At 40.0% G+C, this 288358-nt stretch overlaps 7 protein-coding genes across 18 annotated transcripts in view; all 7 read right to left on the reverse strand.

Annotated features, from left to right (window-relative positions):
- Positions 1-392: 392 nt before the first annotated feature.
- ryk (receptor like tyrosine kinase) lies at positions 393-61897 on the reverse strand. Of its 3 annotated transcripts, none has more exons than XM_053636565.1 (16): positions 61150-61897; positions 31380-31501; positions 29197-29296; positions 28243-28374; positions 27725-27787; positions 27466-27598; positions 25040-25140; positions 22609-22692; positions 20717-20842; positions 17950-18036; positions 15172-15241; positions 10537-10669; positions 8991-9100; positions 8540-8699; positions 2956-3092; positions 393-1711 (listed from the first exon to the last, which is right to left on the reverse strand). In XM_053636565.1, the coding sequence occupies exons 1-16, from the start codon at positions 61373-61375 to the stop codon at positions 1600-1602; spliced, it is 1896 nt and encodes a 631-aa protein (XP_053492540.1). In that variant the 5' UTR covers positions 61376-61897; the 3' UTR covers positions 393-1599. The 3 variants fall into 3 exon arrangements, with proteins under 3 accessions (XP_053492540.1, XP_053492539.1, XP_053492541.1); XM_053636564.1 differs by having other exon boundaries at positions 27466-27601; positions 61150-61870; XM_053636566.1 differs by lacking the exon at positions 22609-22692 and having other exon boundaries at positions 27466-27601; positions 61150-61866.
- Positions 61898-62235: 338 nt separating this feature from the next.
- sned1 (sushi, nidogen and EGF-like domains 1) lies at positions 62236-112974 on the reverse strand. The gene is made up of 31 exons (XM_053636563.1): positions 112493-112974; positions 106277-106564; positions 103642-103782; positions 98725-98887; positions 98459-98584; positions 98192-98305; positions 89382-89495; positions 88707-88820; positions 87667-87717; positions 87476-87574; positions 84118-84210; positions 82804-82941; positions 82322-82441; positions 82070-82186; positions 80067-80210; positions 77867-78040; positions 76619-76732; positions 73445-73558; positions 73225-73341; positions 72151-72438; positions 71307-71490; positions 70989-71101; positions 70548-70826; positions 70183-70321; positions 69979-70061; positions 69237-69335; positions 68799-68915; positions 68394-68481; positions 67171-67250; positions 64006-64033; positions 62236-63882 (listed from the first exon to the last, which is right to left on the reverse strand). The coding sequence occupies exons 1-30, from the start codon at positions 112706-112708 to the stop codon at positions 64008-64010; spliced, it is 4053 nt and encodes a 1350-aa protein (XP_053492538.1). The 5' UTR covers positions 112709-112974; the 3' UTR covers positions 62236-63882; positions 64006-64007.
- Positions 112975-114650: 1676 nt separating this feature from the next.
- Positions 114651-179848, reverse strand: crocc2 (ciliary rootlet coiled-coil, rootletin family member 2). Of its 8 annotated transcripts, none has more exons than XM_053636557.1 (37): positions 178739-179848; positions 176318-176465; positions 176107-176225; positions 157175-157342; positions 156956-157039; positions 156729-156835; positions 153082-153226; positions 152300-152406; positions 151593-151799; positions 150001-150097; positions 147935-148024; positions 147601-147750; positions 146743-146942; positions 145834-146016; positions 145167-145311; positions 142248-142394; positions 141887-142117; positions 140687-140880; positions 139318-139445; positions 138829-138998; positions 136699-136878; positions 136410-136544; positions 136187-136330; positions 134177-134415; positions 131880-132039; positions 130047-130214; positions 129562-129946; positions 129046-129173; positions 128474-128594; positions 128200-128363; positions 127007-127258; positions 125729-125938; positions 124586-124735; positions 124248-124448; positions 118142-118273; positions 117684-117863; positions 114651-115482 (listed from the first exon to the last, which is right to left on the reverse strand). In XM_053636557.1, exons 1-37 carry the CDS (start codon positions 178784-178786, stop codon positions 115399-115401), a joined length of 5901 nt encoding a protein of 1966 aa, XP_053492532.1. In that variant the 5' UTR covers positions 178787-179848; the 3' UTR covers positions 114651-115398. The 8 variants fall into 8 exon arrangements, with proteins under 8 accessions (XP_053492532.1, XP_053492537.1, XP_053492530.1 ...); XM_053636562.1 differs by having other exon boundaries at positions 125729-125917; positions 178739-179847; XM_053636555.1 differs by having other exon boundaries at positions 176107-176231; positions 178739-179846.
- Positions 179849-181793: 1945 nt separating this feature from the next.
- klhl30 (kelch-like family member 30) lies at positions 181794-191569 on the reverse strand. 2 transcript variants are annotated; one of them, XM_053637008.1, is made up of 8 exons: positions 191083-191569; positions 188704-189560; positions 188402-188591; positions 188169-188255; positions 187456-187611; positions 187058-187246; positions 186002-186147; positions 181794-182317 (listed from the first exon to the last, which is right to left on the reverse strand). In XM_053637008.1, the coding sequence occupies exons 2-8, from the start codon at positions 189475-189477 to the stop codon at positions 182072-182074; spliced, it is 1788 nt and encodes a 595-aa protein (XP_053492983.1). In that variant the 5' UTR covers positions 189478-189560; positions 191083-191569; the 3' UTR covers positions 181794-182071. The 2 variants fall into 2 exon arrangements, with proteins under 2 accessions (XP_053492983.1, XP_053492984.1); XM_053637009.1 differs by lacking the exon at positions 191083-191569 and adding an exon at positions 189986-189996.
- Positions 191570-192966: 1397 nt separating this feature from the next.
- LOC128614566 (espin-like protein) lies at positions 192967-223871 on the reverse strand. The gene is made up of 11 exons (XM_053635970.1): positions 223228-223871; positions 219562-219752; positions 216023-216209; positions 214963-215145; positions 214709-214840; positions 199180-199327; positions 196268-196384; positions 195903-196052; positions 195834-195838; positions 195516-195680; positions 192967-195410 (listed from the first exon to the last, which is right to left on the reverse strand). Exons 1-11 carry the CDS (start codon positions 223519-223521, stop codon positions 193941-193943), a joined length of 3042 nt encoding a protein of 1013 aa, XP_053491945.1. The 5' UTR covers positions 223522-223871; the 3' UTR covers positions 192967-193940.
- A 134-nt stretch (positions 223872-224005) lies between these two features.
- On the reverse strand, positions 224006-231282 carry scly (selenocysteine lyase). 2 transcript variants are annotated; one of them, XM_053636529.1, is made up of 13 exons: positions 231013-231282; positions 230459-230580; positions 229573-229682; positions 229390-229490; positions 228328-228514; positions 227685-227812; positions 227159-227314; positions 226625-226731; positions 226452-226488; positions 226254-226337; positions 226030-226132; positions 225563-225638; positions 224006-224765 (listed from the first exon to the last, which is right to left on the reverse strand). In XM_053636529.1, the coding sequence occupies exons 2-13, from the start codon at positions 230575-230577 to the stop codon at positions 224612-224614; spliced, it is 1362 nt and encodes a 453-aa protein (XP_053492504.1). In that variant the 5' UTR covers positions 230578-230580; positions 231013-231282; the 3' UTR covers positions 224006-224611. The 2 variants fall into 2 exon arrangements, with proteins under 2 accessions (XP_053492504.1, XP_053492503.1); XM_053636528.1 differs by having other exon boundaries at positions 230459-231282.
- Positions 231283-237299: 6017 nt separating this feature from the next.
- kif1aa (kinesin family member 1Aa) overlaps positions 237300-288358 on the reverse strand; it is a 63097-nt gene continuing 12038 nt past the window's right edge. The window contains exons 3-51 of the mRNA XM_053636031.1: positions 283653-283726; positions 282923-283102; positions 282492-282560; positions 282146-282324; positions 280536-280647; positions 280220-280297; positions 279691-279756; positions 279579-279596; positions 279061-279139; positions 278895-278973; positions 277212-277354; positions 274614-274658; positions 270572-270774; positions 270170-270249; positions 269295-269370; positions 267966-268045; positions 267703-267809; positions 266900-266977; positions 266267-266447; positions 266099-266171; positions 265883-265973; positions 265209-265357; positions 264671-264849; positions 263787-263924; positions 262544-262843; positions 259715-259833; positions 259352-259437; positions 257849-257984; positions 257044-257197; positions 256800-256890; positions 256589-256707; positions 256447-256502; positions 254558-254666; positions 252500-252566; positions 252321-252405; positions 252110-252219; positions 248903-248925; positions 245375-245398; positions 244849-244963; positions 244449-244582; positions 244160-244221; positions 242849-242994; positions 241572-241775; positions 241335-241406; positions 241075-241199; positions 240042-240185; positions 238518-238710; positions 237526-237644; positions 237300-237428 (exon numbers count right to left, since the gene is read on the reverse strand). Of these exons, the coding sequence (XP_053492006.1) occupies positions 237386-237428; positions 237526-237644; positions 238518-238710; positions 240042-240185; positions 241075-241199; positions 241335-241406; positions 241572-241775; positions 242849-242994; positions 244160-244221; positions 244449-244582; positions 244849-244963; positions 245375-245398; positions 248903-248925; positions 252110-252219; positions 252321-252405; positions 252500-252566; positions 254558-254666; positions 256447-256502; positions 256589-256707; positions 256800-256890; positions 257044-257197; positions 257849-257984; positions 259352-259437; positions 259715-259833; positions 262544-262843; positions 263787-263924; positions 264671-264849; positions 265209-265357; positions 265883-265973; positions 266099-266171; positions 266267-266447; positions 266900-266977; positions 267703-267809; positions 267966-268045; positions 269295-269370; positions 270170-270249; positions 270572-270774; positions 274614-274658; positions 277212-277354; positions 278895-278973; positions 279061-279139; positions 279579-279596; positions 279691-279756; positions 280220-280297; positions 280536-280647; positions 282146-282324; positions 282492-282560; positions 282923-283102; positions 283653-283726 (5393 nt within the window). The 3' untranslated portion in view covers positions 237300-237385. The remainder of the gene's footprint in view (positions 237429-237525; positions 237645-238517; positions 238711-240041; positions 240186-241074; positions 241200-241334; positions 241407-241571; positions 241776-242848; positions 242995-244159; positions 244222-244448; positions 244583-244848; positions 244964-245374; positions 245399-248902; positions 248926-252109; positions 252220-252320; positions 252406-252499; positions 252567-254557; positions 254667-256446; positions 256503-256588; positions 256708-256799; positions 256891-257043; positions 257198-257848; positions 257985-259351; positions 259438-259714; positions 259834-262543; positions 262844-263786; positions 263925-264670; positions 264850-265208; positions 265358-265882; positions 265974-266098; positions 266172-266266; positions 266448-266899; positions 266978-267702; positions 267810-267965; positions 268046-269294; positions 269371-270169; positions 270250-270571; positions 270775-274613; positions 274659-277211; positions 277355-278894; positions 278974-279060; positions 279140-279578; positions 279597-279690; positions 279757-280219; positions 280298-280535; positions 280648-282145; positions 282325-282491; positions 282561-282922; positions 283103-283652; positions 283727-288358) is intronic.

Here is a 288358-nt window from a genome sequence, read left to right on the forward strand (position 1 = left end):
TACTGAAAACCAGCCCCAAAGCATGATGCTACCTCTACCATGCTTCAGCCTATGGATGGAACTGTCCACGAGATTAGCAGTGCCTGGTATCCATCACATGTAATTTGTGACATTCAGCAGAAACAGGATGTACCTATTCAGTATCCTAGAATCTTTGAGCGAATCTCGAGTGCGCTTTCACCATTTTACGGTTTAAAAAGTCTTCACACGGTAGCGGATTAAGGATTTCCATTTCGATCATCCTGTTTCTCGAGACATTTCGTGGAACTATGGTAGAATTTATCCATCCCCTACATTTATCGCTGAGGTCAGAACCTGGTCTATAAAAACACACAAAAGCGCGGGGGGGGGGGGGGGGGGGGGGGGTGGGGGTGTAATAAATAGCAATTAAACATTGGGAACCCATTTTATTTGGGGTTCTTTTTTAATTGGTAGGTATGAGTTCAGGAAACAGTTTACATAATACCTTTTCAAATCAACATGCAGCTGTCAACATCAAGAGTCTATAAATGTTAGGGAAAAAGAAACGCCGCTAGAAACCGTTTTTTTTTTTCTTTCCTTTTTCGTAGGCCGTACACTTTGATTATTCACAGTGATTGGTGTGTCTTTATGCATTTGTTAAAAGAAAAAAAAAAAAATACAAAAGGAAGACTTTGTTCTGACACAGAACAAACATTAAAAACCTTAGGAATAAGTAACAACCCTGTAATAAATTTTACTATTATTGTAATTATTATTATTTTTTTCCTTACCAACCATAATTCAAAACCTTGCAATATCAATCTTTTGGATGAACTCGATATGTTGGTGCTGTAATATGTACCACAAGCCAGTTTAACACTGGTTTAAAGTAAATACTAGTACAGTTCTGCATATCCACTGCCTTGAAGAAAATTGAAATACTCGAGGCAGTAAGCTGATGTCCTCCTGATAACCAGTGGCAGAACTATACTTGAGCTCATTTAAGCTGAACAAATGGAAAAAAAAACAAAACAAAACCATATTTTGGCAAATGTACAAGTACCAACAGGAGGACTGACATATTCTGTGCACATATTCTGTTCTGCACAAACACACACTACAACAAAACCCATTTCCACGTCATAGCAGTTTTAGATTCAACATAAGGGAGACTGTTCCTCTCGCTGAAGAGTCAAAAAGAACATAAATCTTAATCCAAGCAAGGAATGTCTGAAAAATCAGACAGTATCCGACGTACAATAAGCTTTATGAGAACACTCAGCAGTTGAACTCAAGTGTCTGTCTGGAAAAGGTTCTTTGCTGAGAAGAACAATAGCTTCCTTTGAACACACCAGCATTCTTAAGAAGAGTGTGCATTGTGGCGAGGCCGTAGGTGATGCCCTCCGACAGTGAAAACACATGGAGATCTACTATTCCATGAAGGGAGAAAAGGGTGACTTCTCCAAAAAGCATACAAAGAGAAGAGTCTTAAAGTCTCAGTGACGGCATTTAAAATTTTTTTTTTAAAAAATCACTGACAAGAGAAACGTGTTTTATTTCAGTCAGGTGCTGTTTTTCCTGTTGCGGGATAGTGCTGGTCAATGACCAGGGGCCCAGAACAAAACCTGAGGCTGGAGTTTAAACATAGGCCCCCAAAGCTGCATGGAACTCCGTGAGGCACTGGACAAGCTGCTGGAACTTCGGCCTCTCTTCTGGATCCAGTGCCCAGCAACACGCCATTACAGCGAACCTGGAAGTTCACATACAAAAACATCAAACCACTCAGATTCAGAGAGCAAACAAATCTCCTCATAAGATCATTAGGGGGTGGGAAATCAACTGGTGTCAAATCTTTTTCATCTTGTTTATTCTTCTCAGACCTTGCTATATACGTGCATTTAAAAAAGGAACTCGTTACTTATTCTTTCCAAAGTCAACCTGCTAAACCTCGATCCAACACTGATTAGAATTTCCTGCCCTCCGCTAGGCTGTGTTCAGACAAAGCCAGCCTTGTTTAGGTTAGAAACGGCTAACGGCAGCAGCTCAAACAGTGTGTCCCTGGATTCTTGGTAGCTTGCAGGATACAGATAAGAAGCTGCCACGTATTGATGGCTAGCGAAAGTATAACATTTCTGTTGGGAACTTTGATTATTATTATTATTATTTTTTATAAGCCATGCTGTGTGAACCATTTGCTTCTCTCAGATCAGTAGTAGAGATTTGAACTCCAACCATCCTGTACCAACAGCTGCCACTGATTCCTAATAAAAATCAGGCGTATATAAATATATACACTTAATAGGTATACAGTAACTGACTGCAGATCCAGCTTATTTATGGAAAAAGGACTACAACATGTTATTTGGCGCTGGCCCACACTCTGCACAGCAGTCACACTGACTGATATGAGTGGATCAGGTAAAGCTCGAGTTGATGGAGACTGAAAACTGTATACACATACTCCTGCTCCTGATTATCTGCTTTTGCCTTTATGACTCACCGCCTGCCACCATGGATGGTCCCACATAAGAGAAAATGTACCTTTATTGATAGGGGAAATTCAAGAGGATACCTTAAAGACCGCAATTCCCCCAAAAAAATTTATGCCCGAGTCTAACTCTTGTTCAGTGGATGATCTCACCTGGAGACTGTAGATTCCTACCTTCCTAGAACTGCTGCAGTAAATCGTAAAAACTGAACTGAACTGTTTCTCTGAGCAATGCTGCCGAGACTGATACACTGATACAGCCTGATACACACATCACTAAGTCCATACCACAGCAGTGTCAGTGTGATGGGCTCCAATCAGTAATTGTTCAGCTATAAAAGACAACAATATGGTAGCACTATCTGATGAACTTTCAAGTGACTGTACATACCAGGTTGGTGTACAGAATAAACTAGCAGCTGGGTGTATATATAGATGTGTATATATGTAGTGTGCATTTGTTGATTTTAGAAATGAGTTGTGATAAATGATTAAATTGTACTTACAGCTCATCGGGGCAATTGATGGGCTGTGCAATTCTGTAGCCATCTTTCAAGTAGGCAGCCATCTCAAATGGGTCGATGTCGACATAAGGAGTCTGTCCCAGCGTCATAAGTTCCCAAAGAGTCACCCCAAAAGCCCACTGTAAAAGAGTGGACACATCGAAGCTGTAACTGAAACAGACTGAGGTGGAAATATAAACCTTCTCTTCACCTAAGTGATAAGATCATCAAGTCAGACATTGTTAGGTAAACAGACAGTCGGTGTATACAGACTGGTGAACATGACACCCTCTGGCTTCCTTTGTACATGTAATAAAAACAATACAGCACAAAGTAGGTAAAAGTCCATGACAACAACCTGACAGACGATCAATCGTGACACTGGTAGAGCTAATACCTGGAGGTCACTGTCCACCTTTAGGCATGTTTTTTCTGTAAAATGTCTCCATAATGTACACAAATGTTCCCCTAGCTAAGGGCAGTCAACTCTCGGTCACTGTACGACAATCAGCACTAGTCTGCATTTTAGAAACAAAGCATTCTAGAAAAACAATTCGAGGAAATCTAGATCTGTTCAACATTGTTCGGGGACCGATTCGCATTTCAACTCCGCTGAAATGGATTTGTATTTCAACTCTGTTCAAACTCCATCGAAATAGAACAGAACAGTGTGAGAGTTCACGATGTGACGGTATATTATACAAGCCCACATCAGCAAAAACAAATCCTTTATCCTTCAGTGGTGCTTGAAAGTTTGTGAACCCTTTAGAATTTTCTATATAGCTGCCTGAATATGACCTAAAACAACAGAGTCCTGAAAGTAGACAAAAACAACCCAATTAAACGAATGAGACAAAAATATTATTATATACAATCTATATATCAAAAAATATTATACGTGGTCATTTATTTATTGGGGAAAATGATCCAATATTGCATAACTGTTAGTGGCAAAAGTATGTGAACCTCTAGGATTATCAGTTTAATCTGAAGGTGATTTCAATCAATGGGATAACAATCGGGTGTGCATTAGCACCCTGTTTTACTTAGAGAACAGGGATCTATCAAAGTCTGATCTTCACAACACATCTGTGGAAGTGTATGAACAAATGAGATTTTTGATGACCTTAAAAAAAAAAGAGCTGTTGATGCTCATGAGGCTGGAAAAGGTTACAAAACCATCTCTAAAAAGTTTAGACTCCACCAATCCACAGTCAAGAGTTAAATTTAAGACCACTGTTACCCTCCCCAGGAGTGGTCGACCAAAAAAGATCACTCCAAGAGCAAGACATGTACTAGTCCGCAAGGTCACAAAGCAGCCAGGGTATCTTCTAAGCAACTAAAGGCGCCTCTCACATTGGCTAATGTTAATGCTCATGAATCCTCCATCAGGAGAACACTGAACAACAATGGTGTGCATGACAGGGCTGCAAGGAGAAACCCACCGCTCTCCAAAAAGAAAATGCTGCCTGTCTGCAGTTTGCTAGAAATCAGGTGGACAAGCCAGGAGGCCGTTGGAAAAATATTTTGAGAACAGATTAGTCCAAAATAGAATATTTGGTTTAAACGAGAAGTGTTCTTGAGAAAGGAAAACACTGCATTCCAGCATAAGAACCTTATCCCATCTGCTGGTGGCAGTATCATGGTTTGGGCCTACTTTGCTGCATCTGAGACAGAATGACTTGCCATCATTGACGGAACAATTAATTCGGAATTATACCAGCGAACTCTAAAGGAAAATATCAGGACATCTGTCCGTGAACTGAATCTGAAGAGAAAGTGGGTCATGCAGCAAGACAGCGACCCTTAACACACAGGTCGTTCTACCAAAGAATGGTTAAAGAAGAATAAATGTAATGTTTTGGAACGGCCAAGTCAAAGTCCTGACCTTCATCCAATAGAAATGTTGTGGAAGGACCTGAAGCAAGCAGTTCATGTGAGGAAACCCACCAACATCCCAGAGTCGAAGCTGTTCTGTACTGAGGAACGGGATAAAACTCCTCCAAGCCGACGTGCAGGACTGATCAACAGTTACAAGAAATGTTTCATGCAGTTACTGCTGCACAAGGGTAAACAAAGGTTTTACCACTCACAGATATGTAATATTGGATCATGTTCCCCAATAAATAAATGACCAAGTATATTTTTGTCTCATATGTTTAACTGGGTTCTCTTTATTTACTTTTTGGACTTGTGTGAGAATTTTATGTTGTTTTAGGTCATATTTACCCAGAAATATAGAAATTTCTAAAGGGTTCACAAACTTTCAAGCACCGCTGTACATTCAGAGAAACAAATCGGAGTTTACACATGAAGGCCACCTCTGCCTTCTAAAACCCTGCAATTGATCAGCCTCATTAAATTGCATTACAGTGCAAAGACCAGCTTACGCTTTCAGACAAATCCCCAATAAGAGAGGCGTTTGTAATGATGGGCTATTCAATTACATATCTAATATCATAGCTCATGTCTGAATCAGAGCAAATCAGCTATTTGACCATACTACTGCTTTTTAGAACAATTAACCACAGCCTGCATCCATAGTGTATGTCTGGAAAAATGACCCCATCTACCCCTTCAAGCACAGCGGATCAAAGGCCCCGACAGGTCACGGTCTAACATCCACTTTGCCAAGCCACACTGAACTCAGCCTTCTCCACGAAACACAGTAAATGAGTCCCCTTTCTTTCTAGAAATGTTGTAGCTAGACTGTTCAGAGCATGTGTCAAACAACCGCTTACCAAATACGGCCCACGTGAACTTGCCAAAATAATATCGAAACAGCATGTAGTGACTAGGATTCAACATTTTCTCATTGTATAGAATTCTCACCAGACCAGTAATATAGAGGCCACCAGCTTCCTGCATGAACACTACAGTGTGGTTGGCCCGCATCTCACAGTGCCGAAATGCTAGCTAAGCTCAGCGCATATCTGTACCCTTTGGAGGTGTGACTAGATAGGACCATGTTTTGTTTTGACAAGCCAGTTAAATCCCAATAGATAAACCCCCCCCGTCCCCTCTGGCATGCTTCCTAAGCAAATATGCCTTCTCACTTGGAAATAGGTCACACTACTGAAGTAAAATGTGCTTAAATCTCTGTTTTACTTTTTCCTATGCTACGTTATTGCGGTTACATGTTTAATTTTTGTTCAGCTGGCAGAGAGACGAGGAACCTGAGAGACCCCTCAGATGATCACTGAACTCTTGACTTTAAAAAGTGTTTAAAATGTACTTTTGTCAAGGAGTAAGCTTTGTGCAAATCTGAAGCAGTTTGCTTATAATGAAAGACTTCTGCTAATGAAAGACTTAAGATTACTGATCCCGGGAAAAACAAACAAAAACGTTCTGTACTACACCAAAGATTTTTGGCATACCACTACAAAGAAAAAAAAAAAAAAAAAAAAGCCAAATGGGTGGCAACCGCAATTGACAGGATTTGAAATAAACAAATGGAAATCTACTATACTTTTTTTTTTTTTTTTTTTTAAATACACGCCCAACATCACCGGTCTCTATTGTATTCCTGAAGAATTTTTCCCCGTAGGGTCTACTGCAAACTAATGAGCTTCTTAACCATCTCTGACCAACGCTTAGCGCTAGCCTCTATTGTTCTCCATCTCCTTTGGGCTGTAGAGGTCAGCTGGCACTGTGTGCAATGCTTTATAAGAGAGACAGACTGTGGTACCGTCTAACTCATGGTCTACAGCCCGTTTCCTTTGGCATGGCAATTACCATGAGATGAACAGGAACAGAATGTGGTTCCACACCCACAAATGTACACTTAACAGTATTGTCGTGCCTCTCTTGCAGCAGAACAAGAATGTGTCCTGGGCCGTGATGAAGCTATTGTGAGAGTGGCTACTGCACAATTTCAGGCCACACCTGTATATACAAAGTAAGAGAGTCTATAAACACGGGCTAAAAATCTCTGCAATATCTACTGCCTCTGGAGCAAAGCACTGGAGCAAAGCATGTCTCAACCTGCCCATGAGCCTTTGTGTGCCGATTACGCTGGTATTTTCTTCACGTTACGTAGAAGACCAGTCAGTATGACGTTAACAGCTTGGCAACGTAAACCAAAAGCAATCTAAACAAGATGAACAAATTCCCCACCCCAAAGGTGAGTCAGGACAGAATACATGCTCTTCACATGCAAATGTCAGCCATATTGCTTGTAATATCAAACTTAAGCTGAGAAGACAAAAGGAGAAAGAGAAAGTTGCCATGAGTGATTATTTGTCTAGCTGTTAATATTCCTGGTTTTCACAGGCATAATATACTGCAGTTTTAAGAAGTGCTGGAGATACAATGAGGAGAGGTGGAAAAAGCTTCTCCTGTTCACTGAAAGCCTGTCTGAAGCATTTTTATTCATGTGTATCAAGCACATCTTACAGTAGCTTTCTGAAACTCTACAGTAATAACAGGATAATTGATGCTTTGGAGAGCTTTTAAATTTAAGTTGTGCAAACCATAACAGGGAGGGTGTTAGAAATATCCATAAAAAAAGAAGAAAGCAAACCAAAGGGCACACCCGGAGGTGACTGCTTCAACTGGTATAACATCCCACGCTTTGTATTTTCACATATGCCACAAAATTATAATTGTAAATTAATGTAAATAAAATCATGATGTAATGTGACCACATTGCCGTGCATATGTCAGACATGAAAAGCAGGAAAATAATTGAAGTGCCATGTTAATTAGCAGCTGTCAGGATATGGGAGTTTGATCATAGAGGAGACATTTTATTACAGACACCACCCTCAACCTAGCATGTATACATAAGACAAAACAGTTTATAACTTGATCATCCCACCCTGAGCGTGGCGTCAAGAACGATACGGACATCGAGCAAGTATGGTGAATTGAGAGGTTTAGCAAACATGGATGTTAGTTACAGTTATATTTATATAACGGTTTTCTAGACACTCAAAGCACTTTATTGCACTTTAAAGCACTGTGTTGGGAGGGTTCCTTAACCACCACTAGCATGCAGCCTACGCATGGATGACGCAACGGCAGCCATAGTTCGCCAGAACGCCAACCCCATACCAGCTATTAGTGGAGAGGAGAGAGTGATGTAGCCAATCCAAAGATGGGGATTATTAGGGGGCCATAATAGAGAAGGGCCAATGGGGGGAATTTTGCCAGGACACTGGCAGACACCCCTACTCTTTTATAAGAGTAGGGGTGCCCGCTAGATACACTTGTTTAAAATCTAAACTCAAAGACAAGTGTCCTGGGATTTTTAATGGCCACAGAGAATCAGAACCTCAGTTTAAGGTCTCAATCGAAAGACAGAACTGTTTTTACAATATAGTGTCCCCGTCACTATACGGGGGCACAAGGACCCTCACAGGACACAGGGTGAGCGCCCCCTGCTGGCCTCACTAATACCACTTCAAGCAGCAACATTCGTTTTCTCCAGGAGGTCTCCCCTCCAGGTACTGGCCAGGCTCAACCCTACTTAGCTTCAGTGGGAAACCAGGTGAGAACTGCAGGGAGATATGGCTGAATGTGTATGGATGTGTATAAATGAAATGGTGCACAGTTAAAAGCTAAACTCAAAGACTAAGACTCTTACAATATCACTGGCACTGGAGAAGTCATTGTTGAGCAGGCTCTCCAGGGCCATCCAGCGCACGGGCCGGTTCTCATTATCCCCCAGGCAGTGGTAGTCCATGGGAAAGAGGTCTCGAGCCAGCGCGTTATCGGTGATCTTCACCTGCATGCTGTCATCAATGCTACAGGGAGCACAACGGAAAGTCAGTCAGTATGCATATGCAAATAATTACACAATGGCCATTAAAGTTCACGTGCTTGGCTGAAGTCTTCAGCACAGAGGAGGTTCAAACAAACCGCATGTGCCAGACCACTAATGAAGCCTCTGGTCCTGCAGCTGGGCACGATTATAAAGGACGGCCCACACACCACAAGTCAGATAAGAAATAAGTATGTAGTAAAAGTGTATGTGTGTGTGTGTATGTGTATGTGTGTGTCTGTGTGGGGAGTTCTGTGTCAAATGGTGAACTTACACACAGTTCCTGGCAGCCAGGTCTTTGTGGATGACCTCTCTTCGTGCCAGATAGCTCATACCACATGCAATTTGGATAGCCATGTGAACAAGATCCTGCTGGGAGATGGCCTACAGAGAGGCAGTGAGAGAAAGAAGATAGAGAGAGGAAGAAAGAGGGGAAGATTGAGAAATGATATAGTTTTATTGATCTTTAGCTTTAGGGATGCTCCAATCGATAATTACATCCTACGACTCGATCGGTAGTCTCTAAATTTGGCCGATCTCACGAAGCGTTCGCGATTTGATGACGTAAAACGCGTGACGGCGTTACAACTTTCGCGCTGCAGTCATGTCATCACCAGTGTGGAATTATTACGAGGTCTCAAGAAACAATGAAAAATTTGCAGTGTATTTTTAAAGGCCTATTAAAATGTGTTCAAATTTGTTGTGCTTATTTATTTGATTCTCAATGAAAACAACAATCTACAACATTATTGTAAATAATTTAATCAAGGCAACATCTGTGGTATTACTTTGTTGGGGGGGTGGGGGTTGGGGGTGGGGGGCAGGGTGTTAAACAGTGACTCAACAGAAAGCGTACAGATCACTTCTATAAAGCTTGAACGATCGGGATTGGCCGATCATGATGAGAAGAAAACGGTAACCAGTATCGGCTGCAAAAATCCTGATGGGAGCATCCCTACCAAGCAAGCAAGCCTCAAATCTACCTCTCCTCTATTCTGTCTGGTTTTGTGCAAGTTTCCTATAACTTGCACAAGGCTACATCACTGCTTATTAATCTATAGCGAAACTAACCAAACTTGCATAATAGTAGGGTTGCAGTTAACGATTATTTTCATAATTAGTTGGACTGAACGGCAAATTTTTATTTTCTGTATTTTTTAACTGGAAAAACATTATTTCACATTCTGCCCGGTGTTGTCCTTCAAACATCGTGCAAACGGCAGACAGGAGAGATGATGGAGTGATTTTTTTTTTTTTTTAAAACTGCTAACAAGCACAGTCTTGCTTTGGAAAGAACTGTTAGCTTGAAGTAATGCTTATATGTTTGAGGAATGCCACCAGTGAGTGTACTGATCAGATCAACTGCATGCTGTTCTGCTCCTGAAGGTGGTGTGATTCCATCTGGATCTGAGCCACCTGGAGTTAACCAGCACAAAGCACTCATTGTGTTCTCCCCCACTCCAGTAAAGCACCGCTTCATTTAAACCACACGTTCTGCGACTTTAGATCAAGCAGACCTCCGCGCAATATTTTCACTGTTCCGAAGAATCCAATTAAATCGACTTTCTTCTTGGGTGTTATGGCTGGAGGGTCAATAGCGGTTGAAAGCTTTCGGCATCTTTTAAAAATAACATAAAAGCAACCTCAACCAATCCATAATTTTGAAAGCACTACTTTTTTTGAGAACCCGTAAATTTCTCGTTTGTAATTACAGTTCTCACCAGTCTGTACCAAAGCAGCTTTGTTTGCTCTACAAATCCCAAGCAAATGCTCAGCATGCATTACAGGCTTGAAGATAAGGGTTCAAGTTGCAGACTTACCTGAGGATTGTTGGCCTCAGCAAGCTTGCACTGGCGAAGAAAGAGTTTGAGATTGCCCCAATTCATGTAAGGTAGCAGGACCATAGGCTTCTCTCCATCCTCTGTGCACACATGACTAATGGGCAACAGGTTCCTGAGCAGGTGGAAGCAGAAATGTGTTGTGTTAAGGAAAATGCAGACACCGGGGTGTTACAGTTTGAAATCAGCAGGGTATGATAACCTAGTCTAAAAACATCATGGCTTCACAGTATCATGGTATCAAGGTATTTACTGACCAATGACAGTGGAGAAAATGGAAAGATTTGTAGAGAATTTTGTACAAAACTCTCTCTCTCTGTATGTGTCTTATATACACACACACACACACGAAAAAGTATGTGAACCTTTTGGAATTTCATGGTTTTCTGCATAAATTTTTCATAAAATGCGATCTGATCTTAATCTAAGTCAAGAGTATTGACAAATATAATATGTCTAAAATAATAACACAAAAAAATTCTGATCTTTCATGTCTTTATTGAGAACAAACAAACAAAAAAAACCACAGTGCTTGTGGAAAAAGTATGTGAACCCTTGAGTTAATGACCTGAAAAACGCTAACTGGAGTCAGTCGGGTTTTAGCACACCTGGAGTCTGGTTAAGAAAATGAGTTTGGAGGTGTGGACTACAGCTGCTTTGACTGAAAAAACCCTCAAACTTTTGGAGTTTACCCTGCACAAGAAGCACACGCTTATGTGAGCCGTGCCTCGCCAAAAGGAGCTTTCAGAGGATCTACGATCAAGAATTGTTGATTTACATAAAGCTGGCAAGGGTTACAAAGTGATATCAAAGACTTTAGAAACAGTTAGGCAAATATTTTACAAATGGAGACACTTTGGAACTGTTGCTACTCCGCCAAGAAGTGGGCGCCAAGTCAAAATGACACCAAGAGCACAACGAAGACTCCTCAATGAGGTAAAGAAACGACCCCGAATAACAGCCAAACATTTGAAGGCATCATTAGAACTGCCTAACATCTCTGTTCATGAGTCTACAATACGTAAAACACTGAACAAGCAGGGTATCTACTGCAGGACACCACGAAGGAAGCCACTGATTACTAACAAGAACATTGCTGCACGCCTGAAGTTTGCAAAAGAGCACACTGACACTCCACAGCGGTATTGGCAAAATGTTTTGTGGACTAAGATTGATGAAACTAAGATTGAACTATTTGGAAAAACCACACAGCACTACATCTGGCGTAGAAAGGGCACGGCCTATCATCATGAAAACATCGTCCCAACCGTAAAGTACGGTGGAGGAAACATCATGATTTGGGCCTGCTTTGCTGCATCAGGGCCTGGCCAGCTTGCAATCAAGCTTGAATTTAATCCAATTTAATAATGGATTAAATTCATTATTTTCCTCAAAATTCTACAAACAATACCCCATAATGACAACGTGAAAGAAGTTTGTTTAAAATCTTTGCAAATTCATTTTAAAAAAAAGCACATGTACATAAGTATTCACAGCCTTTGCTCAATACTTTGTTGAAGCATCTTTGGCACCAATTACAGCCTCAAGTCTTTTTGTGTGTAATATATACATACACACACACACACATATATATATATATATATATATAAATAAAAAAAGAAACAAAAAGATTAACAAGTTTCCAAAAATTTTTTTCCTTCTTATATTTAAGAAATTACCCTTTCATAAAATCTCTTGCATCAGCAGTATTTATCACATTGTCATTATAAGCTGAAAGACAGAGTGGCTGTGAGGAAAAGGAGCACACTGAGCAAAAATAAATAAATAAATAAACAAACAAATACATTACCTACCTAGCATGGCAGTGTGCAATACTGCTTAGATGGAAATAGACAGGCTAGTTGTTTCTTTTAGTTCTAGTCATGATATGATAGTCCTTGCATGACAAAGTTATGAGCATGCTAGGACTGGCAGCAGAGGTAGCAATGCAATGGATACACAATGGTAGCCAAAGGGTTTACAGTGCAGTCTGCTTCCACTGACTGGAGAAACTGAGGTTGTTTGAGTACGATATACAGGCAACGGGTTGCAAAATTCTTGGGTAGTCACAGCTGGACCAGGAAGGAACTTCACTGGTTAAAAAAAAAAAAAAATGAACAGGAATGGTGGTAATAAACGCAATACTATACCATGACTAACCATGAAACCCCTTCCCCTGTGAAGCAAAAGCTTAGAGAATGATGATGATGAAGACAAATTCTGCAAAATTGGGCAGTTAATGAAATGGGCAGTGCAACTAGAGAAGCTTGAAAAGTGACTAACTGCAGCAGAAATAGCAGGCCAACATTTTTCGGAAGGAAATGAGACCTCTCAGAGTTGAAAGCTGAGCTCCATCCTGTAGTATTTTCTGACTGGGATGCAAAGAAGGCCTGGATGTTCCTAGCACGATCTGATCTTTGACCTCAGACAGAGCCTGGCCTCATCACCATCCACACAATACTCAAGACAGGATGAGGGCCATCTATCCAGCAACCAAGTGCCAGAGCAAATAATCACAAGCAACCAAGGAAAAAAAACAAACCCTTAACAGTCCCTTTAGTGCTATAGACACTTTCTATAGAAGTGTCTTTATGGCCCGGGTCTAACCCAAAGAAAATCACTAAACGCAGTAAATTCAGGAGGTATGTACCAAAAAAATACACAAACCAGACTGACAATCAGAATGAATCCTCTCTTACCACACATCAAAATGAACCCTTAAGCCAGATAATTTCAACTCTTACAACTCTTACAACTCTTACTCACTAACATTTTCCCTTCTCTCCTAGGAGACAGACTCTGAATCAGGGAATACAGGAACTTGCTCTTAAAATTGAAAAAAAGAGACAGAAGGGGGAAAAAAACCCACATCCTCAATCTTTCTACAGGGGAAATGTGGAGGTCAGTGCTGCTGATGAAGTGCCCTCACTCCACTGTCACGATATTCTGTCATTATGCAGCACAGCCATACAAGTGTTTCCAACATTAGCATACGCTATGCGTGTGGTTTTTTTTAATTCACAGGACCTACGGGGAATGAAGAGGATACTCTGAATTTCCAGGAGACAGCTACGGCGCCTTCCTTCCCTCCCTCCCTCCCTTAATCTTCAGTGTGCAGGACTGATCAGACTTGTCCTGATTCCACTCGTCATGACAGTCCTGGGCGCTTCGTTTCTGATAAGTCAGTGATGTGCAATTCCAGTCCCTATAAAGGAGTGTCTGTTCTACTTATTACACCTACTTTAACTATAGATAGAGCTTGCTGAAAAGGTCAACAATTAGCGTGTCAGGTAGGAGAGAATGGATCATTTAAACGAGGCAGTAGAAACACGCTGACATTTAAAACCACAAAGGCAAGCTCTAATCACTAATCTTGCAGCAGGTGTGGAGTACTGTAATATAATGTTGGATGAACACTCCTCACCTGTGTTTAAAGCCTTATGAAAACATTCACAACAAGGCAGTGGTGGCTCAGTGGTTAAAGGCTCTGGGTTACTGATCAGAAGGTCAGGAGTTCAAGCCCCAGCACTGCCAAGCTACCACTGTTGGGTCCTTGAGCAAGGCCCTTAACCCTCAACTGCTCAGTTGTATAAATGAGATAAATGTAAGTCGGTCTGGATTAGGGTGCCTGGCAAATGCCATAAATGTAAATGTCAAATAAATGACAAAAAAAAAAACTAATGGAATGGATGACTACTGTAGCTATAGTTTCAAAAAGGTCTGCTTTTGATTAAAATATGAAAAACATAACACCTGCCTTAAACCAAAAATGATCGGGCATTCCCATTCTTTCCTATTTAAAAAGCCAACTGTAATAAATTTGGGGCATCACTGTTGCACCAGTAAAAACCCTTTATGTACAGTCAGCAATATTGGAAAAAGATGGGCAAAAAGGAGATGAAAAATGTATTTATGGTTATCTTAATTCCACACGGAAAATACGAGAGATTCCATCTTTACTCGAAGTAAATGGATACTATTTATAATATAATATGTATTTATTTAGACAATTTGTTTGCTAATCTGTGTCTCCAACCATTCTGTTATTCTCCACAGGGCAGCTGTGACCGCTGTGTGGGAAGAACACACGCTGAAATTAAACTATGTCCCTTTGCGTTTGAGCTCAAAAAGCACTTAGTGCATGTTTTCTTTTTTTATACCAACTTTTAAGCTCATTTACACACGGGTGATGATAACGATACAATTCAATACTCTACTGAAATAGGAAAGTCATGGATGACTACACTCAGCTGAAGTAAAATATAAATGGGATTAGGCTTTAGTCATCAGTCAACAATTTCTATTGGTGCAAATCAAATGGCTGACATTTTATTACAAAATATTTTTATAGAGATTTTTAATTATTATTATTTTTTAAAAATATAGTCCTCATTTTCAGTGTGAAATTAAGATAACCACAAACTCACGTTTTATAACCTTTTTACCACCGAGGGGTGCCAATAATTCTGGAGCTGACTATAGCGGTTATTTGAGCAGGTTAGATAATACAAACAGACGGATGGTAGCCAGGTAGCCAGATGAGGATGAGCTATGGTGTGATTAAAACCTCGTGATTCAAATTTTAGAACGGCCGATAAATTAACAGCAATGACTCACCTGTGATGAAGACCTCGCAGCTTACAGCTCTCCGTCAGCATCATCGTCACCTGCACCTCTGAGGCATGATCTGCAAAAACAAATGCAAGAACCAACAGGGGCATTACAATGTATAAGCTGTTAGTCATTATTTAGAATTACAAGGTGAGAAGACATTGACTTGTTTTGACAAGTTAATTCTCCATTTATTCAGCTGGCCTTTGGTTGAGATTTAGAAGGAAGTGCAGAACAACATTATTAGGGAGTGTTGGAAAAAAATATACATACGTAGTGTAAATTCTCGCACTAGAGAAATGTGTGTACTCACAGCTCTATCCTGTAATTGCCCTCTGAACTTCCATGAAGTAAATTAAGGTCACGGAGGTCTGTTTTTATCTCGACATGCAGATTTTGGCAGCTCCTTTGCATTTGCAAGTAATCTACATTGTTTTCTGCCCCATGGGTATGGCTGGGGGAAGTTGAAGGGTTTACTACAGCTCAGACTGGCATGGAGCATTGTTTGGCAGTCAGGTACCCGCCCTGTCCGGGGCAATACGGGGCAGGAGGGCAACAGGAGTGCCACGTTAAGATCCGTGAAGCCCAACATTTTCTCTTACCAGGCTACATTTTAATATCTGTGTCATGTCTTACAGATTTCATTTGTGGATTGCTTTTAATTTAAACATTAATTAGCAATCACAAACTAGAATGCATTTCAAATATGACAAGCCAGTTTCATTTGTCTAATCATCTTGTGTAATCTTTTTGGTTGAAATGCTTTAGACAGATCACAGGAAACCTACCAGAATGACATTTATATTAATAATTAAAACAAAAAACAAAAACAAAAAAAAAAACCCCGACCATGCTCAGAGTGCGAGATGTTTAATAATTGCCTTCCAGCTAGTACTCGGAGGGAGGGCTCATCTCAAACGCACGCTTAGGATGATTTATAACAATATGCTGCTTTATAAACACCAGGCTAGCTCTCTGTGTGCTTGGTTAAGAGATTGCACCAAGGTTTATGTACATCAAAGTGCTGCTGAATTCTCGAATTTAAATTGGTGAAAATGTTTGGACTAAATAATTTTCTACAACAACTCTAAATGATAGTTCTGGCTATAATTCAGATCACAGGTTTAAATTAATGCTCTCATTCGAACAGATCATGATTTCTGTAGTAATGACGCATTCACGGGGACTTGTACGATGGTCACAGCACATAATCTACGGCTAATAAACTCGTTCTCTGTAAGAAAAGCATATAATTGTTGATGTGGTGAAGCTTTCTGGACAGCATCGGGCCACATCATATTACCACAAAGTGGACTGTAACGGCACGCCCCATCGTCTTTTATTCCTTGCGTAAACCGCTGGTAATGTACGGTTTAAATGTAAGGAATAAATGACAGATCGTCCTGTTCTTCGAAAATAATGCACACGGGGGTGGGGGCTGGTTAGTTCCTGTTCTCACTTATAACAGTTATAAACAGTCATGTCCTCACCGGCACCTTTCTCTTTCTCTCTCTCTCTCTCTCTCTCTCACTCGACAAAGGGCGCATGATATACTGAGTATTAATCTAAACTGGGATCACTATTTGGAACAGTGTATTTGTGTCATCAGTAATGTTGCTCATCAGCTTATACATTTCAAGCTGGTGCATAGGGTTTATGTGACACCTTATGTCAAGTTTTCTACGGATAAAAGATGTAACAGATGGGATACAGGTTCTGTTGGTGACTATATTCATATGTCTTGGCAATGTGCTTGTGTTGTGGCTCTTTGGGTGTATTTAGTTGAACAACTCTCTGAACTTTTCATGGTGGATAATCCTTTATGCCCAGGTCTGTTTTAGTTTGGAGATTTAAAAAAAAAAAAGAAACGTGTTACTGGCAACTTTGACATCTGTAAATAAGTCAATTTTGAAAGGTTGGTTCGAACCAGATATTTCCCGTTTATCAAGCTGGCGCTCTTATTTTTTGGACATGCTCATCCTGGAACGGGCTACATGCAGGTTTCATAAGGCCAAACCGTGTACAATTCAGAACTGAAGAGTTGCTGTGAGCTTTGTTAGAAATCTTGAACATGTTTTGAATGTTGTGTCAGTGTGACGTAATTTGTTTTGTCATTTGAAGTGTAATTATCTGTCTTGTGTGTGTGCGCTATGTGCACCCCCCCCCGCCCCGACCACGTCATTTTATATATTTTTTTATAATTTAAATAGATAAATATATTTATAGATTTTTTGTTTGTTTATGTTTTTGTGTTGGATGTTGTTATTTATGGGAAACCAATAATAAAAAAAAAAAAAATTATTCACAAAAAACAAACAAAACACGCATCATTTTACTGAGAAATCGGAAAGAATAAACTTTTCTATCCTCAAGAATTTCCTGTGCTGCTAAACTCATCAAAGCACCATGACTGTAACAACCAAGTCTCATTTCAGAAATGTTAAATAAATGCCTCCTTTATTTAAAAAAAAAAAAAAAAAGGTCACTGCATCAAATATGATGGTTTTACTCTGTTAAACTACATTAAAAAAATGAAGAAAAAAACCCCAAAAAACACCCTGTTATTAGGTTAGATAATGAGGCACGTTGGGCAAGTCCTGGTGTAGGAGCTGTTACTATAGAAACAATAGCGTATTAGATTGAGCACACTAATATTAACCTTGGCCATGTTACATTCGGGGCTACTTTCCGAGCCACGCAGTTACATGAAAATAATTCACACTTTATGACCAATCGGTGGTGTAATCAAGAAGGATGAATGGGAGTGTAAAATTGCAGCTGTACCTTTGACTGTTTTCACAAACACTTGTTTCTCTTTACTCGGGTCCTTCTCGTCAAGCAAGACACCGTGGAATATCCGTCCAAAGGTTCCTGTGAAATACAAACGGTCAACCCATTAAAAAAAAAAAGGGTGAGCAGAGCCAAGTGGAAGAATATCTCCTCCCACACACACACACACACACACAGACACACACACACACACACACACACACACAGCCCTGCAGAAATACACACGTTTTTATTTATTTATTTATTTATTTATTTTTTATAAAGGTCAAGCTGTCTTATACAGGGTGAGAATTTAAATAACAGCAGGTACAAATACTGGCATTCAGGTTGACCTCAGTGCTCTAAATGAAGCAGAGCTCTGCTGGCGGACTCATTCAACACCACTACGGGAACGTTCTACCTTTATTCTTTGTTGTTTTCCCTGCTGCTGTACCAAACCTCAGCTGCCACAAGCTAAGATGACATTTCAGAAGTGTAATGTGTTGTAAATTGCTTAATTCGTAAGCAGTAGAAAGGCTTGGCCCTGTGTTCACCAGACAGACAGCCAAACATAGTGTAAAGAATCACTCCTGCATAAAACTAGTGATTATCATTTTGTAATGAATGAGACTACGAGGGCGAGAGAGATGTGCCGTTGCAAGTTCACAGGGTCATAATCCAGTTTTACGTAAATGTTTTTACACAGCTTTACAGATTTAGATCTCTAACAAATCGTAAGTGCAAATACCTCCTAGATGCAGAAGTAGGAGGACCAGCAGCAGGAGTAATGTCATTAATGTCACAATAACACTCTGTATTGGATCATGTAAATAAGGAAGGAGGGCCTATAAATATGCCTGACTTAGCTAACATTAGACACGTATATACTTAACATCAGTTAAATACGTTTATGAGGGATGGTGTTGAAAATATTTGTCCAAAAAACGGTCAGGTACAGCACTTTCGAAAAAGAATAAAAGGACATAACCATAAGAGGATCAAAACAGGCCTGCAATGAAGTGTCAAATCTACAAATAATATTTATAGTAATGATGCTGTTCTTGGTGCTCGCAATACAGTCATGGTTTCAAGCTTTATTGTTATTGTCAAGGACAATGGAGCTCCATCTCCAAGGCAGAGGCATGTTGTACACACAAACAGTACTCACATCCTACTCTCACTGAATGCTCTCTCATCTGCCCACATCGTGGCATTGAAGACAGGGTACACAAATCATACGACAAAAAGTACTACCACACTGGCCCCCACGCACCCTCCCATCTGCCCTTACTGCACATCTATTCATGCACAGACGGACTGATTTCTTAGTCTGTGGTTATTGTACAAATTCCCTAGTTATAGCACATAGTAGTTGTGAAGCAGAATTCTTATTTGTAGCGCATAATGCATTGTAGATGTTGCTGTAGTTCTTCGGTCTTAATATAACAAATTCTTAGTTATTGACATGCCCTGTAGTCACGGCAGCACCCAGTCGTCAGTGTCCGCGAGTGACACATGCAGTCATCGGAAGGTTCGGCTCTGTGGTGCAAGACTGCACACGAGCGTGACTGCCTTGGGGAAGAAACTGCTCCTGAATCGGAATGTGTGACCTGACACTGCTGCCATAATAATGTTTGATGCTCTTCTTAGACTGCATGGTCAAGTGTAGATGTTTTCAATATCTGTTAATTGGCCAGCAATACTGCACAAGTCTAGTTATCACAACACCAAGTGACTATTGAGATCAAAACCATAAATAAATGAATCAATTAAAAAGTATATAGAGGGGAGGAAACCAGCCAAAATTCTGATTACAAATAATAATTTCCTAATTCATAACATAACGCTTTTCTTTTATCTTTAACAGTTCAGTTTGAACTGTTTTTAAAAAACTTTTAACAGTCTTTGAAATGACACTGTGAAAAATGGGTTATTATAATTGAGCTGTAATTGTACATTATAATTACATTATAAGAATAATGAGAAGGTAGCCCATGTGTGAAACATCAAACATGCAATGAAAAGCTTTCCCTGATCATTATAAGATTTAGTCAGGCTCCTACATCTACTATAGCTCCAGAGTTCTAGTATCTCTATGGTATAGAGATGCTCAGCTCTTCTGAGCTCAGTTCACACATTCTCCATCTACACGGTCCCAGCAATCAGTCCATGACTTCGCCCGTGGCCATGTGCAGAGCACGCAGACATTCCGCTACACTGAAAAAACACAATGTAGTTCTGAGAGATTAACCGAGATATAATACAATGCATTACTTCCTTCATCTCCCAGAAGTCCACTGTATTGTTTCAAGGTTAAGGCCGTACAGACGTGGTCACGGACTCATTGCCGGGACACTGTTTTACACGCTCTGACTGATGGAGAATATGTTAACTGAACTAGAATGGTGCTAACAAAGCGCGAGTGTGTTTTTGATCAAGAGCTTAAGCGTTGCAGTTAGGGGGGCTCCTCCTGATTTTCAGCTCAAAACAGGGATCAGGAAAAGGGCTTGTTAAAGCTCAAATATGATTTGGCTCAGTAGACCATTGACGTATATGAATGATGTAATGCAATTTGGTCAGGACTGAACGTGCCAGGTGTCTTTAAAAAAAAAAAAAAAAAAAAAGACGGAGATTTATCATCTAAGATGTGAACGGTAGCTCAGAATTCAAAGGGGATTAAACCGACACAGGACGAAAAGTCTTTCAAAAAGCAGCAGTTCACACATGGAAACTGGGGTGTACATCATATACCAGAAGCACAGAGTGGGGAAAGAGGACGCACCTTCATGCAAAACGTCTCGGAGTGTGACTCTCTCTCTAGAGATGGCGATGTCCTTGACCTTTGCCTTGGCTTCCAGCAGGGTCACGCTTCTCAGGTCATTCTTCTCTATCCGCAATGAAGGATAGGCTAACACACACACACACACACACACACACACACACACACACACACACACACCCCTAAATACAAGGACCACTAACATTTAAATGCACATCTTTGCCAAAATCAAGTCATTACCTTACTCGCATAACATGTTTTTAAGCTGATTTTATCACTCATTTTGTGTTTGACTGTGTGCAGTGTTTACACAGGATCTGAGAACACATTGTTTCTCAAAAGCAAGAGGCTGTTTTATGAGTAATACGTGTGACATGATGGTGGATACCACGGGCGTAATTATATACTCACAGAACTCTGTGGGCTGACAATGGTGACCCCTAAAATAGCACCACTAAGTAATCTATACTTGATTAAAAATTATTTTGTCATCGAAATTTGACAATTCAGCTGATAAAATTCACAACAAGACATTGCGCTACTGTAAAACAGTGTGACTTGTCAGACCTAATAAACTCCTAAATATTAAAGTATCCAAAATGATCAAGATGGTCGGCATTTTAAGAGCACATAGAAGGAAAAGGCTGTATGTTCAATGCTGGTAGTGCAATATCAATGTTGGATAGGCAGCGAAGTTTTGATGGGGGGAAAAATGAGGGCAACGTGTGGTAGCATTGCCACCTCACAGCTCCAGGGTCCCCAGTATGACTGTACTGGCTTTGCTACTCTAAATTGCCCCTAGGTGTGAATGTCCGTGTGGGCTTATGGTGCCCTGTGATGGACTGTTGTCCCATCCAGGTTGCATTCATGTTCACTTTCATGGCACTACAGGACCTTCAGCATAGTTTCTTCTCCACGATAAATTCTTTGATGAAATTCCCAGTATAACAACGGAATATCTGCATTACTGATATAGTCAGAGATACAGATTGGATACGGTATACTAAACACGGTAATCAATTTGTTTTAAATCTGAAGCATGAGGGTGCCTCCAAGTGGTGATACTGGGGGGAAAAGTTTATAACTACTTTACAGAGAGGGTAAGACGGTATAAGTAAAAATAAATAAAATAAAAACAACCTCCGTACTGGGAATCCATTCCATCTTCTAACAATATACAAGCGTGCAGACGGAATATATAAATATTAATTCCGTAAAATTATAGTGTATTATGCGGAGAAGCATTTGCAAGTTGTACAGTTAGTAGTTTAATTGTGATGATGCTTTTTGGCTACCTTAATTATTTAATCAATCATAATTGATGGCAATATCGGAATATTAGATATTCGAATAATTATCAGAAGGTAGGTTACCTACATTTAGCTGTTGTTTTGATTTCACTGGTGCATTAAAGTCCACTCATATGGTTTAACTGTATGCATGTATTTTTTCCCCCTAGTTGTGTTGGAGATGTAGTGCACTCAGTTAAAGAAAACAATAGTCCTTTTTTTTTTCGGATGGAAAAATAATCTCAATGATTGTTTAGCCATTAACACACTGCCCCATTGTAACCATTATCACATAGGATTTTCAAGAGATTATCAGATAGGATTAAGTCATTGACACTGATTAAAGACACAACCCAAGTTAAAGCGAGCACGAAACTTATTTAAGCTTTACAGTGATCCAGGCCCCCAGCTGACACTCAAGCGCAAGGTGTGGTTAAAAAGGAGCTTACACAAGGCATCATTCACTTTATGCTGTGGAAATAGTGAAGATGATGGTAGTGATGATGGTGTTCGGGTTAGAAGGACAGGTGTGAGTGTGTTAGCATGAGACTGACTGTGTGATCATTCTGGCTCTCTTGTGCCTTACAGGAGCAAAGCAGGACTTACTTTTGCTTTCATGGGAGGGAGCACCAGGGTGGGGGAAGGAGGCACCTGAGAGCTGCAGCATGGGAGCAGAGCCAGCGTGAACGTCTGATGGAGGGATGGAGGAAGAGACAGAGGGTATTGGGGAGGAAAGGATGAGAAGAGGGAGGGAGAGAAAGTGAGATAGGTAAAGGATGGGTAACTATGATAAGTAAATGGTGTCTATGGTAACATGTGAGAGCCAATGGCAGTGGCATGGGGGTGGTGGACAAAAAAGGAAAAGACAACTGCAACACAAGAGAGTTCCTAGAATGAACATGTATGGCCACCAGGGGGCGACAACACGATAAAAATGAATGCTACATTTAGGTTAAGGAAAAAAAAAAAAAAAAAAAAAAAACACTGCAGCTACTCCCCACTGATATTTACTCAATCATTAAAATACTGATCAACAGTGGTTTCTCATTTGTTTTTGTTTTTCTGTCTTTTCATTACTAAACTTAAAATGACTTTTAGAACATTAGACATTAGTATTAGTTACGTCACTGCTTTACCACCTACAAAAATAAGTCTAATCTTAGCCCAATCCGGCCAATTTGAGGGAATGTCGGTGCCTGACCACTAAGAAAACACCACAGAGATATAAAATAAAATATAACAGATATAATAATATAAAATAAATAAAATAACGGCCGTGTCCGTTTTGTGGGAAAAGGGGTGGTTGTGACTTTCATCCAGCAAAATGTGGCTCTATGTTTCCTCGGTCACTGGATAAGTTTGCACTGCAAAAATAACCAGGAGGAATTAATGAGTAAAAGTCAAAAACAGTCAGACTGTGGAGCGTGAGGTGGGACGAGAGTTAGTCTGCTTCATACGTGGTACTACTTGCCTGGTACTTGCTGCACACACACACACACACACACACCAGAGACAGACATTATACCCTGAGGACACTGGGTGCAGTCTGATGTGTTCATTACCAGGACCTTCTGATTCCTGTTTAGCTCATTTGATCATTTGCTACAAATCACCTCATTAGGAGGAGGACTGTGTGAGCATGAAAATGTCTGAAGAACTCTGATCATACCACCTCGCTTACTGACCTTGGAGGAATAGTTCAGAGAAAAATCTCATTTAAACAATTTTCTACTTACCCAAAACGTATTCAATCAGCCAGGACACTTCGGCTTGCTTGATTCTGACTACGAGGCTAATGAAGCTAGCAAATAATAAAACTAAAATAGCTTCACATACTTGCATCATGTGACATTGTTCAGCTACAAAGTCTCATTCTTAAATAACTGATTTTTTTTAGAACAGAAGAAATAGTTCTTATTTACAAATTTCAGTTCAAGTTTAAAGTGGATCTACATCACTTCCAGTCAAGGTTGCCAGAGTCATGGTCATTTTTACACCAAATTGGACTAGTTTTGGAACAAGTTTGTAGGTGGAAAAGACAAGTGTTCTTTTTTGTGCTAGTTAAAAAAAAAAAAAAAAGTCTGCAGTAGCCAAAATCTTGTTTTGAAGCAAATTCAGAATAAACTCTTCAGCAAACAGGATATGGCACACAAAGGGGAGGTGTACATGCAGGCAATGTATCTGTGATGTACAGAACTGAATGGAGAAGAGGGGATTATGGAGTGGACAATGGAGAATGCTGGTACCAGTGTTGATAAAGGCATGTTGCAATCAGAAGTGTGTGTGTACCACAGTGAACTTGTTTGCCATGCAAAGACAAACATGTCTCCTTTGTTCAACTCACAACCCTTATGGGCTAGCTTCAGTTTTGTCCTTTTCTATCCTTTTTTTTTTTTTGAGAAGTAGTCCGGAAATTTCACTGAGACCTGGCAACCCTGCTCCCAGCATTCTGGTACAGTTCTGCCTTCAAGCTTTGGGTGTGGCTTAGAGGGTGAAATGTTACAAAATATCGATAAAGATTTATTAATTAAAACAACAACCACCACCACCCAGACCAGCAAGTCTAAAACCTAACCCTGGCTGCATCCATACACAGCAAGCTGCAACGCACTGTGTTCTGACAACTTTCTATCATGAACCTTTTCAGCAATTTGCGCTACAGAAGCTCTTCTGGACACCCATGACCCTGTCGCTGGTTTACCAGTTGTCCTTCCTTGGACCACGTTTGGTAGGTACTAACCACTGCATACTGGGAACACCCCACAAGTCCTGTTGTTTTGGAGATACTCCTACCCAGTCATCTAACCATCATAGTTTGGCCCTTGGTAAAAGAAGCTCAGATCCTTACACTCCCATTTTTCCTGCTTCAAACACATCAACTTCAAGAACAGTTCACTTGCTGCCTAACATATCCCACCCCTTGAGCGGTGCCACTTTAATGAGTTAATCAGTGTAACTCATGTTATGGCTGATCGATGTGAGTATACAGATGTGATCATGTTCACGGAAGGTGAGTGTGTGCTGCTGTGGATCTTACTGGTGATGGAGGTGGCATTGTTTGGTGTGTCTGCTCTCAGGTACTGCGTGGTCTGAGTGGAGGGTTGAGAAAGACCCTGGGAGCTCCCACTGTCACTCTCACTAGAAAGAAAAAAAAAAAAAAAAGAGAGAGAAAAAGATCACAAAGTGACACTAAATGCTCAAGACTAAGTGTGTGTGCCCGTCTGCCTCTGTAAAGTAATACTGAAGCTGCTGATTGATGGTTTAACTGATCCCACCATATGGTTTGTTCTCGTTTTGAGTCAGGATATTACAGGCAATAACAACAATGTTATATTAATTAGTTTGTAGTTTATAGGAACAAGTGAGAAACCAAAAGAAAAAGGGGAAAACAGTCAGAAATGGCAGTTTATCATCCACATGAGGTCATCTAAACTGTTTTCAGACCAAGAGCATAGCCAGATTTCCACCAACAAGATTTCTTTTGTCTGGTCTGAACCACACTTGTCACAGTAATCAAAGTATCTGGCACAGACAACAGTAACAACACTCGAGTAGAATGCTGTGCACCATGCTGGGTTTTTTTTTTCCCAAGGTTGTCTATATGTCTAGACATGCGAGTATAACAAATTCAATTTCAGCTATTTTTGCCAAAAATGTTCATGCCTGTATGAATATACCTTCTGTCATTGCCAGCAATAACTGTGCCTTCAGCTGGGTAAGAGAACTTTTTCTAGCTGTAGAACTTTCACCATATTCTCCCTCATTTGATTTTCCTGCTTCCCTCAGATCCGGGAAGGCCATCGCTATCACTTTACCTTCTAACCCCGTAGCCTTCGTAACACTGAAGTGTTGTATAATGGTGCCAATTAAAAGAATTAGCCTTGAGCTTCAGAGGTTAATTCAACCCAAAGGCCTCTGAGGAACAAAGATCCTCCAGACAGCACAGATTCAACCTGCCTTCTGAAACACACTGATCCCAACCATGTGCCAACGTCATTTACGCAATACAGGAAATATCAAAGAGCGGCTGTGTGCTCTTGCCTACATTCTAATGCCTTGGAGCTGTTGCCACTAAAAGCAAAATGAGAACGAGTCACGGGTTTACGAACTGACTTTACAGACATAATGCCGCTTTGACTTGAATTAGCAAATAAGATCATATCAATCTCAAAACAAGAATAAAGAAGTCCATTATGCAGGAAAATCTCATTAGATGACTTGCAGCAGAACTGATTCCTGAGAAAGATTTTGTTATCGCTAAGATACAAAAGGTTAAGACAGCAGGATCTGAGATACCAGGATAAACAGTTACACGTGTTTATAGCATGGTCTGTCTGAAGAGTCGATTCTGATTGGCTGGAAGGTGTGCGTTCAAACCGTATAATGCACAGGTAGTTCCAGCCGGTTTAATCACCGCTCTAAATTAACGTGCTGCCAATAAACAATTGTAACCATAGTTAAGTATCGTTACAATTGCGCACAGTAGTTAAACTCACAGCTTCGTGATTAGTAGAGACGCGACACAGACGCAGATAATTCTCTCTCACACACACACAAATTTCGCTCTAATAACTATTTATGATAATCAATTCAAATAAATGTAATCCTATCGTACTACCTTACCTCCGTCGTCATTATAATGGGTGTAAATATATATAAAATAACTAACAATTTGTTATTTTGATCCTTTCGGTTGAATTTTGCACCGCAAACATCAATGACCGCTTTAACTCGTCAATGCCGGCAAGTGACCACGGTATAAGCCGGTTCCTCTAGGATTCAGCGTTTCTGCGATCGCAGAAACGAAGGCAAAATCAGGCAAACTCCACAATATTCAGAGAAGCTTGCGATTCTAAAAAAAATTACCGCAGATTTGGGCCAAGACGAATCACGTGACGTCATCACAACGCGCATTCAGATTCAGCCAAAGCACTCTTCCATTCACGTGCATCGAACACGAGTAGAACAAAAAAAAAAAATCTCGTTTAATAACAAACATCACCGCAAAAAATTTGTGCAATTGCATTTTTTTATGCCAATTCAAGAAGTTTTCCACAAAAACACAACAAAAAAAACTTAAAACGCAAGTTGCATCACCAGCTTTGGAAAAACCGTAGCTAAATCGAGCATTTTTGGCCGCAGCAATCGCAAAAAAACCTCAAAATTCTGTACGGATAGATAAGCGGGATAATCCATGGCTAGGATTTTACATGATTCTCCGCTTTGCATCGGGTGGTTCTCTGCCTCTACGTCGCGAACTAAAATTGTCTAACACACACCTTGCCACGGATTATACCTTACGTAAAGCATAAAAAACAAAGCAGTACAACACTTAAAGAATAAAATCAATCAAACTCGACAAAACTTTTTGTCCTTGTACCACTGCTCCTACCAACGAGCGTAAAATTCAGCCCAAGTGCCAGAACTATGGTTAAAAAAAAAAAAAAAAAAAAAACAACCCACCTGTCATCCACCTCGACTCTCTTCATGCTGTGCAGGTGTAACACAGCAAGGATGATCGCCACCAGGAAGATGACAGCACAACACACTCCAACGCTAATGTAGAACACTCTGGTGGACGTTGTAGGGGCGCTGTCTACTGAGGGAAACACAGAGCACAGGTCTATGTCAGAGAAATCCAACAAAATTAAACATCTACAACAATTAATAATGGAATTACAACTGAAACCATCTTTTAAATACAATAGAGGAAAGTACTTACAGTCTGGTCCTGTTTTGTTGGAGAATGGAAGGAGGATTTTGGGAGGATCTGGCTGTTCAATTCCTTGTTAAATATAAGATAAAATGCATGTATAGGTTACACCAATCTCTTAACAAAAAAGATTAAAAGAAAACAAAACAACAACAACAACAACACTACTCAGGGACATGGCAGTTGTCTAACCACAAAGAATAATCGAAAGAATAACTTAAACTGGTGGGTAGAAATTTCAAGAGAAATAGGAATGTTTTCTTCGATACAAAGCGAAACAGACATTTAGAACAGCAAACACAGACCAGCCCTTAGAAACAAGGACAGGTTTGTATCATACTATTCACTGTGACAGCATCAGTCTCGCAGAGAGAAAGCCATGTCAACTTCAATAGTCTTATTACAGCTCATATTACAAGGTGAGATGAAGGGATGGGTTCAGACAATAGACATAAAAAAGCAGCACACGTCTGTGAATGTACACTAGGACACAAATGTAAGCACTACAATTATGCTACAGGTCGTACTTCTGTAGCACATTTTCCTGCGCTTGAAATTGAGCACTGTGAAGTTGTTGGCATGGATTGTCAGATTCAGCTGCATCGTCAGAATGGCCTCACCATCCACTTTCCCAGAACAGAAGAGGTCCACTCTGAAAACTACACACAAGAAACAAATACAAATATCAGACTAAACACCGATGACGAACACAGCTGGCTGTCCGATAAAATTCCAGTGTGCGAACAGATACCGGTTGTGCACTTCTCAGACAACCGAGGCCCCTCTAGAACAAGGGTTCTCAAACTTTAACCAGGGACACTACGCCTACATCCCTATACTGCGCATCTGTAAAAACTTAAGAAGCTTTGGCCTGCGTCGTGTCCGTCAGGCGTGTATTTAAAAATGCAATTCGAAGGTTGTATAAAGTGCCATTAACCTCTAACAAAGCTATCAAACTAGACAGAAGGCACAATAACTGCAGTACAACATCGTCCACCATCTTGTTTCTTTTGAGTTGAATGGGCCACATGACTGAACATACGTCGGCGTTTTTGAATCTCTCCGTTTTCTCGGTCCACGCTATACCGCGAAACCCGTGCTTTCAAATTTATCCACTTGGGAGAGTGTTTTCGAAAAGCTCGTCGTTTTTTTTTTTGTTTTTTTTTGCTGGACAGAAAACGGCGACTCTGTGTGGACTGAAGCCCAAAACGTAGAGGATGTGGTCTAAAATAGAGTCTATGGACTCCCTCAATAGAGATTTATCTCATGAACATTAGTTGTACAACAGTATTCTGTCCATTTATTACACACACGGGGCTTTCCAGAACAGTCCACCAACAGAACACATAAGGTTCAAGTTGACATTATTTGCAGGCTTATAAGTCATGAACCCCTGGAAGCCTACTTTGAGAACCACTGTTATAGAAGATCTCTACAAGGGTGTGTGTATGTGCGTGCGTGTGTGAGAGAGAGAGAGATACCCGAGTGTGTGAGCGGAACCTCCCCACTGGATGAAATGTTGCTATGAGGCTGGTCCATAGCTGCAGGGTTCTCCACCTGGAAACCCAACCTGTAGTCCACCTGCACAGAGGTCCAGGTACAGAAAATAAACCACCAGCATTAGAACCATAGCTGCATTTGTAGTCAGACACAATGCAAGTGTGTGTTTCCGTAGTTTACTTTCAAGTCCATCTCGATTCAGCATAATCACCACCAGATGGCAGTATAGAGATGAGGGAAGCCAGAAAACAAGGCCTCCACAAAGCCTCTCATTATTTAAAACCAAATTCTTTAACAAATCTAGCAAGCAACCACAAACAATCTTATCTTTACAGTAAGAGTTCTTCTTAAGTGGCACTAAATGGTCCTGAAATGTTTCGCATGATCGTGAGAGGAACTTTTAACAAGGAATTCCTCGACTAAGAAGAAGGGGCGGGGTTCACCCTGTTGCTATGGGTGATGGAATGTTTCATGAATGAATATCGGCAGTGATCGGTTGACGTGGTTTCCAAATGGTCAGTGCGGCCTATATGTGCGTATCAACGACCAGCTTTGTATTTCATTTAATTATCGCCTTAGACAGTTACACGGCAGACTAAATCATAGTGTATCCGTGCGTGCTATGACGTGAACGAAACGTTAATTTTCTTTTTTTATTATTAGAATATATTGCGCGATAAGTTTAAGACCGATTGGCCGATCACGGTCAATATTCACTTATGATAAAAGCGGTCATCGATAGCAATGATTTGATATGGATTGTTAATAGCGGTCATTTTTTCTATAAAACATGACACAGGATTTCACGATTGTGCGATCAATATTCAATTTCAATATTCATAGAAGCAGCTGCCTTTATTTGTCACATATACATTACAGCACGGTGAAATTCTTTTCTTCGCATATACCAGCTTGTTAGGAGGCCGGGGTCAGAGCGTGGGGTCAGCCATGATCCTGAGGATTGTTCGTAATTCAGTCTTAGTGTGTTAAGTGTCCTCTGGAGTACCCCGAAGTATCAGCAGGCCCATGACCTGATTTTAGTGCTCTACTGCCCGTGTGTTCATCTTGCATCAGCCAGCTAGAAACTACTTTTATTCCCAGGATTCTGTGTGAATACAACCTCAGACAGAAATGGTTGTGCTGTTTAATTTCACTGATTATTATAAAACTACAGATTTTTACAGATTACAGGTTAGCAGAGCTTACAGACTGCAGTTTTGTCCTCATTCCACACGAGACGTCAACTTTACACACAGCATGAAATCGATGCGTTTTCCCGCCCTCTTTTGATTGACAGGATATCATTGATTTACAACTCTAAAATGAATCCATTAAAGTGATCAAAGCCCCAGTAACTACAAACAGGTCATGTTAAATATGATTTTATTATAGACTCAAAACCAGCTGCAACATTTGCGTGGCTAAAACTCATCATATCCGCCCTGTTGTACGTCACATTTCAGACCTACAGCTGAGTTACAGTACACGTGTACCATCGAGTCCCTATGGAATTTCACAGCTTCTTGGCACATTTTCAACATTTTTTTTTCCCCCCTGGCTGTGTATGTTCATGCACTCAATTTAAATACAACAGAAAGCCAAGTGTAAATACAACAGAAAGCCAAGTGTTACAAGCTGCAGATAATAAAATCCCCATAAACGCATGAAAATTTACAGAGGAAATAATTCAGCCATTAATAAGAATAAAGAATAAAGGCTTGTAGCCTTGTGGGAAGTCAGTGATTAGTGCATGTTATAGTAAACATCAGTTCAAATTGCTTATACATGACAGGCTTGTTCCACCTACTAGCATGTGTGTCAAGTTTCCAACACCCTTTACTACAATAACAGATACTAGAATAGGGACGTCAGAAGAGAGAATACCTTTCAAATGACAAGGGAAAATAAATTCCAGTCTCGTTTCCACGAAGTGTATTGGTGAAGGTTTCAACTAGGATTCCGAATCTAAACATTTAGCCGTTATTCGGTTTAACAAAATGTAACGCATGACAAATGTACACGTTCCTACTAAGTGCAAAAGACAACAAAAGGAACGTTCATTTTTCCCCTCAAACCCACAATTTTTTTTACTTTTTTGACTAAAATCTATTTTTAAAGCTGCTAATTATGTACAGGACAGGAGGTTCTGATGAACAGGGTGTACCTTGCTCTTGGAGTGCCAGGTGAAGTGCAGGCTGTTGGTCTCGCTGGGTACTGGCAGTATGAAGGAGAGAGCGTAATGATTCACCACATCGTCCCTCACATAGTAAAGCTCAGCATCCAGACCTGCAAACACACAAAAAAAAGCTAAATCAGAACTGATTACACATGGGGGAGACAACCAAAAAGGAGGCAAACATTTTTTAAAACCTCCATTAGCTTCTCCATACAAAATACGTCTTGTATGGACATTCCATTATTCAGGGTCCATATGAATTCTGCATTTCACTACACACCAAAATAAAAAAAAATAAAATAAAAAAAATCTCTCTTATGCCCTCATTTAGAGACTAATGGATTTTGCAGAGCTTGGAAGTCTCTGGGAGGAGAAAACCACAGCAGCACAAAAACATTTCTCAAAGCAGCAGACCATGTCAACACGTGACACCGATCACCAACACACTGTCCTCCCTTAGCATCAAGGAGGACAAATAAAACATTTGAATTGACTAAATCATAATGTGAAGGTCAGAAAAGTGACAACATGCGAGCAGAATTTCCAACCTGAATATGTGGGGTTGAATGGAGAAAAAGAAATGCATCCCATAAATCTATGACTGAGCCAAGACCTACACGAAACGGCCAAAATAATGAACGCTTCCACTCCCCCCCCCCCACCTCTGTGCATTTCAGGCCTTAGAGTGTTCTTTTCCTCATCCTTTAAGGCGGCTGGAATTCATACATTATGCTAGTTATCACGGTTATACATCATGAAGAAAGAAATCTCAGTTTGAGGATGTTTATGTTTGAGGTCCTCACCCTTCACTATCACCAAACCTTAACAGCCTCGCTCTTCCCTTAGGCTCGCCTCCGCTTTCTAATAACTCAACCAAAGGACGTGGTAATCTAAACAAGGTCTTAGTCACAGCCGCATTCCTGTAGCAGCTTCGACCCAGAAAGCCTCACTCCTGGGCTGTACCTCACACCTGTGCCCTAAAGACGGGTGCGTTTATCGCCGTTTGCAGGGAGAGAACAGGTGCTGATGGATAGGTGGCTGGGGTTTCAAGCTGGAGGCTGATTCCCACACAGCCGAGACACAGGAACACGTGAAGCTGAAATCTCCAGCCGCGCCCTGGGGCAATCCTATCTCGGCTGCGGGACATCGGCTGGGTCGAGTGGAGCCAGTCTATCAGCCTGTAAGGGATTGGCTTTAAACAAAGGCGGAGGGGAATGCAGCTCCTCCCCCCAACTTTTTTTTGCGATTGCCGTGGCCAACAACGCTTGATTTTGCTGCTGATTTTTTCAAACTTTGCGATCAATTTGTGGAGTTTTTGTGGGTTTTTTTTTTTTTTGGCGGAAAACGACTTGAACTGGACAAACTGTAACTGCACAATATTCTTTCACGGTGATGTTTGTTGCTAAATGAGATGTTTAGCTGTACTCACGTTCGACGTGTGCAAAGCGAAGAGGGCTTTAGCGGAACGTGTGTTGTGAAATCTGACGTCCTTTCGAAAAATCGCAGGCTCCTCCGAACATCGCGGCGTTTGCTCGATTTCCCGTTCATTTCTGCGATCGCAAAATCCTGGAGGGACTGGCCGTTCTCCGCCTTGACGACAACGTGAAGGCACGGGTGAATCTCAGATATTCTGACGACCGGTATCTGATCAGAAACTGATCGTGCTTATGTCGGTTTCACGACTGGCACACGGTCGAAAACTTTATCAACTCACGAAAATCAAAAGCACACTTAGCTTGCAAGGTGCAGACTGACTGCATTTTAATCGCTGTGTTTGGTAAACTGGCTCCTTCCCCAACACGATCCCTGCAGGCAGACAGCTAAGACGAGATCACCTAAATAAAATCGTTTCCATACCATTTTCTTACAGTATGTTTGTTTTCTTCCAGTACAGATCTCAAAATATATTCTTGGCAGAAAAAGTAAAATACGGTCGAGAACTGAATTATTCTTTTTTTGGGCTGTTTTCCAGAATTTCGTGGGTTTCTGAAGACCACAGCAGATTTATTGTGGCGTGGTGTGCACGATCAACAAGATCTATTGGGATTAATACTCTGAACTATATAGCAATCACAGCCTTTTGTATGCAAAGCCACCATTCCAAAGGATAAAAAGGAATGAGTAATTAATGTTTAATACTTGATTGCAGAAACATAACCCGTAACCATCGACTGTCCATCTTCCCTGCCAGGCAACTAATGTAACCATTTTCATTTCCTGCTTTTTTCCTCCTGGTCTTTCTCCATTCAGACATTTCAGTCAGTGAAATACAGCTCTGGGTGGGTGAATGACTTGGCCAGTAAAGAGCATTCCACTTTCAGCTCAGAAAACCTCCAGTGTGACTTGATTACTACGTTCTGGACTTTGAGGCATTCAGTGGGAGCAACGTTTTAAACCTTAGGCTCTTTGACAAAAGCCGTTTCCAGAATTCCAGAAACACAGACTGCTGAATTGACGGACACCCACAGCACCGAGCTGACCACTTCTGAAGGAACGTTTCACGACTCCAGACCTAATCGGCTGACTGTGCCAGGTTACAGCGGCTGTACGCGTCATTGATGACCTGTCACTGTGGAAATAATAATAATAATAATAAAAAAATGTGTTACTTTTGAAGTGTGAGGAACACCAGACACACCCACGGATTTTCACTTGGTGTAATTACCACGCTCAGGGTGTGTGAATCTTCTGTTCTTATTTTTGTTCCGTGCCAGTTAAAAGCAGACTGCGAGGAAAGTAAGAGGAAAGAGAGGGAGAGGGGCGGACTTGGGTAAGTGGAGGGTGTAGTCTGTTGTCCAAATTTTTCCTGTTCTTTCACTTAAACCCCGGATTTGTAGGTTCTAATCAGCTTCATGCTGAAACAAGACTTTGTGGGAATAGCAAAGCACCACCAGCTCATGGGGGATGGACTGTATGTGGGCGTCTGAGGGGTTGAGGGTACTTGACCCAGTGCTTTTATGGATCACTTTAATGCACCACACACACACACACACACACACACACACACACACACACTGATGGCCGGCAGAGTTTACTATAAATCCTCTACAGTCTTTTCACTCCACTGTATTTTGTGGGAAGCATTTCATCTTTGCTTTCTGAAACGAGTAACAACAAGTTGCTTTGAAAGGCTCTCTGTGGTCAACCACACAAACTTAAAAAAAAAAAAAAAAGAAAAAAAAAAAGGCAGCTCACTGGTGGTTTCCGTTCACTTTGACACCAGGCCTAAGCACTGACTACGCAGTACCATGAGGGGGATGCCGTGTCTCTTTATATGGCTTCAAAATCCCTTTCATGCTTGAGCTGCATCCACTGTTCTGAAAAAGCCAACAGGCCAAAGACAAAACAAGTCTAGTGATTAAAAAGCCTGTGGTTGATCTTGCTTGGGGGCGGGGGGGAAGAAAAAAAAAGCTTCAAAAAGTTCCACAGCAGCATATCTTGCTACTATATCTTATCTTCAGATTGGTGGGTGTGTGAGCCTTGCTGGGTGGTGCAGAGAAGATGCTTCTGAAAATCCGTGACATGAAGGGTGGGAATGAAGCGGGACCTAGATTTAAGCTCAAACATTAAAAACATGCAAACAGAATGAACTGAGATGAACCGGTCTCTGTATTAGGGATGTAACTGAATACATGTACATTATTCAGACTGAACAGATCATTCGTTCTAAACGCATACAAATACAGACACCACTAGGAGGAACGCTTTCTTCAGAAAGAAAAAAGAAAGCTTGCTAAATAGGTTTTAAGGAGACCCGGTTGAGACTAGAGGTGTGCATCAGGACTACGGACGCACGGACAACACAAAACAAAAACATTGCACGGGCGAGTTTTTTCTTTACTTTCAAGAGCAGTGAGCGGTTGAATACGAAGCTCAAACAGAGACCACACGAACATGAATGCGTCTTTAGTAACTGCTTGGCCCATGTTGCAGTAGTTTAAATTAGGCTTCTACTGTGTTTATAGCTTGTGAAATAGAACCAAAAAATTAAAAAATTAAAATAAAGAGGGATTCTAGAGACAGAGTGGTAGGTTTCACGTTTAATTCACAAAACCCCTCTTCCCGTTTATAGTCGCACCAACCTCCGGTTAAAGTTTTAATACAGATACGGACATTTGATGGAATTAACGGTTTCAGATACAAATGGCGGCACTGCGTTACTCCCCTACTCTGTACAGAAACCTTTGTCTGTCATAATAATACAAAACCCCAGAGATGCAGAAAGTCCACCGAGAGCTGAAGGCATTACCTCACGGACCTGTGTATTGCTGAGACTGAGCACGTTAGCGCATGTCTCCCAACACTAAACACACATCAGAGTGCACAAATAGCTGAATGGTGACATAGCTGGAAGCAAGCATGCTAACCTAAACAAAAAGCACAATCCCAATTAGTGACTGTAACGCAATAAAATGCGCATGGAAACAATAACTAAACCCAAATGCATTACAGTGGACTAACACAAATAATGTACTTTTTAATTTTTTTTATTATTATTATTTAAAACTTGGACAGCAAAGTAACATCTCTTCAAAGAATTCCAGGTGAGTGAGTTTCGAGTCATATTAACATCATAAACAAACTGTAAAACTTCTAATCCTTATCCCCGAAAGACGGTCCTATGTTACGTTTGTTTGAGGCAGCTGGCCTCGTGGCCGTGAAACCAGCTAACTTTATGCTCCATGTAATGTTTGGGATAGCGAGGTTAACAGATAACTGCCTAACACATTGCAGTGTTATAAACTACCTCCTATTGGGCCACCATGCAACGCCATTCAGCGCATGTCCTGTCAGATACATGCAGTAATGTCACTGGATTAAATAATTATTTATGAGTGCACCTTAGCATCCACTGTTTTATTAGTGCGTCTCCCCCTCCCCATCCCCACCTCTCTCTCCCTCCCAGAGGAGGATGTCCACCAGGAGAGTATTTTTATTTTTACACACCGTGGTACCGACTTTAGCATCGAGTACTTTTGGTGGTATCGGAACCGACTACTAGATTTTTGGTATCGTGACATCCCTGATCCGCATAACAAGTTAGCTCCTGTCATCAATTTGGGTACAGCACCTCACTTTCATGCACTTCCTTTCTCTGAACGTTCAAGCTAATAAACCAGGAAAACACAGCTCGTCGTTTTACTGCCACAACGAAAAGAGCGAAGCCCTCGCCCTGAAGACTTCCTCGGTGCAAAACCTACGGTTACAAAGCGCTGATGCCTTCCATAAACACTAAAAAAAAAAAAGATACCTCGCACAAAACGTTACCAAATCAATGACGATGTTGCTCTTTGTTCAATAACACATTTTGTTATTTGTTTATAATTAGTTTTAGATTATGTGCAGCCATACATGTCCCTGTGAGTAAACACTAGCACAATAATAAACTCGTGATCTGGATTCCAGCTGCCAGAGCTGCTGGTATAGAAAACAAAATCAACACTAAACCAATCAGATTCAAATGTAAATAACACACTATATAATAAATAACACCTTAATGTGACAAGACAACATGGTAATATACATTTAGATTTCTTCCCTGTGAGCAAGCCAAATCTAATGTGTAATCAAGAAACTAGGGCAGATAATAAGAATATCTCTCAGAACATCGGACAAGTGCCGCAAACATCCCTGATAGTTCAGATGAATGATATTTCCATTAATATCTAGAAGCCCAGAGGGCTTTGTTACGAATATAAGGATGTGCATCAGGATACGACGACTCCAGTTATACGTTTCACTATTTTATTTTGGACAGGACTGTGCAGTTCCTCAGGCAAACTGCTGCCTTTGTAAAACCAGAACAAAGCCTAAAGGCCAGGTGGGGGAGCGTGTTCAGGTAAGACAAAAGCCTTCCTGTACTAAAAGCCTTATCTTGCATGCCCGAGTGTGCAGCTCACAAGCACTGGTGGTGCTCATGGGAGATCGGGGGACCAGGCAAGGGGTGGAGAGGGTGCTTCTCTTACAACTTTATCCACCAATACCTCAAAACAAACCCAGAAGGCAGAGTCCGGGCTGACAAACATGAGATGAATGCATTTATCAGATTCAGAACAGGATTATGTGGAGGTTTGTGTTTGAACATGCATGAGCAAGATGAGATTCATTCATTATCCCCTCTTTAATCATATTCTTCTCTTCCAAGGGGTATTGCTAACAGGATGTGGCGGGATATACGATTTGCATGCCTGATACTCCAAGGGAAAGGAAATGAGTGGTTTTAGGTACCTACAGACTGCCCGAATACTTTGCCGTGACAATCACAGGACCTGTCTGGTTTTCATTAGGAAAAAGATAACTGGTTACTGAATGGAAATTAAAGGAAGAATGAAATCTGCTAAACAAGCTTCAACATATGCACAGGCACTAGAATGGCAAGGAATCATTGGAAGATCTGCAATCTAATACAGGGGATTACTGGAGGATCCACAACACTCAACAAAAAACATACAAAAAAAAGCGGAAGCCAGATATACCCAGGCAAGCCCCAGTGATCAACAATACCAACTGGTTTTTACCCTCATTACGAATGCACAGAGTGTGAGCTTCCAACTGCATATACACCAATACGCACATTTCTGCACAGGTTAGCCTAATAGTTTATTTTGCACAAACATGAACCCTCCGTCAATCTAAACCTACTCACGGCCAACACCGAATACAAACGTTTCAGCATTTTGTCTTTCTTGTGTGCTGATGTCCGTCCACCCATCCAAAAATCAATCAACAAACACTAGCTGAATTAACAGACTTTATTTCGGTTTTCAACAGTGCGGACTGGCTCTTCCGTTACCCCAAACCAATGCTTTGTATTGCATTCATCAAATGCATCACCAAAATGACACGTTTTATTTTCTTAGGAATTGTGGAGATATCGTTCGACATTTTCACAGTATGATAACCCAGTCTAAGATACTGTGGTTCTCATGGTATCAAAATATTAATACATTTTAAACCACATAACCTTTTTTCCACTGCTGGAAAAAAGAAAGAAAGAAAATATATATATAAAATTCACACACACACACACACACATCAGCCATAACATTAAAACCATCTGCCTAAAATTGTGTAAATCCCACTTGTGCCGCCAAAACAGCGCTGACCCGTCGAGGCATGGACTCCACGAGACCTCTGAAGGTGTGCTGTGGTATCTGACACCAAGACGTTAGCAGCAGATACTTTAAGTCCTGTAAGTTGCGAGGTGGGTCCTCCGTGGATCGGACTTGTTTGTTCAGTACATCCCACAGATGCTCGATCGGATTGAGATCTGGGGAATCTGGAGGCCGAATCAACACAATGAACTCGTCGTCACGTTCCTCAAACCAATCCTGAACAATTTCTGCAGTGTGGCAGGGTGCATTATCCTGCTGAAAGAGGACACTGCCATTAGGGAATAACGTCGCCATGAAGCGGTGTACTTGGGCTGCAATAATGTTTAGGTAGGTGGTACATGTCAAAGTAACATCCACATGAATGCCAGTAGCCAAGGTTTCCCAGCAGAACACCGCCCAGTACATCACACTTCTCCCCACACGCATCAATGAGCCTTGGGAGCCTGTCACTGGTTTAGCAGTCGTCCTTGCTTGGACCACGTTTGGTAGGTACTAACCACTGCATACTGGGAACACCCCACAAGACCTGCCATTTTGGAGATGCTCTGACCCAGTTGTCTAGTCATACAATTTGGCCCTTGTCAAATTTTTTCGAACATACTTTCCATTAAATCCCTTGTCAGTAGTTGCTGTGGATGTGATGAAAAGTATGCAGTGCTGCTTTGCAAAAAAAACAACATTTTTAAATAGATAGACCCCTTGGATGCATAGCTCTTCAGTCATGTAGTTCTCTGTGATCGTATTTAATACTGTAAAGTAATCGGTTGTGCTCTTGATGTTCTCACAAGTCTTAAAGTTTGAACATAAAGGTGTTGGCAGTGTGTACACAGCCACCCTACAATGACAAAAATCCACCCACTCCTTTTATTTATGTTCCCCATAATTCACAAAGAGTGTCTCACAAGGAGTCGTTTTAATTTTCTCTCCAATGTAACATCACATTAGAGCAGGCCCCGCCCATGACTGCTGATGGACTCTGCCCTATTAGCATAGCTCCTCCCCTGAGTGAGCTGCACACAGTCCGCCACGGAGCAGCTACAGTGATGAGAAGAATGTCTCAGCTTCGTACGCTTTCTAAGTGTTCTGTTGTTTACGAATTAACGTAAGAGTCTTCGTGTACTCCCGGCATCAGAGCCACTGAAGACGCAGTGGAGTAGTTTTATTTTTGAAGCAAATGTGCGCCATAAAATAGCTAAATTCATGTACGTTTGTTCGAATCATTTTTACACCTGAAAACGCTTACTGTCTCTATAATTCATAAGCGCACCTTCATTAAACACAATACAGTACAGCGATTGTCTTTTTGAAAACCGTGCACGTTTTGTGCGAATCATTTTACACCAGCCTGCTTTGTGAATGAGCTTGTTAGCGGATTCCATTGGCTAATGTGGCTAAGTTACCCTTGTCTCCGATTGTATTCATGGAGTAACCGTTCAGACACGTCCTGGTTCATTCTCACGGCTGTTACTGCTGCCCGAGTCTCTCCTTCATCAGCGTCCGACTCAGCGTCATACATATAGGGCTGAACACCGGTATTTACGGTGTCCGTAATACCGGTTCTTCTGATTCGTTGTTGCTGTAATCTTCAAAGCCCGAGCCATAAAGGCACAGTCCACTTCTGGTAAGGGGCGGGGAGCAGCAGCTCATTTGCGTTTAAAGAGACGCACACGAAAACAGCGTGTTTTTGCTTCCATCCAAAAAGGGGCATTTACAGCATGGTATAATAAATGATCCGTGGTGTATTTTGAGCTGAAACTTCAGACACATTCTGGAGACACCTGAGACTTAAATTACATCTTGTAAAAAGGGTCATAATAGGTCTCCTTTAACGCAAGAGCCAAGAAAGGCCGTGTTCACACATGATTTGAAAAGCACTGTATAGGGAAAGAGGTCAAGTTTAATCCAGTTTTTTGAGGTGGGAAGCTGAAAGGAGCGACTCCACTCATGTTTTGCTGTAGTGTTTAGGTCTCATTAGCATAGAAAAATTGTGGAATAGAATTACTGCTCGGGTTGCCTTATCAGCACAGATGGTCAGGAGGGTAGGCAATCAGCGTAATACCAAACAGGTGTGGGCTAAAAGTAACCGAGGCACGAGCAGGCAGACCAACTTAGACCTGAGCTGCACAGCAGACAGAAAACTACTTTCAGATGGGACTACCATTTCCATGTCACACCATTAGAGCATAGACATGAAACGCAGCATGCTGGTCTGGCTTGTAGCGAAGGGCCACGGGGCAGGAAAAACTGCCACGGTGTCACAGCTTACTCGATTAGTGAAAGTAAGCCTATCTTGGGCTGCACAGAACACAGCAAGGTATAGACAGAGTCTTGTTCTCCGAGGAGGCCTGACCTTTGTAGTGCTTAAGTGTAGCGGGTAATCGATAACACTTATGGCCTACACTTTCCCCGCTACACGCTTGTAGTAAGCAAAACCTCCAAACAGAATGGCCGACCTGTTAGAGATTCAGAGCCATGGCACTACAACTATTAGCGTGGGGTAATATTTCACACATGACTATGTTGCAGATATGAAAGCGGCTTTTTTGACATACCCGTCTGTGTACTTTTCATACACATGGAGGATTAAAGCCTCTGTACACTCGGGGGCAGGTCGGAGCCAAGATGTACCTTGCCAGCACCAGAATACCTCTGACCAATACCTTCCTCCGCACAAGGCAAACAGGGCTGATGGCAAGAGTCGAAGGAGCTATAATAATGTGGCCATTTATTGGGCCATTAAACCGATGTTGTAGTAACATCCTACCAGTGAGAAGAGAAATTAACAATGAAAAGCCCAATAACATTGGCCTCAAATGAATATAGCACATGTACAACAGCCCTTGTGTGTACATGTAGTTAGTTTTAAAAGCAACTACAACCCTATCCTTATTTCTGCATGATGAAGGGAAATGTATTCCAAAATAAGACTGTTACATTTATATATATATATATATATATATATATATATATATATATATATATATATATATATATATATATATATGTATGTTTAACATTTATGCAAGCCAACTTTCAAGTAAGGCAAAATTCAAGCCAAGCATCTAGTTGAACAATTAAAGTGCTGATCACAACATTTGAATTCAAAAGCTTCTAGTCGGCACCACAGACGTTTTCCCGATGATTATAGCACCGCCCCAATTTTCAGCCTCCCAAAAATAGTTATTTTCTCATAGCTAATTAAATAACCTGAGTATAACAATAAAAAATACTTGTTTAGACTTAGTATTACAGTCATGTAAGTGGAAGTGTTTCCAGGTCATTTGTCGGGGACTCCTTCTGGGAGTATTTTGGGACTCATTTTAGTCCGATTACTACAAGCTAGCAGGGCACCGAGCATCTTGAACGGAAGGTGATGGAATAAAGTGGGCTTTTGCCATGGATATGGGCTTATTTAACAACAGCGTCATTCTCTGCTTCACGGCTACACCCTGTTTTCACACTGACTGCTCTGTGAAAGCCCTTGGATTGACAGAGGCATGACAAGGGTAAACAGCTTTCTATATAAACACTCCACAGGCTATACTGGTAAACACACCATTTCCTATATTTATTAAAAGAAACTAAACAAGGAAAGACAGTGCCTTGGAGGTAGTGAATGCTGCAGCGGTAAAGTGGAGGAAGATGGAAAAATGTTTGCTAAGCCAACAGGCCTGCAAAACCACAAGGAAGAGTGCTTCTCTAACTGCTGCTTCTCTAAAACACTGCCACAAAGAACCCCAACAAGTGCTAAAATGTCTAAAAAAGGAAGTGTGGAGAAAAAGCAGGTGCTGAAAACACATTCTTGGCTGCTGGAGCTGTGTACTGCATGCAAAACATACCAGAGAGAGGGAAGACAGGGGAGTCCTCCTGCTTTCACTGTGGCACTTTGAAAAGGATAGGCACAGAAACGTGAATAGTGCCGACAATCATTCCTCTCCTATTCACTGCCTCCTTTTGTAAACGCTCCCTACTTGTCTTTCAGTTCGTTCCCCTTGAAAGCTTTCCTCCTCCTTTTCTTTCTGGCTCTGGGCGCACGTTAGAGTCGAGCTGGCTATGCGGCCGCTGCAAAAGCCTCCGTCAATAGAGCATAGCGCTGGCGTGTTATTCAAGAGGCAGCTTTATGTAGGGTTTAATGGCAAAATGATTTCACTTGATACCAGGATGTTCAGTGATTATGGGCTCTGTGACATTCCAAGGGACTGTTATCGGATCTTCCATCACGAGTGCGATATTTGATATGGTTTTGAGTGAGAGGAGAAAAAAAAAAAAAAAAACTCGAAAAACTCATGTAGGGTCCACTTTCCACTTCTGTCTCGGGGTGAATGTGCCTACACACACACACACACACACACACACACACACAGTGAGCATTCTGATGGAGTTATTATAGAGCAGCAAGCTAAGGCAGCCCGGGCATGTTAGTATGGGTAAAAGAACATTAACTTCGACCACAGATACAAGTAAATGTGGGAGAACAGTTACTCAGCCGGGCCTTTGCACGAGTTTACACAACACTGACCAACTTACACGTCTATGAAATGAAAACCAATGACAATTTTACACGAATACCTCATTTAGACACTGCTGCACACGAATGAAAGATCTAAGGGAAATCCCAAATAACCTGGGGGGCGGGGGCTATATGTAGAGGTTTTTCACATTTCAGACACCAATACCAGTCAGTGATAACCCTACATATGGAAACACGAGCGCACAGAGAGCAGTATCCCCAAGAGATGTTTTTCTGGTCTCTGGCATTCATTAGAGGTGTTTTTCTTAGATGGTTTTGGAAAAGCTATTAAAATGCACTGGAGACACACACACACACACAAAAAAACCCCAACATGGCCACTCTAATTCATCGCTTTACTCAACAGCTTGTGTGCCAGAAGTAATGTGCGATAGAGAGGCACCAGCTAATCCAAACATCTGCCAGGGTCCCGAAAAGAGTCATTCGCATATTCACGTCTTTCGGATGACTGGTGCTGGTTTTAGTGGAAGGGGGGTAGAAAGTCTTGAGATGCTTTTCTGTGACCACCCACTATTCAGCACACAAATCTGGGGATGTGTTGCAGATTTGTAGCATGTGGGCAAAACAGGTGCGGTACAGGTCTCCATTCGGAGTCAGATGTTTGCAAGAACCTAAGCCCTAGTTTGACATTACATTTTCTCAGACAGACATTGTATTTGAACCAGATTTAGACTACGTCATGCCAACAGAGAGAAATGGACATCAGTGCAGTGTGTTTTGACTGGAACATTTCTGCGGTTTAGATGCGTAGCTTACTATGGAAACGCAGAACCTTCACGTCGCAACTTTACTACGGCTGAATGAAATCTAATATCCCTCCCCATCTAAACATTTAAATTAGATAGGACGACTTCCTTCCTAAGCCTTCCGACCTCACAATATCTCTTTAGTATGCACATTTGTTTCACATACACCATTTGTTTCACTGGAAAAGTACATTTCACTGTCACTTACAAAGTGCATTTATGGTGTAGCGAACATCTTACGTTTTCTCCTACTACTTCTGTCCATATGTTTGTAGCCTTCGCCGATGACTAGATTCATAATTTAGAATATTTTGGTAAGCTGCTATTACTATTATTTGCAGGATTTGCATGTACATGTGAACAAGCCATGAATATTGTGTGTAATATGAGCCATTTACACAAGCTGTTTAAAATGAGGATTTTTCTAGCCGTCTACTTTCCCTCCCAAAAAGAGGGATCGTCATCGGTCATCAGCATGATTGCATCTTCTGCTGCATCCGAGGGGACTCACCTTTTAACTCCCCGCCTACAACCGATATAAAAGTTACGAAAACACCCCCTCGACGTGCTATTTCAACTCGTCAACTCGGGGTACCCTTTTCAACTACCGGTTCCTTCCCTGTTTTTAACGGGGTGAAATCAAATCAACATGGCCGCTCACATCGCACCCCTTCTCTATTTTAATTAGGGTATAGCAGTATTGGTTTTAGATCGATTATGAGAACGTAATCATCAACATTAGCATGATCACCAATGTTAGTCTGTTAGCTTGTTGCTAACTCTACATGCTATTGTCCGCTGGTTAGCCTGTTAACTGTAGTATAACCGGTACCAATAGCCACTCAGGCCTGTAACTGTAATGGAGTCAAAGTAGCTTTTTATGTGCTAAAAACTTGGGCTGCAACTAACGATTATGATTTTCATAATCGATTAGTTGGCCGATTATTTTCCCGGATTAATCGGATGAGGAGGGCAAGCTTTCAGTACCGCTTTTTCGTTTATTTAAAATAAAATCCGCAAAGTGAGTGTTACGAAAATAAACTTCGGGCTAAAATTTTACACAACTACTTGTCCAATTATATAAGACAGAAAAGAACCCAATACACACACACACACACACACACACACACACACACACACACACACCCCCATCCCAGAATATATATTATTCATTTCGGACTGTAGTTTAATTCAGTGCTTTTTGCGCATCGATAAAAATAATACATAAATACATATATATAAAATATAAACTAATATACAAGTTTATATTATATAATGGTATTTATGCATTACTTTTAATAAAAGTTAAGATTGACCAACAGTAAAGTGAAGAAAGTCATTGCCGGTGACTGGTATCTGCTGAAGCTATCGGCGTCGCATTAAGATGAACACATCACCCAGCCCTACTGGTTATATCGAGCGAATCACACTTAACTGTAATACAAAATTTTAAAATCCCTCATAACAATAACAACTTTTCATTCATTCACAGACGTGCATTTCATTTTTATGCCCAAGGTAATAAATAAACCAAAAACCTTTAGATAAAAAATAATAATAATTAAAAAAATAAATAAATAAATAATGATACACATCCCAAGTCTTTCAACACTCAGACAATCGTTCTGTAATGGATCATGCCGAGACAGAGGCATTACACTTAAGCTTTTAAAACCATCTACTGAAGCCACATGACCTGAGGGCCTGAGAGCACTTTTCAGTACTGAGTGTGTGTGCAGCAATTCAACAGGAAGACATGAAACCACATCCAGGTCAGTGGATCTTCGAGCACTGACAGACGACTTAACAGCTTACAGATACAGCTCCGTGGTGAATATTTTTCACCTGAACATTTCTATAAGGAAAGATAGAAATCTACACTACTTAAAATGAAAACGCTACCACTACAACCATCCCTCACAGGTCAGCCATCCAAACATGTATCTCCTCAGAACTCGTACCACAGGTCTACTGCTTTGAATATGTTCTGGTGTCCAGCTCATTACTGAACAGTAGTTTCCTGCAGCGGTGTCTAAAGGATCATTTGGCCTGTAAGCTCAGTGACGTACTCTTTGGAAGGACCACTGTTTTGACGATGAAGGATCCAGATTATTGTGGTTCAGTCGTGGCAGCTTGGGAATGAATCCAGCCTGGCCTTCACAAGGACGAAAACGCCTTCATCAATTAGAACCATATGAGCTGTTCCTCCATCTGCCATCTCATTCATGTAAACAGTTTCTTTTAACAGGGGGACCGTAAACGTGGCCCGAGAGGGTAAACCACCAAAATGTGTAATTGGGTATGACAATTCAAAAGTTTATGTTTGATCAGTAAACCAACTACTATACTCCCAGATGCTGAACACCGATCTGGTTCATCTCACTGTTGGATGATGGAAAATTCAAGGTCAATTCATAAGTGGGCAGGCAAGTCTGATGTTGGCATCAGACACCAGACAAGAAATCTCAGAGACGCTTTTGGTTAGCTGTGTTACGGTGCCGAAAGCTGAAACAGACGATCTGTAAGAAGCGGGTGATGCACTCAAAATTCTATATCGTATTTTCTTTCACAGTATAAACATTTTTTTAGGGAACCAGGGCAACAGGGCTCTTGTGGCTAAGGTTGAGTCAGAAGTCCAATATTAACAGAGCAAATGTCTAAACAATGTCATCCTATTAAAAAAAAAACCCCATTAATTTATCAGCAGAACAGTTATATATAATTCAGTACAAACCAGCCAAAATATATAAAGAAATTATAGTAAACAAACAGGTTCTGTGCACGAACCAGGGTAAAAATACACTATATGGCTGGAAGTCCGTGGACACCTGACCATATGTGGGCTTTCATTAAACTGCTGCCTCAAAGTTAGAAGCACACAATTGTCTAGAAAGTCTTTGCATGCTGTAGCATTACAGATTTCCCTCCACTGGGACTAAGCGGTCTAAACACGGTCCATCACCACCATGCCCCTGTGCACAAAGCAAACTCCATGAAGACATGTTTTGCCAAATTTGACGTGTAAGAAGTCGAGCGGCCTGCACGGAGCCCGGATCTCAACCCGACTGAACACATTCGGGAAGAACAGGAACACAGACGATACCCCAGGCCTCACGGTTCACACTCTGAAAAAGATGGGTTCAGTCAGATTTGGGCTTGTTTTCCCACCAGAGTAATGAAGACATGCAGCAAACAACCAACTAAACCACTTAAACCATGCAAAACATCTTTTTTGATCCAAAGATCACTCCACTGCAAACACTCACACTCACACACACACACACTCAGCTTTTCATTTGCAGCGATCTCTGAACCTTGTGTCACTGAATTCAGTTCTCGACAATTCGAAATTCTTTTTACACCACCTAATTCTGAAGGAAAGTGATGATATTACTGCTCAGTGATCCAAAACACTAACTTTATGAGCTGATGTTGTTTAACACCATTCCTCCATCTGCCATCCCATTTGCAGAGAGAGTGTCTCCCTCCACCCTCCAACACATGAGGCTATGTTTAGCTGTACAACAGTGCAGTCATACAGTTTGGGGCTATAACTGTAACAGCAATAACTAGCATGTGCATGATTTTTTTTTTAGGAGAATTTATGATGCTCACACAATGTTGAACTGCCATTTTGTTATGTATCATCCCAGTTGTTTAAATGAGAAACGAATTAAAAAAAAAAAAAAAAACCCACCACACGCTCATACGCCATGAAAATCAGAATCAAAATCAGATGATGTCATAATCGTGCAAGCTCTAGTTTCAATAATTGTTTGTACAGTAGTGATACTCGTGGATAACCAGAAAAAAGAAGAGTAGGCTGTTTAACCTCCACTCCACTGTCTCGTGCGGTGTGGGAACTGAAGACAGTCACAATGCGACACTCCCATGATGCACATGGTGTGTGAATTTGGCGTAACATCCACTTGCCTGGGAAAGCAAAATACAACCTACGACTACACAAAACCCTCTAAAAACTCTGACCCTCAAAAACCTCCTGAAATGGTTTTCACCAGGCACAAGAGGCTCTTTCAGACCTTCAAATGACACATTCCAGGCTAAATTAACGCTCTCCATATATCCGCACAGACAGCGACTGGTTCTCATCTCCGTCCTCCCTCTTTCTCCTCATAAAGAGGTTTCGAGAATTCACCTCCTTTCTTCAGTGCTAGAACACCTACTGATAAGAAGTGGGCTTGAGGAGTCGTATCTTCACTACCTCAGACTGTCGATTCTAATAAGGAGTTTAAGAGAGTGCCTTGTAAAGACATGAAAGGATGAGGTCCAGGGTCAGGGTCAATCCATAAAGTGAGTAGAGGGTGCAGGGGCCAGTGAGAGTGGATACATGTTGACCTTCTGGAATACCACGCTGTAGCAATGAAAGCTTCGTCCATTTTTCTAATTAATGCCATAGAAAGTCCAGCCTTTTCTCGTTTAGGATCTAGTAAACAAATCACTGGAACTGTGCACTCCCTGACAACACCCAAGAAATTCCACTATAATGAAAAGAAATGGGACGGAACAAAAAGTAAATATTAAGCTAACAAGCCTTTTAGGCTCAGCTGGATTATGGATCTCCGCCAAAAAACCAACAACAGTAAGTAAACAAGGCAGGTCTCGACTAAGTCACACCCTCGGTCATGGGTTGCGTGTGAAAGGATGGCGGGGCAGAGAGAACACGTCCAGTAAAACCCTCAGTGCATCAGTGATGGGCATGTTTATGAATTCATAAACAAATTTCAGTGTAAAAAATAATAATAATAAAAAAAAAGGTCGAAGTTCTGAAGCTAATATTGTGGCTAGTTCTGAACAGTTTTCTCTGCTCAAAGACACACTTAATTAGAGCAGAAGTCAGTAAACGTGTTGTATGCTGGCTTTCCAGAATCGGTACTGCTGACCCATAATATAAATCATAACATCTGTTCATTAGGATGGGCAAGGCACTAGCCCAGACACCCAGGATACACAGATTTCATCTTTGTGCTTATTCATAATTGCCCAGCAGAAAAGTAGGTTCAACAATCCTAAAATGAGAAAACAACAACAACAACAACAACAACAACAACAAAAACAAACAAACAAAAAAAACGTTAGGTTGTTATTTTCAGCCAACCACTGGGTTACACTGAAGACAGCCTGCATGTCTGAAAGATAAGTCTATGTCTAATAATAATAATAAAACAAGGTGATTCAGAATTTGGGTGATTATCAGTCCAATAGTCGAGGTAGAGAAACACACCCAAAGCAGTTGAAAATAAGCCAATGTTGTGAAGGTGCTATACAGTATTAACCCTTAGCGAAGTTGTTTTTAACCCAGCATTTTTAGAGAGGAAAAGAAAACTACTCCTTACTGATTTTTGCAAAACAAAGTTTTCATGTGGTGTGCGTTTAAACATTACGGGCCTCATGGTGTTGTGACGCACCTCAGTGCTGTAACTACATCACAGACTTTTCATTCTGAATCCCAAGGTTTACTGCGCTACACACATCAGTCAGAGTACGTTTACCATGAAAATACACGGAATAACTTGTTTTGCCAAAAGCTATCAAGTGCTCTGACTGCAAACTCACCAGGCACCGCTAACATGCAAACAGGAAACACACGGTACGTTTACATGGACAACAATATTCTGATATTAACCCGATTAAGACGATACTCTGATGAAGAAACTAGCATGTAAACAGCAATTTTTAATTACCCTAATCCGATTAAGGTCATACTCGAAGTAAACACAAATGGAATTAAGACATGTGGAGTATTCCTGTTTTAGTCGCATTATCGACGTGTATTACAGACACGTACACACCTTAATCACACTATTAACGTCGTGCGAGTTTTCACCGCGTTTTGCGACAGGACACGCGCACACACGGCAGCGCTCAACCGTTTGACGGCAAACATGAGGGCACGGCTGCGTCTGAAACCGCGTACTTACCTACTATAGGCGAAATACATGCATCTCGGCTACTACATAGTAGATAAGTACGCGGTTTGGGACGCAACCCACGGCTTCAAGCAGTCGTCTATTTGCACGTACAGCACGACAAATAATTAACTGCACTTGAAGCTTTCGTACAATTTTAAATAAAAACACCCAAAACTGTAAACGGTACCAGAACAAAGACGAACTGCATGTTGATACGTGAAACTCCGGAGGGACGTCGGACGGCGTGGCGCGGTGACGTAACGCCGTGTGCCCTTAATCGATCTACGTTCTATAACATGTAACACGGGTACATGAAAGGAGTATTCTAAAAGCGACTCATGTAAACACCTTAATCACAATATCGTCTTATTCAGAATAAGATGAATAATTAGATTACTGCTGTCCATGTAAACGCAGTCAGAGAGACAGCGTCGTTAACTGTCACTATTTTCCCTATGTGGATTAACCTGCATGCACAGACGACAGTGCATTTTCAGAAACGAGAAGATTCATTCGAAAGCGGTCATGTAACTCTCCGGCTATAAGTAACAGTCTCTTCAGTCAAACGTAGAGAGAAAATTTAATCCAGCTACACTCGAATATCTTTTATGTGCAATGTGAACAGAGAACACTGCAGTGTAATCATGCATGAAACCAAAACGGGCTCTGAAAACGCCCGAGGCATGAAGCTATTTTACATACAAATGAAGATTCAGTTAAACGCGACGACTGCGTCGGTGTTTATGTTGGAAAGGTGAAACATGAGCTCTAAACAACAAACATGGTCAAATACACTATTATGTAACGCCCTGACTGCAATGATGTGAGCAAGATGACATTCTTTTGTGTGTCTAATTAATCCCATGGATAGTCTGGCCTTCATTAATTTAGAGGCATTATACCTAGTAAACACATCACAGAACTGTGTATTGCCTAAAAAGATCCAAGAAGTTCCACCATGGTCACAGATCTCAGTTTGTTTTAGCTGACCACAACTATTTTCCGCACTTGTTCGATTGCACGATATGTTCGTATCACAATGGACAATGTTAATTAGCGAATGTTGTCATGCAAGCAAACTACTAAATAAACAGTCCTTTGCTGCAAGCCAAGATACATTCGAATCATCTAGAAATGACATTTATTTATACTCAAGAGTTTTAAATTTGGGATTAGTGATAACACGGCTGCCTTGAAGAAGCTTTTGATAGTTGTAACAATAGTCACACCAAGTGAACAGTTTGTCTTAACGTCACTGACTGCGTTTACATGGACAGCAGTAATCTAAATATTGATCTTATTCTGAATAAGACGACATTGTGATGAAGGCGTTTACATGAGTCGCTTTTAGAAGATTCCTTTCACGTTCCCGTTTTACACGTTCTAGAACATAGTCAGATTAACGGCACACGTCATTACGTCCCCACGCCACGCCGTCCGACGTTCCCTCCAGAATTTCACGTATCGACGTACAGTTCGTCTTCGTCATGGTACCGTTTACAGTTTTGGGTGATTTTATTTATAATTTTACGAAAGCTTCAGGTGCAGTTAATCATTTGTCGTGCTGTACGTGCTAACAGACGAATGCTTGAACGGTTGAGCTCTGCAGTGTGTGTGTACGTGTCCTGTCACAAAATGCGGTGAAAACTCCCACACGACGTTAACAGTGTGATTAAGGTGTGTACGTGTCTATAATGCACTTCCATAATGCGACTAAAACAGGAGTACTCCACATCTTAATTCGATTTGTGTTTACTACGAGTATGATCATCAATAATCACCGTGTACATGGTAGTTTCTTAATCAGAGTATCGTCTTAATTGGGTTCATATCGGAATATTGCTGTCCATGTAAACGTTCTGAATGACGTATCTTTAATCAGATTATCACAGTGAGTATACCCAGGTTTAGACAGAAGTGGGGAGAAGGGCAGCTCCCGAGGGGTGCACAGGAAATTGCCAAAAGGTTCCTGCCCAAACCAAGGAACCACCCATTAAAAAGTAACCGGCGCAAAAAAAGATCAGAAGGACAATCAAAAGTCCAGTTGCATGCAGAATGATCCTATAGAAGGGAAATGTATCAAACACACATGCTGGATAGATCAGGAACAGCAGCAGGCAGGACTGGATGCAGGAAATTACTGAGGTCCTGACCGACTGGAGTAATGTTCTTACTTTTATAGCATACAGTAAAATACAGCCACACTGAAAGTAACTGCAATGTTTCATTAGGTTAAAAAAATTGTTTATCAAATCACACGGCATTATCATTTGACTCAATGTATGTACATGTACCTGCATATCTAGCCATAATAACATGTAACATCCCATGTAATGTTTTACCAGCCCTAGAAACCACTACACACCTTGCCTTTCTGAATTCTGCAAATACAAGCAAACAACCCCAGAAGCTCACTGGTAAACATCAACAGTGCATCTGCTAGCAACTCGTGTGTAACTGCCCGAGGCCAATGAGCCTTTTAGTAAAAGGAAACACAAGTGACAGTCCTCGGTCATAAATCACTGACGGCATCTTCCCTGACCGCAGTGTTCACGTGCCACCGTCAGCCAAGTGAACCTCCAGAATAACACAGACATGACAGCGTAGACTGAGTCTGTAACCAGCCGAGGCTTACGTGGCTTACATTTTACTCTTGAGTCATGCTGAGGTTTGGACTGGAGAGAAGAGTAAACGAACAGGGGAGGCCAGGCCAGGTCTGTGCTCCCTCCTTCAGCTCATCTTGGACAGACAGAGTGACGTCATGCAGGAAGCAGTGAAACCTTACTTGGAAAAAGTATGCTTCAACCAACAAAGCGTGATGTCAAGAGTACAAATGCAGGGATAGGGTGTTCTGGTGCACATGTTGTTGACCTCATTACTTAATAATCCAGTCTATCAGGTGTGCTGGAACAGGAAAAACTACTAGGGACAGTGTTTTGTCCCAGGCACAGCGCTCGTCAAGCTTACAGGGCTCAATTTGATACAAGACACAAGGAAGACGTCTATGTGACAGGGCTGGGCGACATACACATACACACACATACATACATACATACATACATATATATATATATATATATATATTACATACATACATATATATATATATATATACATACATACACATATATATATATATATATATATATATATATATATATATATATATATATATACATACATATATATCTCTCTCTATATAATACCGATATCAAGATAAATGAATGATTACGATACATTTTTCTGAGATATCGTTGGTATGGTGATTAAATTAAACTAAATGTATGTCATTGATTTGACTTTTTTTTACTTAAACTTTGTCTGTGTAGGCATTAAAGAAAAGTATCGTCAGTCAGGTAACTCAGTTTAACTTTTTTGGTTTATTTTATTACTGTTTTGCAGACAGTAGTTGTTCGCTGAATTATATATCGTGATATGCACTGTGTATCATAGAAATGTCCTCAAGTATTGTGATATGATATTTTGGTCATATTTCCCAGCCCTAGTATGTGGCTCATCTCTGTCCTGGTGGAATAAACTTCCCCTGACTGTCACTAACTGCGTCCAAAGGAAAACGGAAAACCCAGCTCTTCACTAAAACGCTGCTTTTGTTGCAGTACTAGCTCCTCTCTGCTCTTTTAGCTTGATACTATTCTTAGACCCTGAACTATTAGTACTAGCACAGAGAATAGGTTTATGATGGACACCCCAAAGCTCTTCTGTAAGTCACTCTGGAAAATTATGTCTGCTAAATGCTGACAGTGTTCTTTCCTTTCTCGCTGAATAAGCTCTCGTCCATTAGAGGTTTATGTAAAGCATGACGAGACCGGATAACGGCTCCTAACTAACAAATGGAAAACCGATATAAGGCTCACACTTATTCTTACGTTCACCGTGAGCATTATGACACGTTAAAAGGGGTCATGTTATGATTTTTTGTTTATTCGTTGTAAGAAAATAGGTTGAAATGCTTTAATGTTCAAAAAATGAAGTTCCTCTATTCCCAGGTTGCCTGAAAGCCCAGAGTACTCTGATTGGCAAGCTGACCCATTGCATTGTGATTGGTCAAAAGCCTTGCCTTGTGTGTCAGAAAAGTAAAATCCCTTAGCATTAGCCTCTAAAAGCTCCTAAGCAAAATGTCTCCGACAACAAACACTAAACTAAATTCACTGACGCCTTGCCTTCCTTCTTCGTGGCTGCCTTTGGGCGGGTTCATGCTGATAGTGCACTCTGTGACAAAGAAGTTACGGAAGTAAATCTGGACTTCAAAACAACGCGTTTTGGGCAGGTCTGCAGCGGTGTTCCTCTCTGTTAGATAGAATAAATCCCTTTGGCGAGTTCTGGGACTTTGCAGAGCTTATACATGCACAAACAGATACATTACATCCCAAACAGAAGGAAAACATTCGAAATCATGTTATGACCCCTTTAAACCACTGCATGCCATCCAGCAGGAATCTGTTAGGAGAAGCCATTTGTGGAAAGCGGTTTCGAGGGGGAAACGAGTTTTAGCAACCAATTTCAACAAACGCCAAACACAGCTACCAGTGCAGTCTCCGTGAAAATGAAAATCTCATTTTCGGCCTGTTTACTGCATGCCAGGCTAAGTTGAGTTTCGTGGTTTTGAGAAGACTCAACACCATGCAAATGAACAAAAAAAATAAATACAGGCATCAGATGACATTTCATCACCTGGCAGTCACCCTCTGTTTGCAAGACAAGTCAACAAAGTACCCTGTACAGGCATCAGATCTGTAGAAGCCACACTGCTGTACTGTTAAGGAGGGAAAACGCTGATAAAACGATCTGCTCAGCAGAAGAGGCCTGCAAAATAAATAAATAAATAAACAAACAAACAAACAAATAAATAAATAAAAATGACTGGCTCGAGAGTAAGATCTGCGAAAGGAATTACAGACCCAGAAGAGAGAGCGAGAGGAAATAACGGAGTCATGTGGGGTGGGGGGTTGGGAGAAAGAGAGAGAAGGAGTAGCTTTCCAGTTTATGTTTGGCAGCACTTATTGACACAGCTTCAGCAAAAGCAAAGACTTAAATTCAATATGTACTCAAATACAGGCAGCATCTAAGCACCAGAAGCCAGCTCAACATCAAACTTGGGGATGTCAAGTGTCCAAACGATAATCTGACACCAGGTAGACAGCTCATGCTTTGCAGCAGAAAACCCACAACTCTTTAACTATAATTGAAAACTTCCAACAGGCAGAATATGATCCCCATGAGTCACACTATAGGCTCTTTAAACCACATCAGTGGCAATGAGATTCCTGCCCTGCACAACAGGCACCTGATTCTCTCGGGCAGTAAGAAGCTATTATTGAGCATGTCAGCGTCTCATAGATAAGTGCACTGTGATCCTGGCTGCTCTCAACACTACTGTGCAAACAAAGCCTCTTAGTCTACTTCTGGCAAAATGACAAAACAAAGACCATCACCCTCTGAATCTTTTGGTATAATGTAGAAAGAAACCTCAAAAAAGGATTCCAGGTGAAAAACCATCACAACTCATCTCAAAAACGGCATCTTCTGTTAGACTCTGCACAACAGCTAGATTAATGGTTAGGGTGGACATGATCCCAACTTCTTCAATAAATTGAACAATCACCAGTGATGCTGCTTAGACAACTAGATACGGTCAGATAGTTGTTTTCATTGACTCTGGTTCATTAAAGCCTGAGCTTCCTGTTCATATTTTAATCAGACCGACCAATCACAGAGCACTCTGGCAGAGTCCCCATTTCTGTTTGCCACACACAACGACAGTTTAGTTCATCTACACGAGTAAAACTAAAGCCACGATTGTATACGGTGATATTTCTATTGTATCAGATCTGCCACAATTAGCTCGTGATTGTCACACAAATAATTGTGATCATTTAACTGTCTCAGACACATCTGACCTCATCATTCTGTGAATGCTGCATGTCTGGCTTTACTGAAAATTGTAAGCAAATAACCAACAACTACTGTAAAAAGCTGAACACCTTAGTATATTAATGGGCCTATCGTTTTATACTCCCATAGGTAATATTAATATGAGCTGTAATGCTATACTACAAAATCAACAAGGAAATAAACCAACATGTCAGATTACACTATACACTTACACTATGCACTCTATAATCTAGTGTATGAATTTTAGAAAGGTAGTATCGTCTCAAATGGAACACACGCGTTTTTTGGGGTTTTTTTTTTTTTTACTAACCCAAAGTTTAAGTTGTTTCCAAGTTGATGGCACATGATCATGATGTCAAATGCACGTATCGTGATGCCGCTAGCTTCAGCAGAATACCCAGAGTCAACGACAAGGGATTTCTTCAGCTTACTGTTTAAGTACGACCTCATCAAGTGACAGCAGAAGTAAGTCGGGCACCCCGGTCGCTTCAAAGAACTCAAGGTGAGTGAGTTTCAAGTCATATTAACGTCAAACAAACTGTAAAACTTCTCATCCTTATCCTGAAAGACGGTCCTATATTGTTTGAGGCAGCTGGCCAGCTAACGTTACGCTCCATGTAATGTTAGCGACAGCCTGTTATATGTTAATGATGCTAACGCATTGTAATGTTATAAACTACCTCCTAATGGGCCACCATGCATCGCCATTCAGCCCGTGTGCTGTCAGCTAAATGTAGCCTAATGTCACTAGATTAAATAATTTTTTTCATTTTAATGGTTTTAATACATTTTTCGGCCTGAGACCGTGTCAGTGAATTTAAACTAATGCTTGCATTCAGTGTATACGGTGTGTGTTTAGGAGTGCACCTTAGCACCTGTAGACTCCACTGTTTTAGTCATTGTCAGACAGTGTTGGATAACTAAAACCTCTCTCTCTCTCTCTCTCTCTCTCTCTCTCTCTCTCCAGTATCAGCCAGAGGAGGATGACGTATGTGTGTGTATACACATATTGAAAAAATAACTAACAGATTACTCGATTATGAAAATTGTTAGTTGCAGCCCCAATAAGTACAGAACTACAAAAAGAATTAAGAGTGTGATTCAGTAGGGACTCCATTTAAAATATACATCCAGTGTAGGCTAGCAGCACACTCTCCCACTCTCGAATAATCAAAGCTTATAAATGTGCAATAAAAAAAATGTTTTAATGGATTTCAAATCCTGACGTACAATAAAATCACTGTCTCTTTTAAATGGCTGAATTAACTGCCATAAATAAATGCTACTTCAATACTGACAAAGAAAAAAACCATGATGATGGATCTAGCCACTAGTCTGCAGGCTTAAGAGGAGAGGATGTTTTTGGCATGATTGATTTTGATCGGCTATCGTGCCTGAAAAGCCTCCGCCCTCACTCAACCCATAAACGCCGACTAAAGGATGAAAATACAAGGAATAACTTGTTTTGCCAAAAGCTATCAAATGTTCTGACTGCAAATTCACCAGACATGGACAACAATAATTCTGGTATTAACCAGATTAAGACGATACACTGATTAAGAAACTAGCATGTAAACAGCTATTATTGATGACCTTAATCCGATTAAGGTCATACTCGAAGTAAACACAAATGGAATTAAGACGTGTGGAGTATTCCTGTTTTAGTCTCATTATGGAAGTGTATTACAGACATGTACACACCTTAATCACACTATTAACGTCGTGTGGGAGTTTTCACCGCATTTTGTGACAGGACACGTACACACACAGTAGCGCTCAACCGTTTGACGGCAAACAAGAGAGCACGGCTTTGTCCGAAACCACATACTTACCTGATAAACAGTAGGTTAAATACATGAATTTTGGCTACTATACAGTAGGTAAGTACGCGGTTTCTGACGCAGTCCACGGCTTCAAGCGGTCGTCTATTTGCACGTACAGCACGACAAATAATTAACTGCACTTCACGTAAAATTAAAAATAAAGACACCCAAAACTGTATACGGTACCATAATGAAGACAAACTGTATGTCGATACGTGAAATTCTGGAGTGAACGTCGGACGGCGTTGGCGTGGGGACGTAATGGCGTGTGCCGTTAATCGAACTATGTTCTGGAACACATAAAACGGGAACATGAAAGGAATCTTCTAAAAGCGACTCATGCAAACATCCTAATCACAATATTGTCTTATTCAGAATAAGATCGATATTTAGATTACTGCTGTCTATGATTATGAAGTAAACAGAGTCACAGAGACGTGATCTTGTAGCAGCAACAGAGGAACAGAGAAGGAAGACCGGAAACAGACAGCACGTCACGACACTTGTGTGCTCGGTAATGCAGTGTTGTAGGAAAAACCTACCTACTATTTTTTGGTTTTTTTTTTTTTTTTTTTTAAGTACAGCATTCCAGCATTCTCACTCACAGGACAGATGACACGGCACACAAGAGAAAACTACAGGCTACATGCTGATATTTTATAATCAAATTACAAGTATCAAAGGGTGTAAAGGCCATCCATGGTCATCATTCAGCACTGATGAGACACAAATGCCGAGCACAGGGACACAGCCTGAGAATCACAATAAACAGAACAAAAAATAACCTGCGTTCTACTGTGTTTCTCAAAACTGAACCAGGATATTAAACCTCTAAACACCAGCTGATGTGTCATCTTCAACTTGGAGGATAAACAGTGATGGATCCTTAAAGGCAAACTCTGCAGCGAAATTCATTAAACATGTTTATATTCAGTGTGTGTGTGATCGTGCCCTGTGATGGATCGGCACCCGGTCCAGGGTGTACCCCGCCTTGTGCCCGATGCTCCCTGGGATAGGCTCCAGGTTCCCCCGTGACCCTGAAGGAAGGATAAGCGGTATAGAAGATGGATGGATGGATGGATGTTTATATTCAGATATTCATGATGTACTTTGTGAATGCAGTCCTAATTTGTTGGTTGGTGGAGTCTTTTCATCATTTCTGTGATATGTTAGCAGTTGTGTGCCGTGCTGATGTCACAGGGGGACATTGCTATCGACCCTCACAAAAATCAATGAAAACAATCAGATTTTAATGTTAGCACCTTAAAAATGAGTTCCTGAGCTTCTTTTCTGCCTCATCAAACATTGATCAATTTCATATTCATGACAATAACAGCATACACGTAGTGGAGACAGCGAACACTGGACCCAAAGTTCAACATCGCAATGAAGCTATAGGACACAGTTGAGCTCACGGCACGTACTTGGCTGAGAAAGTAAGCAATCTAAGAGTTGACGAGTTTGACAGCATTGATGGTGACCTTAGCATGAAAATTAAAGCTTTGGAAGCTGATCGGTTTGAGCAAAGTGTACAGATGAGGAGGTGTGTGTGTGAGTGTGAGAGAGAGAGAGAGAGAGAGAGAGACCGACTAAATAACTAAAGCGCTGCTGCATCATTCTCTTTTCTCTCTTTAGGTGATGAGATGGATTGATTCCACAGTCAACTGGTATTCAAATGGCATTGTGGGGGTGTAAAAGTGAAAATAAACCAACATCAATGAAAGAAGCTTAAACTAAAACATGAACTCAATTTCATTACAAAATAAAAATAAAATACAATCTGGGATGCCACTGAATATCACACTGTGATATCGTCTTATCTCCTTCCCTTCTTCTTGGGTCTCCTTTATATTCAAGTTACAGCATTACGTGGAGAGGTTTATATGGGAATAAAAGCTAATAACATAGAAATAGTGGCTAATCAGACATCACAATCATTGAAAGGCGAACATCTGAAAAACAACTCGCTGTTCACAGTCAACACTCGGCGAGCATGTGTGACGCCATCAGCCACTGAGATTACACACTACGAGGACTATTAAGAAGCCAGAACCAAATGTTGGAAAAGTCGAGGCTTCAGTAAGAACACTAGACATAACTTCTCACATTTGGGACATATTCCTAGACACAACTTCTCGCATTTCAGGCTAGATTCCTCCAGTCTGAGCTACTCCCCGTTTCCTTTTTTATCCCCCTGGAAGACACTGCTACTGCAGTACTACAAGCCTTTATTTAGCATGTCTACAGCGACACTTAGGATGGTAATGATAGGTCACGGTCAAAAGCTCCAACGCCCAGCAATTAACAATCGTTAAAAACAATTCACACTTCTACAAGGAGTTACCTCGGCCTTCCTACGAACACTGGCAGACGACATGGCTCGTCTGTCTTTAACAAACCCACGATATGGCCGTTGCACTAAAGAAGATTTGGTTTGTAAGACAGTCTCCATGTGAGTGCTGCATGACCTGAGTCACCCGGCGCGGGATAATTTCTTTCATGCCAGCACAATGTAGGTCCTGTCCTTTCTTCATATGCTTCCCATTAGTGTCAGAAGCAAGGCCGGGCAATATGAACAATCGCACTATATATACACACATACACACTACATGCAACACGAAACATCCTAAGCATCCATGACACAAATCAAATTTCCTTAAACTTGGATAATTTACAGAGCATAGATTGTAATACAAATAACAACATACCGGCAAAGCTGGGAATAGAGTCAGTCATATTTGCTATCGTTAGACTCTCTGGTGTTTATACAAGTGTGCTGAAGATTTCTGATGGGTTGATTATGACAGTAACAGTATGATTATTATGCACCAGCCAGCACAAGTTATAACCAGCCCTGATTTTCAGATAAAAAGTATTTCCTGGCTGACAGACAAACAAACAAACGAAAACCAGCAACTCAGTCCTTTCCTCTATAGTGAGCGCTGCAAACACCTCTTTAGTTACTGATTTTATAACCAAAAGCCTTTCAGACTTGTATGTCCACAAATATTTTGAGCCAGGCTCTGCTTATACACTTCCACAGAAGTGGACCAGGATAAAGTCAGAGTCCTATACAACACTGACAGTTGCTCTTCATTTGAAGCATATTGAATCCAGCAAGAACTGAGTGTAGCTTTGGGTTTTTCTTGACCATTATTATTATTATTATTATTATTATTATTATTATAGGAAGAAGAAGCACCGCATAAACTAAAAAAAAAAAAAAACAAAACAAAACACAAGCACAATATTTGAAAACACGTCTCAGTGTTCAGAATATGACACGCAACTTGGACTGGAAGTTTTCGGCTGAATCCCAAATGCCTCCCCACTACCTACATAACCGGACTATATCAAGTATAAAAAGGCTCCTACAGTAGTGCACTCCATGTCCAACCGGGAGCCGTTTGGAACCCGGCCTGGTCACGCGCATGCGCAAGAGCGCTCGTTTATATAGATGTGTTGCTAACTACCTATAATGTCCAATGAATTCAAGCTGAAACACGCTTTAAAATAAAGACGCTGGAAAAACTGTTGATCCAAACTGATGAACTTCAGTCGTGTTTACTCTTGTTTTAAATAAAATTAGTCTGCAAGCTAACAGTATAATGTGCTTCCACAGCCACTCAGCTTCACCCAAAACAGCTAATAAGCACACAGCCGAAACGAACTGAGAGGAACCAAACACAAACACACTCACCGAGAAGCTTCTTCACCTCGTCTTCACTCATGTAAACGTTGACACTCGGATGGTGGTTATTATTGTTGGTGCTGATTATAACGCTGGGTCTAGCGAGGCACAGGGCCGCCTGGAGCAGCAGGAGCAACACGCAGCCCCCGAGTGTCCTGAGGGCTGGAAGCGGGCGAGCGCGGCACTCTGACCGGCGACCCCCGGAGCCCCGCGCCGCCTCCTTCTGCCCCAGCATCGCACCTTCACTCTTCCCTCAAACTGCTTTAGCAAACCCTCGGTCTTTACCCTCATCCAAAACTTGAGTGTCCTCCCGAGGGCAACATTACTATAGTAGGTGTTGATAACGACGCTAACAAAAACTCTCCCGCTTCGTTTCGAATCCGTTCTCCGGTTGTTCCTGACCGAGCTAAGCGTAACGCTAACAACGCGAGCTAGCTAGCTAACTTTGTTCAAGTCTCACTCGGTGCTCACGGTCGGTTTACACATCTGGACGGATGCGCAATGCCTTTTTAATGTGTTCTGACTACACTTCCACGAAATATAAACCTACATTTAGACAGAAAACAACAATTTCAGACCGCGAAAATAACCCTTAAAGTCTCGTCCCGGTCTTTCCTTTCATGGTCCTACAAGCACCAGCACCCACCCCCAACTGTAATCTCAGTTTTCACGGGAGAAAGGGGGCGGGGCCCGGGTAAAGGAGCGCGCGCGTGCATAGCAGAAAGCTGGATACCGAGTGCGCGCACGCCTGGCCGCGCGCGCGCGCACACACACACGTCTGTCTTGTTATCCTTGTGAGGACCTTCCACTGATATAATTATTAATGCAGCCAATAAACGCTACCCCTACACCTAAATCTGACCCTAAACTTAACCTCTGAAACAGAAAAAATAAGGTTTTAAAACAATTCTTCTATTTGCATGATCTTGTAACTAATACCAACACTAGTAACAGTTGGTCTTGGTTTCCCAATTGAAGCAAAAGAAATAAACTTGGATTGAGTGATTGGCATTTTATATTTAGACTTTTATACTCAAAAGCACTTAGATAATAAAGAAGAAGATTTTCCTGATCTTTGTGAGGTTAAAAATAGAATATTATTTTAAATGTGTAATAGTCTAAAATATCTGTTGCATGATAACTTTGGGAGCAGGATTACAAAAACACTGGTTATACACATTATCACCTCATTCACATGGGTTGGGTGGAGATAAGGGATACCACTACAACCTAGCATGAAGCAATGAAGCATTCTTCTTCTTATAAGTGCAGACCATTCTTCTTCTTCACCATGATGATGATGATGATGATGATGATGATGATGATTACCAATTAATTGCAGAATAATAGAATGCCCACTACAACATCTCCAGGAAATTTGAAGGCTCATTTCATCATCGTGCAATGGTGAGAATTGTCAGTGTCATGCAGGAAGAAGCAAATGTAGTTCTAAGACAGAAGCGAATTATTCCCTGGCCCCACTGACCACAACAAGATAAGATGTTGCCTAATGTTATGTCGGCTATGAGTTTATTATAGCTTGCTAGATGACAAACAAATGTTGATTAGGTGTGTGCCTTTTATGTCCGATGGGGATCCTACCAAGGCCAAACACAGATCCTACCAAGGCCAAACACAGGAGTAGCCATATGTTCTGTGGATTAGTATTTTTCCCCATGGATAAGTATTTTGCTACACTCCTGCCCATTCAACCCTGTTATTTTTAAATGTGCGTAGCTACAATATACTGTGTGCAAAAAGTAAACTTCGCTCATGTCCATCAGCCTGAATACATTAAGAAAATCTGAAGACATAATAATAGAAATGGGAAAAGTCAAAAACTGACTTTCACGGTGCAGTGCATATAGAACAGAGCCACCTTGTGGTAAAATGAAGCCAGACATAGAGTCCTTTAATGAATTACTTGAATTCTGTTGTTTGACATGAGAAGTGTCCCCATTTCATGAAGGACTAGTTGGAAAGACTTGAAATATTTTAAATCATCAATTTAGCATTTAAATGCTGTGTTAGGTAATATACAGCAACCTTGCAAAATTCTTGAAATGGAGTCTTCTATAGCGCAAAGCCTTTCTCCAGCTGTGCCTTCATTCCAGGGAAATCCAAGCTGATCTGCAGAGATAAAGTCAGATTACACTGCAAGTGGACATTTTATTGCTTTAATTTCCTAAAAACATCAATTTCCTTTATCATTTAAAAGCGTCGTTTTGCGGAGACACCAGCAAAAAAATTAAAAAAAAATAAAAAAAGACGTCAAGCAATTTTTAATCATTTTATTATTAAAATATTCACCTACAAAACACACCTATAAACACTATTTACAGGATAGCTAGCAAAGAAGTTGGATTTATACAAACACAGAGAACATGTGAGATGCTTCCATTAATTGTTTGTGCTCTTGTTGAGTGGGCGAGGAAAAAAAGTTTGAAGAGTACCAGTTCTAAGGCTGTATAAGATGTAGTTGCCGAAGGGAGATGCAATGGGGCCAGCTTTTAAAGAAAAATTCCCTGAGGGACTACACAGCCACATAGTGTCAACATTACAAATCCATTCCAGTTGAGGTATGCTATTTATGCAGGGTAACTGCCAGGATGTATTTTACATGGTGATCTACAGAATAAGAGGTGGAAAAAAACTTGTCCATAAAACTGTCTGAGTAAGCAATTCATGGTTTCACGTTTTGAATGAAGAGGGGTCTGTGCTTCACCAAGTTACTACAGCTTCCTGAAATAAAACAGGAAATATTAAGTATTAAGTACATAATTCAGCAGTCACACCTCTGTTTAGGAGTCAGCATCAGACAAGATAAACTGCATGACAACTGAAACAAAAGAAAAGTGCAATTACCTTTATTGCTGTCTTTGCGTTCTGCGGTCTGATTAAAAAAAATAAAAAAAAAAGAACAATGAAAATTTTTTTTACTGCTGTTTACAAGACTACATTTTACTTCCATCCAGACATGTTCTGTACCGCTTATCCTACACAGGGTGGGAGGAGCCTGGAACCTATCCCAGGCAACTCGGGGCACAAGGTGGGAGACACCCTGGACGGGGTGCCAATCCATCACAGGGCATAATCACACACACACTCACACACTACGAACAACAGGAGGTATGAGGCAAACGTGCTAACCACTGAGCCACCATGCCCCTCTACATTTGATTTAAATTGTATACATTATAGGTATCTAATATCATATAAATAATATATAAATAATGTATAAATAATAGGTATCTTCGTTCACCATTTTTAATAGGTTATCACTAACATATTCACAAGTTTAAAAACAAATCAATACTTTTATACCTTAAAGCTTTGAAAAAATCAGTCAAGTCAAAGTATGATTTGGTTGCTTTTCATGCAAATGAAATATTAACAAATGCTATTACATTCCTCAGTTAAATCTTATGATTTATACCTTATCGTCATTCAAATTTTTACAAGCTCTTACAAATTCTTTTTTTAAAAATTACATTAAATCAGAGATTTAGTCAGCTGGTGTGATACTGGATCACTGGATCAACAGCGAAAGTTGGTAATAAGAGTAAGGGGCGGCTGTGGCTCAGGTGGTAGAGCGGGTCGTCCACTAATCGCAGGGTTGGCGGTTCAGTTCCCGGCCCACATGACTCCACATGCCAAAGTGTCCTTGGGCAAGACACTGAACCCCAAGTTGCTCTTGAAGGCAAGTTAGCACCTTCATGGCAACTCTGCTACCATTGGTGTGTGTGTGTGAATGGGTGAATGAGAACCAGTGTAAAGTGCTTTGGAACCGCTCAGGTTAAAAAAACGCTATATAAGTGCAGACCATTTACTAAGAGTCATGAGATGAAGTAGTTGTGTTTTGTTAAGTGGGAACTTAGCTTAGAACCATAGATCCTTAGCCCTGTGTCCTGGATAGACTACGAGGGTGTCAGTGGTAATTGACTAGTCCAACAGAAGAGAGTTCTTCACTGGTAGGTTAATCAGTTCACTTTTGTCAAGGTTGAGTTTTAGACATCATCCACTAAGAGATGTTGGTAAGGCTGTCTGATATCTTCTGAGAGACTTAAGAAGTGGATGAAGGGAAAAGAGAATAAAGTTGTGTGTCATCGGCATAGTGATGACATAGGAGAAGCAACAAGGCCTGATAACTGAGACCAGTGATTTAGCATACAGGGACAACAAGAACGGACCAAATACTGAACCCTGAGGTACTCTAGTAAAAAGGCTGTTAGGTGATACTACACCTAGGATTGATTCTGTAGGTATTAGAGGCCAGATGATGAGGGTTTGGGTCAAAGATTGCAGACAGGTCAGTGATGATGAGGGCAGAAGACAAAGAGTTCTTTGTGGCTTTTTGTAAAGACTGCAAAGTGGGCAGTTTCTGTATGCAGCCGCCCCATCAACTGCCCGAATACAAAAAAAATTTAGTTTGGGACAATCTCAAGGCTATGCTCAACATGGTGGTAACTGAGGAGTCCCAGTGGTTTTGGTTCCCAAGACCGACCGGACAGTCCAGTTTTGTGTGGACTTTAGAAAAGTCAACGTGGTGTCTAAATTCAATGCCTTTCAATGACGGACTAGATGATGGCTTGCTGTTATTTGACACTGGATTTGTCAAAGGGATATTGGCAGAGCCCCTTGACTCCAATATCTCATGAAAAAATGGCCTTTTCCACTCCGTTTGGTTTATACCAATTCGTGACCCTTCCTTTTGGGTTGTTCAGGGTCTCTGCGATGTTCCAGTGACTCATGGACAGAATCCTCCTTCCACGGGCTCCGTATGCCGCTGCCTATTTATATGACATTATTATCTACAATAATGATTGGCAGAGGTACATCCAGCACCTGCGAGCTGTTCTGAGATCACCGAGGTGGGTGAGACTCATGGCAAACCCAGTGAATTATGCGATAGGACGGGTAGAATTACGGTATCCGGGCTTCCACTGGGGTGCTTCCCCAACTTGATAAGACAGCAGTGATTGCGGCCTGCCCGAGACCCGTGCTCGAGCGCTGGTTTGTGAATGGAGGGCAGAGCGAGAGAAGAACAGTGAACAGTGGTAAGGACTGCACACATGTGGGGAATTTTCTTAATGAATGTTCTGTGTTGCAGTGAGACGAGGCGAGGATAAGAGGGAGAGAGCAACCAGCAGGTAGCCGTGTGTGCGTGCATTTGTATGTGTGTGTTTTTGAGAACGCTGAAAAGTAAAAATAAAATAAAGAGCCTTTGAATTGGTCCAAGCCTGTCCCCAGAAGAGTATTACAGTACTGTATTAATATTTATCAGCTTTTTTATCTGTACTTTGGCTGATTTGTAACTAGTATGTGTAACACTACTGGATATTAGCACATGCTCTAAAATTTGTGTTACTTTTGGCCCTCACTTCTGTCGCATCCTTTTTTCTTTGCAGATGCTTCTGTTTTACTGGCAGAAATTCTGCCTCACTTGTGTATAGCATTTAACAGATGTCCTTATCCAGAGTGACCTACAGAAGTGCTCTGGAGTCTCTAGCATGAAACAGGACAAGGTCTAAAAATACTCTTATGTTACTTTGGCAACTTAGTAAAAAGCATCTGCCAAATGTAAATATAATTATGTATACGTAAAGTTCTGCATTGGAAAGTCGCTAATCAAATTTGGATTGTGTGCAATAGGGTTGAAATCTGTCCTAGCCCGGCAAACAAAAGATAAACCATGCTCTGTCTGAAACATACAGGTTCAATCCGGTACAAGAAACATGAAAAATGACATGTCAAAAGCAACTGAACAGCTCAATAAAGAGTTCTGATTGTGTGCTGGTTTTGGCTGTAGCTAATGAAATGTAACCAATATAGGTATTCTGGTTAGAAATTAGAATTATAAATCATCCTATTGACAAGCTGGCCTACAGGAATGAATGTCTGGCACATCCCTTTATACAGTATTTTATCCAGTCTGAATCATTTCAAACTTGCCTGAACCTCAGTCATAAAATCTTACTCAAGACAATAACATAAGGTCCAAATCTGGAAGTTTTTCTGTAGGATACTTACTGGGGTTTTTCTTATTGAGCACAGGTTCACAGATTTCTCTAAAACAAATGTCCTGCTGTACTTTATATGTTCTTTTATATCTGTGAAGCAAAATAGAGAAAAAAAAACATCAGAAAATCTCGAATCAAGAGCAGAGCAGATACACCAGATTATGGAGTTGTATGCGAAAGTTTGGGTACCCCTAGTTACGTTTAATTTCTTAAAGATAACCACTATTTTTCTAAAACACTAGTTAATAAAAGTAATATTTTGCTGCATAAAAGCATATTTTGGGGGGGGGGGGGGCTTTAGAAAGCAACATGGAAATTTTTATCATAAATGTATGATATGATTTTTGATCTTCAATTTCTTTCTATCTATCTCTCTCTCTTTCTTTCTTTCATGGTCCATAGTACAATTATTCATCAGTCAAGCCGTGACAACTCACCATCCCACAGCCTCTGGAGAATTTCTTATACCTTTCCAGGGACTGTTATACAATGGGACACTGATATTCCTTCATGGTACAGATAGTTCTGGATTAGCAACTGCACCCTGCTGTACCACACTGATGGCAAAATGCAAGACTAACTGTGCAAAAAGCAAACTTAAACTGATACTTTCAAACCCTTTTTTTCTTTCATGTTGTTGTGTATAACGTTGCCCTAATTTATTCATTGTACAGTGTTTGTCTATCTTCAGTAATGGCTTTATCCTGGTCAGGGTCATGGTGGATTTGGACCCTATCCTCGGAATACTGGATGTAAAGTGCGAGTATGCCATGCATGCACACACACACTTGCACAATTATCCCGGAAACACTCTGTGTGAGGTGGGAATATGCCATTCACACACACACACACACACACACACACACAGACACTTACACACTTATCTAGGGGCTCATATTTTTAGCTTAACCAATTCATGTCCTGGGAAGTGGGAGGAAGAACATGTGAAACCCCACACAGAAGATCAAACCAAGGACTCTGGAGCTGTGACACCGTACCTCCTGTGTCATGTTTTAGGAATTCTTGCTTTAGGAATATTTCCCTCAGTCATCCTCTCAATATGATTCTAGTTCATAAATATTTTAGGTCTTGCATGAACGCTACGTATTTGGGATCTGTCCACATGTAACGAGTGCAACAAATGACACGAGCATGTATCCAAACTTCCACATACAACATCATTCTATCTGCATGTACAATCTGGGCTACACAAGACAGAAAAAAATCCCTTACAGATAATGGCAGACTCCATCCTCCCATACAGGCACACTCTTTGTTTCCGAGTAGAGGCGGGTACATGGATGTTTTACTCGTTGGCAATCTACAGGCAAAAATATATGTGTGTGAGTGTGTGTGTGTGTGTGTGTGTGAGAGAGAGAGAGAGAGAGAGAGGGAGGGAGACAATGTGAGGAAAACAATTCACTTAAGTTATTTCAGAAACATGTTCTCACTCAGTGCTAAACACTTGAACGAGGAATGCGATATCCAAACTATATAACAAAGTGCACAAGTGTGGTAAGAGGTGAGTTAGCCACCCCTAACAGAAAATGTCTGGCATTGATCTGAATGTGTCTTGAGTGTTTCTTGACCCAGAGAAAGAAAGGGTGTGATAAAGTGGGACTTGCTGGTTGGACTTACACAATTCACACTGTCTGCCCTTAAAGCTTGTCAGACATTCACAGCTGAAAATGTCTCCACTCTGTATGCAAGTGCCTCCATTCTGACATGGCTGAGTCCTGCAGTCACGCTGAGACTCTGCAAAGCAAACACGCCATTTTACAACACACAATTCATTGTTGTATCTCTCTACTACCTCTGTGTTCAGAAAAAAAAAAAAACCCTGATAGAATAGAATAAAATAATAGGCTTAGTAAAATTTAAGCATATAATATCTTGTTATTATTATATGACTGTAATGGTGTGTGTCCTGCAGCTTTACTTTGACACTTTGTGAGTTTCTGCTTCAGCTGGCAGCAATCAGAGTGGCAAAATATCATTTACAGACCCAAAGCAGAATCTGAAGAGACTTGCTGTTTCTTAAGATAATACTTATGGTGCATTGAAAGGAACACCCACCACTTTTTATCTTCGTCACTTCTTCAGGGATCTCTAGAGCCAGACTGATTTTGTTGGTTGTTTCCTCCATTCTCTCTAATTTGATTGGAGGTTCAGGTTCTGTACGGAATGACAAATGAAGTGCAAATGAGTTCAAGTTCATTTATTATTTAGTATTTCAATCATTCATCTTCAGTAAATACTTTCATGGTGGATCGGCAACCTATCCCAGAAAAACTGGCCGTGAGGTGGGAAAGGCCAGTTCATTACATCACACACACACACACACACACACACACACACACACACATGGTAAAAACAGTGTACACTATTTGCACCCAATTCAGTTATTGTCAATATCTAACCTGTAGCTCGGTCTCCTTCTATAACATGACAGGCACCAATCTAGAAGGGTAAGGGCCAACAAGGGATACCAATCATGGCTAATGGTTTCCATTAAACTAAATATAATAGTTAGCAGGTGATACTGTGGTGCAATGGGTAGTATTGCCACCTCACAGCTCCAGGATCCCAGGTTCAATCCTGACCTCAGGTTACTGTTTGTGTGGGTTTCCCTCAGACTCTTTGGTCTCCTCTCACCTCCCTAAAACAAGCTGGCAGGTCAATTGGCTACTCTAAAATGGCCCCTAGGTGTGAATGAGTGTGTGTGAACTGTGTGCTATGATCCAGAGAGTATTCCTGCGATAAGCTCTGGATTCACTGTGTAAAAGCAAATCCTACTCTTTTTAAAATCATAACTGACTTGTGCGATGGCGAATGACTTTGCGCTGTGAGTTGGTGAATTTGGCCGTTATTCTCCCCCGACCGTCTATCAGCTCTGTGTATCTGTGAGAGACCAGAAAGAAAATATTCATTTCATGCCACCAATTGAAAATGCTTGCACTAATAAAAACACGTTGTGTAAAGATTCTGAAAATGTTTTATTTAACCTTCCCAATATACCAACCTGGGCAGTTCTTCGGAATGTTCCCGGTCTTTATCAGAACCTTGATGTTTTATTTTAGTGCGAGTCAGAGTGCGCCTGCTAGAGGTGTCACGACCTCCCTGAGTTCTCTCAGCTTTCCCCTGCGGCTCCTCCAGAGATACTGCACATGAGTACATTTAAATTTATTCATTTGGACACAGCATTTTTCAAAACTACTTATATATCAGGAAGAATCCAATCCAAGCAAATATACGAGGATTTGGAAGTCTTGCTTAACGGTCCAACAGTTGCTGTCTCACCGTCTTCTGTTTTTCAAGTATGTCAATAAGTATGTCAATTTCTATACACAGCTGGAACATAAAGAGTAGCCAATTCCTGTGTCTCACATGTGGTGAAGGCTAAGTGCTGGGCCACACTATGGATCTGCTCGTGGCCTGTGTTGCGCACTGCAGTTAGGGCGAGCCGATAGTGCTGCCCCGGGCTCAGTTCTCGAATGGTGTACATGCTCAGAGTTCCATCAGGCAGGTAGCGGCTCCGGGTGGTTAGGCCGCGTGTCACGTTCACCACAAAGCCATCAGGGATGCTCCTTGGATGCCGGTCCCATGTGACTCGTGCGGTGCTGGAGCTCACATGGGATAGAGAGAGGTTCTGGGGAGGAAATGGTTCTGACATAGAAAGAAAACAGGATTAGAACTATAATAGAAAATAGATATTTTCAAACACGGTGGATATCTATTGGTGTGTGTGTGTGTGTGAATATTATGAAGTAGAACAGATACTGTGACAGACAGTGAGGCAAAACTAGAAATAAACGGACGTAAACGTACTTGTCCAGAAGTGCAGGGGTCCAGAAGAGTGGCTGGTGGAGGGCAGGTCCTCAGGACGAAGTCCACTCTGTGTCAGCACATCCACAGTGTACATCTGACCTGGAAGAAGAGAACTGTGACACACACATTAGACTTTTTGGACAAATCTACTTTCAGAGTGTAGTACAGTTGTACATGAAGCAGCTGCCTAAATGCTATAAGCATGGCCTCAAGAGAGACATCTAGTGGTTAGAATAATTGCTCTTAGGCAGTAGATTCAGTAGATTCTAGTACTAATCAGTCATGTTAATGTGACAACATTTTGAATTCATTGCTGACCTGAAGCTGTATTCCATAACACTGGCATTCAGGACGGAAGTGCGAGTGCCGCTCCCATCCGAGGGCGCCAGAGATACCCGCACCAGGTTGACAGCGGCATGCCAGCCTGCCTGCACTAGCCATTGTAGCCACACTTGGGAGGAGGAGACGTTCACCACCTGCAGCTGATCCACCTTCCGAGGCCCTGAAGCACAATACAAGAGAGGTTTCATTCTCACAGACAATGCAAAGGTAGCGCCATGGTTCTACAAGAATAATTGGAAGGTTGGGTGTGGAAATCCAAACAAGTACCACTGTATATTCACTTCAGTACACCTTCTACACTCTGGTCCTTGCTAACCCATGAACATGCCAGTTACCACTTTTGGTATTATTAGCTAATGGGTGCTATGGTTGAAAGTAAACAATCTGAATAAATGAAGTAACAGGTCTGTGTTTGTGTGAGAAATTATTTTAGAAATCCATACAAGTTCGCATGTTGTCAACTTCCACTCACAAGCAAGGTCTTCACTATTGCAGGACATTTACAAACCAGAAAGTTGTGACATAGTCAGAATCTGAACGCTTAGACCTGCTGATTATGTACGTTATGATAAGTAAATGTTGCAAATAAAAAAAACAAACAAACATGTATTTATTTGGTCCTGCTGGTAAGGTTTCATGCTGGTTTCAACAATGATGCATATGAAATTTACTTGAATAAAGAGCTCCCGCTTTTGGAGACTCTTCAGCCAGTTGAAATGAATGAATCAGTTAGCTATTTTTAAGCCAGGCACACCTGAAAAAAGGTTCAAAGTATTTTTATTGTCACCTCTGAATGAGATGTAAAAGCAAGGGCTCTCACTTGTGCGTATGAGGGCAGTCGCAGGCTGGCTGATATCGTTGCTGTTGGAATTGCGTTTGATTGAGTAGGTGGAGATGTTGTAAAGCTGTCCTGGGCTCAGGCCCTGCAGTACATAGGTTGAATGCTGCCTCTCCAGGAAGTCTGTTTTTCGTGGGCTGCGCCCAATGGGAGCATAAGTGATGGCAAAACCACTGATCAGGTTCTGATTTGTGTCAGCTTGATCCCATCGTAGCTCCACCTCGCTTTCCTCCACTCTCAGCACATGCAGGCCAGATGGAGGCAGGAGATCTGGGAACATGGAGGATAATGTGTGCTACTTTGCATTATTCTGGTTCAAAATAGTGAATGTTTAAACAAAGCCTCTACTCTCTACGATGGGTTATCCCAGAGGTAGAATATAAACCAAAGAACCCATTACTACCACCATAAGTAAACAGTATTTTGGGGTAACATTTGAACTTCCCATCTGGAAGGTGGTATTAGTACAGGCGTCTTCTGAGGTGACTTTTTTCCAGTTTGAAGCTATTATTTGATGAATCTTTCATGCAGAAGGCAATCCAGTAATTCTGATCACCAGATATCAGAGTCGACAGACACGGTGGGCAAAACTGTCACCTCAACTGCGGCTTAATTTTTTTAATATAAATTTATTAATATAAAATTTAAACGTTTTCTTAAAAAGTACAACAGTGTAAAATATCATGATAAGATCATTCTTGTGGTATGAAAATCTCCACATGCTTATTCTACATACCTCAAGTACTTTTTTTTGGGTACTTTTATTTTGGGTACTATTGTGGGTTACTATAGTAGTAAGTCGGTACAATTTTGTGATATATGAATTAATCTTGAATATGTTTTGCCACCAATCCAATTGTATCAGCTTTTTATCAGTATTTACCTTAATCTCAATAAACACGACTGTTTTAAGGTGTGTCTACTTAACCAGAATAGTCTGCTCTGTTATTATTAGCTCCGACTTTAATGTATGAAATCTAAAAGAATGATTCATTAATCAAAGTTGAATGAAGTTGACCCATGCCCGGAGGAGTGTGGCTTAACCACACACTGTACCTCTCTCGCAGTCGCGGCCTGTGTGTCCCACCCTGCAGGCGCAGCTGTAATTTCCTCTCCTGTCACTGCGACAGAAGCCTCGGTTCCCACATGGCTGTAATACACACGGGTTTTCCACTAGAGGGCGATAAGAGATTTGTCTAACAATGTTCAGTCACTTTGCATGTCCAGAACGCTTCAGCAGTGTGACCATAGTACTTGAAAGTGATGTTCAACATACAAGTCTGGCAGCGATCCCCAGTGTAGCCCTCTTTACACACACACAGATGCCTCCTCCTGTAGCCTCGACACACACCTCCATTCTGGCAAGGATTTGATTCGCATCCGTCCTGCTCTACAGATAAAGCACAGGGATTTTAGTAAGCTGATATCAGTAAAGCCCGCTTCCTTTAAAGACACTGTCAGACACCACCACAATTTTCAGATGATTCCATGTTTGGGGTACCATTACATTAGCTAATATGTATGCAAAGCAAAGGTAAAAGACATTTTAAACATAGGTAAAGTGCTTCACAACAAGCTATGTGCATGTGTCAGATAAATAACTTAAAAGAAAATTATAACTACACTTTAATAATTAATGAAATACTTCAAATTAGTATTTTTGCATTAATATGTGAATCCAGTTAACCAATTTGCTTAAACTAAAAAGTAATTCAAAACTTTCTTTTCCATGGGTCATCCATTATATGTTCTACAAATTTTAGCTGTGACCTACAGCATTCACACAACCCTGTTACCTGAACCCAATATAAAATATTTGGAAAAGTCCATAAATCGAATATTCAATAGGAAGGTGCACCAGCTGAACTTCCTGAAGATCATGGGAAGAAGAAAATGAAGTTCTCTCATTCTTTTCCCGTTACTTTCATCGATGTTGTGATATTGATTAACAATTACAATGTATTCATGCCATCAGCATACATGCTCGTTAACCACACTTTGTGTATTTGCTAATTCTTGTTCCTTTCCACCCTGGTCCTGATTTAAGAGAAAAATGTAGCCATTGTAAGCTAGGATACCATGTAAAAAATGAGATATTGTTGCTACGATGTTTTTGAGACCTTTTGTGAATGATTAAGACCAAAAAAAACGCAAAAAACTGCTTGTAAAAACAACAAATTTTGCCACATCAATCTACTTTTTTTTATGCATGTTTAACGGCATGTATAGCATCTTCTCTTAAACTGTAGTAATAACATGTTAAAACTTGACTGAAAAATGTTTATTTGCGATTATCTAAAACTTAAGCCCCACCCACCTGGTACATTGTGTCATATATCCCTGAAAAGCTTGTTTCATGATGCCACTGTACGTGTCATTATGATATACATTTCAACATCCTTTATAAACATTATAAACCAATCTTACTGGAGTAGAAACACATGCGGTCTCAATATCATTTTATTCCTATATTCACAACCAAAAATCTCAGTTTCTCGACGACCCACAGTGATTGAAATAAAAAAAATTTCACAGTTCCTCCAGGATTTTGCAGTTGCAGTAATTAACACAAAGTCAAGCAAACTATACATTTTTTTTTCAAAATTACTACAGATTTTCCACAGATTTGGGCCAAGAAGTGTCATGTGACGTCATCACAACACACATTCCGCCAAAGCCGTCTTCGATTCACCTGTGCTGAACATTTAGTACAGCTAAAAAGTCTCCTTTACCAACAAACATCACTGCGAAAGGCTGTGCAAAGCAATTTCTTGCATCTGCAATTTCACCAATTCCAGTAGTTTTTAATTCCAACCACCTTTTTTTCTGAAAAAGGGTTCACAGTAAACTAAACATTTTAATTTACATGAAGGTCTTTAGCAGCTAGGTCTTTGGTTTTATTATATATGCAAATCTGTGCATATAGAATTAGAGAAAGCCTCATTTGCATAAATAAATGTACATTTTTGAATCAGTAATCAGCTGCCGAAGATGTGATATATATTATTCAAGAACCCTACTGAACTGTAGTCATAGTGTCATTTAAAAAATTAATATATGAGTTACAAAGGATAAATTGCACCCCAATCTTGAAATCTCTCCCCTAAAATTAATTTGAAATGTACTAGCAAAAATCAAGGAACATTTATTTAATGCAAGCTGGTAATAATGTTGACACGGACATTTTAGTATAAAGCCCTTCTACGAATAAAAGGATGAAGTGTTTGTTATCATGACCTTTTAGCCGAGTCAGAGGCATATTTAAAAAGCTATAGCTGATAGTTTTAACATTATATTCATGGTTTCTCTGGCTGCTAAAGGCTGAGCTTCGGCTAAAAGCTCACAGTCTTGTTTAGAAATCCAGGATGAGGAGGAACTACATTTGATACCATAGACAGAACTGCTGATTATAGCTTCCTCTTCACACTAGAATTAACTCATGTTATTCCTGGGTAATTAGACGATGAAGTGAATCAGACATTAGGGAAACAAATTAGGGGGAAATATTAAACTCCACAACCTTCCAGCCCTTCATTCCAGTACTGCTTTAACATGCCCTCATCAACTTGGTCTCACCATTTTGCTTTACAGACAAGCTTGGTTGTTAGGTTGGATGCAAGGGCCTGCCAGTTACAACATATCTTTGTAACACTATTATCCCCTTGTTCCATCCCTTTTGGATTAATGTCATTATGTATAGCTTGGGATGTCAATTATTGATAACCATCTGCTGATTGTCCTCAAAGAGAGAGGGAGAGAGAGAGAGAGAAACAAAAACACTAAACAGCTGTGATAACACTTGTTAATCATGGGAAGATGTCCAGGGATAACATACATTTGAGTTTATAATCACTGGGGACTGTGTAAATATTTTATGATGCTACGTCATACTAGGTTATTTCAGTAAACTGGCTAGCTAGCTAACAATTTCATGTGTTTAATTTTTTTGTGTGTAGCAGCCAGGGTAAGATTATTCTCATTGTGAAATAGTTTTAGGGCATTTCCAGAGCAATTTATTAACCCCTGTAGTATCCATCCATCCATCCATCCATCCATCCATTTTCTTTACCGCTTATCCTACACAGGGTCATGGGGAGCCTGGAGCCTATCCCGGGGAACTCAGGGCACAGGGCAGGGGACAACCTGGCAGGGCACAATCGTGCACACACATTCACACACTATGGACAATTTAGAGATGCCAATCAGCCTACAACGCATGTCTTTGCGCTGGGGGAGGAAACTGGAGTACCTAGAAGAAACCCCCGAAGCAAAGGGAGAACATGCAAACTCGCAGGATAGAAGCGGGATTCAAGCCCCAACCACGGAGGTATGAGGCAAACGTGCTAACCTGAACGGCTTTTTCTCTGAACATTCGCAGGTGTCATTTCTAACGGAGTCATCAATTACCAATAACTCAAGAATGGATGCCAGATTAGAGGGCTGTAGTCACCTGTCTGACAGCGTTGGCCAGTAAATCCAGACTCACACTCACACAGGAAGGAGGCCACTCTGTCTCGACACGTGCCTCCATTCATACACGGCTGAGACAAGCACTCGTTTATTTCTGAGGAGAAAAACAGAGAATTGTTGACATGCAAACCACTTGAAGGTGAGCACGCACGTTGCACCCAAGGTACAACTCTGACAAAGGTTATTTAAGTATTTAATGCTGAACAACTTGTATTTGCTTTTCTTGTCCTAGGTTTAGACGCATTTTCTACTCATTTCCCTTGTTCAAACGGCTTTCTGCTTGATGTCCCAGAGCTGGCATTTTTGGCAAATGTTGAATGTCAGGGGTTTAGGCACAGTTCCTAGATGTGTCACAGGAAAGAGGCACTCCTATGATTTTGTATGTCTGTCACGGTTCCGCATTTGCACTGCGGTTCCCATGGCAATGACTGCCACGTGTTTCTGTTGTTTTTGTTTCTGTTTTGGCCCTGTCTCCACCCCCTGTTCTGTCATGTGCTTATTACCTGATTGTGTATAGTTGTTTAAATGAGTTACTTATTAGTTTGGCCATTTATATCTCATTGTGTTTAAGATTTGCAAAGTCTCGCTCAGTGCTATCATATGTATTTGGCTATTCTGATTCATCCACCCATCCATCCATCCATCCATCCATCCATTTTCTTCAGCTTATCCAGGTCTGGGTTATGTGGGCAGCAGCATAAACAGAGATACCCAGACCTCCCTCTCAATAGCCACCTCCTCCAGCTCCTCCACGGGGAAACCCAGGCACTCCCAGACCAGACGAGAGATATTGTATAATCTCTCCATCTAGTCCTTGGTCTGCCCTGGGTCTTCTCCTTGTTGGACATGCCCGGAACACCTCCACAGACAGGCATCCAGGAGGCATCCTAGCCAGCTGCCCGAACCACCTTAACTGGCTCCTTTCAATGCAGAGGAGCACTGACTCTACTTTGAGCTCCCCCTGAATGTCCGAACTCCTCACTCTATCTCTAAGGCTGAGTCCAGCCACCCTGTGAAGGAAACCACTGGCTTTAGGAACATGGCTATTCTGATCATAAGACGAACTGACTTCAGATAAGGCTGTCTGCCTGTGCTCTGAACCCTGCTCGGACTTCTGACTTTAATCACTGAATTCCCCATTATAAACAACATACAGAGTTTTCGTACTTGTGTCCTGCCTATCTCTCCCATATGCCACAATGTGATATGCAGGTTAGGTTGCACTCACCATCACAGACCGGAGGCTGAGTCCAGGAACCATGGCTGCTGCAGATGCTCTGTGTGGATCTGGGGTTGGGAGTATAACCTGGGTGGCATGTATACAGGGCCAAGGAGCCAGGGCTGGTGGAAGAATACTGTACCTCGGCATGCTTTAACTTAGGAGGGGGACCACAATCATTTCCTATGAGAGAAAGTCAATAGATCCATTAAATGTCCATTACATCTAAGAAAAAGTCATTACATCCATTAAAATGCTGGAAATACTGTGATATTAAGTATAAACAGAGATATTAACTACATTATTTATCCATTCGTCCTCATTTACTGCTTTATCCTGGTCAGGATTGAGACAAATCCGGAGTTTATCCCACCATGAGGTGGAAATACACCCTGGATGGGAAGCTAGTCCATCACATGGCATCACACAAGCAAATACACACATTCATAACTTGGGGCAATTTAGAGTAGACAATCCACCTACTGGCATGTTTTGGGGAGATGGGAAGAAACCAGAGAACCCAGAGGAAACCAAAGCAGACACATGGAGAACATGTGAAACTCCATGCAGGCAGTAAATCAAGCTCAGGATGAAACCCCAGAACTGTGAGACTCCATTGCTACCTGATGAGCCGCCATGCCATATTAACTGTAGTTATTAGTTATATAATATGGACAAATATAGAGCTTTGCAATTATACTGAAACACATTGTGATTGCAATACACCGATGTATTGAAATGCATGGGCTCAAGACAAGTTCACAGTTTGTCAAACTACCCACAGAATCAGCCAGAATGCTTACAAAGCACAAAGCTCATTTGCATATTGCATGTTTCTGTGATATCAGTAGTGCAAAGGTCTACAATGAGGTTATTGAGTTACTGCAGCCATAAGTACATATCAATACCAAAAATATATATCTATCTGGTCAATTCAAATTATGTTTAGGAGCTCTTAATGCTAGGATGGCCATGATAATAATAACCAAATTACAAAATAGTAATTACACTGAGGAATAAAGTATATGTTGATAATGAATCATCATTGGAGCATGTCAACAGTTGCCATAATAGTACACTAAATAGGGTGTAAAAACTATATTTCATAATGTGATGAACGACAGGCCTTTCTGGTTCATTAAAAACAATATAGCAAACAAAGCAAATGGCATTACTCCGAAACATGAGACGGGTTAAAGGTCAGGCAGTTGACAAACAGGAATGAATTAGACAAGAGTAAATCAAACAGATGATTTTTTTTTTTGTGATAGGTCGGTAACTCGATTATGACTAACTCGAAGAGGTAAACATCATTGGAGTTGTAGTCTGCAACTTTGGGTCTTCAGTAAGTGCCACGGTACCTACTGTATATAATGCACTTATATAGGGAACAAGTATTCAGATCAAACTTTATTATCTCTGCCAAGCATTGAAAATACAAATTTGCAAGTGCAAAACTAGAGTCTGCATTCTTCTTTGAATAATAATGCATAATAATGATGATGATGCAAATTGACCACTAATGTATCTATAGCATTTACAATCTTGTGTTAGCAACGAGATTACACTGGTAAATATTCTGTTTTTCTCAGTGGTTTGAATAATATCTATAGTAGCCAAAAAGTAGCTAAAATTACAGTAACTGGTGTGTATTTTATGCATTCTCTTATTTAATTTTTTTTTTTTTTTTTTTGTGAACAGCTGCAACACATAAAAGTTGATCTTTTTCTTAAACTAGAACCACTAGGACTTTGATTGCATCCTTCACATGGCCTACCCATAAACAGAGAGGAATAATAAAAACTGTAAACATCAATATTGTGTAATGTTTCCGATGACATGGGGCTGATTCATTCCTTGTGCAAGAGCATGAATGCAACCTTACCTTGTGGAAAACCCACAAAGCCTGAAATAGCGATGTCACTGTCAAGAATTACAACCACCATTCAGAATGAGGATCAGATTTACAGAACACTTCTTCCGGCTCTGTTTCTCTCTGGGGAGGAAAACTAGGGCCAAGTACCCCAGGATGAACTGGCATGCATTACCTCTTCCTGGCATCGTCTCTTATTTCCCCTCTAACCTCTCTATAAGCTGCACTTACTGCGATGGATGTTTTAGCTATTGTAGGGAAAGATGTCAAACAAAATTGATTACTGTATTACAATCTCTGGGGCATTTCTAATGAAAGACAAGAGAGACGGCTTACCGTCCAAAGCCGGACTGGCTCCTTTGCTGATCTCACAGTGTCTTCCCATAAAGGATCCAGGACACTCACACTTGTATTTGCCGATGTAATGGAAACATGTTCCTCCATTCATGCACGGGCCAGAGGCACATGGGTCTGGTTTCCCTGCACACAAACACACAGCATACTGTCAACGCTTGTACTATCCAAGCTTTTGTGTACAGCTTTAATGTGTTCTACACAGAGGCCCTACTCTGTTAAGATCCCAAGTAAAAAAGTGCTATTCTACGCATGCAGTCGGATAAACTGCATGTGCAGTTGCAGTTGATTTACAAGGAACAATCTTGGAAATGACATCACTCATAGTAGAAGAACTCAATATGTAAATCTGGAATGAGCATGTGTGAAATATTCTCTATAGTCATGCCAAGTTCAAATCATAAACATGACTCCTGGAAGAGTAAAAGTGAAACTGAAACTTGCCACATGTATGCGTAATTACACATCACATCTAACACCTATTAAATGCATCATATTCACCGAATTGAAATACTGGAGACATGAGTCTGTGCTCTGCTCATTAGGTATACGAACAGAGGCTATGTTTAAATGCTGTTGGAATCAGAAGTCCAGATATAACTAATCCCACAAGCAACTTTATCATTTATTTCTTAAACTGAGATATTATTTTGAGAAATCTTACAATATAAACTTCACTATATATTTTTGTCTTCAAATGGAAGAAAGTGCCAATTTAATACCAGTCCATTGGGTGTATCAAAATGCAGATGTAATTCCTGTTCCTGAAGTAGCGTTCAGGATGCAGTAAGTCACATTGCTAGTGCTAACTTTATATATTTGCATAGTAACAGCTCTGTCGTTTTCACCTTTAGGTAGAAATGCTCTAAACTGCTCATTCGTTACAGTAAACACACAAAACATTGCAAGACATGCCTTGCTTACTTAAAAATACAAAATCCCTCCAAATCCCCACCCACTAAAATACATGTCTAGGCTAGAATGTCTGAATGTTAATGGTTGGGTGTATCATTTGTTATTTCTGCATTATTTGATATTTCTTCTGTTTAGAGATCAAAGGGTGCTAGAGTGTTTCGTCAAAGCGAATGTTCATTTGCTGGAATGATTATTTAAAAAAAAAGAAAAAAATTGTTATTACAAATTTGACAAAAAAATCTGTTTAAAATGCTTATATTTACGTGCATAGTCAAAGACGATGACCTTTAAACTCAGCATTTTTCAATTCACGTTGAAGGCAAAACTGAAACGCATCAGTACTGCTACAGGTCAGAATTCACTAATGCTTTTGCATGCGCAATAACCTTTCATTCTACTCAACTGCTCAGCTGAAGCACAACTGGACTCCGCGGAAAGTCTGTTGTCTGCATATCAAATTATTTGTATGTGAATGAGTTTGTATGATCAATCTGAGCAAGTGCAAATATTTGTATCTACAGTTTGTGCAAATGTGATGTTTCAACATGTGTGAGCAGTCATTAATCATTACAGTAGCTCTGAGAAAGAGCTACACAGTGTTTTCAGGCGTATGTGCCAGGGTATGTTTTTGTTCCAGAACATGAAGGATCCAAGTTTTGAATGATTTCCAGCACACCGAATTGCTTTACACGGCCAAACAGTTGCACAACTCTAATATAAGACAAAGTCAGGATAATGAGATTCCTGAGATGAAAAGCCTCTTGGCTTTGAGGTGCTGCTTTTTCTTTGCAGAGATTTTATGGCACTGCGTGTGCGGAAGTGCACTTGTCCAAACATGAATGAAAGCAGATTGCACACTTCTTCCACTTGAAAGGGAAAGCGCGTGGTTAGAGCTATACTGAGGGAATCGTGGAAGGATAATTCGGTGAAAAAACTCCTGCCAGCACACTCACACATGGGCCTTTAATTGTGGTCATCAAACTCATAAAACAGAAGTGTAGTTGTGCACAATTCTCTCCAACACCTTAAAGCTCTTGGCACAAAAATGGTAGTCGCCCTTTTATACTCACCCACTTCACAGTGTTTTCCTGTAAACCGGTAAGGACACACACAGTAGTAACTCCCTGTCTCTTCTTTACAGGACCCGCCATTTCGGCAGGGGCTAGAGGCACACATACTTAATCTGACTGAGGATAAAAAAGGAAGAGACAAATCAAGGCTGCATGTATCACTAAGCATTTCATAAGGGTGCCATTTGACAATACATCGCATAGGCAAAAAGAATGACAACTGAGCTCATACACACTTATGCCCGTTATTACCTTTTTCACAGTTTTCCCCTTTGTAGCCATGCTCACACTCGCAGGTATAGCCTCCATCATGCTCATAGCAGTAACCCCCATTTTGACATGGCGAAGAATCGCAGGCCGATTGGGGCTGTACTGGAAAACACATACACCAACTTGACCACGTTCCATCACTCCAGGAGAGAGCTGGTAACTTTTATTTGCACTTGAGGGAATGTTTTATTTGTTTGAATGTGTATGCCAATAAATGGCAAAATTGGATTCTGACAGCAGTTCTTAAAAATGAGCCAATGTATATGAAAAGTTAAAGCTGTTAGGGCAGAGTTTGTGAAATTTAAGACACTTTCTTTCACCCAGTTTGTAAGATCAAGCAGAAACCAATGCCTTCTTAAACTCTCATATTGCCAAATAAAAAGTAGTGTGAATGCTTGGAATTTTTTTGAAGCATCCTAGCTGGAAGCGGTGTGTTTATCATCTTCATGTTCTTCAGCGCTTACCATAAGGGTAGAAGTCCCTGTGATCATGCTCAAAGTCAATGCCAGTTTGGCATGTGCAAAGGTATGTGCCCCCATATTCCAAACATGGCCCCCCATCTGGACACGGCCTGCTGTTACTGCATGGTGTCTGTGTGACCTCTATAAACAAAAGACACCATTACTGAGCATAAGTGAGGTGGGTAACAAGGGAAACGAGACCAGACTGCACACTTATGGGAATGAGATTAGAATGATGAAAAATGATGAATCATTGTCTTATATTAATCATCTGCATAGAGGACCACCCAGTCAGAATGAAATGAATCTGTAACCACCAATCAATAGTTCCATAATGATGTTATGCTTATTAAATACATAACGAGAAATGTAAAACCACACTTCACGTGTTATATTTCACACTTTTTTTTACAAATATAATGGACTTTTCATATGTAGTACACGAGTTTTACTTTTACAGGTGAGTTTTACACAATTCATGTATTTCCGTACGATATTTGTAAGGTACCGTGTGGAATATTTAATTATAACGGGTGATTTAACACATTTTTTCTTTAAATGTTCATTTGTCACATGTAGGGCATGTGAGCCAGTTTGTGATCACATGTTGTTCACACGATTTCAAGTGTTTACTTGAGCTCAAATGTCCACTTTCAGGACGTAACAAGTTGTTCACATGTGATCACGTATTACCTACATGATCACATTTGAAAATCTTGTGTGATTTTAAAGAAAGGGCATATTGCCTGTTTTTGGAGCTGCGTCTTAAATCAACGGCCCTGAATAAGGTCACAAGCTAGTATCCTTTCACAGTCTTAATCCCAGGATTATATGAGATCGGCTTTTGACTCTGCTGCAATCTAACAGTTTCAACATGCTTCAACAAAACTGCACAGGATTCACAAAAAACGCGCCAGTCCGTGTACGAATAACAGGGCAGACGGCAAGACCCTTCCGTTCTTCAGTGCTTGCTGTGAAAAAAGAAATTGAGCTAATTAAATCTGTCCGATGTGGTATTTCTCTGAGTTGCTGCTCCTTATATTGAATGTAAATTTAAAGTGAGCACAATTCAAGTTGTCGTGATAGCCGTCTATGAAAAACAGAAACCCCTGAAAAATAAATTAGTGCTAGCCATAATTTCAGTAGAGTCAAAACAACTTAAGGTCACATTTACGTTTTGTGCCAAATGATTAAGAGCACACGCGTGAATGTGTCTAGGAAAGAGAAAGTACTTTGTACTGTATTGTCATGTTAGAAGCACTCTACCAAAAGCCAGCGTTTACTAGAACACTGCTTACAGCTTCTGTAAGGACATACCAAACTGACAGTAGAGTCCAGTGAAACCTGTGGGACATTCACAGGTGCCATTTGCATCGATGCAAACACCTCCATTCTGGCAGAGACACTCTTCTGCAGGGAAGACAGAGACGAGCAGAGAGAACAAGAAAGAGACACTCAGGAGGTGTACACACTCTTGCTTTTATCTTAAAGGAAGTCACTAATTGTTTTAGTATACTGGAGAAGCAAACATTTTAAATATTCCAAAAAAACAAGTTACATTTTTTTTGGCATTAGTCAATGTGGCACCAGGTGTCAATACACAGGAAGCACATGTGTTGGAATGGAAATGTGTTGCAATAACACAATGCAGCAGCAGAATTTTTTTGTTTGTTTTCTCTTGAGTCACTCTTTCACACGTCTTTTCCCACACAGTTCACAGGGTTCAGGACGACAGTCAGTATTCTGCATCTATCTTTCATACTAACTGTATGACTGTTTTATTTTCTTCCCCTCCCTGAGCATAATTGCAGAAATGGATCAAAGGACATGGTAGTATCACTGCTAAATGGCTTCCTTTTGAAGTCCTGGGGGGTTGCGTGAGGATGTTATTTTTCCAATAATATGAAACATGCTATTTGATCGGAGCCTACGGCCCTGCGGGCAATTAATAGAATGTTAATTCAGTGGAGCCATTTTCATGGGCCCTCTGTGAGGCCTTGGGCTTTGATCTCAGTGGCCGATTAGGTGCTTCTGCGTTCTGCCTGCGGGCCGCTGCCTCGTCTTCCACTGAGGACCATCTGCGCCTTTTTCCACTGAGCCTTCCAAGTTCGCCCAGGCAGGAAGGTATTCAGGAGATTTAAGAGAGTCCATATAAACGCTGATAGTTATTTCAGCTCATGGATGAAAAGTAGTGTGAATTTGCAATGGCTCACATACTATTACAGTACTTTAAGGGAGAGAACTCAAGACAAAATCCCCCAGTAGATGACCTGAGAATGGGAAACTGGATTCTGATGCTTCATTTAGGAATGCATTAACCAAACGCATGCATTATAATGTAAAGTGCAGTGAAGACTGGATTTACACACATTTTTAGCACTCTGTAGAATCTCATCACATGGAGTGAAGGTTTTGTGCAGACAGCAGTGGTATAGCTGACGTGGCCAGAGACAGGATAACAGTTTAACCGACTGTCACCATACTAGGGAGTGTTACTTTCATGCAAGCACGGGCAAACGATCAGATACGAAGCTCGCAGAACAAACAAAGGCCACATTCATTAACACGAACCTGCATGGATGCTGTGTAATGCATTCACTCATCCTTAGTAACTGCCCCGTCAGGATTGTGGTACTTTAAATTGGGCTACAAGTTCGTTTATAGTTTTGGAAATAGAACCAACTAAATTTGTCAGAGAATATTGTAGATAGGTACAAACAAAAATCATCTCCAGCTGAGACCACTCACAGTATGTAAGACTTTTTTTATTCCTAGATAGTGTTATTTCCTAATTGCTCGTACCACAAAAGTATTTTAAAATGGTTATTATTCCCCTTACACGTTACTTTTGTGACCAGAACACTGGTATTTTGAAAAGAAAACTATTTATTTTGAAAACTACTCATTTCTAAATCTTTTGCAGTCATTTTTGTGCGAGTTTAGTACAAATACATGTTAGTTTTGATTGATATTTTTTTTATCTTCTGACTTTATGTGAACAAAAATATGGAAATAAATCTGTTTTCTCAATGGAAATAGCTACATTTCAAAATACCATTGTCCTGGTCACAAAAAGCAAAGTTTGAGGGGATTAATAGCTACTTTCTATTCTTTTGAAGCATAACCAAATAGAAAATAAACTGGAGGAACTGGCAGAGAATTCACATACCATGCTGACAAAGCTGGTATTTGTACCTCTGGGTTTTTGTGCCCCAACATCTCCACCCCTTGGCCCCCAGACCAGACTGCACACTTATGGGAATGAGATTAGAATGACGAAAAATGATGAATCATTGTCTTATATTAATCATCTGCATAGAGGACCACCCAAACAGAATGAAATGAATAAGTAACCACCAATCAGTAGTTCTATAATGATGTTATTCTTATTAAATACACGAAGAGATTTGGTGCAAATGTAAAACCACCCTTACTTATGTTTCTTGTAGGGTACAGTGTGCGGTTTTAATTATAACGGGTGATTTAACGCATTTTTCTTTACTTTTGTCACATGTAGGGCATGTGGGTCAGTTTTCAGATTTGATTTTTCCAAGTGATCATATATTGTTCACATGATTTCAAGTGTTTACTTGAGTTCAAATGTCCACTTTCAGGACATAATAATAATCCAAACATTACCTACATAATCACATCTGACAACTTTGTGTGATTTTAAAGGAGTCTGTTTTTGAGCTGTGTCTAAAATCAACAGTTCAAAATAAGGAGTGTTGATTTTACTCAATTTGTCCTGAGTTCTCTCCCTTAGGCCTGTAATAGTATGTGAGCCATTACAAATTCACAATACTTTTCATCCATGAGCTGAAATAACTATCAGCATTTATGATGACAAAGCTGGTATTTCTACCTCTGGGTTTTTTTGTAAAATAATAAAAAAATATATATATATATATATCCTTCTAGTTTAGGTCATGACAACTTTGGATGTAAATCCAAATGCAGATACAGGTACGGATGGGATAGATACGGATAATTGGAGCAATAAACAGATATAGACACAGATACAGCCATTGTGTTACAAACCTAGTAGAGAAGGGGTGAACAAGCATAATTGTAACCCAGATCATTCACTGTTTTCTTACTGTGGACATGGAAAATTTATGAAGCTCCAGCCACAGACCTCAGGATAACCTATGTTTCTCAAAATCATCCGAGGCCGGTTAAGCCGATTGCACTTCAGATAAACCGAACAAACACTCTTACCAAAACCAAACCCCTAAACCAACTACTGCTACAGTAGACAGTGTAAAACATCACAGCCACAGGACCACAAGCCTGGATGTTCACTAACTGTCACATCTTTACCTAAATACCTGGGAAGTGAATTCCAAACAGAGGTGCCATCTCATAAAATCTAGGCCCTTTCAAGTCTAGACAGGAGGCCCTTCCTCTTGTTGGTAAACTAATAAAAGGTTCCATAAAGCAATTATTTTGCAACATCAGGCGCCTTTCGCTGTGAGGGCTGCATAATAAACAGGGCGAGGCCATGTCGGTTTGGATAATTACTCTCATCCAACACAGCGGCATCGTCTTCATGGGCAGCGCTCCAAATTCCTGTGGCATAGCACTGTCTGACACAAACTCCTACTCTGTGCTGTATAATTGCCCAACTAAGAAGGAGATACAGCATGGAAGAAGAGCACAATACCAGTCGTACCTTCGCAGTGATCTCCATAGTAGCCTGGTTTGCAGGTGCAGTTGTAGTTTCCAGAGCTGATGTACTCGCAGATATTGCAGCCGTCTTGCTCACAGGAAGCTGGACACGTTGAGAAATCAAAGGTCAGGACAAATTTTGTTAAGAGATAAAGATGAAAAAAGCGCTTAAATATGAAACAGGTTGAGGCTGACCTGTCTGGTTAGCAATTTCAATACTGGAGGAATTGGTCACGATTACTAATTCTGTTGGAAAGGAAGTAAAGTTGTGATATTTTGCATTATAATTGGGTCTCAAGACTACATCTTCACAAACTGCAAATCTTCATAGTACAATTAACTAAGATAGGGCAAGTTTATGAAGCTCAAAACACAGTTTCAAATTAAAGGTGAAGTGTCAGTTGAGAATTGAGAAGAGAAGAAGAACAGGGAGAAGAAATATTCCCGCAAGACCCATGACAGCACTTAATCATCACAAATTCTGCATACATCTTCATGCTCCAACCTTAGAAAGAAGTCTGGCTTAACACAGAGCTAATGGTACTGAGCTAGCTGGCTAACAGACAATCCCAATAGCACATACAGATTTTATATATGACTGAAAACAGAGTGTTATGTCAAGGATAATGCACAAAATCAGCCTTGGATCCTACAGGTATAATGTCATAATGCTGTAGTGTCTTTTCAGAAAGATTGTCATGTTATTGCTGACAAAATGTTCTTGGGCGAGTTGCTAGCAATGGCCTTTTCCCATCAGAGAGGGCTTCTAATCTCTAAATCCTACATCCAGCAGATTTAACATAAATAACTGTCTGTGTTATAAGCGTGACTTGTGCTAAACTCAGACAAAATACACTAAAATGAAATGCCTAAGAACTAGAAGATGCTGCAGAAGCTTTTAGCAAATACATGTGGTCAGTGATTCAGACATACAACCAGATGCTGCAGTCATCCCAGCTCGTCCTCTCCATTTATTCAGAATTTCAATTTTGGACAGTATGTGTCTGTCCCCGACGGAAAAATGTTACAATGGAGGAAGGAAAAAAAAAAAAAAAAAAAAAAGAGAAAGTAGGTCTGGCTGGGTGAATGATCATTTTCAATCATGAAACATTTTTCCCATTGCAACGGGAAATAAAAACAAAGGTTGGAAAAAGCTTAGTGTCTGGCACACAGAGAGTAGAAAAAGAGCAGCTTTTAGTAGCAGTCTCCAGACAGGAAGTTTAAAAAGCACTCACCTGTCTCACACTGGCTTCCAGTGAAGTTTGCGGTACAGGTGCATGTGTAATTATTCACCTTGTCCTCACACACACCTCCGTTTACACATGGATTGGACTCACACTCATTAATGTCTGGATCCACAAACACAAAAACACAAGCTTCATTCATGAGCGACGAGGACCTTTAGGGAGTTAATCTCCGGAACCGCTTTTTATTGACTTTATATTGAAATCTTAAGACTTGAGGATGTCTTGCAGGTGCATGGTTATACTGAGCAGGTGTCTAGCATTAAGAGTAATCCAGTCTTATGTAGAAACAAGGCATCACAATATTTGCAGGGCCAACACTTTAATTCCCATGATGTTTCCCAACCAGGTTTGTGTTTCATCAATAAGCTCTGGTCTGGCGAGTCCAGTTTGTTAAGCAAGGAGATCACATTGCCCCAAAATGTCACGTCAAGGACAGAATCGTGAACTCAGGATTATTTGTAACACAACACATGACCCAAAATGAAAGCCCAAGGGGGAAAAAATGGAAGTAACCAATGATAAGCTCTTACCGATGGCTTTCAGTGCAAACCTCCACAAGGGATGTCTGCCAGATGAATACTAGTAGTACTAATGTGGAAAGCAGGCTGTGTCCCCTGGGGAATATACTGCCAGCTAAGTAACACTGTTTAATGCCATGCTCACCTGTCTCACACACAGATCCGGTGTAACCCGCCTGGCATTGGCAGGTGAAGCTCCCCTCGCCCTCCATGCATCGCGCTCCATTGAGGCATGGATTCTCCTGGCACTCGTCAATGTCTGCAGGCAACACACGTACACACACACGCACAGGATATTTACTCAGCTGATTAATATATCCGCCACGCCATTCCCCTCACTCTGAAAGTATGTGCTTCTGGCTGTGAAAAGTATTAGAGGTTTGATACATCTCTGCAGGCTGGACTGTGGGAACGAGAGGGAGCCTGCAGTCCATGTAGCGCCCGGAGAGGGGGGACAGGAGAGGTGGAAAAGAGATGGAAAAGAGAGCAAGGCCAAATCATAGCGTAATGCTTACATTTACACATTTATGGCATTTGGCAGACACTTTAATCCAGAGTAACTTCCAGAAGTGCTTGGTTATCAACCTGGAAAGCATTTCCTTATGTTAGTTCAGTTTGGCCCGAGTCTAAGGATACCAGCAAGGTGCTGCTGGGGACAGGAGTCAGTGCTGATGGGGAGGAAAATAACTAATACGTTTCAATTTACACAATTATTGTTCATTTAGATTGGTCATGTCTGAATTTGAAGCTCATACTGGGGTGTTCAGTTTATTCCACCACCTGGGAAGCAGCACATAAGAGTCTAGATACTTCCTTGAGTCTTGATGAGAGGTGGGTTAAGATGTACCAAACTTAGCTTGAGTGATTTGAAGTATTCTACCATTGCCGTAAGGTGTGGTTTACTGTGGATTTAGTTGCATAAATCTGAATGCTACATGCTTTGTATATGTTGCTTTGTTCACAGCAGAATAAAACAAGAATGTTATCTATGTAGCTGATGAATCTAACAGAGGTGAGAAGTAACAAAGTACAATTTGTTACCATATTTAAATATATTTTCCCCGGCTTTTGCCTTCTACTCACGACATTAAAAAGAAAAACCTTCGACTCACTACATTTCAAAACAGATCAGTTTTTTAACTAATGAAGTTTAGATATTATTAGAAATATCAATATTCTCTGGTAACATGGATGCCCATTCTTTGCCCTTGACATGCATCTCACATCTTTTGTATTCTCTGAGCAGTTTTTGGGTCCCTTTCCTCAGCACTCTTCTTAACATACAGTATGTGTTCTAACCTTGCCAGAGTGCTCATGATCTACATACGGTGCTGCTTGAAAGTTTGTGAACCCTTTAGAAATTTCTACATAAATATGACCTAAAACGTCATCAGATGTCATAAAAGTATATACAATTAAACATATCAGACAAAAAAAAAATTATACTTGGTCATTCATTTATCGTGGAAAATGATCCAATGTTGCAAATCTGTGAGTCGCAAAAGTACGTGAACCTTTGCTTTCAGTATCTGGTGTGACCCCCTTGTGCAGCAATAACTGCAACTAAACATTTCCAGTAACTGTTGATCAGTCCTGCACATCGGCTTGGAGGAATTTTAGCCCGTTCCTCAGTACAGAACAGCTTTAACTCTGTGATGTTGGTGTGTTTCCTCACATGAACTGCTTGCTTCAGGTCCTTCCACAACATTTCTATTGGATGAAGGTCAGGACTTTGACTTGGCCATTCCAAAACATTACCTTTATTCTTCTTTAACCATTCTTTGGTAGAATGACTCGTGTGCTTAGGGTCGTTGTCTTGCTGCATGACCCACTTTCTCTTAGGATTCAGATCACAGACAGATGTCCTGATATTTATCTTTAGAATTTGCTGGTATACTTCAGAATTCATTGTTCCATCAATGATGGCAAGCTGTCCTGGAGCAGATGCAGCAAAACAGGGCCAAACCATGATACTACCACCAGTATATGTCACAGATGGGATAAGGTTCTTATGCTGGAATGCAGTGTTTTCCTTTCTCAAAACATAACGCTTCTCATTTAAACCAAAAAGTTCTATTTTGGTCTCATTCATCCACAAAACTCTTCCAATAGCCTTCTGGCTTGTCCACCTAATCTTTAACAAATTGCAGACAGGCAGCGTTGTTCTTTTTGGAGAGCAGTTGCTTTGTCCTTGCAACCCTGCTATGCACACCACTGTTGTTCAGTGTTCTCCTGATGGTGGACTCATGAACATTAACCAATGTGAAAGAGGCCTTTAGTTGCTTAGTTGCTGGGCTCCTTTGTGACCTCATGGACTATTACATGTCTTGCTCTTAGAGTGATCTTTGTTGGTCTCCACTCCTGGGAAGGGTAACAATGGTGTTAAATTTTCTCCATTTGTACACAATCTGTGTGACTGTGGATTGGTGGATTGGACTATGGATTGATCCAAACTTTTCAGAGATGATTTTCCAGCCTGATGAGCCTCAACAACTCTTTTTCTGAGGTCCTTAGAAATCTCCTTTGTTCGTACCATGATACAATTCCACAGACATGTTGTGAACAAGGCACTCACTCACACCTCATTGTCATCCCATTGATTGAAAACACCTGACTCTAATTTCACCTTCAATTTAACCGCTAATCCCAGAGGTTCACATACTTTTGCACTCAAAGATATGCAATATTGGGTCATTTTCCTCAATAAATAAATGACCAAGTATAATATTTTTGTCTCATTTGTTTAATTGGGTTCACTTTGTCTACTTTTAAGATTTGTGTGAAAAACCGATGATGTTTTAGGTCATATTTATGCAGATATATAGAAAATTCTGCAACAATGTATATTATTTAGTTAATAATCTACATATATTAGGAAGCATATTTTTGCATCTAATGGATGTGAAAAGAACGAGGGGGCGATGATAACTAGAGTTTTTATGAAAATTTGTAAATGTCTTCATTCTATGTTAAAGAAACTGGATACAGTGGGGGAAATATGTATTGAATGCATCAACATTTTTTCAGTAAATATATTTCCAATGAGGCTATTCACATAAAATTATCACCAGACATCAGTATTAACTCAAGAAATCCAGAAATATAAAGAATTCATAACATTAACATCCTTAAATAAAGTTATAGGTAATAAAGTGGAATGGCACAGGAAAAAAGTATTATTCAGTACTTATTTCCCCCACTGTAAAGTGCTCTTTCAAATGCTTAAAAGAGAAATGAGATGAATTTTATCTGTATAAACCAGGAATTAAAACACATGAAAACCTATGGGGCTGAGAAAAAACTGGGGAAAAAAATAATGCATTGTATGATCAGCAAGAAATGTGGCAGTAAAATGTTGCTTGAAGAAGAAACTATGTTGTTGCTCTTTTTGGACTTTGAAAGGTCTCTCTGCCCTCAAATAAACTTGCTCTCAAATAAAATTATATACAGTGTCCGCCACTCATATTGGCACCCTTGGTAAATATGAGCAAAAAAGGCTATGAAAATTTTTCTTTATTGTTTAACATTTTGATCTGTTGTTAAAAAAATTCACAAAAATACTCTGCTCTCATGGATATCAAACAATTGCAAACACAACACAGGTTTATAAAATATCTTTGTTAAATATAAGCACGCAACAATTATTGGAACCCTTTTAGCCAATACTTTGTGCTACCTCCCTTTGCCATGATAACAGTTCTGAGTCTTCTCCTATAATGCCCAATGAGGTTGGAGAATACATGGCAAGGGATCTGAGACCGTTCCTCCATACAGAATCTCTCCAGATCTATCATATTTTGAGGTCCATGTTGGTGGACTCTCCTCTTCAGTTCACCCCACAGGTTTTCTATGGGTTTCAAGTCAGGGGACTGGGATGTCCATGGCAGGACCTTGATTTTGTGGTCAGTAAACCATTTTTGGGTTGATTTTGATGTAGGTTTTACATCATTGTCCTGCTGGAAGATCCAACCACGGCCCATTTTAAGCTTACTGGCAGAGGCAGTCAGGTTTTCATTTAATATCTGTTGATATTTGATAGAGTCCATGATGCCATGTATCCTAACAAAATATCCAGGTCCTCTGGCAGAAAAACAGCCCCAAAACATTAAAGAGCCACCACCATATTTAACCGTGGGCATGAGGTACTTTTCCATATGGCTGCCTCTCTGTGTGCGCCAAAACCACCTCTGGTGTTTATTTCCAAAAAGCTCTATTTTGGTTTCATCTGACTATAGAACCCAATCCCATATGACATTCCAGTAGTGTCTGGAAAACTGAAGTCCCCTGAGTTTGTTTTTGGATGAGAGTAGAGGCTTTTTTCTTTAAACCCTTCCAAACAACCTGTGAAGATGTAAGTGACTTTGGATTGTAGTTTTGGAGATTTTCTGACCCCAAGATGCAACTAGCTTCTGCAGGTCCATGCCAAATTCCAGGCTGATTCATAATATTTCCAGTTGACTGGAACTTCTTCATTATTGCCCTGATGGTGGAAATGGGCATTTTCAATGCTTTTGCTATATTCTTATTAACTTCCCATTTTGTGAAGCTCAACAACTCTTTGCCGCATATCACAGCTATATTCCTTGGTTTAACCTGTTGTTATGAATGAATAAGGGAATTTGGCCTATGTGTTACAGTACCTCATATTTGCAGAAAAATTAGTTCATGCTTTCATCACCTCTAGGTTGGATTATTGTAATGCCTTACTCTCTGGATGTTCCAGTAGGGGCATAAACAAGCTCCAGTTAGTCTAGAATGTCTAGAATGTAGTCTAGAGTCCTTACTAGAACCAGAAGATATGACCACATCAGCCCTATCTTATCCACACTGCATTGGCTCCCAGTAAAATTTTGCATTTATTATAAAATACTACTACTGACCTATAAAGCACAGAATAGTCTCGCGCCACAGTACCTGAGCAAACTTTTGGTCTTTTATGATCTGCCACGCCTACTTCGATCAAAAGGTGCAGGCTATTTGTTGGTACCTAAAACAGTGAAGGCTACAGCAGGGGGAAGGAGCTTTCACTTACAAAGCCCCACAGTTAAGCCCGAAGTATACTTCACTTTTCATGCATTTGCTAGGAACAGTGTACAGTACGGGTGACACAATTTCATAATTAGCAGAGCATACGTACTGTACGCGCACCGCTAGATTTTTCTAACCACATGTATTTTGTATCTACAGGTCCCACATGTGCATTTAATTCTTTTGCACTATTTAGTTGTTCCACAGGGCCATTGATTCTCAAGGTAGTCGAAGAAACAAATGGAATTAATGGAAGAGACAGAAACAAGTGCACTGGTTGAGAGGTCGCACAGACCGTCTTCTCTTTCTCTTTTTAAAAATTTCTTCTTCCTCTAGTAACAAGTGAAGCAGCATGTCTTTCTCCTCCATTGTTCTTCATGTTGTTGTGATTCTTTTTCATTGTCATCCTTCACACCAGAAGACCTGCTTTACTGTTCTGTACTGACTCTTGTAGGCCAGGAGGGGTAGTGCAAGTTGTCGTAATGCACATGCATCGACCGCCTGTGTAAACGTACATGTTAAACGGAGTATACTTTGAAAAGCTATGCGTATGACTGTGTGCATATGCTAGCGTACACATAAAAAAACAAAGTATACTTTGGGCTTTATGGAACAGCTTTCCAAATAGTGTTAGGGACTCAGACACAGTCTCAGTATTTAAGTCCAGGCTGAAAACATATTTGTTTAGTCAAGCTTTTTGTGAATAGGTTTTTCTTAGGTAAAGGACCAGATCTAGAGGGCTCACAGGCATAGACTGTTGTTGTGAACTGGGATGTTTGGATGCTGCCCCCCCCCCCGCCTACGCCGGTCTACGCCGGTGAGCATCCAGAGTGTTGATATCGAGAGGGTGGAGACGTATAAATTCCTGTGTGTTCACCTCAACAATAAACTGGACTGGTCCACAAACACAGATGTCCTGTATAAAAAGGGCCAAAGTCGTCTCCACCTGCTGAGGAGACTGAGGTCTTTTGGTGTGTGCAGAACCCTGCTAAAATCTTTCTATGACACTGTGGTAGCATCTGATATCTTCTATGCAGTAGTTTCCTGGGGAGTCGGGAGCACAGAGAGGGACAGGAAACGTCTCAACAGACTGGTTAAGAGGGCTAGCTCTGTCCTGGTCTACCCTCTGGACAGAATAGAGGTGGTGGGGGAGAGGAGATTGTTAGCTAAGCTGGCGTCTATCATGGGCAATTCCTCTCACCACCTCTATGAGACATTGGGGTCCCTGAGCAGCTCCTTCAGCAGCAGGCTGCTGCATCCTCAATGCAAGAAAGAGCGCTACCGCAGGTCCTTCATCCCTACAGCAGTCAGACTTTTTAATGCGATCATCAACCTACACATTATTATTTGTTGCTCACCCCTCTATTGTTAACTGTGCAATAACCCATTCATCCATTTATATATATAAACAAGTTGTTACTCATCTGTATATATTCAAATTTGTATTCATGTTTTCATACATTGAGGTGTCCACAGTGTACATATTACCATTATTATTATTTTCTTATTACTTTTATTCTTATTTTTCTATTCCTATTGTATATATATTTTTAGATACATTTTTTTCTCTTCAATTCTATCCCTATTTTATCTGTATTCTTTCCTATCTGTTTTTTTGTGTAATTGAGCTGCTGTAACGAGGGAATTTCCCCAGTGTGGGATCTTATCTTATCTCATCTCATCTTATCTTATCTTATAACCCCAGTTCTATGAAACAGTGACTATGTTTACATGGACAGCCGTAATCTAATTATTGACCTTATTCTGAATAAGACAATATTGTGATTAAGGTGTTTACATGAGTCGCTTTTAGAATATTCCTTTCATGTACCCGTTTTACATGTTATAGAACATAGTTCGATTAACAGCACACGTCATTACGTCACCGCGCCACACCGTCCGACGTTCCCTCCAGAATTTCACGTATCAACATACAGTTCGTCTTCGTTATGGTACCGTTTACAGTTTTGGGTGTTTTTATGTAAAATTTTTACGAACGCTTCAAGTGCGGTTAATTATTTGTCATGCTGTACGTGCTAATAGATGACTGCTTGAAGCCGTGGGCTGCATCCCAAACAGCGTACTTAACCACTGTATAATAGCCGAGATACACGTATTTCACCTACTATATGCATGTGTTTCGCCTACTGTGTGGTAGGTGACTACGTGGTTTGGGATGCAGCTGTGCTCTCTTATTTGCCGTAAAACGGTTAAGCACTGCCGTGTGTGATCGTGTCCTGTCACAAAATGCGGTGAAAACTCCACCTATAGGAAGAGCAGCTGTACCTGACCTCTGCAGAAGCATCCAATTGCACCAAGTCTGGCTATGACAGACAGGAGCATGTGTCCAATGCCAGGTAAGGGATCCACCTATGGGAGAAATAGATAACTCCCCGGTTGCCCAACATACTCACAGTGAGGCCCTGTAAGCCAGGGGATGGTCACCTAGATAGGTGGTACTTGACGCATCCCATAATGACGCGCCTGGTAACACCATGCACAAGGGTGATAGTGGTATGCAGGCAGAACATGGAGGACATGCTGGTGACATGAATAAGAAAAGCCTTTCTGCCCAAGATTCAAGAGGGAGAAGAGGGTATAAAGGAGGAAGGCTACGAGGAGCCCACTCCTAGAACAGAGTGAGCTCCCGGGGTCTTAGTGACATCGAGCTGGTAGTATCTGACTAATGTATGGGGAGAGGCCCAGCTCACAGCAGAACAGATGTCCTGCAATGAGACTTCCTGAAACAAAGCCCATGAGGCAGCCACGCCCGTAGTAGAGTGTGATCCTCCGCAGAGGAGAAGGGAGGAGGATGAAAAGTGGAAAGCTCAATCGGGACCAAAGAGACCCTGCCTGGGCTCCACCGCTGCTGCTGCAATGGGCTGGTTCTCGCAACCAGGGAGACCCAATAGGTTAAGCCAGAGCGCACACTCTCTAACCACCAAGAGGGCCATGGAAAGCCCGCTCACCTAGACAGCTTGGCATGCATTGCAAAGGACAAGGTCATTAATGGTCACAATCTACTTCCAGAGTGAGAGTGAGGGACACCCATCCTCCAGTTGCTGCCCCATGTCAACCTGGAGCTCAGCCTGGTAAGCTGATAGAAGCAAGGAGACATTGAGAGCCCTGACAGCCAAGGCCAAGGCCTGGTGAATGGACACGGAAAAATGGTCCATTTTTCAAGGGTGCCAATACTAGTGGAGGGCACTGTGTGTATACACACACACACACACACACACACACACACAGTTTCGAAATCTCTTTAGATTCTATGAATGTTTTCATTACTTTAACGTGCTTACTTTGCACGTTTGCATGTTTTTGTAAGTTACTCTGGATTAAAGTCTCTGCCAGATAATTAAATGTAAATGCCATGTGTAGCATTTTGAGATGATGGCAATAAAGTATGGAGCAGTTCATTTATTACAGGAGCAGCAAACTGTGAACCATGGTCTAAGGATGATGGATAGATGAAACAAAAAAAGAGAAAACTCAGAAGAGGCATGTAAGTGCATGTACATGTGTAAGAATTCATATCTTTGTCTGCTCTGTTCTATTTAGGCCAAAATGCCCATTTTGGAAAATGATTTTCAGACATAAAACATGATAACTTTTCTAATAAATGTGACAATAGTTAGATAATGTATTATAATATCAATCTGGACTCTCTGTACTATAACACAGGCTCTGGTATAGTATCAATAGTTGAAGAGTATTTGTTATAGAGCATTAGAATATTACTGTCTACAGTTAACAGATATTATAATACTATATGTATCCTGCATTATAAAGTATTATGCATGTAACTATAACTACTTATGAGCATTTACACAGGCATTTATTAAGGTATAATAAATGCTATATAACACCTTATGAATGCATATATAATTCATTATGAATATAAGGTTCATAGGAAGTTGATTTCACCTGTTTCACAGAGGGTTCCTGTGAATCCTGGTGGACAGTGGCAGGTAAAGCTGTTCACTCCATCCGTACACGTGCCTCCATTCTGACAGGGATATGAGGAGCACTCATCAATATCTACACAGACACACAGAAAAAAAATGACACGCCTTCACATATGTCATGTGACCACTGTTATAAGTGTACAGAAGAATACAAACATAGGGAAATCCTCCGAAGGGAAATTGAGATTTATAACTGTGTGTTTCGGGGGTTTTGTCACTGTATTACCTATCTGGCACGTACGGCCAGTGAAGCCAGCCAGGCATGAGCAAGTGAAAGAAGGATTTCCAGTAATGCAGTCATCAATGCAACGGCCGCCGTTCAGACAGGGCCTCAGGTGTGGACAGACTGATGCTGACAAAAAGAAAAAACACATGGAGGTACTTTAAATTTATTTATGTTATATTGTATATCTTGGTTCTTTGTATCACAGTTTGTATTCACTGAATGAAATCATTAATTTTCTTTTTTTATATATCTCTATCATATCTTACCTGAGTCATTGCAGCTGCCCACCTCTACCTGAGCATCATCAATGCGAAAGACCCAGCGTCCAGGATACCCTACATTTGTGGTGGTCTCCACCTCTACTACATCATCAGTCCGAGACCCCGGGATGTTGAAATAGCGCCTCCCGTCACCGGCATTAAAACCTGCCTAGGAAGAGAGCATAGAGGTGGGACAATTCTCTCAAAGGGGTCTGAATTTCCCAATAAAATAAAATCAATACAGTATCAACGCATAGATAATATTCATGTACATTTGCAAGTGTTATCAAACAGATGATTTGCCACTCACTTTATCTCCAAATAAGCACCATTAACTTTCCATTAAATATAAAATTCAAAATTAAATTATTGAAAATGCACCACAACACCTAATATCTATCATGTCATTAGCTACATTGTTTATCTAGCTAATTAGTGTGTGACTTGTGGCATAAGGCTTCTTTCCCATTTCTAATTCTCTGTACTTTTACACCCATATATTAAGTAAATTTAGGAGCTTGTTTTATTAACACTACTATTTAGCTGTCTGTGTTGACACACTGACAGCATTAAATAAAAACACACTCAAGTTTATGACAGATGCTTGTCTGAGAATTTAAAATCCCCATGAGATCCTAAACCAACCCACGGCAAACCGTTTGTGAAAATGTTTTGTTTAAAATTTCTTGATCACTTTGATCCCTTAATGGTGTCTTATCTTATAAATAACAGCCTGTTGTTGTATGTATTTTGAACAGTGGAAAGATTACACATCCTGTGTGTGTTTTTTTTTGTGTGTGTGTGGATTTACAGGCATGTTTAAACCGACTGTTTAAACACAGAAGTTCTGGAACCAAGATTAACCTCTACCAAAGAGATGGAGGGCCAAAGTGTGGAGAAAGAAAGGAGAAAGAAAAGAAATGATCCAAAACATACAAGCTCATCTATGAAACATGGTGGAGGTAGTGTCATGGCTCGGGCTTGCATGACTGCTTCTGGATCAGGTTCACTAATCCTTACTGATGATGTAACTTGTGGTGGTAGCGGCAGAGTGAATTCAGAAGTTTACAGGAACATTTTGTCTGCCAGATTACAGAGAAATGCATCCAAAATTAATTGGGAGGAACTTTATTATGCAGCAAGACCAAATCCAAAACAGAAAAAATGGAAAAAATGGAAGGTTTTAGACCGGTTAAGTCAATCACCAGACCTTAACCCAAGTGAGTATGCATTTCACCTCCTGAAGAGGAGACTGAAGGGAGAACCCCCCCCCCTCCCCCCCCGAAACAAACAACAACTGAAAAAAGCTGCGGTAAAAGCCTGGAAAAGCATCAAAAAAGAAGAAACAAACAATTTGGTGATTTTGATCAGTCACAGACTTGATGTAGTTATTGTAAGCAAGGGATATGAAGCCAAATATTAAGTGTTATTTACTTTAATTTACTTTAAGACTCATCTGTTTCGATAAAAATTGCCTAAAATTGGGTGGTCTGATACAAAAGGGTTGCATCTAGATGCAAATATCAGGAAATAAAAGCTTTAATCCTAAACTCTCGTCTCACGTGCATCTTTTGATCTCAAATACAAATGTATTTGGTGTATAGCACAAACAAATTAATTGGCCTTGTCGTTCCTATAGTTTCAGGGCAGACTGTAGTTCCATTTTCAGTGTTTACTTGTACACCGATATTGTTACTGTCAGCATCTTATGGAACCAGAGGTGTAGCTGCAGTACAGGCAAGACAGATGATTGCTTGGCGCCACCTGAAGGCTGACACAAAATCCATGAAAATGTCAAATTCCAGAGTGCAGAACTCCCCCAGAACCTCTGATGAGTAATGTACTGTACAACGGTATACCAGAAACCCCCCTAAAGTAGGCCCCATCTCACTAGAATGTGGGATGTTTATTCTGAATGGTCATGCTTTTCAATATAACTTACCTATCTAAAAGAACTTACCAATCTAGAAGCCAGAAAAGAAAGAGAAATAACTGTGGAGATAATAATGACATCTAATAATGAAATAATTAAGGATGACAACTGATGGCTAAGCCATAAAGTTATGTAAAGCTAACCCAACACCATTTGCAAAACTAGCTAGGAGTTTGTGCTCTGTATGTAATGCTAGTTTTCTTGGTAGAATCATTTTGCTCAAAACAGCTTTGTCTTTTAAAGTATATACAGAGTAAACAAAAGGCAACTAATGAGTTCTGTCAAAGCCTACATGATATAATGATGGTTTATCTAATCGGGAAGCTTTAGCACTACATCTAGCATGCAGAATTTAATGCTAACACTTTCAGACAGTTATTCTATAGTTGGCTCATGGTATTAATTCTTTATAAAGGCATCTGGGTAACATAATGGCAATACAGTGGGGAAAAAATGCCAGGAGTGCCGCTTGCATTTTCCTGTCTGGGGGAAAATAACCTTGTGAATGAAAAAACAGTGCTCAAAATGGCTTTTTCTTCATTAAAATCCCTCAATTTGTTAGTTCCACACATCAGTGGTTGCTCAGAAAGGTTTGGACTTCAAATCTCAGGACATCCAGAGAGCCCTTAAGTTCTTAAACCTCCCGGTTCCACTCCTCACTCTTGTAATATGCAATATTAGTGTAATCATTCTGCATTGTTTTCTGTCATTACTGGGTAATAATTCTTTTGCGTTTGGAAATAAAAGGCATTAAAGAGTTTGAGAGGTGCTGCGTGCTCAGTTTATATAGACCACTGAAGAAAAGGTCACTAATATTGCATCAAACAGAGAATGTCAAGTATGTCATGAATGTGAACTAAGTTCTTGACAGATGCCTGTCTGAGAATTTAAAATCCTCTTGAGAGCCTAATCCTAAGAGGCTATTGAGTTCCTTAAAGTTATTTATTTATTTTGCTTCCATGCATGTCTCGTGTAGTATTTATTCAGACGCAAAACAGTGAAGCATTTTGATGGCGTCTTAAAACTTACAGTTTGTTTTTGGATCTTATATCTTATGACTAGTGCACAGGTTGCATATAAATGACAGAGTGTTTTCACACTAGTAACATGATTAGTGTCTGATTCCAGCCAGAAAGGACTGCTAAAATAAACAGTATACCATGGTATCATAAGGGATTACATCTGTTAAAGCACATTTCAAAGAATAACAATGCCTGAATTTAAGTGCAATAATCAGATTACAGATTATCAGCGCTTTAAATAATACAAAGCAGCTTTAAAATCATATTGCTTTTTAAACACACAATGTACACAATATGTATTTTATAGTTGCTTTTCAAACCACCCATAAATCCTTGAAGAAGAGGAAAATCATGTAAAGTTCAAACTTTCTGTTTACAGTGCTGATTTCTGTTTTTGTGTACATCTCATACTAAATTGTTTCAGAACAATTTATTATGAACAAAAGTGTACCTGAGTAAACACAAAATACAGTTTTTAAATGATAATGTAATTTATTGAAGCAAAAAAGTTCTCAAATACCGACTGGGTCTGTGTGAAAATGTATTTTCCCCTGTAGTTACTAATTCTCCAAATCTATGAAGCTGTGTTCATAATGGGGTTCAGCTGGACCGGACACAACCGGGCCTGATTACTGCAAACCCTGTTCAATCAAATCAACACTTAAATAGAACTTTTTCAACAGCATGAAGTTGGTTAAAATGTCTTACCCATTATACCACTATGCTAAAGTTGAAAGAAATTCCAGAAATGATGAGGAAGAAGGTGATTGAAATACATAAATCTGGGAAGGGTTTACAAAGCTATTCCAAGGCTCTGGGACTCCAAAGAACTACAGTGAGAGCCGTTATCTCCAAATGGAAAAACTCGGCATAGTAGTGAACCTCCCACAAGTGGCAGACCTTCCAAATTTCCTCCAAGAGCACAGCATCTACTCATCCAGGAAGACAGAAAAGAGCCAAGGACAACAACAAAGTTACTACAGGCCTCTCTTGCATTAACAAAGGTCACTATTCATGACTCCACTCTCAGAAAGACACTGGGAAAAAAATTACATTCATGGAAGAGTGGCGAGGTGAAAACCACTGCTAACCCAGAAGAACATTAAGGCTTGTTTGGATTTTCCCAAAACACACCTTGATGATCTTCAAACCTGGTGAGGAAGTGTGATGATGTGGAGAAGCTTTGCTGCTTCGGGGCCTGGGCAACTTGCAATAATTGAGGGAAACATGAATTCTGTTCTCTACCAGAAAATCCTAAAAGAGAATGTCCGGTCTTCAGTCCGTAAATTGAAACTCAAGTGCAACTGGATTATGCAGCAAGACAATGATACAAAACATAGGAGTAAATCCTAGAAGTAAGTGAAAGATTGATCTCCAGTTATCGGAAGCGTTTGGTTGCAGTTATTGCTCCTAAAGGCGGCACAACCAGATTTTAAGTTTAAGGGGGCAATTAGTTTTTCACATGGCTGATAGGTGTTGGATAGCATTTTTTCACTTCAATAAAAAAAAAAACAACAAAAACAAACTGAATTGTGTGTTAACTCAGGTTGCCTCTGTTTTATGTTGTATTTCATTGGAAAGCAACTATAAAATACATTGTGTACATTGTACATTGTTTAAAAAGCAATATGATTGTTTTTGTAAAGCTGCTTTGTATCATTTAAGGCACAATACAAACAAAATTTTATTGAATTGAAATTGGAATGATACTTTTCCATTTGATGTTGACATTTTCCATTATAAGATTCATTAAGTGCATGTAAACTTCAGATAAATGATTGCCAAAATTATTGTGGATCTACGTCATTCAGTTGGTGGGTTTATCATAAATTCATGCTAGTTAAAGTTTGTGCAGCTACCAAAGTTTGGCTCGGCGTAAACTACATCAGTAATCAAATGAAAAAAATTGACTCAGGCAGAGGGTGTATAATAGTGTCTAGAAGGCATAGAAATGAATTGGGACACTACCTGTGCAGCAATGCCCCCCAGGCCTGAGTGATCTCCCCCACTGCTTGCGTGCATTCCTGTGGTCCATGTGACATTGTGATACTGGAAGATGGTGAAGGACAGCTCACCATCTGTAATCAGCACTACTTGAAATGTGTTCACCTTAAGAAGAGGAAATGGTACTTACAGTAAAGGATATACTTTAGCAAAACACATGAATCATGTACAAGCATGACTGAGGAACAGTTTTTATGGTAACACTTTACATTAACTGAATGAATTCTTACTTAAATATGAACTAATGATGAGTTAAGGTATGTACTGATGACGAACTAATGACGAGCTCACCTTAACTACGACGTGAGTCTTCTGAATTCATGCATGAATAACGACCACCTTAAGCACATGTTAGTACATGTCTGTTTGTTAATGTAGTAATTAACGTGTAGGGGGAAACTAAATCAAACACGCTCAATAAGAAAGAACATGAAGTAAACCTGCATAATTTCAAACTCTTTATATAATTGGCCATTTGTATCTGCGTACACGAACATCACTGGATGGCGCTGGATTACTTTCATCATTGACACAGATCCTCCTTATGGAAAGGAGAAAGACGCACTAATAATAAACACCAATAATTTCCTCTCAACCTGTTTTGTGTCATTCTCCATCCAGTTCTCTTCCAATCCCACTGTAGTACTAGTACATGCTCTGGGTGGCTCGGGCCTGGCGCACCGCTCCTTTACCCACAAGGGTGGAATTAATACAGTAACATTTATTCATTTAGCAGACGCTATAAACTATTAACAATTAAAACAAGATTATTTTCTGGAGTTTTAGTCTTACTCTAAATGTCTCTGTGTTTATTTTGACTGCTTTACTACATCTATGTCAATCGGTGCTCCCGGCTTTAAATCGTCACGAACAGTCACCCATTTCTCTCGTGTTCTTGCCTCTCAAAATGTCTGTGCACAGGTTGAGATTAAATTATTGGTGTTTATAATTAGTGCGTACTTTTTACGTTCTATAATAAACAATTTGAAATTATGCAGGTTTAATTTATATTCTTTCTTATAGAGCATGTTTGATTTAGTTTACCCCTGTGTATTAATTCATGCATTAACAAACAGACATGTACTAATGTGTGCCTAAGGTGGTCGTTATTCATGCATGAATTCATGAGCCTCACATCGTAGTTAAGATGAGCTCTTCATTAGTTCATGATTAGTACATGCCTTAACTCATTCTTAGTTCATATTTAAATAAGTATTAATTTAGGTATTAATGCATGATTATTCATGTACTGTTATTGTAAAGTGTTACTGTTTTTATTTGCAGGCCATCAGACTACTAAATAACCGTGTGTCGCTTTAAGCATGTTAAACGTCAGCTTAAGCACACTTCATCTTTATGGTACATTTGCCACGGTCTTTATTCTCTGCTTCTCTTTTTGGACTGTACATACTCAGTCTTATACTCTGCTGCACTTTAAGCAAATATCGCACCCTTCCGCATTCATATATTGTATTCTATTTGTTTTATTTTGTTGTATTTATTGAAATGGTTGTTTAGTCACTTCTCTTAAAGTAGGTTTGTGTGTTCTTTTCTGTTATATCGGTGCCTTAGTGAGTTTACAGAGCCTCACCACAAGCATCTCAAAGTGTCTCTGGCGTACTGTGCATATGATAAATAAAATGACTTTAACTTTGACTTAGAAGGTTTGCAGTTACCAGACTATTTTGAATATGACACCCACTCACTAATGGGACTCCTCTGGGTCTTTGGAGACATTTTAAATCTCTGTCTGTGATTCATATCTGTCATGAAACTCAGTAAGGTCACATGACTGTTATCCCAGTATTAAGGTGTAAATAAGTGTACAATTGATGCTGGAAATACAAAATAGCTTCTTCTTATAATGCAAAAAGCAGTGCAATGCAAAAAAATATCCCATAATTGTGCACTAACTGCACTGTACTACATCCTGATATCCTAATCGGGTATGTTTTGTACACAAGGGTTTCTCTCACTTGGTTTTGGACTGGGAAACTGGGTGGAGCTACTGTCGTTACAGTTACGTTTATGTGTACGCTTTTCTAGACATTCAAAGTGCTTTACATAGTATGGGGGGTGATCTCCTCAACCAAGACTAGTGTGTAGCATCCACCTAGATGATGCGACGGCAGCCATGGAGCGCCAGAACGCCCACCACGTACCAGCTATTAATGAGAGAGCGATATAGCCAATTCAGGGATGGAGATTATTAGGGGGCCATGATAGAGAAGGACCAAATGGGGGAATTTTCACCAGGACACCCCTACTCTTTTACGAGAAGTGTCCTGGGATTTTTTTTAATGACCACAGAGAGTCAGGACCTCAGTTTCATCTGAAAGAAGAAGCTGTTTTTACAGTATAGTGTCCCCATCACTATACTGAGGCATGAGGACCCACACAGACTACAGGGTGAGCGCCCCCTGCTGGCCTCACTAATACCACTTCCAAAAGCAACCTTAGCTTTCCCCAGGAGGCCTCCCCTCCAGGTATTGGTCAGGCTCAACCATACTTAGCTTCAGTGGGAAACCAGGCGAGATCTGCAGGGAGATATGGCTCTGGCATACTGTACTATGTTATTATAAATATTTAGTGTCCTTACCGGAGTAGCCGGGCTCCCACCAAAAAAAGTGACATTGTGCCAAGTGGCAACGAGGACCCACGTTGCTGTGAATGTGGGGAATTCTGGGAAATAGTAGTGGATGTCTTCTGTAGCTCTCTTCAGGATAGCAGGATCTTTGCTCTCTCTGTAAAACACTATCCCTGCTTGCCGGTTGTCTACATCAGCCCAGAACGGTGCTACTACCCTGCGGTCTCCAGCGATGGGGAAGGCCACTGGTGTGAATTGAGACACTTCCCTTAGAAAAGACACAAGGCCATTGTTGTTGACCTGAATAAAACAAGAGCAGAGGAAATACAGGATTAAAAACTTCAGTACACAGAGATTCATTCAGCTTTTTCCTCTGATTACAAGCTTCCATTTTAATGGATCATACATGAATCAAATGCACTAACATGTTTGGCTTTTCTTTGTGTGTGTGTGTGTATGTGTGTGTGTGAAAATATATTTAATTCATTCATTGATTTCATCTTTAGCAGCCATTTTATCCTGGTCAGTGGATATCCTGGGAACACAGCAGGAACTAACACACCCTGAATGGGACGCCAGTTCATCACAGGGCATCACACACTCTCACACACTCATTCATCTAGGGGAAATTTGTAGTCACCAATCCGCCTCCTGGCATGTTTGAGGGAGGTCAGAGGAAACTGGAGAGCCTGGGGAAACCCACATGGACAACATAGCTGTAAGGTGGCAACATGACACCCTGTAGGATTCTTTTACTACAAATTTTTTAGTTTAGTACAGATTCATGACACAACTTCAAGCATTTTAAAAAGGATAACTAAGAGCACCGTTTTTACTTTGTGCACAATTATGTTGCAAAGCAGTGCTGTGAAAGTGGTGGTAACTTGATAATGGCTGTCTGAATAAGGGGCTCTGAGAGCTGGATGTATAGAACATGCTGACTAAGGGGATGCAGTGTGAGACGCCAAGTTGTCCAGCAGTGTGTTGACATGCTGCATGGTGTGTTCAGTGCTTCAGGATCAAAGATTGAGAAAGGCTTCCGTGGACCATGTATCCACTTCCCTTCAGGGAACAGACACTTCCCTTGTTTCACCAGAGGTCCATATCCACAGCTGAGAAAACCAGATCTCTCTCTCTCGCGCTCTCTCACTCACTCACTCTCTCTTCAAACACACACCCTCACACCTGCCCTCAGTGCTGTCCACTGCCAAAGCAGGAAGTGGTTTTAAGACCTGGGACCTTTTTAACCAGGTTGCCAGCTTGACAGTAACCACAGCTTATGGCTCCATGGTTTTGTGCTGAGCTGCAAATCTGTTGACTGAATTCCCACAGTAATGCCTGGTCTGTCTGTGGAAAACAGCATGATCCATGATACAGAAGTCAGGACATCTTTCATACCTTAACAGGACCGAAATCAGCGCTTTGTTTCTATTGATCATAAGACACTTCTCATGTTTTGACTGTATTCTGTTGTGCTTTGGTGTGAAAGTGCATGTCCTGAGATTTTAAATAAAGATATATGCTGCCTTTACTGTAGATAAAGAATTAGAAAAAGGGTTCGTCAATTTCCATGGCAATCAGAAGAACAGAAATCGAAAAAGGTAAAAAAAAAAAAAAAAAGATTGCCCTTCAATATGTACTGTCCACCTAAGCCAATATTTCCAAATTCTCTCGCCTCCTCTCATGACCGCTCAGGCACTTGTCATATCCGTGGCCACTCCTGGCAGCAACCGGAAGCAGTGATAGAAGCGATGGCCGACACCACATAGTTCGTCCTCTCCCCTTTGCCGCTCGTATGGAAACCATAATTCAGAGACCTTAGCTGTAAAAACAGCAGAGGAAGTTTTGCTTGGCCCGATGCGGTTGCATGGTTAATTGGCTGACCGCAGTCCTCCCTTCTCTGCATCAGTGAGTTGCAGCGTGAATCTGGTTGATGCAGAGAAATAGAGTGCAAACTGCAGGTCCACACATGGGGTCAAACAGAGGAGACCTGAGAGAAAGAGAGAGAAAGAGAGAGAGGTGGCAAGCAAAGACTGGACAGAGAAAGAAACAAAAGAGAGATGAAAGGGCAAGAAAGGCAGTGGGAGGTATAGTAAGAGAGGAATGCATAAGGAAATGAGAATAAGAGAGCCTGAAGGAGAGTTATACAGAGAGAATGAAGGACTGCTGAGCCTTGTATTAGTGCAGGTAGGTTGTGGCCCTGACAGATACATGATTAATAACCAGAATGCCATTTATAGTAAATGTTTCACAGATGGCTGCAACATGCTTTCTGCATGTTCACATGGTTCGAACTGGAAAACCGGATTACTAAAGCAGTGTAGAAGAGTTCCGAGCTTAAGGTTAGAGCTGTGGGTGGCCGTAATGACCAGACCAACCTCGCAGTCGGATTAGTGAACTCTAAATTAGCATTGACATTTTTACTGATCAGTTAGAGGATCTGCAAAAGGTTGAATAAGCAATTTTCTTTCTGTGTCAAAGTACTCTGTTAAATAAGCAGGCTTAGAGTGACTAAAATCAAATACAGACACTGCTCAGCTAGAAATAGTTGGCTATCTAGGACAAGAAAAAAAAGCTTGCTAGAAAAAAAAAAAAATGCCGTGTTGGAAGCGGATGTCATTAATTTAGCAGTTCCATTGAGTATTGTAACTGTAAAGCCGTAAATGTTTTTTTTTTAAGGAAATTCTAGATATTGTTCTGAGCTACACCAAGGTTTTCTCTCTCTCACACTCAGTCTTACTTAGTGTCAATCTGCTCATCTAGCCCTGTGTTGTTGTTTTTTTTGGGAATTCTACGCTTGGAAATATCTAGCTTTCATTGGAACGGAGTAATTTATAGACTCGAATAAACTTTCATCTGGGAGAAGTCAGGCTAAAACAAATCCCAACCCCCCAAATAAAAAAAAAAAAGGTGTCCAGAGATGAAGCTCAAGAAAACACTGAACGTTCCCTGTCAGAGGGGGGCTTTCACCACATTTTTCATCCACACTTGGAGTGAAAAGTGAAGAAGTTTTTGAATCCATAAGCTTGATCCTGAGCTTTACCTTTGCCTTCCATAAGCATCAAGCTCCACTATGACAATTCTGCCACAGAGTGACCCATAATAACCCTTGAATTCAGAGTAATATACGTAATACCTCTCAAAAATATACAAGGACATCCTGGTGTTGGATAAATAATTCTGTGCTCAATGGAAGGAAATGAATTTTCAGAATCCTGCTCCTCTGAAGCACTGAAGCACTCTGGAACATCATTTTTATGATTATAGATGATATAAAGCACCATGAATAAATGTGCTCAGCCTCATAAACACCCTTCTACAACAGCCATTCACACTCTCACAGAAATATTTGGGTCATTTCAGTGTCACACACCAAGGGAGAAGAATATATCTCTGAAGGTCGAAGATTTTCTCTCCACGGTTGCGCAAACTTTTTGTTGAAGTGGCGAGGATGAGCATTAGCAGATGTGTGTGATGCATGCAGCTCTGACCGAGCTTTTTTCTCTGTGATGGTTTCCCATCATCCACCTCACTCTTTTGTTTCATGTCATCCTATTATAAACATCCGTTTTATAGCTCGGCAGGCAAAATCAAAAATTTCACACAGCAAAACTCTCACTCTCTCTGCTTTGAAGCTGCTTTCTGCTCCCCAGCCTCAGACCTCATTCCCTGTTTTCTTCATCCTAGGCGTCGTTTGCAAGATTAGTTATTCAGTGGTTGTTTGGCGTCCCTGCGACGCTTCACAGATGCATCTGTGTTCTGTTAAAGGGATCTCGACTCTGTGCAGCCCAGCAGCTGGATGGGTCCAGAGGGAAGACCCCTGCACTCATTATCTGGAGGAGGTGTTGGTGGAGGAGGAAGGGAGGTTGGTGGTGGTCAAGGGGAGGATGAGAGCAAAGCTTTCAAAATAAAACAAAAGTGTAGTAGTTTGACTACATATTGAACAAACTCAGACTCCTGAAGGGTTTGATGTGATGAAGGGCACGTCATTGGGGTTAGAGGTTTAGTACACTGTCACTGCAGGTACAGTGCTGCAAAATGTACAGTATGTCCTCAGAATGCCATCGCCTCATTCATCCCACTGAACCTGATGTGAGGAAAGAGGATGTGTTTCTGAAACCTTAAATTAAGCAGCCGGGAGTGAGTAGCAGTAAATGTACAGTGCTGCCACATTCTTTAAGGGAGAAGGAAGAAGATGAAGAAGAAGAAGAAGAAGAAGGAAAAAAGATGACAAAGAAGATGAAGAAGGGGGTGGGGGTGGGGGGTCGAAGAGGGGAGGAGGTGAAGGATGAGATGAAGAGGAAGAAGAAGAGGTAACAAAGAAGACAAAGAAGGAGGAGGAGATGGAGGATGAGATGTAAAAGAAGAAGAAAAACAAGAGGTGACAAAGTAGACAAAGAAGGAGGAGAAGGAGGAGGAGGAGAAAGGGAAGTAGAGGAGGAGATGAAGAAGAAGGAGGAGGAGGAGAAAGGGGAGGTAGAGAAGGAGATGAAGAAGAAGAGGTAACAAAGAAGACAAAGAAGGAGGAGGAGGAGGAGATGGTGAGGTAGAGAATGAGATGAAGGAGGAGGAGGAGAAAAAGAAGAGGAGAATGAGAAAAAAGAGAACAATATTAAGAAGAAAAAGAGAAGACTAAGCAGAAGTAAGAGCAGGTTTATGAGGACAGAAGAAGAAGAAAAACAACAAGAAGAACAAGAATGAGGTGGAGGAGGACCACAAGAAGAAGAAGAAAAGAAGAAGAAGGGGGGAGGAGGAGGAGGAGAAAAACAGACAAGACAGAAAAGGGAAGAGAATGAAAAGAAGTAGAAAAGAGAAAGTGAAGAACATCAAGAAAAAGAAGAAGAAGAAGAGATGGAGAAAAAGAAGAGGATGAGGAGTCGAAGACAAATAAGAAAGAGAAGCGATGTCAAATGTTTAGGGAAAAGCAGGCAGCTCTGAATTTCTCCTCCAGTTTTAGGGACCATCTGACATCAAAACGAGACTCGAAAGTGCCACCTCAAATCAACCCCTTTTCTTTTTCCATGCCCCAAATCTTTTCCAGCATTAGTCCGTGTAGCTCATGTGAAATCTCACCTGCTTGAAGTGGCTGCGTTGTGTTAAACATACACACGTGTTGGACATGCAATAAAGCTGAAGAATAATTCACTCAGCTCGAACAGCTGTGTTAAAGACATCGTTAGTACAGTCTTAAACACTCGTCACACACATCATTGCCTTCGTGACATGTGAGATTGGGTTACAGTTGACCTGCAGTCACCTCCTGCGTTTGTACTTGATGCACCGCAGCCACCCAGCCAGAAGCCTCAGAAGCCCCACCTCAGGCTCGAAGCACATGGCTAATCTAATCTTAGATCTGCGCCACTATCTGCAGCGTGTCTTATCTTGTCTCTAGCACACATTAATATTTACATTGCTCTGTGATATGCGAGATGCCACTCCAAACACAAACACATGTGACTCCACATGAGAACAGGCATGCTTCTGACTCGCTCCCTTTCACACTCACACACACACACACACACACAGAGAGAAAACTCTGGGCTATTTTAGCTTCACTTGCCAAGACACAAATCCATCTGACTTCATTCTTCTGAGCTGGATCAAGGCAGAAATACAATATTAAAGTCATGAACACACAGTTGTTTGAATGGCATCTGGTGGTTAGGGACGCGGCTGTGTAGTGGCATGTCTGCCGTGTCACGGGCACGCTGCTTTGGGGTTGTGACTTCACTCATCTTTTCTTAGAGAAACGGGACCTCAATCACTGCTCATTGTTGCCATGGCACCTCGGTCAGGTTTGGCAAAGCACTAGGGGACTGAGGAAGGACAAATCAGGGGAGATCTGGGTGGTATTTTGGGGAGATAGATTTGGGGGATGCCAAAGGTGGCACTGATTTTGAGGAGTGTGTGTGTGTGTGTGTGTGTGTGTGTGTGTGTGAGAGAGAGAGAGAGAGAGAGAGAGAGAGAGAGAGACAGTCTGATCAAAAGCATCCTCTATGTCTCTTTCTAACAATCGATATGACTGTTAGTGTGTGACATGCAAACCTCATTCACATGCCCAAGCATCCAAGCCTGATCCCTCCCTGACACACACACACACACACACACACACACACACACACACACGCACGCACACAAACCAATAAAGCTGCTGAGTGAAAGACCCGATTCTCTGGCTTGACTCATTTTTACTCTCTCTCTCTCTCACACACACATTCCAAAACTCACATAGAGCCCAGTGTGCCGATCTCCAAAGAAAGGGAACGCCACCGAGATCTCCACCAGTCCTGATCCTCCATCATCCTGTGTGATGGTCTGAGAGTCGCCCTGTTCTTGTCCAAATGAGTAAAAGTCTTCAAGGGGGACAGCTGGCATCACGCCGATTGGTATGCCGAGCCACAGCAGCGTGCACAAGCAGAGCAGCAGCTGCCTCAGCCGCCCCATCACTCACGCTGCACTGGGACCCTAAGCACCCTAAAGGGGGCAAGTAGGACACAGCTGGACTCTCCAGCTCCTAAATTCTTCCTCTTTTTTTTTTTTTTTTTAGCTTCTTCTCTTCACTCTGTCTTCTCTGCCCTCTGTGTGCTTCTTCTTTCCCAAGCTGCTCCTGCTGCTCTTACTGGAGCTTCTGCTTTACTAAAGAGAGGCAGATTCCTTTCATTCTGTGTGCTGCTGGGTGCTGGAGAGCTGCTGTGCTCCGTTGCTGCTCACTGAAGTGAACCGACTGAGTGAGGGAGTGAAAATAGAGAGAGTAAGTGAGAGAGAGAGAGAGAGAGAGAGAGAGAGAGAGAGAGAGAGAGAGAGGAGGGGGGGGGCAGCAAAATGATTTTGATTTTTTTTTTTTTTTTTTTTTTTTTTTTTTACAATCCAGCAATTTGGTCCCTGATGGTTAGCTTAGAAATATCCTCAATAAAACCTCTATTCTGCCTGCCAAAGGAGTTCTTTCAGGACGGGCCCCACCCCCCTGGGGATTCACTACCTTGCATAATTAGGAGCACACAGCCAATCACAGACAGGGGGCTGGTAACTGGATAAGCAGTGGGCGGGGCTATGATAATGAAAGGCATGCATAAGAGACACTGACAAGGCATTTGAGCTTGCTCATGCTGTGGAAAGCACGCTGATTCCACTGCCTGCCTACACACGTGCACACACACACACACACACACACGCACACACACTCACACGCACACACACACACACTTAGAGCAATAGACACTTCAGCAATATACTAAAGCAACACTAAAATGCCAGTCATGTCAAGTGAGCTCAGTGGCTTTTATGTAGGCCTCGCATGAGATGCCAGTTCAAAGCAAGCAATGTATGTGAAGTCCCTCTGGTTCGGATTACCATAGTCTTCTTTTTTTCTGTTCCTGAAAATCAATTTCCAAAGTGAATTCATCATACAGTGCATGAGATGTCTAATTTCAAAGGCATATGAAATAACTGTGTTTAAACAAAAGCACAGCAAGGTTTGGCTGGCTGCAATGAAGACACTATCAGGCAATAATCTGTATATGAAGGCTTTTGTGCTAAGACTCTTTTGGCAGTAGACTCTGAGGACCACGGTCGTCTCAGAGGAAGAGACAAGAGAGAGAGAGAGAAAAAAATCTTTTTTACAAAGTGGGTTATTAGTAATACTAATCAAAACCTGGAGCCAAACTGTCACAAAGGAACTTCTGAGGCAGTTTTTAACTTGCGCACACTCATCAAAACAAGTCAGTGTAATTATTCACATGGCAAAGCCAACGCAAATATAGCAACTCCACAAACTGCACACATCAATCTGATCATTGTTTCATCACTCATTGTGGGTTTATTGGCTCAAAAAAAATCATTTCGTGGAGTGGAACTGGAAGAAAAAAAACAAAAACACACACAAGCAATTTCTTCGTAATTGTTCACAAAAGAACAGAATGCATGTTCGAGGATTAACACGGTGTTGAAATCATCATGATATTAAATCAAGTGAGATTAAGTAGTTAAGATGATTAACATTAAATATGATGAAAAAAAAAATCGAAATGGCTCCATTAGATTGTCATGAATGCTACGCTTTGATTCTGACCTCAAAAGTGACCTAAACATTGACAGATGAAAACGATTGGGTCTCATTATCATTAAGCCTGAAGTTGTTGCATGAAATAAACTTATTAAATAAGTGACGCACGACAAAGTATATAAGATTGCAGAATATTTTTTGAGTGGGTGTGTGTTTGTGTTTGTGTGCGGTGGCATGTTTTGTGTATAATTGTTAATTGTTTTTCTTCTAAAAAGCCGTTTTCCTCATGTGGACCAGTCAAATGACCCTAAAAGACATTTCTATCTTTGTAGGGACATTTGGTTCAGACAAAGATAGAAATGTCTTTTAGGGTCATTTGACTGGTCCACATGAGGAAAACTGCTTTTTAGAAGAATAACAATTAGCTTTTATTGAAAACAAAGCAGTAAAAATGTTTCTTTTTGTTTACTGAGGTTAAGGTTAAGGTTAGATTTAGATGTAGGCATATCACTGATTAGCTGCATTAATAGTTGTCAATGGAAGGTCCTCACAAGGATAGTAAAAAAAAAAAAACGCGTGTGTGTATGTGTGTGTATGTGTGTGTGTGTGTGTGTGTGTGTGTGTGTAAGAGGTAACCTAGCGGTTGAAATCCTCACATTGTAGCTATCATCATCAGGCCTACAGGGACACACAGAGCACACTAACACACGCCTCAGCCGCATGCCGAGCAAAATCCTTAAAACAATTTGGCACTTGCTGAGCATTTTGGGGAAACAGTGATCTCTTTGTTTGTTGTTGTTGGGGTTTTTTAACGGTGTCAATCAGGATTACTGAGGGGATTTGTGCTCATGTAGTCCAACAGTCCTGCGAGTGATTTCTTGTTCTTTGAGCAAGAGTGTGGGGGTGTGTGTTCGCGTGCGTCCGTTAAAACCGCTTATTATGTGGACATCCGTCCGAGTAGCCACTGCGAGCCATGCTGGCCCAGCTCCATAATGAGAGAAGGCAGAGGGAGTGTGTGATGACACATGGGCTTCACTCCAGTCTGTGGCCTTAGAAGTTAGATACAGCAGGCCAAATCTCTCTCTCTCTCTCTCTCTCTCTCTCTCTCTCTCGCACACACACACACGCACGTTTAGGACCCAGGCTTCAGCATTTGGCTCATGTAGGTCTGTCTCCTGCGCATCTCCTGTTCCAGCTGCTCCTTCAGTGTGGACACCTGATTTACACACACACACATACACACACACACACACACACACACACACACCAGTTGTTTACAACATGACCATTAATCTCCAATTCAGCCTGAGCATTTTTTTGTGTGTGGTTTGTTTGGATTATTTTTAAGAATTTCTACTGATGTTAAAACATCGGACTGAACTCATCAGCTTATTAGAGCACTCCTAGGGCGTGGACTTGGTGTGTTAGAGCAGGATCAACACTACACCCTGTACTGAGGGCCTGAGTTTGACACTGCTGTTATGACACTGATAATGCATACTGTGGCCTAAAATCTGAGCACAGTACCAGGAATTATCATCAGTTGTGAAAAATGATAAGTTTCATAGCATTGTCTCTGTGTCTCAGTTCTGAAGGTCTCTAGTTTGTGTCACGATGTACCGGAACCAAATTGTTTTGTGTTTGTGGAATGTGTTCTTTTGAGCATTGCTAATCACCCTGCCATTCGCCCTCACTCTCTCTCTCTCTCTCTCTCGGTTCTTCTTCTTCCTCTTATTATTATCTGGTAGACTAGTTTTAGTTTTAGTCTTTAGTTCTTATATCACTCGAACCTCCGTAATAGATGTTTTGATTTGATCTGTGACCTGCTCCAATTGACATTTACAATTCTTTATCAATATTTCTTGTGTGTATATATATTATGCATTATGTATAATTAAACTAAGAAGTTTCATTAAACTAACGATGGTGTCAGTGTGACTTCTTCCTCAGCCCAGCCAGAACTGGGTTCAAACTTTGGTTCTAACTGGTATCGGACAAAGAACTTAACAGACAAAGAATACCAATTTGTTCTACTTGATATTGAAGAATATACTGTATTAAACAGAACTGAAAAAGGCAGCTTTCAGCTGTTTGAGAAGATTTCCTGTGACATTCATTCACTTTCATCAAAAGCTATCTGAATATTTGCTTCATTTAGCATTCAGACCTCTCTGCGGATTTACACGCTACTTGGGCAGAATTTGCCAAACACAGTGTTGTGTCTCATCACACAGCTTGATTCTGAGACATATTTTTGCACCCATATCAGCTTGAGCAAGTCCAGCACCACTGTGTGACAGTTTGATGTAACCACAATAGGCTATGTCATGCTGAAATTTACATTTTGGTCTGTAAACACACTCAAATAGCTATGCAGTGCTATTTGTGACCATTATTAATTACATAAATCTGGCACTATTCATTAATCAATAAAGTCCATTTTTTTATTTTTTTATTTATTTTGCACAGAGGAAATAGAATCTTAACCTTATTTGCACATTACTTATCTGCACATTGCTTATCTCAAGGATGTTTTATGTATAAAATGATGAACAAAATTGGAAGCATAGCAAATAAGTGCTTGGTCAGCTATTCCTTCAAAAAGTGGGACATTTTTATTTACAGAATAGCACATTTAGTTAACCAAAACAATGGTATTATTTTATTAGTTGGACAACTCATAATAGTTGGCATGTAACAATAGAGATATTTTCTGATGGTAGATATCAGTAGATAGTCATGTTGTTACTGTACATTAAGACACATTTGCATAATCTGCTAGTCCTCATTTTCTATCCCAAATTTCTTCTGGCTTAAAGGCAAGTGTTTGTTTTAAAGGGCAGTAGTTTAGTTGCTATTGAAAATCTACTTAAGTGCCTGCCTATAGAAAATCTACTTAAGTGCCTGTATAAACCAGCTCTGAATATGAGGAACTTTCCTCATGGAAATATTGACATGACTTTGGAGCTTAAGTTACTAACTCTGAATATGGCCCTTAATAACCAACAAGTGATAATGACTTAATTGGTATGGTCCTCTTATGGATTATGTGTCATTATTAGGGGTCTAATACCGGTTATCTGGAGTTATGGCCACTAGACCTCTTACCCCGCCAACGTGATTACCTCTGACCCCTGAGCTCCATATCTTTATCCACTGACCCTTCTGAAATCCAGAGCTTCATCATCTGACTCTTACGCTCCATAATTTTATCCTCTGACTCCTCTGAAATCTATAGGTTTATTGCCTGACCCCTGAGCTCCATCCTCTTGTCCTTTGCCTCCTGGAGTTCATAACCTTGTCATCTGATTACTGATCTCTGTAACCTTGTTTTCTGTCCCCTGAGCTTCATACCTTAGTCTTCTGATCAATAGTTCCATAGCTGCCACTGAATTTTAACCCCTCAGCAATACCCACCTGCTCCTCAAGGCAACGGACTCTCTGTCGGTGGGCTTTCTCTCGAGTTTCCAGTGCCCGCTCTGCTTGCTGATGGGCACCACGTAGTCGGCCTGTCTCCAGCTCAAGTTCCTGTCTGTGGCGAGTTGTTACCTCCAGGAGGCGCTTTGCATGAGCCTGCTCCATATGGGAAACCTGGGACTACCCACACACACACACACACACACACTCACTTTGCTATAGAGAATTGGAGGCTAACCAGTAAAGGATGCTTAGAGTGGAAATGGAATTTTGATGGAGTATATTTCTCACATCTTGGGTTTCAGTGGAACGGAGGTTCAGGTGACTGGATACTGATTTATCCACTAATTTATCCACAAGTATTTGAATTTATCCCTCTTTTTCACTCACTCTATGCTTATCTGTCTTCCTCTCACTCTCACTCTTTAATTCTGCCTCTGCCTCTTTTCCTCTCTAACCTTTAGCGTGTTGGTTTCTGCTTGCGTCTCGCTCAGTTCCCGTTCCAGACTGCACACTGTCTGCTCCAGCTGCTCCTTCTGATGACCAACACACACTGCCTGCTCTTCCTGCCTCCGTCGCTCCTGCTCCACCTGATACATACACATGCCGACACACAAACACAGATTTCGTGTTTAGGATTGATGTCCAGTTGCGTGCTGTTGTTTTGTAGTATTGTTGATTCTTAGCTCCATAATTGAGAGATATGTAGTTTGATTCCCATCAAACCAGAGACACAGTACTAACCAGTGGTAGATATGTAGAAACAGCATAGAGTTTATTCAGCTGCCTGTTGGTTTGATTACTCCATATATTTGAATATAGTTTGCTAGTAGGTTGCATAACAGCCAATCAGAGATTATGGACTAATATATACTACTGTAGTTCAAGAGACATTGTTTATATCCATCCATCCATTTTCTGTACCGTTTTCCTACACAGGGCCGCAGGGAGCCTGGAGCCTATCCCAAGGGTCTCAGGGCACAAGGCAGGGGACATTTACATTTACATTTATGGCATATGTCCTTATCCAGAGTGACTTACCTTCATCTAAACTGGGTTAAGGGCCCAGCAATGGGCAGCTTGGCAGTGCTCGGATTTGAACTCACAACCTTCCAATCACTAGTCCAATATCTTAACCACTGAGCCACCGCTGCCCAACGACCTGGGTGGGGTGCCGACCCACTGCAGGGCACAATCGCACACACACTATTTAGAGATGTCCATTAAACATATAACGCATGTGTTTGAACAGGGTGAGGTAACCGGAGTAGATGGAGGAAACGCCTGAAGCACAGGGAGAACATGCAAGCTCCACACACAGGGCAGAGGTGCGGGGTAAACCACTAAGCCACCATGCCCCCTGAAGGGTTTCTTGTTAGAGGAAAATACTCAACAAATGGGTGGCGTAATGCGGTGTTATATGGAAGTTATACCCCAAAATGGATTATTTTCTTATGACAGCACATTCTGAAGCGTTTTATTCCTCTGAGACAACAGCAATTTGAAAGCAATATTTTTTTTTTAAAGGAAAAATAAGTTAGTCCACTTATATTTTAGCAGTTATAAATACACTGCTCAAAAAAATTAAGGGAACAATTAATCATCACAGTATAACACCAAGTCAGTTACACTTCAGGGATATGAATCTGTCCAGTTAGGAAACATAAGTGATTGTGAATCAGTTTCACCTGCTTTGGTGCAAATGAATGTGACAAAAGATGCATCGGAGAAGCAAAAGCAAGACAACCCCAAAAAGGGAATGGTTTTACAGGTGGTAGCCACAGACAATTGCTCTCTCCTTATCCTTCCTAACTGATTTGTCTCTAGTTTTGTGTTTTGTTAGGGTCCTTGTCACTACTTGTAGCATGAGGCAGTACCTGCAACCCAATCAGGTTGCACAGTTAGTCCAGCTCCTACAACATTATCTCTAGAGAAAATTAAGAGACCACTGGAAAATTATCAGTTTCTCTGGTTTTACTATTTATAGATATGCATTTGAGCAACATTTTTGGTTTATTCTATAAACTAATGAAAACATTTCTCCCAAATTCCAAATATAAATATTGTAATTTAGAGCATTCATTTGCATTGTCCTGCTGGAAAAACCAATCCTCAGAGTTGGGGAACATTGTTAGCAAATTTTCTTTCAGGACAACCTCGTACGTGGCTTGATTCGTGCATCCTTCACAAAAGACAAATCTGCCTGATTCCAGTCTGGCTGAAGCACCCCCTGATCATCACCGATCCTCTATCAAATGTCACAGTGGTTCCGAGACCCTGTGGCTTATAGGCCTCTCCTGGTCTCCGTCTAACCATTAGACGACCAGGTGTTGAGCAAAGATGAAAATTGTACTTATCAGAGAAGATGACCTAACTCCAGTCCTCTACAGTCCAATCCTTATGGTCTTTTGCAAACCTCAGCCTGGCTCTTCTTTGCTTCTCATTGATGAAAGGCTTTTTTCTAGCTTTGCACGACTTCAACCCTGCCGCTAGGAGCATGTTTCGAACCATTCTCGCCATGCACTTCACCCAAGCTGCCGTTTGGCATTCTTTTTGTAGGTCACTAGATGCCATCCTACGGTTGTTGAGTGACATTCAAATGAGTTGGCGGTCATCCCGGTCAGTGGAAAGTAATTTTCACCATCTGCCAGTCTGTAGCTTTATTGTCCCCATTGTCTGCTGCTAGACCTTGTTCTTTTGAATAGCTGTCTTTGAAATTTTAAGGCTGGAAGCAATCAAGGGCTTCATTAGTTGCACCAGGTGTGCTTGAGCTGGAATACATGAAATGGCTAGGGGCAGAAAATTTATGAAATACCTGGACGGGGCAGAAAAGGAAGCTACTGACAGCTGCAACCAGATATCTGAGAAGGCAGGTTGTGAAAAATCTTCGAGTGACTGCAAAAGACCTGCAGCAAGACTTGGTGGCAACAAGCACTGAGGTTTCAGTGAACACAGTATGGCATGTACTAAATGCAGAAGATTTCCATACCACTCCAAGACATACACCACTACTGACCCAAAAGCACAAGAAAAGTCGGCTCAAAATCATATAAATAAGCCACAAAAGTTTTGGGATTCTGTTCTGTGGGGCGATGAAACAAAACTGGAACTTTTCTGCACGATGGATCAGCGGTACGTCTGGAGGAAGAAGACTGAAGAAAGAACACTCTGTCCACAGTCGAGCATGGTGGTGGCTCAGTGATGCTCTGGGGCTGCTTTGCATCCTCTGGCACTGGAAACCTGCAGCGTGTGGAAGGCAAGATGGATTCACTGAAGTATCAGGAAATCAGAGGAGAAAACCTCATGCCGTCTGTGAGCAAGCTGAAGTTTGGGTGTCATTGGACCTTCCAACAGGACAATGATCCCAAGCATACCTCAAATTCCACCTAGGCTTGGTTGCAGAAGAAGTCCTGAAAGATTCTAAAGGGCCATCACAGTCACCTGACTAAAAATCTCTGGTGAGATTTGAAGAAAGCGGTTGCAGCACGCAAACCCAAGAATATTACTGAATTGGAGGCCATTGCTCATGAAGAATGGGCTGAGATTCCTCAGGAACGCTGCCAGAAGCTGGTGTCTGACTATGCATCTTGTTTGCAGCAGGTCATAACAGTAAAAGGCCGCTCTACTAAGTACTAAAGATGCTTGCCATGAATGGGGTTAAATAATTTTGAAACTGGAGAAATCATTATACGTAGCATTTTAAGTTGAATTTGGGGAAACCACTTGAAGCATTAATTGTGTTGAACTATTTCAGTTGCTTTTGTTTGATTTGTTCATTGCAAACAGCTGAAAGTCTGTATATTCTAACAATAAACATGATTTGCAATGTGGGATGAATTTGTCAGATTGGTCAGTTCTTGCTGTGAGATGTTACTCCACTCTTCCACCAAGGCATTTGCAAGTTCTTGATCACGTCTGGGGACACATGGTTACATGTCATTTTCCACAGTAAGGACGATCAGCTGTCCTTTCTGTCTCCCAGTAGCACTGTCTTAGGCATCTTACATTACAGACATTGCAGTTTATTGCTCTGGTCACATCTGCAGTCCTCATGTCTCCCTGCAGCAGGCCTATGGCATGTTCACGCAGGTGAGCAGGAACCCTAGGCATCTTTCTTCTGGTGTTTTTCACAGTCAGTAGAAAGGTCTCTTTAGTGTCCTAAGTTATAGTAACTGTGACCTTAATTGCCTACCTCCTGTAAACTGTTAGTGTCTTAAGGACTGTTCCACAGGTGCATGTGCAATAATTTTTGGTATATATATATACACACACACAGTATCTCACAAAAGTGAGTACACCCCTAACATTTTTGTAAACATTTGATTATATCTTTTAACATGACAACACTGAAGAAATGACACTTTGCTACAATGTAAAGTAGTGAGTGTACAGCTTGTGTAACAGTGTAAATTTGCTGTCCCCTCAAAATAACTCAACACACAGCCATTAATGTCTAAACCGCTGGCAACAAAAGTGAGTACACCCCTAAGTGAAAATGTCCAAATTGGGCCCAAAGTGTCAATATTTTGTGTGGCCACCATTATTTTCCAGCACTGCCTTAACCCTCTTGGGCATGGAGTTCACCAGAGCTTCGCAGGTTGCCACTGGAGTCCTCTTCCACTCCTCCATGACGACATCACGGAGCTGGTGGATGTTAGAGACCTTGTGCTCGTCCACCTTCCGTTTGAGGATGCCCCACAGACGCTCAATAGGGTTTAGGTCTGGAGACATGCTTGGTCAGTCCATCACCTTCACCCTCAGCTTCTTTAGCAAGGCAGTGGTCATCTTGGAGGTGTGTTTGGGGTCGTTATCATGCTGAAATATTGCCCTGTGGCCCAGTCTCCGAAGGGAGGGGATCATGCTCTGTTTCAGTACGTCACAGTACATGTTGGCATTCATGCTTCCCTCAATGAACTGTAGCTCTCCAGTGCCGGCAGCACTCGTGCAGCCCCAGACCATGACACTCCCACCACCATGCTTGACTGTAGGCAAGACACACTTGTCTTTGTACTCCTCACCTGGTTGCTGCCACACACGCTTGACACCATGACATGACATGGTTCCAGTAATCCATTTCCTTAGTCTGCTTGTCTTCAGCAAACTGTTTGCAGGCTTTCTTGTGCATCATCTTTAGAAGAGGCTTCCTTCTGGGACGACAGCCATGCAGACCAATTTGATGCAGTGTGCGGTGTATGGTCTGAGCACTGACAGGCTGACCCCCCACCCCTTCAACCTCTGCAGCAATGCTGGCAGCACTCATACGTCTATTTCCCAAACGCAACCTCTGGATATGACGCTGAGCACGTGCACTCAACTTCTTTGGTCGACCATGGCGAGGCCTGTTCTGAGTGGAACCTGTCCTGTTAAACCGCTGTATGGTCTTGGTCAACGTGCTGCAGCTCAGTGTCAGGGTCTTGGCAATCTTCTTATAGCCTAGGCCATCTTTATGTAGAGCAACAATTCTTATTTTTAAGATCCTTAAAGAGTTCTTTGCCATGAGGTGCCATGTGGTGCCATGTTGAACTTCCAGTGACCAGTATGAGGGAGTGTGAGAGCGATTACACCAAATTTAACACACCTGCTCCCCATTCATACCTGAGACCTTGTAACACTAAAAAGTCACATGACACCGGGGAGGGAAAATGGCTAATTGGGCCCAATTTGGACATTTTCACTTAGGGGTGTACTCACTTTTGTTGCCAGCGGTTTAGACATTAATGGCTGTGTGTTGAGTTATTTTGAGGGGACAGCAAATTTACACTGTTACACAAGCTGTACACTCACTACTTTACATTGTAGCAAAGTGTCATTTCTTCAGTGTTGTCACATGAAAAGATATCAAATATTTACAAAAATGTGAGGGGTGTACTCACTTTTGTGAGATACTATATATATATATATATATATATATATATGGCTGTAAATTGCTATAAAAGTTACAGATAAATGTTTGTATGTAAGTAAAGAATGTAACATATTACATAATAGACAAATTTTCTGACAAAAAACCATAATGCTGGGTGTGACAGTCAAGGTCTCCAGAAAAACAGATTTTCAAAGATGCTCAATAAAACTTTCCAGACAATTTCCTGCAATAATACAATAAAACTGCACAAAAACGTCTCTGAGACTGATACGTTTTTAAAAAGTAAAGGCTTGTGACACCAAATATCCTCTTTGTTTAGTTTATTACTGTTTTTTACTGGCATCTTTGCTTTACAGCATTTCCTCACGTGTGCCTTTTGCACAGTACTGTAGGTCTGAAAGGTTAAGAAGATAAATGAATGCTCCAACTAAATCACCACTACTACTACTTTTCAAACAGACACAATGGAGGAAACAGTTTATAGTGCAGGATTGGAAACCCAGTTGATGTGAGGCAGGAAAGCCTGCTGACACGATGGACTAGTAAAAACAATGGGGGTCATCAAGGACATGGCTAACATGTTTTATTGAAAGGCATTAAATGACACACACACACACACACTACATTTACACTATATTGTATCGCTCCATTGTATCCACAATTTACTTTCACGTTTAAGATTATAATCGCCAATGTACCTTCTCAAGTGTGCGTTTAAGGGAGGCCTTGTCTTTGCCAAGGCGAGCAAGCGTCTTCTCTATCTGCGTCTTGTCCTCCTGCAGGCCATGAAGTGAGGTCTGTAGGGTGTTCACATGCTCCTGTAGCTCTACTTTCTCCCTCCGCAGAAATGCACAACCATCCTGGGCCACCTGCACTTCTTGTTCCCGTTGCCGCAGAGCCTGGGATTGCCAGAGGTTAACAAAGTTGCAATGCAAATAATGATTTTATGGAAGACATCACATATTTATGAATCACACAGGATGCTGTTTATGGGCATTTCTCATTGTGAATGTGTGTATGCATGTATTTGTGCTACCTCCTGCAGAGCACGTATGTGCTTGTCCAGTTCTGTGATTCTGAGCTCAGAGTCATCCTGATTCCTCAGCAGGTTCTGCAGCTTGTCGTTCAGGACGTGGTTCTGTTTCTTAGTGTCTAAAAGAGCATCTTGAGCCTTGTCCAGCTGCTCCTGCACTCACACAAATATTACGCCATTTTCTTTCCCATTCTCTCTAACACATTCCCATTCACCTTTCCATCCAAACTCAGCATTTATATCTTTCAGTTTTCTCCATCTCAGTAAGGCTAAAGAGTGTTAAGAACCATGGATAACATTTTTTTTTTCCTTTTTACTGGCATGGTCTGACAGGTCACGAGCAAACTGGAGGAGATTTATACCAAGCGCAGTGTTTTTGTTTGCACAGCATCTTTAAAACTCTGTTTCAAATGAAGGCTTGAAAGCCCTCCAGAGATGCTGGGAGAGAAGTAATGACCCTGCTCCGGTGGTTTATAGCACAGCTATCCCGCCACACTGACGGTTCACGCGAAGAAAAGAAGCCCTCAAACCTGGAAAAGTTATGGCATGATGGCGCAACTAACCTGGAGCCGTAGCCATGGGAGTCAAACGATCGATTCAATCTGAAGGCTTCATTTAAAATTTAGTGGCATACATTTTACATCAGGTCACAATCAGAGCCTTTGTGACTGTGTGGTCAAGCCAAAGTGAATTAGCATGTTCATTAGCTAAGGACATGGCGATGTTAGAGCTATTAATTTAGATTCTACAGGGTGAAAATGAGGGTGTAAGTTGATATTAGAGAAACATTACAATGAGAGCATTAATATAAACTTGTGATTTGCCTTGCAGCCAAATACTGTCAGAGCAGCTGTTAGAGTAAATAAATCAACACCAATCAGACTAATCAGATTCAAGAATTCAACAGTGCTGTGATATAACCTTATGCCATAAATAAAATTAATGAATGTAACATAATGTAAAGTATTTCCTGAGAATCTACAGACCGGTCATTCATCCAACAAAGACATTTCTCCGTATTGAGCACAAACAAACTCTTTGCAATGTATCTGTATGGGCATTTTCATACTTTTACTAATATTGTGTGGGCACTTTGTCCCAACATATTAAATCTAACAAAGTCCACACTGCTTCTTAACCACTGACCTGTAGTGTCCTGCGATCATACTCGCTGGCAGAGAGAGCGCTCTGAAGCTGAGCGGCCTGCTCCTGTGCAGCTCCTGTGCTACTGTTACTCTCACTCAGAGCTGCGGTCAGATTCTGCAGCCTCTCATGCATCTGAGCCTCCTGAAGCTCAGCACGGGCAAGAGCCGTCGCTGCTCTCTCACTCTCCACCTGTAACACGCCCAGGAGAACCTGAGAGTTTCAGTCAAACACAGTGGCTCACGAACTTTACCTGATGCAAATATCGGAACAGACTCTTAGAGCATTCAGCGTCTTAGCATCACAACTGGGCATAGAATGACATAAAATCAACGTCGGGGTCACGTATTGTGCCGTCCAATAACAAAAGTGTTTTGTTCCTCTTATACCACATTAATTTGCCAACAAATAATTTAAAAAAATGATTAAAGATTGATGCATTTTTAATCAGTATGTAGTTACGTACAGTATAATGTTGTAGGACATCTGCAAAATAAGTTAGTTATCATTAAACAGCCATAGAGAGTCACTCCCTCACCAGCCTCTCTTTTTTCCCCTCTCTCTTGAAGTTCATAAGACAAAGTATGCATCTTGTTCAACCCACCAAACCATGGTGGATTTACCTCTGACTGTTACTAAGTGCTGACACTGGAGACTCCCTCCATCCATCCACTTATCCTACACAGGGTCACAGGGGGGCCACAGGGGGAGCTTGGGACACAAGTCGGGGGACATCCTGGATGGGGTTCCAACCCATCATAGTGCACGATCACACACACATTCACTCACTACGGACAATTTGGAAATGCCAATCAGCTTATATCGCATGTCTTTGGACTGGGGGAGGAAACTGGAGTACCCAGAGGAAACTCCACGGGGAGAACATGCAAACTCCGCACACACAAGGCACAGGCGGTGAACTCCCAACCCCGGAGGTGCGAGACAAACGTGCTAACCACTAAACCACTGTGCCCCCTAGACTCCTTCCAAAAATTGCTAAATAAATAGAACATAAATATAAAACTTGATAGCCGGAAGTATTGTCAGAGCCATGCCCTGACTGTAGAAAATGAATCAACAACGATCAGAATCAATCATTTAACACTGCTGTAGTATAATTATTGTTCTAAAGAACATACTGTAATATCTTTTTAATGGACCTCCACAACAACTTTTCACAACATCTTTGCTTGATCTGTCCTATAATGATACAAGGGTAGTGTGTCAATAACTGAGGTCTATTAGTTTACATTACAATAAATGCCTTGTCATAACACTCGCCTTGAGCAGAGCCGTGTGCTGCTCACTCTCCCCCAGTTCCCTCCGTAGACTGGTCACTCTCTCCATCAGGGCAGCATGCTCGTTCTCCAGCTCTACAGCGTGGAGACGTGAGCGTTGCAGCTCCCCTTCTAAAGCACGGTGGTTAATCTCAAACCTGGACGCTCGTTCCTCCGCAGTCTTACAGGTCTCCTTCAGCTTCCTGCACTCCTCAACAAGACTTGCCTCAGATACCTCAGCCCGCTCCAGCTTCTCCTACACACACACACACACACACACGTTATAAGAAAAGAGATTAAATTCTTTATTACATACAATTGAGATAATAAGTTTACATATCTCTTGCAGAATCTGCAAAGTGTTAATCACACAAAAAAAGTGTGATCATAAAAATGCTAAGAATGTATAGGACCTGGAGGATTATTCTGAAGACCAGTGGGCAGTTTAACTGCTCAGGACAAACAAGGGAGCAATGAACAACGATCACAAAACATATAAACAGTCATTGATCATCCAAGTAACACACAGTATTAAGATTCAAGCTTATGTAAACTTTTGAACTGGTTCATTTGTGTAACTTCAGTTATTATTGTGTCTATCTAAACATCTGTTATGTGAAATAGCTTATTCAGGGCAGTACTAAATTAAAAAAAAAAACGAAATGCAATTTTTATGATCCCTCTTATTTAAAAAATATTATTATTATTCAATTATTATTAATATTTTGCAGATTCTGCGAGGCGTATGTAAAATAAAAATCTTATTCAAACAGCATAGTGATGAAGGTAGGTATGGTTAAATTATATTGGTGCAGAACGTGGACTACAAAGCATTTGAGGGAATGCTTAATACGTTGATATGCAACATACAGTAGCACATTGACATTAATTGCATAGAAGGTGCTGCGATTAAGCTGCATGAGACCGGGTTGACTTTTGTCTGTGCTTACACACAATACATGAATGGAAAAGGCAGACATTTGTAAAATGGCTAAAAAGCTTTACCTTATGCTTAGCTGAAGCGAAAGGCTAATGTGTTGATAAAGAGAAGATGAATCAAGTGATAAAGTGGTAGAAATATATTCTTGGATTAAATTATAACACAGCAAGTGTGTATTCCAGGCTGTCCATTTGATTATAGCATCTTGATGATTCTCTTCAGAATATTCAGAATGTGTTTGAATGATCGAGTGACACCTGTAGAGCTTTGGTTCCTGCCTCGGCTGATTGCAGGCTACACTTCAGCCTGGACAGCTCCTCTCCCATGATCCTCCTCTCTCTGTCTCCACAGTGCACGGCATCCTCCTGTATTGTAAGTGAGGCCTGAGCCATCTCTAAACGCTCTGCCAAATCATGTTTCCCTACACACACACACACACACACACACACACACACACACACACACACACAGAGCAGCAGTTACAAGGACGACAGTTACATATTCTGTGGTATTGTAAGACAGGCATCATACCCTGCTCCAGCTCTTTTAGTGTGCGTTTCATCTGCTGGACTCGTGCATTGCTCTTCTCCTGATTAGCCTGTAGATCTTTCAGTTGCCTGCTCAGATTCAATACCTGAGACTGGGCCTCGTCCTACCAGAGACAGATATTTCAGCTTACATTCAGTACAAACTAGGCATTTCAGTCCTATTTCAGTACAAAGAATGCATTATTGCCTGCGTAAAGTATAAACGAGAGTAAGAAAGGGAAGTCCTGTTTTAGTACATAGGAACATTTTTGTCTGTATTCAGTATAAAGCAGACATTTAAGTCTAATTCAAGTAAAAAAGAGACAATTTGTGTCCACATAAATTAAGTAGGAAACACAGCTTGTCTCCTCAAAATGGATTAATAAATAAAATGCAGTTTTTAAAGGGTCTCATTCATTTGGCTGCTCGTCAGTATACCTGGGCTCCCAGTGACCTATGCGTGGGAAACACTGCTTACAGTGTCCTGAGGTATTTTATGGTTATATTAAAGTGTCATGTGTGTGTATGTGTATGTGTGTGTGTACGTGTACATGTACGTGTGTGTGTGTGTCCTACCCGCTCTCTCTGGGTGTCTCTGAGCTCCTGCTGGAAGTTGCGCAGTGCCACTTGCACAGAGTCCAGATCCAGCTCTCCATCTTCTCCAACAGATCGAGTTGGAGAAGAGCTAGATGCATGATCACCTCCTAAACACAAACATGAATGTGAACATACCGATAACATAATCTTACACACACATACAAATGCACATACAAAGCTTTAAAAATGTTTATAGCTATTTACATTTTCTTATAACTTATTAAAAAAAAAAAAAAAACACCATCATTTGGCTTTCACAATTTTGTTTTACGTGATACGAACAGATAATGTAGCATCACTGCTCTCTGTAAGTATAAAATTAAATGCTCAATCGTATGGTTTAATAAAAGTGAGTGAAACTCAAATGAAAGTGTTTAACACTTGTTTGCATATCTTTTTTTTATTATTTATTTATTTATTTATTTATTTTGCACAGTGTATCTGTATGTTTGTTTTTTCTATTTTGAATTGAACTTGTGTTGAATTGTGATGGACCTTTAAAAGGAGAGTGAGCTCTCCATGGTGACGGGTTCCTCCCTCTTGGTCTAGGAGTGGGCGACCTCGCCCCGCGTCCAATGCCCAGAGTGCGTCTAAGGGCAGATGTCAGACCGCTCAGCTTGCGCTCCAGATCGGTGCGGACAGCATCAGTCTTTGCCAGCTGCTCCTCCAGACCCTGAACTCGTCCCTGTGCTAGACTCAACTCCACATTCATCTCCCTAAGCTGCACCTGCTCCTCCTGTAGAGCCGCCTCTAGAGAGGTGATCTTTTCCTGCTGACACTGCTGGCTCTGCTGAATGCTGACTTCACGCTGATGCTGGGCATCCCGCTCGACACGCTGTCCCTCCTCCAGCTCAGACACACGCCGCTGTAGGCCTGCCATCTGCCATGATGACACATGTACACATATACAAATAACGTGTGCATTTTCTAGTTTTACTAATTAGATGTGTGGAGTGTGTTTGTGTTAATGCCGGTCCCACCTCCTTCAGTGCTGCCTCTCTTCCTGCATCACTCTCCAAGACTCTCTGTTTAAGGGTAAAGTTGTCTCTCCTGCTCTCCTCCTCTTTCTGCTCCTCCTGAGCTAGACGAGCCTGAACTTCACTCAGCTCCTGACGCCGCTGGGTACACTCTGCCTCTAGAGTCTTTACCTGTGCGCGAGCACACACACACACACACACACACACACACACACACACACACACATATACACCTAAAGGTAAGCAGGCTCGTACTGGGTCAGATCAGATCTATTGCTACAAATTCATTGACTTCTCACTGGCTAGTGGCTTTCCATTAGATTTTGGCTAATGCGTGGCTGTGGGGATTTGTGATATTCAGCCACAAGCGCATTAGTGAGGTCAGGCACTGATGTCGGATGAGGAGGCCTGGGGTGCAGTCGGCGTTCCAGTTCATCCCAAAGGTATTCAGTGAGGTTGAGGTCTGGGCTCTGTGTAGGACAGTCAAGTTCCTTGAGTTCCTCTGCACCAACCTTGGCAAACCATGTCTTCATGGAACTCGCTTTGTGCACAGGGGAATTTGTCATGCTAAAACATTATTGGACTAGGCCTCTTAGTACCACTGAAGGGAACTTGTAATGCAAGAGCATACAAAGACATCCTATACAATTGTGTGCTTGAGCAGTCCTGCACGTCGGCTTGGAGGAATTTTAGCCCGTTCCTCGGTACAGAACAGCTTCAACTCTGGGATGTTGGTGGGTTTCCTCACATGAACTGCTTGCTTCAGGTCTTTCAACACATTTCTATTGGATGAAGGTCAGGACTTTGACTTGGCCGTTCCAAAACATTAACTTTATTCTTCTTTAAACGTTCTTTGGTAGAACTACTCGTGTGCTTAGGGTCGTTGTCTTGCTGCATGACCCACTTTCTCTTGAGATTCAGTTCACGGACAGATGACCTGACATTTTCCTTTAGAATTTGCTGGTATACTTCAGAATTCATTGTCCCATTAAGGACAGCAAGCCGTCCCGGCCCAGATGCAGCAAAACAGGCTGATACTACCACGAGCATGTTTCACAGATCGGATAAGGTTCTTATGCTGGAATGCAGTGTTTTCCTTTCTCCAAACATAACACTTCTCATTTAAACTAAAAATTCTATTTTGTCCTCATCTATCAATAAAACTTTCTTCCAATAGCCTTTTGGCTTGTCCACCTGATCTTTAGCAATGTTCTTTTTGGAAGGTGAAAGTAGTGGCTTTCACCTTGCAACCCTGCCATGCACACCACTGTTGTTTAGTGTTCTTCTGATGGTGGACTCATGGAAATTAATGTTAGCCAATGTTACCCCGGGTTTCTTTGTGACCTCGTGGACTATTACACATCTCGCTCTTGGGGTGATCTTTGTTGGTCTCCACTCCTGGGGAGGGTAACAATGGTGTTAAATTTCCTTCATTTGTACACAATCTGTCTGACTGTGGATTGGTGGCGTCCAAACTCTTCAGAGATGGTTTTGTAACCTTTTCCAGCCTGATTTCTGAAGTCCTCAGAAATCTGCTTTGTTCGTGCCATGATACACTCCCACAAACATGTGTTGTGAAGATCAGACTTTGATAGATCCCTGTTCTTTAAATAAAATAGGGTGCTCACTTACACTTGATTGTCATCCCATTGATTGGAAACTGACTCTAATTTCACCTTCAAATTAAATGCTAATCCTAGAGGTTCACCTCTGATGATGTTTTAGGTCATTTTTATGCAGATATATAGATATTTATAAACTTTCAAGCATCACTGTAGGTGTGATGGTCAGGTATCCACAAAGTTCTGGCCATGTAGTGTAAGCAAATGCAATGACCTTTCTGCGTAGTTCTTGCAGTTCTCGGCGGGCCTGCAAGTGCGATTTCTCCAGATCACGTAAGCTGGACCTCAGTTTCAGTGCCTCCTGCTGAAAGGAGGACTTACACTCCTCTAGGACCACCAGTCTCTGCTCCCTCTCCTCCAGAGATCTCTTCAGACTGAGTGAGACAGAGATGAACATCATCACAACTAGGATACAATCAGCCTTAATATAAGTGCAACATATTAGACTGCAATATGTACAATTTGTTTCTTGATGTTTGAGTCATTTCCTTCTTTCAATTCACATATTATCTTATTAGTCTCAACAACATCTTACTGTAGATGACAGCAAAGAGAAAAAAAAGTGCTTGTCTTTAAAAGCAATAATCTACACACAACTGAAAAATTCCAGTCCTGTATGCAGGTAAATTTAGTCATCTGAAGCCACCACCCAGAAATTCAAGTCTCCACATGTAAATAATGACAGATTTTTTTTAACTCAGTCGTAGAGTTACATCCCCATCTCTGAATACCGCCCGTAGTTTAGCTGCATTATTGTCATATATTTGTAAATGAACTCCTAATATGCATAAGACTTCAGTCTCTGTCGCATGCCTCTGCATTAAGGCTAAGTAATTTAAATCCCAACATGAACCAAGAACCTTTTGTTGGCCAAAACTGTGACAAACATCAATCAGAAAACCAGAGCAGTAGTAGAAATAAGACGCTAAGACCTCCAGTCAGATCTAAATGTCTCTATTAATGTCAACTGAACTAAGGGCTACTGAACTATTAATGTTTATGTGGGTCAGGTTGAGGTTGAGTTCTGAGGCTGCACTCAAAGCATATCATTTGCAACCGCTTGACGGTGGTTAATGATTATGGATGACGTTTGATAATTATCTTCCCACTGGTCTGAGAAAACGTTAACCTTCTGAACATCTGAGTGAACTTGAAATATTCTGGACAGAGAATTTGGACGCTAGTAAAACTCTCTTACATCAGACAACCAAAAACACTGTGATTCATGGAAAGATTCTAATTTGTTTTGAATGTATACAGTAACAGGATGTCTGATGTAGTCCTGTTTTTCCACAAAATTATTGTCTATTATTGCATATTGTCTAGCTAAAATAATAACCCACCCTACAAATGTTTATATGTCGTGACAGCACAGATTGGTATTTACAGTTGAGGCCAAAGGTTTACGTACATTTAATACAGATGAGGCCAAATGTTTAAACTCCACTCATTTTGTGTTACCACACATTTACTGTGTTAAAACAATTAGGGTATCTACTGTATTTCCACAAAAGGCCGTTTCAACGTAATCACTAAGAGACAGGCTTGTTCCAGCTTTTATTTACTATATCAGATTTTCAGTGGGTGAACAGTTAACATACACTTTGTTAGTATTTGTCGGCATTGCCGTTTAACTGCTTAACTTGATTCAAACACTTGGGGTTGCCTTCTACAAGCTTCTCACAGTACGTTACTAGAATATTTGCTCATTCCTCCTGACAGATCTGGAGAAACTCAGTCAGGTTTATGGGCCTCTTTGCTCCAACTCACAAATTTTCTATGTGATTCAGGTCAGGGCTTTGTGACGGCCAATTCAGCCATAGAACTTAATAAATAGATGATGTATTTAGGTGATGTGTGCCAAATGCTTTGTGGCAAATGAAAAAAAGGGACAATACCTGCTGTCAACCACATACACAATACCATAAAGATTAATTATATACGTTTCATACAAAGTAAATTCTGTACACTGCAGTCATTCCATTACAGTTAAACCAACTGGCACATTAGCCATATTAATGCCCTTCACACATGTACTGTAACTCATTTATTTAATAAGAACTTCATTTATTAATACATCATCAACATTACTGAATTTGTATTTTCTCTATGTCCTAAGCTTTTTGCAGGTTCTGTGGTTTTAACCATTACACAACAATTTCAAGTCACAATATGTGGCTGACACAGTGTGCGCAGCCCCAGGCACAGTTAAATAAACTACAGCTTTAATAAATTAAACATTAATGTCAGACATACTATGAATGCATTTCTTGCAGCCGCATTGAATCATGTTCTGCGCTGCATCTCCTCATGTATGTACATTTGTATACTGTATATGAGAATAGAATAGATGGGATGAAAATAGACTTGCCTGGACTAAAGTTTTGTTTCTCAGGTTTTTTTTAACACACACAACCTTGGTGGTCTCAGTGCAAATGCCAGCTTATTGGTATGAGACCAATATAGGCTGATGTGAATGTAAGCATGTTTGCGCAGTGGTGCGTGTTAAACCTGTTATTGTCACTCTCAGCTCTCTTGACAGCAGTCCGGAGTTCTTGGTTGGAGGTGTGGATGGCCTCTCTCTCTCGGCTCTCATCTCCCAGAGCTCTCTTCAGCTCCAGGCTCTCTCTACGCTGGGCGTCTCTCTCCTGAACGCACTCACGGAGCTGCCGATGAGCCTCGATGAGCTCCCTCCTTCCGGCATCTCGGCTTTCCTCCACCTCAGCCAGTTCTCTCCGCAATCGCTCCACCTAAGGAGAAGAGAAGAGAAATGACATTTAAAGCAATATTGTAGCGCTATAAAGTTGCTTATTCTCGAAATCAGTTAAATCCATTATGTTCTCATCAGCAATTATCTGGTGCACATATGACACTTATTGATGTTAGATTATATTATTGGTCATTGTAAAGGTGAAGATTCCTGACAGCTGTATTCCATACGTGGCATAGGAGGTGGGTGTGTGAGGACGGCTCTTTTCCACTTTCCATGGTTTGAATGAAATGGAAACACAGTCTATTAGTAAAGTTCCACTGCTCTGTCCCATTCAGCACTCAATGCATGTGAGCATCGCACTCCTCCAAGCAGGTCCACTACGATTCACGAAGCAATACGGGATTCGAAAATCGCTTTAGAATGTGAGAAATAAAGCAGAGGTATAGATGGGCTCTGTTCCACACTTGCATGAGACTCGTTCAGGTTGTGGCTCCTCATCCCTGAAATGCGTGACCTACATTCAGGTAATGGTTTGGCAGCTGCTCATTGCTTTATGGTGCAGATTTCTGTATCTCAGAAACCAAAGTTCAACCAAAGAGAATATAAGAAGTGCAAGTAAAATGAGAGATAAAAGAGAGAAGGAGAGGGAGTGAGATGGAGGAATAGTGAAAGGAAAGACAACCGTTCCAACCACTGCCGATTTCAACAGCATGATGGGAAACATCAGCCCTTTGTGAGCAAGAATGAGTGTGTGTGTGTGTGTGTGTGTGTGTGTGTGTGTGTGTGTGCGTGCGCGTGTGCATGTGTGTGTGTGTGTGTTTTGGGGAGGATTTGTGTTAACGGGGCCACACAAGAAGGTTTCTGCTCATAAATCCTAATGTGAGAAAAACAATGCCATACCATTCTGGCCCAGGGTGCCTGTGTTTAGTTCATTGATTTGGGAGGTGAATGGTGTAATGTTTAATGTGTAATGTGTGTGTGTGTGTGTGTGTGTGTGTGTGAGAGAGAGAGAGAGAGAGAGAGAGAGAGAGTACATTGGAGGGGAGGGAATAGCTTAAAGGGGTGAGGGTGAATATGGCTAGTACTTTGCAAGGAGAAAATAAACTTTCTGACACATGGGAATTTATGAAGACAGCTAAATCCATCGCTAAAGCAGGCTACGTCCCCTTTCTCTCCCCTCCCGACTACCACACACTCTCTCACTGCTGGCAGTTAGACAACATCTGACCAGGCAAGTCAGAGGAGGATCAGTAAAAATAATCAAATACAAGGAGAGAAAGGCACGGGGCCACCGGGGCCAAAAGAAAGATCACACACATACACACACTTGAAGGAACTAAAACAGAAAAAAAAAAAATCACCCTAGTTTATGGCTGTGACCAGAGTTAACAAGCTTGCCACAGCCACTGATCTGAAATCTCTTTCTTCTGTGCTCAGAAAGATTTTAACTTTAGACTAATAAGACATATTGCCATGCTGACTCACATACACATAAATGCTGTTTACCAAACCAACCAGTGGCATTCTAGGCATATTTAACAGCAGCTTAGCAAAGCCAACATCAACAGCGTGCAGTGGTAAACGCTTCTCCACAGTACTGGTTCTAATTGGTCTAAACTGGACTCCCACAGGCCTCTTGCTGCCTTCTGGGCCTGTTCCCCCCATCCAATGCAAATAAATTGGCCTCCCAAGACGCAAACTATTTGCTTTCCAGGCCAACGCAAGCTTTTTTTTCTTCCCCATGCTAAGGACAATACAATTGAATTAATGAAGTGATCTGCCGATTGATTCGGGACTGTCGGTCTCACCTCCTGCTGAGCCTCGTGCTTGTGCAGAGACACTTCTCTGATCTGCTCATTCAGTCTCTTCTCCGAGATCTCTCGAGAGCTGAGAGACTCCTCAAAGCGCGAACGAAGCTGCTGTAGCTCGCTCTGCAGACCTGCCATTGTGTCCTACAGGGAAAACAGTATTTTTGGCATGTTAACCTACAGCCAAAATAAAATTGATTCCCTTTATTTGCTCTACATTTACCTTATCCTGTTCCTGTTTGCTTAGGAAGTCTCTGTGCATGCGCTCCACCTCCAATGTGCCAGCTTCCAGGTCCTGCTGCAATCTGAGAATACGCTCAGCCAGAGCTGCTCTTTCTGCCTCTTTCTCAGATAGTGCCTGAGAAAATACAAAAACAGCAGCATGACTGTCTTGAATTTAAATAAAGGTAATTTTAAGAAAGTCAAATCCAACTATATCCTAAGCGAAACTAAATAATTCAGAAGTACCTGCTGACAGATATACACAAATAAACACACAAACTAACACACACCTGTTGTTTGTGGCACTCGGCCTGTAACAGGCTGTCTGTGCAGTGTTGCTGCAGTTTGGCCAGCTGCTCCTGCAGCTGCTGCACTTCTCTGCGACTGCGCAGACGTAGTTCCTCACACTCCACACGCAGCTGCTCCTCAGCCTGCTCCTTCTGTGCAGTCAAGGTCAGGCGTATACATTCCTGATGCAGGGCAGATACACAGGGTAAATGCGCAGTTAGAATTAAGTCTCAAACTTCCAACTAAAGCCTCCAACATGGTTATATAGCTTCACTGCTCCCTGGTTTAGAGTTGTACCTCATGTGATCCAATCTAAAAAGCTTCCAGATAAAAACTAGTGTTGAATATGTTAGTCATGTTGTGTAGTTATTGTGTAGTGCAGTCTTGCATTTCTCTGCCTCAGTTTCTTTGGTAGACATTATGATTTTGTATTGTTGATACACTGATAGTCATGCTCAGTAACTACGACACCCAGCAAGCTTTACATAAATAGTTACAGAAGTGCGCAGCCAGCACTTCTCAGTAGGAGTTAAACCTGGTCATAAGCCAGTTTTCACTGACTACGTTTACATGCACGTCAAATTCCGTTTCAGGTCTATATTCGGGTTGCTGCCATATTCCGAATATGATGTTTAGATGCATACAGGCATCAGAATATTCCTGTATACATGGTTGTTGTAAGTATGCCTGAGCTGCCATTCCTAAATACATAGCCTACAGCTAAGCATCTGTCAGCACCCACAATTCCTTGCGAACTGAGCAAGATCTCCTTTCAGTGGATTTTCCGAATCATGCAAAAAAAATTCCGATTAAAACACACATATTCCAGGGGAGGGAATCAGAATTTGAGGGGAGCAAAATATTGTCTTAATCTGAATCGGATTGCTGCATTTACATGACATGACATTACCTGAGTAATTAGAATGTAGCCAAATTCCGATTAATATCTGAGTGTTGATGTGGATGTAAACATGTCAGTATTGGAAAAGTATTTTCTTTGTCCATTACTGGTAGCAGGAATCGAGGTTGGGAATTTGGTGAGCAGCTAGAAACTGTGCTCAGGAACACAACCTTTGTTGTTAAACAGAATATACTGTATTTTCATGTGAATACACACACATCTAAAAACTTTTTTTTTTTCTTGGGACGTTGAAGCAGAATTATGGTATTCCACCAAAGTTTCTGTCTATACCTCACAGAATACAGACTGTAAGCAAGTGTACTTTGTCTTTACAGTCTCAAAAGAGAAGTTAGACAGTGAGGTAGCTAGCAAACATTCCTGTACCCAGAACTTGCTAGCTGTAGGTTTAATTTGCTTTCAGAGATATTGTAGGTAGTCAGTGCATGTGATACAATCATGAACTGTGTATTTATTCATTTGGCTGACTTTAATTTGTGAAGTTCTTCTTAAAAAGACATATTTTCTAATGTCTGCTACTTTGCTAATTTCTAAGGCTAGCAAAGACTAGTGGCAGTCCTTATAAATGTCTTTCTACCAGTATTTAAACAGGGACATCTCAGTCTAGAGATGAATGACTCACCGCTATAAGAGGCAAGGAAGTCAATTTATCCATACGTTTTCTGTACCGCTTATCCTACACAGGGTTGCGGGAGAGCCTGGAGCCTATCCTAGGGAACTCGGGGCCCAAGACAAAGTACACCCTGACAGGGGGCCAGCCCATCGCAGGGCACAATCGCACACATATTCAGACACTACAGACAATGTGGTAATGCCAATCACCCTACAGCATATGTCTTTGGACTGGGGGAGGAAACCAGAGTACCCTAAGAAAACCCCAGAGGAGAACATGTAATCTCCGTACACAGGGAGGAGGAGGGGATTCAAACCCCTAACCCCGGAGGTACAAAATGAAATATCCTCTCTCAGTTGTCTGCACAAAGAAAACACTTATTATAAATATGCTATCACTGGGATATAGCTTTGCACATGATAGAAAGGCACAGCGCAGTTTTGAGTTTTGTAAAATGTGACCAAGCACAGCATTAAAGACAGTGATTTAGTGTTTTCTGTGTCCAAGTACAGTAATAATAATGGATTATGAGAGCTAAAGTAGGTAGCACTATCCAGTAGCATTATGGGTCTTATTTGAATGTATATATATAAGTGGAACCTTGTCCTTGCGCTCAGCTTCCAGTTGTTCCTGATGAGTGTGTTGAGTAATGGCAAGGCTTCGCTGGGCATTTCTCTCAGCCTGCGCTAGCTTCAACTCCAGAGCCTGTCTCTCCTGAAGAGCCCGGGATACCTGCTGCTCCAGTTCACTTTGGACACGAGAGACCTCATCTGTGCACACGTTAGGCAATGTCACTCAGTAGAAATGTACTGCAGTGTATGTTGCTCAGTTCCCGCTCAGTGGGAACATATGAAATCATAATGCTCACTTAAATTATCTTTATGCAGTACATAGTGACAGTGCTGATGTGTAAATAGTGTATAATGTGGACTCTCTCTGTGAGGCGACTGTGGTGAACTCCAGAGAAGAGAGTGGCTGGCCCAGCTGTTTCTGAGCTCTGGCAAATGAAATATATCTCTGGAATATCTGAAATATGGGCCCCCAGTGGGCTCTTTTTTGGGGGCCAGAGGCTCCCAGAGAGATACTCACGTGTCAGTGCCTCATTAGACTGCTGGAGACTGCTTCTCTCCCCTTCGAACCGAGTCTGATCAGTCTCCAGAGACGAGATCAGCTCCTGTCCATCAAACAGAGCTGACTCCAGAGACTCTCTCTCAGCTCTGAGAGAGAGAGAGAGAGAGAGAGAGAGAGAGAGAGAGAGAGAGAGAGAGAGAGAGAGAGACACAGACGAATGATGCTTCAAACTGAGAAAACTTGGTCACTCTTAAGGATGTGGTCATAGTGCTACACGACACTAAACAAAACTTTCATGCCAACTGACAAAGTTACATTCATAAAGACTGCAATAGAAGAACTGAGTCAAGTAACAAAAACATGCTGATATAAAATTGTGTTACGACACAGTTCAGACATCGAGACAAATGACTTTGTTATGTAATGCATTTCTGATATTTCAGAGTAACGTAATGGTGATGAGGTGGATGTCAAACATTAAAATCAAAACTTGCTTTAATTTACGACCATCGATTTTACATAACTCTGCCATCATGGTGTTTTTTTATTTGTATATATATATATATATATATATATATATATATATATATATATATATATATATATATATATATATATATAACATATTATTATGCATGCATAAGTATTATTCATAAAAACTGTGATTTACGTGGCAAGCTATGTTATATTATAAATGCTCTGCACTTATATAGCGCTTTTAGGTGCTAGCCTGCCACCTGAGCCACAGCCAACCATGTTATATCATCACAAAAGTACCTGAGCTACATAGTCTGTTATGAAAACTCAGAAATTGGAAATTGTCATAAAAGAACCTTATTTTACTAAAATAAGATTAACGCAGGTGAAGGAATAGGCCTTCATTAATGCTCATCAGTTTATATGAGTTGTCAAAAATGGCTTATGTAGGTGCTATGATCATCGCCTAATAAAGGTGTTACCAACAATTTTGTGTCTTTTTCTCTGATTCACATTTGCTATTTGCAGACTTCAAGATTTCTGAAACAATCTTTTTATGAACCTTGAATATGTCAAATCCATGACTGCTTGGCTGTCACAGTCCCTAGCATCACTGAGAAAGCGACGGACAGCGGGGTAATCGTTCAAACAGTAGAAGGCACGTCTGACCTCACCTCAGAGTTTGACTGATGAGGCTTACAGTCATTAGGAAGAGTTTAATGACTGAAAAGGTCCTATTGATTACTGCCCAAAACCTCACTAAAACACATAGGTGCTTAACATCGCCTGCCAGTCTCAGAATCCAACATAAATACCAAAACTTAGTTCACATTCACTTATGAAAACCCACACAAACTAATACACAAACATACACACACACACACATGAGCGCGGTCATGCACTCACTCACCGAAGAGCAGCCAGCTCTTGGGTGAGCGCCTTGGCTTTTCGCTGTTCTGTGGTGAGCTGGACAGTCAGCGTGGCCTTGTCCTTTGCCAGCTCCTCTCTCTCTCTACCCGTCTTCTTCAATGAGGCAGTCTGGAGTTCAGCTTCTTTTCGACACACACTCAGCTGCTCTAATGCTGCCTGCTTCTGCTTACTGACCTAAACACACACACACACACACACACACACACACACACACACCACAAATGTTCATATTTACTTAAATATAGGAACACGGAAATGCTTCCACCGTCAAGCTGAATTAGATTTAGTTATTAATAATTAATACAAACCCAGGTCACTATATTTTTAAATGAGACTGACTACATGTCCTTCACTAGCAGGTAAAATATTCACTGCGATGTGATCGTTAATCAAGTCACCACTGGAAGCCTTGGAATTTGTCAACGTGTCAATCAGTGTGGGCTGCTGGACTCGAGCTGTGAATGAGCACAGGAACTGGGCCAAACTGTTTACAGCGTGCAGCCAAACAGCAGGTTGTCCAAATATTTCCCTGAAACACGAGACTTTTCCCCACTGAGCGTGTAGTGAACCATTTGATATCAAGCAAGAGGAACCTTTATATAATGTGCCAAATTATCCACCTGAAATGTACAGCATTTAAGTGAAATGGCTGAAGAAAATTTTAACAGCTTAAACTGTGGCTTAAAACTGGAAAAAAAAAAAAAAAAAGTGGCTAAAAACTTTGCTATATCAAAATGTTTCCAATTATTTAAAATGTCCCTGTGTGTCCCTCCCTTGATCTGGTCTTAATCATCAATTTAAGAAAACTTGCTTTAAATTCCTCACAGTCTTGCACATAACTTACTGTCTAGAGCCACAAGTTCAGGCTTTTAATTTACTGCTCTACTTACTAGTCTCCTCTCACTGAATATTACAAGTCTGTAATATCAATCTGTGCTCTCCTCCTCTTCTTCCTTCACACTTAAGAGCCCCAATGCTCCAATTCCTGAGAGCTTCATAAAACACACACTTGGGCCAAGATTCATATTGGGAGTGCTCAGAGCACAAGGTGTTAAGTAGCATGGCAGATGCGTCCAATATCTCCCCTCGGCTTTTTAAATATGACAACGAGACGCATCAGAGTGCAGCTGAGAGCTGTGAATCACTGCATACAACCAGGTGCAGGCGAAAGAAGGCCGACCTGGGCGAGCTGCTCCAGCGTTAAGGTCCTCTCCCTGTGCAGCACGCTCAGCTCTGCATCCAGACTTCCTCGGGCCTCTTGGAGGTGAATGTGTGTGGCCTCCAGAGCTCGCTTTTCAGCCATCATGTCCAGAAGCTCCTGCTGCACGCGTGCCAGTTCCTCCCTAGCTGCCGTCCGCTCGAGCTCCACCTCCCTTTTCCGTTCACTTAGCTCTGCCTTGTCGGTTTCAACCTTAGGGAAAACATCAGAGGTCAGAGGTTAATGCAGATGTACATATGGTTTTATATGAACTATGAATTATGGTTGATGTGCGTCAGAGTAAATGTCTATACTATGAACTGACTGTTTGTGGGTTTCATACCTGTAGCAGCACACGGTTCAGCTCAACCTTGTCTCTGGCCAGGCCTTCACTCAGGGCGCCCATCTTGGCTAAGGAGTCTCTAAGTGCTGCTGTTTCGCTCTGAAGTTTGGTAAGCGTCAACTCCTGCTCAGCATTCTGGGCCTCTGCCTATTTAGAAAAGAACCACTGTAAATTCAGCTATATGGTTGCTGAGTAGACAAATTATGAAGGATCGGTTTTTATAGTTCATGCCTTCTTTCAGAAGAGCAGTAGCATTACACTACATCTGCTTTATCCTTTACATTTCTGAAACTAACTTCAAATACTGCTTAGTTACATACATGCACCTTCATTATTCATTGAATAATGATTCATAAAATTAGGTTCGCATCTCCTATTGTTAAATGCATAGAGAAATATATACAATACAACGTAGGACAACAGAGTCTTTCCATCTCAAGTGGTCCAATAATTGCAAAATTGGTTGCTTGACCATTTTTAATGTTTCCAATTTCTTTTGAGTGATTACCTCTTTGCAACACTACAGAACAACACTACAGCTCTGTTTATGACACTGTTCATTTGTAAAACACCCAACTGAACACTGTAATTCCATATTCGTAGCAAATATATTCACACATACCAACTGTACACCTGTAGTAACAGGATAGGTCAGGCTGGTTCTTCAAATCTAGCCCATGAGGTCCACTGTCATGCAGAGTTTACCTCCAATCTCAAACTCAAAATATCACAATTTCAGGCGCGTATCTGGTCCCCCACCAGAGATATTCAACCCGAAATTGACGTCCTCATAAAAAAATAAATAAGAGAAGTCTCAAACCTGAAATATTCTGCATGCGCACTATACTTACCTAGGTACCCCATAAAAAATTAAGGCCGAGACCCAAACCCTTCCCATTATAAACTGACCCTAAAAGTGGAACTGTGAGCAAACTTGAGCATTACATTTGGACGTAAGTTCTAAGTCTAAGGAACATGAATGTGCAAAATGTTTATATATGTACATGCACCTTGTAATGTGCTCTAGAGATCAGTTTTAGTTACAAGGAGCTAGGACCATCCTGAGCTGAGATATTTAGGTTTCCATAAACAGCCGTATAACCAAAATTTATTGTGTGCCATGACACAAAGGCCATCATAGTTAAACCAAGTAAAAAAAATTTAAAAATGGTTATTTTGCAACGACAATACACAGAGGAAATCACTCAAAAATTTCAGGCAACCTACATTGAGATGAGACCACTTGAGATGGACTGACCCAATAATATGTGAAATACAGTATATGATATGTTGTATGCTCAAGTTCTCAAAGTCAACATAAACCGTTAGTGCCAATAAAACAGTAGTGACATTGTAGTCAATAGCAAATAGCGCAGTATAAGACATTAAAACATTTACTTCTGTGTAAAACGACAGAGACTGTAAAATGATCAGAGACACAAATGCAATCTAGAGTATGATATAATACTACAGGGATGTAGTGGATTGCTATGACAGTACTAATAGTTATATTAATAAACAAATAATAGCCCTAAACAGATTTGGTTACTGTCTGTGTGGAGTTTGGTATTCTTGGAGTTCTCCTGTTTCCTCCCACCTCCCAAAAACATGCCAGTAGGTGGATTGGCTATGCTAAATTGCCCCTAGGTGTGAAGGAGTGTGAATGTGTGTGTGTGCATTGTGTTCTAAGATGGCCTGGTGTCCATTCAGGGTATATTCCCATCTCACACTCAATGTTTCCAGGATAGGCTCTGGATCAACCCTGACCAGGATAAAGCAGTTACTGATGAATGAATCAATGAATGAATGATGTATAATATAATATATATCAAAAAATATATTTTAATTTGTCCAGAACACATTATTATTATTATTATTGTTGTTGTTGTTGTTGTTATTATTATTATTATTATTATTATTATTATTATTATTATTATTATTATTATTATTATGTGTTCTGGACAAATTCAAATATATTTTGTTATTTTACCAAATCTTTAGACTGTCGACACACTGTCAGGTTATAGCGATCAACCAGCCTATCAATTATTTCCAAGAGTTTATGGTTGTTGATATTTATTATGCCACAGAACTGCTAAATACTCGTTTTTTGATTTTCTGTAACAGCACTGCTCTGATAGCACTGCCAGGCTGTAATTCAACTCACACGTTTATATTAATGCACTCTTCTAATATGTTATTGTTTCTATTTTTATATGGTGGGCGTACCACATGTTACTCAACACCAATCCTCTAATATTCTGCCAGCCAAGCTTTTTTATCTCTCTACTCTCTGTTAGACTGTATTCTGCTTACCACCACCTCGTATACATCGTTCTCACCTGCATTCAATGCCAATGATGTTTTACAATAAACTTTCCTGGGGCTTTTAACCCCGCATTACCTTAAAGCTGAGTTTTATGGGCTAACACTGAGAATGAGTGGCTGCTCGCTAACTGTGAGATGAAAGATCTCAAGAATGCACTGTTGCAGGGAAAACATCAAACGCTGCTAATAAGTAGAGCTGTATAGCCAGTCCAGGGTCAGAGTAAACACAACTTCCAGTAATTCTGCAACAGAGCTGGACTTCTGACAGAAAAAAAGCTATTTAGTCAGTGGATAAATAATGCATTAAATCTGCATAAACACAGTTTTATGACTTTGGCAAGAGTATATTTCATACAGGTGAGAACAGTTATGATATAAACTAAGAACATGTGGCAGTGAGAATAATGGACTTGAGTTAGTCATTAGGTGAGTCATTAGGAGTGTGTTTGGGGGATGTAGGCATGTTTTGGTGTGCATGTACACCATATATATGCGTAGAGGTTTGCACATTATTATGAACGCATATAGATATATTTAAGGGTTTGTGTGTATAATATAGTGTGTGTGTGTGTGTGTGTGTGTGTGTGGTACCTTAGACAGAGCCTGTGCAAGGCTCCGCTTCTCATCTTCCAGTACATCTTTCTGTAGTGTGAGCTGACTCAGAGCTTCTTTTACAGTCACCAGCTCTTTACGCACATCCGAGTACTTGGCCTCCAGCTGTTCGATAGTCCGCTGACTACAGAGAACACACACACACACACACACACACACACACACACACACACACAGACTGCATTCTTAGAAACACAATTCAGCACAAGATGTTGGAGACTCTGAGCCAAACCACATGTAAAATGTAGGCAAACACTGACAAACATTCACACAAATCCACACATACACACTTGCGTTCACCTCCGCACACAAGCAAAACGTTTTCTGTAAACACGGCCTATTCCTTCCTGTAGGTCACACAGCATCTAATTTGTAAACATTTCAACTCTTGTTTTTCTACAAAGCATAGGTCCTGAGAAGGCCTGTCATGCTATCATTTTAAACAAGAAATCCCAAAAGTCACAAATTAAGTTCATAATCCGAGGACTAGTACAATAAAATATCTTTGACTTTAATGGCATCTGTAAACAATGCTATCCTGGCTTGGCACAAGGCTCCTCCGAGGATGACATGTGTTAGTGATATTGCCTGTAAACAAACACAGGCCGCAGGGGAAGTTGAGGTCCAGACTTGCGCAACAACGTACCCCCTCTCGGCTTCGGATCGCTCGCGAGCCAGCTGCCTCTCCAGGTCCTCCCTCTGCTGCCGGAGGAGCTCTCTCTGCCTCTGGTTATCTACGGAAGAACTCCTTAAACGCTCCAACTCTGCCTGATCACAGTTTAACTGGTGCTGCAGGGTAGAGAGCTGCTTCTCCAGGTCATCCCTCTCACTGGAGCGACAGAAAGACAGAACGGGATGGAGAAATAGAAATAAAGAGTTGATAATCAGGTCACATGTGTGCAGATGGCTGTCTCAAAGCTACCATATGCCACTTTTTAATGTTTCCAGGGCCAGATGTGAAGTTGAAGCGAGATGATCAGCATCAAGAGAGGGATGGAATGTCTTCCCTGCAGAAACTCTCCCAAAGCCAGCTGATCTACATAGAGTGGCATCCAAAGCTCAAACACGGAAGTCAAACTTTCAGCTGGCTCAGAACACAGACTACTTCCTCTCTTTCACAATCATTTTTAAGTCCAGTTGTAAGTTATAAAGGAACGGTCTTACACAAAATGTAGCCAAGACAGCCAATACATGTTTGGTTTCAGATGGTCTTTAGTTTTGCACGGGAGCTAATGTAAGGGATTATACGACATTATAGCCTCCAGATTAGCATCATCACACATTCAACTCACCTCAAGTAAGGAAGTAATCTCAAAGTACCTTGCTTATGGTTTCTGACACTGTATGACATAGCAAAAATAGCCATCATGAAGCTATAATTATTCAGTTCTACGTCTTTATAATTGGAATAACAGCATTTCTGAGCCAAATAATGTAAGTAATGCTTTAGGAGGAACTGAAAGATGACTTTTAGTTATTAGTCACGTAGCTAGATGAAAGAAACATACATAAAGAAGAACAGTTTAGTTAGGAGACATGCAAAGGACGTGTCTACCTGGAGATAATGCCCAGTGAGTTGCGATATCTTTGGGCATCTCTGTCGCTCTCCTCAGCAGTCCTCTCTGCACGATGGTTCTCCTGCTCTAGCTGCTGTATTCTCTGCTCCAGCTGCCTCCGCTCAGCGTCTCTATCCTGTAGCCGATCACGCAGGGTGGCAGCTTGCTCCAGTGCAGCTTCCAGACGTTCCTGTAATTCCTGCAGTGGTGGAAATGCAGTCAATAATCTATTCCATTCAGTGCAAAGCAGCTACTCAATCGCTAAGCACTTTTTAATAAAATAATGAATGAAGGACGCAAGAAGGAATCAATCATCAAATTTGGTCCAACTTTTTTAAATCACATAAAATATTTACCAACCTGTGTTTGTATGAGTATAGGGGAGAAGGTTTGCCGTCTTAATAATTATAAAGAAAATTATTCGTTGTGGTATAAGATACACTTTTCTTGTTATAAGGTATATGGCGATGCTGTTTTGTATTATAATGCGTACTTGCAATTTGCAACATTGCAAATTAGCTTGGTAGAGACCCATATCAGACTTATGCAAATTGTGTGTGTGACATCATTCCATATTCACGTCATACATATACACTATATGGTCAAACGTAAAAAGGAAAAGGGTCTGAATACTTATGTCGATTTGATATTTCAGTTTAAAAAAAAAAATCTGGTTTTTGCTTTGTCATTATGGGGTATGGAGTGTAGATTGACGTGGGGAAAAAAACAACATTTAAAGCATTTAGCATACGGCTGCAACATGCAAAATGTGAAAAAATGAAGGGGTCTGAATGACTTCCTGAATGCACCGTACGTCATCAGCTGAAAAACCTTCAATAAAAAAAGGTCTTGCTGACCTGAATTTGTGTCTGCCGTTTGGACAAAGCCCTTCGTACAGCTTTCAGAGTGCTACCACGCCGAGGGGAGGAGAGATGGACAAAGGAGATGGAAAGACTCTCTTCTCCTGGACTGTCTGAGCTGCTACTGTCCCCGTCCTCACTTACAGCCTGTGAAGTCAAACAACACAGCTGAATACCAATAATAAATGTTACAATTAAGTGATTTTTAAAATTCAGCTATTTTTTTTCTGGGTGTCCATTCACTTTCGAAAAACTACATGTTTGAAAATATAGTTACTAAATCTATCTAAATCAGCTAAGCAGTAACATGTATATCACTTGGGTATTTAACCTGGTGGATGCTGTAGAGGATCTGCTGTAGACTGCCAACCTCACTGTGTAAGGTGTCCCTCTCAGCTGTGATCTCGGCTCGACTCAGTTCCTGTGCGGGAATGAATAATAATATTACATTTATTAATGATAACATCATCATCAAAATGTTAAAGTAGAATGAGCAAAACAAAAGATAGTAAAATGAAATTAAAGAAGTTATTCAGTACAGAGAGAAGAGCTGTGCTTCATGGGAGATTTAGTTCTTCATTTTCTTTTCTCTTTTTTTATACATAATACGTCTACTTAAGTAAAGGATTGTTATTCTTGCGTGATGTCTATGATCAACAGAGAATGTGCGAACAGGGAACTAACTTATTTCATGGACGTTCCAAAACAATTAATGTAACTATATCAACTAGAAAGGGATTAAAAAGTGTGATGTCTTGTAGGGCTGCAATCAAGACCACCATTGTCAAGTCCTACACCAGGGTAAATGGTAACTGGCGCACTTATATAGCGCATTTATCCAAAGCGCTTTACACTGTGTCTCATTCACCCATTCACACACACACTCACACAACAATGGTAGCAGAGCTGCCATGCAAGGCGCTAACTTGCCATCGAGAGCAACTTGGGGTTCAGTGTCTCGCCCAAGGACACTTCGGCATGTGGAGTCATGCGGGCTGGGAATCGAACCGCCAACCCTACGATTAGTGGACAACCCGCGCTACCCGCTGAGCCACAGCCGCCCCTAGGGCTAGCCAAGACTGAGTCTAAATGAAAATCATAAATGCAATTAACTTTACAAACCATATTTAGTAATGTTAATGGAATGGCCAAGACATACATACACACACACACACACACACACACACACACACACACACACACACACACTACCGGTCAAAAGTTTGGAAACACTTGACTGAAATGTTTCTCATGATCTTAAAAACCTTACATGAGTTAACCCTAACCCTAGGTATATGAGTAAATGTTTGAAATCGGTGTTGTAGACAAATAAATAATCGTGCTGAAATATTCATTTCTTTCATTAGAAAACTAAAAATTCATTCATTGATTAAAATTTTTTTATGTTTTTTTAATTGATGACTCAATTTTGAGTGTCATGGCATAGGCTACGAATACTTATGTATATGTGCTTTTTTTTTTTTTTTTTTTTTTTAATAAATTTGCAAAGATTTCAAACAAACTTCTTTCATGTTGTCATTATGGGGTATTGTTTGTAGAATTTTGAGGAAAATAATGAACTGAATCCATTTTGGAATAAGGCTGTAACATAACAAAACGTGGGAAAAGTGAAGCGCTGTGAATACTTTCCGGATGCACTGTAATTCTGGGAATTCTAGGCAAAAAAGGTATCTACTTTGAAGATGCTAAAATATTAAATTATTTTTATTTATTTTGGATTTTTTTTAATCACAACATAATTCCCATAGTCCCATTTGGTGTTATTCCAGAGTTTAGATGACTTAATTATTATTCTAAAATGTGGAAAAAAAAAAAAATGCCAATCAGCCTACAGTGCATGTCTTTGGACTGGGGGAGGAAACCGGAGTACTTGGAGGAAACCCCGAACTACAGGGACAGCATGCAAACTGCACGCACACAGGGAGGAGGCAGGAATGAAACCCCAACCCCAGAGGTGCTAATGTGCTAACCACTAAGCCACTGCGCCCCCTATATAATTTAAAATATATATTTTATCTATTTCTATTAATTATGGCTTTATTTACTTATTTTTAAATGTATAATATTTATTGTTTCTTTTTTTTTTTCTTAAGAGGTCTTCGGAGGTCATTCACAGATGGTAAAAGAAAATTATTTTCATTCCCCAGTCAGGTAAGAGATTGACTGAGTGAGATGTGAGAGAAAAAAAGCTGAGGTACTTTGAATAAATCAAATATTTTGGGATATTTTGCACCGATAGATCCAAGAATCCAAGAATCTTTTCACAAACAAGAGTCATAGAAGAAGTTTACCAGGAGCATGGGTTGAACACTATACATCCTCTCTTTGCCAGAACCTTCTACCCCTATAAAAAGAAAATTCCCTGTAGAGTCTCACCGTCCTGTCCAGACTGCTCTGCAATGCTGCCAGGCTGCTTTCTTTCTCACTGTTTTGACCTCTTAGATGCTGCACTGTGTCCTCCAGTCCCTGGACCCTAAAAAGACATTTATAAATGTTGGCAAATGTACATGTACACACTGAGACTGACAAACATTTAGCACTTTACTACTTTCACATTGAGAAATAGCAGAATTACAAATTCACCCAAACTCTACAAAATGCACACAATCTTTGTTTTGTTGTTCGGATTAGTCAGCTATAACAAGTCAGGCACTAAAGACTACCAGTACTACCAGTGCTACCAGACTACTAAGATCACCAGTACCAGTAGGTTTGGACACATACAGTAAATCAAATGCCCAATAATAATAATGCATCATATTACAATCCTGGGTACGTGCAAAGCTCAATTGACACAATTCAAAATAGTGCAGATGGTTTCTCAGTTACATTAAGTAAACGAGCATTTATTCATCCCCTTAGGGTTCTCATCTGATTCTCATTCATTCGCCACCCCACCCCACAGCCAGCCCCGCTCGCAATTACAATCAGCAAAAGGGTCATAGAGCATGGAGTGTAAAATCTGCTTTCTTCATTGTACAACCATCACTGCTGTGAAGATTTAAATGAATATCAATGAGAGAAAGATGCAATGTTTAAATATATTAAAGGTCCCAAAGGTTCTGTCAAACCCATGGACCTAGTCCAGAAAATAATATTAAATGATCACAAACAAGATCATCACAGTTCAGTGTGAACAAGACATTACTCGTCCGATGACTAAAAGTAGCAGCTTCAACCACAGTTTTTTAAAAGTGTTTTTAAAATAATAGAGGCTTTGTATATGTATATGAACAAACGCTCTTCCACTGTATTTAGCTAACCTTCCGGTCATCCCCTTCCCCTCCTTACATAACCATAGGCTACCATTGTATCATAGTTATGTTTATATCTCTGTGGACATTTAATCAATGATTCAATATTCAACTGTTGGTCAGGTAACCCTTGTGAAATATTTGATACTTCTTCACAATTATTTCAACATTCAACTAACATGTATTTACCAGTGAAGGACCTAGAGAAGGCCTGAGAATTTCTGGGAAATACAAATTAAATACACTTTTTTTTTAGTTGTTTTATTTAAAAAAAATATATATATATATTCATGGTTAATGTGTTCATTGTCTGCAAGAACTGTAGTAATAGCCCAATTTCCATGTTCATGTTTAGCTGGAAATTATAGGGTTAAAAACAACGATACAATTAGATTTTTTTTTCCTCATGGTGTCTAGATAGACACAGCTATTTCAGATAACTCGCTGGTTTTATTTCTTATCATGCATTAATAAAGTCTTAAGACTATAGTTACATCTGAGGTGTATAAATACTTCACTAATGCAAATGTACTGTATATGTTCAGTTATGTTATACCCTTTGTAGTGAACATATATTGTGATTAGGATGTACTGCGTGTAGTGAAAACCTATACCTAAAATGCATGGTTCCTGTGGTATTTACCAAAACCTCACCTACAAATCATGTAAGTGAAATATGTATGACCATGATGGTTAACCAATTGTCACACAGACCTGGAGTTGAACTCCATTTTCTCTACATTGAAAACGGCCTGGAGCTGCATGGCTTCTCTCAGTTTATCTCTCAGCTGCCTCTCCAGGGCTGAGACCTCCAGGCCAGTAGAGGCATTCTGCTCACTTACAGCAGCCTCCAGATTCGAGCAGGCTGCATGTAGCCTTCGGCTCACTAATGCATACTCCCCACGCATGTCAGAAAGACTCCTGTAACCACAGATACACAAAGTCACACATTAGAGTATTGGGACAGAGCAATCACAAATTCTTAAGTGACTAAAGATAGCGTGTGTCCAGCTTTTGGGTTCAGTGCACTCTCAGGAAATCATGTTTATAGCTGAAGGGAGCCAGATGGTCGAAGTTATTAGGCTCCATCTCGTGACCAGGGACCGAGCTCTTTGAACAGTGTCGTGTCTCAGTAAAGGCCTTGAACATTCTTGGCCATGTGTTGAGTAATCCTTATTACGGCAAATTACTCAACAATGATCACAGCATTTACACACAACACAGGCCAAGTCCTCATCCGGCTCTGATGGATAGCCCAGCATTAAACCATGGGGCACGCCAAGCATCACTTTTCCCACGAGGACCCATTGAGCTGGGTGACCCCAGTGACCCACTCAGCTTTGATCATGGGCTGGGTCGGGAAGGGGATGGGGCTTGAAATGTAGGAACAGCACAGTGCTGGCAGCATGCCATACACTTACCTGTCAGCAAAAGCCCTGAGCTGGGTAAAGGTGCTCCTCAGTGAAGCAGCCTGGCGCCAGAGAGCTCGACCACGCGCCTGCTCACGGCTCAGCCGGGAGGCAGTCGTCTAAGGGAAGAGATGCAAGGAATTATAGATGGTTGGGGGTTTGGTGTGGGGAAGAGTGAATAGGTTTGTTGAGGAATCATTATGTGGTCAGCAGATTTAGTACTGAAGGCCCAAACAACATGTTGTGTTTAAATGTTTAAGTTGCTATTCCATGACAGCCTCATACCAATATACTGTGTTGTGTGTTATATTTAAATGAATGAATGTGCACGCACATACTTGCACGCACAAACGTACAAACGTGTAAATGCTGCGGAATACACACTTATTTCACACTACTCTCTCATTCTCCCATGCCCTATGCACATGTACATTTACACACCCACCCACTGACCCAAAAGCACACACGTGTATAGTAAAATGCGCTCTTCCTGACTGTATGTGGCTGAATACAACATTAATGTTGCCAGATGTTTGCTCACTGCAATGAATTCTTGCTCTCTTTATTTTTTCCAAATGACTGGAATGTTTTCACAGGAAACAACAGCTGAGAAAATCACAACAATGATTTAAAACAGTGTCCAGACTGACAAAACAGGGACCAGGCAGGAATTCCACAAGTTCCAGAGTTGAGTTTCATTAGGTTGGATTGAGGAAAGATTTTCCTTGAACTGTGGAACTGGTTAAAAAGCATATAAAGCAGATCTTTCCTACCTCTCTCCATCTCACTCTCACCTCCTGTTCCCTTTTCAGTTGTGTTTCTCTCTGCTCGGCCTCTTCTTGGGCCTTATGGAGGCTGTCTGTAAGGGCATAGTTGGCTTCATTGGCCTGGTCCAGTTGTTCTCGGAGCAGGGCGTTCACTTTGGTCAGACTGGAGCACCTGTGGTACAAATAGAGTTTCAGAATGAGGAAATCTCTGCCAGCCTGGCTCTGCCACCTGCTAAAGTCTCAGCCATCAACTCCAGCTTCACACCACCCTCTATATGACTCCTACATTTATAAGCTCGTAAAGGTCTGCCTAACATTTAGCGCTGCCAGCCATGCTTACAGAGGGGAACGCGTATGACAGTTTTATAAAGTCCATGTCAAACTTGGGTATAATTGCCAGCAGATTTGCTTGTCACGTCATTTACAGCAGTGTTTACATCATCCATGGTAGTCTACACCCAGCTCCAAACAGCGTTTACTGCCAGCAAAGTAGCAAGTAAACGAAGAAGATAATGATGAAAGATTTAGAGAAAGAAAGAATCGAAGCAATGGAGATACATTGCAGATTGTGGATAAGTACTCTTGCTAATCTGTTGTGATTCTGAGCAGTGCTTCTGTGATTAGCATCATAGCAATATGTAGGTTCAGGAGTCAAAGAATGTGGTTTGGGATCCAAAAATCATGGGTTCAGTTCCAGCTGCTTCCATTATGTCCTTGACAGGATTTGTACAGCTTTTCTAAAGTAAAATCCAAACACTTTTCCCCTTACTTTCAAAGTGGATAGTCTGAAATTTTCCAGTATAATACAGATCAACATTTAAGCTTGATACACAGTCCCCTCAGAATGTATTGTTACGGCAAGGCCAGTTCTTTTGTTTTTGCTTTATATTAAAGGCATTTGGGTTTGAGATGAAAAGATGAATACGAGATTTTAGAAGAGAATTTCAGCTTTAATATCCAGATATTTAGATATAGATCTGTCAAACAACTTAGACCATGACACCTTTTGTTTGAACTCACACATTTTTGAAGTGATCAAAAATATTGGAACATGGGACTGACAGGTGTTTCTTGTTGCCCAGGTGTTCCTTGTTGAGTGATTCTATAGACAATTAATAGCTTTGAATGAATACTAGTGGTCTGATTCCTGGGTTTAACGTGTGAAGACTGCATTTATTGTTAAAAAGGAAAAACCTACATGAAGACTAGAGAGCTGTCTAAGGGAGCAAAAAAAGCAAGCCATTTTGTAGCTGAGAAAAGAGGGATAATCGATCTGGGCCATTACACAAGTATTGAGCATAGCCAATACAACAATTTGGAATGTCCTGAAAAAGAAAGAAAACACTGGTGTACTAACAACCCGACATCGAACAGCTTGGCATAGAAAAACAACAGCATTTGATGACAAAAATATTGTAAGTGTTGTGAATTATAACCCAACTTCCATAGGGCAGGGGTGAAGGTATCCCAATCCACCGTTCAAAGAAGACTTTGAGCGCAGAAATGTAGAGGCTATACCACAAGATGCAAACCACTCATCAGCAGTAAAAGGCCAGACTGGAATTCGCAAAGTAATTCCCATTCCAAAGAAAATCACAGAGATGAGTCACAGAGGTTGTGGGACTAAGATTAACCTCTACCAAAGTGATGGGAAGGCCAAAGTGTGGAGAAAGAAAGGATCTGCTCATGATGAAAAACATACAAGCTCATCGGTCAAGCACAGTGGAGGTAGTGTCATGGCTTGGACTTGCATGGCTGCTTCTAGAATTGGCTCACTAATCTTTATTGATGATGTAACTCATGATAGTGGCATCAGAATGAATTCAGAAGTTTACAGAAACATTCTGTCTGCCAGTTTACAAAGAAATGCATACAATCTAATTGGGATGAACTTCGTCACGCAGCTAGACAATGGACTAAAGCACACTGCCAACACAACGAAGGACTTTATCAAGGGAAAAAGTGGAAGGGTTTAGACTGGCCAAGTCAATCATCAGACCTTAACCAAATTGAGCATGTATTTCACCTTCTGAAGAGGAGACTGAAGGGAGAAACCCCCCAAAACAAACATCAACTGAAAGAGGCAGCAGTACAAGCCTGGAAAATGTAATAATTTGGTGATATCAGTGAGTCACCGGCTTGATGCAGTTATTGCAAGCAAGAGCTATGCAATTGAATATTAATTGCTATTTACTTTAGTTTACTTTAAGATTATCTGTTGAGAATACTTTTGTGCATCTAAAAATTGGGTGCCACCGAAGGTGCTATGTTCTAAGTTGTTTAACACATCTAGATGACAATGTCAGGAAATTAAAGCTGAAATTCTGATATTTCGTGTCATATTCATCTTTTGATCTAAAAAATTTTCAGTGTATAGCAAAAACAAACCAAAAAATGGCCTTGCTGTTCCAATACTTTTGGAAGGAACTGTACATCAAGAGGCTTTAGCATAAATTGAAGAGTTTAAGGAAAGGCCATTAGCTACATTTTTGCTGTAGCTATAGGAAGTTGAATGATGTTAGGTCCTTATTCTGAAACTCTTAAAACAATCCTAACTAGTAAGTGTATTCTATCCTAACTGTCAGTTTGTAACTTACGTAATTTTACTGCACTGCTTTCAAGTGTTATAATGCCTTTGTGGGCTAATTTGGTAAATGTTATAAATACCTAGACATCTATTTCTTTCTTGCAGAACCTGCAATATGTTTGTGTGTTTGGCCCTAACGGTAACCACCACAGCCTGTAAGTTTTTTAGCTAATTTAATAGCCAGGCCATTTATTGAAACTTAGCCAAACCCTGAAATCAAGCATTTTAAGACTTTCAAGCATCTGTGTGAGCCCTGCCTTCAATAAGATGTTTGAGTTGCTCCAGTTGGACAACTAAATGTTGCAATAGCGTTCAACCAAATTAATGACTCAGCAGGATTTCACACCAACAATATAACTTACCAAATGTCAAACGTCATAAATGTAAATATAAATGTAAATACTAATCCTGCTACAGCCAATGAATTTGACTTGTGAAAAGCTACAGTGAATAAGAGTTCAGTCCCTGTTGCTTTACCCCACACATTCTGAGTGAAATGAGGACTGGGTTTGCTAAGCCTCATAGCTGCGGGTTTTGACAATGGCACTGTGAGTAGGGCAGTAAAAGGAACGAATGCCTGGCAGGCAGGCAAGCCATAACTGCTTCAATTAAAGGTAAGCGCCACAGTAAATCACCTCCCTATAAAGGTCGGCTCTGGGAAGTGCTGTTAATGCACACTGGCAGGAGAGAAGGAGAACAGGGCCCCACTAACTGAGCCTGACAAATTGGATATTGAATATTTTTTCCTAGCGTTAATACTTCTTGCATGTACTCACAGAGGAATAAGAGCAATTCGGCTCTCCTTATATTCCTCTAAAGCACTCATGACCAGCCCCCCCATCCCCCTCCCACCCCCCCCAGCATTTTTAACGATAAAGAGGAATCAAACAATACTTCAGGCGATCTTTTCTTGTTCTTAATTTCTTGAATGTACAACGGTGCTGCTGCCCCAAAGTCTCAATTGCTTTCTTTCTTGTTTGCCTGTTCTCTCTCTCTCTCTCTCTCTCTCTCTCTCTCTCTCTCTGTGTCTACCTATTCCTTTCTTGTCTCTAATATTTTACAGCTGAGGTTTTGTGTAAATGCTCACCTCTGCCGCTCCTCCTCCAGCAGGGTTAGTTTGCTCTGCGTGTCCAGGCTGTGCTCCTGCTCTGAGCGCTGGAGTTGCTGGGCTGAGGAGTCCAAGTGAGACTGCAGCTACATATAAACACACAAAAACATACAAGTTCATCGAAAATACACCAGAACAAATTGGACTGTGCAACACAAGTGAAAGGTGCAGCTGGAGGAAAAAGTAGGAGCTTTAACGTGTCATACTGAGAGACGCAGCTTTTCCAATTCTGACGTTTTCTCCAGCACCTGCTGCTCCAGATCTCCAGATCTCTTTTTATACTGAAGCACCTGCAGTGTAACAACCACACCGTGATAATAAACACAACAGTGTACAGAATTTCGTTCCAAATAACTTAATATGCAGTGAGGATGTATTTGCTGAAGATGTAGAGTAAGGATGAAGATTAGTATTGCTTGATGGACCTTGGCCTGAAGTTTATGGACCAGCTGGGCCTGTTTCTGCTGGCTGTCCTGGTAAGCCTGCAGTTTGAGCCTGTATGCTCGGCTCTCCTCCCGCAGCCTCTGCTGCTCTGTGCCATACACACTCTCCTGGTCTGACTCTCCCGACTGCAGAGTCAGCATTTGCTCCAGCTGAAAAGACACACATGTGCAGTGAAGACACTCACAGGTAGATAGATGTGGTGCAGATGGGGATATACTAACATAAATTACCGAAGGAGCAAAAGTCTTAAGCAGCCTAAATTCTTTTCTAGATGGCCTCTTAAATGGTTATTTTATACATACTGCATTGTTGTATCAATAGAAAATGCCATATCCAGTTGTCAGTTGACAATATCCGAATGTCTAAAAATTCTACACAGTAATGTAGAACGCATACAGATGGTACAGATAAATGTTTATATGACTTTAAAGAAAGGAGGTTATTAAGTAATAAACCACTTTTCAGATAAAGTGTGACTGAGTTTGGGGATAGTCAAATTTTACAAAAGAACTTGGCAAGTTCTCCAAGATTAGATGTGGTGGCTCTGGCGTTGGGCTATTGAATGGAAGGTTAGTAACCGCATTATCCAGGCTAGGGTCACAGTGGATCTGGGCAATTTAGCACAGTCAATCCACCTACCTGCAGGTTTTTGGACAGTGGTAAGAAACTGGATAACCCTAAGGAAACCTACATGGACAGGGAGATCATATAAAACTCCACACAAACAGCAACACAAGTTCAGGATTGAAGTGGAAACACAGTTTCATTCACTTGAGCATGGACTCATGATTGTGAAACAATCCTTATGCAGTTTGTTTTTGAAGGTTTTCGTCCAGGTCATGTTGAATGTCTCATCGAAGTAATCCAAGATGACTTTGACTTAATTGTGAAAATGTTTTGCGACTCTTCCTAGGGGCTTTTATAAAGACAATGACATAAACCTACATACTGTAAATGTTAATAAAAAACAATTCAAGTATCATCAGCTATCATAAAGACTGCTTTTGTCAATTTTGTCAAGTTAGTATGATTCAAGTGATAACTGACTTCGAGGCTCAGTGTACTGCTGGAGTCGTATGAGGGTTATAATGTCAAACTAACACTGTATTTATATACGCTGTCGTATGTATAACTCTGTTATTATAGACTAACCCTTTACATTAAGGTTGCATTAACTAGCATTATTTATTGCATTGGTTGGTGTTAAAAAACCATAAGTAATGTTATCAAAGTAACAGAGAAAGTCATGTATTGATTTGCTTAAATGTTAATGAAATACACCTGTACTGACGAATGTTTACTCAAACCACAACTGAAATAAAATGTAAATAATGTAACTTACTCAGGCACAGTTCTGAATTTTGTCAGTTAACTACTGCAAACATGTTCATAAGGGTGTTGTTCATAGTTTCCATTGTGGACCTAATTGTACCCATTGATGGTATCAACATTGGTTAATTGAGGTGCTGGTTAAATGGTTTGTTTGGTCTATTATTAAAATAAAATCAAATAATTCAAATGGTAGTTACATTGTTTTTGTTACTAATGCTTATAAAGTTCATTGGTTTGTTAAATGTTAATTTATATATTAAGTAATGTCAGTTAAGGAGAACGTGATGTAAAATGTTAGGGTGTGTAATTGATATAGTTAAACCTATGCAACAGTGTATCAGGTTTTTAGGTCAGTGTAGATCAGCTGACAGTGCTTGTCATAATCCTTTATAAACGTTAATGTAAGTTTAGGTCAGTTGCCGTGATGTAGCTGTCATACAGACTTATGAACGCTACACTTACGTAAAACGTTGCCAGAAAGGTTTCCGGTTACCCGAAAACATAACCAACATCATACCACGTGTGTGACATTGTGTGCATTTAGTAATGGGTTTATCTGTATTCGGTGCCAGAGCACTGAAGCTGGTCCACTACAGAAATAATGCACTGATTCTTGCCTTGACTTCTAAGCTCTACTTGTAGGTCTTCAATCTCAGTGTCTCTTAATCTTCCCGAGCCCCAACCCCCCCCTCTATGTCTCCTCCCCTTCTCCTCCAATCCCCAGCCTGGTGCCAGACACCACGTCCCCAGTAACACAAAACACATGTTCCCCCAAACACATCAACAAGCTAGCCCAGCTGGCTAAAACAAAGTGAAACAGAGGGAGAGAAAGAGAGACCCCTGTATTCCTACACACACACACACACACACACACACAAAGCTAACAGCTAACATCACCCAAACTGCTGGGCTGACAACACCATCCCCACCCAGCCTCATCTAGTGCTATTAAGCTGTGTAGCAGTCTCACTAAGAGGCTTGGACAATAGTCCCCCTGTTCCTGCTTGGAGCCAAAGGCTTCCCGTACCTTAATAAAACATTTTCAAAACAGGCGCTCTGAGAGCTTTTATTCCATCCACTACAAAGAGGGGTGAGCATGCACCCGTCTTTGGGCGGTTTTTCGGGGTTCAGGGCTCGCGAGGGAACAGGGGCCTGTTTTACAGACCGTTGTTAAGGTGACAGCTTTTTGGGAGAATACGGGGAGTGAAAAACATGGGCGGAGGACAAGAAGGAGAAAGGGAGAGAGAGGGAGTGAGAGAACGAGAGAAGAAAGAGAGAGAACAGCTGTGTTTAAAATCTCCTCTGGAAACAGCTGTGTGCAACACTATCGATTATGTGCCTTTTCAACTATTTTGGCGCAATTATTGGCAACTTGTAACTGCGGTCCACAGAAAGGCAACTGGGTTTGTTTGATTTGAAAACATAAAATAAATGACACTCGCACACACACTCAGCATTAAAATGTTTTAAAGGCATATGGGGTCACTGCTGCCGTGTAGATCCAAAGAGACTTAAAGCATCGGGAAAACTTTAAATGCATTAGTATTTGCGCTTCTATGTAAAGACAGTTAAAGGGCATGCAGAACCATTACGGGAACGCAGTCAAATCTTAGAGATCAGCATTGGGACTGCATCCATTCTTTGTTAAAGTGAGAATTTTGTTGAAATACAGTGTACTTTTTGATTTATTGGGTGTATTTTGGTTCTTCAGGGACAGGCAGCAATATGCTTCCACGCTTTACAAAAGTACAAAATCTTTTCTCTCTCTCTTAAAAAGTTCATTGCCTGTGGCCGTTAATACATTATTAACCCAATGAAGCTTTCAAATATGTGATATACTAGAAAAAAAAACAAAAAATACAGATGCTGTTTTAGATCAATAGTTATGGATCTTGGAGCAGCCAAATGAACTATATAATAAATAACTTAATGACAGTTATTTGGGTGAGTCCACAATTGGGGGGCCATTTAGCCCTTAAAAATAAAAGTTAATAACATTGTTAAAATTAATTTTTAACAGTGAATAAAAACAAACATTAAAAAAAAATGTGGTAACCCATTTCAGACATTTTTCATAATCTACAAAGGATGACTCGCACAAAAGGATGATTTGAGATGTTTAATAGATTCACACATTTGTGCAAAAATAACATGATTTTTGAAGTATTTTGGTGATTATATTTCAAGGTAAACTTTCTAAGTGCTGTAGATTGTCATGTCAATGCTGGAAATGTCGTGTAACTACACTACCCAGAGAACAATGTGGCCTACAAACATGGCTTCCACGGACTACAACATCCAGCAACTATAGACTACAGACCGTCCCGTTCAAACTCACCATCCTACTGATCACACACACCTGGACTCAGTTCCAATCTCAGTCACACTCACAGTATATAAGGACTTTCAGTTTACACTCTCATTCAAAGTATACACTCTGTGTTCTCACCAAGCCTTAGTATTGCTATTGTCTACTGGTTTAGGGATCCTGTTTTGGTTTTCACGTTTGTGCCCTGTCTTGTTCATGCCGTTTTCTCATCACCTGACCATGGTTTTTGACTACACTCTTGTCTCATGTCTGCGATTCGTCTGCAAGTTTGAACAATAAAGCTACTGTTTACCTGTATGCGTGTCCGTATCTGCCGCCTGACGTAGATCCTTTGTTACTTATCAAATTGAAATGTGCACACAGCTTGTTGTGAGGGACATTTTACCTAATGCCTAAATGTCTTTTTCCTTTACATTACATAATTACATACGTTACAAAACATACACCCAAATATATGTACAGTGCTATGAAAAAGTATTTCTTCTGTTTTTTTTTTTTTTTGTATCTCTCATACTAAATTGTTTCAGAAATTAAAACAAAATCTAAGATAAAACAAAGGCAACCTGAGTAAACATAAAATACAGTTTTTAAATGATAATGTTATTTACTGAAGCAGAAAAGTTATCAAGTACCAACTGGGCCTGTGTGAAAATGTATTTGTCTATGAAACTGCATTCATGATGGGGTTCAGCTGGACCGGACACAACCAGGCCTGATTACTGCAAATCCTGTTCAATCACATCAACACTTAAATAGAACTTTTTCAACAGCATGAAGTTGGTTAAAAGCTCTTACCCAGTAACACACTATGCCAAAGTTGAAAAAAAAAAAATCCAGAAATGATGAGGAAGAAGGTGATTGAAATACAGGGACTCCAAAGAACCACAGTGAGAGCCATTATCTCCAAATGGAAAAACTTGGTACAATTGGGAATCTTCCCAGAAGTGGCCGACCTTCCAAAATTCCTCCAAGAGCACAGCAACTACTCATCCAGGAAGACAGAAAAGAGCCAAGGACAACATTGAAGGAAGTACAGGCCTCTCTTGCATCAATAAAAGTCACTGTTCATGACTCCACTATCAGAAAGACACTGGGCAAAAGTGGCATCCACGGAAGAGTGGCGAGGTGAAAACCACTGCTACACCAGAAGAACATTAAGGCTCGTCTGGATTTTGCCAAAACACACCTTGATGATCCTCAAACCTTTTGGGAGAATGTTCTGTGGACTGATGAGTCTAAAGTGGAACTGTGTAGAAGTCCCGTTACATCTGGCATAAACCAAACACAGAATTCCACAAAAAGAACATCATACCTACGGTCAAGCATGGTGGTGGATGTGTGATGATGTGGGGATGAACATGGGGGAAACATGAATTCTGCTGTCTACCAAAAAATCCAAAAGGAGAATGTCCGGTCTTCAGTTCATGAATTGAAACTCAAGCGCAACTGGATTATGCAGCAAGACAAAGCATAGGAGTAAGTCCACCAATGAATGGCTCAAAAAAAAAAAAGCTAAATTAAAGTTTTGGAGTGGCCTAGTCAAAGTCCTAACTTGAACAAATTGAGCTGCTGGGGCAGGCAGGCACTTCATGCTCGAAAACCCTCCACTGTGGCTGAACTAAAGCAGTTCTGCAAAGAAAAGTGGGCCAAAATTCCACCGCAGCGCTGTGAAAGACTGATCTACACAGATCACATGAAAGTGAACTGTATATATTATATACTTCAGACTGTGATCTACACTGGCAGACCAAGATCTGAAGTTTAAACATTTGTAGTGGATTATGGCTGTACTTCACACATGGTATGAGGTACAACTACAGAATGGCACACTTGCAAAGAAGTCCAGCTTTCTTATTTTATCACACAAACTGTGCCTTGGAGTGAATTCTGAATCCGTGAGGCACATATTGCCATTTAAAAGCCAACTCAAAATGGTGGAACTGGTCACCCACAGAGCTGTCAAGAAACTTACCACTAAATGCATGCTCGATAAGGAAGAGATACATGCATTGATAATTAATTATTAATTCATTCATTTCTTATTCAATAAAGACTCATATCAGGTTTGGGTCAAGTAAATGGTATGAAGATCCCAATGGGTTTTACACAAGGCAAAAAGACAGCTGTGTACAGAATAAACTGTTGTGAAAGGGTATAAGTAAACTATAGTCCTTTTGGTTGACTAGCTTCTAAAACACTTTGAAACTTGGCAGTATAAAAAGGCCTGTTTACTGTGCTGAATTTCTCTGATAGATGTATGGAAATTGATTAGCTTGTGACATATGTACTAAGAAAAGGGTTGCCAGAACTGCACAACAAAGCAAAAGCAGTGTTTAAACACATAATTTTCAGAATAGTTCTTTCACCAAGGTGCTAGAATTGTCTCTTATTATAAAACATTCTGTCAGGAATTTTTTGTAATGAATAAAAAACTGAACCGGCACTTTAAAAAGTAGCTCAATTCTGCAGGAAAACCCCACACCTGGCAACATACAGCTCAGAGCCTCATACACAGTACTAATTTACACCTGTTTTTGGGAGGCAGACAAAATCACACCCAACTGGCCACTGATAATTAGCCAAAATTGCATGCATCAAATGAATAAAATTTATAAAAAAATTTTTAATCAATTCTCCTTCAAAAGCATGGTACATTAGGCAATAGATGTTAACTGCTTATTTTGACAGAGAGGAAAACTACAAGCATTTTAGTTTTTTTAAAAGACCGTTAACTTTGCATGTTTCTAATACCCGCCTCAACATCCTTTCACACATATAAACAACATATGCTTTTCTATCAAGCTTCCAAAACTCAGTGAAAGACTAAAATATATGAATGCATGATAAGATTTTACAACAAAAGACAGAAACAGCAGGGTCTCAACAGAAAAACTAATTATAGGCTAACAACAAACAGGTGAACACAATGGGTAACAGACCAATGACAAGGCACGGATGGAGACAGGACCAAAACAAAACAAAGGCACATGTCAAAACAAACAAAAGCACTTGAAGAATGTATGATAAGTGCAAGCTGTGGAACCATGCTGCACACGAGGGCGGTTCTTTCCACAGTTGAGTGTTCAAAAAGTGACCCTATGGACCTTTAATGCAACTCTGTTTGAAGCCCAGAGTAATGTGGATTTAACAGTTGTCTCTTAATGAATACTTCCAATAGTGTTCAAATGTAATTCAAATGTGTTTTAAAGTCTTGTTATTCATTTAATTTATGGAGTAGCATTAAGGTTGCAACTTATGTGAAACAAAAAGTAGAAGGCAGCCGATTAAACAATTAACTAATTTTGAATACAGTATCATTACTTATTATTCGATTCTTATATCATTGTTATAGAGCTGCTGTGTAAGCTGCAGTATGAGTATTTGACTTTGCCATGACACATAGTAACTGAAATTTGCCTGTGTGATCTTTTATATTATCTAAACTTCATTCATTTTCAAGTGGAATATAACTGGTTTCACAGGTCATCGCCATGCATCTACACAAGCATTTGAGTGAGTAATGACATGTCAACTTGTAAGCATGCTGTGTCCCAAATGCATGGCTTTTACACACACACACACCCTTGAGGACTTCAGGACTAGCACACCATTGGCCTACACTTTGTTGCTGTCATCAAAGTCCAGGCTTGGATGAAGATTGCAGGGCTTAGGACGCCACTTGGGATGTGGTTCAATAGAGTTGCATCCATACACCCTTCAACAGGGCAGATGTGTTTTATGGAGTCTTGCAGTTTGTTTTAAGGCAAGAATATTACAACTTAAATGATCCCCATTTACATTTCAGCATTCATAGAGAAGGACAAGGTCTCTCTGGACCTTTCTTAAAAAAAAAAAAAAAAAGTTTAAAGAAAGTATTTGGGACACAAGGGACTGCCACTGGGTCACCAACTGATAGCTCTACACTAACATGCAATTCATATGGCAAAAGACTTCCTAGGAGTGTGGTTTATATTGCCATATGGTTTCAACTCTGTTTTGTTTTGTTTTTTTTCTCTTACTATACAGTCCCTGTATCCGTCCTCATTTTCAATGAAGGAACGGCCTTGCATTGCCCTTTCAAGTGTGTTTTGCATTAGCCATTTTATATTACTTAATATTTATGATTTGTGCCACTCCTTGTATTGTCTCATTTGATAAATATTTCAAAACACATCAAGGAGCAGCAGTGCTTTGATTCATCTGCCAACAACCGACACGAGAACAGTTCTCAAAGCCACTGAAAACTCTCTGCGAGAGGGCCAAAACTCGTTGCCACAATATTCTGTTTCAGCTTCCATGTGTTCATAAGAATCATACTCTGGAATGACCGACTAGTATGAGAGCAAATATTTTTAGCATCACGTCCATATTCCATGGCCAGTTGGATATCTAGTTGAGTTCAAGATATGAACTTGCTCCATGAGAGTGTGTAAGTGGTCTTATCTCACTAGTATCACCCTATAAAACCTGCTGCTCATTGTAACCCAGTCTACATCCATTAGTGTGTGGTATATTTTCCATGCTTATGTTTTTTTCTCTGCCATTTAAGAAAATATTCCAACAGATGAGAATTTCAAGACTTTCTTAGAAAAGAAGAACAAGAAGAGGAGGAACAGTAGTTTACGTGAACCTCACTTGTAATGGAAAGCTAAGACCTGTTTAGGCAGTCAATAAATGTAAAAGGCTGTAATGAATTCTTAAGACAAACAACAATGTAAATTAAGCTATAAAACGGTAGGATTAACCTCTTTTCGTGTTCATACTGCATGTAACGCACTTTGAGATTTTGAGATATGCTATATAAATAAAGACGATGGAAGAATTTCTGGTTATGCCTTGCCAACAAATGGCATGTTTCCCTTCATGCCATATTGATACCACAAAACCTAAATATGTTTTTACTGTTTTGCTCCATTTCTAATTGGATACACGTACATAGGAACATGTTTGAAAGTAGGAACATAGGAACAGACTTGATTATCTCAAGTGTTTCTCAATATTGTAGTGCATTAGTTGGAGTTTTGCCTGATATACTTGAGCATGTAAACATTTATTACACCACCTCAGTGTTGAATTTCCAAATCTAATTAAATGCATTATTTAATTATATCAACTTTATTATACCACCTTGCTGATGAATTCTCTAATCTAATTAAAGGTATTGTTTAATTTTCTATAACAGCAGCTCTGACAATAATGCCAGCCGCAAGGCAAATCACAGGTTTATACAGTATTAATGTACTCATTCTATTACGCTATTTTTTCTGTGGTAACAACATACACAGGGACTTGTACAGCAGAATCACCAAATAATGTACACTGAATAATAAATTAATTTAAAAAAAAAATGTTGTTTGACAATTAAAAATCAATAATCTGTGATACAGTATTTTTTTTTAAGAGAGAGAAAATAATTCTGGTCAGGGAGCAGCTTTTTATAGCTGCAATAATGGAAGCGATAACAGGAACTGGTTTCTCAGACAACACAGCATTAAATGGAACTATAAATTGATGAAATGTATGATGTGTTGATAAATGAACGACAAATTTGAATCTTTGGAAAACGACTGCGACGTAAGTATGATAAAAGAGTTCAGTTGCTGTATGGAAAGAATCCATATCAGCTTGGGAATCTTAACTCCATTTGGTGTCAGGCTGCGTAACACCACCCTGTCGTTGATCATTTTCCTACAACAGCACTCCTGTCGTGTGTTATTCCTTACATAACGGAATTTAACAATCGCTCTTAGACTTCCTTTATACTGTACGTGAGTTTCAGCTAAACATGCTTTCTCTTCTTTTCTTAATACAGGAAAATGTGTTGGAATGATCAAAATATGCTGAAAAAAATAAAGATTAGGTTGACAAAGTGCCGGAATGTTCTTTTAAGTGACCTATAAACTCAGCTCTAAAGAAAAGCTGGATTAACACTTAACTTTTCAGTGAGTATACTAACCCTGCATGTAATTAACTGACAGTGCAGTGTATTATTTAATTCAGCAGTGATCAGTGCAGTGAAATATTCCTTTGAACCAGTGAGATTATATACATTTCTAAAAGCCCAGGGTAGTGTAATGCAGCAATCCTCCAGCCTCTGAAGGGTTACATCTGCGTGTGTTTCTCACTCTCTTGGCTGGGCCCCAGAAGCTTAATAAAGGAAATTAATGTAGTGAACTATCTGTCAGATTCCCAAACACAGCTGGAGCTTACATACAAGCCATCCACACACACACACACACACACATGCACACACGCACGCACACACGTCTCCCTTGTACCACGCTATCCGGCTCTAACAGCCTGCCCCTTTCACAGTCCTGCTGTGAGAGCCACTCCAGTGCATTGATTGTGAAAGCTGTTTTTGCAGCATCACCGAAGGCAATTGCACAACACAGAGCAACAAACAGAGACCCAAACTCAGGACCCTGACATGCAGGGTTACCATAAAGTACTGCTCAAACTCTGTCACAGCTGCTGTGGAAAAGGAAAAACTGGATGTGGGAAAGGGACAGGCTGATATAACACACACACACACACACACACACACACACACACATGTGTATGCATCTGGCATGAAAAAGACTGAGATTGCACCATTTCAGCTTAGCAAACAAGCACAAAGTCACACGAATATATAGCGCAGTGTGGAATTATACATATGCCTTTTATCAGTAGTGTTTAATTTGAACTGAAAATCAATGTTGATTTGCACACGTGACTCTGCACCATTATTGCAGCACATGTTCCCAAAATAAAAAAAATTTAAAAAATAAAAAGGATAGAGGTATAAATAAAAGAGAAGGAGAACAGGAACTAGGGAAAGATATAAACATTAAATGTCAGGATCTGTAAGCGATGTCCTTGTTTGGGAAGTCTGTGACCATCATTTTTACTTTAAACCGGCTTACAGTACAGGGCTGGCCTCATTGGCCCCAAGCCACGTGCAGCAGCCCACGGATTAGCGGCCTTACGTAGGCAAGAAAAACAAACTGAAGCAAGCAGAAGCAACAGCAAGAAACCTTCTCACACTCCTACTAACAAAACAGCCCTTATCACCATCTGCTGGCTTTAATGAGGCACTCTCATAGCAAAACAAAGAGGATTTCTAATATCCCACTCTGTTCCTCGTCAAAAAGTGTTAAACTGATCTGTAGCGCAAGGGTAATTAAAAGAAATACGGTACAGTTAAACTACAAGCGTTAATTCAATTTTCTGCTTGATATACTTTGGAATTTAAAAGCACAAGGTCAGCAGTTTGAGTGTTGGTTTCCTACTCAATTTAGTTAACTTTATCATATATCAAACTTTGTCTCGAAATTCACTCCCACATAAAAGCAGACAGATTCTCACAAACTCTACCTCAGAGCTCTAAAACATATACCCAGGGATCCTCTGACACGCACCCACATGCACAAACTGACACACTCCCCCACATATAATACAGGCATACACACAGAGGGGGTGCCTGAGAAAATTGGAATCTGGCAGAACTCCAGTATCAACACAGAGGGGTCAAAGGTCACCCCGACTTGCTCCGCAGCTGTGTGAGATGATGCAGCTTTTCAAACTAGGTCATGCGTTTATCCCAGTTCATACTGGGTCAGAGTTTATCCTGGTTCAAGGGCAATGCTCAGGGGTGACATGAAACCCTTGTGGCTCCTCCATACAACAGAGGTCAATTTTCAAAAGCAGGTCAATCTTCATGTTCAAATGTTGTTGTTTTTTTTTTTTATTCACTCCTGTGTTTTTAGAAGAAGGAGACCCTGTAAAATGTCCCAAAAAACTGAAGGGGGTTGGTGCAGGCTTACATCTCTTTTTCAATTAGTCAAATACTTTACCATGTGCCATAGTGTGTCTGATTCTTCTACAGTTCTACTCGCAAGAGAGACTCCAGCACCACCGCCACTTCTTCCCAACCTCATCAAGATTATCAGAACAAGATGCACCGCTACATGTGCAGAACACATCAACACAGTGCCATTTGTCTCTGAAGAGGTCAAAGACCTAAAAGCCCTTGTTTTAAGTAAATTTCCAACAACCTTCTGAAATACGAATGACAGAAGAAAGGAACGAATGAACAAGTATGTATCAGGAAACATGTTTCAAATACAGCACACCAAAACAGAGAGAGATTCAAAACCAGCCCCTCTTACAAACACTTTAATAAGTATATATTTATTTATTCATTTTGCAGACAGATTTATACATCAGAGGAAGATTCAAGGACACTTTAAATAAGAAAAAGGAAAACACCTTTATATTAATCGTGATAATTAACATTTGATGTTCAATGGCATCCAATATTTATTTTTCAGTCACTTTTTACATTGAAAAGTTGTCATGTTCTTGAAACCTCTTCAACATGTTTGTCTGTTGTCATTTCCATCAACACTTTGGTTTCCTCTATTACCCAGAATGCTGTGCGATAACCTGCTGATAGTGATGCCAGAAGGAATCAGCTCTTGCTTCATCTTTACCTTAAGAGTGTGAAGCAGCAGTGTTTTAGTCCTTTAGTCTCTCCGGCTCTCTCACCTTATTAATCAGCTGAGCCGAGCCTCTGACTTAAGTTATATAGCATTATATTGTATTCTGGAAATTTAAGTCCAGCTTTTCACTAATTCTATGTTGGATTTCTCGTTAATATGACATTCAATGTCACTGGAAAATGGTGTGTGTAAAGAAGCTCTCGCTCCTTTGTTTTTGTAAGCAATGTCCCACTGTGAAGTCAACATGACAGACAACTATCTAATCTAAACTTCTCTCAGGAATAACATAAATACAGCACCAGCCATGAAATTAGCACCAGAATCACTAATATTTCAATATAAACTTTTTAAATGAGTTTCAGGGTGCCGGTTTCTTTCAAGGGTCTTACTCCGGGGCTCAACAGGGCTTAACTTGGACTTGAATGCAATCTTTAGACATTTTCTGTAATTATTTGTATTTGGCTTGGAAATATTGCCATTTTTGCCATGGACTTGCTCCGGTCTTGGGCATCGATCTCACTAAATATGATACTAGTCTGAGAGTTTGTAAAATGTATGTTTGTGCTGTCCTGTCTTTTCGCATGTACAAAGTTTGACAAGATGCAAGTCTTTCTATTTAGCCGAATAAAATAAAATATAGCCTAATGACTGACATGAATGAAGCCGTCTAGTTGAAGTAAAGACCTGGTCACAAACAAAGTTGCTGGATTGCAATCTTGATCCTGATTTTGTACTGAACGCAAACATGACTTGGTTTCTTCCCCCTTAAGACACAGTTTTGACTCGATCTCGGTTAGTCCTGGTCTTAGACTTGACAATGGTGGTTTATTACTAAAGTGCTAAGGCACAAACATCAGTCCATGATAAGTATTTTCACTAAGACGAGTCTATGACAGACTGCAGAGATTTATAAAAGGACAATCCCTGAAGGAAACGCCCTCATGTCTCCTCGCTGTATATGCCCACACACACAACATGTGAGTTCATGAGAGCAAAAAGAGCCCCATGTACACCAGAAGAGGCACAATCTTTCAGTCATTTGTCCTCTTTCGTTTAAGTGCATTTCCATTGGAACTTTTCAAGTCTGCAATGAATGCATTAAATACTGTTACATTTTTCAGAAGTGTAACATTTTTAAATAATATCATAAACAATTGACTCCAGAATGAGTTAAAAATGGGTGACTCAGAAACCAGTACTGAAAATCCGAGGTTCTAGCTCTTGATGGTACATTCCAGCTGTATTATGCTACTCTACAGACACACAGAACATAACAAATGAAGTGGCTGCTGTTGCACTGGGAGACAATGTCCATGCAAATGGCAGGCCTGGGAGCTTCATGTAAGAGGAAAGGTGTAAGCTTAGATGGCCCACCTCATACTGAAAAGAAGGCATTCACCAGAGTATGTTTCTCTAGGGCTTTGCTTGCTGAAGTGTGTTAACATAGAGTAAGTGTATGAGTGCACTGCCAAGATGCCAGAAGCTGATGTGAAAATACTCTCAACAGGGCGGAAGCATAGTCAAGACACACACTTCTGGCAAGCCTGCATTGTTGCAAATCAGCCATGCGACTCTAAACATCCATAATGCCACAATGTAGAGTCTCCTGTGTAAGAGAATTATAAAGTCTGGTCTCAAAGTCCCTACAGTGGATAAAGTTTAAGAGAAAAAAACATGTCTGCACACTGAAAGTCAATGACACAGTCCAACTTCTGTCTTGGCCCCTAAAAAATATCAATAAATACATAAATAAAATAAACAGTCTATTTATACCAACCAGACTATTTAAATTTTATTTATAGCACAGACCCTTAAATAAACTCCAGCGGCAACGCGCAGCATTGCCGTTCATTAAACGCTTAGGCAGCAAAAAGCAGCCACTGTTATCACAAACGGCAGCTTTGTGGACCATGAAAAACGAGCTGTTTCTTCCACGGTCCCAAGAGAGGCGACCGGTGACCTTCTCTCACTCGCCTCCAAAATGACATCCCGAGTGTGAGGGAAGCAAAAGGGAGCCAGGCAGATGCAAGATTTCCAAAGAATGAGTGTGTATGAGAAAGAGCAAAAGGCTGTTAAGAGAGTCTTCATTAATGTCAAAAATAAGGATGCACCAAGGCACATGTAACTTGTGTACTACATTCATATCTAATATTCATGTTGTGTCAGTCAACATCATACTCCTTCACAGAATATCTTTAAAGCAGTTTTAAAATATAGTGTATTATAACTCAAAATTTGTTGCTGTTACAAATGTTATTTACATGCCACTGAATATACTTTATATGTCTTCTATAGAGGGACGAAAGAGAGGGTCCAAACCACCTGTCTCACCGTATGATACGGAAACTGCACAGCCTCCGACCACAAGACCCTACAAAGAATTGTGAGGACAGCTGAAAAGATCATCGGATTCTCTCTACCTACCATCGACACCCCGTTCAACAACCGCTGCATCCACAAAGCCACCAGCATTGTGGACGAACCCCTCTCATCCCTCTCATGGACTCTTCACCCTCCTGCCATCTGGCAGAAGGTACAGGAGCATCCGTGGCACCACCAGCAGACTCCGCAACAATGTCTTCCCTGAGGCAGTCAGATTACTCAACACCCTGCTGCCTCCCAACGCTCATCTGGGCCAGTCAAACATCTAACCTAGTAAGACTTCTAAAGACTTCTAAAGACTTTTCACTTTATATTACGGAACTCATTTTTGCTGCCCATATTGCTGCTATACTCGTGCTGCTACATTACACAATAGTTTACACAAAAGTGTACACAATACACTTTATGTAGTCTTGCGTACTGTTCTGTGTTGCACCATGGTCCTGAAGAAACAACATTTCATTCCAATGTATACAAGCTACATAGAGGAATGACAATAAGAACCCACTTGAACTTGAACTACTGTATGTGTGAAGAATTCACACCAAAATATTTGAAAAGTTCAAGCTGAAATGTCGCTTTTGTTTTGACTTTAATGAGGACCAAAAATTTTAAACTATTTTAAAACCACAGAGGTCTAAATATATTAAAGGTCTCAATATATGAAAAACATGTCAATGTATAGGCTCCAGCTTCTTTTTGGGGGGGGGGGGGGGGGGAGGACAATTTTGGTCTGCCAATTTTGGTCTGCCAATTTTGTATTAGATTAACACAGCCATAAAAAATGTCTTATGTTTTTGTTGTTTAACGGTCGTATATCTTATTCTTTTCCAGACATTTTTGCATTATTCTTGAGTGTCACGTTAAACAAATCTCAAGTGATTTTACTCTGAAAATCACGTCTAAGTAAAGCAAATCAGTGGACCATCAGTGAGACAAGTTAGTTATCACTTAATTTATAGCAGCTGTACACAGTCTTTCCAACTCCAACCTCGCTTTCTTCCCTCTCTTGAAGTTAATACGACAAAAAAAAAATTTGTTTATCATGTTAGCAAAAAACTGGAAAGTTCCTCTGTCCTGAAGTCTTTCCTGCGGAGGAACATTTCCTGACCATTACAAAGTGACGGAGACTCCCTCCTTAAATGTTCAATAAACGCCCTCTTACAGAAAACTTACAGAATACACATCACCAACTAGACATTTTCCTTTCTTAAATAACATTTTCAATCTGTTTATTATTAGCCTTAGCTTTTGTGGAACATTCAAAATACAAGTCCCTGTGAAACAGTTGTTATTATTAGAACGAAATGAATCAACAACTTCTGACCAATCAGATTTGACAACGCCAATGATAATTTCAGCCCAGGGTCAGTCCATAACAGAGAGTTTAATCAAAAGAATCACTCACACTTTATAGAACCATGATTGTAAACAAATATATATATACATATTAAAATTTTTTCAGTGTTCATAATTTTTTTTAATAATGTAACCCCTTTAAGGGGTTTTAAGTTTTCAGAAATAAATACGTTTTTCAGAAATAAATAAGTTTTATGATTAGTATATCTTGTAACAGTATTTTAACCAAAAATGTACAGGTCCTGTTGAGTTTATTTCCACCCTTGCCATAGTGAAGCCAAACAGAAGTACGTAAATACATTTTGTTCAGTGTGACCCAGGGTTCCGTTTTTCACAGGGCCATTTACTGCTCCGTTTGTTTATAAAAAACCTCCAAATGGGTTTCCCCACTTCGGAAAGAGCGAAGTGTTTGCTGTGCATATATTCCATTTCAAAACCACGAGGCTCTCCATAGCTCCTGCTTTCTGACAGAGAAGCTCTGTGACTGGTTTCCTTGATCACTGCTTCATGCACATGGCACACACATCACCAGCACTTAATAGTGAAAAAGCAAAGGACAGTAAAGATAAAATCCACATGGCTTCTTTTTCTTTTCATTTTATTAATGAAAGGGTTTTCTCCATTCTCATACCCCTAACTGAACATGGAGACAGAAAGCTTGATTATATTTAAACACTACAGGCCTAAGAACATCCCCTAGATTGCAGCAGATGAATTTCAGAATGCAGCCACTGTTTTCACGTGGGCAACCTCGGAAAAGAGATAAACAAGAGATAAACATTCTCAACAGACCTACCCTAAACAAAGAGAGAATAAACAGGCCTTTTAGATGATTCTTCTACCACTGTGTATCACATCCATGATTTACCTACAGCAAACTGACATGCATGTGTACCACAAGGAGAGTACTGTTTTAAGATATGTTTAACATATCTATATAAAGTGGTGCAGTCATCAGGTATATTAAAGCTGTATATTCAAACATTGTTTATTGCCCAGAATGCCAAAAAGGATCTAGATCAAACACACAGGGTCACACCTGCATTATATCACACTCAAAGTTTAAAGCTGCAGTATCTAACTTTTTTTTGATTAAAAATGATGAACAAACACCAATTATTGAGTAAGTACATAAAAAAAAATCACTGTTAAAACGGTCTCCTCACCTTACCCTGATTCGCAAAAGTAAGCTTTAAATTAAGTTTATAATTTGAGCTGTCGGGTTCGGATCTCGCGGGAAACGTCAGTTTGATGTCATTTGCGTGGCCTTTGTCTGTGACCAGAAAGAAGAAGAGCTGGAGACTATGTCGCGTGTGGGGGCGGAGGATGGTGGAGTGTTTGTAGCTTGTCCTTACAAGAGTTGCTTAGAATTGAAACTTGTCATCTAGTTGGCTGCTTTTAATCTGGATAGTTTTGAATGCAATAATTGCTGACATCTGGGGAATCAGCTGTTGTCAAAACCAAGAAACCTCAAACTGTGGAGAGCCTGCAGTCACAGGGAAAGTGATAGAGCCCTTACTAAAACGAGGATAAATATTGGCATGGCTGTTGAGAGGTGGCGACAACACCAAGATCTGAAGGGACTGAAGACTGATGCAGAGATGGCTTTTTTCTGCAGAACAGGTAAGACATTTCAGTGGTTCAATATGTAGCTACAGTAGCTAACATTTGTGCACTTGTTTGCTTGATTCAGCTAGGTATAGAGTTTCCTTTGTTTTTTTTTGTTTTTTTTTGCTATGGTCAATGTGGTAAACTGCACTTATTTTCTGCTAACTATAAGAGAGAGCAATATTTCTCTACTCCAAGAAAACCGTATTCGCCGCCACCTCCATTAAAGTATTGGAGTCAAGTATTGGAGCGGATATATATATATACCTCAAACTATCAGATTCATCCATGCAGAGGAGAAGCACAACCCATGTAAAAAAAAAAAAAAAAAAATCTTGAAATAACTTGCAGATTTATGATTCAAACAGAGATGGCGATAGAGAGGAAAACATTCAGTACTGCAGCTTTAAAGAAATAACTCGTAATATAATATTTTTGCAATGGCCCAATTTGTTGACTATTCCCAAAGTTCCACACCGATCAATGCCAAACTAAACATGAAAATGAATATCTATTAATTTATATATCTAATTGAATGCTGCTGAGTGGTTGATTCTGATTGGTCAGAAGGTATTGATGTTATATAATAGCAGCTCAGAAAATAGTTCCAGCTGCCAAAACAAATTACAGGATTATATTAAAACATTCATGCTAACAGTAACAACATTAGTGTTTCTATAGCAACAACTCACACAGGAACTTAAATGCCAGGTTTTCCACATAAAAGGATTTAAATGTGTGTAATTGCTGATATTACGAGACATTTATACAGTATATCATTCTTTTTATATAATATTCTGTTAGGAGACATTTGTATAGCATTTTTGGAAGGAGTCTCCAGTGTCAGCACTTTGTAATTGATGGAAGTTGAACAGTGAAGCGGTTCTATTAAGTTTTCTTTAAGTCTTCGGGGTGGAGAACGTTGCACTTTCTGATTTCTCTGTAACATGACAAGCTGTGTTTCTTTGTCTTATTCACTTCAAAAGAGACTGGTGAGGGAAGAACCGTTTATAGCTGCTATAATGTAAGTGAAAACAGGAAGCAACTTGTCTCATGAACATTCCACAACATTAAGTGGAACTGTATACTGATAACGTATGACATTTTTTAAAATAAATAAATAAATAAATAAAATGTTACTAGGTGAAAATAATAAAGCGTTTAATGGGATTCATTTGAATGTAAAGGATGATTTACACAAGGAAAAATTATTCCATAAGAGCCGTCACAGATTGGTCTTGGACAGAAAGCCACCTTCAGTCTGACAAAATGCAAGAAGAGAACGGACAACCCTGTCCCTGGTGTGTTTCCTTTATTTGCCCTCTTACTTGCTTACAGTAGTTTATTTACTTCTAAGCCAGAGGAAGTGAATGCACTGATTGAACATGTGCATGAGGATATGTGTACATGTTCCTACCCTGCTGGTTAAAACAGCCTGCTTGCTGAGCAGCTGGTCTCTGTCCACACGGGTCTGTGAAAGCAGATCCTTCAGACGCTTGTTCTCTTCCAGTACACTGTTCTCACCAGCAGCAGCACCTGAAACTAGGAGCGGATCACCGGAAAAGTCAGGATATACTGTACATGCTTACTCCATACTCTCTGCTGCTATGTTACGTAATTGAGTGTACCTGAAGGCCCATCGGCAAGGTTTCGGGTGATGATTTGCCGTATGAGGGCAGGAACTGGTGTGGAAAAGGAATCCACATCATAACTTTGTACAGTGAGGGCCTTCTCTTCCGTGCTGCTGTCTGGGTTGAGCAGCGAGTCCTCTAGTTTCTGTAACAACACCATTAACAAGACAGAATTACACTGATATCAGCATAAAGGAGCAAACATCTTTCTAGACCAATAATAATAATCATAACATATAAACATCTACATTAAAGACACTAAGTGATTCGGCTAAGGTATATTAAGATATAAGAAGAATCCGATAAGGTATATGAAATAGATCTCCAGGAGGAATATAAGGCTTAGCTATTGGGAATAAATTTCGATGTGATCTGTAATTAATAAATAGTTATTATAAAAGTGCCACAGTTGACTAGTAGTTCTGTAGGAGAAATGTAAGACTCGGTAATTAATGCTTAATACTCAATTAATTACTGCATAGATAATAGTGAACTCCTACTAACATCATTACTGAATAATTAACTAGTAGTTCTTAGTAGTTAATAGGAAAAAGATAAGTGTTAATGGAGAACTACTCATTCGTTCCTGCTTAGTTCCTGCATGCATAGTTTCATATGAATTGTTGAATAGTACTGTAAAGTGTTACCCATCTTAGATACCTTAGAAAAACTGTGGTTGATAATATTGCATGCAATGCATAGTTTCTTCATTTAACGTTTCTGTTTACATTTTCAAGATCTGAAATTAGCTCCACCTCCAGAAGGAATCAAGCTCTGCCTCTTTTCCTTAAAAGGCAAATAGGAAGATAACTTACTAGACAGACTTGGCCAGGTCGGTTGGTAGGAAGGGGAAAGTTCTCAGTGTTTTTGATGAAGGTACAATTCATTTCACAGGCCGTACTGGCCTTTAAAAATTACAAACTGCTCTTTAAACTCACTATGTGTTTCAGTAACTACTGACTTTTCATAATCTAATAATATTTTTATGATTAGCTAGGAGTAGTCTACTATATAATCTACTTCCATCACATGTGGTTTTATGCATTTCTAACATAACATTATAAAAATAAAAATATCAAAGTGTACCTTTTGTAGTACAAATGCTTACCACTAGGCAGCACCCTAAATGGGATGGACACGACGCTTACGAAAGACATGCCCTCATATGGTGCTTTAGTGAGAGCTTCAGTTATTGTTCAAACATCAGAATGGGAAAATTGTGATCTCTGTGACTTTGCTCGTGGCATGGTTGTTGGTGCCAGACGGGCTTGTTTGAGTATCTCAGAAACATCCGATCTCCTGGGAATTTCACACACAACAATCTCTCGAATTTACACAGAATGGTGCGAAAAACAAAAAACATCCTGCATGCGGAATGTCTGCAGGCTGAAACACCTTGCTGATTAGAGAGATCAGAGGAGAATGACCAGACTTGGTTTAGTCTATAGTAGCTCAAATAATCACTCTTTACAACCGTGGTGATCAGAAAAGCATCTCAGAATGCACAACACATCATACCTTGAGGTGGATGGGCTACAAGGGTAGAAAACCACATCAGGTTCCACTATCCAGTTTGGATGAGCTTGTGCCCATAATAGCATCAGATTCTTGTTCTTGACTGACATGAATGGAGCCTGATGTGGTCTTCTGCTGTTGTCGCCCATCCACCTCAAGGTATGATGTGTTGTGCATTCTGAGATGCTTTTCTGCTCACCACGGTTGTAAAGAGCGATTTGAGTTTTTATATCCTTAGAGGCACCTCGAACCAATCTGGCCATTTCCTATGACCTTTTTTTATCAACAAGGCGTTTCCACGCACAGAACTGTCGCTCACAGGATGTTCTGGGTTTTGTTTTTCTCACCATTCTGTGCAAACTCTAGAGACTGTTAAGTGTGAAAATTCCCAGGAGATCAGCAGATACTCAAACCAGCCCATCTCGTACCAACAACCATTCCACAATCAAAGTCACAGAGATCACATTTCTGCTTCATCCTGATGTTTGATGTGAACATTACCTGAAGCCCTTGACCTGTATCTGGAGGAATTTTTATTTTATTTATTTATTTATTTTTTGCATTGTGCTGCAGCCACATGATTGGTTGATCAGATAACTAAATGCATTTTTATTCATTCGGGAACAAAAGTGCACCTGGTCAATAAGTTTCTTTTATCTCTCTCTTTTATTGATGAAAACAAATTTTCTTTTTTTTTTTTCTTTACTCTGAAGTGCATTTAAACTGCACTAGAACTGCTCTACATTATAGTCTATTTCGATCGACCTTACTTTGGTGAAAAATAGCCAGCCTCGTTAATATTAAATCAAGCTCTCTTCTTCTTGCATGAACAATTCGTCGCTGATTTAAAACAACCACCGGTGCAATAACCTACCTGCGTTTATTTACAGGAAAAGCACGCACCTGAATCACAGCCGCCAGTCCGGCCGACTGCTCTCCTTCACAATTCATGTGGAAAATGACCTCTGGACGGAGTTAAGTTAATGCACAAGATTATTTTTCACTCAATCCACGCAGTCTTTTAATGCACAAACAGCTCTGGTAGAACGACGTTCTGCAGTTGCATGTGGCCAAACAAAATAGCACAAGTGCAAAGTCAAAAGCAGCTTTCAAATGCAAATAAAAGTTGCCCACGATAAATGACCAAAAGTTTTTTTTGTTGTTAAAACTTTCGAAAGCAACTGCAATCACAGCAGAGCTCGAGGCGGAGCTCACCGGTTTGCTTGGAAACAGGACGCTCCCGGGCGGTTGCTATGATACTCAAATGCTAGCTTTTGTTTTCCATGGTAGCAAAGACGCCAGCGGGTTCGCGTGCAACGCACACTCGCGTCTGTACTCATACCTATTTAGGTTAATAATCGTCAAGACGTTTAAATGAACTGAAATTATTTCCAAGGAAGATTAAACAAACCAAGCATAGGTTGAAACTTAAATATACAATCATAGCTTTATGGGGGGGGAAAAAAAAAAAGGAATCACCCTTAAGCAATTATCTGCAGTATATATTAAATGAAGCACAATGGCTATCTGCGTAAAAGTATATGCAGCAAGTGCATTATATAGTTTGTGCAAAGCAAACAAATGCTGTAAAGATATATTCAAAAATAATGCAAAAAAAAATGTTTTCTACATTTAATAAAAAAAAAAAATCTAAAAACAGCACTGAAATAAACAAAGGCAATATTTGTTGTGACTTTTAAAAATGCATCAGTATGTCTCAAGTACACTTCTTCTAGAAGTACAAGTTTTTCCATGCATCTCGGAGAATCTGGAGACTGTCACACTTTTGCATTTGCACGGCCAGCTTTCATGTTCTTTGGTTTATCTCTTTGGTATATAAAGTGCACCTTCATAATAGTATCCCTGCTGAAAACTCCAACTTAGTCTGCCCAGCAACCAGCGGATAAAACACAGGCCAGCTGGTCAAACTGGTAGATCATCTTTACCAGCTGGTAAGTTATTTTCCAGCTTCCTTATTGTTTGACTAAACTGAGTGATGCATATTTGAGATTTTACAGTTGTATTATTTTCTTAAAACACAAATTAAAAACAAATATGATGAAGCATCAGTAATAATAATAATAAAAATGTTTCATTTTTACCATCATTACCAACTGACAATATGGTCTGACAGTTTGATCAGTGTTTTGGCAACTGGTAGCTGGTCAGACCAAGCTAGATTTTGAAACAGGGACTGTACTACAATAAGTCCAGTAATAACCAATTAAATATATTTTTCTATAAGCCGGGACTTCTATAGTGCTAGTGGTGATTATGCCTTACTCACCACACACCACTCACAAGGACATGAATTTAATGACCTGTGTTGTATTTATTGCATTGTCTGCATTGTTTGTATTTACCATTTTATCCTCATGTTTATATTTACTGTATTGTCCATTGTGCACTACTTTGTCCCCCTCGATTTTGCACTACATGATGTTGGTTGTATGCACTGCTGTCTGTGACTTCTGTATGCACCAAAGCCTTGGAGAACGAGATTTCGTTCCACTGTATACTTGTATATGACTAGAATGACAGATTCATTCTAACTTGCAGTGACATTTTGGATAACTGCAACTGCAATTATCTTCCCAAAAGTACAATAAGACCAGGCCATAAAACATCCTAACGAACTGTGACTTCTGTTTGTATAGTGCCTTAGAGCCACTGTTTTCTTTGAATATTATTAAATGATATAGCTATAGGTACTGGTCTCTGAGCCTATTTTGTGAAATACATAGATTAAGATGTATATTTTCCAACTTTCCCGATGGTCAGTGTTGTAATAATACAAAATATGCAATCGATAAAAAAAAGCATCTGAAACAAAAAAAGAAAAAGAAAAAGAAATGCCACATTAATACAATTACAACAGCATTTTTCTACTTTATTTACTTGAACATGTATTTTTTTTAATGGAAACGTTTTCTATAATAATAAAAAGTACAAATTTCCATTTCATATATCTGAGACAGAATTCTAGTCCTCAGCTTAGCTGAGCTAAGGTCATTCGAGGTGTGCTTACACAGGCTTGGAGAGTACGGTGATACATAATCAGGATACAAAAAACTGGCAACTGTAATCTGTTACAGTTACGTCAAAAAACAAAGTAATCAGATTACAGGTACATTTTGTAAAAAAAAAAAAAGAAAAAGAAAAAAAAAAGAAAGAAATAGAAAAAAAGGAATACTATCAGGATTCTTTTTTTCATATTTTTTTTTTCATTTAAAAGCAAAGAAATTAAACTTTTGATACAACACTAATATAGACAGCTGCATGATTATAGTTCTGGTTCTCTCTTGCCAGTCGACCTCCTGGTGCATGCGTAAATAAATTCTGTGCAAAGTTAATTTGGTAGAAATTAACACAAATTGTTCTCCGATATATGCTTTTGTTAGGGTGACCATGTGTCCTCTTTTTCCCGGTCATGTCCTCTTTTTTTTTTTTCAGACCTTAAAAAAAGCATCCAGACGGGATTTCTAAATTTGAGAAAATCCGGGATTTGGCTTTAGTTTTATTATGATGAAGCAGTATTAGACCCTAAGCACATGTTTGTGCATATTTACATTGCTTTAACCTCTCTCTGTAATTCCCTCCTTCTCATACACCAACTGGTCGATTGTAAAGCAACTATTTGCCAAATTCCTGCCTCTCAACCATTAGCCTAATCTCAGCTTGACAACAGCAGCAAATGACAGCTGTCCTGAGTCGAAACAATGCCCATGGCCATATAAGGTAATTTTTAACTTTGTTATCACATGGCCATTCAAGTGTGTAAATGATGGGAGAAGGTACACCTACGGCATCTGATATTTTATTCCATGGACGTTCAAAAGTATGTAAGAATACATACATACATACATACATACATATATACATATATATATATATATATATATATATATATATATATATATATATATATATATATATGATTTATGTATTTTTTAAAACAAATCCAAACACTGAACATATTTTTAAGCTCTAAATTCAGCTCTAAATAAAAGTATTTTAGATCATATTGCTTTTCTCTTGACTTTATTTACATAAGTGACCTTGAAGTAATCCAAAAGTAATCAGATTACATTACATTCATATTGTAATACTTGGATTATGTTACTGATTACATTTTTTATGAAGTTCTTTGTAACTGTAATGGAATACATTTTAGGACTAACCCTCCCAACCATGTGCTTACAGTATAACTGACCAGCTTCATGTCATTGCCTTCCATTATGTCTCTTCAGGAAAGAGCTCGGGCCACTGGGACGTGTCTAGAAAGATAGAACAGCAGCCACTGTAGTACCACAGCCTGGGAAGGAAACACTCCACCCTCCAGGAATTGGATCCTCGGTTGTACACCTCCACTTCCACACTATAATCTCCCTCCATTCCTTTCCAGTGGCCCCCAGTCACATAGAGTTGCTCACCCAGAACCACCAAGCCTCCGTTCTCATGGAGTTTGTGCAGGAACTGAACCTGAGGAAGACCAAGACATTACACTGAGATTTAAGATAAGGATTCTCAGCTGTTCAGCAAATAATTTGTGACAAGCTGGGGAAGAAACATGTTTTTGAATGTTCTGAATAATACTGAACAGAAGAAGTTTTGGATAAATTAATTAAATTATGTGACAGATGTTTTCATCAAAAGTGCCATCCAGTGGGGTAGAAAACAGTCTGCAGTATACAATTTAGCAGTTGACAATTATGGTTCTTTCTCAGACCAACAGTTGTTATGTGGAACACAGAGACAAGGGGACCCAAATGCAGAACACAGACAGAAGGTGAATAGGATTTATTGGAGGGTAGTGGAAGCTGGGGTGTGTGGGAAAGGAGTGTGGTAATGAGTAGTCAGGGTCGGGATTCAAACTCAGATCCACAGCGTGAGGGTCGGATGCTCAGTCGATGCGGGGAAGGCTGAACACCATGCACCATTATCTGGGGAGTTTGAGTCTGACCACAGAGGGATTCATGATGTTTTCAATGGTAAATGGGCCTAGATAACGAGGGGTGAGTTTCTTGGAACTGTTCTTGAGGGGAATGGCTTTCGATCAGAGCCAAGACATTTTGGCCTGGCTGGTAGTTGGGTGTAGGAGTACGATCAGCAAGGTGCCAGTTGTGGTCAGCAGAGAGGAGCAGGGCAGAATGGGCTTCCTTCCATATCTTGTGGCAGCATGTGGATCTGGACCTGTACTGACAGCATGACAATATCGCCCTCCTGGGTGGGGAAGAAAGGAGGCTCTTAACCCAGGGAACACATAAAGGGGGACATACTGGTGGCTATACTGGACAGAGAGTTGTGTGCATACTCAATCCAGAAAAGCTGAGAGCTCCAGGTGGAGGGATTGTTGGTGGTGACACATCGCAGCGCTGCTTCCAACTCCTGATTAGCCCACTCTGCTTGGTCATTAGACTGGGGATGAAAACCCAAAGAGAGACTCACAGTAGCCCCTAGAGCATTACAGAAAGCTTTCCATACCTGGGAAACAAACTGGGGTCCGGTTAGTCCTGAACACGTGGTTAGTCACAAGGTCTGCAGTCTCAGGGGCTGTAGGCAGCTTGGGGAGAGGAACAAAGTGTACTGCCTTAGAAAAACGATCAGGATGGTGGTTTTACCTTGCAAGGGAGGCAGCCCGACGACAAAGGCAATTTGGGACCAGGGGTGGCTGGGAACAGGCAAAAGTCACAGCAGTAGGTGATGGTAAAACTGAATTGACCAAAGAACAAGGCCCAGAATGCCTGATGGGAGTTTAGATGCTTGGTGGACTTGATGTAGGCCAGGTTCTTGTGGTCGAGCCAAACAATGAATGGGTGTTCGGCCCCCTCAAGCCAATGCCTCCATTCATCAAACGCTAACTTAACAGCTAGTAGCTCACGATTCCCCACATCATATTTACGTTCAGCTGAGGTGGTGTGAGAAGAAGGCACATGGATGGAGCTTCTGGATGGATCGTTGGGAGAGCACAGCACCCACAATTGAGTCAGAGGCATCCACATCTATGATGAACTGCAGTGAGGGGTCAGGCTGAATCAACACAGGGGCAGAGGTAAACAGCTCCTTCAGTTTGGAGAAAGCTGACTCAGCCTCAGGGGTCCATACAAAGGGCATAGAGGTGGAGGTGAGTCTAATGAGGGGTGCTACAACCTAGCTGTAGTTTTTAATGAAGCAGTGATAAAAATTGGCAAACCCCAGAAACTGTTGGGGCTGCTTGAGGTTAGTGGGTCTGGACCACATGACTACACCTCGGATCTTCTCAGGGTCAGCCTTAACTCGCCTTCTCTTGATGATGTACCCTAGGAATGTGACCATGGGAACATGAAACACATTTTTCAGCTTTGACAAACAAGCACTTCTCCAGAAGCCACTGCAGTACTTGATGGACATGGAGAGTGTGTGGGAGAATATCATGATGTTCTCAAAATAAACAAACATGAAGTGATTCAGGAAGTCGGAGTATGTCGCAGAGAAAGCACAAGGAACATTGGAGCAGTGCGATGGGTGATTTGGGCCAGGAATTTCCCATCCAGGGCATTGACAATAATAGGAGTATCCAGGGACTCAATGGGTAGGCTGAACTGTGACCCTGTCTTTATTCAGGAAGCTATCTTTGGCACCTGAGTCGATAAGTGCTGAAAGGGGAACGGAGAGCTGGTTGTAGCAAAGGGTGGCCGAAATCTAAAAGCAGGATAGGGGGTCAGGAGGGGAAGATGTATGGTTCACCAGTAGCCCCCATTCTACTGGTGAACCCCTTTTAAACACAAGGAGCAGTTAGCCAGGGCATGGCCTGGTTGGCCACAGTAGAAGCATGCATCTGTCTGGAATCTTCTCTCCTGCTCAGCAGGAGTAAGTCAGGTCCGACCCAGCTGCAGGGGTTCTTCCCTTGGTTACATGGAATGACGCGACAGAATTCTGGTACATGGCTGAGGTTCGGGGACAGAATTGGCAGAGGAACAAAGAAAAGAACTGGAGGCAAAAGGTTCCTGGGGTTGGCTGGCTCTGTCTTTGCACCTGGATTGGTTGGTTGAAAACCCTCCGAAGTTCAGTGGTGAAGGAGATGAAGGAGGACCACAGTGCTGGCTGCCTGTCCCAGATGGCAGTGGCCCAGGCTAGGGCATCTCCCCTCAATAGCCCCATGATGTAGGCCACCTTAGCCTCATCGATGGCACAGGTTAAGGGACGTTGGGCAAATATGAGAGACCACTGGAGGAGGAAGGACTTTCCTAAGTCATCCGTGTTAGGTTCAGGGTCTGGGACATGTGCTTCATGCTGTGGACTGGGAGAGGCGGCAGACTGGACCACCAGGACTGCTGACTGGGCTAGGGGACAGGGGGTGTCTGGGCCAGTTGGTGGAGGATGCTGGTGGCTCCTAGTGAGTGCGCAGAGCTGTAATTCATATTGATTCAGGAGGGTTTCTTGACAAGACAGGGCTGACTGCAGGTGAGCTGGCTCTGCTGGGTACATGTTGGCCAGATCGTTCTGTTATGTGGAACACAGAGATGAGGGGACCCAAATGCAGAACAGACAGAAGGACTGAAGGACTGCAGCATGAGAGCCGAGTGCAGAGTTAGCGAACTAAAAGGAAGGCAAGGTGGGGTTGGGCGGAGCAGGAATTGAGCCGAGAGTGAGCAGACAGGCAGCGTGAGCAATGAATCTGGAACATGAGGAGAAACAGACAGGATAAGCACAGGAAAACTTGACAAAGAAAACACTGGACATAACATGAACGCAAATGCGAGGAAGGCCGGAAGTGTACTGCACTGAAGCTGGAACGATCTGGCGATGAGTACCTAAAGAACCGGGGTTTATATACGCTGTAGATTGATGAGCTGATGAGGAGCAGGTGAGTCCAATGATTTAATCAGAAAGCGCAAGAAGTGGAGAGCCACACCCAGGGACACACACACACATACAAACAGAAACAAGAGGGAGAGAATACACTGGAATACAGGAAAGTAGGTGGAATCTTGCCGGGCTATGACAACAGTGACTTTTTGAAGTCCTGAGATTAGAACTCACATCCTTTCAATCAGTTGTACAGAATCTTAAAGGCTCCATACTATCATACGCCAATGTCCATTAGTAGTGACATTGTCATTAAAAATAAAATTTTCTATTGCAAATTGCCAATGTTTTAGAAACAGTTAAAATATAAACACTCACCTTCTGCCACATGTTAGCATCTGGGTCATACAGATACACCTTTTTGGTGTTGTCTGCTATTAGATAGATGACCCCATCCATAGAAATGGAACAAGGAGAGGATAGGTACTTTGGGATAAATGGAGAGCAGATCATACTCCAACTATCTGAAAAAAATCAAATACCAAAATAAAATCAAACTATTAATGCCAATTTTAGACTGTGTGATTACAGATTTTTTTTAAAAAATGATTGGTATCACATTGTTAGAAATGATGATTGTCTGTACATTAGCATGTTTTATTTATGTTTCACCATTGTCATTATCGTATTGGTAGCCGTCCCATGAGTTTCTCATAATCCTATGCTGTCTTCCTGTTGATGGCTTTTAGTCAAGTGTTTTACCAGCAGTAATACTCTAATAGTACCAGATATTATTACAACTTTGTTGTTACATGATTTTGATTGCAATATAACTAAATCAGCCACCAGTGAGCATGTCACATTACATATCCTAAGACTGCTAATCGCAACTCACGATTAAAGAATTATTTTACAATATGCAATTTCATTTGCAAACAACCCATCATAACTGAGTCATAGTTGTGTATACATGTTGGTTGTAAGGAAATCTGGGTGATGAGGTGCAAGAGATAAGAACATGCTGATGCTTACAAAGGGCAGCAAAGGGCTATATAGGATTTTTAATAGGAACATACCGGTACTGATATCAGTATCGGGCCAATACTCACCTGAAACTCTAGATTGGTCTTGAATGAGTTGACGATTTTACATATTTTGACATGATTTGACAATTTATATATTCTCTGAATTGATTTAGTGATGTATTTTATGCCATTAACACATACACGTTGACTTACATAACACAGATCATATGGTACTGAACCAGTATTGGTATCAGCCAATACTCTGATATTGGTATGGAATCAAAAATTTAAAGAATGGGATTATTAGATCTCTATTTATTGTATTGTCTATGACATGTTGACTTTTGTCCTGGTGTTCTTCTCTGGTTGATCAAACTATAAACAGTTTATGGTCCTTGGTGACTCTTACCTATGACAGGGTTGAAGCACTGCAAAGTCAGGGCATTATATTTGACAGCACAGGAGCCAATGACATACAGCTTCCCCAGGCATGCAGTGGCCGTGAAGTTGGTCACATATTTCACTGCAGGGGCTGTCAGAGCCCAGCTGTCACTGTATGGGTCGTAGTGTTCTACTTCTACAATATCCATAATAGTGCCTGTAAATAAAACAAAACACTTTCAAACACTCTAGGATCGTGAAATAGATACGAGTCATTGCTCTGTGCTATCAGTAAGTCAGTTATAGAAAACAATATTATTTCTTTGTGCCTAAGGGAGAACATACAGTAGGGTGCAGATTTTCAACAAAAGTTAGCTTTCCCATGCTGTCTGCAACTGATACTCCTTATTTCCATTATTTTCTTACCTCCTATGGCATAAATCTCTCCATTTAGTGCTGCAGAGGAGTGGTTAGTCCTGGGCTTCAACATTGGCGCTACTGTAACCCACCTCCCTTCACGTGTGATATACTTCCAGGTCTCTGTGTTCGACCAGGTATTGGACTGGGAACCTCTCGAACCTCCTGGGAAAGAGAAAACCTATAAGTCATAAAGAGACTATTTTTTTTTCTCCAAGTGTACTGGATATTTCTTGGGAAATAATGCTGGCTTTGTATTAGCTGCTTATTAAAATTCCAAAGAGCTAAAACAAAGACTTCTATATATATATATATATATATAAAAAGAGGAACATGAGTGGTATAGGCTATTTGCAGGTGGAATAGAGTTTAATATATCTTGCTAAGTCTTCGAAAAGCTAGGTGTTCCATTAGCAAGTGTGTTTAGTAACCCTCATAATTCTTAAGTTGTTCCAGTTCTTATGAGAGTCTCAGAGAGATTTTCTTTATAGTCACAGGATATTCTTCTTTATCCTCTCCAAATCCTTCATAGAGATGATGTTCCATTCATATAATGCAGCACTCAAATATGGGCAAGGAAACTATACATTTGCTTGATCTGTTTTCCAAAAGGTTCAGTTTCTATGAAAATCCTCAAAAGCCCTCTTGATGCTATTCTTTCCCTCTTTCTTTCACAATACATCAGAAAAGACATTCTAATTTTATTGTTAATTTCTATTTACCTGTAACATACACATCATTGTTTAAAGAGACAATGGAATAACCCCACTTATTGTAGTTGGGAAAATCAGGTAGCTGATGCCATTGCCCTGTGAAAAGAACAGACAATAATATATATATATATATATATATATATATATATATATATATTAATTACAGATGAAATACAATAATTAGTAAAAATGTTTCTTGCCATCAATAAATCTAAGCAAGACAGCGGTAAGGCCGTTCTTACGAAGCTTTGTGTTGTAGAAAGCACAGTTCCTGGAATGAATCCTGATCTCTCTCTCACCATCTTCCTCCTCATCTTCTTCATCAGAGTCATCTAGTGTGAGGCCACCCATCACAAACAGCACTTCCTGCAGGTTGTGAGGGGTATTTTGGACAGGACTCTGCGCTGACTCACCTGGTTTTATATTATTTTTCTGAAACAAAGGACTCCACATATTTAGAATTAACAAGACACACAGAAATTGGCCATGCGATGTTCTGGACTATATGTGCTTGATATTTGTAACACAGAAAGAGATAACCAACCTCTCTGGAAACAACCTCAAGAAGTTCTTTGCATTCTGGGGAATCCTGAACTAGAGCGTCTTTCAACAGGATTTCCATAAGGTAAGACTCAGGCAGAAGAGATAGTCTGGCCAGTCTCAATAGTTCTGGCAGGTGGCAGATGCGACTGTCTCTGCAATGCCTGACCCATGCAAGTGCTGCCTCAGCTCGAGCACAGTCATTCCGCACCTGCAGACCTTCATCCTTCAGACAAGCAAATAGCTTATCCTTTTCCAGCAGAAGAAACTCCTCATGCTGCTGCACTGCCTCAAAGTTCTCCAAAAGATATGCTTTGGCTTTGGCCACCACCTCAGGACAACCGTGGATCTCGCCAAACTCTTGTATGCCGAGGCAGTTACTAGCATCTATCTGGTTCTGCAGGTATCGGCTGCAGACGGCCCGCACAGTCTGGAACTGAAGCTGACTTGAGGTGCATATCAGGCCCTCCACATTTCCCTGATTAATGGTCAGTTTTCCAGTGTAAGCAAAGTCCAATAGGGCAGCAAGCACATCAGGATCCACGTCATGAAGCTCTATCCGTGTAGCTATGCTCTCCACAAAGTCACTTGAGAACATGGAGTGGAAATAGAGGCTACAGACAGCCAAGATGCCCCGGTGGCAGGGGAAGTCCCGCCCACCGGCACTTAAGGTCACATCCACAAGATTGGGGTGGGAACAGAGAGAACGCAGGCCCTCCAATATGCTCTGTGAGTGAGAGGACAGGCAAAAGTCCAGGTCATCCACATTACGCACCATGATGACACTTTTTGATCCAGTGACCAATGATCCAATGGTCTTAATGGGTTGCAACCCAACCAACTCTTCTGCAAAATATTTATCTGCATAGGAAGAGATGAGACTTGTCTTAGTCTTAACCACTTACATCCATAATGATCCACCATTCAAGCAGTGTGGTAATATTAACTTCTAAAAGGTGTTATGACCAGTGGAAATGGTATCCTGCTGTGATCCAGTAAAGATAACCAAATAAAGGAATGAAGTCATGACGATGGTTAAAGACTATGGTCACATAATTAACAATTCATAATCATATACTTATTATCTGTGGGGTCCAAGCAGTCTTTGCAAACATAGTCCCCAGTGGCCAGTTCTTGCAAAGTTAGAGAGAGCAATAAAAAGACTACAGATGAACATTCTTATCAAGTTTTGTGACAATAGTAATCATGTGAAATGCCTGAGGAAAACTGATTGGTAACCATGTTTTTTTGAAGGATCCCAGTCATAATTAAATAAATCTACTTACAGATTAGCAGACCAATGCAGCCCACAAAATGTCTTTAGGTTCCAGAGAAACAGCTATTTGAACGTACCATCCACTGTTAGTGATCATGCACCTCCTCAGAACCTTGTTGCAGACCTCCTCAGAACCCTGTACTGAAAAGTCCTTTCAAGTGTTGTACAAATCTATACAACCAGTCTTGAGTTACTGGATTTGAGTAACTATTTGAGTAAACCAAGCTCTGCCCCATTTGGAGTATTGGCTATATTGTTTAGACTCTACTATGTAATTTGACACCAATTTTGTGAAGATAAAATCCTAGGACTAGTTCACAAAAATAGGTTTTGCAAAGTATACACATTAGCAAAAAATCTAAGTGGTGGGGCATAATGGTCCAAATTGGAAAGCAATCAGAGGAAATAATAATTGTCTCTAAGCTTTTTAGTTCTCGAAATATGTGCTAAAACAGTTAACAACACTTTATGCTTGGATCCCTAATCACAATCTTAGCCATAAGATCAACAATTTCATTATGATAAATTTCATTGACTCATTATTTCTAACCTGAATTAGTATTTTGTCTGATGCTGTTGGTTAATAATCATTTTAATATAATAAAATAATAATGAACAGTTGGTGAACTATGGAGAACTACCAACAGTACTCAAATGGACATTTATTTTGAAGCCTTTATTTTGAAGATATGTTACAAAAACCAAGACAAATATGTACCAGAATTTTGAGAAGCAAACAATCTGTTTATGTTCTAAACATTTTTGTGCACCTATAAAGCATTGTTTGTAATGAACATATGAGTTCTGATTATGATGACTTATGATGACTTCCTAATGAGTCGTCATTTACATGTTTTCATAATCCAAACCAATTTGCTTCCTTATAAACTGTACTCTACATGGCTTCATAGTTATAACCTGCATGGTAAACTGTCAAATGGACATTTAGCAGGTGTATGTTGATTGTTTACTCAGTAGCAGCTAACAGCTAGCATGACATTCAGAAACTGCCGCTAACTAACTCTATGTTAACATCTTCTGTAATACTTACTAGTTACAAATGTTATAAGAAATCCTAAGTTAATAATGTGAAAAGTGTCACCTTACCTCCTGACTGGATGGAAAAAGAAATCCCACATTGCTTAAAAGAACAGTCTAAAAGATTCAAGATGCTTGTTGAACTCAGGGCCGCAGAACACTTCTATCAGCTCATAGCATGCTCGCCTTCCACTGTACTATTTTTAGTTCTGTGGTAAGGTTCTAAATTCAGATACCAAACTGGGGTGAAGTCTCACCTGTTCTTAAAGAGCAACAAACAAACAAACACACACACACACACACACACACACACACACACACACACACACACACACACGCGGCTGTTAATTCAATCATTATTTCTTCACCAACTACCCTGCACAGTTTTCCATCCTCCCAACACTCTTGATGCAGTAGAAGAAAATCAGAGGACAAAAAACAATTTACATTCATCATAGGAGTAAATGATTTAGCCCTATGGCTTATTTATTCAAGTAAGAGCCTGTAAGTGAGTATTTATTCAGGTGATAGCCTGGACACCCTCCCCTCAACTCATCCCTTCACCCCCTACCCCAAAAATAGGATTAATAAGCCTTTGATGAAAAAGTGTATATTATATTTATATTTTATATAGTTATTCTGAGAATGTGAGCTCTGCTTTAGATGACTGTCAAACAAACACCATGGTCCAGGACTGGCCAGATAATGGTTCTAATCAGGCCCACAAAATAAATTATATGAATAAATAATAATAATAATAATAATAATAATAATAATAATATGATAGTAGTAGTAGTAGTAGAAGAAGAAATTAACTAATCTTATAGACTGAACTATATATAACTGAAAGATTTGAAAAAAGAGCTAGTCTCTGTTATTCCACTAGGGGGCAAACTAGAGCAATAAACATGATATATACAGTAATAATAATAATAATAATAATAATAATAATAATAATAATAAAGATATATAATTCTTCATTAGCATGTTAAAAATGTAATGCTGTAAACATGTCAGGGTTAGATTTACGGAGGTGCCAGGCAGGTTTGGCTACATGACCCAAATTTTCCGACGCCCCTCAAAATGCTCAAAATGCAAAATGCTCAAAATGGCATTTTGAGGGCACCTCAAAATGCCCTCAAAATGCCCTCAAAGTGTGAATGTAAGTCACACTCACATGTGTACAGGAATTACTTTTTTGTTTTGTGATCATTTATAAGGCACTGTCAAACAATGCCATATTGCCATATCCCAATTACCATATTTGGTAATTTATACTTTATATTAATAAAGTTGCCATAAAATATTTTTAAGACAGTTCCACTGAAAATGATTAAAATAGTATGTTAAAATAGGGGGAGAAAATGACACCTTACATACCGAAGTAAAACTCCAGCAAGCTCCTACACTAGCTCTCACCTTGATATCTGTAAGTTTATACTGAAGTGTAGCTATCTGGCTGGTAGCGATTAAATAGAAATGGGAAAATGCATGATCACAATTGGTTAATCCTGTTTCTCACCATAGCAGCTGGTAGGCAGTAAAATGTGATTACACAAAGGAACACATTCATTAAAAAAAAAAAAAAAAAAAACACAAATAAAAACAAACCTTAAATCAGTATTATAACTGTTATCACCAAATTGTGCATACACTTAATTAAATAGTTTCTCTGAGCTCTTCTTTGTCCTAGAAACTTTCTATTTTAATTTCTGAGTCTAGTTTATTGGTGATAATCAATAGAATATGTTAAATAAGTTTAAAAATAAATAGCAGGGCCCTTGTTGGGGTCTCACGAAAATGGTGATCTGGCCTGGGAAAAATTCGAGTTTGACACCCCTGCCTTAGCTGTATATGGCCTACAAAATTCTATTTCATTGGCAAGCATGACCGTAAGAGATGTGAATAAATATGCAAACCGGGGGGGGGGAGGGAGGGAGGGGGGGTTAGCCTGCTCATCTGTTTTGCAGGTGATATACTGTATTATGAATCCATTTATGCATTCCGAGTGTACCTTTTAGATAAATACAAATAAATATGCATTTAAGAGAAGTTGTTGAGGTGTTATTGGTCTAGTAAACAGATTTCATCGTCTAGCCCACTTGTAATTGGACTAAGTGTAATGTGGCTTGTTAACTAAAATGAGTTTGACCAGGGTTTAGATAATCTGCTTATTTCTGTATTCTCAAAGTAACACAATAAGTAAACAACTACGCAGAATTTGCTTACTATGTGTACAACACAATACAACGACACCTTTAAAATGGCTCTAAGAAAAGAACAAGGCAAATTCAAAGACTTCATAGAAAAGTCTATATGAATTATCAAATTGTTTATTACAATTCTGCACCTTCTTCCACTGTGAAATCTGTCAGCACAAAACATGCTCTTTACAAAGTTATTTGGAAGTTGTTCACATGTCCACAGCAAACCTGAAGAAGGATTCAAACTAATATTGATTTTTATGATGAATTCCACACCATTGTTTTAAAAAAAAAAAAAGCACTTTATTCAAATAACAAAATTTCAACAAGGCGTTTCAGATGTTCACAGGAAAAAACCTTTACTGGCTAGTAAATACAACGGACATACTGTATATATCAAAAAGAAATGTGTGGTGAGCTGACAAGTTGAGTAACTATCTAACGTTATTGAGAAAATGAGTTCAAATCCCTATGATTCAAAACCATCCATGAATGAGAGGTCTACAGAGCATAGCTGGCCCGGCTCTTGGGCTTAAACGGATGACCTTCATCACTCCCCTGTTGATCACAAAACTGCTAGCCGATTGTGTGTATCTGGTCATTCATACATATATATAGAATAGTACAGCCAGGCAAGTAGCTATCACGAGATTTAGCTAAATGGGTGGGAAATGGCTACAGCTAAAATTGGTTTCAAAAAATGCGTAAAACATCCTGTCTGTATTACTCAAAGTCAAAAATCTCAGCCTCTTTTTCTTTCCAAAAGGCAAAACTCCTGTCAACGTACTTGCAGATTTCATCATTGGTCAAGCTGGTAAAGTCTGTACTTCTCATCAAGGTATCATTCTCATCAGGGGTTGGAGTCTGGATAATCACTTTGGGCACTGGCCTTATCTCGGCTTGTGGGCTCTTCTCCAGGTTTTTCACCTGTGGAGGCACCTCACTAAAGAACTTAATCTTGATATCCTCAAACCCATCGTTCCATTCCCTATTTCCAGCCTCAATGTCTTGGATGACAGCTTTGTGGAAATCTCGCACTGTCTCCCAGCTAAAATGACCCAAATGGTCAAACACCTCAAAGCACAGCAGGTGCCTCATCTTCCTCTCATCAGCTGAAAGGTCCTGCTCAAGGATGTGGAAGTAACCTAGCATGAAAAGATCAAGTGTCAGAGAGTCATATTCAAAAGGTGCTCCATTCATGCGGGGCAGGAACTGCTCGGGTGAGTAAAGGGCCTGCTGACGATTAAGCCTCCGGATTTGCCGGGATGGAACAATTGAGATCATGCTTCTCCAGTTGCCAATCATTTTGTTGATGGTGCTTCTCTGCTTGAAGAATTGTCCCAAAGAACCATGCTCTATCATCTTTTTTGGAGAGATATCCAAACTGGCCTTGCGGTGAACCTGGCTCCTATCTGGCATATCAACACTGTCCAGGCTGAGCTTCCTCTGGGCATTTTTGACAGTTACAGTATAAGCAGACTTCTTCCAGTGACCCAGGAAAAGGACCACAATACGCTCCTTGCGTAGGCTAGTGCTCTCCATAACATTGTTGAATTCATCACAGTCAATGCTTGAATCATTTTGCTCCCCCTCTGCTGGCTCATCATCCTCTGAGGGCATTACTAAGACACTCTCAGGTATTTCTTCCTCTTGCACACACAGCTCTGTACTATCTGAATCCTCAGAAACTGGAGGTTTATTTTCAAAGTTGGACTTCAGACTGCTCACAGATACTCCAAATTCATGAATCTCATTCTCAATTTCTGCCCTCCGTCCTCTGGCTGAATTTTGCCTCTGGAGATTTTGAGAGAAGACAGTCACAAGATCAGAGTTAGGCATTTTGGTAGTAGACTCATCAGTCAAGTTAGTCATAAGAAGGGACATGCTCATGACTATGCCGGATATCCGATTACACCACATGGGCAGTTTAACCTGTGTGTTAGGGTTTCTGTACCGAGTATTTACTGTAATGTTGACAATAGGTGCTGGAAGAATGTTCCGGAGTTCCTCTACCAGGCGAGCCAACTCCATCTCATAGCCCTTGCAGTTTTTTTGCATTGAGACACTTTGGATTTGCTTCTCCAGGTAGATGAGATCATCTTCAGTTAGCATCTCTCCAAATGGACCCAGTATGGCATTGTGTGCTTGAGAGTACCTCCAGCTGTCCATCTTTGCATATCTGTTCCCATTCTCCTGTTAAGCACATACAGTACAACATGGGTATTCTCAATCCAAAAGTTTCTATGAGATAAGACAGCTAAAAAAAATTCTACAGCAGTTGAACATGTTAGTACTTGCCTTCCTTCTCTGGGCTTCATCATCCAGCAGTCGAGCTTGCAGCTGCCTCACCATCACTTGTCTCTTCCATTCAGCTATAGGCCTGCCCTTCTCATCAAGAGTTGGCACCAGGTAGTCAATATCCGATAGGTTAGCCTCCTCTGTGGGTAACACCACCATCTTATTCTAAAAGTAGACAACAAAATACAACAAATTTATTAACGTCTCATTTGTATCCGAACATATCGTCATAGTCTTGATGCATATTACCTTTATTATTTTTTTTTTTTGGAATTGTTGCTATTTTTCAACCCAAACTCATTCAACCCAGAGGTAAACCATAACTGCTTCCAGTTTTTAATCAAAAAGCAAACAATTTCTATACAATATTATTTTAAAAGAAATAACACCTGAATGTACATACAGCAGGAGTCAATCGCTCTGATAATCCAGATTTTCTCAGAGAGGTGATTGATTTCATATCTCCCAGTTTCATCGTCCCCAAAAGCTTTCTCCCCTTCTCTGGAACTGGTTTACTGGAGGTTAAGTTCTTCATCACTGCAATGACATGAACATTATTTCTTCTTCTCATATGTTTCCGCTCTTGCTCTGATCATATTTACACAGCCTGATTAGCATTACTCACTATGGTGGAATTAAGTCATTAAGTGAAATTAAGGGAGGAAGAGTCAATAATGATGTCAGTTCCCATAAGCAGAGGTAAAGGGGTGGTGGGGGGGGGGGGGGGGACAGGCTCAATGAAGCTCTCTCACCCGTGTTGGCTATTTGGCTGTGCAGAGCACTGCTGGTCAAACTCCTCTTAGAGGATAGAAGACGAGGGAAAGGGGAAGAAGGAAGAGGGGGAGCAGGTGATTGAGTCCGGTGACAAGCTTCAGAGGTATCTTTAGTCTCAGTCTGCTGGAGGGAGACATAATAATAATAATAATAATAATAATAATAACAATAATAATAATAATAATCATGATAATAATAATGTGGACAAACAGTTTGTCTCTGCAAGTGTAGTATGTAGCCATTAGTTATAAATATGTGCAATGGCCGATTTTGCATTGCCCTCACTGCTATCTGTCAAAAATTAAGACCCTGACATTTAAGGTTTTATCCATCCATCCATTTTCCATACCGCTTAACCTACACAGGGTCGCGGGGCCCAGGAAACTCGGGGCACAAGGCAGGGGACCAGCCTACAACGCATGTCTTTGGACTGGGGGAGGAAACAGGATTACATGGACGAAATCTCAGAAGCACGGGGAGAACATGCAAACTCCATGCACACAGGGCATGAAAAAAATAAGTACACCCATGGAAATTGTTGGCTTTGTTGACATATTTGGACAAACAAACATTTGATCATCTTTGAAATAGTGTCTATTAATAAAGTTGATACACCTGAGCAAACACACAAAGGAAATTAGCTTTTTCAATCATTTATTCAACAGAAATATCAATAGAGGTGATATTCTTTTGTTGGAAAAGTAAGTACACCCTTGGCCTCAGAGGCTAGTATTGCCCCCTTTAGCAGAAATAACTTCTTGTAGGCGTTTTGCATAATTGTCCACCGGGCTTGCTGGAATTTTTGACCACTCTTCCATACAATATTCTTTCAGTTGCAAGATGTTTGAGGGTTTTCTTGTCTGTACTGTCCATTTCTAATCCCCCCACAACATTTCAATGGAATTCAAATCCAGGCTTTGACTAGGCCATTCCATAACCCTTCTTTTTTTCTTTTTGATCCATTCCTTGGTGAATTTGCTAGTGTGCTTAGGATCATTATCCCGTTGAAAGGTCCACTTTCGGTTCAACTTCAACTTTCAGACAGGTGGCCTCAAATTATTTTCAAGCACTCTTTGATATGATGCACAATTCATAGTTGAATCAATGAATGCAAGCTGTCCAGTCCCTGAGGCAGCGAAGCAACCCCAAACCATAACATTTCCATCACTGTGGTATGACGTGCTTCTTCTGAAAAGCTGTTTTTAGCCTTCGCCAAACATGTCTGCTGTTACTGTGGCCAGTCAACATTATCTTTGATTCGTCTGTCCAGAACACATAATTCCAAAAGGCCTGGTCTTCGTCTATGCTCATTGGCAAACTGTAGTCTTGCAAAGGCTTTTTTCTGACATGCCTCCTATTCGGGTCAAATTCGTGCAATCTCTTTCTGATTGTAGAAACATGCACTTTGACACCAACAGTTGCGAAACTTACAATCAGATCCTGTGATGAAATTATGGGGTTCTTGGAGACTTCTTTTTGCATCAGATGGTTTTCTCTTGGGCTGAATTTGCTGGGATGGGTCGTTTGAAATCTGCGCCATATGGGTTTACCTGACCCAGTAAGACTCAGTATTACTGCACACTACACTTTACATAGCTGTATCAATCACTTTTTTTATTATGGAACTCATTTTTGCTGCCAGTATTGCTGCTTTACTTGTGCTGCTACATTACAAATAGCTTACAGTTTACAGTCCATGTCCAGTGTATTTACTGTCCCGTGTATATATTGTTTTGTCCTATGTATCTATTGTTTTGCACTCATCTCTATTGTGTATCGCACTTTATGCTGTCTTGCGTACTGTTCTGCGGTGCACCATTTCGTTCCAATGTTTACAAGCTATATAGAGGAATGACAAAAACCCACTTGAATCAACTTGATTTGTTGATTATGTTTCTTACAGTGGAATGATGTATTTCAAATAATTTGGAGATCTTTTCAAATCCCTCGCCAGACTCATAGGCATGCACAACCTTTTTTCTGAAGGCCTTCTAGAGCTCTTTAGATCTTGGCACGAAGACACCACACACCGCAATAGCAAATTGAACCCCGGACCCTAGATATGAGAGGGGTATAAATGAAACAGGTTCCACCTAAGCAGGTTCAAATCACTGGCACCCAATCTTAAACACCTGATTCTAATTATATGGATTTGAAGGTGTGATAAATGAAGGGGTGTACTTACTTTTTCTATGTGACTTATCTGCTTTTTTTTTTGCTAATTTAAATTGTAAAAATTACTATAAAATGTTAATTTTATGTGTCTAACGCCTTTATTAATAGGCACTGTTTCAAAGAGGATCAAATGTCTGCTTGTCCAAATATGTAAAAAAAAAAAAAAAAAAAAAAAAGTAAATAAATAAATAAATGAACATTTCCATGGGGTGTACTTATTTTTTCACATGACTGTAACAATCATCCAGTGTTTTTTTTTTGTTGTTTGTTTTTAATAACATGGCCAATATCAGATAAGCTGCTGGTTGAGGGAAGAAGTTTTGCAACAGAAACACTACGATCTTTCAGATTTTAAGGGGTATTACTATCATTTAATAACGGTCTAAATAATAGTTTATAGGTTTTGGATATCCGTTCCTTAAATGTTGTAACCGGGTATACAGTACGCGCTTCCTTTTTAATAACAATAACATAATCATAAGCTCATGAAGCCATCATCATTATGCTCACTGTTCCATCAATAATGCATTGTTTGGTAATGCTACTGGGAATCTAGGAATTAAGACTGGGCTTTTATTGTATTATAAAATCATGTTTATAAGTTTTACAGTTCAAGCTGAAGATGATATTACTGAAAACAATAAAACCTCAAGAAATGGGACATACTTCCATATATTCTAAAAGTGACAGATGTTTTAAGAAGTATTAATTAGATTAACCTTAAGGCTGTCCATATCTTGTTGGGTTTCACTGATATGTCTGTAGTAATCTCCTGAGCTGGGCTTCCGTGACACCACTGGTCTCTCCCTCTGCTCCTCTTCCAAAGAATCACTCTGCTTCAGAAGCTGAACAGCACCACGGGGCTTAAAAAACACACACAATTATCTATTTTATAGAGTTATACCCAAGTTGTACAACATTCATCATTAGGCCATTTACAAAACACTCCAAAACACTAAGCTTCATGCTGGTCTAGAATATTAACTGTGACTTATGATATGCAGAGTCGTAATCCTTTTGTTACAACTGAACACACACTATAAAAAATCTGAATACCACGCTGAACCTGGGAGGGCTGACTTGACTATATGCAGACTTAAACCCTGTCCTTAATTAGAAGGATGTTTTAGCATCAATATTGTTATTAAAAAAGACTATTACAATAAGGGTAGTGTTGCTACCTCACAGCTCCAGGCTACCAGGTTCGATTCTGAGCTCAGCTGGAGATCTGTGTGGAGTGTCATATGTTCTCCCTGCATCCCTGTGGGTTTCCTCTGGGTTCTCCAGTTTCCTCCCACCTCACAAAAACATGCCAGCTGGCAGAATGGCTACTCTACATCGCCCCTAGGCGTGTGGGAGTATTTCTGCCTCACACCCAGTGTTCCCAAGATAAGCTCCAGATCCACTGTAACCCTGACCAGGATAAAGCAGTTACTGAAGATGAATAAATGTATCTCTGGATGTATAATGTGATTATGTACCTATAGGCTTTTTACTTTCTGATGGCTGTAAATTACTGGTTTTTATGGAGGCATATTTTATTGAAGGAAAGGTCAGTTAAGCCTAACATACTATAAATACGTAGCTCAGAACAGCTTTATCATTAAAATGTTATTCTCGAATCGAAAATCAGTAAAAACCTGTAGGCTTTTGAATGTAGTCTGTGTATACATCGAGCCATTTAATGTATATACACACAATTTGTAAATGCAAACATTCGTGTATTTGTCAGATCCTGTTGGTGAGAATTCATACCAGTTTCTCCTTCAACATCGTTGGACACAAAAGCTAATTGAGGAAAAGCTCCCCCTTGTGGAGAATTATCAACCTGCTAAACATGAAGTTACAAGCCAGGAACATAAGGCGTGTTTTATCAAAACACTTGTGAAATAACAATTAAGAAGTTAAATCAATCCACTGGTTGATTACATAATACCCTAATAAATCCAGTGCAGAGTGGATTAAATGGGTTTCCTCAAGAAACGCCTACTATTAACCCCACACTTACTTTGGCAGAATTTTTTGTTATATATATACATACATATATATATATATATATATATATATATATATATATATATATATATATATATATATATATATACACATACATACATACATATTATATATATATATATATATATATATATATATATATATATATATATATATATATATATATATATAAAAAAAGTAAACGTTTTTACAAAAAAAGCAGTCGACCTCATAGGGACCAGCCAAATGTCTCCTCAAGGTCAAACGTATCAGATATTCCTATACATTTGGTCCCCACCAAGAAATAAAAACTTGCCTATACACATGCACACGCACGCACATATGTGTGTGTGCATGCACTCTCACACACACACACACACACACACACACACATACACACACACATACACACACACATACACACACACACACACACACATCAAAGGGAATGCTGATATGCAGTAGTACACTGTTGTTGCTCATCTCTATGTGGTGGTTCTCCTAGTTTCCTCTCACATGTGCCTTTGATGTCCAAAGAATACAAAATGCTCTGTGACACTGCACGGATGCAGCTGAGGAAAGCTTCCCAGAAGTCGTGCAATTCATAATAGATAAACAGCGGGTAGGGGGAAAACATGGGTTATGAAGAGTAGAGACAAAGAAATAAAACATTATCCCATCCATTCTTTCAGCGACCCTTTCACATCAGTTCAACGTCCTCACTCACACTCATCTGCTCCTACAAGTGGCTTTAATCAAAGCCAGTGGACAGTGTGGTGCATTTGGTTCCCATTAACTAACACACTCATCTGCAGCTAGAGCACTGAACGCTAAAACCCTGCAGCCCTTGCATTCTCCTCTCTACCTCACAGGCCACACAGGGACTGATAAGAAATTACGAGGATGAGGGAGGCAGTAAATACTCCACATGTGGCCTTACCGGTGATGGACAAGATGTTTACAGTGGGATCATTAGGGATAGTGTTCTATTATATTGGAGGCCCTTAAAGGGAGCATGAGGTTATACAAAGTTAAAGCAAAGTGAAACACATTGGCATCTAGGGTGGAAGATATGGCAATATGATAGTGATATACTAATCTGTCTAATTAAAACTGCATGACAAGTAATATTAATAATATTAATTCTTTGATTCATTTCTAAAATGAAACTTTACAGAGCAGTGCATGTATGGTGAGGTCATAAAATTAGTAATTTAAGTATGAAATGTCTGAGGTTTTATTAACATTTTATCATTTTATTAGGGTAGTGACCTACATTCACCATCCAATTTATTACGATTAGCCAATCATGTGGCAACAGAGCAATGCAAAAACTCATGCGGGTATAGGTCAAGGGCTTCGGTTAACGTTCACATCAAACATCAGAAGAAAAAGCGTGATCTCTGATTGTGGCATGGATGTTGGTACCAGAAGGGCTAGTTTGAGAATTTCATAAACTGCTGATCTCCTGAGAATTCACACACAACAGTCTCCAGAGTTTACACAGAATGGTGCCAAAAACAAAAAACAGTGAGTAAGCAACAGTTTTGTGGGTGGAAACACCTTGTTGATAAGAGAAGCCAGAGGAAAAAAATTGGTGTGCTGTTTCCCATACCCAGGGGCGTTAGCTGGACTGTTAATCATCAGGGGCTGAGCCCAGATTCTTCTCCATCAAAAAACTTAGAACTTGTAAATAGACTGTTTGCATGCATTTTTTTTTCTTGTATGAGAGAACTAATTGCTTAAAAAATGTGAAAATTGGACAAAAAGTTGGATTTATCATAAACTTGCCTCGGGTGTTATCACTGTTTGCCGGACTACCAGACCGATAAAATGTAAAACTTTTTGGCTATCTAACATGAGACTAGGCTAGTTTGGTGTTGCTAGCCAAGGGGAGGCACCACAAAGCTATCACTGTATGGGTTTAGCTGCCACAATGCCATGCAAAGTATGTTAGCTGTCATTATGCTCTGCTCATATCATATTCACGAACCCATATAGACATTTATACACCTTGTTTTCCTGCTCAGCATGAGAGGATGTTAGTGTTTCAATTTCAACCCATTTGCTTGTTAAAAAAAATAAATAAATCGGTGTATATCCTGACACCATACCTCCAGGGCTACCTTTAGAGCTAGGAGCTCTCAGTTACCCATATCAAAGTTAGGTTCTGCAGGGGATCGTTCTTTTCGAGAAGTAAACAACAGGGTGGAACTTGGACTGCTCTCCAAAGCTCTGTGAAATTACACCTCCTACCCCATTATCTGAAGTGTCCACCTCCACTATGAAAGTCTTTGAAGGGCTGGGATGTTTGAGGATGGGAACAGTTCTGAAGGCTTCTTTGAGTTGTTTAAAAGCTTGGTTTGTTGAGGGGTTCCACTGGAGTTTCTTGGGTCCCTTTTTTAACAGCAAAGTTAGGAGTGAATTTCCGCTGCCAAAACCCCTAATTAATCTACTGCAGACATTGGAAAACACAGTTCTTGACTGCCATGACTTTGTCCTTGTCCATAAAAACTCCACAAATGCTGATATATCCTAGGAACGAGACTGAAATTTTTCATTTCTTCCCGTTGACATATAGATGGTTTTCCAGTAACCTTGTGTCTCATGACTGGGAGACTAGATCAAGATGTCATCTATATATATGCTATGACAAACTTCCCAAGCATGTTGCATAGCACATCATTGATAAGACATTGAAATAGTGCAGCTGCTCAAGATAGCCCATAGGGCATTGTGCAATACAAAAGTGACCAAAGTGTCTTCCATTTAGCACCCTCTCGAATAGGGACCAGATTATAAGCACTGCATAGATCCAGCTTGGTGAATACTTTGGCCTCTCACAGCTATTCCAGTGCAAAGGGGACCAGAGGCAGGGGATATGTATATTTGACTGGGACTTGGTTTAGCCCTCTGTAATTGATGCATGGCCGCAGGTGGCCTCCTTTATTTTTTAACATAAAAAATACACCGGTCAATAACGGTGTGGTTGATGAGTAGCTGGACCCTTGTTTAAGAGTCTCTTCGATGTACTCATCCATGGATTGAGTCTCTTTGGGGGCCAAGGGGTAGATGGGGTATAGGGAACATGGAGGCAGTGGGAGAGACAATGGGATGAATAGTGTGCTAATTATCACTCAGTCCATGATATTATGTGGATGCAGCCACAAAATCCCAAGACTATGGGGAACATGGTTGAGAGGGTGAGGAGCAAAAGAGATTTGTTCCTGGTGGAGCACGCTCACTTGGAGTGTGAATTACAGAAATTTAGATAGAAAGAGATAGAAATTTGGATGCTCACTGTGGAGGAGTAGGGTGGGCTCTGTCATGAACCAACTGTGGAGTCTTGACTAGTGGTCTGAAGGAGCGCTGTGCCACTTGGTGCTTCGGCTGCCACAATAATAACACAGTCTCCTTATGCTGCTTTTGGCACTCCACAGGTGTGAGTCTGGCTTGACCTAGCTTCATGGGCTTGATGACTTGGGGTTTGAGAGTGGTTTTTGTGTCCATGTGGACCTTCTCTCGACTCTTCTACAAGAGATTCAATCAAACTGATAGGTTGATGAGTGAATCAAGTTCATCCTGACTTGCCAGCTCATTGAGAATATCAGTATTCAACCCCTGATACACAGCCTGACGAGTGCTGGTTCATTCCAGCCACTGCCCGCAGCTAATGTACGGACATTTGGTGCGGATTCTGCAGCAATTAGGTTATCCTACTTGAGGGTAAGGAGTCTCTCTCCAATCTCAGGGCCCTCTGCTGAGTGGTTGAAGACGTGCTGGGATAATTGGAGGAAATGATCATAGGAGGATATTTGTTCTCCTCCTCGGTTCTTGCCCATGTTAGCACTTCGTCCATCAGTAGGTTGATGAAATAAGTGAATGTATTTTGCTCAGACCATTCTTCTTGGCATGAAAATACAGTACAAGGACCATTGGAACATGAACCCTTTACACATGGCAGGATCACCTATGTATTTGTCAGGACATGCAATTTGTGGAGGAGAAGCAGACAGAGAGGGTGCCTCCAAGGGAGCCAAAGCTGAAATCATGATGGTGTGCAGTTGTGCTAGCTGAGTGTGAATCATGGCTATTTGCTGCTGTTGTTCTCCAACTAGATGGCCCTGGGCCACCATAGCCTGTTGCTAGGGATTACCCGCTGCATCCGTTTTGGTGGTGAATTATTCTGTCAGGCAGCAGGAATGGACACAAGTGCAGGGTAAGAGAGCTTTATTGATAAATATTGATCTCGGATCCAAATTGACAGGCAAAATTTTAAACAGGAAACAGGCAATGGTCAGGCTATCAACAAAAAATATGAAATAGACGAGGCAATAATCAATGAACAAACAAACCAGAAACAAGATTTAAAAAAAAAAAAAAAAAAAGGTAATGATAGTGAAAAGCGTGCATGCATGTATGTGTGCGGGCGTGTGTGTTGAGTCATTAAATAGTGTGGCAGAACTTGTGCACAGGTCTGTGTGATCAGTAAGACGGTGAATGTAACATTCTTTTTGGTGTTTGGGTGTTGTAGTCCTTGGTGGCTACAACAAGTGAAAGGTGATGCTGAATCTGTTGTTGACGTGACAATGGCCCACAATGTTTCATATTTTCATAAGCGTATTTTTTGACATATTCAAATGGGAGGCAACGCTTAAGTCAAAGCACACATTTTATTTGTCTGCTTACTTACTTCTCTTTCTACACATTTTACGAGTAATGTTTGTGCTATAAAAATGTGTGCAGACAGAGTTTACAGAGCAACATCTGAGAAAAAGCATGACACTTAACATGGGGAAACAAGATCAATATGCGAAAACTGGAAGCACGGAAAAGTTGGAAGCGACAGACGTAGCTTAGAATTTCAACAGATACAACTGCATGCCTTCATAAAGATCACGGAGTTGCAAGGTTATTGTGTACACCTACCATATTCAACCTAAGAAATACTGCTGCAACTGATACACTCATACCAGCTTAACACACATTACCATGTCAGTGTCACTGCTAAAGTAAGAATGGTACATCAACCAAATAATATATGGGTAATATATAATTGAGTGGGTAAATCTAACAAACAATGACAGACAGAGACAAACAATGGTCAGATCTACACCTATACATTCTCTCCCTATACCCATACATGGTGGTCAGAGCCTGGACCTCATGTCTTCGCACACAATGTACAGAACACACTTTCTTTTAAGACTTGGTAGCTTTACGCCAACCCACCTAAGTTAACATTTAACCAAACTATATAATCTTAAATTATGTTTATACATTGTAGAACTGGTGCATCTGAAAGTCAATGTAAAAGGAGTGGAAATGCTATGAAGAGCCTAATCTAAATCCTTGTACTGTAAACACATGATATCCTCATAAAAAGAATGATTAAAACAGGCCTGATCTGTGAGGTGTATAGATGGCACAGGCACATTCAAGATGGAAGTGTTTCCCCCTATGATGCTCACACATTTAAACACAGCAGACCAACAACAGTCCGTATGCATCAACTGAACATCTCCAGAAGGCTGTGATGACACAAGCTTCAGTAACTAACGTGAGACAAGACTTCTTCTTTCTTTGCTCATGATTAGCAACTAGCAATGCTTCTCATGGTAACAAATATTCCCAATTGGTATTAGCACAAATTTATTCAACAATAAATTTGTCTTCATAAAAAAGATACTGATATGAGAACAGAAACAACATCATTATGCGCAGAAGGTGATAAACTGGACAAAGCTACACATAAAGATGCAAATTCCAAATGATTTAAGACAACGACACAATAACTCATATTTAAGCAATATTTAATAAGCAATCACCTTCCTCTTTAAACACATTATCTGAAAACCGTTACTTACCAAATTACTCTGAACCTGCAAGTTAGCCACGGTCCTGTGACTGACAACTCGCTAACACACATTCCGCAGCTCAAAACCAGTCTCGACTTCACACCATCAACAGCATCACAATCACTAGCGAGATGGTACTGCATCCAAAAAGCAATTCACTCTGATCGGAGAATGTCCTCAATAATTAACACAGTGGATTGGATGGCCAGGAGTGACTCTAATGTAGGATTAAACCAACAGCCACATGCAAACAAACAGTGGCTCTATGGAAAAGTAGCAACGGAAGTCTGTCTAATCAAACGAAGAGCAGATAGACATCGAACCTGCTTTCCCACCCTCCCCTCACAATCCTTGGCAGCTCTGGCCACGTGTGGCTTAGGCAAATCATTACTAATGGAAATAATCAGCCATTTTTGTGCTTATATTGGAAGAACACTGGTTCTCAAAGTCCTTTTTAGCCACCTGACAAAACTGTTGAAAAAACTATTAAGCCAATCAGCTACCAAAACGCTGCCAATTTATTCAGTGTTGCATTCAAGACTAAAAGTTCCAGCACTAAACATCATCTGACGTTAAGATAAAAGAACCACCAAACCTTTTTACTTAGAAAAAAGATTCTGTCTTTCACTCTTAAGGGTCCTTTGGTTTGTACTTCTTGGGGGATCCTTAATGGTTTATCACTACATACATCATCACTACATGATAGATTTTCCCTGTCAGACAGTGTCACAATTACAACCAGTTTAGGAAGCTAAGATTGATTAATTATTCAAACAATCCTTGAATGAACCCCCCTTTTTTTTTCTAAAAGCGCATACAATTCAACAAAAAATAAACTGCACTGAAATGACATGGTCGCATTTTCTTCCTCCTCATTTTTCTTCATTACACAATTGCATTTCAGAGTGTGGTGAAGAATGAGCATAGCACTACACCTAAATCCTCATCAGAGGCAACATAATGCACCTCTTGGCATGGCTGTCTATCCTATTGTGCCCAGTTCCGACTGGCCTTCCTGGTTCAGATATCGCAGATCAGTAACACGCAATTGTGCTTTTCGAATAACGACATGTTGTTGAGTCAGAGAGAGGATCTGTAGGAAAACACATGATTACTGAATTGATCGGTGGTGTGTAACGTAGGCCTGCAACTAACGATTATTTTGATAACTGATTAATCTGTCGATTATTTCCTTGATTATTCGATCAGTTGGATTAGAACTGATTATCTGGATTAAAATTTTTATTTTCTGTATTTTTTTTCGAGAAAAAAAAAAAACGTTATTTCATATTCTGGCCAATGTTGTCCTTCAAACATTGTGCAGATTGAAGGCTATGAAAAAAAGCTATTAAATATATCTACGTGGGCTATGATTTACACTGTGCAAAGGATTATATTTTGAAAACAAAAAAAAGGCAACGTTGTCCGCAAGCTTTAAAGCAGAAGTCACAATATTAAAAATGCTAAAGAAAGAAAAACAACAGCACAGACTAAGTGTTAACTGGTAAGAGGTTGAATGTTCTGCAGTAACATGTTACACATTCACTCATTTGAACACAGTAACATGTTACTTTATTCTATAAATGTATGACCCTTCTTACATTTATATACAAGTACATGTTATAATCCCATTACATACACAATTACTTTAGTGTCTAAATATCGCTAAATATAGCATCAAACGACATATTTGAGTTATTTGAGGTATTTAGCTTCCTTTCTATTGTGCGCTGTTTGATTGACGCGCATGCGTGGACTCGCACTCACTCAGTGAAGTTTAATGGAGACTCGCTCGCTGTCATAAAGGCTGATCCTTTATGTAAAATAGAAATACTGGTGTGAATTTCTAACAGTTACAGATAAGGATATAAATGAAAAATGTCATTTCTGGGCTGAAGAAAACATGTCTGGAACACATTAAACAGCACAAGCATCTGTTGCAGCATCTGACCCGTTAAGCAATGTTAATACACTTACGAGTTTGTTTGAAGCACTTAATATAAAACATTCTCATGTTTTGGACAACCTGGATGGTGCGCTTTTCCTGCAGCAGCTCACTCTGTGACCTCTGCTGTTTTTCAGATGTGTTTTATTCATAGAAATGTGGATAAACGGGGGTTATCCACAGTGACGTCACAGACTCAGCTAATCCATAATGAAATTCCTTGTCGATTATTTTAATTATCGATTTTATCGATTGGTTCTTGCAGCCCTAGTGTAATGCAAGAGCAGGCGATTCAGACCCTTTATAACTGAATGGTCTACTGAGGTGATTATGAGTTCACCTTCACAGTTGAGTGGTTCTACTGTATATACGACCAACAACACCGACCTCACTGTCTCAATGAAACAACAGGAGGCAGTATATCATCTACCAGTGAGCTGCCCTGACCATTATACTGCACAAGCACACCTGGCTCTTATATCTTTCCACAAGTCCTTCATTAACTGGATCAGGTGTTTTAGGGCAGCGGATCTCCAGAAAAGTGTACAAAGACCCATGATACAGTGTCACTGTCATGTTTTACTAACCAGCATGCCTTTCATTTCACTTTGTTCATGGGACTCATGCCAGTATACAGCTGTTACAGGAAGAATATTTGGCCCACTTGTGGTAAACTTGATTTAACGTCAATATCAGAGCACTAAGGAATGAAACAATGAGTGTTCTTGTAATAGGACTATAGGCTTGATAAGGAACACGTTTGACGACTCTGCTTTGATAATTAAGACCATGATATAGGCAGAAGACAGCTCCATTATCACCCTCTAGTGGCTAAGCCACATCATACTCAGTATGGACTTTGCGCGCTGAGATTTTGTTGAAATATGTTCAGGTCAGAGATCGTAACACAATAGATATGCTTCATATTTTCTACGATAAATAAATCACTGAAACACAAAATAAAGAAAATAGCACCCTTTTCAGTTTTTCAGGGTGCTAGTCATTTTAAATTCCCATATGCGTCACCACCCAGACATAATCATGGGTAACATAATCCACACAGACATAATCATGGGTGGATCCACCATACAAAATATGCTCCACAAAAGTGCAGTTCCTTGCCAGTAGAAGATAGCCCAGGAATAAGCAAGTGGTAGTCACACAAAACTCTTTTTTTTTTTTCTGAAAGTAATTTCTTCCGCTTGCCACACACTACAATCAGTGGAGTTACGTTTAAATAAAAATACATCTGCACATGATACCCTTTCATTAACCTAGTGCAAATGGAATTATCTCAAAATATCTCAAAACAGGTTGCCATTTTACCATAAACTTCTAATCACTACCTGGAATCTTGAGAAAATACACTTACGAGGCCTGATTTTTGCTGTTCAGACCAACGCTGCATTTTGATATATTGTCAATCAAATAAGCCATGCCACTAATTCATAGCATCTAATGTCACCTCACAATATGTTGTTAGCTAAGCTAGTAAAGGACATTTTTCAATCCTTTACATTGGTGTTGCTTTTTGACACAGCTGGGCTCTTCCACTCCAGGCCTAACAGGAGATGAGGAAGGCACAGATTTGTGTTGTAACTAAAACCTATGCTCTGGTTGTTGGATTTCAGCTATTTAAAAAAAAAAAAAAATGCTCCAGCACACAGAGTGGTGGGCTATATTCACGGATAGTGACCTCTTTGGGATGAAACCAAAACATGAGGAAATGCCTAGCACGCAACTCTTTGGCCAACATCCCAAACAATCCATTACAGGCACCATGAGGAAATGTGAAAGCTTGACCCAACCGTGTTAAGGAGGAACAAAGTCATAAAAACCACAAGGCAATGTGCAAGTATGTAATACAGAATGGAACATATATGAATATCCATTTCTTTTTTAGGAAATTATGAAACCTAGTGTTTTGGACCACTGAGGATTGGATCAAAGATAAACAAACAAAAACATGACCACATTGTGTAAAATATGGCTGCAAAACTGAGAAAATTCAACAAACACATAATAAAATATGTTTTTCTCAAGTCAGTGTAGTCACATGAGCCAATTCTTACTGAAGTTAATATTGCCAAGTTGACGTTCTCTCATGTCAACTCTAACATTTTTGCTCTTTTCTCTCGTCATGTTTTGCTTTGGCTCTCAAATCAAGCACATTAGCATATTCCTGTGAGAAACAAGTCTTTCATTTACTGTACTTCTTGGCTACAGGTGCAAATTACAGTTACGTAGACTATGCTTTACATAAACAGCTCAAAATTATATATATACGTTATATAATAATAACTGATTATTCAGAGTGATATCGGCCGATACCGATAACCGATACCGATAGTTCTGCCTTTTATGCCTTCGTTTAAATGAATAATGATTAAAAGAATTCTGAACGAAATGCAGATAAAAACTTTATTCTCTCCATTTCAACAAGTTGTTTGACAGTAACTGGTCTCAGAAAACACATTACTCTAATTAACATACACCGCTGAAAGATTTAAATGAAGATGAGTTGACAAAAAAGTATATATATTGCACAGAAAAAAAATACATTTGTAGAGCAGTATAATTCATATCCAGTTTATATATAAAAAAGTTGAATAATTTAGTACCAGTTTGATGTTCAGTGATGGAGTAGAAATGCTTGTGTTTGTGGTGAGTGCATGTGAGTCTAACAGGAGGTTTTTTAGAATTCAGTCAATGTTAATATGAATTAATAACCTTCAATAAGTTGATAAATCTTACTTTAATCTTCAGAATGTAGTTCATGTGTTGATGTTCATTTGAGTTCATTGTTTTCTGTTTATGAGACCAGTTACTGTCAAACAACTTGACATGGAGAGAATAAAGCTTTTATTTGCATTTCTTTCAGAATTGTGGAATTAATTATTATTAATTTAAAAGAAGGCAGAAAAGGCAGAACTATCGGTATCGGCCGATATCACTCTGAATAATCAGTTATCGGTATCGGCTGAGAAATTTAGTTTTGGTGCATATATATATATATATAAAATTTAGCTCTCAGGTAAATGACCTGAATAATGAGTAGATAAATTCTCATTCATACAGAAAGGTCTGATGGTCCTTTTCAGACTAAAACATGATTGGAAACGATGTAAGGCATGTCTTCCCTTAGTACCCCCTAGTAACTTGATTTTCTTGTTAGCCTGAGTCAGTGTAATGCATATTTATGACTGTAGTTCTGTCAGATTGTGAATTCTATATTGAAAAGAATCACAACTTTCCAGTTATCCTATAATTGAGCGAAGATATATTTGAAGTCTGATGTTTGCTTTGTTCGTTTTTGCACTGGAGCTATGAGGCAAATGCGATTAACAAATGAAATGAAAAACGAAAGTTTCTCTCACCCAAAATAATTTCCCTGACGTTGCACAATCTTTTTTTTTTTATTTTTTTTTATCTTGTTCTTGACTTTTGTACCACTTTACCATATGCACTGTTGTAAAAACAGTGGAAAAACGCTTTCCAGGATTTCAAATTAACTGGAACGGCTGTACCAGTGATTTCCCCCTTGGATGATTAAAGCAAGGAGCATTAAGGTAAGGAAAAGATCATTTAAAAAAAAATCAATTAAAAACAAGTCAGGTGCACTTCTAAGGCCTACGAACATCCTGCTCTCTAACCCTGTTCTGGATCAGATTTCTTCTTCCAAGCAGTGGAACAGTAAAAACTCTGAAAGTGAGCTGCGTGGATCCCGTAACCGGCTCTACCTGAGCCAGGCCAGTAACCGATACACTCACAGAGTGTAAAGAGTGCACATAGCAGCATCAGATGCCTCTCCAACCCACCTGTGCTAATTAACTCCCCATTGTTCAGAGAGGGTGGATTATTTCCGGAGTTTGATAGCACCTCAGCCTTCTATCAAGATATGATCTGCAGATTCTTCATTTACTCGTTTACATCCGGTCAGGAGCTTGTTCAAATTAGCAAACAGCATAGTTTGAACAGTAAACAGTAAACAGTTTAAGAATTCATTTAATATTTTTGAATTAATTAAAACCCATTCTTCTAAAACCCATATTTGCAATAATATGTATTGCTTCATTCCTGCTTTCAGTTAAGTTCACATTTAAAATATTGTTGCATCAATAACCAGAATTCTTTAGACTAGTAAGTATATTTCAAAAAAATTATTTAAAAAAATTAATTAGTGCCAGTATCTTACACGATCCATAAAATATATACAGTAAACACTACTGTTCAAAATTGTGTTTGAATACCTGGAATTTATTCGATTTTATTACAGTTTAATCACAATTATTGCCACAGATCAAACAAACTGATATAGGAATTAATTAAGGAAAGCTAAATCTTTGAGGAACTTATTACCTGGTCGTGCTCACTTCGTGATGGGACTATAAAAGAGTGCCTTGTTAAAGAATGGAGGGTCAATTGGAGGGTCAACACATAGAGGAGGGTCATACTTGGAGGGTCAACAAGCCTACAGATAGATTAATAGTATACACAGTGCTAGTATGAACTGTAGAATATGAATATGTAATGTGTTACAAGTGTTGAATTAGAGCAATTGAGATTATGGCCTCGTTAGATTAGATCAAGACTGTTCCAATCAAATTAATTAATTTCCTGATTCCCTTATACCATTTCCTTGGTTAGATTTTCAATTTGGTGAGGATGTGGATTTTTAAAAATGCATTATTATTGAGTTCAGTGGATGTGACCTGTCCAACTTAACCACTGTTCACAGCTTCAGAAATTCCTGATTCAAATTGCTAAGCATTTGCTTAACATACAAAATGAAAAAGCTTGAGTCCTGAAGAGGCCCTGGAGGCCACTGAGGATCACTGAGCTCTAGCATGAACGCTTCCTTCAATAGCTCTGGACTACACACACTTCAGAATCTTTCGTAATCACACACTTTCAGACTGGGTTTTGGTGCAAGCAGATGTGTCAGTCAAAACATGCAGGGTGACTGAGTAGGGGCTTTGGGGTCAGAAGACAGGAGTAACTAAATATGGGGCTTATGAATTCATTGCAGTTTGTATGCGAGGCAAAATGATTCCACATGGCAGGATCAGTACCTGGCATGATTGCTGAGTCTTTCTGCCTAGTCTTAATGTCATTTGAGATTTTTTTTTTTTTGGATGATCGTCATCCTGATCTCTAAAGGTAAATTGCTGTTTTGAAGTTCAGAAAGGCTGAAGCAGGCTGCCTTATGCCCCAAAAGTAAAGCTGCACTCACATTTTTAGCATTATGGACATGAGAAGCATAACGTTGAGTCTGACACTAGGTTAAGCCAATAATAACATGCCAAGGAAAATGTAAATAAAATGTAAAATAATATCTAGTAAATGATTAAGAAAATGACGTACTGGCTGTGTTTAGTATTTCAGTAATAATAGCACATTAATAAATAGAAAAAGCAGAATAAGTGGAAAACAGCACAGTTTAACCTGCATTACATAGACCGTCAAATGCAAATGTGGTAATGTAAGGAGAGAGGCAAAGAGAGAGAACCTCGTCGTCGGTCCATCGGTCATATTTTTTAAGAAACTCCATTGTGTTGATTTGAATCGCAATAAACAACAGTTACTGTACGCACCGCAACAGACTTTTAAAAATGGTGGTTGAAAAACAAAATGCTGCGTGCACTCAACCAGTTCCTGGCTTTTGAAAAAGTACCACATCCCGAGTAGGGACTTTGCAAGGGCTAAATATTTTACCCGGAACTTAATTTAGACCCTGGTCCCTGCGGTGGAAACACACAGAGTACCTCCAAAAGTCCCTAGTTCCTGGGGAAAGTTCCTGCGGTTGAAAAGCAGCAAAATACTTTTTAAAAATAAAAATAAAAAAAGAGGCGTCTTTACTTAGCAATGTCCAACATTCTTTGTTCAAAAACAACTGTATCCTGGTTTGTGGTAGATCTGGAGCCTATCCTGGGAATATTGGGAGTGAGGCAGAAATACACCCTTGATGGGATGCCAGTCCATCACAAAGCACCACGCACACACTTATTCACATCTAGCGGCAATTTAGCATAGCCAAACAACCTCCTAGCATGTTTTGTGGAGCTGGGGGAAACCAGAGAATACAGAACAAACCCACATGGACACGGAAAAAAACATGCACAGGAAGTCCTCATTGAACCAGGGACCAGATTGAACCTGCTGCACCACCAAGCCACCATGTTCCCAACTTTTGAAATATCACTGTGTATGGAAAAGGCATAAATAATGCTAAAATCATTACTTTCTTGAAGGGATGGGCAAGAGGGTGCTCCAACTGTAAAATTAGATTTATGACTATACCCCTCATGCAAATAAAGGGATTTTCTTTTGTTTGTTTTATTTCAGGTATGTGTACTGAGTGTACCTACAGATTACACATACTCTAACTCAAAGGTCTGAGCTGCTCTGATTGACCTTGTAGACAAGAGTAAAAAAGTCATCCTTACGTCTCGCTCCACAGAGCGCAGGTATCTGGCACACTCGTAGTGGCCATTATATTCCGCCAGATCTGCTGCAGTGAAGCCATCCACATCTCTCTCTGAAGGGCTGACACCATGGCTCAGAAGTATCCTGCAGCACTGAAATAAGTATAATTCATCAGTGTTGCTGATTTAGGATACGATTTCTGACACTGACAAGAAAGCGCCCAGCTTCTAGGGATGTCGTTACCATCTCAAAAGACATAAAATTAGGGCCATACCTCCATTTCCCCATTCTCTGCTGCGTCATGTAAAGGAGTGCCACCCCAGTCGTCTTTGATGACCTTTGACCCCGTGCGCATCAGCCTCTCCACAATGCGACAATGCCCCCTACTGGCAGCAAAATGTAAAGCAGTGGCCCCCTCCTTATCCTGACTTGACAGGCTGATATCCGTGAATGAGGCCTGCAAAGAGCAAGCATAAGTTTAGTACAGTTTAACTGGCACGATGAACCAATATGAGAATGAGAACAAATACAAGAGCCTGGTGTTTCACATATGCATTAAAACACTCCCAAATTGGCTGGGGAATATATTTTAATGACTGTACTAACAACCTGTACTGTGTTTTTAATTTTTTGTGTTTGTCCATGACCGTTTATTAATTATGTATTATTATTATTGTGTATGTCCTTGAGCTCTGGAAAGATGCTATATAAATTAAACATATTATTATTATTATTATTATTATTATTATTATTATTATTATTTCTGGATTGAGAGCACAAGCAATATATTCAACTAGACTGGTCAACAAAAGCACAGTTGTATGTGGGGCAAACAACTATGGAGACGATTCCATGCCAGATCAGTTGCACTGTGAAACACAATACACAAATTTGTGACATGAGGACAACCTTCCACACTGAAAAGCAAAACCTTCTTCCCACTGCTCATACATTACTTGATTCCCACATGAAAAACAATCATCAGGTTATTTTGTTGTTGTTTTTAATTACATGCTGATTCCATGACAAGTGAATTGCATTTCCCTTCAATCAGTCTGTTGCTGTTGTGCCAAACTGAAATGCAATCATTGTCCAATCAAAGCCCTAAGCCATACTCACACCTATCAGATGAAGTAAACTAAGTAATACCACATTTTATCTTTCAATTTAATTGATTTACGTATGAATTGATTGCATGAAGTTTCCTACAGATGATAGCAAATTCTTAATTTATGGCAAGTTATGTATGAAGTCTACTATTAAAGTGAGTGAAAAATGCTCAAAAACAAGCTAGGGATCCAAGGGTTTATGAACATCTGTGCGAAAGCACTCACCAGCCAGACAACAAGAGAATGGTGACCCATGTGAGCAGCTGCATGCAGAGGTGTCATGCCATCCTGGGCTCTGAGGTGCACATCAGCTCCACAGTCCTTCACTAGATACTCCACCACATGTAGGTGGCCCTCCTGACAGGCCAGGTACAACGGCGTGGCTCCCATGAAAGTCTGATGGTTCGCACATCTGTGAAAATGCAAAGTAGCATGCTAATATAAAGAACATAATCCTAGAGAGCCCATGACACGTTATGCTATGCACATTTTAAACACGTTCTTCTCCCTAACAGAATCTTTTGAACACACTCCTGCTTTGAAATGAGTGAGACAGAGAGAAATGAATTGAAGTAGACCATTGTGGCCACAGAAATGTAAGCAGGGAGATCTCTGATAATATTACACTTCAGTCATGGAATGACGCATAAACACATACTTGAGTCACTGATATTGCTGCATGGTTACCATTAGCTAACCAGTACAAGGGATACCATTAGCTCATGTCACTTTAAGCAAGTTCTCAATGTGAAAACTAGTTTTTCTTCATTCCCACCAAATAATTAACTGGCAGCCATGCATTAAGTATGACTTTCCCACAACATATTAAGTCATGGCTCAAGTTCAACAATTCGTGGGTTGTAATCTCATGGCCACAACATAATAATTTGTGCCTACAAGACACTTTGTGTTTGTGGTCTTGAAATATTCATTTGTGGCCTCAATATATGAATTTGTGGCCATGCCTTATTAAAAATAACCACCATGTAACCTCAGCAGCTCCACACAAGCTTAATATCAAAATTCCACTATTCACAAAAGATGAATCTGGCTCAGCTCAATATTTCTTCGTTATATTTAAAGGATGTCTTTCCTTGGTGATATCCCCTCTGGCTTGCTCATTAGGTGTGTAGACCCAAAATTCTCTAAGGCTGCTTTGTGACAATGACTGGTGTTAAACTCACCATGCAGATACGTTTCAATTTAATTAAACTGAATAATAAAAATGAAGCTTTTAACCTAGAAATAATGTAGCATAAAATAATATAGGAAAGAAAAGTAGAAAAGGGCTTTCTTTAATTTATTAAGCAATGAAATCAGATGGAAAAAATTTTCTACAGAGCCAAAGATTGAAGCAATCTCACATGGTTTTTAGTAGATATTTCAACAAAGTCACACATTGTGCTGAGATCTGCCAAGATAACAATCTTCACGCTTATCTGCAATTCATCAAAGATAGAGAGCTCTAAATATGAACTCAAACTCTAAATATGACTTTCTCATTCAAAGCTAAACACTCTTCTTTATTTCTATACTGTGAGGTAATAACATATTTATTATAAGGGGCATGCTGTTTTATAGATCTGTGCTCATTCTGTATGGCAAACTCTTTGTCCGTAATCTGGAAATATTTTTAATTAGGAATTTGGGACTTAATGCTTATGTCATAGTATTATTAAATTTGTGTTTCATATTGGTCTGAAGGTGTTAAGTAATTTTCTGACAGTAGTTCAAGTTGTTCAAGTGTACTTTGCAAATCATTTTGGAAATAGAAATATTATCATCAGCATATTATCCTCTGTTTTTATTCAGAATTCTGGAACTAAGCGGCTCAAACGTGGTCCAGCATGACAATGCCCCTGTGCAAAAAGTGAGATCCAAAAAGATATGGTTTGCCATGGATGGTGTGGAAGAACTTGAGTGGCCTGCACAGAGCCCTGACCCCAACCCCATGGAACACTTTTGGGACAAACTGGTAAGGCAACTGTGTGCCAGATCCTCTTGCCTGACATCAATGCCTGACCTCACTAATGCTCTTGTTCACATAGTCACATTTCAAAATTTAATGCAAAGCCTTCCTAGAAGAGTGGAGGCTGTTATAGCAGCAAAGGGGGAACCAACGTTGGAATGGGATTTTCAACAAGCATATATACATAGGTATTGTATGATGGTAATATGTCCACATACTTTTGGCACTATAGTGTATCGCATGTGTACTTTTAGTATAAATTCCATAAGAAGACTCAGTACGAAATATAAAAGTTAAGTAAAACATACTTTATGACAAACCCACCTATTTTACATCTAAAATTTGTGAGTTACAATATATTTCCACACCAGGTCTAAATGTAGATTGAACACCACTTGCGCACGTGCATAAAATTCCTCTACATGGAGGCTATTATGTTTTCTGTTTTCCCAACCTATGGTTGATTTCCTTTACCCCCTATCAGCCCTTTCACAGTTTCACTCAAACATTTTCCTTTTTCTCTACTGCCACATCACATGCCTGTTCATCTTGTGTGGCCAGCAAAACGATCAGATTTTCTGAACCTAAACATGACATCACCACATCACACTGGGCTTTAAATAAAGCAGACAGAAAGTGATTTTCCAACCATGCAAAGCCTCTATCAATGAGACGATAGCAATGCACCAATAATTATACACTGCCAAATCAACTTCCCAGTTAATCCCAATGGGCTGGTGGTACGTTCATGTAATCTCTTGAATGTCTGGTTATATCCAAACACATCCTGAGGTTAACAAGCTTTAAGTTGGCACTCAGAAGCATACAGAATCTTTATTTCTGCTCATCATCTTGTGTGATTTTATTTTCTATGGGGAATCATATCACTGTTAACACCTACTGACCCTTAAGAAACACAAACAAACATAAAAGCTATAATTGCTACATACTCTGCAGAATATTTTCCTATAGATATCACTTTACAACAGCTTTGCCTTGATATATAAAACCATAATAATGAGAATGGATTATATTGCCAGTCTCTAGTATGTGCTGGACTGTAAAAATAGTAAGCAATCAGTTGGGAACCATCATTTATTATACATCTGCTATATTTCAGTCACTGATGATTTTTTTTTTTTTCTTCTGACTCCCAAATAGGGGAATTTCTCACACCCCACTGCAGTCAAGGGACATCGATGTAACCGTTTGTAATTTCTATACAAACAAGAAGACACATTCTCGACTCTATTTGTGCTTACCCATCTGTTACAGTCTCAATTATTGTTGTACATTTCCTCATTGTTTTACAATGATTTAAAGCTCGGATTTATGGGAGAATGGCAAAAAGAGGGATAATTATTGAAGAAAACGCTATATGAAATCACATCTGGAGATCCCATTTAGGGGTGACAAATGCAACAAATGTCTGCTTTTTTGCTTGTTTAACCTCTGTGTCACAATTTTTTTTTTTAATGTTAGGCATCTTTGTAAGTCAAATAATAAAAATCCCAATTAAATCAATTTCAGTTCCAGATGTAACACCACAAAATGGAAAACTTCAAGGAAGTAAATACTTTTTTCCCCTGAAAGGGTTAGGGTTCTGCTTAAACCCTTTCTGCATGGCTCTACTTAAAATTTCTCCAAAGGGACAAGCTGGAAAATGGCCAAAATGATGACCATTGTCCTCAGGTCAGTATACATTAGTAAATCTAATACCTAATTATGACAGGTCTATTTCAAATGCGTTTATGTGTATGTGAGCATGACATTTTTTTTACAGTCAGTCTCTTACCCTGGAGCTTGGCCTATCAAAAGTTTCAGACAGGTAAGTTCACCCCTGGCAGCAGCATAGTGAGCGGGAATGGCGCCGCAGTCAGTTTCCTCCTCAGCTCTGCCCCCAGAGGCCAGCAACCAACCAACAACCTCCACCCTCCCAAACCGTGCAGCAAGATGGAGTGCAGTGGTCCCTGATTCATCCTGCTCCTGAAGCGAACATTCCAGAACCATACAATTAGATTTATAAAAACTGAATAACAAACGTAGACACACAAGTATGTTTGTAGAGTTTTATGAACAGGCATGGAAGAACAAAAATGCAAGGAAGAAAATTTTGTGCTGTGATGTATCAGAAACACATTGTCTTTAGTAAGCAAACTGAAAAACTCTCAACAGACATTGTGCAATGTATTAGATGGACTGTACCATGAAAATACAGATTTTTCTGTACTTTTTGAAATAAATACAATGGGATCTTTCATCTGCAGTAACTGCTTTGTCCATGTCGTGGTTGCAGTGGATCTGGCAACTATCCCAGGAACACTAGGCGTGAGGCAGGACTACACCAAGAATGGGATGCCAGTCCATCACAGCGCACTATGCGCGCGCACACACACACACACACACACACCTGGGGCAATTTAGCTACGTGCATGTTTTTGGAATGTGGGACGAAACTGGAGAAAACCCACGCACACAGTAACCCAAGCTCAGGATCAAACCAGGGATTCTGGAGGTTTGAGGTGGGAAAGCTATCCCCTGTGCCACCATACCATTCCCTCCATGTTCCATATAGTCCATATATGGACACTAAGCTGAAGGATTTTCATTTTTTCATAGGTGGGATGTCACTACCATGAACATACTGTATTTGCATATTCAATCAGCAGCCCAGCCCAGTTGCTGCAATCTGTTTTATGGAGTAGAGAAATGGTTAAATGTGGTGTGTTTCCTGGCTGCTGGGAAACTAAAAAGTATCTTTGCATAGCCATCCAAAGAACCCAGAAAAAGGCTTTGTGGTGCCTGAAGTGAATTTTTGTTTTTCAAATTGTTTTTAGCCTGAGCTTAAGTTTGTTTTGCATACTTTAGCATTGACTGCTTATTCAATTAGACACTGTAGTGCAGGTGTTTGCCAAAACATCAATCCTGAAGAATAAGTCAATGCCAACAGCAAGCCCACAACCCACAATTAGTCCACATCATTCTGACACTGAGCTGGGCTCCGTATACACCAGCGGTCGCCAGCCCGCTTCAATGAGCTCTACCTTCCTGCAGGTCTCATCTTCAACCAAAATCTAACACACCTGTTTCAGTTGATGAAGAACTTCTTCAAGCAATGATTAGATGGTCAGGTGGGCACGATTATGGTTGGAGCTAAAGTCTTCAGGAAGGTAGATATCCAGGAACAGGGTTGGTGACCACTGGTATACACCATTAAAATGTGCTTGCCAGCTAGGTAGGTTTTTTTTTTTGGTAAAGTCTTTGCCAATTCCAAAGTCATCACATCAGTAAAGATAATATTTACATCATATCTTCATTCCAACAGCTTTGAACTGGTTAATGATGCTAGATATGTATAAATATTTATCATTTGTAATATTACAAAAGCTTAGCATATTATTTGGTGAGGGTATTACGTGTCATGTCATATGTGAAGAGTACATATCAGTCTTAAAGACAATAACAAAAAGCTCCTGTTTAATTCTAAGAGATAAAGAGAGGTTGGAGGTCATGTTGGCATCGACTTGTAGTGAGCATTCAGTGCTAATATACACGTCTGCAAACCAGATCTGTAAATTGGCCCAGCATCACACTCACTACTCCAGCAGTGTAATTAAATTAGGGAAGTCATCTTTATTTAAGTGGGCAGAGGAAATGTTTATTAAGTATTCAAGCCTCATACCATGTTGACTGTGTGCTGGCATGCATGGCCTGACAAAATAAAAGCTCTCATTCACATCTCTCTGACAAACTTCAACAAGACCACCAACTTGGAATAATGTTATCGCTTTAGCAAATGATAACAAGGCACTTAAAATGTGTACTTTAATCCAAAGCAGATGGCCATAAATTTGATCAAGAGGTTGTTGAGGTTAAAAGAACTGGTTTGAATTAGTGGTAGAAAGGGCTGTGGGGTCTTGGAGGGGCCACATGGGCCGCACAGTCCTCCAATAAACAGCAAGCCCCCTTGGCCTCCATCTGCTCCTGATTAGAGCAGTCATGCAACACTACTAAACAAAGAGCAAACAGAAAATGTGCGGGTGATGTAACTGCACCATCCACACTGTTCTGCAGCTGGTTATGCATAGGCTTATATTTATAACAGGTGGAAGAGCCAGTGCCAGCGCTGTTTTGCACATGGGTTCACTATCGCCTGAGAGATAGTTTATCAGGCAAGAATTTAGTTTCAAACTACACAAAACATGCTTTCACACAGGAAAATCGTGCATACATGATTGGGAAGGCATCCACATACTTTTGGGTCTATAGTGTATCAAATAGGAGTGTGATGTCAGTACACTGTCATAAGGATATCCTTTTAAGCAGCCCATTTGGGTCCCACTGGTATTACATTTACAAATATGTATGTAAAGTAAAGGTAAAATAAATTTTAAACACAGTAAATGTGTCCTTCACAACAACATATGTGCATGTTTCAGATAAGTAAATAAAAAAAACATTATATAAAAACCTAAAATCTACAGCAATTAGAAAACATTACTTTTGCCTGTCGCAGCCCACTGTAACTACACATTACCTTAAATTATAATCATTAAAATACTTCATAAATTGTGTCATATTGCATGAATGTGCGAATCCATGTAAGATCTCATGCTTGCCTAGCCATCCGTTATATGTTATGAATCATATACATTTTACTTCAAGTCCACTCAACTCTGTTACCTGAGCACATTCACCCCATGAAAGATTTGGAACATTCCACAAGTCAACAGAAAGTTGCATCATCCACATTTTCTGCAGGTTATGGAAAGGAGAAAAGTATGTTCTTTTTTTCCCCTTTGTTTTCAGTGATATTGTGATGTTCATTGACGAGGACACTTGGAATATTACCCAAATTTCACATTGAAAGTGGATTATTAATTTAAAATAAATAAATAAAAAAAAAAAATACACTGTCTTTAATGTCCTCATGCTGGCAAACCACATTTCATGTATTTGCAAATTCTATGCTAAAAACAAACAAATAAATAAATAAAAATACAAATATCAACCCGGTTACTTATTTAAGAGAAAATGCAGCCATTGCCAGCAAAGAAACCTTGTAAAACTTAGATTGATACCTGAGATTGGTTAACAAGATTGTTTTCTTAGATTCAGTGTTAAAAAGTCATCAAATAAGTTTATGTTTTAAGATATTTTAAGGGCTAAATGGTACCACAGTCATGGAATCAATCATTTAAAGATATAAAACCATAACGATGGTTTTATGATGTGGCTCTGTTGGCTTTGTAATCATATTTATTATATTATATGCAACAGCGATGATCAGTTCCTGGCCGAGGAGCCCATCAACTCGCACACCCTGATATTTTTCTCTGCTAAAGCACTCTGGATCTGGTGCATTATAATACGGATTCTAATACAGATGCAGATTCTACAGAGACTAGAGATGAGAACCTCTCATTTGACATTCACACTGCCATAAGAACCCTAAGCTCACCTGCACACTGCATCCTGCATTCTGCACCAGCCACTGCAGCTCTCGTGTGTGGCCTGTAGCAGCTGCATCATGGACAGGCGTAGCGCCGTTCAGAGCCCTTCCGTTAGCCAGCAGCCCTGCTTCAGCCACCAGGAAGCACAGGCAGTGGAGCTGGCCACAACGCGCCGCATGGTGAACTGGTCCTGCCCCCTGGGCATCGATGATGGCTGCTGTCAAATCCCCAGCTTTGAACAGATGCTTTATAGTATCTAGATCCCCAACACGAGCAGCAGCTATGGCCTTATGGAGCACCATTTCCCAACCACACTGGCCATCTGAGACCAGACTAGACACTCTCTAGAGAAGCCCGACTAAACCTGACCACACACACACACACACACACACACACACACACGCATGGCCAGAGCAAGCTGACACCACAGTGACAGCCAGTTGGCAGGCAGGAGAGTGTGTGTGTCAATGGCAGAGAGGTGCAGGTCAGACTCAGTGAGCTGTTGAGTTAATGAAAGAAGCGCAGCTATGGCACAAAAGCGCAGCTTCTCATAGACCAGTGGTCAACGTCGTGCCCAGACTGACACATGCCACCACAGTGCCAATGGAAATACAGTACGAGTACAGCCATCTGAAGACATATGAAGGGTTAACAATGATCCGCAGAGCTTTCGTTGCCACTTGAGCTTCATTTTTAAGGCTTGTGTTAAATATTCATGCTCCTCTGAATAGCTCAAGCTGTGTAGTCTACAAAGAGAACATGTGATTAGAGACTGGTGCAAGTTGGTTGAAGCTTCTGATCTTTAATAATGACAGAACACAATTCAACATCAGGTTTAAAAAAAAAAAAAAAAAGGAAAACAACAGTACCACCTGCTTGCTACATGCTAATAATATTCCAGTTTCATTTATGCACATTCAGTGCACTGCACTACAGATATTTCTGCTTTAATACAACATGCAAGCTCAAACAGTCTCGGAAATGCTTCCATAAAAGCCATTGTGTGTACAGTATATTAAGAATATATCTTAACCAAAGTAATAAATAATTCACTTAAACCATTCAGCCCTGTAACAGTACTTTAGATAATTAGTGCATTTAAGTGCATAACCTGTCATTGTATATAACCTGCCATTATACATAACCTGTCATTGTACATAACCTGCCATTGTACCTTTACAGTGCACCAAAGGAAGGGGAATATCAACACCATAAAGATTAATCCATTTAAAATAAAATCTAATCAACAATAGAACTGTTATTTTAAGTCACAATTTTTCACCTCTTACCCCTTTCCCTGCCTTGATCAGTACCTTAAGCTAATGATACCAAAGCTAGAGTTTCTGCTGTTCAACATCTCCACCACAAGGGGTGCTCTAGCAAAAACAGACTCTAGTTCATTTGCTCCAGTCGCTCTACTGTGTCCCGGAGGTCCTCTACCACGATGTCCACATCCTCCCGTGATGTCCCTCGACCAACACTAATCCTCAGAGCATTTATTGCTACGTGGTACGGGATGCCACAGTTCAGCAGAATATGGGAAGGCCTGCAAAACATGTACATGTGTAACCCTGGAATTTATATATATATATATATATATATATATATATATATATATATATATATATATATACACATACACACTTTTTTTTTTAATTAACCACAAGTATTTTAAGGTTCAACATTCAGTATATCTAGTTTCTGTCTTTTTTTTTGTTTGTTTTATCTGGTGAGTCTGAGCATGTTAAACATACACTCATGTGCACAAAATATATAATGTTTATAGTTTTAAAGTTTTGACAATTACAGCCCTCCCTGAACTGAAATATGTTTCTATTGTGAGTGTATCTCAGCCAGAAGTAAAGTGCATTTTAGCATCAAAGTATATTGGATATTATAATGAATGGGTCACCAGTTGGCGCTACATAAAGAATTGTAGATTTATTTAGCACATACTGTACTTAATGCTGGAATAGATTTTTCATTTTGATTGAATATCTGAGCAGATTTACCGGGATAAATTTTTGTTTGTAATACAATTTACACAATTGTCTTATTACAGCTACAAATACTCAATGTGTTCAACAGAGCTTAATTGGGGTGCATGTGCTTCTAGTATACACAAGCCAACACAGATGGTTATCTGTTAACCAATTTAGCACCGAATTAATTCAACCTGACCTTATTCCATAGTTCAAGAGATTATCTCTGTGATTAAAGCTTTAGCATTGTGCTATACAGTATAACTTATTATTACTATTTCATTATTACAATTATACATACCACTCAGATGGTACATGCTATGATACAGTAGATTGGAGTGTCTGCAGGTTAGAGACTCACTGATCTCCGTGGTCTGAGTGACAGGCAGCGCCCACGCTGGCCAGTAATCTCCTACATGTGGACAGCACTCTTCGGCCTATGACACAGCCAGGGACGGATCAATTATTCACTGCAGCTATTTTGTTTTACAAATGGCCGAGGTCAGAACCCAAGTCAGGGCATGTGACATGAAAATCTTCATTAATGGGTCATCTTTCTAATTTATTTCATGGATTAATATTTAAGCGACCAAACTTCATCTGCAACATATCAGTATAGGACGCTCGATGGAAAGTTCCAGAAAAAGAAATGGCAAGACACTTAAACCTGTGTGGATGAAGAAGAATGTCCTAAAAACCCAATAAAGGTATATGTTTTGTTGTTTATTGCGCTATGGATGGGGTTTTAGCTGCAAAATGGTAGAATGTGAGTGTGAATACAACTGAAGATAATTATCGGCAGGAAGAAATGTAAGGATAGATATTCACCATGCAGTCCTTGTCCCAAAATAGACACATTGCACGTGTTGGGTAGTGTGTCTGTTCCATGGAAATGACTGTTAAAACGAAGCTTCTCTTTTCCAAACACAGTCTAGGTACAAAGAATAGGGTCGTTTCAACAAAAATATTTAAATACTATTCACCGTAAACTGTTACTGCAACATAAACTCGAAGAATACCAGCTGTACAATTATTTGACGAATAGGACTGACCATCAGCCTCTGCTCCAGGTAAAGTCTGATATCCAGCAGATGAGCCTCGTCTTTCACCAGGTTTGCTGTCACCAATTCTGCAGCCTTTATCAACGAAGAGATGCACAGTCATTTAAAACACTGAAACCAATTTTGAGTGATGATGCATAAAAGAATATAGGTATATCTAAAAGAACAATGCTGAGAGTAACCTCTTACCTTCCCCAGACCAGCAATCATTGCTGTGTTCTCAGTTCTGAAAAAGAAAGTTAGGAACAATATCAGTGTCAGAGTCAATGCTTCGGGCTTATTTATTTATTTACTAGTTCAAAGGGTTAGCATTGGCACACAACACTTATACCGCAATGCCAGCTAATAAAGCCATGCAATACCCTGGTCTAAAGTTGCGCTCCTGTCCTCCGCCAAAGAGCAAAGGGTAAAGAGGGGTCATCGTTCCAGGACTGTTCGCAAACAAGGCACCAATTCGAGGAGCATAAAACTGCAAATAAACAGCAATCATTTCCCATTTTACGGTATTTGTTTCAGAGTATAAAACATGTTAAAAATCTTATAAATCTGGAATTAGCCTAACGTGGTTGTCTGCTTATTGTTGCAAACATTAAAACCAACATGTACATAAATACATGAACACACGCTTCTATCATTTAGCATGCTTGCTTGGCATGCACGAATCACAAAATAGTTGCCACTGAAAAACTCCAGAATACTGGTTGGTTTAATGAAGGCTATGGTGCTGATTCATAAGCCTATTTTATATTCCCAAAATTATTTTAACTGTACTTGACTACAACAGTTAATCAGTTTAAGAAGATTCATTTAGGGAAAATCAGTCTTGTTGTTTTTGTTGTTGTTCCTCTACTTCTACTGCTTATTATTATTATTATTTACCAACCAGCACTGGTTACCTTGTGTCCAACTATTGTAAGGTAATCCACCCCCAGTTCTTGAGCATCCACACGGATCTTCCCGATGGCCTGCGCCGCATCCGTGTGCAGCAGAATTCTGGGAGAAGACGGTGATCTTTTTGCTGATTTCACCCTCTGACAAATCTCCCTGATGGGCTTAATCACAACAGAACTTATGTAATTTACGCTGGTCACTTCCAGCCCCGTTCCCTTACAGCCATCGCTGCTCCCAATTATTTATTCTCAAAATGTTTTCTCAGTATTACATTTTTTATTGCATTATTATTTCATCCTCGACATAAACAGTGTAGAAAATAAAGGATATTTGTGTATGTTTAATATTTGCTTACATTTTTCTGCATGTACTTAAAAAAAACCACACAAGCTTCGCCTATTAATTTGAAATTAATTATTTAAAACTAGGATACAGCAGGAAGGAATTATAATTTAAATAAATATTCTTCATCACCTTCCTTTCAGAGTCTTAAAAATCTTTTGTGAAATTATGCTGTGCTCATTCACTTACCATAATAACACCTGTCTCATTGTTGGCCAGCATGACTGACACCAGACATGTGGAGGGACGCAGTGCTGCCATCACGTCCTCCACCTCCACCCGTCCCGTCAGTCTGGAAACAGGCAGGAACGTGACATCTACAGGAGAAATCCAGGCAAGCACACCTCAAATGCGACTCTAGTTTATCATGGAATAAAATAGTCATTCATTTATTCATTCACTCATTCATATTCAGTGACGCTTTATCCTTTGCAGGGTCATTGGGGATCCGGAGCCTATCCTGTTAGGATATGCAGGAATATACCCTGATTAAGACACCAGCCCATAGCAGTGAAGCAGGCACACCAACATTCACACACTCATTCACACCTAGTGATGATTTAGAGTCACCAATCCACCTATCAGCCCAGAGGGACCCCATGAGGACAAGGGGGGAATATGTGAAACTCTGCACAAAGAGTAACCTGGGGGCCAGGATAGAGCATAAAATAGTGATCTATAAAAATATTTCCACTAAAATATTATAATAATTCATTTAGCATAGAGCATAATAAAATGACCAATGAGAAGATGGCTTCAAACTTAAAAAAAACCAAAACAAGTTTCAGACATACAGAGGATACTATAGCCCTGGATTATGTGTCATCATTACCTGCCTTGCCCATTTGTACCAGGTGTTCAGCCATGAGTTTGACAGAATCATGCTCCACATTGGAGGTGATGATGTGAGGAATGATCCTTTTGCCATTAACATGATAATTTTCCTCACGTCCACCCTCAGCGGACATGCTGTTCTTCCAATAGTGTTCCATTGCTGAGTGAAACACCATGTTATTAGCCTGAAAAATAATCAGGGAACAAAGCAAGGTCATGCCTTATTAGTTTTAGAAGACTAAAGTACAGACTGGCGTATTGGTATCAGAATATATACAGTGTACATAATCAGTCCAAGACCAAGGCCTGAGACTGTAAAACATTTTTTACCACAAATGAAGTATTGATAAGAACATTTCGCTTGTTAATTTGGGTGGAAGGGACAAGGTCAAAACCAATTTGAAGGTGAAGTATAAAGTAAAAAAGGAATGGTGAGGAGCAAAAGCATTTTTAGCCCTATGGACCCATCTAGAAAAGATATTACAGGTGAATAATATATATATATATATATATATACATATATATATATATATATATATATATATATATATATATATATATACACACACACACACACACACACACACACACACACACACAATTGAGCACAAAAGTTTACATACACCTAGGCTAAAGAGATTCAAACTTAATGTCATGTTACCATACAAGCATTTCCTGCTTTAAGTCAATTAGGACCAACTAACCAATCTACTTTATTTCCATAAGATGTCATTTCAAAATAATAATTAAGAGACAGCTTTTTTTCAACTTTTATTTACTATATCAGATTTTTAGTGGGTTTATATACACATTTACATTGGAGGTATGCTTAGGATCATTGTCCTGCTGGAAGACCCAGTTGAACCACGTTTTAACTTTTTGTATGATGTCTTGAGGTTTTGCTTCAGTATTTCTAGACAATCCTGCTCCCTCATGGTGCCATCTATTTTCTGAAGTAGAATAGTCCTTTTCCCAGCAAAACACCAAATAAATTTAGGCTTTTAGTCACACTAAGGCTTTTAAGAGCTTCTGAATTTCCACATAAACCAAGAAATCTCACCTCAGTGCCACCTGATGTAAATATGATGTCCGTTGCCTTTGCACCAACCATCCTGGCTACACTCTCGCGTGACTGGTTAATGATCTCTTTGGCTTTCAGGCCTGGAATAAGAAGGCAGAATATAAGTAAATCTGATCTTTGGGTATCAGAGACGCACTGTATGAGAGCAGACTGAGAACACACCTGGCAGGTACATGCTGCTGGGGTTTCCCCAAGCTTCATTTAAAGCCTCAGTGACCACGCTGACCACCTCAGGATCAAATGGAGTAGTGGCATTGTAGTCCATATAGATTCTGATTGAAAGGTAAAACATTTAGCTCAAGAGTTGTGGTAGACCACACTTGATCCAACATCTAAATCATCAGTTCAAGACAAGGCAATAATAACAATAACAATAACAACAATAATAATACCAAAAAAAGTTGTATTTATACAGAAGTTTTCATACATTTAAAATGCACTTCAAAGTGCTTGTCTGACATACAAATAGAAATAAATAAAAGGTTGTCAAATATAAAATAATTCTTAAAAAGTGTGATAAACAATAGCAGGAACAGTAAGAAGAAAAGAGCGATATATAATATAAGTATAATGATTAAAATAACATAAAACATTCAAATAAAAGGCAAATAATATAAGTTACTTAAATGCAAAAGTGAACAAAAAAAAAAAGATTTGTTTGTTTGATTGTTTGATTGATTGATTGATTGATTGATAAACACAGCCTGATGAATGATTATGTACAACGTAGTCCTGATCTTTGGTGCATGAAACATCTATCAAAAAAACACCTTAATTAACATGTCATCAAGAGTTCATTACAATAATGATATCCTACTGTCATACAACTCATCCCTTTAATGCTGCTCATTGGTTATTTTTCATGACTATGCCCTCATTGTTTTGGTGTAAGAAGAGAATTTGTACTCGTACAGCAGGTCCAGTAGCTATAAAACAGCTGCAGTGAAGATCTACATAACCTCATGTACACTTTAGACCTATTAAACCAAACACAGTATTGATTATGCTACAACAGAGAGCAATAATCCAGAGTTAAACTGTCTCTCACCTATTCAGGACAGGACTAACCACATGCTCCACACGCTTATGGTGATGGTCCAGATCCAGCGCTGCCTTGTCTTGTGGACTCTGAGCCAGAGGATCTGAGGAGCCAGCCTTCTCACACATTGTCTAATTTAAAATAAACTGTGTGACACTTTCTTTTCTTTTCTGTTTTTTTTTTTTTTTTTTTTTTTTAATTATTATTATTATTATTATTTAGCACAGATATTATCCGATATACCGCAGACAACACACTATGTAAAAACGAGCACGTTTTTGGATATTTCCTAACCTTCTGAGCTGCTGTTTACATCCTTCCATTCATCTTCTGTATAATTAATGTACACACTTCTATTCTATGATGGTGCTTAAAATTTGCTGTAGCCATTTTTACAACATCCGTCAAAACACGTGTAAACCCAGCCCAGTCTCACACATAACATAAACCAGCCACTGTGCGCCGCTTCATTTACAATCAATGAATTATACTATGACCAGCCATAAAAACGAGAAAATAAAATGAGATAAAATAAAATTACTCTCTTGAGTAATTTTACTTACTAGAAGACTTGTATCTTGTTAATGATTTACCGGCATCCTCTTTGATAACAGATAAAGCCTAAACAGGAAGTACACTAACCCTGGCTCCTCCCACTGGGGGGCGCTTGCGTCACCACTGGTGCTCATGTTCTAATGTGTCCCATCTTATCACACTGTCGTAAAGTAGTCTTTCTAAAACAACACCACAAATGTTTTGTCTACTTCATTACTGAGACTTTATCAGAAATGCCTCCAGCATAAAGCTAAAGGCGATATTTGTTTCATGATTTAAAAAAAAAAAAATGCACCCATCATTAAAATATATGCAGTATTCTTGATAAACCTTGTCAAACATCCTAAAGGATTCCAATAAGAGATGTGTATTTCTTGTATGTAGAATTTCAGTTAATATTATAGGAACCATTCCTATAATACTCCTATAGGAACTGTCTTATAGGACGAGACATATATATCCACTTTTACAGATGGGACCACTTTTACAGGATTTTTTTTCTGGGTTCCTATTCAGGTCTATATGGGAAATCAAATGTGATATTTTTTTTGACTGTGTCTTGCAATCGAACTCACTTCAACGCAGACATCGCACAGAGAATATCATCTTATGTTGTAGACTGGTGAACCTGCATATATATATATATATATATATATATATATATATATATATATATATATACACACACACAGTATATACATGCACACACACACACACACACACACACACAGTGTTCCTTGACAATTTGTGAACTCCTGTGTGCACAGTGGTTGCATGTTCTCCACATGCTCTGGGGGTTTCTGCCAGGTACTCCAGTTTCCTCCCCCAGTCCAAATACATGCATTGTAAGCTGATTTCCAAATTGTCCATAGTGTGTGAATGTGCGTGTGCGCCATTATGCCCTGTGATGGGCCGGCCCCCTGTCCAGGGTGTCTCCTACCTCGTGCCCCGAGTTCCCTGGGATAGGCTCCCCTGTGACCCTGTGTAGGATAAGTGGTACATAAAATGGATGGATAGATGGATCCAATATTACATATCTGTGAGGGGCAAAGGTATGTGAACCTTTGCTTTCAGTATCTGACGTGATCCCCTTGTGTAGCAATAACTGGAACTAAAATTATCTGGTAACTGTCGATCAGTCCTGCAGATCGGCTTGGAGGATTTTTAGCCCAATAGGATTTATGACAGGGTAGTCAATTAGGTAGGGCACTCAGAAAAACCAGGAAGTAGACATCCAATCGGATGAATCATTCTAATTAAATTTCGCTTAATAAACCAGACTGTTGTTTATTTAAACTGCATGGAAAAATGAAATATTTTAATCAATCAGGGTTTTTGTTTTGTTTTGTTTTTTTGTTTTTTTTTTTACAAAAATGTAAAGATAGAACACATGCATTTGTCTTTGTATTCTGTTTACATGTACGAATATAATAATGTTGTCACATCCGGGCATGTACATTATTACCTTGTCTTAGCTTCTTAGTAACTGGCTACCTAGTTAATATCTTGTCCGTTCTTTGTGAAATTAGAAAATATCTCAAAGCGATTGCGTTATTATGGAGAGGTGGTGGGCCTTGTAGTTTTGTACTACAAACAAATACTAATGGCTTACAAGGAAAAAAAAAAACAAGCCATCACGAATGTCGTAAAACTACAATCCCTGCTGAAAAATCCACCTTAGTCTGACAGCTATACAGGTAAATGCTGCAAGAATGGAAAGAGTTTCTGAATCACTCACATGTTCTCTGATCAACACACACAGTATTTCGACTGATATATTGTGCTTCTCTTTGAACTGCATTACTCAGGAACCTCCTTATCTATTGCATTATTTCCTTTATTTCCTGTGTTAGCAGAAATACCCTTTCCTTCTCCAATTTCTGCTGTCAGAAACACAAATCCATGATATTAATACAGAATTAAGTTTTTCTTCTGGTGAATAGTAGAAGTTTTCAAAGAAAAACATGTGGTTTCGTATGTTTTAGGAGTTCTTATTGATATAGATATAACTGGATGTGGTAAATATTAATCAGAAAAGAACACATTTCAAACTATGTCCAAAAACAGTAACTCTGTTGCCTCCTGTTACTCTGTTAATACAGCTATCATTACTCTGCCATGTCCCGTGATCTGATGTCTGAGTGGTCTTAGGTTTTAGCATAAGAATTTTAACTGTCTAACAAGTTATTTCCACATGCCTATTGAATTATTCTAAATGTAATAGCATTGAAAAACAAATGGATAAATGCAACAAAACACAAGAATAATAAATCATTACAAGATACAAGAATAATAAATCAATCAAGTCACAATATGTTTAAAAAAACACATGGACACCATTTTTAGTGTTGCATAAGTTCCACATTTATTTTATAATCAGACAATGTGTTAAGGTGTAGGCTACGCAAACATTTTGACTCATAACGCAAACACTCACAAGACACATTGAACTACTGCCCATTTAAGATGGTACCAATGGGTTACAACTGCATATTACACCATTCACGGCAATCGTGTTTATATACAATGCAAAGTAGAACTGAGAAATAGAAAAATGTCACTGAATGGAGTTTGTGCATATGATGAAAATGGAAGTACACACAAAAAAAATCTGTTGATGAAGAGAGCCTATCATTTGTCTGCTTTTGTTTTTTTTTTTTGTTTTTTGTTTTTCTCACGGAGGCTGCTGTACGTAAGCTCTGTGATGGTGAATGAATTATAATGTCGTGCCTGGTCGTTATTCAGTGACGCAGGCTAGAAGGTGCTAGATTTAATCCAACACACTCTCAACAACATTCTCAAAGTGGTGCCCAGACAAAAGACAACTGCACACAGGCATGCGCTGCTGAACAAAATGACTGATATTTCGTTTTTCATTCAGATATGTTCAGACACAAACATAATGCTTTAGAAATGGATCAGAGGATATTCAACCACAATCTGGAACACTGGAGCACAGTTTGGTTTAGATATGTAGGCAGCTTGACAATCTTTCCATGCAAAACTAGACATACGTATTCAGATGACGCTCATTGCAAACAGCACAAACAGCGCCTTTGTATATTGAACTGTGCAGAAAAATATAACAGCATTATAAGTAGATATGATAAGTCAACGCTTTGCAGTTTAACCAAAGTGGCTTCAGTGATTGGTCAATTTCACATAAGCAAACAGATAAAGTCATAGTCATAAATTAATAGCCATTACACTTCAATATACATTTCTCCAGACCATAATATTTCTCAGAGTCTTGGCATTACTAAGCACGCTCTGGAGGTTGGCTGGCCTCAGACATGCTCCCATCTGCCTTACTGTGTAAGGAGAACTCAGGGGAATACCACATTGCAATCCATCTGGCTTAGTCCTAATAAACAGGGATAACTGGGATCTATTCTAAGTCATCGTCATAGTAACAAAACCACTTTTGCCTGTGCAGGCATTCATAGCATTAAAAAAAAAAAACTTGGAAAGGTAAAGGTTAACTTTCATGAAAAAAGCAGGTGAGCATGACCAATCACAACAGCGCAAATCAGTGGTGTGTAACATTCCTGGAAATTTTAACCATGGCAAAGCTTCTGATAATCAGCACTTTCAGCAGCGCAGTGTGGATTTTCACTCGTACACAAACAGTGGCATTTTGCTAACAACACAGACACAAGTTGTTTGCTCTTCTCGTTAAACATTAAGCCAACAGTCACATCAGACATCAACCAATAATGAGACTTTAGTTATTAAACCTACAGTATGAGTGCCATTAAAAATGCATACTGCAGCCTCTAAGCTTGCAGTCTCCACTACAATATTTTGTAAGTTTGTGGGAAATATAAGGTAGCATGATGCTTCAAAAAGGATGGTTTATGTGAACATCACAAAACACACTGTACACAGTAGGTCCATTTCCATGTGCAGATTTGTTCATCCGTGTGGGGAAAAAAAAAAAATAAATAAAAAATCACATCCCTGTTGAGAAATCCAGCTTGGTCTAATCATCTAACAGCTGCCAAAACACAAACGAGATGGTCAAACTAGTAGAGCATCGTCTTTTATTGTATTATTATTTTCCAGCTTCCTTATTTCTTAATCCTTAATCGATAAACGTTTGAGATTTTCTAATGTCTTTAAGTTTTCTTAAAAAATAGTTTGACTATGATGTTGGATTCCTAGCAGTAATTCGGACATGATTTCCTTTCTACTGGTAACAGTTGACAAACTGTCTACCACAGGGGGTGTCAGCTGATCCATACGCAGACTCAGCAAGGTATTTCAGTGGACTGAACTGAGAACTGAGAAAAATATGTGGCTGTCGTTCAGGGACTGCTGTTTTCTGAATATGAACCAGCATGGCTTCTGTAGCAGAGCCTCTGTTGCAGTTTCTACAATCACACGCATTCACCTAAATTATTTTGCAGAAGGAAGCTCATTGGACCAGAGATTAGCTAGGACTAAAGATATGAAATCAGAAGGGGAGAATATGCACACAGTTTGATAGATTTTTCATTTCATTTACCCTCTCTGGTCTGATTAGTGTACTGACAACAGTTAGCAATGAGGACAGAATATTTAAAGGGGTATGTATTTTTGCTCTGTGTCAAATGCAAAACTGCTGGAATAGTCTTATGTATAGCGAAAATGGTTGTTGCCTTTCAGTCATGTTAGTTGCTTATCAAGGCCCAAGCAAGGAATTTTTTGTGAGTGGACCTTTACAAATGATTGTATTTGTTGAATGCCTCTGAACTTCCAGCTTGACTAGCTCTACCTGTGTTTTGGCAGCTGCTAGCTGGTCAGACCACGCCGATATATGAGAATTAATAATACCAGACCGATCACAAGATATGCTTACAAAATGACTTGGGTATAATAAGTGCACAGCATGAAAACTCAACCTCCAGTATATCAACTTTGGGGCATGGTGAGAGGTTGGATTAATGGGCTGACATGATTTGGGAAACCCGAAGAACGAAAGTGGCAAATGAGAATGTAGAAATATGGGAAACTTGTAAAATCATATAATATACATCATTAAAAACCTGCAGTTTATGATTATACAGACTTTTGTCTTTAACTGGTCTGGGTAATGATCCTTTCTCTGTTTCACAACTGGCTATTTTGAAGAAGGCTCTTTCTCACTTCTAACAACCTGTAAATGAAACATTCATGTGATCTACACATAGTAGCAGCCATCACAGCGTCACATCCTACTCCCTGTCCATCTCCTCCAAAAACATTCTGTGGGTTGTGGAGGGAGAGTCACATGATACATAAGCAACAGGTGAGTAAAACTCATTGGGGGGAGGGGGGAAAGTGCCATTTGCAGATAATTGCATTCAACTTCATCAAAACATTGTCAATAAATACACAACAAAATAAATAAATAAATGCATGTTAAATAAATATCTAACTTGACAGGATTTTAATATAAACGTCAAAGTAAATCAACCAGAGATAAGATCTTTAAGGGATAAGTTCATTTTTAGAAAATGTTAAACTGGATTATGATACAATTTAGATTCACTCACACACAGCTGTCCATCTCATCAGATTGTTGTTGTTTTTTTTTGTTGTTGTTGTTGTTTTTTTTACACACAGATATGAGAAAACTTCACGAGCGATGTTCGATGTTTCTCATTGCATGGCCGTTTTTATATCATATTATCTTATATAAATTTCTTTGGAGACTATCCAAAACCTGCACTAGGCCTGAACTGGGAAGAATCTTGCTAAATCCCAAACTGCATCCCACCATACTAAATCGTATGTAAAATAGTACAGCATGCTATTTTGACATACTATTTACTATGATAATTTACAATGCATTTTAGGATCCAGCCTCCCTAACAAATATCAGAAGCTGAAATGTTAAGCTGATAACAAAGAAGTTATTGGCTGACTGAAATACTGACCGGATTCAACTGTAAAGAAATAACACAGTAAGGTCATGTGACTGAGACATCTCTATATTGACAATCTATTTTACTTTTTGTTACTCATCTTAACAAATCTGGGTAAAATGGGTTTGACTTGATCTGGAAGTGTCATTCTTGTTTTTCTTCTGTTGCGGAGTGGTGGAGCTTTTTTTTATGTGGTATTGTATAAGCATCTAAAATGCAACTAAGCAAATGCTTCTACTACACTGATCCAAAACTTAGTGGCCTTAGATTCATAGGAGGATTATGGGTTGAACATCCAGGTCCTGGTAGACACACAGCATTGTGCGCCTTTAGTACACAGGTGCTTAGTGTTAGATAAGATGAGTGTAGGTACACACAGGAAGGGAGGATTGTGACGAGCGTTAGAGACGGGACTGGGCACAGGAACTGAGGACTCTATTTACAGGGATAGTCTTTTTTTTTTGTGTTTGTGGGCTCTGTTGTTTTTGTCCTCTCAAAGCCTCATCTGTGCTGCTCTTCTTCTGGAGAGTTTGGACCTGTGACAAGTAGATAGTTAAATACAATGGTATAATTATAATGACACATCTGCTAGTACAAGGAGGATGGGACACTTCCTGGCTTTATTCCGCGTACCTGATGGAGCCAGCAAGGAGAGGGTTAAATGCATACAGCCAGTCATGCATCTCTTTGTCATTGCCGGCTTGCAGAAGTATCCCACGATGCTCTGTGCACACAGCGAATGTGTAGGGAGTCTGCAAAAGGATGACAGGACTTATGAGAGTCGCAAAAAATAATGCAAAGCAATTGACATATTTCGTCTACAGTGCCTATATAGACATATAATCAGGTGTGTGAATGTGTGTGTGTGTGTGTGTGTGTGTGTGTGTGTGTGAGTTATGGATTGTAATATTCTATTTCCTGCAAACTGTTTGAAGTCATATGTGGACAAATGGCCCAGTTACCATTACGGAGACTTTCATATGATAATATGGATTATAATTCTTCATTATTCTTTATCTAGCATTCTGTATGTGGACACCACTGTACATCAATGTGTGTGTGTGTGTGTGTGTGTGTGTGCGTTAATGGTTGGCCAATTAATCGGCACTGATAACCAATTGCTGGAACTATCAATTATCGACAAAAATCCACAGCGGTTTCCCGGTTGTGTCCGTTGCGGTAGCAGCTGAGAAGGGTCTGCTGTCATTATGCAGTACGAGCGCGCCCTCTAGAGATCAAATAAAAACTATGACTGACAAATTTTGTTGTTATTTGAAGTGTTTTTTTTATTCATTTTAGATATGACTATTTTTATTTGTTATTTGGAGCGTTACTTTTTGGTTTAGTTTGGATGTATATCTTTTATTTACATTAATATTTATTAATAATTAATATATATTCATATTTATATATGTATTTTAAAGAGTACAGTACATATTTATGGTACAGTCAGTACTGTTTAGCAGTATTTTACTTTGAGTGTTATGCTTTTATTAATTTTAAAAATGGCAGGTACTGCCCAACTTAGTTATCAGTATCTGTAAAATCCACAATCGGTCGACCTCTTGTGTGTGTGTGTGTGTGTGTGTGTGTGTGTGTGTGTGTGTTTTGTGAATGTATTTTACCTTCAGCATGGCCTGCTGGTCCTCACTATACTCCACTTGTGCAGAGGACAGGTTGAGGATGGCTCTCTCCACCGTGTCTCTCTCTGAATTGTAGATGTAGACGTACGGCCGGCGCACCACCACGTAGCGCTTCACCCAGCCGTTAGTGTGTGGCTCCAAGAAGTGCAGATAGCCCTTTTTCGATACTATTGGGCTGTGAGAGCAAAAACAAGAGATGATTCCTTTCTTAATGACTAACACACAATACTGACTTACAGAAAGCTTCACCATATCAACCATGACACATTTTATTTATTAAATACCGACACATTCATTTATTATTAGACTTATAGTGTGTCCCAAATGACATACTATACACTATACACTTATACTATGCACTATATACTCTGCCGTCTAGTGTATGAATTTTAGAAGGGTAGTATCGTCTCGGATGGCACACTTTCCGTATTGTACTAACCAGAAGTATGTCCTGTTTCCCGGTCGAGGGCAAATCATGTCAAATGCACATAATGGTATGGTGCTAGCATTAGTCAAATGCCCAAACAGATAACAAAAATGAATTGGAACATTTTATTGTTATGTTAATGTTTCTTTTTATGCCCAAGAAGACCTCAGACGGAAGCGTAATGGGCAGTGGTGGCTCAGTGGTTAAAGAATCTCGGTTACTAATCAGAAGTCATGAGTTCAAGCCCCAGCGCTGCCAAGCTACCACTGTTGGGCCCTTGAGCAAGGCCCTTAACCTCAATTGCTCAGCTGTATAAATGAGATAAATGTAAGGCGCTCTGGATAAGGGTGTCTGCCAAAAAGCTGTAAATGTAATGTAATCGTCTGCGAATTTTGCTTGCACAATTCAAATATCAACATAGTATGTTGTGGTTGTGACTATGGCTGCTGGCAATGTAAACAGCTTTTTTTTCCCGTTCAGCATCTGAGCTTGATATAGCCCCTCCCTATCCGCTATGTAAGGAAAGCTGCGATCGTCGAGTGCATGAAGTGTCCATCATTCCACACTTGGTTTTTTCGGTTGAATGAGTGCAGCATCCGGGAACTTAAAGGGCACTTTGTTTTTTGCTTTTTTACGTGTGACCACACTAATCACACTATTTACACTACAAAATGGCGTAGAATAGTACACATGTGTACGATTTGGGACGCACTATTAGATTCTGGGGTACATACAAGATTCTGCCATACAAGTGTCTGTGTATATTGTTACTATAGAAATTATCACAGAGATATGAAGTGCGTTAATATAAACCTGTATATGAATTACAGCCAGTAATATTGTCAGAGCTGTTGTTATAGAAAATTCATTAACAACTCTTAATCATAATTAACAAAAAGTATTCAACGGCACAGTTTTTGAAGAAATATATGCAATTATAATATTGATCTTTTGTAATTGAACATTATCTCTGGTCTATAGTTCCTACTAGAAAATGTTGCTTTCAGTCACAATGTAAGCAGTGAATCTGTTAATGCTTCTATTCGATTTGTCCTCAGTATTAAGGTCTGTAAACTGACCTGACACGGATCTCCTGAATGTCAGGGACAAATGTATGGGTCCTTGATTTGGACTCTGGAGCTCCACTGGGGGACTTCTTGCCCTCGCCATCAGATGTAGAGCCTCGATTGGGGCTCACAGCACGGGAGCGAGGTGCTGGAGGTCTGCATACACCAACAGTTCAAAATAATGCAGTGAGAAAGTGTGACATCGTATAGACTATTAGTTATTTCGTATTACTCGACTTTTTCCACACCAACCTTGTCTTCATGGATCTCACTTTGTGCATAAGGGCACTGTCATGCTGGAACACATTTGGGCTAGGCCCATCTTAATACTAAAGCATACAAAGACATCCTGTTTGTGGCAACACATATGGGTGTGAGGGTCAGGTGTCCACGTATTTTTGGCCATATAGTGTATCAGCTGCTATACTCATTACACTTTGTATTTATCAAGGCAATTTGTATTGTGACAGCTAGCTATTACCGTTCAGCTAGCTTGTCTCATCAGAGTTATTGTCATGCTAGCTAACATGAGAGCTTAGGAATAAAGCTGTTGTTAGTTAGCCTTAGCTAAAGTTTTCCCACGTTCCTTGGAGAAAGAGGCACGGATTTACAATCAGTATCTAAATTCAGTATGCTATCTGAGGCAGACATCTTTTTATTCTATTAATTGTTCTTGTGAATTCATCCATCCATCTATTTTCCATTCTGCTTATCCTACACAGGGTCGCAGGGGAGCCTGAACCTATCGCAGGGAACTTGGGGCACAAGGCAGGGGACACCCTGGATGGGGTGCCAACCCATCGCAGAGAACATTCATACACTACGGACAATTTGGAAATGTAAATCAGCCTACAGTGCATGCATTTGGACTGGGAGAGGAAACCAGAGTACGCAAAGGAAACCCCCACAGCACGGGGCGAACATGCAATCCCCACACACAGGGTGGAGGTGGGATTCAAACCCAACCCAATTTCAATACAATAACGATACTGATGTATAATTCTCAACTGAACAACAGAATCAAGTGAACTGTGGTTAACCTTACCTGAGCTCAGTGTTGCTGTTGTAGCGTCCCTCCACCAGTGAGGGACAAGTGGAGGAGGGTGTGAGTGTGTTGATGTCAGAGATAGAGATAGAATCTCTCATCAGAGTTACAGACATCTCACTCAGCTGAAACACAGACAGATACCATGAACACTCACACATGTTCATGTAAGCCAGCCATTCCAGTTGAGGATGTTAACAACGCAGGCAAAATGAAAACAAGTTAAAAAATAAGTGTATCATTGCCTATTAGCAGCTTACCTTGCTCTCACTGGCACTCACACACACATGACTGTAGTCTCTGTTGAAGGTGTGAGTAAGCAAACGCAAACACTGTAAAGGGTGAGGAAAAAAACAGTTGATTAGTGTAGCTCTGCAATCCCAGCACAAGAGGTCCATATCAATAAAATCATGGTTAATAACAATGTGAAAAGGAAGATTGTATTAATTATTTTATTACCATGTTCTGGGCAAGACCAGATAATTAACCTTCTTTACCTTGGCGGCAAGCTTGCGCTGCCTCTCGTTGGTTATTTCATGCCCGGGTTCAGCGTCAGGGTCATGACCCTGCCCCAGGTGTTTGGAGGGGGAGGAGGACTCAGTCAGATCTTCACACACGCAGGACAGCGGCAATTCCTGGCCCAACAGCAGGGTGGACTCCAGCTTCTCCCTCAGGAGGAGGTAGTGCCTGGTTTTCTCCACCTGTAGCACCACAATCACATAGAGAATGAAATCTAATACCCTATATGTATATTAGAGATTGTTTTGATGCGAGAGAAACTCAGTTGAAGTTCAAATAAAAGTCTTAAAATCCCTGGTGTTTGTAAGTGTTTGTATGCAAAATCGATGGTCTGCTCTTGAATGTCTACTCTTGGTTTGATCCCTGGGTTCCACTGCATTTGTTGTTAAAAACATGAGGACCAGAGAGCTGTCTATGGGAGAAAAGCAAGCCATTTTGGAGTTGAGAAACAACAGAAAATCTATCAGAGCCATTAGACAAGCAATAGAACTATTTGGAATGTCCTGAAAAAAAAAAGATACAGCTGGTTTACTAACAACTTGACAATGATCAGATTGGCCTTTGTGGCCTTTGGTTTTTGAGCTATGAACAAAAACTTAAAAACAACACAGGGCAGGGCTGAAGGTATCACAATCCACCGCTCAAAGAAGACTTTGAGAGCAGAAAAATAGAAGTCATACCACAAGATGCCAACCACTCATCAGCAGTAAGAATCAAAAGGCCAGATTGGAATTCTCAAAGAAATACAGAGATGAGCCAAAAACGTTCTGGAACCAAGATTAACCTCTACCAAAGTGATACAAAGGCCAAAGTGTTGACAAAGAAGGGATCTGCTCATGATCCGATATATACAAGCTCATCAATCAAGTATGGTGGAGGTAGTGTCATGGCTTGGACTTGCATGGCTGCTTCGGGAACAGGCTCACTAATCTATATTGATGATGTAACTCATGAGGATAGCAGCAGAATGAATTCGAAAAAGCCTACAGAAACATATTGTCTGCCAATTTACAGAGAAATTCATACAAATAAACACAAAGAACACCAACACTGTCCTTAACCTTAACCTTAACATTTCATATATGTTGACTTATACTTCATTTCAAGTGAAACTCAGCTGATGTACACACACCATCAGGAGGATCCCCAATGATGGTCGATCTAGGTTTGATTTTATACCAAGTCGGTAGATATTGAGAAGCATAAGGCATGCATGTGTGTATGTTATGGTGTTATGGTGTGTTGTGTCTTGTACCTCCTGCAGGAGGCTGAGCTTCTCCAGCTCCCACTGATGGTCCAGGATGAGGCTGTCACTGCGGGGCCTCCATCCAGCCAAATTCTCCTCCCCTCGCACATACGCCACGGATGTGTCCAACACCCGCCTGCGCCTCCGCTGCATCCCTACGAAACAGCACAGCTATTTAATGAGACTCTCCAAAGTAATTATCATCCCAGTTAATTCATTCAGTCAAAGTTAATATATTAAGAGCTTACGAGATCCTAAAATCGACCTTGTGCACAACATTAAGATGGTATAATATAGGAGGACTGGGTGTAAATCTGTAGCTTTAAGTATTCTTGTCTAACCAGGAACTGAAAATGGTTACATGACAGGCCAGAGCACCACAGCTGGAAATACTGTGGATCTGGTGAGCCTCAGACAGGCACTGACTGCACTGGGTTTGCAACCAAATGGACGGTCCATTATGATTCCTAAATGAGAGTGTTCATCAATTACACACACCTCAATCATTTACAGAGGTGACGACATCTATGGTTTAACCATAACATTTATGATTTTTGCCCGCCTTGCTATGCTAATATAGGGGACAGCTGAAAACTATGCTTTCTTGTTTTGTTTTGTTGTTGTTTTTTTCTAGTAAACGGGGCAGTCATACCAGATACAAATAAAATTCGCCCATAAGAAAAGTCAAGTCATTGGAAAAGGAAAGGGCATGGGACCTAAAAGACATGCATAGTCCTCTGGCAGAGTTTCTGTTTCACTTAGCACTGACTTTACTTTACGTGAGCCTTGATCTTGTGAGTGAATCGAAAACAAGAAGCCAGTATTGTAGTATCTTGGTCAGTAAAAAAAATGGAGGACTTGTTATATCACATCTGGTTTCAGCTGTGATATGGCTGCCCTGTACTGCATTAACCATTAGCCCCATCAAATATAAATCACTGACACTGTCACATCCCCTCCAGTTTAGTGTCCCTATATAAGTTCTTAGTTTTCCCTATTTAGTTGCTAAGCATCTGTGGTGTATAGTGTCTTGTGTGTTTGGTGCTATGGTCACCTAGCTATTGTTTCACTCTTCGTGTTTTGTCTTTGTTTGTCCTCTATGTCTTTTCTTTCATTAAGACATTTGCTTCCATCTCCATCATTTTGTGCCATGCTAATTATTATGTAGCAGCCACAGAGCCACAACAACAAACATTAACAGTACTATAACTAAATCCATACTATATATATATATATATATATATATATATATATATATATATATATATATAATGCTGTTAATTATTATACAGAAGAGAGAATGGCGGGCTGATGCTTTACCTGGGCTGCCTGCATCTGCCAGGTGGCACAGACTGAGCTCATACACTCCAGTGATTCGGTTTCTATACAAGAGATGAAAAATATGCAAGAAATCCATAATGACACATAATCAAGAGACAGAAGTGTGCTTTCAGTAAATGATTTTCCAAAAAAAAAGTGTGTTTTTTATGTAAATCTTGTAAAGCTTGTACTGTGTTTTAATTGTAGTGTGTGTGTGTGTGTGTGTGTGTGTGTGTGTGTGTGTGTGTGTGTGTGTGTGTTCTAACAGAATGAAGCAAGGTCTGTTTACCCTTCGGATGGCCTCAAGCTCCCGCTGCTGAACAAGTTCCTGATGGAGCGTGAGGCTGAAAGCTTCGCATCTCGGGAATAAAACACCATGGAGAAGTCTTTGGTTATTACTGTAGGTTGTGTGCAGTTCTCCATCTAACAGAGTTGGAAATCATTTTTAGACGACTTGTAAGCAGTTTTTTTTTTTTTTAAATCAATCTGAGCATCTAATACAGGGCAAAAAGCTCCCTGTTAAACCACAACAGGTAATACCTACAAACTGAGATTCCGATGTTTTAATATTTTTAAAAACATATGGTAAATCAAGATTGTTGCAATGATCATGAATGTCCACTCCTATAAATAAATTGCTATCATGAGTACAGGCTAATATTAATAGTGGAGTGAAAGTCGACTGTTACCTCCAAGTAAGCAGACAAAGTCATATAGATTTTCTCCCCATATGGAGTCACTCGGTTCAACAAGAGTGAGTTGTGCATGGATGAATCCCAGGCAGCTTCAAAGCGGTAGAATGTCCTACACATTACATTAAAGGAGATTTAGTATTATCATTTTCTAGTCAAAATGAATGGCTTTAATAAGTAGATAATTAAGCATAATTTAAAAACTATTATTAACATGGCAGAAATTGAGGCACAACAAAGATCAATCATTGCATGTGTTATTCACATTAATAAGCAGAGATCTTAAAGCATTATTTTAAGATCGCAAAAGTGATTTCAAAAAGCCACTGATTACAGGACGTTAGCATTACAGAATTACAGGATATTAGCATGCCAAAATGAAAAATAGTAATAATACACCAAACACGTAAGAGCCTTCCAAAAGAACACAATCACTAATATGATGAAGAATGACAAAATTATTATTATGGAAAGAAATGATGAAAAGAACTGACAGGGGTGGGTGGATGTGGGACAATTATACCTAGGATCAATTCCCAAGGAAATGCTTTGTGTGGTAGAGGAAAAAAAAAATCAACAATATGATCAGAGGCAATGGAGGAGCCATGGGCAACGAGGCAAAGGCACAAGCCAAGTTCTCATGACTGTCCCATAATGACATGAAAAATGTGGTCATTCTCATTGAAACTCCTCCTTATGCAAGTTGTAATCACAAGAAAGACCTATATATTGCCTCATATCTCTTCCTAATGACGATTACAATACAAATTCCTGATGAAAGACCAGCCCATCCCAAAATATAATTAAGCAACTGTTCAGAATTTACTGCCCTGCTAGTATTAGATCTGTCTGACTTTCATGAGAAAGTATGAGATGAAAGCAGGATGGGCTGCGTCTCTGGAAAAGACCTTTTCAACCCTACTGCTCCTCTACTCTGATATATGAAAGTCTCGACTTTTCAGATAGGTTCATGTATATTTCTGGCCTTGTTCCAATTGTACACTTATGACTCTGGGAGAAATATGGGCGAGGATGAGTAGTTGTGAAGCCTAAGAGAGATAGGGGATCAGATGGAAATGCTGTACTTTAGTGCACATATTAGTCCATTTCCGACTCCGAATCAGAGCTAAAATGTATTCTTTTGGTTCATCTGATATTTGATTTCATACCGCACATAATTAAATGAACCAATAAACCGAAAAGCAAAAAAAAAAAAAAGTTCTTGAGGGGCATATAGCACTGAAATTATATTTATAAATCTCTTTTAATCATTGGTCAGAAATAAAGTGATGGGAAAAATTGCTAATCAAAATATCACCTCAGCACAGCGAACACAGTGCTGGTACTCAATAAACTAACAGATAACTATATATATATATATATATATAAAACTAATTTGAATACACTTTGTGTATTGCAACCACTGTTTATTTCCCTCCTTTTGTTTGTCTAGAACAATCACATTTCTACAACACTACAGCTCTGTCCTCTGGCTCAGTTTAGCAGCTCACATCTACAAAACAATTCTGCCCTCAACTTCCTGCAGTCGGGTCAATTCAGAGTCGACTCACTTCCTCACTGCAATCAAACTGCATCATAGTTCATTTGGAATCAAACTGAGACCGCCTTGGTCAGACTCTCTTGGACCAGTATAATTGACTTGCATGTCTAAATGAACCACACGGAGTGGGAAAACACACCAGGGTTTGATTCAAATTGACTAAATGCAGCAACTGTCAAGGCACCCTTAAATGAAGAGCACTCTCAAACACAGCTGGACTGAAGAGGAAAGAGTAGTGTGGGACAGTTTCCATGCGATGACCCCAGCTCCTCAGGAGCTGGAGGAGAAGAAAGAGAGAATCTGGAGGAGACATCCTCACCTGTTACGCTGCTATATTCGTTTGTGCTCTCTCACACTGGAACTCTGTCTCTCATGTCACGTACTCTCACACATGCTTACTCATACACAGACTCACAGATCTTCATTATCACCACCACAATCATCACATTTGAACACACATACAAATGAGAGAGCCTGCGAGCCTGTGGGAATGAAAGAGCAACTTCACGTACACACACAAAAGAACAGGGTTTACTCAGTGTTTATCCTTCTAAATATTTTTCACTTCATCCTCTCCTATCAGGTCGTCTGACCTCTAAGTCATGCTCTTGGCAGGGAGTGCAAGGAAACCATCCTTTTTACACTCTTTGGCTCCGCTTCCATCGAGAGCCTAAATGAGATTTGAGAATTGTTCAGTGTGCAGGAGTGAGTTAGCTTTGAAAGTGCTACCATTGAGGTAATGGTTCCATGGCTTAGCTTTTAGTGCCCTGGCTCTGTAGGCCTCTCTTACAGCCAGGCGCTGCTGCTGCTTTCTGTTGTCGCTAACATTTAAAGTCACTTTTTGAAGTGTGTGACAGGGTGTAGGGGCATAAACGCTGCCTTCTGTACTGTTGCCAGAGTCACATGTGTTTGATGAGAGTGCTGTGATACTTCTTATAAGCCCCATTGCACTTTTACTACCCACCTCCACCCATGCTGAGCACCATACACTGGGCTTGGACTGGAAACTACAGTTGTTTTGCTCCATTTCCATGGTGCCGTGTTTATTTGTTAGTGCTGAAGACTGGACAGATTGACATTTGTGGTGCTATTCAGTAAAACAGTAACATGAGTAGACAAACTAATTTATTGATTAATCTTCAGTGAATGCTTTATCCTGGTGAGGGTTCACAGTGGATCCTGAGCCTTTCCTGGGAACGCTGGTCGTGAGGTGGGAGTACACTCTGGATGGGACATAGGTCTTTTGCAAGGCACCATACACACACACACACACACACACACACACACACACACACACACACACGTTCAGACCTACGTCCAATATAGTGTAGCAAATCCACCTACTCGTATGTTTTGGGCGGGTGGGAGGACTTCAGAGGAAAAACATAAGGGCATGGGGAGAATATGTGAAACTCTGCAGCAATAACCCAAGCTCAGGATTGAACTCGCATTTCCTGGAGCTGTACCGCCATGCCCTATACTCAAGTTTTATACCGAAAGACGCTTCAGATGTTTTCGCCTCGAGAAGGTGGAAGGCATAAAAGGAGGCTGGTGAAAACTTGCACAGCACTGCCCACTAGTGGTGCAATAAAAAGCAGAGGCATATTTGAAGAAGTTAAAAAAAAAACAATTGGTGCACACTGGAGTGTTGACCTTGTTCATGATAATGACTTACATCGTAAGTTGTAGATCAGCTCACACCATTGGGAAGGAGAGCCGAGCATGACAGCTTACATATGAGGCCACAAGTCATGAAAAGCCTGCAGCATGTGAGGCCTGATTCTCAATCACTGCCCCACACAAGAGCACCCGTGTTTTACAGCACAGCTTTGACATTTGTTGTGGAAATCCATCAATGCTGTGGTACAGACATAATTAAATCATAAATCGCTACCCAAGAGATGTGTTCTAGATGTTCCAGAACAGTAAATTTTACATGGGTGGATCTGTGAAGAAACAGTGACTCATTACTAAATGACACAGATAACTAAAAATCAGCTTTTAAAACTTTAATCCATGTTATGACTTCTTTTTAATAGTCTGTGTGGGAAGTGTTCATTTCTCACATAAAATCAAACCAGAGTTGTGTTGGTTAGATGTAGACACTCTTTCTATAACAAAACAGGATTTATATATATATATATATATATATATATATATATATATATATATATATATATATATATACATATCTCTACCACACCTCCTGCAAAGATTCAGGCGAGATGCAGCCCATACAAAGCCAAGCCATGCATTCCACAGCCAACTTAATGTCCCACAAAACATTCAGGCCGGACACGCACACAAAAACATTTCCATAGGCTTAGAAAGAAAATGGGGAGGAACAAAAAGAAGGACTCAAAAATCAGCAACAAGAGTGAAAAATGGAAAAACATAAAGTACAATGGAAAGTACAATGGAAAGTGACTCAATGATGCCAAGAGAGATGAATCAGAAAATGAGAGGATAGGGATTGGAAAAACAATATACCTAGGCATGTCCGAATCAAGAAACTGTCTGCAAAAACACAAAACAACATTCTGTTAGTGGACTTGAGGGCAGATGTTTCAGCATAAGCATCATCCATGATGTTATTGGTGAAGGTTTGTTGTAGACACTTAACCGGCTGTAAGGATACTGTTACAGCGGCCATCTTGATAATGGTTCACTGAACAGAACAGTACAGTCAGCACGACTGGCTAAGCCTCGGTATTAGTGGCTGGTTCTATCTTCTGGGTTACTCCTTTGGCTGTGGTCAATGAGATTATGTTTGATGTAAGGATTGTGGTTACACTGTAAGAGAGGAGCTTATGACTGCATGGGAAAGGAACTCTGAGATTAAGCCTGTCAAACAGAGAGGAGTGATTTGTTTTTTTAAGGGCGTATTTACTAAAAGACAAAGAGATATACATATTTATATCACAGTGCTGTGTACTCTCATTTACAGGCCTCTCATGTTCATAAAATTGTGTGCCCCCCCCCCCACGCACCTCCCCCATAATAGCACAGCTCTGACAATAATTCCATCACAGGTTATATTAATTCAAATCCCTTAAATTAAACCTTTCTTGGCAAATAACTGTAGTATAAATAGGAATGAAATGTTTTGGCATGTGTTGCTATAGGAAAATAATCAACTTCACATCAGGCCCCATCATACCACTGTATTTGATTCTTTTCTCATAACAGCTCACCCCCAAAATGCTTTATCCCTTACATAAAGGAGTAAATAACCTTGGTAAAAATTCCCAAATATCACAGCATATAATGAGGTACGGCACAATGTCAGTGCATGTTACAGCTTATGTGATGCTGCTGTAAGTAACGGTACAGTGAAAGCTAATGACATAATTTGCATTTTACTCTGACATGAAGCGTGAAACGTGGTCACATCAACTGGACTGCTCATCATGCTATGAGTTACACTAAGATCAATGAAAGTAGGACAAGCTGGTTTCTACCAGGTGTGAGGATTAATTTAACCAGGGATTTTTGTGTTAGTGCTGTTGTTTTGTTAGTACCGAATGAAATACCAACTTAATTTCTACAGGATTCAAACAATGATGTTTAAAGTGTTGCATGCGGATCACAACCATGCAATGGTTATCAATAGAGATGCCTGGCTCTCTATCGTCAGAGTGGTCAGCGTTCGTAGCGTCTGAGTGGTGGAAAGGAAATGGGGTGGAACGGATAGAGATAATGGATGAATGGACAGATGGAAAATGGATACAACGTTACACAGCCAGCAAGGAGGTGAACTAGAGAACCTTCAATGTATTTTATAACCCACTGGGGATCAAGCCATTAAAAGATAGCAGGATTGGAGTTTTTGTTTGTCATAAGCATGTGACCGCTTTCATCTAGAATCAGAGAATCGCATTCTGGATACAAATGAAACTTAAAAGGGGAACAAATTGCTAACACATTATTTGAAAGCTATGTACATTGGGCCTTCATAACACATTCATAAGCATTGTGTGAATAATGTAATAATGAAATACTGTATTTATAGCTCCATCAAAATCTGTCAGTGTCTACAGTGTCTGAGTGCAATTAATGAAAACCTATTTATTTGTCCTGTTCTCTCATGCTTATGAAGGTGGTATAAAGGACCTGTGCTGGTACCCTCTTAATAAAGTGGCAACAACAAAAGCATCGGGAACAGGTGCGCAAGTTCTGTGTCCAAAGTTTCCTGACCCGTAATCCTTTGGGTCCCATCATGCATCAGGCACTAACAAAGGTTTTATGCACCAGCATCAACAGCCTTTGTGTAACCCCATATTTGACATTATGTGGGCTTAGGGAAAGTGTGTGTGTTGGTCATATTGGAAATGCTGACATGCTAATGAATCTATGTGAAGTCTCACAGGCCAGCCATGACAGCTCCAGCTGCCAGACACCACTGCCATGCAGAGGAACATAAAAGAGTCAATACATCTTTCCTCTCCAACAAAAGTTGGCACTATGGCCAGTGCTGTGTGATTCTGAAGTGCTCTCCTGAGTCAGGCCTTTAAGAGGTCCTTGAAACACAACTAGCACTGTATCATTTCTATCTGGCAAAAAAATAAATAAAAGAAAAGAAATTGGCTTTTGAAGTGATCACATTTAGGTTGTGCAGTGCACCACTTGTCAACGCTTTGGCTGCTTATCTGACATTGGATGCCAAGGCAGAACTGACAGGAAATAAGCAGCTGCATAATGTGTAGCTTGTCATGAAAGAAAAATCTGCTCAGCTTAAAAAAGGCTGAAGTGCTGAAGTGAAGTGAAGGTCTGCTGCGCTTGGTGGTTTATCAGTGCATCAGTGAATTCTTAGAATTCTGTCATTCAGATTGTCAGTAAGTATTAAGGTTAAATGAGTGCTACATCCCATTTACTTACAGGATTACATAAAAATAAAACTCCCAGTCAACCTTCTTGAACTCTGGATTATAAAGTGAAGTACCATAAAAGCACCCACTGATGACACTTTTAATACATGTAGATACATGGAGTTTATGAATGTGTGTGTGTGTGTGTGTGTGTGTGTGTGTGCGCGCATGTGCTTGTGAGCTTGTGTGTGTGTGCGTGTACATGTGAGCATGTGTGTGAGTGTGTGTGAGAGTGTGTGTGTGTGTGTGTAAAAAAGAAAAAATTCTAAAGTATGGCTTTAAAACCTATATACCAGTGTGTGTGTGTGGAGTGATGTGGATACACCTCCTTCGAAGGCTGAATAAAATGACTTAGAGCATGGACAATAAGTCATTTTGAGATAGCAGCCAATAAATATAATGCCAGCAATTAACAGAATAGTAAAATTTTTTTTTTTTTTAAGCATGACTCATTATGCCATCTAATATATAGAAATATCTATACATGGTCTACATAACATGGGATTTAAGGAAATAAGCTTTATAAGAATGTATAATATGGTGAGATAAAAAAAAAAAAAACAACAACAAAAAAAAACACTGGAACTAGAACAAACGATGTAAAAATGTGAAAAAAAATAAACCAATACTTATATCGATAATTGTTTCTTTTTACCTATTTTGGAAGTAAGAAAGTTATAGTTGGAAAATATCTGACAACTGACGAATTGCCTGTGGTGGCTGGCCTTAACAGCTCTCTTGTTTATGAGCAAAAGGCAAAAACAGCATTAAAAAATAATTATTAATTAAGATTATTTTTAAGAATCTCTTGATATTATGATTCAGAAACCTGCCTGTCATCTGGAGTTGGCTGGATGTATCCAGCAGACAGGATGTTAAGGGACAGGATGTTGGGGTCGATGATAGTCTCATCTGCTTCTGGTGCGCTTCGAATGCGGCCTGGAATACAAACAGATGCTTACGTTCTCTGCATTTTACCCACTGAAACTGCCACCTTCACTTTAAAATTACAGGACTGGAGGAAAGATACAAGAACTCACCTACAACCAGCTCACGAACCTCTTTCCAATTAATGTCACCCCCTGTCTCGTGCACTATAGTCACTGTCACTCTTCTTTGGATTCCCTGTGGGAACAAATATTCATCTAGTCTATCGAGTATGTTTTAATTTTGTTTAAGTGCGTGTAAGAAGTAATCTGGATCGGTAAGAAGAGCAGACCTGGTGTAACAGGAAGGTGCCCTGACAGGGCATTCCACCTCTGTGGTCCACTGCAGCAGGGATGTAGCTATGAAAGAGAAGAAAAACGTATATTTTCATAAATTTGCCACCGGTTAAAAAAAAAAAAAATTCCAAAACAGAATGAGCCTCATTTTATCAATCGTTGAGTAAATTTTCGCGTGTAAATGGTTTTACATGACAAACCAAACTAAAGAGTCCCACTAGAGTTACAAAATTTCAGTAACAGTGATTTTCTTCTTCCTCATGTTGACAAACGCCAATCACCTGTAAATTACCAAGCACTTTCACAACACAGCTGATTTAAATTTAGTGATTCAAAAAAAATAATAATTCCACAAAAGACAACGCTCACAGAGAGCTGAAAATGACAAAATGAGGACTAAACAGTTAAAAAAAAAAAAAAAGCACCTCTTTAAAAGCCATTGCAGCAAGTTGTTAGTTGCCATAGACACACAATAACTCTTCCTCCATTTATAGGGTGCCATTTCTTTTGTGCTAATTGAAAGGCTAGTTTTAATTCAGGAATTAATTTAGAAATTTAATTCAATTTAATTTAATCGGAATTTCATTTTAAAACTGACTGCTTTCCTTCAAGCAATTCATATTAAGAGTTCACAACATTGTCACGATATTTGTAATATGTCCTTGAAATAAATAAGCAACTTAAACTTGACAACAAGTCAGATATAGTAATTCCATCAATTTTCTGTACCGCTTATCTTACACAGGGTCACGGGGGGAGAAACTCCGGCCACAAGGCAGGGGACACCCTGGATGGGATGCCAACCCCTCGCAGGGCACAATCGCACACACACATTCACACACTATGGACAATTTGGAAATGCCAATACTACACATGTCTTCGGACTGGGGGAGGAAACCAGAGCGCCAGGGCACGGGGATACCATGCAAATTCCGCACACACAGAGCACAGGCGGGATTCGAACCCTGAACCCTGGAGGTGCAAGGCAAAAATATGCTAACCACTACGCCACCATATGCCCTCTTTAAGGTTCACATTGATGAGGCTCCTTATATATAAATTCACACAAACTCTTGTTGGATACATACATTTTCCCCCAAATAACTGAATTTTCATGAACACCACATTTTTGGCGTAAATGCTCCTATGAACAATTTACAAATAAATCCATTCATATGCAGATTTATAAATGAGGCCCAATGTCTGCATATAAAACATTAGAGTACGAAGAAAGTCTGCCATATTTACAGACATGCTGCATGGTGATTGTTCAGTTATTTAACTTCATTCCTTAACATGGGAGAGCTGATGAGTATGATTTCCTTTGTAGTGATAATTCCACCGAAATTGAAACAGAGAACTAGAAATGAAATCTGTTCACAGAGGCATGAATGCTCCCAAAAAACACCACATGCCATTTTAGTGTTTCCTGGATCAGCCAGGCTGGTAAAGCTAAAGCTATCGTCAGCTGATAAGTCTCAGATGAGGTTTGGAGTGTCTTCAGATGACATTTGGCTAAGTAACATCATTCATACAAAAAGTTGAATAAAAAACATTATATACCAATTAAATTGGCACTTTATTGTCGCCCAAATCAGTTGCAATGTACAGTTCCCCCTACATGCGTGGGCTAAATGCAAAGAATGAAACCAAACTATGTGCTGAGGAATAAAGTGTCTGTGGCTTCAGTATGGGTGCTACTGTTGTTTTTGCTACCTATTTTTGTAAAAATAAATAAATAAATAAATAAATAAATAAATATTTTTTTTTACACTGTGTAGCTTTAGTGCAAAAGAAACTTCTAGCAGAATTATTACACCAAACATGTCTTGGCTGATCAACTACATTAAGGCAAAGAAAGAATGCAAAATGTATTTTTAGCTACACTATTATTTTAATTTGATCCTCGACATTGATACATTCATTTCAGACTGATGCTTCATTTTAGGACTGTTTCGCAATGCTCTATTTAACAATGAGTTCGATCCTCTCCCATTCAACCTATTCTCCCCAACCCTCAAAAGTCAACAGATCAAGACGTTAGACAAACTCACTCTCCATTGGCCTCCAGCTCGCAGATCTCAAACAATACCATTAGGTCGTATTTACAGTGGCAAGGTCCGGCTGTGGGTCGTGTGAGAGTCGTCAGTTTAGTAGCAGGTACTGAAGAGAGAGAAAGAGTGTATTTCAATTTTGGGGCAGTCTATTAGAGTGTATAAGGGAGTTTATTCACTCACAAGCTGGAAAAGAGAAATTTGTTTAAGAGATGAAAGAAAAGGAGAGAAATATAACAATGTAATTGGAAGAAATGAGACCAGGAGATAAAACAACGTTAGAAAAAGGATCACCTGGGAGCCTAAGGGTAGAGAGGAGGGACAAATTCTGTGTCTGAATGATCGAACAGTCATCTGAATGACAGTGATCCTTTCACATCTGCCGTTTTTTTTTTAAATATTCAATGTCTGAACATGTATTTTTAGCTTTTTATATCAAACAACATATGAAGTAAGATATTTTATATGACTGGACAATTAGGAAATATACTCTACTTCTTAAATTGATTCGATGAAAGTAAATGTGTTTATCAATATTACATTAGAAGAAAAGAAAAAAAAAAAAAAGCAAATGTTAATGGACTACTGTAGCAACAAACCCACATTCATCCCAAATGTGACACGTCTCATACATGCACAGGTTCAACAGAGGACACAATGCTAAACCACACGTGTGTAGAAGAGTCGGAATGTTCGATTCATATGAAGGAGTGAGAAAGAGCTGGACAAACACACCAGTTATTGACAGGCCTGAGGAAAGTCCATGGACCAAAATGTTCTCTCATTCATGCAGTTATTTGTTCAGTAACATTCAAATGAAAGTGCAACGCTAGATATGACTATATTAAAATTCAAGATTATGTCAGTTTAAGTAATGGGAATGTTTTTAGGAAACTAAAATATGTGTAAATAGTTTGTTTACACAACATATATGAATACTGTAATTAGACTTTGGTCCAGACTAAAACAACTGGTTGGAGACTGGTTGGGAAAGATGTTCTTGGGCCACTTTCACATGAACCCACACAACCTCAAAACTTAGCTCTGCATATTATCATTCCTAGTGCTTTCAGTCGTGAGAAATATTTTTTGATGTATATGTCTATATTCTTTTGAGAAATATAATTGGGCAAAATTGAATGAAATAAAAACTAATTCTCTCAGAATCTCCTGAAAATATCTTGGACACCACTGTATCTCAGACAAGTTTTATAATAGCAACTCAGTATTACAACAGTTTAAATTATGTGACTGAAGCATGAAAAAAAAAAAAAAAATCTATTTCTGTGATTATACCATGAATCAAAGTTAAACTGGGTTGTAACCAGCTTTATTCAGCCAGGTGCAATGCCGTTAACTGCTTTAGATGAGATGAGAGCGTTTGTTTCAGGGAATTTCTCAGACCTCGTACAAACATGACTGTTACAAACCCGGCTTCTGAGCTTTAATTACTGAACAGATAGAGAGGGGTGGGGCTGTCAGCTTGGCTTGCCCCTCCCCCTCTAGAAGGAAGGAAGCTGCAACCCCCGCTGCACTGAGGGCATGCCCTGAGAGGGAGTCCACCAACGCCCCGTTGAACACATCGGGTACCAGGTAGCGAATCAGCTCCAGCGTCTTCTCCCGATCTGACGGGGCATCGCTGTCTGCAGCTGAATTCCCACCCCGAATGATACACAAGTGATGTGACATGGACCCCAAAGCAACAAAAGGTGACATACAAAGCAACACAACTACTGGCAAAATGCTAAAGCTCTAGTATTATTATGACGACAAGGACAACATACAAAAACCAAACTGAAGCACAAGCTGCCATTTTATGGGGCTGTTGAGCGTACAATGCTTGAATATAGCATAAATATTATTACTAAGACTCTTATGGCTGCTCTCACCTGGTTTGGATAGAGGCATGACTCTTGGGAACTGTCTTCTGCATGGACGCAATGGGCTAATGAGAGAGACAGACACTTTAGATTGACATGCAATAAGAGGAGAAGGCAACACAAACAGAACATAATGCCAGGGAGTAATAACCTGATTAGGTCCTTGCACAGTGGAGGAAAGGGCTGTTTCTGATAGTGACCAAACACTTCAAACACGATTGGCTGGGTCCTTATGTACTCCACAAAAGACTTAGTGACCTCCACTGCAATCTGAAGAACCATACACACAATGTTGTCCTTTCTATGCAAAATATTTGATGGTGAATTAAATGCTTATAGAAGTTTGTGTTGAGGAATCTTACGTTCTGCACATGATAGAAGCCCAGTGGTGGACCTCGCCCAGTGTTTTTCAGCGGCTCTGTGGAAAACGCCTCGTCGTGCCGATGGATAAAACTGAAAAAAAGAGGTAATAAAAAGCTCTGCAGATCCTACATATCTTTAATGAAATGTATTCTTTTAGAAACCTACATACTTTCAGTAATCACCATTAAGACACTAGATCATTAAAGAGTTTAACAGAATTGTTCTGTTTGAGAGAATACATACTTAAACTGGCAGAAGATGTCTGCATACTCGGCAGAGATGCTGGATGCTTGGAGCACGGTGACTCTGAAGGTAAAGAGCTCTCCGATCTTTAGGTGGTCCAAAGCACCGTCCAGAACACCGTCTTTCACAGTGCTCTCCGGATCTTCTGGGTCAGCTAAGAAGAGATAAAAACAGAGAATGAGGAAGCTGATACACATTTACATACAGTGTAAAATGAACAGGGTTTCAGAAGGCTAATATGTAAAAGGCACATATTAAACAGTGAAATCATTACACACCAGCCAGTTTCTTATGTATTATTACAGTTTAATCACTGTTATTACATCAGACCAAACAAAGCAATACACAATAGTAATTATACTGTATAAGGAAAGATGAATCTTAGTGCAACTTCTGAACTGCTTGCTCTCATGTCCTAATGGGACTCTAAATGAGAGCTTTATTAAAGTTAGGCACACTTGAATGGGTTAAACCTATTAAGCCTACAGACAAAAGACTCACAGTGCTAGTATTAATTAAAACATAAATATAAATATATGGTGCACTTCTGGCCCGTTCCGATTAGATTATATATAGATTGTTTCATTAAAATAAAGATTTTTTTTCTCATTTATTCTATTAACGTAATGTATACCTATTCTTGGCTAAATTTTCAAATTTGAAAGTATTTAAGTTATTGAAGTCATGGAGTCATTTGACTGGTAGTGTATACTGTATGTCCCAAGTTAAATAGCTGATTTACTGAAGTTGCTGAGCATTCAAACCACTTTTAACTCTACAGCTGCTTGGCTACTTCATTCATTACCTGCACAGGTGTTGTTGTTGACTTCATCGGCAGATGGCACCATCTCTGCATTCTGTCCCTCACCCTCCACGATCCGCAGCTCCTCCTGGGAAAGTCCAGAGCGGGAGAGACCGTCTGGGCAGGACTCTGATTGGAACTAAGAAAAATATAGCGGGAAAAGCTTGTTTATGTTCTCCTCAACACATATAATCCAACAGACACACACACACACACACACATACACATATACTATATATGGTTTAATATACAATCAAAAGAGGTGGTACATGGGTTAGGTCAAAGGTTTGCAATATATATATATATATAGGTGCATCTCAAAAAATTTAATATCGTGGAAAAGTAAAAAAAATTTCTGTAATTGAATTTAAAAAGTGGAACTCTCATATATTCTAGATTCATTACACACAAAGTGAAATATTTCAAGCCTTTTTTTGTTTTAATCTTGATAATTACAGCTTATAGCTCATGGAAATCAAAAATATTAGACCTTCTGAAAAGTATCTCCATTTAGGCACTCAATACTTGGTCGGGGCTCCTTTTGCACGAGTTACTGCATCAATGCGGGGTGGCATGGAGGCAATCAGCCTGTGACACTGCTGAGGTGTTTGGAAGCCCAGGTTGCTTTGATGGCGGCCTTCAGCTGGTCTGTATTGTCGGGTCTGGTGTCTCTCATAGATTCTCTATGGGGTTCAGGTCTGGCGAGTCGGCTGGCCAATCAAGCGCAGTAATACCATGATCAGCAAACTAGTTAGTAGAAGTTTTGGCACTGTGGGACCTTGATTTCCAAATGAAATGCACAATTTACTTCCATCTTCCCCATGATTGTGGTTGTGTGTACTGAACCAGACTGAGATTAAAGGCTCAGGAAACCTTTGCAGGTGTTTTCAGTTAATTAGCTGATTAGAGCTCTTCTCAGGTTGACATTTCTGTATTATAAATTCTTTTTTCGAATATTCTGAGGTACTGGATGTTTGATTTCCATGAGCTGTAAGCTGTAATCATCAAGATTAAAACAAAAAAAATGCTTTAAATATTTCACTTTATGTGTAATGATCTAGAATATATGAAAGTTCCACTTTTTTTTTATTAAATTAAAGAGAAAAATATCAACTTTTCCACAATATTATAATTTTTTCAGATGCACCTGTATTGCGTAACATATTGCCAGTACTTCATGATCTCAGAGTATGCTTTTAGCCAGAACAGAAGAAAAAGCATGCATTTCCTGTGGATCTCCAAGAACTTGAGATCAGCGCCTCCTCCTAACGTATCAAAAAAATCTCTCAGATGGCCAAATACAGTCTTGGAGTGCCAGAAACCAGTGAGGTCAGCTCTAATGCATTTACTAAACCTAGTATTTAAACATTTCTCACTTAATTGTGCTGAATTCTAGCAAGCCAGTTCCAGATCTGCATACTTGGACTTCGAATCTTACCCCTAAATCTGACTGTTCTAAAACCAATCACACTGCTTAATCGCTTTCTTGATTTTTTTTACTTTTACCTTTTCAAACTGCTGGTCCTCAAAGGAGATCTTGGCTGTTCCAGACTGCCGCACACCTGAGCCATAATCGGGTGCCTCCTCATCAGCTGGAGGAAAAACCAGAGAGCCTTCACTTCACTTTTTCATGAAGTCACACATACCCTGTCCTTTAGATTGACCAATTGCAGGCCTACAGTACACATCCTTATCATCACTTACAAAAAATTATGCTGGCCCATAGTTAGTACAAAATCTTGAGAGAAACAATCTTGTTGTACCATCTTATTATCCTCATTATTGTGTTACTAAACATGGGGTACCTTTTTAAAAATCTATTTAGCTTTTTTTTTTTTTTTATGTCAGAATTTAGGGTCCCAATCTTACCTGATATTGCCTGCACTGCTACACGCAGGAAACCCTTGACCTCACCCTTCTCGCTCACAATGGCTACTCGATGTACCAGGGGCACAGGGTACAGCAGATTACTCAGATACACAAAGGCCCTGGAGAAGAAGAGAGGCATGAGATGAGGGGGTAAACAAGAAATGCATTTTGCGATCGAAGACTGACTTTTCGATACAATGGACAAACACGACACAGAGCTACAAAGCAACCAAACAAGCAGGGACTGCAGTGGCCACTGACATGACTGCCCCTCAGTGGAAACCTTAAATCAACTGCTTAACTTTCTGTCTGAAACAAGCATGTATGCCTTTTGTAAGGTTTAAGTCTTTCGGTGGGTTTAAGGAGCATGGACTAGGAATACCTCTAAGCTCTTCATATCATGTTGGTCAGAATAGACATGAATGTACTCGCATTGGTCCGCAAGTGAGTACAAATTTGAAACTGTGTGTATGTGTGCTGCTTCTTAGAACAGTAATCAGGGCTTCTCAGACTGTAAGTCAGAATTCTTTCACGGTAAGCCACCTGCCTAGAACTCTGATCTCTGAATCAGTGTCACTACCAAACCAAAATTGAAGACAGATCAAAATAACAGTAAATGAGTCTGGACTTAATGTGAATAGACTTACTAATGAATAACATTTGCTGAAAACAGTTTGATGTTCTTTGATTCATCAATCTTTAGTGTTATACTTGTGGTTGTAAATCAACTTTTGGTTCCTTCAGTTCTATTGCTTGCCGCCTTCGAGGTTACTTCTAGGTAAACTCATTTAAGGATACCATTACGTTCCTTTTATGTTTAAATACCTTACGTTCACTTTTTACATTCAAAACTACAGTACAGTACATAAAAGTACAAAAGATACCCTTGAAGCAATGGTGCCGTTGAAGCCTACAGGTCGTTTGTTGTTGTTGTTTTTGTTGTTGTTTTAGATCTATGTATGGTCAAAACGGGATTTCCTATCATCCTATGGAGGGTAGACATTTAATGGAAAAGGAGTGGTCAGCAAAGGCAAGATTGGTGAGGTGCAAAGAAGGCATGCTCTGAACAAAAAGGAATGGTCAGCAAAAGCAAAAAGGCATGCTCTGGCTCCGAACAAAAAAAAACACACACAAAAGATTGACTCAAAGATTAAGGAGGCAAATAAACAATACCAAGCATTGCTTAGTTTAAACAAACACCGCCAGCCTTGAGATTAGTGTGACATCCAGATATGAACAATAAGAAGCAATACTCTCACTTTCACAGATGTGTGACATGACAAGAGCAGCTGACTTCAAAAACGAAAAGAAATTAGCATGAGCCAGTCCAGTAATCCAAGGTCTCCGTGTCCAACCTCACAAAAAGAGCGAATTGAAATAAATGCTGTGGCATGCCTTGAAGAGACAGCTGTTCTAGAAACCAGCTCTTTCATCTTGAGATATGGGAGACATCCTGAATTACCGCCATATTACAGAAACCAGTTATCAAGTGACTGGATGTATTATTTGATCCCATTCATCGGAAGTCCATGCTATGTATAGGAAAATCTGAGCCTGTTTGTTTCTCTGTGAGGCAAACAATCTGATATATCTACGCAAAGGATTCAAACTGACTGGCAAAATTGACCTGTTAAGGATAAATAGGTTCTGCTGTACAGAATTTAGCATGAAGTACTTAATTCATCCAAAGCAATTTCATGCACTGCTTCTCTTTGGGGTTTAACAATGCATTATAAACACAATTTTCCCTGTGAAGGAATTTATCACAGATTTATCTGAAATCTGATCCAAGCTATGCATTTAATATAGTTTACATGAAAGTCAAAATGTATGGAAATGACAGAAGACAGGTTTAAAGCCCCCAAATGTCTACCAAATACAAGGTGAAAAAGATGTGATCAGGCTTCCGTGTGGATTTGTATAGTTAAAGAGGAGCTAATATTGTTCTATTGTTCTCTCCCTGTCAGATGATGTGATCCTGCCTGACTTGGTTTAGGAAGATCTTTTCCAACCTGATTTAACATCAGCTGTCACATACCACCAGTGCAATCCACTGCTGTGATTATAAAGTATAAACCATTATTTGTGTCATTTAGTACACTCGTCTGTCACATTAACAGGAACACCTGTACACCTGCTCATTTATGCAGTTATCCAATCAGCCAATCGTGTGGCATCAGCATAATGCAAGCAATCATGTAGATACAGGTCAAGAGCTTCAGTTAATGTTCACATCAAACATCAGAATCTGATGAACATTAACTGAAGCTCTTGACCTGTATCTGCATGATTTTTTTCTTTCTTTGCGCTACTGCCACGTGATTGGCTGATTAGATAACAGCATGAATGTGCAGGCGTACAGGTGTTCTTAATAAAGTGGATGGTGAGTGTATTTGAACTATGAGTTATGTGTTTTTATAACACTGGGTTGTGTATTATGTAGGAAATAAAACATGACAGGACATGCTGTTATGGAAAAATCATCAACAGACTGGTGGTTTAATGCTATGATCACCCTGAAGCTGATTATTTTCCAATTACAGTATGTCTCAAAGTGTTTTATTTCACTTATACCACAGGATATACCACTTCTACCACTATTGTCCGAGCCATGACGTTATAGAAAGTTAATCAATACCATTTGAACAATCAGATTTGCGATTCAGCAGCACTGTGGTAGAATATTCTTTAGTTGATTTTGTATGTGTTACAATCGTCTGTTCGCATGTGCAGGTTATATTGGATATCTGTACAAGAAAACAGATGTCCTGTGTCTCAGTGTGAAAGAGCTAGTTTCCTTTCCCAGCATGCTCCTGAAACCTCACCAACCTTCCCACTACACTGAACAAAGGACTGCGGTCATAAAACGGGTCCTCCGCCTCGCCGGAGTTTCTGCAAAGCCCCTTCTCATCATCCTTATAAACGTCATCGTCTTCATCACCGAGCTCAGAACACAGCTCATCCGACAAGAGCTCATCTGTGAAGTCGTCCAGCTCTGCCCCGAGCCCCCTGCAGTGCCGTGACTGGATGAGCTCGGTGGGTTCAGTGGTCTCGGTGGGATCAGAGAGGGTCGGGGAGGCGATGGGGTCTTTCGCTTGCTCACTAAGGCATGAGGTGAATAGTAGGTTGCTGGTGTAGCCAAAGACATGGGAGCCCAGTTAGTATGGTAACCCTGTTAGTTAGTATTCACGTACGGGTCAACCTGATTCAGTTGCTCGGTTTTTGAGTAGACTTAAACATGTTTCATTCTGACAGGGTTACCGACAGCACACCTTGCAGAACAGAATTGTTTCATCTTCCTCTAAGTGAGATTGTGATTACTCTTCAGTAAGGAGAGAGGTAAGGAACACGCTCTCTGTCACACATTTTAACCCTTTAAATCCCCAGAAGCTGTCAGTAGATCCAGAATTGCATTCCTCACTCTAATAAATACATACTTTTCTCATTAGGTTAACTATAGTTACTAAATCATTTATAATAGTTACTGAGAGAGATATATATACGTTATGATGAACAATTGAATAAAAAGACAACAGTTTTTATCTATTTTGGAGATGTGTATATACTGCTGAAAGTGCTAGAAGCCTAAACTGGCTCAACACAAGCATACCCTCTTACTAGTGAAACACAAATTCTGCAGTGTAACGAGCATTATTATCACTAGCCATGACGATACATCAATCTTACTGATAAAACAAGGTTCCATAAGGATATTTTAACTCATATTACAATACTTCCATTCATGTTGGATAACTATAATAATTTCATCGATTTTATAAGGGGACAGAGACCCTGTTTGTTAAATATATATTCTGTATTTCCTGATCTGCCTTGATGCAAGGGCAATTCGTGCTGCTGCATGATTACAGTGTTTCTCAAAATTCCTGGGGGCTCCAAGCTAAACATTTCTGTGTTTTTCCTCAGCACACGGCTAATTCAAGTTCTTCCACAAGTAAATCAATGTGTCATTTCAGGAAAGAACACAGAGATGTGTGGTACATGCCTGGGACTGGGGCTGAGATGAACATACACTGCATGCTTTACAGCACATCTGCACCATGTGACCACTCACCTCCCAACCAGGCGGAACCAAGGGAAGCGGTCGTAGAAAGGGTCTCCTCCTGTCAGCACACTGTCACACTCCTCTGTGGCATTGCTGGGAACCTCTGCAGCTCGGTCATACATCTCCCTCATCAGGTCCAAACGCTGCCTGCAGGGGGCACCATTACATACGTTATCATTTCTTCACGTTCAGTGTGTGACTGCATGCCTGTTACATCAACTTTGGTATACAGGGTATACAGTGTTCCAAAAGTCTCCATACATACGGGGAATTAAGACTTTTTAGTCAAATGCCTACAAAACATTTTTCATACTTAGTTTATATTATATATATTTTTTCAGATAGCCTTTAAGAACGCCTTTGACGAAAGAAGAACGTATTTAAATCATTCTCATGGCTGGATCGGGAAGCTGTCATAAGGTTGCAATGGGCATGCAGTTACACAAGATGTGTTAACACAAGTTCATCATGAGTGGGAGAGACAATTCCACACGTAGAGGATGTTTTCTAAATAATTTCCCCTGTGTATGGAGACTTTGGGGACACCCTTAGATATAAAACATTAAACAAAAAAAGTTGCAGCATGAAATATACTTTTACCATTTACAAAAACACATGGTAGAAGTTTAAAGAAATACTGTATATGAGTATAATATATGATATACAACATGTTGTAATATTCTAATCTTCCTGTTCTAGTCTAATTGTTCCTCCCCGACGCAGTTCTGTCCTTATGCTGGACCCAGAAAATCACAATAAGCCAGGTGAAATATTTCTCTGGTTTGTTAAAAACAACAACAAACAAAATATAATGAAAGACATTTCATCAATGCTCATAAAATATGCTACAGTATAGTCATACTCATAGTCATGTGAAATGTTATGGCACATACCTGAGCTTCTCCAGGGTCCAGTAATGCGTGGCTCCATTTTTCTGGTCCTGCACCTCCACGGCCACGATGGTGCGGGGAAATGGGCTTTTCTCACGCTCTTTATTCACATCAGAAGGCAGTAAGTCAGGAGGAAGCGGAGAGTACAGTGTGTCGGTCAGCAACACAAACTGAAACTGCACCTGTGAGCAGACATCATGATATATTTGCAAATATTCTGGCCATGAACTGACAGTGCATGGCATAAATATGATGCATATACAATACTGATGAAGCCTCTATATTCGCTTTGAATGACCAATAATAGATCATTTAATACCCTGGGTGATTAAAGACCTTGTTACAATACTGTGTTTGTTAAACTCTGATTTCTCTGAAGGCTTGATTGAGTATCCATGCTTCATTAAGCTATTTAAATGCTGCAATACTCCATGAAAGAAAGAGCTGATGTTTTTACAGTACATACTTTCTCTGTAGCTACTTACTTTAAACATATTGTTAGTTATCATTAACCATACACGACTGAAAATAAAGCTCCCACCTTCTTTTTGAGCTCCACACTAATGGCATTGGCCTCTTTGAGGAAGATGGCATTGCCCCAGAGAAGGTCTCTGAGAGAGGTAAACTGGTAACACCTCCACTTTCTGAAAGCCCACATCGCCAGCTCGGTCTCCCTCTCAGTCCATTGCACTGTGGATAATAAAGTTTCAGACGCAGGCACACAGTTAAAAAATATTAACTATTTGTTATTGACACAGCCAAACAACGATACAATGATAGGCGGCCAGATATCTGGACACCTCACCATCAAATCCATACGTGGGCTTTCCCTAAACTGTTGCCACAAAGTTTGAAGCAGATAATTGTCTACAATGTCTTAGCATGCTCTGGCATTAAGATTTCTCTTTGGAACTAAGAGGCTCAAACCTGTTGGACTTGACAATGCCCCTGTGCACAAAGTGAGATCCATAAAGATATGGTGTGCCATGGTTGGAGTGGGGATTTGCCAAATCCAGCCACAGCCATGCTCCAAACTCTAGTGGAAAGCCTTCCCAGAAGAGTGGAGGTTATTATAACAGCAAAAGGGGGACTAAATCTGGAATGGGATGTTCAACAGGCACATATGGGTGTGATTGGTCGGGTGTCCACATACTTTTGGCCATATTGTCTAGAAGTGTATGCGATTCTTGTCTCAAAATTAAGGTTAGAGCCCACCTTCCTCGTCAGGTTCGTATTCTTCCTCTGCTGCTTCAGGATAGTAACGATCAACCTGCTTTTGCAAGGCCTCCAACTTGCTCTCATAATCCTGAAAAGGTAGTAAATACAGTTCCATGCATTTCTAACATACAGATTTACCATTAGGTTTGAAGGGCATCTTTATGTCTTTATCAGTGTTTGTTCGATCAAATTTTACTGAAATGTGTTTCTCACTAGTCTCTGTTGCTCCAGAAGATTATTGACCTCCTCCCTCTCTTTGCGGTACTGGTCCTCCAGCTCCTGAAGTCTAACCACACACAGGAAAAGATACACAGATGCAGCATTAATAATTAAAAATCGGTCTGTCCCTGTTACCCCACCCCCCTTCTTGCAGAGTCCTACCTCTGGTCCATCTCCTGTTTCATGTCAATGCCCTGTTTCTCTAGCAGCTCTCTCTGAGCAAAGGCCCAGTCCACAGGCTCAGCCGGCGTCTCGGCACATGGAGTCCTCTCCCGCTCCTGCCTCGCCTGCTCCGGGTGGTTGAAGCGGAACACATGGCTCTTCCCCATGATGATGCGGTTCCCTGTAAAACCAAACCATGAAAAATTATGATTTTTTTAGAGTAAACAAAACAAGAAAGTCTGTATATAAATAAAACCATCTTGATTATTTACTCTTGTCACTTGTTGAACTGCAGGATTGTGTATTTCCAGCAATCAAGCCTTCTTTCATTTAATTCTATAATTCTGTATAGTATAATGATATTCAATTTAACTTGGAAGTGAAATGGTTTGAGAAAACAGACTTCCTCTACAATCATTTGAACTTAAATGTCATTACCTAATTACATAGCTGAACTAAGTAGTTTAAAAGGCACAAAGAAGTCACTTTTGCTAATTCAAATAACTCCAGGCAGCTGGATTCTGTAAATAATAAAAGCAAGAAATGTAAAATTCTCACAGTAAAGCTACCATCTTGTGTTGCATCCCTTTAAAAAGCAAACAACGGTTAAGGAAATACAGCATGGAGACACACCAGATTTGAGGACCGTGGGCTCTGTCACTTTCTTCCCATTGACGTAGGTCTCAGCGCCTTCACTCGGCTCCAGAATGACTGTCGGAAAAAGCACAGTTAAACTATAATGAATGCTCTTTTGATAAGGAAAAACATTTATATGTTTCCTGAGGAAGTATAGCATAACATTTTGGGGTTTTTGGTTCTTTATTTGAAACTTGAGCAACCATATGGATCATTTGTTTCCTTACATGTATATGTCACATAAGTGGTCAAAAACCAAAAATGACACTGACACTTAAAGACGATAATAATACAGCCGATGAACGAGATGTAGCCATGTTATGGCAGAGATTAAATGCCTTTGCAGGCTCCACATTACTTGTAAATTTCTTTGCTACATTACCGTTCTCATTGTTACTCACAGTATCCAGCAATAAATATAACAGAATAGTTTTTTTCTATAAGGGTATAGAAAACTTCCTGATTTGGGATATTAGAGACTTAGATAGCCGATGATACCATGAAGCTACTTGGTTGCCATATTGCTGATTCACAACTTAATTTCATAACTGACTTCTTAAATGATATTGCACATATTAAATTCTGGCAATGAACTACAAGACTTTTTTCATTAATTACGTCTTGGACTGACTAGCCTGTTAGCAGATAAAGTGAAAAGATTCCCTTTTAGTTCCTTTGGTTTACGTTATATACAGACATGGCAACATTTAATCACAGTAATAGCTATCTTGATGTACAGTGTGTATAAAGTATGTAAACCATTATTTGGATGTTTGAGTGCATGAGTAAGCATTGTTCACCTTCTCCCATAGGTCCTGCACTGCTAGTGAAAATACAGTGCTCGTCCTTTATGAAGTGTCCACTGAGGACAATGTCCTGCCTTGTCATTGCATCCTCTCTCCCCACCCTGAGCAAACACAGAACAACGGAGAATAGAAACAGCATGAGAGGATATACGTAAGCTGCATTGTAGTCGAAGATCAAGGAGCTCAGACAGCTTGGGTCGGTTAACACATGAATGATGTTACAAACTTCAGGAGAAAATCATGAACACTGCACCAACCTGGTGATTCCATCTTTAATGTAGTAAAGGAGACACTCAGACATCAGAGGATCTTCATTCAAGTTCACCAGATGAGGAGTCTAAACCATTACGCAAAAATACATTATTAATGTCCTGTAACATACAACAATATTACCTTGAAATTAAGTAGAAAAAGGGTGTAGGGCATAGAGGGATCTTTTAATGGGCCAGTTGTAAAACACCCTTAACAGCCAGTGTTGGGTGGTTTAATGAAAATCATCACTGAACTAGTATATTTGTAACTTTCAGACTATTTCAGTCTATTTATTTGTATTTTTAATGAGTGTGTCCATAAACTACACAATAGCTGTCACTACAATTGATAAAAATGTCAGTTGTTGTGTTTGGTTTGTGTGTGTGGCAATAGATCAAGTCAATTAATCTGAATATTAATAGCAGACAGCTATCTGACTATTAGCTAAATATACTGTATGTCTAACTAGAGAGCTGAGGTCAGGACAGCTGGTAAAAATCTCTGATTACTAAACAAACAACACTTACAATGCTACACAACAATTCTTTAAAGGTAGATGTGTGTAACTACATGGTTGGTTTGTTCCATTTGGATTCTAACAAGTACTCTAAAGAATAATAATGTTATAATTATACAAGTAATAATACTGTGAATCACCTACATATCAAAATGGTAAGCTCCTCAATAAAGAAGTATATAAGGTTTTGCCTTGCTCCTTTTTTCTCGTCTCATGAAACCAAATAAATGAGTTAGAACAGAGGCTATCCTAAAGTATTTGTAAAGTAATCAGATTATATTTTTATACTCAGCACTTGTGACCAGTGATGAATAACACTGTTAACAACACACAGGAAAAGGTGCATGCAAAAAACTGAGAAATCCAAACCCAAACATAACCAAGAAATTCTGGAAAATCATACAAGACTAAATATAGGCTAGAGTTCTCGTTTTAAACTATTACAGTCACTGTACCGTGAAAATACTAGCATGAATATTACTCTAAATTAAAGAAGACATACGAGGATCTAAATATAGTGCGATATCGCAGTAAGGAAAGTGGAACACTAGGATAGTTTCAGTAGAAATGAACACTCAGGAATCAATCACAGGCTTTCCATAGCACTCTGTAACCAACCTCATTGGGGGAGAACAAGCCAACAGAGTCTATAAAGATGGCCTGAGGTTTTCTCGTTTCTGCTGGCTTCAAAAGGATGAATGGGAACGCAATCATTTGGTGACTCCATTTTCTAAATCAATAACTTACTGTGTTATAGTGAATATCTATATGTGTATGATATTAAACCGTGACATTGATGTCACATGACTCTTTATACCTTTTTGGGTGAAAAGACGCCAACAGTGCCTCCATCTTCCCTCATGGCTACACCCATCTCAGCAAGCAGGGCCTCTCTGAAAAACAGCAGTTATGTTTCACAATACAGAGTCTACAGTTGACAATCTGCTTGGAACTTTCTGCACTTGTGGTGCTGCTGTGGATCCCACTTAGATACCCTAAATGGTCTACATACTGTAGCACTTTTTTTACCTTAGCGGTTCTACAAAGGACTTTACACTGTTTCTCAATCACCCATTCGCACACACACACACACACACACAAACACACACACACACACACACCAATGGTAGCAGAGCTGCCATGCAAGGCACTAGCTTGCCATCGGGAGCAACTTCATTCAGTGTCTTGCCCAAGGACACTTTGGCATGTGGAGTCATGTGGGCCAGGAACTGAACCACCAACCCTACGATTAGTGGGCAAGCCGCTCTACCACCTGAGGCAGAGCTGCCTAAAGACTGCACTTCCCAAAAACTCTCGAAGACTCACCCTTGCTTCAGTAGATAATCTCACCTGAATACTGTAGATTTGTGCCTTAGAACTGCTGTTGTAATCATAAAAGTGGTTCTATGCTCATCTGAAAACACTTAGTACTGCTTGGATATTATACTAGTGTATAATATCCAAGTATATAATAATAATGATTTATAATCACACTATCTGATGTCACTCAGTAGGGGATGGGTTCCCTTTTCATTCTGGATCCTTTCAAGGTTTCTTGTCATTTCAGCGAGTTTTTCTTAGCCACTGTAACCTCTGGCTTGCTCATTAGGAATCAAGTCCACATCTGGATTTCTGTAGTGCTATATCAATAAAATTGAATAGAAAATGGATGATGCCACCTGAAAAACTGACCTTTCCATCCTGATGGCCTCGGTACGGCGAAGCTTCTCCTCCCATGTTTCATTGAGCTCAGCAATGATTTTCTCTGTTTCCTATTGATTGGCATCATAAGAGATTTCAAGTCAAATACTCAGTAATGTTAGGTCATACCAGAACATTAAACATTCAACAGCTTTAGAAAGATTTGAAATAAGGATAAATGTATTCAGAGCACTTGTGGGTCATATTGAAGTGGGGTAGCACTTCAGAGCATGAGACTTATTTGAGGGTATAATGAGATACTGAAACTATCAGGACTTATAACTGAATTTCTTTTCTGGTTCTAATTTGTAATCCTAAATGTGTATATATATATATATATATATATATATATATATATATATATATATAGGTATGTTGTATTCACTGAGTCACCTTGAGCCTCTCAATAGCCTCTTCACTTCCAGGGCTGAACATGATGCGGTCATGCAGGCTGTTAATGGATCCAGCACGACTGGACAGGACGGAGAGAGAGGGGGAGGGACTCATCCCTGTCATGGCATTGGTCACTGCGGAGAGATCACCCCTTTCATTGACAGCTTGGCCAGTATTGTTATTGTTCTTGTAATCAGAAAAGTCTGTAGGGGGGATTGCCAGGTGGGGTGGGGTGGGGTGGGGTTAAGCGAGGGATGGGGGTCAGAGAGATATGGAAAGAGAAGCAGGCAGAAAAGGGAAAGTTCAGAGAAGGAAAAGTAGAAAGAAAAAAAAAGGACAGAGAGAAATATATATATAGCTTAAAATGAATCTGTCCAAATATAAAATGGCCGGTACATGTGAGTCGAGGAACCAGAATGTAACACCAGAAGAGGGAGAACAGACAGGTTCTACAGTCACGGCCAAAAAAACAAAACAAAAAGAAAAAGCAGCTCAAGCATAAAGCAGCAAATGTCCACCTGCTGTGCTATGTGTAGTGTGACCTATTAAGCTTCAGCCAAAGCACTGCAATTGGGACATCAGTCCATATTCCTTCAGTATTATGTAAGCATACATGCAGATTATTCAGTCGTGCTATGCTATATATTCTGTTTCTGTGCATGTTATTCCAGTCATATAGCAATAGTTCCTGTTCCCTTACAGTAAGCCTCATATACTCCAACAATACCCCTCCTGGATGTGCTACATCTTCTAATATATGGTTCATGTTGCTTCTAAAAGCTAGCAACTGTCATTAGGCACTCCAGTAGCTTTAATAAAAACCCCATTACTAGCTCCATTACGCTCTGAATAAAATCTATATCCAACACAAGAGCGGAAGCGGTTGCATTAGGGCTGTGAGCCAGCATTTATGTAGCTCATGTGTGAGAAAAATCGTCTCATCCCCACCTTTCAGTCCTAATGTGATGATGATCACGTGTCATAAACCCCACATTAGCATACTGAATAATCACTGCATGTTATTGCACATTATCGGACGTTCTATTAGTGCGACGGTGAATATAATGGGGTAAATGACTTTAAGGATAACGTCCGAGTGACCTGCTGCATGATAAGGGCGCTCGGCTCTCGCGGCGCTGCTATGGAAACAAGGAGCGAGCATTCTGTCAGTTATTAAAGAGAGCAGTTACACCAGAAAGGCTAGTGAGAAAAGTAAGCCTTTGAAGTAAAAGCTTGGAAGTATGTGCTATCTGTATGCGAGGGTGGTAATTTGGTTAGGTTTATGTGAAATTAAAGATAAAAGATCATCATTATGAATAATACTCAGTGTAAGACAAAGAAAAAAACTCAAACACCCCTCTACACACTACATCGTGTGACCACGGACAGTGCCTGGATTCTAGAAATCATGAAAAACAGACAATTGGTAATTTACAACAAAATTCCAAACCACAATTTCCATCTCAACCAATAGTAAATCTGTTTAACAAGCAAGACAAGCAGCTGGCAGTGCCATTTAACCAATAACATCCACAGTCTAACCTTTCCTTTATTAGCATGACTCAGCAGACCATAAGAAGAATGATAAATTGGATTTTCTCACTAGCATGATAATCCTCTGGACCAGTGACCACCAACTGGCAGACCATGGTCCAGATTCAGACTGAGGAAGGAATTTCAGTCAACTGAACCAAGCACTGTAAAACAAGTGACTTTTAGTTTTCTAAACACGAACCAGCTCGACTTCTGTAGCAAATCCTCTGTTGAGATGTATCCAATCACATTGCAGTCATGTAAATTATTGATAAGTTTACTATGAACACTATCTCCTCTCTGTTCCCTTGTTAACACTTCCTTTGTTCCTGTGTTAACACCTTTTTCTCTTTGTTCCTCTGTTAACTCTTCCCAACTCTACCATTGTCTCCACGAATACCATTTACACGCATTTACATACCTTCTCGAATAACATTTGCTCGTATTCCTATGACTTCCTGAAAACCATATATGGAGTTGTTCCTGTCTTACATTGATATGCTTCCTGTTTTATGCAAGCACGCCCTTCCCCCTAGCCAATCAATAGTTAATCCATTGTCTCTGTTGTGTGTCAAGCATGATATATACTCTGCCTTTCTTCGAATAAATCAGAGATCATGCCATTTGAACTCTGTGTGTCTGTGTGTTATTTGGCAAACTCTCCCAAGCTTGGTGCGGGAAGTGTGTAGCGGGGCGAGGGCGCTGTCTTTTTGTGTACTTTCGCTTTCTCTCTTCTTAAGAATTGTAAACAATTATTTCGCTGAAGTCAACTCATCAGACCAAAGACTAGCTATAGACCTAGAAACATTAAATCAAACAGAAAGGGGAAAGTTTTCACACACTTTCATTAATGTTTTATTTTATTTACCCTCTATGGACTGATCATCTAACTGTTGACATAGCTAGTCTTACAAAAGTCAACAATGAAGGTATTTAAATGTTTAACGATCATGGGACAGACAAGTGTGCATTTATTCTCTGCTTCAGTGTCTGTTCACTATCCATGGCACTAGTAAAAAAAAAAGAAAAAAGTGATAACATGAAGCTCCACTACAGAACAAAACGAAACTACTTTTAATTTTCTTAATTACATCCATAATATAATTGTTATTGGTTAAGCATTAAAAGAAAATATTGTCACTCTTCAGTCATATTAGTTGTTTATCTGGACTTTTGTATTGTATGCAAGATATTTTATGTAACCTTTACAAATTTTAACTGAACATCCCTCATCTACAGGCAAAGGACAGGAAGGAGGCGGTATAGCCATAACCGAAGCTGCAGGTTGCGTAAAACAGACGGAGCACAAATTCACAGGATATGCACTATCACTCAATCACACATCAGCGAGAAAGCTCTCCCAAGTCTTCAGCGAGATGAGCTTGTATCTATGATTATTTTATATAAAAAGAATATATCATTGAGTGTGGGGGTTTTTTTTCCCCCACAATCAAAATTAAAACGTCTCTTTTACAATAACATTTCCTAGAAGAGATTTTATTCCATGAAGAGATGAGTGGATGAGTGAGACCAAATAAACTCTGCAAAGCAACAATCTTCTTGCTCAGCATGACAAGCCCAAAAAGAGAAGCAACAAAAGAAAATGGCAGAGAGAGTAAGAGAGAAAACACAGCCCTGCAGCACCAGTGTACACAAAGCACAGACAGCTTGTGCTTTAGCATTAAACACCGAACCAGCAAACAGGCTCCGATAAAAATGGAACAGTCAGACAGTCAAATAGTCTTGCTTTTAATGGTATAATCCATTAAACAAGAGTTTAGGTGATATTTTGCTGCATAGTTTAGAGATACTGAACTGTTTTATTCCAGATGTTCTGTACGGACCTCCAATTTAACCAGAACAACGTGGTGGATGACTGGATTTTCACCTTCTGTGAGTCACTAATGTAGTGTTGCTATGGCAGTAATGCGCTGAGTCAGCAAAATGAATAAACATCTTTACTCTGAGTCAGTCAATATGCTGATAAATTGATGCAGACAAAGTGATGTGACTGGACACTTTTTCTAACCTTTCACCCTCTGAAAACGCTTGGGTGGTAAATATAACAACATTTTACAGTAAAAATATCCAAATGATTGTTCCTCTTTATTTGGCACTGGATATATCATTAGTCAACCAATCTATTTTGGAAACAGATGAATGTATCATCACCATCTTCACCAACACTGACTTACACAAACTTGTTCAAATTTTGATAAGCAGCAATCGCTGTATTTAAGTTAAGGGTATGGACTCTGACAACCTGGTTGCTAGTCTACACATGCAGCTACGGTTCATAAACTAACTGAACCCAACCAAGCCAACATTCAGCTGACATAGCATGAGCACGGTTATGTGACTGGTTCATTTTGTTATCAAAAAACCCCAGAAAAGCCTCTGGTGCTGCAGAGATTTGCCACATCCAGGAAAGCTGCTAAAAGCACAGGAAATAGAAAGAGAGAGAGAGAGAGAGAGAGAGAGAGAGAGAGAGAGAGCCAAGGAAACACACATTTCAAATCCAAACCAGCATTGTCATCAACTGGACCACGATATGCTGAAAGAGAGAGTGACAACGGAAAACAACAGAGTGAGGAGAATAAATAAGGAGAGAATATTAAATGAAATAAGGAGAGGGAAAGAGAAAAGAGAGAGAGGAGAACGTGAGACTCATTTAAATAACACAAGGCCAGAGAAATACAGGCATCTCAAAGTTCACAACTTCTAAAAGACTGTAAACATGGATGGCTGATTTCATGAATGCTCTGCTCTAGAAACTTTTAGAACTGTGGAGATTACAAGAGGAGAGATGAAGGAGCAGTAAAGAGAGGAGTGACTGCAGAGAAAGGGGGAGAGTAAGTGTGTGTGTGTGTGTGTGTGTGAGTGTGTGTGTGAGTGAGTGAGTGAGTGAGTGAGTGAGTGGGTCACATATTTGAATTGACATTTTTCGCATGAGTCTGTGTGAAAAATGGGCATATACATAAGTTATTTTATGCCTCTTATTCTGCCCAATTTAATTTGGGTGTAACACTAATGCACAACATATCTATATATAACATAAAAACATTTTCTTTAATACATTTGATAATTCAACTTTATGAAATCTCTGAAAGGAATGGTTACGCAAAAAAAAATCTAATTTAGCATTACACGTTTTTCCCAAATAGATCAGCCAACATGTGTTTAGAGTCTGAAAATGATTTCTTTAGTTTTGAGCAGGAACTATAAGGCTAATGTAGCTAACAATAATGGACCTCTATGTCACCCAAAATGTTTCCTGTAAACACATGCCCAAAAACCATGTATTTGCTTTAAATATCAGTGGTTCTCCATGCATCTAATTTCATCCATCCATCCATTTTCCATACCGCTTTTCCTACAGAGTCGCAGGGGAGACTGGAGCCTATCCCAGGGAACTTGAGGCACAAGGTGGGGTGCCAACTCATCGCAGGGCACAATCACACATATCTTAACAAACTATGGACAATTTTTGGAAATGCCAATCAGTTTACAGTGCATGTCTTTGGACTAAGGGAGGGTATCAGGCAGTGGTAGCTACCATGTTGGACTACTGATCATAAAGTGGTGAGTTCAAATCCCAGCCCTGCCAAGCTGCCACTGCTGGTCCCTTGAGCAAGGCTCTTAACCCTCAACTACGCACTTGTATTACTGAGATAAATGTAAGTCAGTCTGGCTAAGAGCATCTGCCAAATGCCATAAATGTATACGCACTAAGAGGAAACACCTGAAGCATGGGGAGAACATGCAAACAAAGGGTGGAGGTGAGATTCAGACCCCCAACCCTGCAGGTGCGAGTGTACTAACCACAAAGCCACCATGCTCCCTAAATGCACCCAATTTCATTTTTTAAAGGGGTCATTATTATAAGATCATTATAGTAATTATAAGGCAAAGTCTGTATTCACAGTATTTACAGCACATAATTCACACAATTCTTTCAAACTTGAAACAACCTGTGATGTTGGGCATGGTCAAGCACCGCTTGTGATTGGACACACGTGTGTGTTATTTATGATGCCTTTTATACACCATGTGTCACTGTGAGAACCGGTGGTGAACAGCAAAGTGACATCTTTGGACAGCATCTTGCTGAGCTTGTGTGTGTGGATTTAGAATTGTTTTTCCTTTAAGCTGTAATGTTTCAGTTGAAAAGGTTGCCGTACTGAAAAGCGCAGACAGAAGCCCTAAAATAAACTTAACTCTCACACCTGCTGAGTCCTCATTTCCCCTTCATGTCGCCCAGGGGGCAACACAAACTCTACACTGCATTCGGCTTTTTCAGTAAGAACTGGCGACATCAACAGGAGCCTAAGAAACTGTTAGTGACGCAAAATGGACTACGAGAATGACACACAACAGACATCTGATGTGTGGTTAAATTGATAGGTCTGTAGATAGCTGTGTAATTTCTATGTCTAAATCCAGGTGCAAACAGGGTAACCATGGCGACCAGCATTAACTCAAGAAAGTAATTCATAGTAATTGCCAGTGTAAAGAAACTTAAGTGATGCAAGATGAAACATTGCCGTGTGAACATGGAGTCTAACACCTCTTTACATTTGCGGCATTTGGCAACCAGCCTTAATGAGAGCGACTTACATTCATCGCAATTATATAACTGAACAGTTGAGAGTTAAGGGCCTTGCTCAAGGACTCAACAGTGGCAGCTTGGTAGTGCTGGAATTTGAACTCATAAACGTCCAATCAGAAGATCAACATGTGAACCACTGAGCTACATCCTTGTCATCTTGCACAGAGTGCCACACAATCAAGAGAGGGAAAAGTGATTCTGGAGGTCACAGATGGCAACAATGTGATTATCGTTTACGTCATTCTGACTCTTAATTCACATCAGCAAGTCTGTGTGACATTACTGACGATCTGGTTGCAGTTTGAGACTAAACATTTATGGGAAAGTTGTCTGGGACTTGCATTACTTGTTAGCTACATTAACCTTGTAGCTTGAATAATGAACACCAAAGGTTGACATTTGGGGTTATTTTTCACTGAACCATTCTCTATAAGCATTTTTACACATCTTTTATCTAAAAACATAAATGTGTCGAGCAGAAAGAGTAGAAAGCCTTACTTTCAATGATGTCACCCAAGCCCTGGGCATAGAGGAGCTCTTTCAGGCGTGACACCTCATCCTTCAGCTCACGCACCAGCCGGTTGTTGGGGTCCTCATTAATGACAGCGTTACAGCGGATCTGCTTGGCCCTGTCTGCGTACCTGATTCAGAAACCATGCAGACCAAAATCATCACGGAACATCATGAACAGTGTAGTCATGGATATTGGAGCATGTGTTAGTGTTCATATGGTGCATGAGTAGTGGAGCAGCTGTCTGTAGGGTGCCTAATAAATGGATCATAAATAATTAACACTGTTTTGGTAAGTACTTAATACGTGACAAGATGGCATAAGATGGTCAAATTAATTGTTCATATCTCACAGACACACACATTCCTTGAGGGCTCAGATTTATTGCAGCACCATTGGAAGGGTGTTTGAAGAGTGAAGTTACTGAGGGATCTGAATTCATCGCTACATGCTGTGAGTAGCTGTGATTAGCATTCAACACCTTAACCATATTAATAAACTCAATAGAGAGAGTGTGAGAATGTGAGTGTGCATCTACGTGTGTGTGTGTGTGTGTATGTGTGTAAGAGGCAGAAAGCAAGAGGTGGTACAGACATTGTAAATAGATAACACAATAAAAAGCTTTGATCAGACAGGAAGCTCAAATCTTTTTTTTTTTTCTTTTCCGCATTACCAATTTAACCAGTAAGGAGTTTTTTTTCTTAGTGGCTAAAAATGCATGAAATGTGACCCTTTTTTCCAATCGGATTTAAGCCACATTTCACATTTACGATCAAACTGGAACTTGTGTTTTTAGTCATTTGGTGCACAATGCTTATTGATGGAAGATATTTGTGAAAACACCAACACACTGTAAGATAAAAACCAGTATGTCAGAAAAGGACCAGTTACTGGATGTAAATAAGGAAAACTTTGTATAAATGTAGTGCCCATTGTAAGTGCAGCAATAATAAAGGCAATAATGGCAGTCTGGTAGAACAAAAATTTTTTTTTTTGTACTATTTTTATGTTTTAGATGTTTTTTATGTTCATTTTTGTATCGCTAATACAATTGCTACACAATATCTATGCATAAATAGGCAAAAAAAAATGTTATTGTTTAGGATCCAATGTTCTACTAGTAATCACCTTTCTAACTTTTGCCTGACCCACACTACTCCAAAACACGCTTGTGTTATTACTATGGTGCCCAATAAATATGTGGTCAAATGTGATTACAGTGGGCAGCACAGTGCAGGAAGGGAGTAGTGCTGCTACCTCACAGCTCCAGGTTAGATCCTGAACTTGGGTTAATCTCTGTGTTGTGTTTCACATGTTCTTACAGATTCACTGGTTCTCTCGCATCCCCTAACAACATACCAGGAGCTGGATTGGCTACTCTAAATTGCCCATAGGTGGGAATGTATGTGTACCCATTCAAGGTGTATTCTCGCTTTTGGCCCAGTATTCCCAGGATAACCTCTGTGACCCTGACCAGGTGAAGCAGCTACTTCAGGTGAATAAATGTGACTATGGTCCAAGCAGACATATTGGTTTTGGTTGCTTGTAATTTGTGATGCAGGTTCATATAAAAAAAATAATAATAATAATACAAATAAAAATAAATCAGATTTGCCCTGCTGTTCAGAAACTTAGGGCTAATATTAAGATAGCGAGCTGGACTGTGATACCTGAGTGTGCTGAGAGTCTCGTCATAGTTGATGTCTGCAGGACTGAGAGCAGCTACCATGGCAGTGCGAGAATTTCCACCTGCACCGGGGGAAAGGTCAAAAAGGTCAATATCAGTATAAACCTGAAGTTCAATTTGGTGTAACTATTGATACAGATGACACATACCTAAATTTTCTCGAAGCAACCATGTAAGTACAGAATCTCTGTATGGGATAAAATTTTCCACCTTCTTTTTCTTCTTGTTCTGTATATAAGAACGGTCATGAATAATATGGCTAAAAATTAATTTTACACAATTTTCCACCTACCCCAAATGTAGTCAATCATGCAAGACATATCTGGTGTCTGAAGTTTGACCAAAGGAAGAACTGAATCCCACTTCAAGATGGCTGATTTTTTTATTGCTGATTTAGGGATGTGACGTACTTTTGTCATCACGTGTATAGTGCAGCATCAGAAACAACTTTAGCATGTCATTTTAAGAATAGTGAACAAGGTTTAACATGTCTGTTACGATTTATACGCGGAGCCCGACGCTAAAATAACTTCTTCGATAATTTATTTTTTGTTGGTCGCTAAATTACAAAACTTGACTTTGGCAGACAGACTACATTTGAGATAAGTAGATTTTATTCAGACTTTTAACCAAAAGCTTCGTCTTCACTGGTAGAACATCCTCATACCTTGTTTGATCCAGAATCCTAGGAAAACGAGAAATCAGAACATTTATTTGAACTTCATTCACTGGAAATGATACACAGTGTAATACACGGTAATGCAAAAAGCAATACGTACCACCTCAGCCAATGCTGAAATGACTTTCCCTAGTGTGGTGAGGGATTTGTTTATGTTTGCTCCCTCCTGGAACAGAGGAAAAGAACAGCTTTGTGAAATATCTTGTTAAGAAAAGTCCAAGAAGAAGCTGGGCCATTGAGTAAGCTTGGAGTGCTCACTTTCAGCATTAATACACAATATAATTTTGCTGCATCTTAAACTAGAATCTCACACACATCACTGTGCAATGCTTATGAAGCTGAAAACATGGAGAAAGGAAGAAAAGGCCATGAAAAGTAACTTGAATACCCTAAACCTGAGTTTATAATGGCTATATTGGCACCTGTGACAGGTGAATCGTTGTTTACCAAGATTGTGGGTTATGGGATAGAATATAGAAGGTGATAGAGGAAAACAGAATAAAAGACTGCTAGGCACTAAGCAAGCCTAAACAAGCGATATAGATAGATATGATTGGGAGACAATAGACAATAGGAAAACAGAGAACATTCAGGAAAGAGGTGGATGTTGGGAAAGCAGATGTTGTCACCTTGAGCCGAGTGCCTTTGGCTCCAGTGGAGTCTGCTCTTTCACTGCCAGCTAAATCCACCAGACTGACCTTGCTGACCTATTTGAAAAAGAGATACAGAGAGACAAAAAGTTATACATATAAAGATGTATAAATATACATAATATGTACTGAACTCTAACACAAGATGCTCATGTCTTCTTGACCTGAAACAGCAGCCTCAATGTCAAACATCTTTCAGTGCATTTCAAACAGCGAGCAGTGATGATCCTCTGTGTGCCCACTGGGAACGGTTTAGTGTGATTGACAGGGTGTAAAATGTTCCTTGGCAGCCTACCTTCTCAGACGTGTTGTCTGTCTCTGCATCGTGCCTCCTCTGTGTGAAGATGATGTTGAAGACAGCATGAGAACGACTGCTTGTTTCGTTCATGTTGGTGGCAGCCACCGTCCTGCAAGAGAAATGAAGAAAGAGCAGATGGGAAACAGATATCACCCAGTCAGAATAACCATTTAACTGTAATTACAGCTAAGGAATCTATGAGGAATATTCCTTCCTGAAACTGCCAGCCTAGAATTAGCGCAAGGGGATGAAGAGTATGAAAAATTATCCCCCAGCATCAGGGTTTGCTGTGATGTCATCTGCTTCACATTTACATACTTTACACTTACAGTGAGAGGGGTAATAAATGGCATATGATACTATAATGACATAATTAAATTATTTATAGTAATAGAAAGTCCATCCATCCATCCATCCATCCATCCATCCATCCATTTTCTGTACCGCTTATCCTATACAGGGTCGCTGGATGCCTGGAGCCGATCCCAGGGAACTCAAGGTACGAGGGGTTTCACATTCACACACTACGGACAATTTGGCAATGCCAATCAGCCTACAACGCATGTCTTTGGATTGGGGGAGGAAACTGGAGTACCCAGAGGAAACCCCCGAAGTACAGGGAGAACATGCAAACTCAAACTCCAACCCTGGAGGTGCAAGGCAAACACGTTAACCACTAAGCCATCATGCCCCCTAGTTACAGAAAGTGCTACAACATATATTTTTTATTTATTGTTCCTAATAATAATAATTATTATTATTATTATTATACCATAACATTTTTAAAGGCTATCGCTGGGCAGGCCAGGATTATAACTGAGTAGTAAGCCACATCTTTCTAATACACGATATCTTGTTCTATATCTTGCAAGAGTCATTTATGATTATTTCTTTAGTGCCACTGAAAACATCCATCTCTAATTATGCGCCGGCCTTCTGTTTCAGACACAGAAAAATAGATTTATGAGCCACAACACTACAATTAGTCTCTCTAAAATATCAACGGCCCCTCCCTCCAGATTTCAGTGTTAATAGCGGCAACAATATTCCAGTCTGTGAAGAGTAATAACCCTGAAGGGAAGAAGTTATTGTACTAGGAAAATAAAACTCAAATCCATAAAAGCTCATTTTCAACTCATGCTTCAGCGAGTGAAGCACAAATTAAAGACTAATTATATCTAATTGTGTACTGTGCTCAATTAGCCAGCTGGTTTGTGGCCCTGCTACTGAGTTTAACAGTTGGCTAATTGTGTGATAGGAGAAAAGATTTAGAACAGGTTTAAAGAATTTGTTTGCACCATAAAATATATCAGAGCCACATCATTTAATCCTAAATGCTGAGACAGGGGGAAATTGGAAGAGAAATTATGATTTTTGGTCCTTTCAATATGCCTCTTTACCTGACCTTTTGCATCATTCTTTGTTCTTTGCATACACATGTTTTTTTTCTATTTCCTGAATAAAGCCCTAAGCTGTTTTTCTTCTTTACGCTCTGCTTTATGAGTATTTAATGGAGGTGAATCCCTGTAAGCCGCTTTATGATGAATGATGATGGCGCAGAGAAACATTTAGGAAGAGAAGAGAAGAGAAGAGAAGAGAAATATAACCTGGCCTTATTTCCTGAGTCCATCAGGTCTTGAATGTCATTGTAGGACATGACAGCAAGTTTGGATAGATCTTCCACATATGGGCCTAATAGTGGGTGTTCTCTCACACGCAGGTTCCCTTTGTTTTTGGGGTTCAGCAGGTCCCGTACGCGCTCACAGTAAATCTCCATGTAGCTCACCTGAAACACCAAACAGCACCAACTGAGCTGACGTTCATAAACTTTAGCCTCAACAGAAATATGCAGAAAATGACTGTTGACAGCACAACTATATTGAGACATTTGTTTACAGAGGAGCCATATATAGGAACATATTGCTAAGAAAAGCACAGTGAGTCTCTTTTTACCTCTACGGAATAAGACATGCTGTTGTCAGTATTGCTGTCATTGATCTTGGTGAAGAGATCTTCACACAGCTGTTGATAGAGAATCAGGTTGCAGTTAATGCATGAGACCTCAGACACATTTATCTCATCTTCTCAGACACTGAATGGATATTTGTGTATGTGCTTCAGCATGCAGTTTGCCTCCTCATTTAACCCTGTTTGATTTCGCATTGTTCATGTCACATGCCTGATTACAAAGAAGTGTGTGTAGAGCCTGAGATACTGCTCTATGAGCAAATCAGTCACTAATAATAGACTGTTTTATTAGTGATCATTGTGGTACTATGTAAACAGGAGCATTTACTCATCATAGGAGATAAATAGACAGGTAAGCTCTCAGACTGACTCTCTTGTTGAGATAATAATAGTCCATCTGTGTGCATTGTCTTTACCAGTGGGATTATTCCTTGCTGGTCCGTTTCTTGTTTACCCATCATAGTATATGATTTGCCAGCACCGGTCTGGCCGTATGCAAAAATGCATACGTTGTAGCCCTCAAAGGCATGGAGCAGCATCTCCTCGCCAATGTCCCTGTAGACTTGCTGCTGAGACGCATAGTTGATGTCCTCTGGCTGCATGTGCATAAACAAAACCAGGGCAGATCAGTCAGTTTAAACCATTAACAACTGTTGAATAAACACCGACAGGTGCATAAGACCAGACAAGGCTAAATACATTATTGAAGGACAGAGGCATTGTAAATGGTCAGTGCTTTCAGTGTGCCACTGAGACATGGTGAAGGTTTTAACCATAGTAGTAGCAAGAAAACATTAAATCCATGCAAATATGATTAACACAATTGCCATGTTTCTTATCGTTTTGCTATCTGTTTCTTATAGGGCTGCACAAAATTTTTGTTGAGACTACGATTATAGCTGTTGCAATTTACTAATCATAAAAAAAGTATGATTGCTATGATTATATAATTCCTGGGGAAACAATCGTGTTTAATAATTGTGCCATTTTCATAAAATTATATTGATTTAAATATTCTAGAGTGTGTATAATATACACTGCCAGTAAAACAGTATGATCAGAAATAATCTCCAATTATAATTCTTATGATAATCATGCATGCCTATCTGTAACTGAGTCTACTTGACTTTCTCCCACAGTACTCACCGAGGTATGTGACCAGTAAGAATAATCAAAATTGAAGCTCTTAGTTTCTTTGGGTACTTTGGGGTTGATGATAGCTGAAAGACAGAAGAGAACAATACAGGACCAGAGTGTGAATGAAGTTAGCTTACTGGCTAAATAGTCACAATATTGACACCTAATATCCTGCCACACAGTGGAAAATGGCCTCTGACAGAAATGCTGAGTCACTGTTGTAAGGCCACAAAGGGAATTAGTAAAGGCCTGCTGCAAATCTCACTTCCAGCTTACCATTTCAGGTTAGCAGCACAATGTCTTCTGAATGTGATGGTTTTAGGAACTTTTGTCTAACTATGCATTCTGTGTGAGCAATGTCATGATAACATGGAGAAGTTAAAAAATAAATCGCTATAACAGTAGATGTTTATAGCAGGAATTTTATTTTTGGGATGTTACTGCAAAAGCTTCCTATTTACCTGTTAAATACATACTAAACACTCGAGTGATATTGTATTGGGGGAGGGGTGAATAAAAAGGCATAATGTGACTCGTGTATATTCAGAGCTGTGAATTTAAAATCTAATTTAAAATCAGTTGTCATGAACTGGATCAAGTCAGTATTTATATGTATTATGTGCACATTCAGAAAGCATTACACGTTACCCTTTAGTCCAATGGCCCATAATAAATGAACGTTTGCATTATTATTCAAACAAACCTGACTGGACTGACCATAAATGCTCTCATTTTTGTAAACATGGAGTGGATATGGTTTATTGTGCAGCGGCCCAATAAGAAGACTCACTACAAGTGACATTTGCTAAGCACACGGTATCTTCGAGCATCAGAAGACGACTGAAGAGAAACAGATAAACAGATGGTCAGACCGTCAAAGAAAAAGAGAGGAAAAGAAACTTCACACAAAGATCCTGCACTGCAAGAATTCTTAGTCATTGCATGACTCATGTTCTTTTTGTTTAGGAAGTGTAAATAAAAAATATTGTAATTAGCCCTAATGGTCTTCTCTACAATTCACCCAGTTCTGGCAGAGATTAAGACAATCAATGTCCATTCCAATCCATGCATGCTGACTGAAACTGAAAGCAGCTCTCTAAGATACTGTTGAGATTTGGTCATCCATCTGCATATCTCTCTTGCTCTTGCCTCTGACATCACTTCCTGTGTTAAAATCCCTGCTGTTCTCAACAAGCCACCCACACACAGACAGACCTGTGCTTCTTCATGGAGAGCCACAGAAAATATTTCCATATTAATACACAGAATCTACAAACTACTGCTCATAAAACCTCACCAGGTAGAATCAAAATGCCAGTTCCACCATCTACTACTTCTACTAAAAATGTCAATGTTAATTTTATGGCAAAAAAAATAAATAAAAAATTGTATTAGGACTAGAGATTTTCCTAGTAATGGTCCATAGTTATGATTCCACCAATGTTCCAGTACCTTTTGAAACCATTAAGGACAAATTCCTGTTTTTCTTTTCCATTGCATTGCAGGAAGCATGACAGATATGTAAAAAAAATAAATAAATAAAAATAAATAAAAAAAATAGGAGTGGCACAAACTATGTTGCAGTTATGTCATTTCAATACACAGCCAAGGTACGGCAACATAGCAAACATGGAAAAGGTTGAAGCGGATAGGGAGCTTTTTGAAATCAATTGCATGGTCAAGCCTTTATTGCTGCTTGATGTGAGTGGCGTGCCTCTAGAAACATCTACAAAATACACTCCAGTAACATTTGTAACATTCCACGCATTTTGCATAGGTGGTCTTGGAGTGAGCTCTGATATAAAATGCACTTTTAGTAACTACAGCTCTACTTCCTTTCATTATGGACCTTCAGAACTAGAGGAGTTTCCTTATTTCCTTGGTGAGTTATAATAGCAAAGTAATAACATTACTTCATGACCCCATAAGTGCAGCCTATAAAAGCTTCCCACTACGCCACACTTGTTCTTTTTCCCATTGTTGCAAGGTGAAGATCTTGCTATTCCAGTCTGTGAAAATGGCAGGTAGAGGTTTTGTAATTCTCTGGCAAAAATCAGTAATGCTTTTTTTTTTTTTTGGTTAGTTCAGCTTACTCTCCGAGTTATTTTCACATTGTGGACAACTTTCGGTTATTGTGGGAAACACTGCTGTCTCATTTTTTTATGGAGACTTTGGGTGTGTGTGTGTTTGGGGGATTGTGAGAGTAAACAAAACATGCCAATGCTTTGAAGGATGTGAAACTGATGTATTTCAATCACCTTCTTCCTCATCATTTCTGGAATTTCTTTCAATTTTGGCGTAGTGTGTTACTGGGTAAGACGTTTTAACCAACTTCATGCTGTTGAAAAAGTTCTATTTAAGTGTTGATGTGATTGAACAGGGTTTGCAGTAATCAGGCCTGGTTGTGTCTGGTCCAGCTGAACCCCATTATGAATGCAGTTTCATAGATTTGGGGAATTAGGAACTACGGGGGCAAATACATTTTCACACAGGCCTAGTCGGTATTGGATAACTTTTTTTGCTTCAATAAATAACATTATCATTTAAAAACAGTATTTTTTATTTACTCAGGTTGCCTTTGTTTTATCTTAGATTTTGTTTAAATTTCTGAAAAAAATTTGTATGAGATCTACACAAAAACAGAAGAAATCAGGATGGGAGCAAATACTTTTTTACAGCACTATAGATCCATCTCATAGATGTCAGTGTTGCCAAGGATTTTTTGTGTCAATGATGAAGCCACTGTGAGGCATCATCAGTTCATCATGATTCTTCATCATGAATCCATGTTAACACGGCATGTGGATTACATGAAACTGACATGACACCAAAGTCTGAGAGTGGGAATTTGCATGAAAGCACCTTCTGTTCATCCTACAGAGACAGTTGTTCCAGTGTGATATGATGGTGATAATGGTTTACTTTACGCTGTCTAATCAAACGTTCTCAAATGAGTATTGAGTGACATTCAGTTGTAGGTAGACAGCTTAATCCTTAACTGAGGAACCTGTAATTGCTGGGAGTCATAAACCGATTCCATTCACCCAGACTTATAACTACAAGACATTTAATAAGACCTGGATGACCTCCACATTTTTCAAATTATTTGTTCATTCATTCATTAATTTTCAATAACTGCTTTATTCTGGTCAGGAATGCAGGGACTCAGGAGCCCATCCCTGGAATATTGGGCACATGGGAATGCACTCGAGATGGGACGCCAATCCATCATAGGGCACCATGCACGCACACATTCACGCCCAGGGACCATTTTTAGCATAAGCAATCCACCTACTGGCATGTTTTTCGGAGGTAGGAGAAACCCACATGAATGCAGGGAGAACATGTGAAACTCCACAAAAACAGTAACCAGAGCTCAGGATCGAACCAGTGATCCAAGAGCTGCAAACCAACAATCATACTAACTAAACCACCAAGCAGCCCATTTAGCACATTGGATTTTATTAATTAAAACTGAACATCCTCATTCAATTTTGTGTATGAATGAAAAATGACTTTGGTTGGAGTGCTATTACTGAATATGAGATTTTTTATTCTTCTTAAAGTCATGAGGTTGAAGTCAGAGTGTTCCTGAGCAGTGTTAGTCTCGTATATCCAGCACAGCTATTAAAGGCATTGAAGTGGAAATATCTGCTTCGGAGACACACAACATACAGCATACACACACTCATAACCTACAATATCAATGAATAACACAACAACCAGCTTAAACATCAGTAATGAAAGATCTGTACCAATTTTCAGACTGCACCTTTTGACTTCCAAAGAAGAAGAGCCTAAATGACCTTGGATTTCAGTGGTGCAGAGTTGGTCCTTTCATCATTCAGGCTTTGAGACATTCATTAAGGACTCAGTAATGTATATATCACAACATTGTTTTATGATTCTAGCAGCATATGAAAAAATACAAAAGGAATATAGGCTTCTGGTCATGTGATAACGTAGATAATAAAAGAGAAAATTAGGATGATAGTGTTTAAAAAAATAAGATAAAATACCAACGATACGAAAGAAAATAAATACGTTTAAATAAATTTTTATTAAAAAAGCAGAATAGGTTTCTGTTAAATAAATAAATTACTCGAATGAATGAAATGTCTATTCAAAATGGCAATTCTACTTGAGATTTTTTGCACATATGGTGTGAGGCACATATTGGAAACATGATGACTGTTTTATACGTATTGGCGCTTCCATTATTTGTTAACCTTCTAGTTCCAGTGCAAAACTAAAGAAGCAAAGTCACTTTTTCCTAGGAGTTTAAATGCTTAAGATCTCATTTTTTCTCCCCAATTTTGTCATCTACCAATTCCCATTCACAGGGACGGTGAAAGCTAACACATATGTCCTCTGAGACACGTGAAGCCAACCACACTCATAGGAACGTGCTATTTACCCTCCTTTACATACATGAGCTGCCCTTGACTGGCTAGTGTTGCTGTGATTGACAGGGAGAGAGCGTATGTCATCCCTCCCACCCAGACAGCACAGCCAATTTTGCTCTGTTGGACCCCAGCCACAGATGGCTGTGGCATTGTTAGTAATAAAATTTGAGATAACTCAAAAATAAGATATAACACTTTTCCACTGTGCTACAAAGTTCCCAGATTAAGGTTTAGTTTAGAAGTTTGGAATCTGCTCTAGATTGACTGATGAAGCCTTAGTAATTAATCTCTCTCCTCAGTAATGTTTCT

Source organism: Ictalurus furcatus, chromosome 11 (assembly GCF_023375685.1).
Source record: "Ictalurus furcatus strain D&B chromosome 11, Billie_1.0, whole genome shotgun sequence".
Lineage (NCBI taxonomy): Eukaryota > Metazoa > Chordata > Actinopteri > Siluriformes > Ictaluridae > Ictalurus > Ictalurus furcatus.

Coding starts and splice junctions, on each gene's coding strand:
- ryk (XM_053636564.1), bottom strand. CDS start 61,375: ATGCTGGGGCAGAAGGAGGCGGCGCGGGGCTCCGGGGGTCGCCGGTCA. Junction 22,693..25,039: donor CAATGCCACCTCCATCACCA/GTAAGATCCACA, acceptor TCCCTCCATCAG/ACGTTCACGCTGGCTCTGCT. Junction 8,700..8,990: donor CTGGCTGCCAGGAACTGTGT/GTAAGTTCACCA, acceptor TGCTCCCTGTAG/CATTGATGACAGCATGCAGG.
- sned1 (XM_053636563.1), bottom strand. CDS start 112,708: ATGGGGCGGCTGAGGCAGCTGCTGCTCTGCTTGTGCACGCTGCTGTGG. Junction 98,888..103,641: donor TGGGGGGCATTGCTGCACAG/GTAGTGTCCCAA, acceptor CTCTCTTCCTAG/GCAGGTTTTAATGCCGGTGA. Junction 64,034..67,170: donor GCTCAATAAGAAAAACCCCA/GTAAGTATCCTA, acceptor TTTTTTAATCAG/ACCGCAGAACGCAAAGACAG.
- crocc2 (XM_053636554.1), bottom strand. CDS start 177,031: ATGAAGAAACTATGCATTGCATGCAATATTATCAACCACAGTTTTTCT. Junction 142,118..142,247: donor TGAACCGTGTGCTGCTACAG/GTATGAAACCCA, acceptor GTTTTCCCTAAG/GTTGAAACCGACAAGGCAGA. Junction 132,040..134,176: donor GCTGAGAGTGACAATAACAG/GTTTAACACGCA, acceptor TGTCTCACTCAG/TCTGAAGAGATCTCTGGAGG.
- klhl30 (XM_053637008.1), bottom strand. CDS start 189,477: ATGGTGCGTAATGTGGATGACCTGGACTTTTGCCTGTCCTCTCACTCA. Junction 187,612..188,168: donor CAATGATGTGTATGTTACAG/GTAAATAGAAAT, acceptor TCTCTTTCCCAG/GAGGTTCGAGAGGTTCCCAG. Junction 186,148..187,057: donor GTGCTTCAACCCTGTCATAG/GTAAGAGTCACC, acceptor GATTTTTTTCAG/ATAGTTGGAGTATGATCTGC.
- LOC128614566 (XM_053635970.1), bottom strand. CDS start 223,521: ATGGTGCTCCATAAGGCCATAGCTGCTGCTCGTGTTGGGGATCTAGAT. Junction 215,146..216,022: donor ATTCTCTTGTTGTCTGGCTG/GTGAGTGCTTTC, acceptor TGCTCTTTGCAG/GCCTCATTCACGGATATCAG. Junction 196,385..199,179: donor TATGGACAGCCTTAAGGTTA/ATCTAATTAATA, acceptor ATACCTCTGAAG/CTTGTCACCGGACTCAATCA.
- scly (XM_053636529.1), bottom strand. CDS start 230,577: ATGTGTGAGAAGGCTGGCTCCTCAGATCCTCTGGCTCAGAGTCCACAA. Junction 229,683..230,458: donor GTTAGTCCTGTCCTGAATAG/GTGAGAGACAGT, acceptor CCTTTCAATCAG/AATCTATATGGACTACAATG. Junction 224,766..225,562: donor CACTCAGACCACGGAGATCA/GTGAGTCTCTAA, acceptor CATGTTTTGCAG/GCCTTCCCATATTCTGCTGA.